This window comes from Microcebus murinus, chromosome 12 (genome assembly GCF_040939455.1).
Source record: "Microcebus murinus isolate Inina chromosome 12, M.murinus_Inina_mat1.0, whole genome shotgun sequence".
Lineage (NCBI taxonomy): Eukaryota > Metazoa > Chordata > Mammalia > Primates > Cheirogaleidae > Microcebus > Microcebus murinus.
In genome coordinates, this window is record NC_134115.1 from 49458 (window position 1) to 301072 (window position 251615).

General features: G+C 62.9%; 46 pseudogenes; all 46 read left to right on the forward strand.

Annotated features, from left to right (window-relative positions):
• Window positions 1-72677: 72677 nt before the first annotated feature.
• LOC142874545 (uncharacterized) lies at window positions 72678-72796 on the forward strand (annotated as a pseudogene).
• Window positions 72797-76573: 3777 nt separating this feature from the next.
• LOC142874546 (uncharacterized) lies at window positions 76574-76692 on the forward strand (annotated as a pseudogene).
• A 3785-nt stretch (window positions 76693-80477) lies between these two features.
• On the forward strand, window positions 80478-80596 carry LOC142874548 (uncharacterized; annotated as a pseudogene).
• A 3782-nt stretch (window positions 80597-84378) lies between these two features.
• On the forward strand, window positions 84379-84497 carry LOC142874549 (uncharacterized; annotated as a pseudogene).
• Window positions 84498-88280: 3783 nt separating this feature from the next.
• Window positions 88281-88399, forward strand: LOC142874550 (uncharacterized; annotated as a pseudogene).
• A 3784-nt stretch (window positions 88400-92183) lies between these two features.
• LOC142874551 (uncharacterized) lies at window positions 92184-92302 on the forward strand (annotated as a pseudogene).
• Window positions 92303-96085: 3783 nt separating this feature from the next.
• Window positions 96086-96204, forward strand: LOC142874552 (uncharacterized; annotated as a pseudogene).
• Window positions 96205-99986: 3782 nt separating this feature from the next.
• On the forward strand, window positions 99987-100105 carry LOC142874553 (uncharacterized; annotated as a pseudogene).
• A 3784-nt stretch (window positions 100106-103889) lies between these two features.
• Window positions 103890-104008, forward strand: LOC142874554 (uncharacterized; annotated as a pseudogene).
• A 3783-nt stretch (window positions 104009-107791) lies between these two features.
• On the forward strand, window positions 107792-107910 carry LOC142874556 (uncharacterized; annotated as a pseudogene).
• Window positions 107911-111693: 3783 nt separating this feature from the next.
• LOC142874557 (uncharacterized) lies at window positions 111694-111812 on the forward strand (annotated as a pseudogene).
• A 3779-nt stretch (window positions 111813-115591) lies between these two features.
• On the forward strand, window positions 115592-115710 carry LOC142874558 (uncharacterized; annotated as a pseudogene).
• Window positions 115711-119491: 3781 nt separating this feature from the next.
• On the forward strand, window positions 119492-119610 carry LOC142874584 (uncharacterized; annotated as a pseudogene).
• A 3761-nt stretch (window positions 119611-123371) lies between these two features.
• LOC142874560 (uncharacterized) lies at window positions 123372-123490 on the forward strand (annotated as a pseudogene).
• Window positions 123491-127272: 3782 nt separating this feature from the next.
• Window positions 127273-127391, forward strand: LOC142874561 (uncharacterized; annotated as a pseudogene).
• Window positions 127392-131172: 3781 nt separating this feature from the next.
• Window positions 131173-131291, forward strand: LOC142874585 (uncharacterized; annotated as a pseudogene).
• A 3768-nt stretch (window positions 131292-135059) lies between these two features.
• LOC142874562 (uncharacterized) lies at window positions 135060-135178 on the forward strand (annotated as a pseudogene).
• A 3784-nt stretch (window positions 135179-138962) lies between these two features.
• Window positions 138963-139081, forward strand: LOC142874563 (uncharacterized; annotated as a pseudogene).
• A 3779-nt stretch (window positions 139082-142860) lies between these two features.
• On the forward strand, window positions 142861-142979 carry LOC142874564 (uncharacterized; annotated as a pseudogene).
• Window positions 142980-146747: 3768 nt separating this feature from the next.
• Window positions 146748-146866, forward strand: LOC142874518 (uncharacterized; annotated as a pseudogene).
• A 3780-nt stretch (window positions 146867-150646) lies between these two features.
• On the forward strand, window positions 150647-150765 carry LOC142874519 (uncharacterized; annotated as a pseudogene).
• A 3782-nt stretch (window positions 150766-154547) lies between these two features.
• Window positions 154548-154666, forward strand: LOC142874520 (uncharacterized; annotated as a pseudogene).
• Window positions 154667-158444: 3778 nt separating this feature from the next.
• Window positions 158445-158563, forward strand: LOC142874521 (uncharacterized; annotated as a pseudogene).
• Window positions 158564-162336: 3773 nt separating this feature from the next.
• Window positions 162337-162455, forward strand: LOC142874565 (uncharacterized; annotated as a pseudogene).
• Window positions 162456-166242: 3787 nt separating this feature from the next.
• Window positions 166243-166361, forward strand: LOC142874567 (uncharacterized; annotated as a pseudogene).
• Window positions 166362-170137: 3776 nt separating this feature from the next.
• On the forward strand, window positions 170138-170256 carry LOC142874568 (uncharacterized; annotated as a pseudogene).
• Window positions 170257-174037: 3781 nt separating this feature from the next.
• LOC142874569 (uncharacterized) lies at window positions 174038-174156 on the forward strand (annotated as a pseudogene).
• Window positions 174157-177928: 3772 nt separating this feature from the next.
• Window positions 177929-178047, forward strand: LOC142874570 (uncharacterized; annotated as a pseudogene).
• Window positions 178048-181829: 3782 nt separating this feature from the next.
• On the forward strand, window positions 181830-181948 carry LOC142874572 (uncharacterized; annotated as a pseudogene).
• Window positions 181949-185729: 3781 nt separating this feature from the next.
• On the forward strand, window positions 185730-185848 carry LOC142874573 (uncharacterized; annotated as a pseudogene).
• A 3781-nt stretch (window positions 185849-189629) lies between these two features.
• LOC142874574 (uncharacterized) lies at window positions 189630-189748 on the forward strand (annotated as a pseudogene).
• A 3781-nt stretch (window positions 189749-193529) lies between these two features.
• Window positions 193530-193648, forward strand: LOC142874575 (uncharacterized; annotated as a pseudogene).
• A 3781-nt stretch (window positions 193649-197429) lies between these two features.
• On the forward strand, window positions 197430-197548 carry LOC142874576 (uncharacterized; annotated as a pseudogene).
• Window positions 197549-201329: 3781 nt separating this feature from the next.
• On the forward strand, window positions 201330-201448 carry LOC142874578 (uncharacterized; annotated as a pseudogene).
• Window positions 201449-205230: 3782 nt separating this feature from the next.
• LOC142874579 (uncharacterized) lies at window positions 205231-205349 on the forward strand (annotated as a pseudogene).
• Window positions 205350-209125: 3776 nt separating this feature from the next.
• Window positions 209126-209244, forward strand: LOC142874580 (uncharacterized; annotated as a pseudogene).
• A 3780-nt stretch (window positions 209245-213024) lies between these two features.
• Window positions 213025-213143, forward strand: LOC142874581 (uncharacterized; annotated as a pseudogene).
• A 3782-nt stretch (window positions 213144-216925) lies between these two features.
• Window positions 216926-217044, forward strand: LOC142874582 (uncharacterized; annotated as a pseudogene).
• Window positions 217045-220831: 3787 nt separating this feature from the next.
• On the forward strand, window positions 220832-220950 carry LOC142874524 (uncharacterized; annotated as a pseudogene).
• A 3780-nt stretch (window positions 220951-224730) lies between these two features.
• On the forward strand, window positions 224731-224849 carry LOC142874525 (uncharacterized; annotated as a pseudogene).
• Window positions 224850-228624: 3775 nt separating this feature from the next.
• Window positions 228625-228743, forward strand: LOC142874526 (uncharacterized; annotated as a pseudogene).
• A 3775-nt stretch (window positions 228744-232518) lies between these two features.
• LOC142874527 (uncharacterized) lies at window positions 232519-232637 on the forward strand (annotated as a pseudogene).
• Window positions 232638-236417: 3780 nt separating this feature from the next.
• On the forward strand, window positions 236418-236536 carry LOC142874528 (uncharacterized; annotated as a pseudogene).
• Window positions 236537-240309: 3773 nt separating this feature from the next.
• LOC142874529 (uncharacterized) lies at window positions 240310-240428 on the forward strand (annotated as a pseudogene).
• A 3773-nt stretch (window positions 240429-244201) lies between these two features.
• On the forward strand, window positions 244202-244320 carry LOC142874530 (uncharacterized; annotated as a pseudogene).
• A 3776-nt stretch (window positions 244321-248096) lies between these two features.
• On the forward strand, window positions 248097-248215 carry LOC142874531 (uncharacterized; annotated as a pseudogene).
• Window positions 248216-251615: the final 3400 nt, after the last annotated feature.

Here is a 251615-nt window from a genome sequence, read left to right on the forward strand (position 1 = left end):
TCGCCTGGGCCTTCCAAGGGCTTGGTGTGGACGCTGGTTCCAGGACGCCCTCCCAGGAACCCGGTAGCAGGGCGGCCGCAGGGTGTCTCGCAACCCAACCGTCCGCCTGCCGCCCTCGCTAAGCGGCCTGCGGGGGACGTGCTCCCTCTGTGCCGCGGGGGCCCAGCCTGGTGTCTTCTCTGAGGCCCCGCGGCTGCCACTCCCCGCAAGGGGAGAGCCGCGGAGGTGGGGACCGCCTCCTCATGGGGACGTACACCCAGCTCTCCACGTCGGATTCCGGGGCTCTCTGTCCTGCCAGAAGGCCCAGCTGGCCTGCGGGTCCTTAGAGTGGCAAAAACATCCGAAAACTGAGATTGAGGGTCCGGTGGGTGTCTGCACTTTTGTGCTGGGCACCCCAGGGAGGCCCGGGGGCTGGCTGGACAACGCGGTCTGCTGGGCGGGGGGTTTGGAGGAGCAACTGATGCCCTTTGCACTTTGGGTAGCAAGTGTCTGAGGTGTCTCTGATCCCTGCACCATGTCCGGGGGGGGGGGGGGAGGAGGAGCTGGAGGAGGAGGAGGAGGAGGAGGAGGGGGGAGGCCGTGACCTGCAGTCGTGTTCCCGGGGTGGCACGGCATGTGGCTTCTTCAACGGGCTGCTTGGCCTGGGCTCCCTGCACCTGGGCCTTTGGAGGACTGGCCCTGTGCTTGCCAACACTTCCTGCAGGGACCCAGAGCTGGGAGGTTGCATCTCTCAGCCCTGGGTCGGGCAGAGCCCCAGCGGGCCATGCCCACAACCTCTCTCAGCACGGGTCCCCCAGAAGGCTCCTTTGGGACCAGGATTCTCTTGCGGGTGACTCTTTAAGGTCTGGCCCCTGGATGGAGGGGCACCAGGAGTAGAGGAGCAGGAAGGGGAAGGGGGTGGCCATGCGAGGGGACACTTTCAGGCCAAGTCGCAGCTTCAGCCTGATCCTCCTGGGAACCGCGGGGTGGACATCACACCTCCTGGTTGTCCGGCTCTGAGACAAGGAGCCGGGCTTCGCATTCCCACAGCAGCCAGTCGTGGGCTGAGGACACCTGGGGCGTTGGGAACTCCCTGGCTTCTCCTTGGTTTAACATCTGGAGCTGCTTGTGAATTGTGCCGCCACACACGCCCGAGTGCAGGTGTCTTCTGCACAGACTGCGGGCCTCGCTCTTCTGAATGCCGCTAGCTCGCGACCCACCCACGGGTGAACCTGGTCAGGGTACTTTCTCTCAGAGGCAGACTCTCATCCGGGCGGGCTACCGGTGTGTCTCTGTTTGCTCCTTTCTTTCTTCCATTTCGGGAAAGGCTTCCTTACTGGGTGTGGAAATCTCCTATGCCTTTCCTCGCCTATTCTGTCAGCTTTCAAATTCTCTTTCAGGCCGGGCGCGGTGGCTCAAGCCTGTAATCCTAGCTCTCTGGGAGGCCGAGGCGGGCGGATTGCTCGAGGTCAGGAGTTCGAAACCAGCCTGAGCAAGAGCCAGACCCGGTCTCTACTGTAAATAGAAAGAAATTAATTGGCCAACTAATATATATAGGAAAATGAGCCAGGCATGGTGGCGCATGCCTGTAGTCCCAGCTACTTGGGAGGCTGAGGCAGAAGGATTGCTTGAGCCCAGGAGTTTGAGGTTGCTGTGAGCTAGGCTAACGCCACGGCACTCACTCTAGCCTAGGCAACAAAGCGAGACTCTGTCTCAAAAAAAAAAAAAAAAATTCTCTTTCAGTTGCCACCCTCACAGATGGATTAGGAAACTCTTTCCGGTGCACTCATTAGTGAAATGACCTCAATGAAGCTGGAATCCAATATCTAATCGCCGATTTTTGGCGAGTCCACACGCCAGGGTGGGTGGGGTCCAATGCAGCCCCGGCCAGGCCTAGGCCCCTTGGACCGGGCCACAGGAGGACACAGAGGAGGGTCCCGGCCCCCACGGTAGCGGTGCGGGCAGTTCCCCAAGGGCTTGGGCGTTTTCCAGAGGGAGGAGATGGAGGGGACTGATTTCTTCAGCGCCCCACAGACCAAGCCACCCCACCCCACCCATGGGCCACATCCCGAGAGAGAGACGCCCCATACACTGGCTCCCCTCCCCCATGCGCTGTGCCCCAGCCCTGACCCGGGGGAAGAGGCGGCCGCCCACCCACAGGGCGGGGGGCACAGCTGAAAGGGGTTGTGGGGGAGGGCGGCCCCTGGCTGGGGTCAAAGGGCGAGCGCCCCGCGCGTGCGCAGTCATTGGCGGCGGCGACGCGCTGGGGGTGGGGGGCGGGGAGGTGAAGGAGGCCAGGCGAGGAGAGGAGGGGGGCTGGAAGGTCTCCACCTTGGCGAGTCCAGCCGTGGAGGCGCATCTTGTGTGAGTGTGAGTGAGTGAGTGAGTGTGAGTGCGAGTGTGTGTGTGTGGGTGTGTGTGTGTTGTCTGTGTGTCTGTGTGTCTGTGTGTGTAGAGAGACAGCCCCCCACCACGGCCCGCCCCTCCCTGCCCGCCCCGCCCCGCCCCGCCCATCACCCCCCGTCCCTCGGAGCCCGCCGGACCGGGCGGCAAACTCAACAGGCCCGGCCCCCGCGGAGCCTGGGGCGGGAGGAGGCGGCGGCGGGGAAGCGCAGAGAGGCTCGGCTTCTTGAGCGGGGCAGGGGCGCCCTCCTCCGTCTACGGCCACACCACCCCGAACGCGCCCCATCTCGTCTGATCTCGGAAGCTAAGCAGGGTCGGGCCTGGGAATACCGGGTGCCGTAGGCTTCTTCTTTTTTTTTTGGCCTCTTGTTCTGTCCCCTTTCTGGGAGCGCCGCGGAGGCCCGGGCTGGGGGTCACCCCCACCCTCAGCGCCCGCCGCGGTGCCTGGCGCCCCAGCCCGCACCGTGGGGCCTCCTCTTGTCCCGAGCCGCGACACCGCCGCCACGCGGCAGCATGCGTGGCATCTGGACTGTCAGGTCTCAGACCAAAAGTCTGCTCTGTGGGAACCGACACGCTGGAGGAAACCTTGAGAGGCTGAGAGGGGAGGGAGTTGCAGAAGAAGGCCAGGATGTCATTTTGAGGGAGTATGTGACCAGAACTCGTCCCGTTGCTTTTGGGGTTCTATGGGCTCCACGTAGGAATCTTTGGTGGTGGCACCTGATGTTGGGGGATCCGGAGTCACACCCAGACCTGCTCCACAGGCCTCCTTTTACTTTTCTCTTCGGATTCATTATTTTTAAAAAGTGTCTCTTATCTCTATTAGTGCATTTTCTTTTCTCTCTCTCTTCAAGCAGATGATGGGAGTCCAAGTATTAAGGTGACATGTGTTGCCCGTGCCCCCCTCCCCCCTGTGTTCTTATTCATTTACCTCTCATGTTGTTCCAGCGTATTGTGGGGGCACCAATGTTCAGGTCGGGTACATCGCCCCCTCCCCGCCTCCCCCCTCGGGTCAGAGCTTCAAGTGCGCCCATCCCCCAGTGGGTGCGCACCCACCCCATTCCTAATGGATGTGTATGCCCATCCCCTCCCCACGCCCGCCCGACACCCACCCGATGAAGGTGAGTCCTCTGGGTCCACTTAGGTGTCCATCGGTTCGTACCAATTTGCCGGTGAGCGCGAGCACGTGGTGCTCGTGTGTCCATTCTTGGGATACTTGGCTTACTGGAACGGGTTCCAGCTCTGGCCAGGAGAACCACGAGAGGTGCCCTCTCACCGCTGTTCCTCACAGCCGAACGGCACTCCGTGGTGTCCACGCGCCACATTTTATTTACGCACTCGTGGGTGGATGGGCACTCGGGTCGCTTCCAGGTCTTTGCGATTGTGACTTGTGCCCTGACTCTAACCCTAACCCTTACCCAGCCCGTCTCCTCCTCGGCCCCTGCCTGACTGACTCCTTCCCGCCCGGCCTGTCACCTGTCACCTGTCACCGTCCTCGGCCCCTCGCTGACGGGGCTCCTCCGTCGCCTGGGCCTTCCAAGGGCTTGGTGTGGACGCTGGTTCCAGGACGCCCTCCCAGGAACCCGGTAGCAGGGCGGCCGCAGGGTGTCTCGCAACCCAACCGTCCGCCTGCCGCCCTCGCTAAGCGGCCTGCGGGGGACGTGCTCCCTCTGTGCCGCGGGGGCCCAGCCTGGTGTCTTCTCTGAGGCCCCGCGGCTGCCACTCCCCGCAAGGGGAGAGCCGCGGAGGTGGGGACCGCCTCCTCATGGGGACGTACACCCAGCTCTCCACGTCGGATTCCGGGGCTCTCTGTCCTGCCAGAAGGCCCAGCTGGCCTGCGGGTCCTTAGAGTGGCAAAAACATCCGAAAACTGAGATTGAGGGTCCGGTGGGTGTCTGCACTTTTGTGCTGGGCACCCCAGGGAGGCCCGGGGGCTGGCTGGACAACGCGGTCTGCTGGGCGGGGGGTTTGGAGGAGCAACTGATGCCCTTTGCACTTTGGGTAGCAAGTGTCTGAGGTGTCTCTGATCCCTGCACCATGTCCGGGGGGGGGGGGGGGAGGAGGAGCTGGAGGAGGAGGAGGAGGAGGAGGAGGGGGGAGGCCGTGACCTGCAGTCGTGTTCCCGGGGTGGCACGGCATGTGGCTTCTTCAACGGGCTGCTTGGCCTGGGCTCCCTGCACCTGGGCCTTTGGAGGACTGGCCCTGTGCTTGCCAACACTTCCTGCAGGGACCCAGAGCTGGGAGGTTGCATCTCTCAGCCCTGGGTCGGGCAGAGCCCCAGCGGGCCATGCCCACAACCTCTCTCAGCACGGGTCCCCCAGAAGGCTCCTTTGGGACCAGGATTCTCTTGCGGGTGACTCTTTAAGGTCTGGCCCCTGGATGGAGGGGCACCAGGAGTAGAGGAGCAGGAAGGGGAAGGGGGTGGCCATGCGAGGGGACACTTTCAGGCCAAGTCGCAGCTTCAGCCTGATCCTCCTGGGAACCGCGGGGTGGACATCACACCTCCTGGTTGTCCGGCTCTGAGACAAGGAGCCGGGCTTCGCATTCCCACAGCAGCCAGTCGTGGGCTGAGGACACCTGGGGCGTTGGGAACTCCCTGGCTTCTCCTTGGTTTAACATCTGGAGCTGCTTGTGAATTGTGCCGCCACACACGCCCGAGTGCAGGTGTCTTCTGCACAGACTGCGGGCCTCGCTCTTCTGAATGCCGCTAGCTCGCGACCCACCCACGGGTGAACCTGGTCAGGGTACTTTCTCTCAGAGGCAGACTCTCATCCGGGCGGGCTACCGGTGTGTCTCTGTTTGCTCCTTTCTTTCTTCCATTTCGGGAAAGGCTTCCTTACTGGGTGTGGAAATCTCCTATGCCTTTCCTCGCCTATTCTGTCAGCTTTCAAATTCTCTTTCAGGCCGGGCGCGGTGGCTCAAGCCTGTAATCCTAGCTCTCTGGGAGGCCGAGGCGGGCGGATTGCTCGAGGTCAGGAGTTCGAAACCAGCCTGAGCAAGAGCCAGACCCGGTCTCTACTGTAAATAGAAAGAAATTAATTGGCCAACTAATATATATAGGAAAATGAGCCAGGCATGGTGGCGCATGCCTGTAGTCCCAGCTACTTGGGAGGCTGAGGCAGAAGGATTGCTTGAGCCCAGGAGTTTGAGGTTGCTGTGAGCTAGGCTAACGCCACGGCACTCACTCTAGCCTAGGCAACAAAGCGAGACTCTGTCTCAAAAAAAAAAAAAAAAATTCTCTTTCAGTTGCCACCCTCACAGATGGATTAGGAAACTCTTTCCGGTGCACTCATTAGTGAAATGACCTCAATGAAGCTGGAATCCAATATCTAATCGCCGATTTTTGGCGAGTCCACACGCCAGGGTGGGTGGGGTCCAATGCAGCCCCGGCCAGGCCTAGGCCCCTTGGACTGGGCCACAGGAGGACACAGAGGAGGGTCCCGGCCCCCACGGTAGCGGTGCGGGCAGTTCCCCAAGGGCTTGGGCGTTTTCCAGAGGGAGGAGATGGAGGGGACTGATTTCTTCAGCGCCCCACAGACCAAGCCACCCCACCCCACCCATGGGCCACATCCCGAGAGAGAGACGCCCCATACACTGGCTCCCCTCCCCCATGCGCTGTGCCCCAGCCCTGACCCGGGGGAAGAGGCGGCCGCCCACCCACAGGGCGGGGGGCACAGCTGAAAGGGGTTGTGGGGGAGGGCGGCCCCTGGCTGGGGTCAAAGGGCGAGCGCCCCGCGCGTGCGCAGTCATTGGCGGCGGCGGCAGCGGCGACGCGCTGGGGGTGGGGGGCGGGGAGGTGAAGGAGGCCAGGCGAGGAGAGGAGGGGGGCTGGAAGGTCTCCACCTTGGCGAGTCCAGCCGTGGAGGCGCATCTTGTGTGAGTGTGAGTGAGTGAGTGAGTGTGAGTGCGAGTGTGTGTGTGTGGGTGTGTGTGTGTTGTCTGTGTGTCTGTGTGTCTGTGTGTGTAGAGAGACAGCCCCCCACCACGGCCCGCCCCTCCCTGCCCGCCCCGCCCCGCCCCGCCCATCACCCCCCGTCCCTCGGAGCCCGCCGGACCGGGCGGCAAACTCAACAGGCCCGGCCCCCGCGGAGCCTGGGGCGGGAGGAGGCGGCGGCGGGGAAGCGCAGAGAGGCTCGGCTTCTTGAGCGGGGCAGGGGCGCCCTCCGCCGTCTACGGCCACACCACCCCGAACGCGCCCCATCTCGTCTGATCTCGGAAGCTAAGCAGGGTCGGGCCTGGGAATACCGGGTGCCGTAGGCTTCTTCTTTTTTTTTTGGCCTCTTGTTCTGTCCCCTTTCTGGGAGCGCCGCGGAGGCCCGGGCTGGGGGTCACCCCCACCCTCAGCGCCCGCCGCGGTGCCTGGCGCCCCAGCCCGCACCGTGGGGCCTCCTCTTGTCCCGAGCCGCGACACCGCCGCCACGCGGCAGCATGCGTGGCATCTGGACTGTCAGGTCTCAGACCAAAAGTCTGCTCTGTGGGAACCGACACGCTGGAGGAAACCTTGAGAGGCTGAGAGGGGAGGGAGTTGCAGAAGAAGGCCAGGATGTCATTTTGAGGGAGTATGTGACCAGAACTCGTCCCGTTGCTTTTGGGGTTCTATGGGCTCCACGTAGGAATCTTTGGTGGTGGCACCTGATGTTGGGGGATCCGGAGTCACACCCAGACCTGCTCCACAGGCCTCCTTTTACTTTTCTCTTCGGATTCATTATTTTTAAAAAGTGTCTCTTATCTCTATTAGTGCATTTTCTTTTCTCTCTCTCTTCAAGCAGATGATGGGAGTCCAAGTATTAAGGTGACATGTGTTGCCCGTGCCCCCCTCCCCCCTGTGTTCTTATTCATTTACCTCTCATGTTGTTCCAGCGTATTGTGGGGGCACCAATGTTCAGGTCGGGTACATCGCCCCCTCCCCGCCTCCCCCCTCGGGTCAGAGCTTCAAGTGCGCCCATCCCCCAGTGGGTGCGCACCCACCCCATTCCTAATGGATGTGTATGCCCATCCCCTCCCCACGCCCGCCCGACACCCACCCGATGAAGGTGAGTCCTCTGGGTCCACTTAGGTGTCCATCGGTTCGTACCAATTTGCCGGTGAGCGCGAGCACGTGGTGCTCGTGTGTCCATTCTTGGGATACTTGGCTTACTGGAACGGGTTCCAGCTCTGGCCAGGAGAACCACGAGAGGTGCCCTCTCACCGCTGTTCCTCACAGCCGAACGGCACTCCGTGGTGTCCACGCGCCACATTTTATTTACGCACTCGTGGGTGGATGGGCACTCGGGTCGCTTCCAGGTCTTTGCGATTGTGACTTGTGCCCTGACTCTAACCCTAACCCTTACCCAGCCCGTCTCCTCCTCGGCCCCTGCCTGACTGACTCCTTCCCGCCCGGCCTGTCACCTGTCACCTGTCACCGTCCTCGGCCCCTCGCTGACGGGGCTCCTCCGTCGCCTGGGCCTTCCAAGGGCTTGGTGTGGACGCTGGTTCCAGGACGCCCTCCCAGGAACCCGGTAGCAGGGCGGCCGCAGGGTGTCTCGCAACCCAACCGTCCGCCTGCCGCCCTCGCTAAGCGGCCTGCGGGGGACGTGCTCCCTCTGTGCCGCGGGGGCCCAGCCTGGTGTCTTCTCTGAGGCCCCGCGGCTGCCACTCCCCGCAAGGGGAGAGCCGCGGAGGTGGGGACCGCCTCCTCATGGGGACGTACACCCAGCTCTCCACGTCGGATTCCGGGGCTCTCTGTCCTGCCAGAAGGCCCAGCTGGCCTGCGGGTCCTTAGAGTGGCAAAAACATCCGAAAACTGAGATTGAGGGTCCGGTGGGTGTCTGCACTTTTGTGCTGGGCACCCCAGGGAGGCCCGGGGGCTGGCTGGACAACGCGGTCTGCTGGGCGGGGGGTTTGGAGGAGCAACTGATGCCCTTTGCACTTTGGGTAGCAAGTGTCTGAGGTGTCTCTGATCCCTGCACCATGTCCGGGGGGGGGGGGGAGGAGGAGCTGGAGGAGGAGGAGGAGGAGGAGGAGGGGGGAGGCCGTGACCTGCAGTCGTGTTCCCGGGGTGGCACGGCATGTGGCTTCTTCAACGGGCTGCTTGGCCTGGGCTCCCTGCACCTGGGCCTTTGGAGGACTGGCCCTGTGCTTGCCAACACTTCCTGCAGGGACCCAGAGCTGGGAGGTTGCATCTCTCAGCCCTGGGTCGGGCAGAGCCCCAGCGGGCCATGCCCACAACCTCTCTCAGCACGGGTCCCCCAGAAGGCTCCTTTGGGACCAGGATTCTCTTGCGGGTGACTCTTTAAGGTCTGGCCCCTGGATGGAGGGGCACCAGGAGTAGAGGAGCAGGAAGGGGAAGGGGGTGGCCATGCGAGGGGACACTTTCAGGCCAAGTCGCAGCTTCAGCCTGATCCTCCTGGGAACCGCGGGGTGGACATCACACCTCCTGGTTGTCCGGCTCTGAGACAAGGAGCCGGGCTTCGCATTCCCACAGCAGCCAGTCGTGGGCTGAGGACACCTGGGGCGTTGGGAACTCCCTGGCTTCTCCTTGGTTTAACATCTGGAGCTGCTTGTGAATTGTGCCGCCACACACGCCCGAGTGCAGGTGTCTTCTGCACAGACTGCGGGCCTCGCTCTTCTGAATGCCGCTAGCTCGCGACCCACCCACGGGTGAACCTGGTCAGGGTACTTTCTCTCAGAGGCAGACTCTCATCCGGGCGGGCTACCGGTGTGTCTCTGTTTGCTCCTTTCTTTCTTCCATTTCGGGAAAGGCTTCCTTACTGGGTGTGGAAATCTCCTATGCCTTTCCTCGCCTATTCTGTCAGCTTTCAAATTCTCTTTCAGGCCGGGCGCGGTGGCTCAAGCCTGTAATCCTAGCTCTCTGGGAGGCCGAGGCGGGCGGATTGCTCGAGGTCAGGAGTTCGAAACCAGCCTGAGCAAGAGCCAGACCCGGTCTCTACTGTAAATAGAAAGAAATTAATTGGCCAACTAATATATATAGGAAAATGAGCCAGGCATGGTGGCGCATGCCTGTAGTCCCAGCTACTTGGGAGGCTGAGGCAGAAGGATTGCTTGAGCCCAGGAGTTTGAGGTTGCTGTGAGCTAGGCTAACGCCACGGCACTCACTCTAGCCTAGGCAACAAAGCGAGACTCTGTCTCAAAAAAAAAAAAAAAAATTCTCTTTCAGTTGCCACCCTCACAGATGGATTAGGAAACTCTTTCCGGTGCACTCATTAGTGAAATGACCTCAATGAAGCTGGAATCCAATATCTAATCGCCGATTTTTGGCGAGTCCACACGCCAGGGTGGGTGGGGTCCAATGCAGCCCCGGCCAGGCCTAGGCCCCTTGGACTGGGCCACAGGAGGACACAGAGGAGGGTCCCGGCCCCCACGGTAGCGGTGCGGGCAGTTCCCCAAGGGCTTGGGCGTTTTCCAGAGGGAGGAGATGGAGGGGACTGATTTCTTCAGCGCCCCACAGACCAAGCCACCCCACCCCACCCATGGGCCACATCCCGAGAGAGAGACGCCCCATACACTGGCTCCCCTCCCCCATGCGCTGTGCCCCAGCCCTGACCCGGGGGAAGAGGCGGCCGCCCACCCACAGGGCGGGGGGCACAGCTGAAAGGGGTTGTGGGGGAGGGCGGCCCCTGGCTGGGGTCAAAGGGCGAGCGCCCCGCGCGTGCGCAGTCATTGGCGGCGGCGGCAGCGGCGACGCGCTGGGGGTGGGGGGCGGGGAGGTGAAGGAGGCCAGGCGAGGAGAGGAGGGGGGCTGGAAGGTCTCCACCTTGGCGAGTCCAGCCGTGGAGGCGCATCTTGTGTGAGTGTGAGTGAGTGAGTGAGTGTGAGTGCGAGTGTGTGTGTGTGGGTGTGTGTGTGTTGTCTGTGTGTCTGTGTGTCTGTGTGTGTAGAGAGACAGCCCCCCACCACGGCCCGCCCCTCCCTGCCCGCCCCGCCCCGCCCCGCCCATCACCCCCCGTCCCTCGGAGCCCGCCGGACCGGGCGGCAAACTCAACAGGCCCGGCCCCCGCGGAGCCTGGGGCGGGAGGAGGCGGCGGCGGGGAAGCGCAGAGAGGCTCGGCTTCTTGAGCGGGGCAGGGGCGCCCTCCTCCGTCTACGGCCACACCACCCCGAACGCGCCCCATCTCGTCTGATCTCGGAAGCTAAGCAGGGTCGGGCCTGGGAATACCGGGTGCCGTAGGCTTCTTCTTTTTTTTTTGGCCTCTTGTTCTGTCCCCTTTCTGGGAGCGCCGCGGAGGCCCGGGCTGGGGGTCACCCCCACCCTCAGCGCCCGCCGCGGTGCCTGGCGCCCCAGCCCGCACCGTGGGGCCTCCTCTTGTCCCGAGCCGCGACACCGCCGCCACGCGGCAGCATGCGTGGCATCTGGACTGTCAGGTCTCAGACCAAAAGTCTGCTCTGTGGGAACCGACACGCTGGAGGAAACCTTGAGAGGCTGAGAGGGGAGGGAGTTGCAGAAGAAGGCCAGGATGTCATTTTGAGGGAGTATGTGACCAGAACTCGTCCCGTTGCTTTTGGGGTTCTATGGGCTCCACGTAGGAATCTTTGGTGGTGGCACCTGATGTTGGGGGATCCGGAGTCACACCCAGACCTGCTCCACAGGCCTCCTTTTACTTTTCTCTTCGGATTCATTATTTTTAAAAAGTGTCTCTTATGTCTATTAGTGCATTTTCTTTTCTCTCTCTCTTCAAGCAGATGATGGGAGTCCAAGTATTAAGGTGACATGTGTTGCCCGTGCCCCCCTCCCCCCTGTGTTCTTATTCATTTACCTCTCATGTTGTTCCAGCGTATTGTGGGGGCACCAATGTTCAGGTCGGGTACATCGCCCCCTCCCCGCCTCCCCCCTCGGGTCAGAGCTTCAAGTGCGCCCATCCCCCAGTGGGTGCGCACCCACCCCATTCCTAATGGATGTGTATGCCCATCCCCTCCCCACGCCCGCCCGACACCCACCCGATGAAGGTGAGTCCTCTGGGTCCACTTAGGTGTCCATCGGTTCGTACCAATTTGCCGGTGAGCGCGAGCACGTGGTGCTCGTGTGTCCATTCTTGGGATACTTGGCTTACTGGAACGGGTTCCAGCTCTGGCCAGGAGAACCACGAGAGGTGCCCTCTCACCGCTGTTCCTCACAGCCGAACGGCACTCCGTGGTGTCCACGCGCCACATTTTATTTACGCACTCGTGGGTGGATGGGCACTCGGGTCGCTTCCAGGTCTTTGCGATTGTGACTTGTGCCCTGACTCTAACCCTAACCCTTACCCAGCCCGTCTCCTCCTCGGCCCCTGCCTGACTGACTCCTTCCCGCCCGGCCTGTCACCTGTCACCTGTCACCGTCCTCGGCCCCTCGCTGACGGGGCTCCTCCGTCGCCTGGGCCTTCCAAGGGCTTGGTGTGGACGCTGGTTCCAGGACGCCCTCCCAGGAACCCGGTAGCAGGGCGGCCGCAGGGTGTCTCGCAACCCAACCGTCCGCCTGCCGCCCTCGCTAAGCGGCCTGCGGGGGACGTGCTCCCTCTGTGCCGCGGGGGCCCAGCCTGGTGTCTTCTCTGAGGCCCCGCGGCTGCCACTCCCCGCAAGGGGAGAGCCGCGGAGGTGGGGACCGCCTCCTCATGGGGACGTACACCCAGCTCTCCACGTCGGATTCCGGGGCTCTCTGTCCTGCCAGAAGGCCCAGCTGGCCTGCGGGTCCTTAGAGTGGCAAAAACATCCGAAAACTGAGATTGAGGGTCCGGTGGGTGTCTGCACTTTTGTGCTGGGCACCCCAGGGAGGCCCGGGGGCTGGCTGGACAACGCGGTCTGCTGGGCGGGGGGTTTGGAGGAGCAACTGATGCCCTTTGCACTTTGGGTAGCAAGTGTCTGAGGTGTCTCTGATCCCTGCACCATGTCCGGGGGGGGGGAGGAGGAGCAGGAGGAGGAGGAGGAGGAGGAGGAGGGGGGAGGCCGTGACCTGCAGTCGTGTTCCCGGGGTGGCACGGCATGTGGCTTCTTCAACGGGCTGCTTGGCCTGGGCTCCCTGCACCTGGGCCTTTGGAGGACTGGCCCTGTGCTTGCCAACACTTCCTGCAGGGACCCAGAGCTGGGAGGTTGCATCTCTCAGCCCTGGGTCGGGCAGAGCCCCAGCGGGCCATGCCCACAACCTCTCTCAGCACGGGTCCCCCAGAAGGCTCCTTTGGGACCAGGATTCTCTTGCGGGTGACTCTTTAAGGTCTGGCCCCTGGATGGAGGGGCACCAGGAGTAGAGGAGCAGGAAGGGGAAGGGGGTGGCCATGCGAGGGGACACTTTCAGGCCAAGTCGCAGCTTCAGCCTGATCCTCCTGGGAACCGCGGGGTGGACATCACACCTCCTGGTTGTCCCGCTCTGAGACAAGGAGCCGGGCTTCGCATTCCCACAGCAGCCAGTCGTGGGCTGAGGACACCTGGGGCGTTGGGAACTCCCTGGCTTCTCCTTGGTTTAACATCTGGAGCTGCTTGGGAATCGTGCCGCCACACACACCCGAGTGCAGGTGTCTTCTGCACAGACTGCGGGCCTCGCTCTTCTGAATGCCGCTAGCTCGCGACCCACCCACGGGTGAACCTGGTCAGGGTACTTTCTCTCAGGGGCAGACTCTGATCCGGGCGGGCTACCGGTGTCTCTGTTTGCTCCTTTCTTTCTTCCATTTCGGGAAAGGCTTCCTTACTGGGTGTGGAAATCTCCTATGCCTTTCCTCGCCTATTCTGTCAGCTTTCAAATTCTCTTTCAGGCCGGGCGCGGTGGCTCAAGCCTGTAATCCTAGCTCTCTGGGAGGCCGAGGCGGGCGGATTGCTCGAGGTCAGGAGTTCGAAACCAGCCTGAGCAAGAGCCAGACCCGGTCTCTACTGTAAATAGAAAGAAATTAATTGGCCAACTAATATATATAGGAAAATGAGCCAGGCATGGTGGCGCATGCCTGTAGTCCCAGCTACTTGGGAGGCTGAGGCAGAAGGATTGCTTGAGCCCAGGAGTTTGAGGTTGCTGTGAGCTAGGCTAACGCCACGGCACTCACTCTAGCCTAGGCAACAAAGCGAGACTCTGTCTCAAAAAAAAAAAAAAAAATTCTCTTTCAGTTGCCACCCTCACAGATGGATTAGGAAACTCTTTCCGGTGCACTCATTAGTGAAATGACCTCAATGAAGCTGGAATCCAATATCTAATCGCCGATTTTTGGCGAGTCCACACGCCAGGGTGGGTGGGGTCCAATGCAGCCCCGGCCAGGCCTAGGCCCCTTGGACTGGGCCACAGGAGGACACAGAGGAGGGTCCCGGCCCCCACGGTAGCGGTGCGGGCAGTTCCCCAAGGGCTTGGGCGTTTTCCAGAGGGAGGAGATGGAGGGGACTGATTTCTTCAGCGCCCCACAGACCAAGCCACCCCACCCCACCCATGGGCCACATCCCGAGAGAGAGACGCCCCATACACTGGCTCCCCTCCCCCATGCGCTGTGCCCCAGCCCTGACCCGGGGGAAGAGGCGGCCGCCCACCCACAGGGCGGGGGGCACAGCTGAAAGGGGTTGTGGGGGAGGGCGGCCCCTGGCTGGGGTCAAAGGGCGAGCGCCCCCCCCCGCGCGTGCGCAGTCATTGGCGGCGGCGGCAGCGGCGACGCGCTGGGGGTGGGGGGCGGGGAGGTGAAGGAGGCCAGGCGAGGAGAGGAGGGGGGCTGGAAGGTCTCCACCTTGGCGAGTCCAGCCGTGGAGGCGCATCTTGTGTGAGTGTGAGTGAGTGAGTGAGTGTGAGTGCGAGTGTGTGTGTGTGGGTGTGTGTGTGTTGTCTGTGTGTCTGTGTGTCTGTGTGTGTAGAGAGACAGCCCCCCACCACGGCCCGCCCCTCCCTGCCCGCCCCGCCCCGCCCCGCCCATCACCCCCCGTCCCTCGGAGCCCGCCGGACCGGGCGGCAAACTCAACAGGCCCGGCCCCCGCGGAGCCTGGGGCGGGAGGAGGCGGCGGCGGGGAAGCGCAGAGAGGCTCGGCTTCTTGAGCGGGGCAGGGGCGCCCTCCTCCGTCTACGGCCACACCACCCCGAACGCGCCCCATCTCGTCTGATCTCGGAAGCTAAGCAGGGTCGGGCCTGGGAATACCGGGTGCCGTAGGCTTCTTCTTTTTTTTTTGGCCTCTTGTTCTGTCCCCTTTCTGGGAGCGCCGCGGAGGCCCGGGCTGGGGGTCACCCCCACCCTCAGCGCCCGCCGCGGTGCCTGGCGCCCCAGCCCGCACCGTGGGGCCTCCTCTTGTCCCGAGCCGCGACACCGCCGCCACGCGGCAGCATGCGTGGCATCTGGACTGTCAGGTCTCAGACCAAAAGTCTGCTCTGTGGGAACCGACACGCTGGAGGAAACCTTGAGAGGCTGAGAGGGGAGGGAGTTGCAGAAGAAGGCCAGGATGTCATTTTGAGGGAGTATGTGACCAGAACTCGTCCCGTTGCTTTTGGGGTTCTATGGGCTCCACGTAGGAATCTTTGGTGGTGGCACCTGATGTTGGGGGATCCGGAGTCACACCCAGACCTGCTCCACAGGCCTCCTTTTACTTTTCTCTTCGGATTCATTATTTTTAAAAAGTGTCTCTTATCTCTATTAGTGCATTTTCTTTTCTCTCTCTCTTCAAGCAGATGATGGGAGTCCAAGTATTAAGGTGACATGTGTTGCCCGTGCCCCCCTCCCCCCTGTGTTCTTATTCATTTACCTCTCATGTTGTTCCAGCGTATTGTGGGGGCACCAATGTTCAGGTCGGGTACATCGCCCCCTCCCCGCCTCCCCCCTCGGGTCAGAGCTTCAAGTGCGCCCATCCCCCAGTGGGTGCGCACCCACCCCATTCCTAATGGATGTGTATGCCCATCCCCTCCCCACGCCCGCCCGACACCCACCCGATGAAGGTGAGTCCTCTGGGTCCACTTAGGTGTCCATCGGTTCGTACCAATTTGCCGGTGAGCGCGAGCACGTGGTGCTCGTGTGTCCATTCTTGGGATACTTGGCTTACTGGAACGGGTTCCAGCTCTGGCCAGGAGAACCACGAGAGGTGCCCTCTCACCGCTGTTCCTCACAGCCGAACGGCACTCCGTGGTGTCCACGCGCCACATTTTATTTACGCACTCGTGGGTGGATGGGCACTCGGGTCGCTTCCAGGTCTTTGCGATTGTGACTTGTGCCCTGACTCTAACCCTAACCCTTACCCAGCCCGTCTCCTCCTCGGCCCCTGCCTGACTGACTCCTTCCCGCCCGGCCTGTCACCTGTCACCTGTCACCGTCCTCGGCCCCTCGCTGACGGGGCTCCTCCGTCGCCTGGGCCTTCCAAGGGCTTGGTGTGGACGCTGGTTCCAGGACGCCCTCCCAGGAACCCGGTAGCAGGGCGGCCGCAGGGTGTCTCGCAACCCAACCGTCCGCCTGCCGCCCTCGCTAAGCGGCCTGCGGGGGACGTGCTCCCTCTGTGCCGCGGGGGCCCAGCCTGGTGTCTTCTCTGAGGCCCCGCGGCTGCCACTCCCCGCAAGGGGAGAGCCGCGGAGGTGGGGACCGCCTCCTCATGGGGACGTACACCCAGCTCTCCACGTCGGATTCCGGGGCTCTCTGTCCTGCCAGAAGGCCCAGCTGGCCTGCGGGTCCTTAGAGTGGCAAAAACATCCGAAAACTGAGATTGAGGGTCCGGTGGGTGTCTGCACTTTTGTGCTGGGCACCCCAGGGAGGCCCGGGGGCTGGCTGGACAACGCGGTCTGCTGGGCGGGGGGTTTGGAGGAGCAACTGATGCCCTTTGCACTTTGGGTAGCAAGTGTCTGAGGTGTCTCTGATCCCTGCACCATGTCCGGGGGGGGGGGGGGGAGGAGGAGCTGGAGGAGGAGGAGGAGGAGGAGGAGGGGGGAGGCCGTGACCTGCAGTCGTGTTCCCGGGGTGGCACGGCATGTGGCTTCTTCAACGGGCTGCTTGGCCTGGGCTCCCTGCACCTGGGCCTTTGGAGGACTGGCCCTGTGCTTGCCAACACTTCCTGCAGGGACCCAGAGCTGGGAGGTTGCATCTCTCAGCCCTGGGTCGGGCAGAGCCCCAGCGGGCCATGCCCACAACCTCTCTCAGCACGGGTCCCCCAGAAGGCTCCTTTGGGACCAGGATTCTCTTGCGGGTGACTCTTTAAGGTCTGGCCCCTGGATGGAGGGGCACCAGGAGTAGAGGAGCAGGAAGGGGAAGGGGGTGGCCATGCGAGGGGACACTTTCAGGCCAAGTCGCAGCTTCAGCCTGATCCTCCTGGGAACCGCGGGGTGGACATCACACCTCCTGGTTGTCCGGCTCTGAGACAAGGAGCCGGGCTTCGCATTCCCACAGCAGCCAGTCGTGGGCTGAGGACACCTGGGGCGTTGGGAACTCCCTGGCTTCTCCTTGGTTTAACATCTGGAGCTGCTTGTGAATTGTGCCGCCACACACGCCCGAGTGCAGGTGTCTTCTGCACAGACTGCGGGCCTCGCTCTTCTGAATGCCGCTAGCTCGCGACCCACCCACGGGTGAACCTGGTCAGGGTACTTTCTCTCAGAGGCAGACTCTCATCCGGGCGGGCTACCGGTGTGTCTCTGTTTGCTCCTTTCTTTCTTCCATTTCGGGAAAGGCTTCCTTACTGGGTGTGGAAATCTCCTATGCCTTTCCTCGCCTATTCTGTCAGCTTTCAAATTCTCTTTCAGGCCGGGCGCGGTGGCTCAAGCCTGTAATCCTAGCTCTCTGGGAGGCCGAGGCGGGCGGATTGCTCGAGGTCAGGAGTTCGAAACCAGCCTGAGCAAGAGCCAGACCCGGTCTCTACTGTAAATAGAAAGAAATTAATTGGCCAACTAATATATATAGGAAAATGAGCCAGGCATGGTGGCGCATGCCTGTAGTCCCAGCTACTTGGGAGGCTGAGGCAGAAGGATTGCTTGAGCCCAGGAGTTTGAGGTTGCTGTGAGCTAGGCTAACGCCACGGCACTCACTCTAGCCTAGGCAACAAAGCGAGACTCTGTCTCAAAAAAAAAAAAAAAAATTCTCTTTCAGTTGCCACCCTCACAGATGGATTAGGAAACTCTTTCCGGTGCACTCATTAGTGAAATGACCTCAATGAAGCTGGAATCCAATATCTAATCGCCGATTTTTGGCGAGTCCACACGCCAGGGTGGGTGGGGTCCAATGCAGCCCCGGCCAGGCCTAGGCCCCTTGGACTGGGCCACAGGAGGACACAGAGGAGGGTCCCGGCCCCCACGGTAGCGGTGCGGGCAGTTCCCCAAGGGCTTGGGCGTTTTCCAGAGGGAGGAGATGGAGGGGACTGATTTCTTCAGCGCCCCACAGACCAAGCCACCCCACCCCACCCATGGGCCACATCCCGAGAGAGAGACGCCCCATACACTGGCTCCCCTCCCCCATGCGCTGTGCCCCAGCCCTGACCCGGGGGAAGAGGCGGCCGCCCACCCACAGGGCGGGGGGCACAGCTGAAAGGGGTTGTGGGGGAGGGCGGCCCCTGGCTGGGGTCAAAGGGCGAGCGCCCCGCGCGTGCGCAGTCATTGGCGGCGGCGGCGGCGGCGGCAGCGGCGACGCGCTGGGGGTGGGGGGCGGGGAGGTGAAGGAGGCCAGGCGAGGAGAGGAGGGGGGCTGGAAGGTCTCCACCTTGGCGAGTCCAGCCGTGGAGGCGCATCTTGTGTGAGTGTGAGTGAGTGAGTGAGTGTGAGTGCGAGTGTGTGTGTGTGGGTGTGTGTGTGTTGTCTGTGTGTCTGTGTGTCTGTGTGTGTAGAGAGACAGCCCCCCACCACGGCCCGCCCCTCCCTGCCCGCCCCGCCCCGCCCCGCCCATCACCCCCCGTCCCTCGGAGCCCGCCGGACCGGGCGGCAAACTCAACAGGCCCGGCCCCCGCGGAGCCTGGGGCGGGAGGAGGCGGCGGCGGGGAAGCGCAGAGAGGCTCGGCTTCTTGAGCGGGGCAGGGGCGCCCTCCGCCGTCTACGGCCACACCACCCCGAACGCGCCCCATCTCGTCTGATCTCGGAAGCTAAGCAGGGTCGGGCCTGGGAATACCGGGTGCCGTAGGCTTCTTCTTTTTTTTTTGGCCTCTTGTTCTGTCCCCTTTCTGGGAGCGCCGCGGAGGCCCGGGCTGGGGGTCACCCCCACCCTCAGCGCCCGCCGCGGTGCCTGGCGCCCCAGCCCGCACCGTGGGGCCTCCTCTTGTCCCGAGCCGCGACACCGCCGCCACGCGGCAGCATGCGTGGCATCTGGACTGTCAGGTCTCAGACCAAAAGTCTGCTCTGTGGGAACCGACACGCTGGAGGAAACCTTGAGAGGCTGAGAGGGGAGGGAGTTGCAGAAGAAGGCCAGGATGTCATTTTGAGGGAGTATGTGACCAGAACTCGTCCCGTTGCTTTTGGGGTTCTATGGGCTCCACGTAGGAATCTTTGGTGGTGGCACCTGATGTTGGGGGATCCGGAGTCACACCCAGACCTGCTCCACAGGCCTCCTTTTACTTTTCTCTTCGGATTCATTATTTTTAAAAAGTGTCTCTTATCTCTATTAGTGCATTTTCTTTTCTCTCTCTCTTCAAGCAGATGATGGGAGTCCAAGTATTAAGGTGACATGTGTTGCCCGTGCCCCCCTCCCCCCTGTGTTCTTATTCATTTACCTCTCATGTTGTTCCAGCGTATTGTGGGGGCACCAATGTTCAGGTCGGGTACATCGCCCCCTCCCCGCCTCCCCCCTCGGGTCAGAGCTTCAAGTGCGCCCATCCCCCAGTGGGTGCGCACCCACCCCATTCCTAATGGATGTGTATGCCCATCCCCTCCCCACGCCCGCCCGACACCCACCCGATGAAGGTGAGTCCTCTGGGTCCACTTAGGTGTCCATCGGTTCGTACCAATTTGCCGGTGAGCGCGAGCACGTGGTGCTCGTGTGTCCATTCTTGGGATACCTGGCTTACTGGAACGGGTTCCAGCTCTGGCCAGGAGAACCACGAGAGGTGCCCTCTCACCGCTGTTCCTCACAGCCGAACGGCACTCCGTGGTGTCCACGCGCCACATTTTATTTACGCACTCGTGGGTGGATGGGCACTCGGGTCGCTTCCAGGTCTTTGCGATTGTGACTTGTGCCCTGACTCTAACCCTAACCCTTACCCAGCCCGTCTCCTCCTCGGCCCCTGCCTGACTGACTCCTTCCCGCCCGGCCTGTCACCTGTCACCTGTCACCGTCCTCGGCCCCTCGCTGACGGGGCTCCTCCGTCGCCTGGGCCTTCCAAGGGCTTGGTGTGGACGCTGGTTCCAGGACGCCCTCCCAGGAACCCGGTAGCAGGGCGGCCGCAGGGTGTCTCGCAACCCAACCGTCCGCCTGCCGCCCTCGCTAAGCGGCCTGCGGGGGACGTGCTCCCTCTGTGCCGCGGGGGCCCAGCCTGGTGTCTTCTCTGAGGCCCCGCGGCTGCCACTCCCCGCAAGGGGAGAGCCGCGGAGGTGGGGACCGCCTCCTCATGGGGACGTACACCCAGCTCTCCACGTCGGATTCCGGGGCTCTCTGTCCTGCCAGAAGGCCCAGCTGGCCTGCGGGTCCTTAGAGTGGCAAAAACATCCGAAAACTGAGATTGAGGGTCCGGTGGGTGTCTGCACTTTTGTGCTGGGCACCCCAGGGAGGCCCGGGGGCTGGCTGGACAACGCGGTCTGCTGGGCGGGGGGTTTGGAGGAGCAACTGATGCCCTTTGCACTTTGGGTAGCAAGTGTCTGAGGTGTCTCTGATCCCTGCACCATGTCCGGGGGGGGGGGGAGGAGGAGCAGGAGGAGGAGGAGGAGGAGGAGGAGGGGGGAGGCCGTGACCTGCAGTCGTGTTCCCGGGGTGGCACGGCATGTGGCTTCTTCAACGGGCTGCTTGGCCTGGGCTCCCTGCACCTGGGCCTTTGGAGGACTGGCCCTGTGCTTGCCAACACTTCCTGCAGGGACCCAGAGCTGGGAGGTTGCATCTCTCAGCCCTGGGTCGGGCAGAGCCCCAGCGGGCCATGCCCACAACCTCTCTCAGCACGGGTCCCCCAGAAGGCTCCTTTGGGACCAGGATTCTCTTGCGGGTGACTCTTTAAGGTCTGGCCCCTGGATGGAGGGGCACCAGGAGTAGAGGAGCAGGAAGGGGAAGGGGGTGGCCATGCGAGGGGACACTTTCAGGCCAAGTCGCAGCTTCAGCCTGATCCTCCTGGGAACCGCGGGGTGGACATCACACCTCCTGGTTGTCCGGCTCTGAGACAAGGAGCCGGGCTTCGCATTCCCACAGCAGCCAGTCGTGGGCTGAGGACACCTGGGGCGTTGGGAACTCCCTGGCTTCTCCTTGGTTTAACATCTGGAGCTGCTTGTGAATTGTGCCGCCACACACGCCCGAGTGCAGGTGTCTTCTGCACAGACTGCGGGCCTCGCTCTTCTGAATGCCGCTAGCTCGCGACCCACCCACGGGTGAACCTGGTCAGGGTACTTTCTCTCAGAGGCAGACTCTCATCCGGGCGGGCTACCGGTGTGTCTCTGTTTGCTCCTTTCTTTCTTCCATTTCGGGAAAGGCTTCCTTACTGGGTGTGGAAATCTCCTATGCCTTTCCTCGCCTATTCTGTCAGCTTTCAAATTCTCTTTCAGGCCGGGCGCGGTGGCTCAAGCCTGTAATCCTAGCTCTCTGGGAGGCCGAGGCGGGCGGATTGCTCGAGGTCAGGAGTTCGAAACCAGCCTGAGCAAGAGCCAGACCCGGTCTCTACTGTAAATAGAAAGAAATTAATTGGCCAACTAATATATATAGGAAAATGAGCCAGGCATGGTGGCGCATGCCTGTAGTCCCAGCTACTTGGGAGGCTGAGGCAGAAGGATTGCTTGAGCCCAGGAGTTTGAGGTTGCTGTGAGCTAGGCTAACGCCACGGCACTCACTCTAGCCTAGGCAACAAAGCGAGACTCTGTCTCAAAAAAAAAAAAAAAAATTCTCTTTCAGTTGCCACCCTCACAGATGGATTAGGAAACTCTTTCCGGTGCACTCATTAGTGAAATGACCTCAATGAAGCTGGAATCCAATATCTAATCGCCGATTTTTGGCGAGTCCACACGCCAGGGTGGGTGGGGTCCAATGCAGCCCCGGCCAGGCCTAGGCCCCTTGGACTGGGCCACAGGAGGACACAGAGGAGGGTCCCGGCCCCCACGGTAGCGGTGCGGGCAGTTCCCCAAGGGCTTGGGCGTTTTCCAGAGGGAGGAGATGGAGGGGACTGATTTCTTCAGCGCCCCACAGACCAAGCCACCCCACCCCACCCATGGGCCACATCCCGAGAGAGAGACGCCCCATACACTGGCTCCCCTCCCCCATGCGCTGTGCCCCAGCCCTGACCCGGGGGAAGAGGCGGCCGCCCACCCACAGGGCGGGGGGCACAGCTGAAAGGGGTTGTGGGGGAGGGCGGCCCCTGGCTGGGGTCAAAGGGCGAGCGCCCCGCGCGTGCGCAGTCATTGGCGGCGGCGGCGGCGGCGGCGGCGGCAGCGGCGACGCGCTGGGGGTGGGGGGCGGGGAGGTGAAGGAGGCCAGGCGAGGAGAGGAGGGGGGCTGGAAGGTCTCCACCTTGGCGAGTCCAGCCGTGGAGGCGCATCTTGTGTGAGTGTGAGTGAGTGAGTGAGTGTGAGTGCGAGTGTGTGTGTGTGGGTGTGTGTGTGTTGTCTGTGTGTCTGTGTGTCTGTGTGTGTAGAGAGACAGCCCCCCACCACGGCCCGCCCCTCCCTGCCCGCCCCGCCCCGCCCCGCCCATCACCCCCCGTCCCTCGGAGCCCGCCGGACCGGGCGGCAAACTCAACAGGCCCGGCCCCCGCGGAGCCTGGGGCGGGAGGAGGCGGCGGCGGGGAAGCGCAGAGAGGCTCGGCTTCTTGAGCGGGGCAGGGGCGCCCTCCGCCGTCTACGGCCACACCACCCCGAACGCGCCCCATCTCGTCTGATCTCGGAAGCTAAGCAGGGTCGGGCCTGGGAATACCGGGTGCCGTAGGCTTCTTCTTTTTTTTTTGGCCTCTTGTTCTGTCCCCTTTCTGGGAGCGCCGCGGAGGCCCGGGCTGGGGGTCACCCCCACCCTCAGCGCCCGCCGCGGTGCCTGGCGCCCCAGCCCGCACCGTGGGGCCTCCTCTTGTCCCGAGCCGCGACACCGCCGCCACGCGGCAGCATGCGTGGCATCTGGACTGTCAGGTCTCAGACCAAAAGTCTGCTCTGTGGGAACCGACACGCTGGAGGAAACCTTGAGAGGCTGAGAGGGGAGGGAGTTGCAGAAGAAGGCCAGGATGTCATTTTGAGGGAGTATGTGACCAGAACTCGTCCCGTTGCTTTTGGGGTTCTATGGGCTCCACGTAGGAATCTTTGGTGGTGGCACCTGATGTTGGGGGATCCGGAGTCACACCCAGACCTGCTCCACAGGCCTCCTTTTACTTTTCTCTTCGGATTCATTATTTTTAAAAAGTGTCTCTTATCTCTATTAGTGCATTTTCTTTTCTCTCTCTCTTCAAGCAGATGATGGGAGTCCAAGTATTAAGGTGACATGTGTTGCCCGTGCCCCCCTCCCCCCTGTGTTCTTATTCATTTACCTCTCATGTTGTTCCAGCGTATTGTGGGGGCACCAATGTTCAGGTCGGGTACATCGCCCCCTCCCCGCCTCCCCCCTCGGGTCAGAGCTTCAAGTGCGCCCATCCCCCAGTGGGTGCGCACCCACCCCATTCCTAATGGATGTGTATGCCCATCCCCTCCCCACGCCCGCCCGACACCCACCCGATGAAGGTGAGTCCTCTGGGTCCACTTAGGTGTCCATCGGTTCGTACCAATTTGCCGGTGAGCGCGAGCACGTGGTGCTCGTGTGTCCATTCTTGGGATACTTGGCTTACTGGAACGGGTTCCAGCTCTGGCCAGGAGAACCACGAGAGGTGCCCTCTCACCGCTGTTCCTCACAGCCGAACGGCACTCCGTGGTGTCCACGCGCCACATTTTATTTACGCACTCGTGGGTGGATGGGCACTCGGGTCGCTTCCAGGTCTTTGCGATTGTGACTTGTGCCCTGACTCTAACCCTAACCCTTACCCAGCCCGTCTCCTCCTCGGCCCCTGCCTGACTGACTCCTTCCCGCCCGGCCTGTCACCTGTCACCTGTCACCGTCCTCGGCCCCTCGCTGACGGGGCTCCTCCGTCGCCTGGGCCTTCCAAGGGCTTGGTGTGGACGCTGGTTCCAGGACGCCCTCCCAGGAACCCGGTAGCAGGGCGGCCGCAGGGTGTCTCGCAACCCAACCGTCCGCCTGCCGCCCTCGCTAAGCGGCCTGCGGGGGACGTGCTCCCTCTGTGCCGCGGGGGCCCAGCCTGGTGTCTTCTCTGAGGCCCCGCGGCTGCCACTCCCCGCAAGGGGAGAGCCGCGGAGGTGGGGACCGCCTCCTCATGGGGACGTACACCCAGCTCTCCACGTCGGATTCCGGGGCTCTCTGTCCTGCCAGAAGGCCCAGCTGGCCTGCGGGTCCTTAGAGTGGCAAAAACATCCGAAAACTGAGATTGAGGGTCCGGTGGGTGTCTGCACTTTTGTGCTGGGCACCCCAGGGAGGCCCGGGGGCTGGCTGGACAACGCGGTCTGCTGGGCGGGGGGTTTGGAGGAGCAACTGATGCCCTTTGCACTTTGGGTAGCAAGTGTCTGAGGTGTCTCTGATCCCTGCACCATGTCCGGGGGGGGGGGGGGGAGGAGGAGCTGGAGGAGGAGGAGGAGGAGGAGGAGGGGGGAGGCCGTGACCTGCAGTCGTGTTCCCGGGGTGGCACGGCATGTGGCTTCTTCAACGGGCTGCTTGGCCTGGGCTCCCTGCACCTGGGCCTTTGGAGGACTGGCCCTGTGCTTGCCAACACTTCCTGCAGGGACCCAGAGCTGGGAGGTTGCATCTCTCAGCCCTGGGTCGGGCAGAGCCCCAGCGGGCCATGCCCACAACCTCTCTCAGCACGGGTCCCCCAGAAGGCTCCTTTGGGACCAGGATTCTCTTGCGGGTGACTCTTTAAGGTCTGGCCCCTGGATGGAGGGGCACCAGGAGTAGAGGAGCAGGAAGGGGAAGGGGGTGGCCATGCGAGGGGACACTTTCAGGCCAAGTCGCAGCTTCAGCCTGATCCTCCTGGGAACCGCGGGGTGGACATCACACCTCCTGGTTGTCCGGCTCTGAGACAAGGAGCCGGGCTTCGCATTCCCACAGCAGCCAGTCGTGGGCTGAGGACACCTGGGGCGTTGGGAACTCCCTGGCTTCTCCTTGGTTTAACATCTGGAGCTGCTTGTGAATTGTGCCGCCACACACGCCCGAGTGCAGGTGTCTTCTGCACAGACTGCGGGCCTCGCTCTTCTGAATGCCGCTAGCTCGCGACCCACCCACGGGTGAACCTGGTCAGGGTACTTTCTCTCAGAGGCAGACTCTCATCCGGGCGGGCTACCGGTGTGTCTCTGTTTGCTCCTTTCTTTCTTCCATTTCGGGAAAGGCTTCCTTACTGGGTGTGGAAATCTCCTATGCCTTTCCTCGCCTATTCTGTCAGCTTTCAAATTCTCTTTCAGGCCGGGCGCGGTGGCTCAAGCCTGTAATCCTAGCTCTCTGGGAGGCCGAGGCGGGCGGATTGCTCGAGGTCAGGAGTTCGAAACCAGCCTGAGCAAGAGCCAGACCCGGTCTCTACTGTAAATAGAAAGAAATTAATTGGCCAACTAATATATATAGGAAAATGAGCCAGGCATGGTGGCGCATGCCTGTAGTCCCAGCTACTTGGGAGGCTGAGGCAGAAGGATTGCTTGAGCCCAGGAGTTTGAGGTTGCTGTGAGCTAGGCTAACGCCACGGCACTCACTCTAGCCTAGGCAACAAAGCGAGACTCTGTCTCAAAAAAAAAAAAAAAAAATTCTCTTTCAGTTGCCACCCTCACAGATGGATTAGGAAACTCTTTCCGGTGCACTCATTAGTGAAATGACCTCAATGAAGCTGGAATCCAATATCTAATCGCCGATTTTTGGCGAGTCCACACGCCAGGGTGGGTGGGGTCCAATGCAGCCCCGGCCAGGCCTAGGCCCCTTGGACTGGGCCACAGGAGGACACAGAGGAGGGTCCCGGCCCCCACAGTAGCGGTGCGGGCAGTTCCCCAAGGGCTTGGGCGTTTTCCAGAGGGAGGAGATGGAGGGGACTGATTTCTTCAGCGCCCCACAGACCAAGCCACCCCACCCCACCCATGGGCCACATCCCGAGAGAGAGACGCCCCATACACTGGCTCCCCTCCCCCATGCGCTGTGCCCCAGCCCTGACCCGGGGGAAGAGGCGGCCGCCCACCCACAGGGCGGGGGGGCACAGCTGAAAGGGGTTGTGGGGGAGGGCGGCCCCTGGCTGGGGTCAAAGGGCGAGCGCCCCGCGCGTGCGCAGTCATTGGCGGCGGCGGCGGCGGCAGCGGCGACGCGCTGGGGGTGGGGGGCGGGGAGGTGAAGGAGGCCAGGCGAGGAGAGGAGGGGGGCTGGAAGGTCTCCACCTTGGCGAGTCCAGCCGTGGAGGCGCATCTTGTGTGAGTGTGAGTGAGTGAGTGAGTGTGAGTGCGAGTGTGTGTGTGTGGGTGTGTGTGTGTTGTCTGTGTGTCTGTGTGTCTGTGTGTGTAGAGAGACAGCCCCCCACCACGGCCCGCCCCTCCCTGCCCGCCCCGCCCCGCCCCGCCCATCACCCCCCGTCCCTCGGAGCCCGCCGGACCGGGCGGCAAACTCAACAGGCCCGGCCCCCGCGGAGCCTGGGGCGGGAGGAGGCGGCGGCGGGGAAGCGCAGAGAGGCTCGGCTTCTTGAGCGGGGCAGGGGCGCCCTCCTCCGTCTACGGCCACACCACCCCGAACGCGCCCCATCTCGTCTGATCTCGGAAGCTAAGCAGGGTCGGGCCTGGGAATACCGGGTGCCGTAGGCTTCTTCTTTTTTTTTTGGCCTCTTGTTCTGTCCCCTTTCTGGGAGCGCCGCGGAGGCCCGGGCTGGGGGTCACCCCCACCCTCAGCGCCCGCCGCGGTGCCTGGCGCCCCAGCCCGCACCGTGGGGCCTCCTCTTGTCCCGAGCCGCGACACCGCCGCCACGCGGCAGCATGCGTGGCATCTGGACTGTCAGGTCTCAGACCAAAAGTCTGCTCTGTGGGAACCGACACGCTGGAGGAAACCTTGAGAGGCTGAGAGGGGAGGGAGTTGCAGAAGAAGGCCAGGATGTCATTTTGAGGGAGTATGTGACCAGAACTCGTCCCGTTGCTTTTGGGGTTCTATGGGCTCCACGTAGGAATCTTTGGTGGTGGCACCTGATGTTGGGGGATCCGGAGTCACACCCAGACCTGCTCCACAGGCCTCCTTTTACTTTTCTCTTCGGATTCATTATTTTTAAAAAGTGTCTCTTATCTCTATTAGTGCATTTTCTTTTCTCTCTCTCTTCAAGCAGATGATGGGAGTCCAAGTATTAAGGTGACATGTGTTGCCCGTGCCCCCCTCCCCCCTGTGTTCTTATTCATTTACCTCTCATGTTGTTCCAGCGTATTGTGGGGGCACCAATGTTCAGGTCGGGTACATCGCCCCCTCCCCGCCTCCCCCCTCGGGTCAGAGCTTCAAGTGCGCCCATCCCCCAGTGGGTGCGCACCCACCCCATTCCTAATGGATGTGTATGCCCATCCCCTCCCCACGCCCGCCCGACACCCACCCGATGAAGGTGAGTCCTCTGGGTCCACTTAGGTGTCCATCGGTTCGTACCAATTTGCCGGTGAGCGCGAGCACGTGGTGCTCGTGTGTCCATTCTTGGGATACTTGGCTTACTGGAACGGGTTCCAGCTCTGGCCAGGAGAACCACGAGAGGTGCCCTCTCACCGCTGTTCCTCACAGCCGAACGGCACTCCGTGGTGTCCACGCGCCACATTTTATTTACGCACTCGTGGGTGGATGGGCACTCGGGTCGCTTCCAGGTCTTTGCGATTGTGACTTGTGCCCTGACTCTAACCCTAACCCTTACCCAGCCCGTCTCCTCCTCGGCCCCTGCCTGACTGACTCCTTCCCGCCCGGCCTGTCACCTGTCACCTGTCACCGTCCTCGGCCCCTCGCTGACGGGGCTCCTCCGTCGCCTGGGCCTTCCAAGGGCTTGGTGTGGACGCTGGTTCCAGGACGCCCTCCCAGGAACCCGGTAGCAGGGCGGCCGCAGGGTGTCTCGCAACCCAACCGTCCGCCTGCCGCCCTCGCTAAGCGGCCTGCGGGGGACGTGCTCCCTCTGTGCCGCGGGGGCCCAGCCTGGTGTCTTCTCTGAGGCCCCGCGGCTGCCACTCCCCGCAAGGGGAGAGCCGCGGAGGTGGGGACCGCCTCCTCATGGGGACGTACACCCAGCTCTCCACGTCGGATTCCGGGGCTCTCTGTCCTGCCAGAAGGCCCAGCTGGCCTGCGGGTCCTTAGAGTGGCAAAAACATCCGAAAACTGAGATTGAGGGTCCGGTGGGTGTCTGCACTTTTGTGCTGGGCACCCCAGGGAGGCCCGGGGGCTGGCTGGACAACGCGGTCTGCTGGGCGGGGGGTTTGGAGGAGCAACTGATGCCCTTTGCACTTTGGGTAGCAAGTGTCTGAGGTGTCTCTGATCCCTGCACCATGTCCGGGGGGGGGGGAGGAGGAGCAGGAGGAGGAGGAGGAGGAGGAGGAGGGGGGAGGCCGTGACCTGCAGTCGTGTTCCCGGGGTGGCACGGCATGTGGCTTCTTCAACGGGCTGCTTGGCCTAGGCTCCCTGCACCTGGGCCTTTGGAGGACTGGCCCTGTGCTTGCCAACACTTCCTGCAGGGACCCAGAGCTGGGAGGTTGCATCTCTCAGCCCTGGGTCGGGCAGAGCCCCAGCGGGCCATGCCCACAACCTCTCTCAGCACGGGTCCCCCAGAAGGCTCCTTTGGGACCAGGATTCTCTTGCGGGTGACTCTTTAAGGTCTGGCCCCTGGATGGAGGGGCACCAGGAGTAGAGGAGCAGGAAGGGGAAGGGGGTGGCCATGCGAGGGGACACTTTCAGGCCAAGTCGCAGCTTCAGCCTGATCCTCCTGGGAACCGCGGGGTGGACATCACACCTCCTGGTTGTCCGGCTCTGAGACAAGGAGCCGGGCTTCGCATTCCCACAGCAGCCAGTCGTGGGCTGAGGACACCTGGGGCGTTGGGAACTCCCTGGCTTCTCCTTGGTTTAACATCTGGAGCTGCTTGTGAATTGTGCCGCCACACACGCCCGAGTGCAGGTGTCTTCTGCACAGACTGCGGGCCTCGCTCTTCTGAATGCCGCTAGCTCGCGACCCACCCACGGGTGAACCTGGTCAGGGTACTTTCTCTCAGAGGCAGACTCTCATCCGGGCGGGCTACCGGTGTGTCTCTGTTTGCTCCTTTCTTTCTTCCATTTCGGGAAAGGCTTCCTTACTGGGTGTGGAAATCTCCTATGCCTTTCCTCGCCTATTCTGTCAGCTTTCAAATTCTCTTTCAGGCCGGGCGCGGTGGCTCAAGCCTGTAATCCTAGCTCTCTGGGAGGCCGAGGCGGGCGGATTGCTCGAGGTCAGGAGTTCGAAACCAGCCTGAGCAAGAGCCAGACCCGGTCTCTACTGTAAATAGAAAGAAATTAATTGGCCAACTAATATATATAGGAAAATGAGCCAGGCATGGTGGCGCATGCCTGTAGTCCCAGCTACTTGGGAGGCTGAGGCAGAAGGATTGCTTGAGCCCAGGAGTTTGAGGTTGCTGTGAGCTAGGCTAACGCCACGGCACTCACTCTAGCCTAGGCAACAAAGCGAGACTCTGTCTCAAAAAAAAAAAAAAAAAATTCTCTTTCAGTTGCCACCCTCACAGATGGATTAGGAAACTCTTTCCGGTGCACTCATTAGTGAAATGACCTCAATGAAGCTGGAATCCAATATCTAATCGCCGATTTTTGGCGAGTCCACACGCCAGGGTGGGTGGGGTCCAATGCAGCCCCGGCCAGGCCTAGGCCCCTTGGACTGGGCCACAGGAGGACACAGAGGAGGGTCCCGGCCCCCACGGTAGCGGTGCGGGCAGTTCCCCAAGGGCTTGGGCGTTTTCCAGAGGGAGGAGATGGAGGGGACTGATTTCTTCAGCGCCCCACAGACCAAGCCACCCCACCCCACCCATGGGCCACATCCCGAGAGAGAGACGCCCCATACACTGGCTCCCCTCCCCCATGCGCTGTGCCCCAGCCCTGACCCGGGGGAAGAGGCGGCCGCCCACCCACAGGGCGGGGGGCACAGCTGAAAGGGGTTGTGGGGGAGGGCGGCCCCTGGCTGGGGTCAAAGGGCGAGCGCCCCGCGCGTGCGCAGTCATTGGCGGCGGCGGCGGCGGCGGCGGCGGCGGCAGCGGCGACGCGCTGGGGGTGGGGGGCGGGGAGGTGAAGGAGGCCAGGCGAGGAGAGGAGGGGGGCTGGAAGGTCTCCACCTTGGCGAGTCCAGCCGTGGAGGCGCATCTTGTGTGAGTGTGAGTGAGTGAGTGAGTGTGAGTGCGAGTGTGTGTGTGTGGGTGTGTGTGTGTTGTCTGTGTGTCTGTGTGTCTGTGTGTGTAGAGAGACAGCCCCCCACCACGGCCCGCCCCTCCCTGCCCGCCCCGCCCCGCCCCGCCCATCACCCCCCGTCCCTCGGAGCCCGCCGGACCGGGCGGCAAACTCAACAGGCCCGGCCCCCGCGGAGCCTGGGGCGGGAGGAGGCGGCGGCGGGGAAGCGCAGAGAGGCTCGGCTTCTTGAGCGGGGCAGGGGCGCCCTCCGCCGTCTACGGCCACACCACCCCGAACGCGCCCCATCTCGTCTGATCTCGGAAGCTAAGCAGGGTCGGGCCTGGGAATACCGGGTGCCGTAGGCTTCTTCTTTTTTTTTTGGCCTCTTGTTCTGTCCCCTTTCTGGGAGCGCCGCGGAGGCCCGGGCTGGGGGTCACCCCCACCCTCAGCGCCCGCCGCGGTGCCTGGCGCCCCAGCCCGCACCGTGGGGCCTCCTCTTGTCCCGAGCCGCGACACCGCCGCCACGCGGCAGCATGCGTGGCATCTGGACTGTCAGGTCTCAGACCAAAAGTCTGCTCTGTGGGAACCGACACGCTGGAGGAAACCTTGAGAGGCTGAGAGGGGAGGGAGTTGCAGAAGAAGGCCAGGATGTCATTTTGAGGGAGTATGTGACCAGAACTCGTCCCGTTGCTTTTGGGGTTCTATGGGCTCCACGTAGGAATCTTTGGTGGTGGCACCTGATGTTGGGGGATCCGGAGTCACACCCAGACCTGCTCCACAGGCCTCCTTTTACTTTTCTCTTCGGATTCATTATTTTTAAAAAGTGTCTCTTATCTCTATTAGTGCATTTTCTTTTCTCTCTCTCTTCAAGCAGATGATGGGAGTCCAAGTATTAAGGTGACATGTGTTGCCCGTGCCCCCCTCCCCCCTGTGTTCTTATTCATTTACCTCTCATGTTGTTCCAGCGTATTGTGGGGGCACCAATGTTCAGGTCGGGTACATCGCCCCCTCCCCGCCTCCCCCCTCGGGTCAGAGCTTCAAGTGCGCCCATCCCCCAGTGGGTGCGCACCCACCCCATTCCTAATGGATGTGTATGCCCATCCCCTCCCCACGCCCGCCCGACACCCACCCGATGAAGGTGAGTCCTCTGGGTCCACTTAGGTGTCCATCGGTTCGTACCAATTTGCCGGTGAGCGCGAGCACGTGGTGCTCGTGTGTCCATTCTTGGGATACTTGGCTTACTGGAACGGGTTCCAGCTCTGGCCAGGAGAACCACGAGAGGTGCCCTCTCACCGCTGTTCCTCACAGCCGAACGGCACTCCGTGGTGTCCACGCGCCACATTTTATTTACGCACTCGTGGGTGGATGGGCACTCGGGTCGCTTCCAGGTCTTTGCGATTGTGACTTGTGCCCTGACTCTAACCCTAACCCTTACCCAGCCCGTCTCCTCCTCGGCCCCTGCCTGACTGACTCCTTCCCGCCCGGCCTGTCACCTGTCACCTGTCACCGTCCTCGGCCCCTCGCTGACGGGGCTCCTCCGTCGCCTGGGCCTTCCAAGGGCTTGGTGTGGACGCTGGTTCCAGGACGCCCTCCCAGGAACCCGGTAGCAGGGCGGCCGCAGGGTGTCTCGCAACCCAACCGTCCGCCTGCCGCCCTCGCTAAGCGGCCTGCGGGGGACGTGCTCCCTCTGTGCCGCGGGGGCCCAGCCTGGTGTCTTCTCTGAGGCCCCGCGGCTGCCACTCCCCGCAAGGGGAGAGCCGCGGAGGTGGGGACCGCCTCCTCATGGGGACGTACACCCAGCTCTCCACGTCGGATTCCGGGGCTCTCTGTCCTGCCAGAAGGCCCAGCTGGCCTGCGGGTCCTTAGAGTGGCAAAAACATCCGAAAACTGAGATTGAGGGTCCGGTGGGTGTCTGCACTTTTGTGCTGGGCACCCCAGGGAGGCCCGGGGGCTGGCTGGACAACGCGGTCTGCTGGGCGGGGGGTTTGGAGGAGCAACTGATGCCCTTTGCACTTTGGGTAGCAAGTGTCTGAGGTGTCTCTGATCCCTGCACCATGTCCGGGGGGGGGGGGGGAGGAGGAGCTGGAGGAGGAGGAGGAGGAGGAGGAGGGGGGAGGCCGTGACCTGCAGTCGTGTTCCCGGGGTGGCACGGCATGTGGCTTCTTCAACGGGCTGCTTGGCCTGGGCTCCCTGCACCTGGGCCTTTGGAGGACTGGCCCTGTGCTTGCCAACACTTCCTGCAGGGACCCAGAGCTGGGAGGTTGCATCTCTCAGCCCTGGGTCGGGCAGAGCCCCAGCGGGCCATGCCCACAACCTCTCTCAGCACGGGTCCCCCAGAAGGCTCCTTTGGGACCAGGATTCTCTTGCGGGTGACTCTTTAAGGTCTGGCCCCTGGATGGAGGGGCACCAGGAGTAGAGGAGCAGGAAGGGGAAGGGGGTGGCCATGCGAGGGGACACTTTCAGGCCAAGTCGCAGCTTCAGCCTGATCCTCCTGGGAACCGCGGGGTGGACATCACACCTCCTGGTTGTCCGGCTCTGAGACAAGGAGCCGGGCTTCGCATTCCCACAGCAGCCAGTCGTGGGCTGAGGACACCTGGGGCGTTGGGAACTCCCTGGCTTCTCCTTGGTTTAACATCTGGAGCTGCTTGTGAATTGTGCCGCCACACACGCCCGAGTGCAGGTGTCTTCTGCACAGACTGCGGGCCTCGCTCTTCTGAATGCCGCTAGCTCGCGACCCACCCACGGGTGAACCTGGTCAGGGTACTTTCTCTCAGAGGCAGACTCTCATCCGGGCGGGCTACCGGTGTGTCTCTGTTTGCTCCTTTCTTTCTTCCATTTCGGGAAAGGCTTCCTTACTGGGTGTGGAAATCTCCTATGCCTTTCCTCGCCTATTCTGTCAGCTTTCAAATTCTCTTTCAGGCCGGGCGCGGTGGCTCAAGCCTGTAATCCTAGCTCTCTGGGAGGCCGAGGCGGGCGGATTGCTCGAGGTCAGGAGTTCGAAACCAGCCTGAGCAAGAGCCAGACCCGGTCTCTACTGTAAATAGAAAGAAATTAATTGGCCAACTAATATATATAGGAAAATGAGCCAGGCATGGTGGCGCATGCCTGTAGTCCCAGCTACTTGGGAGGCTGAGGCAGAAGGATTGCTTGAGCCCAGGAGTTTGAGGTTGCTGTGAGCTAGGCTAACGCCACGGCACTCACTCTAGCCTAGGCAACAAAGCGAGACTCTGTCTCAAAAAAAAAAAAAAAAAATTCTCTTTCAGTTGCCACCCTCACAGATGGATTAGGAAACTCTTTCCGGTGCACTCATTAGTGAAATGACCTCAATGAAGCTGGAATCCAATATCTAATCGCCGATTTTTGGCGAGTCCACACGCCAGGGTGGGTGGGGTCCAATGCAGCCCCGGCCAGGCCTAGGCCCCTTGGACTGGGCCACAGGAGGACACAGAGGAGGGTCCCGGCCCCCACAGTAGCGGTGCGGGCAGTTCCCCAAGGGCTTGGGCGTTTTCCAGAGGGAGGAGATGGAGGGGACTGATTTCTTCAGCGCCCCACAGACCAAGCCACCCCACCCCACCCATGGGCCACATCCCGAGAGAGAGACGCCCCATACACTGGCTCCCCTCCCCCATGCGCTGTGCCCCAGCCCTGACCCGGGGGAAGAGGCGGCCGCCCACCCACAGGGCGGGGGGGCACAGCTGAAAGGGGTTGTGGGGGAGGGCGGCCCCTGGCTGGGGTCAAAGGGCGAGCGCCCCGCGCGTGCGCAGTCATTGGCGGCGGCGGCGGCGGCAGCGGCGACGCGCTGGGGGTGGGGGGCGGGGAGGTGAAGGAGGCCAGGCGAGGAGAGGAGGGGGGCTGGAAGGTCTCCACCTTGGCGAGTCCAGCCGTGGAGGCGCATCTTGTGTGAGTGTGAGTGAGTGAGTGAGTGTGAGTGCGAGTGTGTGTGTGTGGGTGTGTGTGTGTTGTCTGTGTGTCTGTGTGTCTGTGTGTGTAGAGAGACAGCCCCCCACCACGGCCCGCCCCTCCCTGCCCGCCCCGCCCCGCCCCGCCCATCACCCCCCGTCCCTCGGAGCCCGCCGGACCGGGCGGCAAACTCAACAGGCCCGGCCCCCGCGGAGCCTGGGGCGGGAGGAGGCGGCGGCGGGGAAGCGCAGAGAGGCTCGGCTTCTTGAGCGGGGCAGGGGCGCCCTCCGCCGTCTACGGCCACACCACCCCGAACGCGCCCCATCTCGTCTGATCTCGGAAGCTAAGCAGGGTCGGGCCTGGGAATACCGGGTGCCGTAGGCTTCTTCTTTTTTTTTTGGCCTCTTGTTCTGTCCCCTTTCTGGGAGCGCCGCGGAGGCCCGGGCTGGGGGTCACCCCCACCCTCAGCGCCCGCCGCGGTGCCTGGCGCCCCAGCCCGCACCGTGGGGCCTCCTCTTGTCCCGAGCCGCGACACCGCCGCCACGCGGCAGCATGCGTGGCATCTGGACTGTCAGGTCTCAGACCAAAAGTCTGCTCTGTGGGAACCGACACGCTGGAGGAAACCTTGAGAGGCTGAGAGGGGAGGGAGTTGCAGAAGAAGGCCAGGATGTCATTTTGAGGGAGTATGTGACCAGAACTCGTCCCGTTGCTTTTGGGGTTCTATGGGCTCCACGTAGGAATCTTTGGTGGTGGCACCTGATGTTGGGGGATCCGGAGTCACACCCAGACCTGCTCCACAGGCCTCCTTTTACTTTTCTCTTCGGATTCATTATTTTTAAAAAGTGTCTCTTATCTCTATTAGTGCATTTTCTTTTCTCTCTCTCTTCAAGCAGATGATGGGAGTCCAAGTATTAAGGTGACATGTGTTGCCCGTGCCCCCCTCCCCCCTGTGTTCTTATTCATTTACCTCTCATGTTGTTCCAGCGTATTGTGGGGGCACCAATGTTCAGGTCGGGTACATCGCCCCCTCCCCGCCTCCCCCCTCGGGTCAGAGCTTCAAGTGCGCCCATCCCCCAGTGGGTGCGCACCCACCCCATTCCTAATGGATGTGTATGCCCATCCCCTCCCCACGCCCGCCCGACACCCACCCGATGAAGGTGAGTCCTCTGGGTCCACTTAGGTGTCCATCGGTTCGTACCAATTTGCCGGTGAGCGCGAGCACGTGGTGCTCGTGTGTCCATTCTTGGGATACTTGGCTTACTGGAACGGGTTCCAGCTCTGGCCAGGAGAACCACGAGAGGTGCCCTCTCACCGCTGTTCCTCACAGCCGAACGGCACTCCGTGGTGTCCACGCGCCACATTTTATTTACGCACTCGTGGGTGGATGGGCACTCGGGTCGCTTCCAGGTCTTTGCGATTGTGACTTGTGCCCTGACTCTAACCCTAACCCTTACCCAGCCCGTCTCCTCCTCGGCCCCTGCCTGACTGACTCCTTCCCGCCCGGCCTGTCACCTGTCACCTGTCACCGTCCTCGGCCCCTCGCTGACGGGGCTCCTCCGTCGCCTGGGCCTTCCAAGGGCTTGGTGTGGACGCTGGTTCCAGGACGCCCTCCCAGGAACCCGGTAGCAGGGCGGCCGCAGGGTGTCTCGCAACCCAACCGTCCGCCTGCCGCCCTCGCTAAGCGGCCTGCGGGGGACGTGCTCCCTCTGTGCCGCGGGGGCCCAGCCTGGTGTCTTCTCTGAGGCCCCGCGGCTGCCACTCCCCGCAAGGGGAGAGCCGCGGAGGTGGGGACCGCCTCCTCATGGGGACGTACACCCAGCTCTCCACGTCGGATTCCGGGGCTCTCTGTCCTGCCAGAAGGCCCAGCTGGCCTGCGGGTCCTTAGAGTGGCAAAAACATCCGAAAACTGAGATTGAGGGTCCGGTGGGTGTCTGCACTTTTGTGCTGGGCACCCCAGGGAGGCCCGGGGGCTGGCTGGACAACGCGGTCTGCTGGGCGGGGGGTTTGGAGGAGCAACTGATGCCCTTTGCACTTTGGGTAGCAAGTGTCTGAGGTGTCTCTGATCCCTGCACCATGTCGGGGGGGGGGGAGGAGGAGCAGGAGGAGGAGGAGGAGGAGGAGGAGGGGGGAGGCCGTGACCTGCAGTCGTGTTCCCGGGGTGGCACGGCATGTGGCTTCTTCAACGGGCTGCTTGGCCTGGGCTCCCTGCACCTGGGCCTTTGGAGGACTGGCCCTGTGCTTGCCAACACTTCCTGCAGGGACCCAGAGCTGGGAGGTTGCATCTCTCAGCCCTGGGTCGGGCAGAGTCCCAGCGGGCCATGCCCACAACCTCTCTCAGCACGGGTCCCCCAGAAGGCTCCTTTGGGACCAGGATTCTCTTGCGGGTGACTCTTTAAGGTCTGGCCCCTGGATGGAGGGGCACCAGGAGTAGAGGAGCAGGAAGGGGAAGGGGGTGGCCATGCGAGGGGACACTTTCAGGCCAAGTCGCAGCTTCAGCCTGATCCTCCTGGGAACCACGGGGTGGACATCACACCTCCTGGTTGTCCCGCTCTGAGACAAGGAGCCGGGCTTCGCATTCCCACAGCAGCCAGTCGTGGGCTGAGGACACCTGGGGCGTTGGGAACTCCCTGGCTTCTCCTTGGTTTAACATCTGGAGCTGCTTGGGAATCGTGCCGCCACACACACCCGAGTGCAGGTGTCTTCTGCACAGACTGCGGGCCTCGCTCTTCTGAATGCCGCTAGCTCGCGACCCACCCACGGGTGAACCTGGTCAGGGTACTTTCTCTCAGGGGCAGACTCTGATCCGGGCGGGCTACCGGTGTCTCTGTTTGCTCCTTTCTTTCTTCCATTTCGGGAAAGGCTTCCTTACTGGGTGTGGAAATCTCCTATGCCTTTCCTCGCCTATTCTGTCAGCTTTCAAATTCTCTTTCAGGCCGGGCGCGGTGGCTCAAGCCTGTAATCCTAGCTCTCTGGGAGGCCGAGGCGGGCGGATTGCTCGAGGTCAGGAGTTCGAAACCAGCCTGAGCAAGAGCCAGACCCGGTCTCTACTGTAAATAGAAAGAAATTAATTGGCCAACTAATATATATAGGAAAATGAGCCAGGCATGGTGGCGCATGCCTGTAGTCCCAGCTACTTGGGAGGCTGAGGCAGAAGGATTGCTTGAGCCCAGGAGTTTGAGGTTGCTGTGAGCTAGGCTAACGCCACGGCACTCACTCTAGCCTAGGCAACAAAGCGAGACTCTGTCTCAAAAAAAAAAAAAAAAATTCTCTTTCAGTTGCCACCCTCACAGATGGATTAGGAAACTCTTTCCGGTGCACTCATTAGTGAAATGACCTCAATGAAGCTGGAATCCAATATCTAATCGCCGATTTTTGGCGAGTCCACACGCCAGGGTGGGTGGGGTCCAATGCAGCCCCGGCCAGGCCTAGGCCCCTTGGACTGGGCCACAGGAGGACACAGAGGAGGGTCCCGGCCCCCACGGTAGCGGTGCGGGCAGTTCCCCAAGGGCTTGGGCGTTTTCCAGAGGGAGGAGATGGAGGGGACTGATTTCTTCAGCGCCCCACAGACCAAGCCACCCCACCCCACCCATGGGCCACATCCCGAGAGAGAGACGCCCCATACACTGGCTCCCCTCCCCCATGCGCTGTGCCCCAGCCCTGACCCGGGGGAAGAGGCGGCCGCCCACCCACAGGGCGGGGGGCACAGCTGAAAGGGGTTGTGGGGGAGGGCGGCCCCTGGCTGGGGTCAAAGGGCGAGCGCCCCGCGCGTGCGCAGTCATTGGCGGCGGCGGCGGCGGCGGCGGCGGCGGCAGCGGCGACGCGCTGGGGGTGGGGGGCGGGGAGGTGAAGGAGGCCAGGCGAGGAGAGGAGGGGGGCTGGAAGGTCTCCACCTTGGCGAGTCCAGCCGTGGAGGCGCATCTTGTGTGAGTGTGAGTGAGTGAGTGAGTGTGAGTGCGAGTGTGTGTGTGTGGGTGTGTGTGTGTTGTCTGTGTGTCTGTGTGTCTGTGTGTGTAGAGAGACAGCCCCCCACCACGGCCCGCCCCTCCCTGCCCGCCCCGCCCCGCCCCGCCCATCACCCCCCGTCCCTCGGAGCCCGCCGGACCGGGCGGCAAACTCAACAGGCCCGGCCCCCGCGGAGCCTGGGGCGGGAGGAGGCGGCGGCGGGGAAGCGCAGAGAGGCTCGGCTTCTTGAGCGGGGCAGGGGCGCCCTCCGCCGTCTACGGCCACACCACCCCGAACGCGCCCCATCTCGTCTGATCTCGGAAGCTAAGCAGGGTCGGGCCTGGGAATACCGGGTGCCGTAGGCTTCTTCTTTTTTTTTTGGCCTCTTGTTCTGTCCCCTTTCTGGGAGCGCCGCGGAGGCCCGGGCTGGGGGTCACCCCCACCCTCAGCGCCCGCCGCGGTGCCTGGCGCCCCAGCCCGCACCGTGGGGCCTCCTCTTGTCCCGAGCCGCGACACCGCCGCCACGCGGCAGCATGCGTGGCATCTGGACTGTCAGGTCTCAGACCAAAAGTCTGCTCTGTGGGAACCGACACGCTGGAGGAAACCTTGAGAGGCTGAGAGGGGAGGGAGTTGCAGAAGAAGGCCAGGATGTCATTTTGAGGGAGTATGTGACCAGAACTCGTCCCGTTGCTTTTGGGGTTCTATGGGCTCCACGTAGGAATCTTTGGTGGTGGCACCTGATGTTGGGGGATCCGGAGTCACACCCAGACCTGCTCCACAGGCCTCCTTTTACTTTTCTCTTCGGATTCATTATTTTTAAAAAGTGTCTCTTATCTCTATTAGTGCATTTTCTTTTCTCTCTCTCTTCAAGCAGATGATGGGAGTCCAAGTATTAAGGTGACATGTGTTGCCCGTGCCCCCCTCCCCCCTGTGTTCTTATTCATTTACCTCTCATGTTGTTCCAGCGTATTGTGGGGGCACCAATGTTCAGGTCGGGTACATCGCCCCCTCCCCGCCTCCCCCCTCGGGTCAGAGCTTCAAGTGCGCCCATCCCCCAGTGGGTGCGCACCCACCCCATTCCTAATGGATGTGTATGCCCATCCCCTCCCCACGCCCGCCCGACACCCACCCGATGAAGGTGAGTCCTCTGGGTCTACTTAGGTGTCCATCGGTTCGTACCAATTTGCCGGTGAGCGCGAGCACGTGGTGCTCGTGTGTCCATTCTTGGGATACTTGGCTTACTGGAACGGGTTCCAGCTCTGGCCAGGAGAACCACGAGAGGTGCCCTCTCACCGCTGTTCCTCACAGCCGAACGGCACTCCGTGGTGTCCACGCGCCACATTTTATTTACGCACTCGTGGGTGGATGGGCACTCGGGTCGCTTCCAGGTCTTTGCGATTGTGACTTGTGCCCTGACTCTAACCCTAACCCTTACCCAGCCCGTCTCCTCCTCGGCCCCTGCCTGACTGACTCCTTCCCGCCCGGCCTGTCACCTGTCACCTGTCACCGTCCTCGGCCCCTCGCTGACGGGGCTCCTCCGTCGCCTGGGCCTTCCAAGGGCTTGGTGTGGACGCTGGTTCCAGGACGCCCTCCCAGGAACCCGGTAGCAGGGCGGCCGCAGGGTGTCTCGCAACCCAACCGTCCGCCTGCCGCCCTCGCTAAGCGGCCTGCGGGGGACGTGCTCCCTCTGTGCCGCGGGGGCCCAGCCTGGTGTCTTCTCTGAGGCCCCGCGGCTGCCACTCCCCGCAAGGGGAGAGCCGCGGAGGTGGGGACCGCCTCCTCATGGGGACGTACACCCAGCTCTCCACGTCGGATTCCGGGGCTCTCTGTCCTGCCAGAAGGCCCAGCTGGCCTGCGGGTCCTTAGAGTGGCAAAAACATCCGAAAACTGAGATTGAGGGTCCGGTGGGTGTCTGCACTTTTGTGCTGGGCACCCCAGGGAGGCCCGGGGGCTGGCTGGACAACGCGGTCTGCTGGGCGGGGGGTTTGGAGGAGCAACTGATGCCCTTTGCACTTTGGGTAGCAAGTGTCTGAGGTGTCTCTGATCCCTGCACCATGTCCGGGGGGGGGGGGAGGAGGAGCAGGAGGAGGAGGAGGAGGAGGAGGAGGGGGGAGGCCGTGACCTGCAGTCGTGTTCCCGGGGTGGCACGGCATGTGGCTTCTTCAACGGGCTGCTTGGCCTGGGCTCCCTGCACCTGGGCCTTTGGAGGACTGGCCCTGTGCTTGCCAACACTTCCTGCAGGGACCCAGAGCTGGGAGGTTGCATCTCTCAGCCCTGGGTCGGGCAGAGCCCCAGCGGGCCATGCCCACAACCTCTCTCAGCACTGGTCCCCCAGAAGGCTCCTTTGGGACCAGGATTCTCTTGCGGGTGACTCTTTAAGGTCTGGCCCCTGGATGGAGGGGCACCAGGAGTAGAGGAGCAGGAAGGGGAAGGGGGTGGCCATGCGAGGGGACACTTTCAGGCCAAGTCGCAGCTTCAGCCTGATCCTCCTGGGAACCGCGGGGTGGACATCACACCTCCTGGTTGTCCGGCTCTGAGACAAGGAGCCGGGCTTCGCATTCCCACAGCAGCCAGTCGTGGGCTGAGGACACCTGGGGCGTTGGGAACTCCCTGGCTTCTCCTTGGTTTAACATCTGGAGCTGCTTGTGAATCGTGCCGCCACACACACCCGAGTGCAGGTGTCTTCTGCACAGACTGCGGGCCTCGCTCTTCTGAATGCCGCTAGCTCGCGACCCACCCACGGGTGAACCTGGTCAGGGTACTTTCTCTCAGGGGCAGACTCTGATCCGGGCGGGCTACCGGTGTCTCTGTTTGCTCCTTTCTTTCTTCCATTTCGGGAAAGGCTTCCTTACTGGGTGTGGAAATCTCCTATGCCTTTCCTCGCCTATTCTGTCAGCTTTCAAATTCTCTTTCAGGCCGGGCGCGGTGGCTCAAGCCTGTAATCCTAGCTCTCTGGGAGGCCGAGGCGGGCGGATTGCTCGAGGTCAGGAGTTCGAAACCAGCCTGAGCAAGAGCCAGACCCGGTCTCTACTGTAAATAGAAAGAAATTAATTGGCCAACTAATATATATAGGAAAATGAGCCAGGCATGGTGGCGCATGCCTGTAGTCCCAGCTACTTGGGAGGCTGAGGCAGAAGGATTGCTTGAGCCCAGGAGTTTGAGGTTGCTGTGAGCTAGGCTAACGCCACGGCACTCACTCTAGCCTAGGCAACAAAGCGAGACTCTGTCTCAAAAAAAAAAAAAAAAATTCTCTTTCAGTTGCCACCCTCACAGATGGATTAGGAAACTCTTTCCGGTGCACTCATTAGTGAAATGACCTCAATGAAGCTGGAATCCAATATCTAATCGCCGATTTTTGGCGAGTCCACACGCCAGGGTGGTTGGGGTCCAATGCAGCCCCGGCCAGGCCTAGGCCCCTTGGACCGGGCCACAGGAGGACACAGAGGAGGGTCCCGGCCCCCACGGTAGCGGTGCGGGCAGTTCCCCAAGGGCTTGGGCGTTTTCCAGAGGGAGGAGATGGAGGGGACTGATTTCTTCAGCGCCCCACAGACCAAGCCACCCCACCCCACCCATGGGACACATCCCGAGAGAGAGAGAGACACGCCCCATACACTGGCTCCCCTCCCCCATGCGCTGTGCCCCAGCCCTGACCCGGGGGAAGAGGCGGCCGCCCACCCACAGGGCGGGGGGGGGGGGGGGGGGCACAGCTGAAAGGGGTTGTGGGGGAGGGCTGCCCCTGGCTGGGGTCAAAGGGCGAGCGCCCCGCGCGCCTGCGCAGTCATTGGCGGCGGCGACGCGCTGGGGGTGGGGGGCGGGGAGGTGAAGGAGGCCAGGCGAGGAGAGGAGGGGGGCTGGAAGGTCTCCACCTTGGCGAGTCCAGCCGTGGAGGCGCATCTTGTGTGAGTGTGAGTGAGTGAGTGAGTGTGAGTGCGAGTGTGTGTGTGTGGGTGTGTGTGTGTTGTCTGTGTGTCTGTGTGTCTGTGTGTGTAGAGAGACAGCCCCCCACCACGGCCCGCCCCTCCCTGCCCGCCCCGCCCCGCCCCGCCCATCACCCCCCGTCCCTCGGAGCCCGCCGGACCGGGCGGCAAACTCAACAGGCCCGGCCCCCGCGGAGCCTGGGGCGGGAGGAGGCGGCGGCGGGGAAGCGCAGAGAGGCTCGGCTTCTTGAGCGGGGCAGGGGCGCCCTCCGCCGTCTACGGCCACACCACCCCGAACGCGCCCCATCTCGTCTGATCTCGGAAGCTAAGCAGGGTCGGGCCTGGGAATACCGGGTGCCGTAGGCTTCTTCTTTTTTTTTTGGCCTCTTGTTCTGTCCCCTTTCTGGGAGCGCCGCGGAGGCCCGGGCTGGGGGTCACCCCCACCCTCAGCGCCCGCCGCGGTGCCTGGCGCCCCAGCCCGCACCGTGGGGCCTCCTCTTGTCCCGAGCCGCGACACCGCCGCCACGCGGCAGCATGCGTGGCATCTGGACTGTCAGGTCTCAGACCAAAAGTCTGCTCTGTGGGAACCGACACGCTGGAGGAAACCTTGAGAGGCTGAGAGGGGAGGGAGTTGCAGAAGAAGGCCAGGATGTCATTTTGAGGGAGTATGTGACCAGAACTCGTCCCGTTGCTTTTGGGGTTCTATGGGCTCCACGTAGGAATCTTTGGTGGTGGCACCTGATGTTGGGGGATCCGGAGTCACACCCAGACCTGCTCCACAGGCCTCCTTTTACTTTTCTCTTCGGATTCATTATTTTTAAAAAGTGTCTCTTATCTCTATTAGTGCATTTTCTTTTCTCTCTCTCTTCAAGCAGATGATGGGAGTCCAAGTATTAAGGTGACATGTGTTGCCCGTGCCCCCCTCCCCCCTGTGTTCTTATTCATTTACCTCTCATGTTGTTCCAGCGTATTGTGGGGGCACCAATGTTCAGGTCGGGTACATCGCCCCCTCCCCGCCTCCCCCCTCGGGTCAGAGCTTCAAGTGCGCCCATCCCCCAGTGGGTGCGCACCCACCCCATTCCTAATGGATGTGTATGCCCATCCCCTCCCCACGCCCGCCCGACACCCACCCGATGAAGGTGAGTCCTCTGGGTCCACTTAGGTGTCCATCGGTTCGTACCAATTTGCCGGTGAGCGCGAGCACGTGGTGCTCGTGTGTCCATTCTTGGGATACTTGGCTTACTGGAACGGGTTCCAGCTCTGGCCAGGAGAACCACGAGAGGTGCCCTCTCACCGCTGTTCCTCACAGCCGAACGGCACTCCGTGGTGTCCACGCGCCACATTTTATTTACGCACTCGTGGGTGGATGGGCACTCGGGTCGCTTCCAGGTCTTTGCGATTGTGACTTGTGCCCTGACTCTAACCCTAACCCTTACCCAGCCCGTCTCCTCCTCGGCCCCTGCCTGACTGACTCCTTCCCGCCCGGCCTGTCACCTGTCACCTGTCACCGTCCTCGGCCCCTCGCTGACGGGGCTCCTCCGTCGCCTGGGCCTTCCAAGGGCTTGGTGTGGACGCTGGTTCCAGGACGCCCTCCCAGGAACCCGGTAGCAGGGCGGCCGCAGGGTGTCTCGCAACCCAACCGTCCGCCTGCCGCCCTCGCTAAGCGGCCTGCGGGGGACGTGCTCCCTCTGTGCCGCGGGGGCCCAGCCTGGTGTCTTCTCTGAGGCCCCGCGGCTGCCACTCCCCGCAAGGGGAGAGCCGCGGAGGTGGGGACCGCCTCCTCATGGGGACGTACACCCAGCTCTCCACGTCGGATTCCGGGGCTCTCTGTCCTGCCAGAAGGCCCAGCTGGCCTGCGGGTCCTTAGAGTGGCAAAAACATCCGAAAACTGAGATTGAGGGTCCGGTGGGTGTCTGCACTTTTGTGCTGGGCACCCCAGGGAGGCCCGGGGGCTGGCTGGACAACGCGGTCTGCTGGGCGGGGGGTTTGGAGGAGCAACTGATGCCCTTTGCACTTTGGGTAGCAAGTGTCTGAGGTGTCTCTGATCCCTGCACCATGTCCGGGGGGGGGGGGGGAGGAGGAGCAGGAGGAGGAGGAGGAGGAGGAGGAGGGGGGAGGCCGTGACCTGCAGTCGTGTTCCCGGGGTGGCACGGCATGTGGCTTCTTCAACGGGCTGCTTGGCCTGGGCTCCCTGCACCTGGGCCTTTGGAGGACTGGCCCTGTGCTTGCCAACACTTCCTGCAGGGACCCAGAGCTGGGAGGTTGCATCTCTCAGCCCTGGGTCGGGCAGAGCCCCAGCGGGCCATGCCCACAACCTCTCTCAGCACTGGTCCCCCAGAAGGCTCCTTTGGGACCAGGATTCTCTTGCGGGTGACTCTTTAAGGTCTGGCCCCTGGATGGAGGGGCACCAGGAGTAGAGGAGCAGGAAGGGGAAGGGGGTGGCCATGCGAGGGGACACTTTCAGGCCAAGTCGCAGCTTCAGCCTGATCCTCCTGGGAACCGCGGGGTGGACATCACACCTCCTGGTTGTCCGGCTCTGAGACAAGGAGCCGGGCTTCGCATTCCCACAGCAGCCAGTCGTGGGCTGAGGACACCTGGGGCGTTGGGAACTCCCTGGCTTCTCCTTGGTTTAACATCTGGAGCTGCTTGTGAATCGTGCCGCCACACACACCCGAGTGCAGGTGTCTTCTGCACAGACTGCGGGCCTCGCTCTTCTGAATGCCGCTAGCTCGCGACCCACCCACGGGTGAACCTGGTCAGGGTACTTTCTCTCAGGGGCAGACTCTGATCCGGGCGGGCTACCGGTGTCTCTGTTTGCTCCTTTCTTTCTTCCATTTCGGGAAAGGCTTCCTTACTGGGTGTGGAAATCTCCTATGCCTTTCCTCGCCTATTCTGTCAGCTTTCAAATTCTCTTTCAGGCCGGGCGCGGTGGCTCAAGCCTGTAATCCTAGCTCTCTGGGAGGCCGAGGCGGGCGGATTGCTCGAGGTCAGGAGTTCGAAACCAGCCTGAGCAAGAGCCAGACCCGGTCTCTACTGTAAATAGAAAGAAATTAATTGGCCAACTAATATATATAGGAAAATGAGCCAGGCATGGTGGCGCATGCCTGTAGTCCCAGCTACTTGGGAGGCTGAGGCAGAAGGATTGCTTGAGCCCAGGAGTTTGAGGTTGCTGTGAGCTAGGCTAACGCCACGGCACTCACTCTAGCCTAGGCAACAAAGCGAGACTCTGTCTCAAAAAAAAAAAAAAAAATTCTCTTTCAGTTGCCACCCTCACAGATGGATTAGGAAACTCTTTCCGGTGCACTCATTAGTGAAATGACCTCAATGAAGCTGGAATCCAATATCTAATCGCCGATTTTTGGCGAGTCCACACGCCAGGGTGGTTGGGGTCCAATGCAGCCCCGGCCAGGCCTAGGCCCCTTGGACCGGGCCACAGGAGGACACAGAGGAGGGTCCCGGCCCCCACGGTAGCGGTGCGGGCAGTTCCCCAAGGGCTTGGGCGTTTTCCAGAGGGAGGAGATGGAGGGGACTGATTTCTTCAGCGCCCCACAGACCAAGCCACCCCACCCCACCCATGGGACACATCCCGAGAGAGAGAGAGACACGCCCCATACACTGGCTCCCCTCCCCCATGCGCTGTGCCCCAGCCCTGACCCGGGGGAAGAGGCGGCCGCCCACCCACAGGGCGGGGGGGGGGGGGGGGGGGGGCACAGCTGAAAGGGGTTGTGGGGGAGGGCTGCCCCTGGCTGGGGTCAAAGGGCGAGCGCCCCGCGCGCCTGCGCAGTCATTGGCGGCGGCGACGCGCTGGGGGTGGGGGGCGGGGAGGTGAAGGAGGCCAGGCGAGGAGAGGAGGGGGGCTGGAAGGTCTCCACCTTGGCGAGTCCAGCCGTGGAGGCGCATCTTGTGTGAGTGTGAGTGAGTGAGTGAGTGTGAGTGCGAGTGTGTGTGTGTGGGTGTGTGTGTGTTGTCTGTGTGTCTGTGTGTCTGTGTGTGTAGAGAGACAGCCCCCCACCACGGCCCGCCCCTCCCTGCCCGCCCCGCCCCGCCCCGCCCATCACCCCCCGTCCCTCGGAGCCCGCCGGACCGGGCGGCAAACTCAACAGGCCCGGCCCCCGCGGAGCCTGGGGCGGGAGGAGGCGGCGGCGGGGAAGCGCAGAGAGGCTCGGCTTCTTGAGCGGGGCAGGGGCGCCCTCCGCCGTCTACGGCCACACCACCCCGAACGCGCCCCATCTCGTCTGATCTCGGAAGCTAAGCAGGGTCGGGCCTGGGAATACCGGGTGCCGTAGGCTTCTTCTTTTTTTTTTGGCCTCTTGTTCTGTCCCCTTTCTGGGAGCGCCGCGGAGGCCCGGGCTGGGGGTCACCCCCACCCTCAGCGCCCGCCGCGGTGCCTGGCGCCCCAGCCCGCACCGTGGGGCCTCCTCTTGTCCCGAGCCGCGACACCGCCGCCACGCGGCAGCATGCGTGGCATCTGGACTGTCAGGTCTCAGACCAAAAGTCTGCTCTGTGGGAACCGACACGCTGGAGGAAACCTTGAGAGGCTGAGAGGGGAGGGAGTTGCAGAAGAAGGCCAGGATGTCATTTTGAGGGAGTATGTGACCAGAACTCGTCCCGTTGCTTTTGGGGTTCTATGGGCTCCACGTAGGAATCTTTGGTGGTGGCACCTGATGTTGGGGGATCCGGAGTCACACCCAGACCTGCTCCACAGGCCTCCTTTTACTTTTCTCTTCGGATTCATTATTTTTAAAAAGTGTCTCTTATCTCTATTAGTGCATTTTCTTTTCTCTCTCTCTTCAAGCAGATGATGGGAGTCCAAGTATTAAGGTGACATGTGTTGCCCGTGCCCCCCTCCCCCCTGTGTTCTTATTCATTTACCTCTCATGTTGTTCCAGCGTATTGTGGGGGCACCAATGTTCAGGTCGGGTACATCGCCCCCTCCCCGCCTCCCCCCTCGGGTCAGAGCTTCAAGTGCGCCCATCCCCCAGTGGGTGCGCACCCACCCCATTCCTAATGGATGTGTATGCCCATCCCCTCCCCACGCCCGCCCGACACCCACCCGATGAAGGTGAGTCCTCTGGGTCCACTTAGGTGTCCATCGGTTCGTACCAATTTGCCGGTGAGCGCGAGCACGTGGTGCTCGTGTGTCCATTCTTGGGATACTTGGCTTACTGGAACGGGTTCCAGCTCTGGCCAGGAGAACCACGAGAGGTGCCCTCTCACCGCTGTTCCTCACAGCCGAACGGCACTCCGTGGTGTCCACGCGCCACATTTTATTTACGCACTCGTGGGTGGATGGGCACTCGGGTCGCTTCCAGGTCTTTGCGATTGTGACTTGTGCCCTGACTCTAACCCTAACCCTTACCCAGCCCGTCTCCTCCTCGGCCCCTGCCTGACTGACTCCTTCCCGCCCGGCCTGTCACCTGTCACCTGTCACCGTCCTCGGCCCCTCGCTGACGGGGCTCCTCCGTCGCCTGGGCCTTCCAAGGGCTTGGTGTGGACGCTGGTTCCAGGACGCCCTCCCAGGAACCCGGTAGCAGGGCGGCCGCAGGGTGTCTCGCAACCCAACCGTCCGCCTGCCGCCCTCGCTAAGCGGCCTGCGGGGGACGTGCTCCCTCTGTGCCGCGGGGGCCCAGCCTGGTGTCTTCTCTGAGGCCCCGCGGCTGCCACTCCCCGCAAGGGGAGAGCCGCGGAGGTGGGGACCGCCTCCTCATGGGGACGTACACCCAGCTCTCCACGTCGGATTCCGGGGCTCTCTGTCCTGCCAGAAGGCCCAGCTGGCCTGCGGGTCCTTAGAGTGGCAAAAACATCCGAAAACTGAGATTGAGGGTCCGGTGGGTGTCTGCACTTTTGTGCTGGGCACCCCAGGGAGGCCCGGGGGCTGGCTGGACAACGCGGTCTGCTGGGCGGGGGGTTTGGAGGAGCAACTGATGCCCTTTGCACTTTGGGTAGCAAGTGTCTGAGGTGTCTCTGATCCCTGCACCATGTCCGGGGGGGGGGGAGGAGGAGCAGGAGGAGGAGGAGGAGGAGGAGGAGGGGGGAGGCCGTGACCTGCAGTCGTGTTCCCGGGGTGGCACGGCATGTGGCTTCTTCAACGGGCTGCTTGGCCTGGGCTCCCTGCACCTGGGCCTTTGGAGGACTGGCCCTGTGCTTGCCAACACTTCCTGCAGGGACCCAGAGCTGGGAGGTTGCATCTCTCAGCCCTGGGTCGGGCAGAGCCCCAGCGGGCCATGCCCACAACCTCTCTCAGCACTGGTCCCCCAGAAGGCTCCTTTGGGACCAGGATTCTCTTGCGGGTGACTCTTTAAGGTCTGGCCCCTGGATGGAGGGGCACCAGGAGTAGAGGAGCAGGAAGGGGAAGGGGGTGGCCATGCGAGGGGACACTTTCAGGCCAAGTCGCAGCTTCAGCCTGATCCTCCTGGGAACCGCGGGGTGGACATCACACCTCCTGGTTGTCCGGCTCTGAGACAAGGAGCCGGGCTTCGCATTCCCACAGCAGCCAGTCGTGGGCTGAGGACACCTGGGGCGTTGGGAACTCCCTGGCTTCTCCTTGGTTTAACATCTGGAGCTGCTTGTGAATCGTGCCGCCACACACACCCGAGTGCAGGTGTCTTCTGCACAGACTGCGGGCCTCGCTCTTCTGAATGCCGCTAGCTCGCGACCCACCCACGGGTGAACCTGGTCAGGGTACTTTCTCTCAGGGGCAGACTCTGATCCGGGCGGGCTACCGGTGTCTCTGTTTGCTCCTTTCTTTCTTCCATTTCGGGAAAGGCTTCCTTACTGGGTGTGGAAATCTCCTATGCCTTTCCTCGCCTATTCTGTCAGCTTTCAAATTCTCTTTCAGGCCGGGCGCGGTGGCTCAAGCCTGTAATCCTAGCTCTCTGGGAGGCCGAGGCGGGCGGATTGCTCGAGGTCAGGAGTTCGAAACCAGCCTGAGCAAGAGCCAGACCCGGTCTCTACTGTAAATAGAAAGAAATTAATTGGCCAACTAATATATATAGGAAAATGAGCCAGGCATGGTGGCGCATGCCTGTAGTCCCAGCTACTTGGGAGGCTGAGGCAGAAGGATTGCTTGAGCCCAGGAGTTTGAGGTTGCTGTGAGCTAGGCTAACGCCACGGCACTCACTCTAGCCTAGGCAACAAAGCGAGACTCTGTCTCAAAAAAAAAAAAAAAAATTCTCTTTCAGTTGCCACCCTCACAGATGGATTAGGAAACTCTTTCCGGTGCACTCATTAGTGAAATGACCTCAATGAAGCTGGAATCCAATATCTAATCGCCGATTTTTGGCGAGTCCACACGCCAGGGTGGTTGGGGTCCAATGCAGCCCCGGCCAGGCCTAGGCCCCTTGGACCGGGCCACAGGAGGACACAGAGGAGGGTCCCGGCCCCCACGGTAGCGGTGCGGGCAGTTCCCCAAGGGCTTGGGCGTTTTCCAGAGGGAGGAGATGGAGGGGACTGATTTCTTCAGCGCCCCACAGACCAAGCCACCCCACCCCACCCATGGGACACATCCCGAGAGAGAGAGAGACACGCCCCATACACTGGCTCCCCTCCCCCATGCGCTGTGCCCCAGCCCTGACCCGGGGGAAGAGGCGGCCGCCCACCCACAGGGCGGGGGGGGGGGGGGGGGGGGGGCACAGCTGAAAGGGGTTGTGGGGGAGGGCTGCCCCTGGCTGGGGTCAAAGGGCGAGCGCCCCGCGCGCCTGCGCAGTCATTGGCGGCGGCGACGCGCTGGGGGTGGGGGGCGGGGAGGTGAAGGAGGCCAGGCGAGGAGAGGAGGGGGGCTGGAAGGTCTCCACCTTGGCGAGTCCAGCCGTGGAGGCGCATCTTGTGTGAGTGTGAGTGAGTGAGTGAGTGTGAGTGCGAGTGTGTGTGTGTGGGTGTGTGTGTGTTGTCTGTGTGTCTGTGTGTCTGTGTGTGTAGAGAGACAGCCCCCCACCACGGCCCGCCCCTCCCTGCCCGCCCCGCCCCGCCCCGCCCATCACCCCCCGTCCCTCGGAGCCCGCCGGACCGGGCGGCAAACTCAACAGGCCCGGCCCCCGCGGAGCCTGGGGCGGGAGGAGGCGGCGGCGGGGAAGCGCAGAGAGGCTCGGCTTCTTGAGCGGGGCAGGGGCGCCCTCCGCCGTCTACGGCCACACCACCCCGAACGCGCCCCATCTCGTCTGATCTCGGAAGCTAAGCAGGGTCGGGCCTGGGAATACCGGGTGCCGTAGGCTTCTTCTTTTTTTTTTGGCCTCTTGTTCTGTCCCCTTTCTGGGAGCGCCGCGGAGGCCCGGGCTGGGGGTCACCCCCACCCTCAGCGCCCGCCGCGGTGCCTGGCGCCCCAGCCCGCACCGTGGGGCCTCCTCTTGTCCCGAGCCGCGACACCGCCGCCACGCGGCAGCATGCGTGGCATCTGGACTGTCAGGTCTCAGACCAAAAGTCTGCTCTGTGGGAACCGACACGCTGGAGGAAACCTTGAGAGGCTGAGAGGGGAGGGAGTTGCAGAAGAAGGCCAGGATGTCATTTTGAGGGAGTATGTGACCAGAACTCGTCCCGTTGCTTTTGGGGTTCTATGGGCTCCACGTAGGAATCTTTGGTGGTGGCACCTGATGTTGGGGGATCCGGAGTCACACCCAGACCTGCTCCACAGGCCTCCTTTTACTTTTCTCTTCGGATTCATTATTTTTAAAAAGTGTCTCTTATCTCTATTAGTGCATTTTCTTTTCTCTCTCTCTTCAAGCAGATGATGGGAGTCCAAGTATTAAGGTGACATGTGTTGCCCGTGCCCCCCTCCCCCCTGTGTTCTTATTCATTTACCTCTCATGTTGTTCCAGCGTATTGTGGGGGCACCAATGTTCAGGTCGGGTACATCGCCCCCTCCCCGCCTCCCCCCTCGGGTCAGAGCTTCAAGTGCGCCCATCCCCCAGTGGGTGCGCACCCACCCCATTCCTAATGGATGTGTATGCCCATCCCCTCCCCACGCCCGCCCGACACCCACCCGATGAAGGTGAGTCCTCTGGGTCCACTTAGGTGTCCATCGGTTCGTACCAATTTGCCGGTGAGCGCGAGCACGTGGTGCTCGTGTGTCCATTCTTGGGATACTTGGCTTACTGGAACGGGTTCCAGCTCTGGCCAGGAGAACCACGAGAGGTGCCCTCTCACCGCTGTTCCTCACAGCCGAACGGCACTCCGTGGTGTCCACGCGCCACATTTTATTTACGCACTCGTGGGTGGATGGGCACTCGGGTCGCTTCCAGGTCTTTGCGATTGTGACTTGTGCCCTGACTCTAACCCTAACCCTTACCCAGCCCGTCTCCTCCTCGGCCCCTGCCTGACTGACTCCTTCCCGCCCGGCCTGTCACCTGTCACCTGTCACCGTCCTCGGCCCCTCGGTGACGGGGCTCCTCCGTCGCCTGGGCCTTCCAAGGGCTTGGTGTGGACGCTGGTTCCAGGACGCCCTCCCAGGAACCCGGTAGCAGGGCGGCCGCAGGGTGTCTCGCAACCCAACCGTCCGCCTGCCGCCCTCGCTAAGCGGCCTGCGGGGGACGTGCTCCCTCTGTGCCGCGGGGGCCCAGCCTGGTGTCTTCTCTGAGGCCCCGCGGCTGCCACTCCCCGCAAGGGGAGAGCCGCGGAGGTGGGGACCGCCTCCTCATGGGGACGTACACCCAGCTCTCCACGTCGGATTCCGGGGCTCTCTGTCCTGCCAGAAGGCCCAGCTGGCCTGCGGGTCCTTAGAGTGGCAAAAACATCCGAAAACTGAGATTGAGGGTCCGGTGGGTGTCTGCACTTTTGTGCTGGGCACCCCAGGGAGGCCCGGGGGCTGGCTGGACAACGCGGTCTGCTGGGCGGGGGGTTTGGAGGAGCAACTGATGCCCTTTGCACTTTGGGTAGCAAGTGTCTGAGGTGTCTCTGATCCCTGCACCATGTCGGGGGGGGGGGGGGGGAGGAGCAGGAGGAGGAGGAGGAGGAGGAGGAGGGGGGAGGCCGTGACCTGCAGTCGTGTTCCCGGGGTGGCACGGCATGTGGCTTCTTCAACGGGCTGCTTGGCCTGGGCTCCCTGCACCTGGGCCTTTGGAGGACTGGCCCTGTGCTTGCCAACACTTCCTGCAGGGACCCAGAGCTGGGAGGTTGCATCTCTCAGCCCTGGGTCGGGCAGAGCCCCTGCGGGCCATGCCCACAACCTCTCTCAGCACGGGTCCCCCAGAAGGCTCCTTTGGGACCAGGATTCTCTTGCGGGTGACTCTTTAAGGTCTGGCCCCTGGATGGAGGGGCACCAGGAGTAGAGGAGCAGGAAGGGGAAGGGGGTGGCCATGCGAGGGGACACTTTCAGGCCAAGTCGCAGCTTCAGCCTGATCCTCCTGGGAACCACGGGGTGGACATCACACCTCCTGGTTGTCCCGCTCTGAGACAAGGAGCCGGGCTTCGCATTCCCACAGCAGCCAGTCGTGGGCTGAGGACACCTGGGGCGTTGGGAACTCCCTGGCTTCTCCTTGGTTTAACATCTGGAGCTGCTTGTGAATCGTGCCGCCACACACACCCGAGTGCAGGTGTCTTCTGCACAGACTGCGGGCCTCGCTCTTCTGAATGCCGCTAGCTCGCGACCCACCCACGGGTGAACCTGGTCAGGGTACTTTCTCTCAGGGGCAGACTCTGATCCGGGCGGGCTACCGGTGTCTCTGTTTGCTCCTTTCTTTCTTCCATTTCGGGAAAGGCTTCCTTACTGGGTGTGGAAATCTCCTATGCCTTTCCTCGCCTATTCTGTCAGCTTTCAAATTCTCTTTCAGGCCGGGCGCGGTGGCTCAAGCCTGTAATCCTAGCTCTCTGGGAGGCCGAGGCGGGCGGATTGCTCGAGGTCAGGAGTTCGAAACCAGCCTGAGCAAGAGCCAGACCCGGTCTCTACTGTAAATAGAAAGAAATTAATTGGCCAACTAATATATATAGGAAAATGAGCCAGGCATGGTGGCGCATGCCTGTAGTCCCAGCTACTTGGGAGGCTGAGGCAGAAGGATTGCTTGAGCCCAGGAGTTTGAGGTTGCTGTGAGCTAGGCTAACGCCACGGCACTCACTCTAGCCTAGGCAACAAAGCGAGACTCTGTCTCAAAAAAAAAAAAAAAAATTCTCTTTCAGTTGCCACCCTCACAGATGGATTAGGAAACTCTTTCCGGTGCACTCATTAGTGAAATGACCTCAATGAAGCTGGAATCCAATATCTAATCGCCGATTTTTGGCGAGTCCACACGCCAGGGTGGTTGGGGTCCAATGCAGCCCCGGCCAGGCCTAGGCCCCTTGGACCGGGCCACAGGAGGACACAGAGGAGGGTCCCGGCCCCCACGGTAGCGGTGCGGGCAGTTCCCCAAGGGCTTGGGCGTTTTCCAGAGGGAGGAGATGGAGGGGACTGATTTCTTCAGCGCCCCACAGACCAAGCCACCCCACCCCACCCATGGGACACATCCCGAGAGAGAGAGAGACACGCCCCATACACTGGCTCCCCTCCCCCATGCGCTGTGCCCCAGCCCTGACCCGGGGGAAGAGGTGGCCGCCCACCCACAGGGCGGGGGGGGGGCACAGCTGAAAGGGGTTGTGGGGGAGGGCGGCCCCTGGCTGGGGTCAAAGGGCGAGCGCCCCGCGCGCCTGCGCAGTCATTGGCGGCGGCGACGCGCTGGGGGTGGGGGGCGGGGAGGTGAAGGAGGCCAGGCGAGGAGAGGAGGGGGGCTGGAAGGGCTCCACCTTGGCGAGTCCAGCCGTGGAGGCGCATCTTGTGTGAGTGTGAGTGAGTGAGTGAGTGTGAGTGTGAGTGTGTGTGTGTGGGTGCGTGTGTGTTGTCTGTGTGTCTGTGTGTCTGTGTGTGTAGAGAGACAGCCCCCCACCCCAGCCCGCCCCTCCATGGCCGCCCCGCCCCGCCCCGCTCATCACCCCCGTCCCTCAGAGCCCGCCGGACCCGGCCGCCGGCAAACTCAACAGGCCCGGCCCCCGCGGGGCCTGGGGCGGGAGGAGGCGGCGGGGAAGTGCAGAGAGGCTCGGCTTCTTGAGCGGGGCAGGGGCGCCCTCCGCCGTCTACGGCCACACCACCCCGAACGCGCCCCATCTCGTCTGATCTCGGAAGCTAAGCAGGGTCGGGCCTGGGAATACCGGGTGCCGTAGGCTTCTTCTTTTTTTTTTGGCCTCTTGTTCTGTCCCCTTTCTGGGAGCGCCGCGGAGGCCCGGGCTGGGGGTCACCCCCACCCTCAGCGCCCGCCGCGGTGCCTGGCGCCCCAGCCCGCACCGTGGGGCCTCCTCTTGTCCCGAGCCGCGACACCGCCGCCACGCGGCAGCATGCGTGGCATCTGGACTGTCAGGTCTCAGACCAAAAGTCTGCTCTGTGGGAACCGACACGCTGGAGGAAACCTTGAGAGGCTGAGAGGGGAGGGAGTTGCAGAAGAAGGCCAGGATGTCATTTTGAGGGAGTATGTGACCAGAACTCGTCCCGTTGCTTTTGGGGTTCTATGGGCTACACGTAGGAATCTTTGGTGGTGGCACCTGATGTTGGGGGATCCGGAGTCACACCCAGACCTGCTCCACAGGCCTCCTTTTACTTTTCTCTTCGGATTCATTATTTTTAAAAAGTGTCTCTTATCTCTATTAGTGCATTTTCTTTTCTCTCTCTCTTCAAGCAGATGATGGGAGTCCAAGTATTAAGGTGACATGTGTTGCCCGTGCCCCCCTCCCCCCTGTGTTCTTATTCATTTACCTCTCATGTTGTTCCAGCGTATTGTGGGGGCACCAATGTTCAGGTCGGGTACATCGCCCCCTCCCCGCCTCCCCCCTCGGGTCAGAGCTTCAAGTGCGCCCATCCCCCAGTGGGTGCGCACCCACCCCATTCCTAATGGATGTGTATGCCCATCCCCTCCCCACGCCCGCCCGACACCCACCCGATGAAGGTGAGTCCTCTGGGTCCACTTAGGTGTCCATCGGTTCGTACCAATTTGCCGGTGAGCGCGAGCACGTGGTGCTCGTGTGTCCATTCTTGGGATACTTGGCTTACTGGAACGGGTTCCAGCTCTGGCCAGGAGAACCACGAGAGGTGCCCTCTCACCGCTGTTCCTCACAGCCGAACGGCACTCCGTGGTGTCCACGCGCCACATTTTATTTACGCACTCGTGGGTGGATGGGCACTCGGGTCGCTTCCAGGTCTTTGCGATTGTGACTTGTGCCCTGACTCTAACCCTAACCCTTACCCAGCCCGTCTCCTCCTCGGCCCCTGCCTGACTGACTCCTTCCCGCCCGGCCTGTCACCTGTCACCTGTCACCGTCCTCGGCCCCTCGCTGACGGGGCTCCTCCGTCGCCTGGGCCTTCCAAGGGCTTGGTGTGGACGCTGGTTCCAGGACGCCCTCCCAGGAACCCGGTAGCAGGGCGGCCGCAGGGTGTCTCGCAACCCAACCGTCCGCCTGCCGCCCTCGCTAAGCGGCCTGCGGGGGACGTGCTCCCTCTGTGCCGCGGGGGCCCAGCCTGGTGTCTTCTCTGAGGCCCCGCGGCTGCCACTCCCCGCAAGGGGAGAGCCGCGGAGGTGGGGACCGCCTCCTCATGGGGACGTACACCCAGCTCTCCACGTCGGATTCCGGGGCTCTCTGTCCTGCCAGAAGGCCCAGCTGGCCTGCGGGTCCTTAGAGTGGCAAAAACATCCGAAAACTGAGATTGAGGGTCCGGTGGGTGTCTGCACTTTTGTGCTGGGCACCCCAGGGAGGCCCGGGGGCTGGCTGGACAACGCGGTCTGCTGGGCGGGGGGTTTGGAGGAGCAACTGATGCCCTTTGCACTTTGGGTAGCAAGTGTCTGAGGTGTCTCTGATCCCTGCACCATGTCCGGGGGGGGGGGGGAGGAGGAGCAAGAGGAGGAGGAGGAGGAGGAGGAGGGGGGAGGCCGTGACCTGCAGTCGTGTTCCCGGGGTGGCACGGCATGTGGCTTCTTCAACGGGCTGCTTGGCCTGGGCTCCCTGCACCTGGGCCTTTGGAGGACTGGCCCTGTGCTTGCCAACACTTCCTGCAGGGACCCAGAGCTGGGAGGTTGCATCTCTCAGCCCTGGGTCGGGCAGAGCCCCAGCGGGCCATGCCCACAACCTCTCTCAGCACGGGTCCCCCAGAAGGCTCCTTTGGGACCAGGATTCTCTTGCGGGTGACTCTTTAAGGTCTGGCCCCTGGATGGAGGGGCACCAGGAGTAGAGGAGCAGGAAGGGGAAGGGGGTGGCCATGCGAGGGGACACTTTCAGGCCAAGTCGCAGCTTCAGCCTGATCCTCCTGGGAACCGCGGGGTGGACATCACACCTCCTGGTTGTCCGGCTCTGAGACAAGGAGCCGGGCTTCGCATTCCCACAGCAGCCAGTCGTGGGCTGAGGACACCTGGGGCGTTGGGAACTCCCTGGCTTCTCCTTGGTTTAACATCTGGAGCTGCTTGTGAATTGTGCCGCCACACACGCCCGAGTGCAGGTGTCTTCTGCACAGACTGCGGGCCTCGCTCTTCTGAATGCCGCTAGCTCGCGACCCACCCACGGGTGAACCTGGTCAGGGTACTTTCTCTCAGAGGCAGACTCTCATCCGGGCGGGCTACCGGTGTGTCTCTGTTTGCTCCTTTCTTTCTTCCATTTCGGGAAAGGCTTCCTTACTGGGTGTGGAAATCTCCTATGCCTTTCCTCGCCTATTCTGTCAGCTTTCAAATTCTCTTTCAGGCCGGGCGCGGTGGCTCAAGCCTGTAATCCTAGCTCTCTGGGAGGCCGAGGCGGGCGGATTGCTCGAGGTCAGGAGTTCGAAACCAGCCTGAGCAAGAGCCAGACCCGGTCTCTACTGTAAATAGAAAGAAATTAATTGGCCAACTAATATATATAGGAAAATGAGCCAGGCATGGTGGCGCATGCCTGTAGTCCCAGCTACTTGGGAGGCTGAGGCAGAAGGATTGCTTGAGCCCAGGAGTTTGAGGTTGCTGTGAGCTAGGCTAACGCCACGGCACTCACTCTAGCCTAGGCAACAAAGCGAGACTCTGTCTCAAAAAAAAAAAAAAAAATTCTCTTTCAGTTGCCACCCTCACAGATGGATTAGGAAACTCTTTCCGGTGCACTCATTAGTGAAATGACCTCAATGAAGCTGGAATCCAATATCTAATCGCCGATTTTTGGCGAGTCCACACGCCAGGGTGGGTGGGGTCCAATGCAGCCCCGGCCAGGCCTAGGCCCCTTGGACTGGGCCACAGGAGGACACAGAGGAGGGTCCCGGCCCCCACGGTAGCGGTGCGGGCAGTTCCCCAAGGGCTTGGGCGTTTTCCAGAGGGAGGAGATGGAGGGGACTGATTTCTTCAGCGCCCCACAGACCAAGCCACCCCACCCCACCCATGGGCCACATCCCGAGAGAGAGACGCCCCATACACTGGCTCCCCTCCCCCATGCGCTGTGCCCCAGCCCTGACCCGGGGGAAGAGGCGGCCGCCCACCCACAGGGCGGGGGGCACAGCTGAAAGGGGTTGTGGGGGAGGGCGGCCCCTGGCTGGGGTCAAAGGGCGAGCGCCCCGCGCGTGCGCAGTCATTGGCGGCGGCGGCGGCGGCGGCGGCGGCAGCGGCGACGCGCTGGGGGTGGGGGGCGGGGAGGTGAAGGAGGCCAGGCGAGGAGAGGAGGGGGGCTGGAAGGTCTCCACCTTGGCGAGTCCAGCCGTGGAGGCGCATCTTGTGTGAGTGTGAGTGAGTGAGTGAGTGTGAGTGCGAGTGTGTGTGTGTGGGTGTGTGTGTGTTGTCTGTGTGTCTGTGTGTCTGTGTGTGTAGAGAGACAGCCCCCCACCACGGCCCGCCCCTCCCTGCCCGCCCCGCCCCGCCCCGCCCATCACCCCCCGTCCCTCGGAGCCCGCCGGACCGGGCGGCAAACTCAACAGGCCCGGCCCCCGCGGAGCCTGGGGCGGGAGGAGGCGGCGGCGGGGAAGCGCAGAGAGGCTCGGCTTCTTGAGCGGGGCAGGGGCGCCCTCCGCCGTCTACGGCCACACCACCCCGAACGCGCCCCATCTCGTCTGATCTCGGAAGCTAAGCAGGGTCGGGCCTGGGAATACCGGGTGCCGTAGGCTTCTTCTTTTTTTTTTGGCCTCTTGTTCTGTCCCCTTTCTGGGAGCGCCGCGGAGGCCCGGGCTGGGGGTCACCCCCACCCTCAGCGCCCGCCGCGGTGCCTGGCGCCCCAGCCCGCACCGTGGGGCCTCCTCTTGTCCCGAGCCGCGACACCGCCGCCACGCGGCAGCATGCGTGGCATCTGGACTGTCAGGTCTCAGACCAAAAGTCTGCTCTGTGGGAACCGACACGCTGGAGGAAACCTTGAGAGGCTGAGAGGGGAGGGAGTTGCAGAAGAAGGCCAGGATGTCATTTTGAGGGAGTATGTGACCAGAACTCGTCCCGTTGCTTTTGGGGTTCTATGGGCTCCACGTAGGAATCTTTGGTGGTGGCACCTGATGTTGGGGGATCCGGAGTCACACCCAGACCTGCTCCACAGGCCTCCTTTTACTTTTCTCTTCGGATTCATTATTTTTAAAAAGTGTCTCTTATCTCTATTAGTGCATTTTCTTTTCTCTCTCTCTTCAAGCAGATGATGGGAGTCCAAGTATTAAGGTGACATGTGTTGCCCGTGCCCCCCTCCCCCCTGTGTTCTTATTCATTTACCTCTCATGTTGTTCCAGCGTATTGTGGGGGCACCAATGTTCAGGTCGGGTACATCGCCCCCTCCCCGCCTCCCCCCTCGGGTCAGAGCTTCAAGTGCGCCCATCCCCCAGTGGGTGCGCACCCACCCCATTCCTAATGGATGTGTATGCCCATCCCCTCCCCACGCCCGCCCGACACCCACCCGATGAAGGTGAGTCCTCTGGGTCCACTTAGGTGTCCATCGGTTCGTACCAATTTGCCGGTGAGCGCGAGCACGTGGTGCTCGTGTGTCCATTCTTGGGATACTTGGCTTACTGGAACGGGTTCCAGCTCTGGCCAGGAGAACCACGAGAGGTGCCCTCTCACCGCTGTTCCTCACAGCCGAACGGCACTCCGTGGTGTCCACGCGCCACATTTTATTTACGCACTCGTGGGTGGATGGGCACTCGGGTCGCTTCCAGGTCTTTGCGATTGTGACTTGTGCCCTGACTCTAACCCTAACCCTTACCCAGCCCGTCTCCTCCTCGGCCCCTGCCTGACTGACTCCTTCCCGCCCGGCCTGTCACCTGTCACCTGTCACCGTCCTCGGCCCCTCGCTGACGGGGCTCCTCCGTCGCCTGGGCCTTCCAAGGGCTTGGTGTGGACGCTGGTTCCAGGACGCCCTCCCAGGAACCCGGTAGCAGGGCGGCCGCAGGGTGTCTCGCAACCCAACCGTCCGCCTGCCGCCCTCGCTAAGCGGCCTGCGGGGGACGTGCTCCCTCTGTGCCGCGGGGGCCCAGCCTGGTGTCTTCTCTGAGGCCCCGCGGCTGCCACTCCCCGCAAGGGGAGAGCCGCGGAGGTGGGGACCGCCTCCTCATGGGGACGTACACCCAGCTCTCCACGTCGGATTCCGGGGCTCTCTGTCCTGCCAGAAGGCCCAGCTGGCCTGCGGGTCCTTAGAGTGGCAAAAACATCCGAAAACTGAGATTGAGGGTCCGGTGGGTGTCTGCACTTTTGTGCTGGGCACCCCAGGGAGGCCCGGGGGCTGGCTGGACAACGCGGTCTGCTGGGCGGGGGGTTTGGAGGAGCAACTGATGCCCTTTGCACTTTGGGTAGCAAGTGTCTGAGGTGTCTCTGATCCCTGCACCATGTCCAGGGGGGGGGGGAGGAGGAGCAGGAGGAGGAGGAGGAGGAGGAGGAGGGGGGAGGCCGTGACCTGCAGTCGTGTTCCCGGGGTGGCACGGCATGTGGCTTCTTCAACGGGCTGCTTGGCCTGGGCTCCCTGCACCTGGGCCTTTGGAGGACTGGCCCTGTGCTTGCCAACACTTCCTGCAGGGACCCAGAGCTGGGAGGTTGCATCTCTCAGCCCTGGGTCGGGCAGAGCCCCAGCGGGCCATGCCCACAACCTCTCTCAGCACTGGTCCCCCAGAAGGCTCCTTTGGGACCAGGATTCTCTTGCGGGTGACTCTTTAAGGTCTGGCCCCTGGATGGAGGGGCACCAGGAGTAGAGGAGCAGGAAGGGGAAGGGGGTGGCCATGCGAGGGGACACTTTCAGGCCAAGTCGCAGCTTCAGCCTGATCCTCCTGGGAACCGCGGGGTGGACATCACACCTCCTGGTTGTCCGGCTCTGAGACAAGGAGCCGGGCTTCGCATTCCCACAGCAGCCAGTCGTGGGCTGAGGACACCTGGGGCGTTGGGAACTCCCTGGCTTCTCCTTGGTTTAACATCTGGAGCTGCTTGTGAATCGTGCCGCCACACACACCCGAGTGCAGGTGTCTTCTGCACAGACTGCGGGCCTCGCTCTTCTGAATGCCGCTAGCTCGCGACCCACCCACGGGTGAACCTGGTCAGGGTACTTTCTCTCAGGGGCAGACTCAGATCCGGGCGGGCTACCGGTGTCTCTGTTTGCTCCTTTCTTTCTTCCATTTCGGGAAAGGCTTCCTTACTGGGTGTGGAAATCTCCTATGCCTTTCCTCGCCTATTCTGTCAGCTTTCAAATTCTCTTTCAGGCCGGGCGCGGTGGCTCAAGCCTGTAATCCTAGCTCTCTGGGAGGCCGAGGCGGGCGGATTGCTCGAGGTCAGGAGTTCGAAACCAGCCTGAGCAAGAGCCAGACCCGGTCTCTACTGTAAATAGAAAGAAATTAATTGGCCAACTAATATATATAGGAAAATGAGCCAGGCATGGTGGCGCATGCCTGTAGTCCCAGCTACTTGGGAGGCTGAGGCAGAAGGATTGCTTGAGCCCAGGAGTTTGAGGTTGCTGTGAGCTAGGCTAACGCCACGGCACTCACTCTAGCCTAGGCAACAAAGCGAGACTCTGTCTCAAAAAAAAAAAAAAAAATTCTCTTTCAGTTGCCACCCTCACAGATGGATTAGGAAACTCTTTCCGGTGCACTCATTAGTGAAATGACCTCAATGAAGCTGGAATCCAATATCTAATCGCCGATTTTTGGCGAGTCCACACGCCAGGGTGGTTGGGGTCCAATGCAGCCCCGGCCAGGCCTAGGCCCCTTGGACCGGGCCACAGGAGGACACAGAGGAGGGTCCCGGCCCCCACGGTAGCGGTGCGGGCAGTTCCCCAAGGGCTTGGGCGTTTTCCAGAGGGAGGAGATGGAGGGGACTGATTTCTTCAGCGCCCCACAGACCAAGCCACCCCACCCCACCCATGGGACACATCCCGAGAGAGAGAGAGACACGCCCCATACACTGGCTCCCCTCCCCCATGCGCTGTGCCCCAGCCCTGACCCGGGGGAAGAGGTGGCCGCCCACCCACAGGGCGGGGGGGGGCACAGCTGAAAGGGGTTGTGGGGGAGGGCGGCCCCTGGCTGGGGTCAAAGGGCGAGCGCCCCGCGCGCCTGCGCAGTCATTGGCGGCGGCGACGCGCTGGGGGTGGGGGGCGGGGAGGTGAAGGAGGCCAGGCGAGGAGAGGAGGGGGGCTGGAAGGGCTCCACCTTGGCGAGTCCAGCCGTGGAGGCGCATCTTGTGTGAGTGTGAGTGAGTGAGTGAGTGTGAGTGTGAGTGTGTGTGTGTGGGTGCGTGTGTGTTGTCTGTGTGTCTGTGTGTCTGTGTGTGTAGAGAGACAGCCCCCCACCCCAGCCCGCCCCTCCATGGCCGCCCCGCCCCGCCCCGCTCATCACCCCCGTCCCTCAGAGCCCGCCGGACCCGGCCGCCGGCAAACTCAACAGGCCCGGCCCCCGCGGGGCCTGGGGCGGGAGGAGGCGGCGGGGAAGTGCAGAGAGGCTCGGCTTCTTGAGCGGGGCAGGGGCGCCCTCCGCCGTCTACGGCCACACCACCCCGAACGCGCCCCATCTCGTCTGATCTCGGAAGCTAAGCAGGGTCGGGCCTGGGAATACCGGGTGCCGTAGGCTTCTTCTTTTTTTTTTGGCCTCTTGTTCTGTCCCCTTTCTGGGAGCGCCGCGGAGGCCCGGGCTGGGGGTCACCCCCACCCTCAGCGCCCGCCGCGGTGCCTGGCGCCCCAGCCCGCACCGTGGGGCCTCCTCTTGTCCCGAGCCGCGACACCGCCGCCACGCGGCAGCATGCGTGGCATCTGGACTGTCAGGTCTCAGACCAAAAGTCTGCTCTGTGGGAACCGACACGCTGGAGGAAACCTTGAGAGGCTGAGAGGGGAGGGAGTTGCAGAAGAAGGCCAGGATGTCATTTTGAGGGAGTATGTGACCAGAACTCGTCCCGTTGCTTTTGGGGTTCTATGGGCTACACGTAGGAATCTTTGGTGGTGGCACCTGATGTTGGGGGATCCGGAGTCACACCCAGACCTGCTCCACAGGCCTCCTTTTACTTTTCTCTTCGGATTCATTATTTTTAAAAAGTGTCTCTTATCTCTATTAGTGCATTTTCTTTTCTCTCTCTCTTCAAGCAGATGATGGGAGTCCAAGTATTAAGGTGACATGTGTTGCCCGTGCCCCCCTCCCCCCTGTGTTCTTATTCATTTACCTCTCATGTTGTTCCAGCGTATTGTGGGGGCACCAATGTTCAGGTCGGGTACATCGCCCCCTCCCCGCCTCCCCCCTCGGGTCAGAGCTTCAAGTGCGCCCATCCCCCAGTGGGTGCGCACCCACCCCATTCCTAATGGATGTGTATGCCCATCCCCTCCCCACGCCCGCCCGACACCCACCCGATGAAGGTGAGTCCTCTGGGTCCACTTAGGTGTCCATCGGTTCGTACCAATTTGCCGGTGAGCGCGAGCACGTGGTGCTCGTGTGTCCATTCTTGGGATACTTGGCTTACTGGAACGGGTTCCAGCTCTGGCCAGGAGAACCACGAGAGGTGCCCTCTCACCGCTGTTCCTCACAGCCGAACGGCACTCCGTGGTGTCCACGCGCCACATTTTATTTACGCACTCGTGGGTGGATGGGCACTCGGGTCGCTTCCAGGTCTTTGCGATTGTGACTTGTGCCCTGACTCTAACCCTAACCCTTACCCAGCCCGTCTCCTCCTCGGCCCCTGCCTGACTGACTCCTTCCCGCCCGGCCTGTCACCTGTCACCTGTCACCGTCCTCGGCCCCTCGCTGACGGGGCTCCTCCGTCGCCTGGGCCTTCCAAGGGCTTGGTGTGGACGCTGGTTCCAGGACGCCCTCCCAGGAACCCGGTAGCAGGGCGGCCGCAGGGTGTCTCGCAACCCAACCGTCCGCCTGCCGCCCTCGCTAAGCGGCCTGCGGGGGACGTGCTCCCTCTGTGCCGCGGGGGCCCAGCCTGGTGTCTTCTCTGAGGCCCCGCGGCTGCCACTCCCCGCAAGGGGAGAGCCGCGGAGGTGGGGACCGCCTCCTCATGGGGACGTACACCCAGCTCTCCACGTCGGATTCCGGGGCTCTCTGTCCTGCCAGAAGGCCCAGCTGGCCTGCGGGTCCTTAGAGTGGCAAAAACATCCGAAAACTGAGATTGAGGGTCCGGTGGGTGTCTGCACTTTTGTGCTGGGCACCCCAGGGAGGCCCGGGGGCTGGCTGGACAACGCGGTCTGCTGGGCGGGGGGTTTGGAGGAGCAACTGATGCCCTTTGCACTTTGGGTAGCAAGTGTCTGAGGTGTCTCTGATCCCTGCACCATGTCCGGGGGGGGGGGGGAGGAGGAGCAAGAGGAGGAGGAGGAGGAGGAGGAGGGGGGAGGCCGTGACCTGCAGTCGTGTTCCCGGGGTGGCACGGCATGTGGCTTCTTCAACGGGCTGCTTGGCCTGGGCTCCCTGCACCTGGGCCTTTGGAGGACTGGCCCTGTGCTTGCCAACACTTCCTGCAGGGACCCAGAGCTGGGAGGTTGCATCTCTCAGCCCTGGGTCGGGCAGAGCCCCAGCGGGCCATGCCCACAACCTCTCTCAGCACGGGTCCCCCAGAAGGCTCCTTTGGGACCAGGATTCTCTTGCGGGTGACTCTTTAAGGTCTGGCCCCTGGATGGAGGGGCACCAGGAGTAGAGGAGCAGGAAGGGGAAGGGGGTGGCCATGCGAGGGGACACTTTCAGGCCAAGTCGCAGCTTCAGCCTGATCCTCCTGGGAACCGCGGGGTGGACATCACACCTCCTGGTTGTCCGGCTCTGAGACAAGGAGCCGGGCTTCGCATTCCCACAGCAGCCAGTCGTGGGCTGAGGACACCTGGGGCGTTGGGAACTCCCTGGCTTCTCCTTGGTTTAACATCTGGAGCTGCTTGTGAATTGTGCCGCCACACACGCCCGAGTGCAGGTGTCTTCTGCACAGACTGCGGGCCTCGCTCTTCTGAATGCCGCTAGCTCGCGACCCACCCACGGGTGAACCTGGTCAGGGTACTTTCTCTCAGAGGCAGACTCTCATCCGGGCGGGCTACCGGTGTGTCTCTGTTTGCTCCTTTCTTTCTTCCATTTCGGGAAAGGCTTCCTTACTGGGTGTGGAAATCTCCTATGCCTTTCCTCGCCTATTCTGTCAGCTTTCAAATTCTCTTTCAGGCCGGGCGCGGTGGCTCAAGCCTGTAATCCTAGCTCTCTGGGAGGCCGAGGCGGGCGGATTGCTCGAGGTCAGGAGTTCGAAACCAGCCTGAGCAAGAGCCAGACCCGGTCTCTACTGTAAATAGAAAGAAATTAATTGGCCAACTAATATATATAGGAAAATGAGCCAGGCATGGTGGCGCATGCCTGTAGTCCCAGCTACTTGGGAGGCTGAGGCAGAAGGATTGCTTGAGCCCAGGAGTTTGAGGTTGCTGTGAGCTAGGCTAACGCCACGGCACTCACTCTAGCCTAGGCAACAAAGCGAGACTCTGTCTCAAAAAAAAAAAAAAAAATTCTCTTTCAGTTGCCACCCTCACAGATGGATTAGGAAACTCTTTCCGGTGCACTCATTAGTGAAATGACCTCAATGAAGCTGGAATCCAATATCTAATCGCCGATTTTTGGCGAGTCCACACGCCAGGGTGGGTGGGGTCCAATGCAGCCCCGGCCAGGCCTAGGCCCCTTGGACTGGGCCACAGGAGGACACAGAGGAGGGTCCCGGCCCCCACGGTAGCGGTGCGGGCAGTTCCCCAAGGGCTTGGGCGTTTTCCAGAGGGAGGAGATGGAGGGGACTGATTTCTTCAGCGCCCCACAGACCAAGCCACCCCACCCCACCCATGGGCCACATCCCGAGAGAGAGACGCCCCATACACTGGCTCCCCTCCCCCATGCGCTGTGCCCCAGCCCTGACCCGGGGGAAGAGGCGGCCGCCCACCCACAGGGCGGGGGGCACAGCTGAAAGGGGTTGTGGGGGAGGGCGGCCCCTGGCTGGGGTCAAAGGGCGAGCGCCCCGCGCGTGCGCAGTCATTGGCGGCGGCGGCGGCGGCGGCGGCGGCAGCGGCGACGCGCTGGGGGTGGGGGGCGGGGAGGTGAAGGAGGCCAGGCGAGGAGAGGAGGGGGGCTGGAAGGTCTCCACCTTGGCGAGTCCAGCCGTGGAGGCGCATCTTGTGTGAGTGTGAGTGAGTGAGTGAGTGTGAGTGCGAGTGTGTGTGTGTGGGTGTGTGTGTGTTGTCTGTGTGTCTGTGTGTCTGTGTGTGTAGAGAGACAGCCCCCCACCACGGCCCGCCCCTCCCTGCCCGCCCCGCCCCGCCCCGCCCATCACCCCCCGTCCCTCGGAGCCCGCCGGACCGGGCGGCAAACTCAACAGGCCCGGCCCCCGCGGAGCCTGGGGCGGGAGGAGGCGGCGGCGGGGAAGCGCAGAGAGGCTCGGCTTCTTGAGCGGGGCAGGGGCGCCCTCCGCCGTCTACGGCCACACCACCCCGAACGCGCCCCATCTCGTCTGATCTCGGAAGCTAAGCAGGGTCGGGCCTGGGAATACCGGGTGCCGTAGGCTTCTTCTTTTTTTTTTGGCCTCTTGTTCTGTCCCCTTTCTGGGAGCGCCGCGGAGGCCCGGGCTGGGGGTCACCCCCACCCTCAGCGCCCGCCGCGGTGCCTGGCGCCCCAGCCCGCACCGTGGGGCCTCCTCTTGTCCCGAGCCGCGACACCGCCGCCACGCGGCAGCATGCGTGGCATCTGGACTGTCAGGTCTCAGACCAAAAGTCTGCTCTGTGGGAACCGACACGCTGGAGGAAACCTTGAGAGGCTGAGAGGGGAGGGAGTTGCAGAAGAAGGCCAGGATGTCATTTTGAGGGAGTATGTGACCAGAACTCGTCCCGTTGCTTTTGGGGTTCTATGGGCTCCACGTAGGAATCTTTGGTGGTGGCACCTGATGTTGGGGGATCCGGAGTCACACCCAGACCTGCTCCACAGGCCTCCTTTTACTTTTCTCTTCGGATTCATTATTTTTAAAAAGTGTCTCTTATCTCTATTAGTGCATTTTCTTTTCTCTCTCTCTTCAAGCAGATGATGGGAGTCCAAGTATTAAGGTGACATGTGTTGCCCGTGCCCCCCTCCCCCCTGTGTTCTTATTCATTTACCTCTCATGTTGTTCCAGCGTATTGTGGGGGCACCAATGTTCAGGTCGGGTACATCGCCCCCTCCCCGCCTCCCCCCTCGGGTCAGAGCTTCAAGTGCGCCCATCCCCCAGTGGGTGCGCACCCACCCCATTCCTAATGGATGTGTATGCCCATCCCCTCCCCACGCCCGCCCGACACCCACCCGATGAAGGTGAGTCCTCTGGGTCCACTTAGGTGTCCATCGGTTCGTACCAATTTGCCGGTGAGCGCGAGCACGTGGTGCTCGTGTGTCCATTCTTGGGATACTTGGCTTACTGGAACGGGTTCCAGCTCTGGCCAGGAGAACCACGAGAGGTGCCCTCTCACCGCTGTTCCTCACAGCCGAACGGCACTCCGTGGTGTCCACGCGCCACATTTTATTTACGCACTCGTGGGTGGATGGGCACTCGGGTCGCTTCCAGGTCTTTGCGATTGTGACTTGTGCCCTGACTCTAACCCTAACCCTTACCCAGCCCGTCTCCTCCTCGGCCCCTGCCTGACTGACTCCTTCCCGCCCGGCCTGTCACCTGTCACCTGTCACCGTCCTCGGCCCCTCGCTGACGGGGCTCCTCCGTCGCCTGGGCCTTCCAAGGGCTTGGTGTGGACGCTGGTTCCAGGACGCCCTCCCAGGAACCCGGTAGCAGGGCGGCCGCAGGGTGTCTCGCAACCCAACCGTCCGCCTGCCGCCCTCGCTAAGCGGCCTGCGGGGGACGTGCTCCCTCTGTGCCGCGGGGGCCCAGCCTGGTGTCTTCTCTGAGGCCCCGCGGCTGCCACTCCCCGCAAGGGGAGAGCCGCGGAGGTGGGGACCGCCTCCTCATGGGGACGTACACCCAGCTCTCCACGTCGGATTCCGGGGCTCTCTGTCCTGCCAGAAGGCCCAGCTGGCCTGCGGGTCCTTAGAGTGGCAAAAACATCCGAAAACTGAGATTGAGGGTCCGGTGGGTGTCTGCACTTTTGTGCTGGGCACCCCAGGGAGGCCCGGGGGCTGGCTGGACAACGCGGTCTGCTGGGCGGGGGGTTTGGAGGAGCAACTGATGCCCTTTGCACTTTGGGTAGCAAGTGTCTGAGGTGTCTCTGATCCCTGCACCATGTCCAGGGGGGGGGGGAGGAGGAGCAGGAGGAGGAGGAGGAGGAGGAGGAGGGGGGAGGCCGTGACCTGCAGTCGTGTTCCCGGGGTGGCACGGCATGTGGCTTCTTCAACGGGCTGCTTGGCCTGGGCTCCCTGCACCTGGGCCTTTGGAGGACTGGCCCTGTGCTTGCCAACACTTCCTGCAGGGACCCAGAGCTGGGAGGTTGCATCTCTCAGCCCTGGGTCGGGCAGAGCCCCAGCGGGCCATGCCCACAACCTCTCTCAGCACTGGTCCCCCAGAAGGCTCCTTTGGGACCAGGATTCTCTTGCGGGTGACTCTTTAAGGTCTGGCCCCTGGATGGAGGGGCACCAGGAGTAGAGGAGCAGGAAGGGGAAGGGGGTGGCCATGCGAGGGGACACTTTCAGGCCAAGTCGCAGCTTCAGCCTGATCCTCCTGGGAACCGCGGGGTGGACATCACACCTCCTGGTTGTCCGGCTCTGAGACAAGGAGCCGGGCTTCGCATTCCCACAGCAGCCAGTCGTGGGCTGAGGACACCTGGGGCGTTGGGAACTCCCTGGCTTCTCCTTGGTTTAACATCTGGAGCTGCTTGTGAATCGTGCCGCCACACACACCCGAGTGCAGGTGTCTTCTGCACAGACTGCGGGCCTCGCTCTTCTGAATGCCGCTAGCTCGCGACCCACCCACGGGTGAACCTGGTCAGGGTACTTTCTCTCAGGGGCAGACTCAGATCCGGGCGGGCTACCGGTGTCTCTGTTTGCTCCTTTCTTTCTTCCATTTCGGGAAAGGCTTCCTTACTGGGTGTGGAAATCTCCTATGCCTTTCCTCGCCTATTCTGTCAGCTTTCAAATTCTCTTTCAGGCCGGGCGCGGTGGCTCAAGCCTGTAATCCTAGCTCTCTGGGAGGCCGAGGCGGGCGGATTGCTCGAGGTCAGGAGTTCGAAACCAGCCTGAGCAAGAGCCAGACCCGGTCTCTACTGTAAATAGAAAGAAATTAATTGGCCAACTAATATATATAGGAAAATGAGCCAGGCATGGTGGCGCATGCCTGTAGTCCCAGCTACTTGGGAGGCTGAGGCAGAAGGATTGCTTGAGCCCAGGAGTTTGAGGTTGCTGTGAGCTAGGCTAACGCCACGGCACTCACTCTAGCCTAGGCAACAAAGCGAGACTCTGTCTCAAAAAAAAAAAAAAAAATTCTCTTTCAGTTGCCACCCTCACAGATGGATTAGGAAACTCTTTCCGGTGCACTCATTAGTGAAATGACCTCAATGAAGCTGGAATCCAATATCTAATCGCCGATTTTTGGCGAGTCCACACGCCAGGGTGGTTGGGGTCCAATGCAGCCCCGGCCAGGCCTAGGCCCCTTGGACCGGGCCACAGGAGGACACAGAGGAGGGTCCCGGCCCCCACGGTAGCGGTGCGGGCAGTTCCCCAAGGGCTTGGGCGTTTTCCAGAGGGAGGAGATGGAGGGGACTGATTTCTTCAGCGCCCCACAGACCAAGCCACCCCACCCCACCCATGGGACACATCCCGAGAGAGAGAGAGACACGCCCCATACACTGGCTCCCCTCCCCCATGCGCTGTGCCCCAGCCCTGACCCGGGGGAAGAGGTGGCCGCCCACCCACAGGGCGGGGGGGGGCACAGCTGAAAGGGGTTGTGGGGGAGGGCGGCCCCTGGCTGGGGTCAAAGGGCGAGCGCCCCGCGCGCCTGCGCAGTCATTGGCGGCGGCGACGCGCTGGGGGTGGGGGGCGGGGAGGTGAAGGAGGCCAGGCGAGGAGAGGAGGGGGGCTGGAAGGGCTCCACCTTGGCGAGTCCAGCCGTGGAGGCGCATCTTGTGTGAGTGTGAGTGAGTGAGTGAGTGTGAGTGTGAGTGTGTGTGTGTGGGTGCGTGTGTGTTGTCTGTGTGTCTGTGTGTCTGTGTGTGTAGAGAGACAGCCCCCCACCCCAGCCCGCCCCTCCATGGCCGCCCCGCCCCGCCCCGCTCATCACCCCCGTCCCTCAGAGCCCGCCGGACCCGGCCGCCGGCAAACTCAACAGGCCCGGCCCCCGCGGGGCCTGGGGCGGGAGGAGGCGGCGGGGAAGTGCAGAGAGGCTCGGCTTCTTGAGCGGGGCAGGGGCGCCCTCCGCCGTCTACGGCCACACCACCCCGAACGCGCCCCATCTCGTCTGATCTCGGAAGCTAAGCAGGGTCGGGCCTGGGAATACCGGGTGCCGTAGGCTTCTTCTTTTTTTTTTGGCCTCTTGTTCTGTCCCCTTTCTGGGAGCGCCGCGGAGGCCCGGGCTGGGGGTCACCCCCACCCTCAGCGCCCGCCGCGGTGCCTGGCGCCCCAGCCCGCACCGTGGGGCCTCCTCTTGTCCCGAGCCGCGACACCGCCGCCACGCGGCAGCATGCGTGGCATCTGGACTGTCAGGTCTCAGACCAAAAGTCTGCTCTGTGGGAACCGACACGCTGGAGGAAACCTTGAGAGGCTGAGAGGGGAGGGAGTTGCAGAAGAAGGCCAGGATGTCATTTTGAGGGAGTATGTGACCAGAACTCGTCCCGTTGCTTTTGGGGTTCTATGGGCTACACGTAGGAATCTTTGGTGGTGGCACCTGATGTTGGGGGATCCGGAGTCACACCCAGACCTGCTCCACAGGCCTCCTTTTACTTTTCTCTTCGGATTCATTATTTTTAAAAAGTGTCTCTTATCTCTATTAGTGCATTTTCTTTTCTCTCTCTCTTCAAGCAGATGATGGGAGTCCAAGTATTAAGGTGACATGTGTTGCCCGTGCCCCCCTCCCCCCTGTGTTCTTATTCATTTACCTCTCATGTTGTTCCAGCGTATTGTGGGGGCACCAATGTTCAGGTCGGGTACATCGCCCCCTCCCCGCCTCCCCCCTCGGGTCAGAGCTTCAAGTGCGCCCATCCCCCAGTGGGTGCGCACCCACCCCATTCCTAATGGATGTGTATGCCCATCCCCTCCCCACGCCCGCCCGACACCCACCCGATGAAGGTGAGTCCTCTGGGTCCACTTAGGTGTCCATCGGTTCGTACCAATTTGCCGGTGAGCGCGAGCACGTGGTGCTCGTGTGTCCATTCTTGGGATACTTGGCTTACTGGAACGGGTTCCAGCTCTGGCCAGGAGAACCACGAGAGGTGCCCTCTCACCGCTGTTCCTCACAGCCGAACGGCACTCCGTGGTGTCCACGCGCCACATTTTATTTACGCACTCGTGGGTGGATGGGCACTCGGGTCGCTTCCAGGTCTTTGCGATTGTGACTTGTGCCCTGACTCTAACCCTAACCCTTACCCAGCCCGTCTCCTCCTCGGCCCCTGCCTGACTGACTCCTTCCCGCCCGGCCTGTCACCTGTCACCTGTCACCGTCCTCGGCCCCTCGCTGACGGGGCTCCTCCGTCGCCTGGGCCTTCCAAGGGCTTGGTGTGGACGCTGGTTCCAGGACGCCCTCCCAGGAACCCGGTAGCAGGGCGGCCGCAGGGTGTCTCGCAACCCAACCGTCCGCCTGCCGCCCTCGCTAAGCGGCCTGCGGGGGACGTGCTCCCTCTGTGCCGCGGGGGCCCAGCCTGGTGTCTTCCCTGAGGCCCTGCGGCTGCCGGCTGGGCTGCCGCTCCCCGCAAGGGGAGAGCCGCGGAGGTGGGGACCGCCTCCTGATGGGGACGTACACGCAGCTCTCCACGTCGGATTCCGGGGCTCTCTGTCCTGCCCGAAGGCCCAGCTGGCCTGCGGGTCCTTAGAGTGGCAAAAACATCCGAAAACTGAGATTGAGGGTCCGGTGGGTGTCTGCACTTTTGTGCTGGGCACCCCAGGGAGGCCCGGGGGCTGGCTGGACAACGTGGTCTGCTGGGCGGGGGGGTTGGAGGAGCAACTGATGCCCTTTGCACTTTGGGTAGCAAGAGTCTGAGGTGTCTCTGAGCCCTGTGCCCTGTGGGGGGGGGCGGGGGGGGGAGGTGGAGGAGGAGGAGGAGGAGGTGGTGGGAAGGGCCGGGGCCTGCAGTCCTGTTCCCGGGGTGGCACGGCAAGTGGCTTCTTCCACAGGCTGCTTGGCCTGGGCTCCCTGCACCTGGGCCTTTGGAGGACCGGCCCTGTGCTTGCCAACACTTCCTGCAGGGACCCAGAGCTGGGAGGTGGCATCTCTCAGCCCTGGGTCGGGCAGAGCCCCAGCGGGCCATGCCCACAACCTCTCTCAGCACCGGTCCCCCAGAAGGCTCCTTTGGGACCAGGATTCTCTTGCGGTGACTCTTTAAGGTCTGGCCCCTGGATGGAGGGGCACCAGGAGTAGAGGAGCAGGAAGGGGAAGGGGGTGGCCATGCGAGGGGACACTTTGAGGCCGAGTCCCAGCTTCAGCCTGATCCTCCTGGGAACCCCGCTCTGAGACAAGGAGCCGGGCTTCGCATTCCCACAGCAGCCAGTCGTGGGCTGAGGACACCTGGGGCGTTGGGAACTCCCTGGCTTCTCCTTGGTTTAACGTCTAGAGCTGCTTGTGAATCGCGCCGCCACACACACCCGAGCGCAGGTGTCTTCCGCACAGACTGCGGGCCTCGCTCTTCTGAACGCCGCCAGCTCGCCACCCACCCACGGGTGAACCTGGTCAGGGTGCTTTCTCTCAGGGGCAGACTCTTTTCCGGGCGGGCTACCGGTGTCTCTGTTTGCTCGTTTCTTTCTTCCATTTCGGGAAAGTCTTCCTTGCTGGGTGTGGAAATCTCCTATGCCTTCCCTCGCCTATTCTGTCAGCTTTAAAATTCTCTTTCAGTTGCCACCCTCACAGATGGATTAGGAAACTCTTTCCGGTGCACTCATTAGTGAAATGACCTCCAGGAAGCTGGAATCCAATATCTAATGGCCGATTTTTAGCGAGTCCACACGCCAGGGTGGTCGGGGTCCAATGCAGCCCCGGCCAGGCCCAGGCCCCTTGGACTGGGCCACAGGAGGACACGGAGGAGGGTCCCGGCCCCCACGAAGCGGTGCCGGCAGTTCTCCACGGGCTTGGGCGTTTTCCAGAGGTAGGAGATGGAGGGGACTGATTTCTTCAGCGCCCCCCAAACCACGCCACCCCACCCCACCCATGGGACACATCCCCAGAGAGAGACGCCCCATACACTGGCTGTGCCCCAGCCCTGGCCCGGGGGAATAGGCGGCAGCCCACCCACAGGGCGAGGGGGGGGGCGCAGCTGAAAGGGGTTGTGGGGGAGGGCGGCCCCTGGCTGGGGTCAAAGGGCGAGCGTCCCGCGCGTGCGCAGTCAGCGGCAGGCAGCGACGCGCTGGGGGTGGGCAGCGGGTAGGTGAAGGAGGCCGGGCGAGGAGACGAGGGGGGCTGGGAGGGCTCCACCTTGGCGAGTCCAGCCGTGGAGGCGCATCTTGTGTGAGTGTGAGTGAGTGTGAGTGTGTGTGTGTGTGTATAGAGAGACAGCCCCCCGCCCCGCCCCGCCCCGCCCATCCCCCCCGTCCCTGGGAGCCCGCGGGACCCGGCCGGCGAACTCAACCGGCCCGGCCCGGCGCGGGAGGCGGCGGCGGGGAAGCCCAGAGAGGCTCGGCTTCTTGAGCGGGGCAGGGGCGCCCTCCGCCGCCGTCTAGGGCCACACCACCCTGAACGCCCCCGATCTCGTCTGGTCTGGGAAGCTAAGCAGGGTCGGGCCCGGTTAGTACTTGGATGGGAGACCGCCTGGGAATACCGGGTGCCACAGGCGGCTGCTTTTTTTTTTTTTTTTTTTTTTGCCTCTTGTTCTGTCCCCTTTCTGGGAGCGCGGCGGCGGCCCGGGGTGGGGGTCACCCCCACCCTCAGCGCCCGCGCGGTGCCTGGCGCCCCAGCCCGCACCGTGGGGCCTCCTCTTGTCCCAAGCCGCGACACCGCCGCCACGCGGCAGCATGCGTGGCATCTGGACTGTCAGGTCTCAGACCACAGGTCTGCTCTGTGGGAACCGACACGCTGGAGGAAACCTTGAGAGTCTGAGAGGGGAGGGAGTTCCAGAAGAAGGCCAGGATGTCATTTTGAGGGAGTATGTGACCAGAACTCGTCCCGTTGCTTTTGGGGTTCTATGGGCTACACGCAGGAATCTTTGGTGGTGGCACCTGATGTTGGGGGATCCGGAGTCACACCCAGACCTGCTCCACAGGCCTCCTTTTACTTTTCTCTTCGGATTCATTATTTTTAAAAAGTGTCTCTTACCTCTATGATTGCATTTTCTTTTCTCTCTCTCTTCAAGCAGATGATGGGAGTACAAGTATTCAGGTGACATGTGACGCCCGTGCCCCCCTCCCCCCTGCGTTCTTTTTTTTTTTTTTTTTTTTGAGACAGAGTCTCGTTTTGCTGCCCAGGCTAGAGTGAGTGCCATGGCGTCAGCCTAGCTCACAGCAACCTCAATCTCCGGGCTCAAGCAATCCTGCTGCCTCAGCCTCCCGAGTAGTTGGGACTACAGGCATGCACCACCACGCCCGGCTGTGTTTTTCTATATATATTAGTTGGCCAATTAATTTCTTTCTATTTTTAGTAGAGACGGGGTCTCGCTCTTGCTCAGGCTGGTTTCGAACTCCTGACCTGGAGCAATCCGCCCGCCTCGGCCTCCCAGAGAGCTAGGATTACAGGCGTGAGCCACCGCGCCCGGCCCCCCCTGTGTTCTTATTCATATACCTCTCATGTTGTTCCAGCGTATTGTGGGGGTACCAATGTTAAGGTCGGGTGCCTTGCCCTCTCCAAGCCTCCCCCCTCGGGTCAGAGCTTCAAGTGCGCCCATCCCCCAGTCGGTGCGCACCCACCCCATGCCTAATGGATGTGTATGCCCCTCCCCTCCCCCCACCCGCCCGACACCCACCCGATGAAGGTGATTCCTCTCTGTCCACTTAGGCGTCCATCCGTTCGTACCAATTTGCTGGTGAGCGCGCTCACGTGGTGCTCGTGTGTCCATTCTTGGGATACCTGGCCTACTGGAACGGGTTCCAGCTCTGGCCAGGAGAACACGAGAGGCGCCCTCTCACCGCTGCTCCTCACAGCCGAATGGCACTCCGTGGTGTCCACGCGCCACATTTTATTGATGCACTCCTGGATGGATGGGCACTCGGGTCGCTTCCACGTCTTTGCGATTGTGAATTGTGCCCTAACTGTCACCCTAACCCTTACCCAGCCCGTCTCCTCTGCCCCTGCCTGACGCACTCCTCCCCGGCCAGGCCCGTCACTGTCCTGGGCCCCCGCCTGCCCGGCTCCTCCCCGCCCGGCCTGTCACCGTCCTCTGCCCCTGCCTGACATGCTCCTTCCCGCCCGCCCGGCCTCTCACCGTCCTGGGCCCCTGCCTGACCGGCTCCTCCGTCGCCTGGGCCTTCCAAGGGCTTGGTGTGGACGCTGCTTCCAGGAAGCCCACCAGAAACCCGGCAGCAGGGTGGCCGCAGCAGTCTCCAGCAGCCGTCCCTAAGTCGCCTGAGTGCGGGGGACGTGCCCCCGCTGTGCCGCGGGGGCCCAGCCTGGTGTCTTCCCTGAGGCCCTGCGGCTGCCGGCTGGGCTGCCGCTCCCCGCAAGGGGAGAGCCGCGGAGGTGGGGACCGCCTCCTGATGGGGACGTACACGCAGCTCTCCACGTCGGATTCCGGGGCTCTCTGTCCTGCCCGAAGGCCCAGCTGGCCTGCGGGTCCTTAGAGTGGCAAAAACATCCGAAAACTGAGATTGAGGGTCCGGTGGGTGTCTGCACTTTTGTGCTGGGCACCCCAGGGAGGCCCGGGGGCTGGCTGGACAACGTGGTCTGCTGGGCGGGGGGGTTGGAGGAGCAACTGATGCCCTTTGCACTTTGGGTAGCAAGAGTCTGAGGTGTCTCTGAGCCCTGTGCCCTGTGGGGGGGGGCCGGGGGGGGAGGAGGAGGAGGAGGAGGAGGAGGTGGTGGGAAGGGCCGGGGCCTGCAGTCCTGTTCCCGGGGTGGCACGGCAAGTGGCTTCTTCCACAGGCTGCTTGGCCTGGGCTCCCTGCACCTGGGCCTTTGGAGGACCGGCCCTGTGCTTGCCAACACTTCCTGCAGGGACCCAGAGCTGGGAGGTGGCATCTCTCAGCCCTGGGTCGGGCAGAGCCCCAGCGGGCCATGCCCACAACCTCTCTCAGCACCGGTCCCCCAGAAGGCTCCTTTGGGACCAGGATTCTCTTGCGGTGACTCTTTAAGGTCTGGCCCCTGGATGGAGGGGCACCAGGAGTAGAGGAGCAGGAAGGGGAAGGGGGTGGCCATGCGAGGGGACACTTTGAGGCCGAGTCCCAGCTTCAGCCTGATCCTCCTGGGAACCCCGCTCTGAGACAAGGAGCCGGGCTTCGCATTCCCACAGCAGCCAGTCGTGGGCTGAGGACACCTGGGGCGTTGGGAACTCCCTGGCTTCTCCTTGGTTTAACGTCTAGAGCTGCTTGTGAATCGCGCCGCCACACACACCCGAGCGCAGGTGTCTTCCGCACAGACTGCGGGCCTCGCTCTTCTGAACGCCGCCAGCTCGCCACCCACCCACGGGTGAACCTGGTCAGGGTGCTTTCTCTCAGGGGCAGACTCTTTTCCGGGCGGGCTACCGGTGTCTCTGTTTGCTCGTTTCTTTCTTCCATTTCGGGAAAGTCTTCCTTGCTGGGTGTGGAAATCTCCTATGCCTTCCCTCGCCTATTCTGTCAGCTTTAAAATTCTCTTTCAGTTGCCACCCTCACAGATGGATTAGGAAACTCTTTCCGGTGCACTCATTAGTGAAATGACCTCCAGGAAGCTGGAATCCAATATCTAATGGCCGATTTTTAGCGAGTCCACACGCCAGGGTGGTCGGGGTCCAATGCAGCCCCGGCCAGGCCCAGGCCCCTTGGACTGGGCCACAGGAGGACACGGAGGAGGGTCCCGGCCCCCACGAAGCGGTGCCGGCAGTTCTCCACGGGCTTGGGCGTTTTCCAGAGGTAGGAGATGGAGGGGACTGATTTCTTCAGCGCCCCCCAAACCACGCCACCCCACCCCACCCATGGGACACATCCCCAGAGAGAGACGCCCCATACACTGGCTGTGCCCCAGCCCTGGCCCGGGGGAATAGGCGGCAGCCCACCCACAGGGCGAGGGGGGGGGCGCAGCTGAAAGGGGTTGTGGGGGAGGGCGGCCCCTGGCTGGGGTCAAAGGGCGAGCGTCCCGCGCGTGCGCAGTCAGCGGCAGGCAGCGACGCGCTGGGGGTGGGCAGCGGGTAGGTGAAGGAGGCCGGGCGAGGAGACGAGGGGGGCTGGGAGGGCTCCACCTTGGCGAGTCCAGCCGTGGAGGCGCATCTTGTGTGAGTGTGAGTGAGTGTGAGTGTGTGTGTGTGTGTATAGAGAGACAGCCCCCCGCCCCGCCCCGCCCTGCCCCGCCCCGCCCATCCCCCCCGTCCCTGGGAGCCCGCGGGACCCGGCCGGCGAACTCAACCGGCCCGGCCCGGCGCGGGAGGCGGCGGCGGGGAAGCCCAGAGAGGCTCGGCTTCTTGAGCGGGGCAGGGGCGCCCTCCGCCGCCGTCTAGGGCCACACCACCCTGAACGCCCCCGATCTCGTCTGGTCTGGGAAGCTAAGCAGGGTCGGGCCCGGTTAGTACTTGGATGGGAGACCGCCTGGGAATACCGGGTGCCACAGGCGGCTGCTTTTTTTTTTTTTTTTTTTTTTTTGCCTCTTGTTCTGTCCCCTTTCTGGGAGCGCGGCGGCGGCCCGGGGTGGGGGTCACCCCCACCCTCAGCGCCCGCGCGGTGCCTGGCGCCCCAGCCCGCACCGTGGGGCCTCCTCTTGTCCCAAGCCGCGACACCGCCGCCACGCGGCAGCATGCGTGGCATCTGGACTGTCAGGTCTCAGACCACAGGTCTGCTCTGTGGGAACCGACACGCTGGAGGAAACCTTGAGAGTCTGAGAGGGGAGGGAGTTCCAGAAGAAGGCCAGGATGTCATTTTGAGGGAGTATGTGACCAGAACTCATCCCGTTGCTTTTGGGGTTCTATGGGCTACACGCAGGAATCTTTGGTGGTGGCACCTGATGTTGGGGGATCCGGAGTCACACCCAGACCTGCTCCACAGGCCTCCTTTTACTTTTCTCTTCGGATTCATTATTTTTAAAAAGTGTCTCTTACCTCTAGGATTGCATTTTCTTTTCTCTCTCTCTTCAAGCAGATGATGGGAGTACAAGTATTCAGGTGACATGTGACGCCCGTGCCCCCCTCCCCCCTGCGTTCTTTTTTTTTTTTTTTTTTTTTTGAGACAGAGTCTCGTTTTGCTGCCCAGGCTAGAGTGAGTGCCATGGCGTCAGCCTAGCTCACAGCAACCTCAATCTCCGGGCTCAAGCACTCCTGCTGCCTCAGCCTCCCGAGTAGTTGGGACTACAGGCATGCACCACCACGCCCGGCTGTGTTTTTCTATATATATTAGTTGGCCAATTAATTTCTTTCTATTTTTAGTAGAGACGGGGTCTCGCTCTTGCTCAGGCTGGTTTCGAACTCCTGACCTGGAGCAATCCGCCCGCCTCGGCCTCCCAGAGAGCTAGGATTACAGGCGTGAGCCACCGCGCCCGGCCCCCCCTGTGTTCTTATTCATATACCTCTCATGTTGTTCCAGCGTATTGTGGGGGTACCAATGTTAAGGTCGGGTGCCTTGCCCTCTCCAAGCCTCCCCCCTCGGGTCAGAGCTTCAAGTGCGCCCATCCCCCAGTCGGTGCGCACCCACCCCATGCCTAATGGATGTGTATGCCCCTCCCCTCCCCCCACCCGCCCGACACCCACCCGATGAAGGTGATTCCTCTCTGTCCACTTAGGCGTCCATCCGTTCGTACCAATTTGCTGGTGAGCGCGCTCACGTGGTGCTCGTGTGTCCATTCTTGGGATACCTGGCCTACTGGAACGGGTTCCAGCTCTGGCCAGGAGAACACGAGAGGCGCCCTCTCACCGCTGCTCCTCACAGCCGAATGGCACTCCGTGGTGTCCACGCGCCACATTTTATTGATGCACTCCTGGATGGATGGGCACTCGGGTCGCTTCCACGTCTTTGCGATTGTGAATTGTGCCCTAACTGTCACCCTAACCCTTACCCAGCCCGTCTCCTCTGCCCCTGCCTGACGCACTCCTCCCCGGCCAGGCCCGTCAGTGTCCTGGGCCCCCGCCTGACCGGCTCCTCCCCGCCCGGCCTGTCACCGTCCTCTGCCCCTGCCTGACATGCTCCTTCCCGCCCGCCCGGCCTCTCACCGTCCTGGGCCCCTGCCTGACCGGCTCCTCCGTCGCCTGGGCCTTCCAAGGGCTTGGTGTGGACGCTGCTTCCAGGAAGCCCACCAGAAACCCGGCAGCAGGGTGGCCGCAGCAGTCTCCAGCAGCCGTCCCTAAGTCGCCTGAGTGCGGGGGACGTGCCCCCGCTGTGCCGCGGGGGCCCAGCCTGGTGTCTTCCCTGAGGCCCTGCGGCTGCCGGCTGGGCTGCCGCTCCCCGCAAGGGGAGAGCCGCGGAGGTGGGGACCGCCTCCTGATGGGGACGTACACGCAGCTCTCCACGTCGGATTCCGGGGCTCTCTGTCCTGCCCGAAGGCCCAGCTGGCCTGCGGGTCCTTAGAGTGGCAAAAACATCCGAAAACTGAGATTGAGGGTCCGGTGGGTGTCTGCACTTTTGTGCTGGGCACCCCAGGGAGGCCCGGGGGCTGGCTGGACAACGTGGTCTGCTGGGCGGGGGGGTTGGAGGAGCAACTGATGCCCTTTGCACTTTGGGTAGCAAGAGTCTGAGGTGTCTCTGAGCCCTGTGCCCTGTGGGGGGGGGCGGGGGGGGGAGGTGGAGGAGGAGGAGGAGGAGGTGGTGGGAAGGGCCGGGGCCTGCAGTCCTGTTCCCGGGGTGGCACGGCAAGTGGCTTCTTCCACAGGCTGCTTGGCCTGGGCTCCCTGCACCTGGGCCTTTGGAGGACCGGCCCTGTGCTTGCCAACACTTCCTGCAGGGACCCAGAGCTGGGAGGTGGCATCTCTCAGCCCTGGGTCGGGCAGAGCCCCAGCGGGCCATGCCCACAACCTCTCTCAGCACCGGTCCCCCAGAAGGCTCCTTTGGGACCAGGATTCTCTTGCGGTGACTCTTTAAGGTCTGGCCCCTGGATGGAGGGGCACCAGGAGTAGAGGAGCAGGAAGGGGAAGGGGGTGGCCATGCGAGGGGACACTTTGAGGCCGAGTCCCAGCTTCAGCCTGATCCTCCTGGGAACCCCGCTCTGAGACAAGGAGCCGGGCTTCGCATTCCCACAGCAGCCAGTCGTGGGCTGAGGACACCTGGGGCGTTGGGAACTCCCTGGCTTCTCCTTGGTTTAACGTCTAGAGCTGCTTGTGAATCGCGCCGCCACACACACCCGAGCGCAGGTGTCTTCCGCACAGACTGCGGGCCTCGCTCTTCTGAACGCCGCCAGCTCGCCACCCACCCACGGGTGAACCTGGTCAGGGTGCTTTCTCTCAGGGGCAGACTCTTTTCCGGGCGGGCTACCGGTGTCTCTGTTTGCTCGTTTCTTTCTTCCATTTCGGGAAAGTCTTCCTTGCTGGGTGTGGAAATCTCCTATGCCTTCCCTCGCCTATTCTGTCAGCTTTAAAATTCTCTTTCAGTTGCCACCCTCACAGATGGATTAGGAAACTCTTTCCGGTGCACTCATTAGTGAAATGACCTCCAGGAAGCTGGAATCCAATATCTAATGGCCGATTTTTAGCGAGTCCACACGCCAGGGTGGTCGGGGTCCAATGCAGCCCCGGCCAGGCCCAGGCCCCTTGGACTGGGCCACAGGAGGACACGGAGGAGGGTCCCGGCCCCCACGAAGCGGTGCCGGCAGTTCTCCACGGGCTTGGGCGTTTTCCAGAGGTAGGAGATGGAGGGGACTGATTTCTTCAGCGCCCCCCAAACCACGCCACCCCACCCCACCCATGGGACACATCCCCAGAGAGAGACGCCCCATACACTGGCTGTGCCCCAGCCCTGGCCCGGGGGAATAGGCGGCAGCCCACCCACAGGGCGAGGGGGGGGGCGCAGCTGAAAGGGGTTGTGGGGGAGGGCGGCCCCTGGCTGGGGTCAAAGGGCGAGCGTCCCGCGCGTGCGCAGTCAGCGGCAGGCAGCGACGCGCTGGGGGTGGGCAGCGGGTAGGTGAAGGAGGCCGGGCGAGGAGACGAGGGGGGCTGGGAGGGCTCCACCTTGGCGAGTCCAGCCGTGGAGGCGCATCTTGTGTGAGTGTGAGTGAGTGTGAGTGTGTGTGTGTGTGTGTGTATAGAGAGACAGCCCCCCGCCCCGCCCCGCCCTGCCCCGCCCCGCCCATCCCCCCCGTCCCTGGGAGCCCGCGGGACCCGGCCGGCGAACTCAACCGGCCCGGCCCGGCGCGGGAGGCGGCGGCGGGGAAGCCCAGAGAGGCTCGGCTTCTTGAGCGGGGCAGGGGCGCCCTCCGCCGCCGTCTAGGGCCACACCACCCTGAACGCCCCCGATCTCGTCTGGTCTGGGAAGCTAAGCAGGGTCGGGCCCGGTTAGTACTTGGATGGGAGACCGCCTGGGAATACCGGGTGCCACAGGCGGCTGCTTTTTTTTTTTTTTTTTTTTTTTGCCTCTTGTTCTGTCCCCTTTCTGGGAGCGCGGCGGCGGCCCGGGGTGGGGGTCACCCCCACCCTCAGCGCCCGCGCGGTGCCTGGCGCCCCAGCCCGCACCGTGGGGCCTCCTCTTGTCCCAAGCCGCGACACCGCCGCCACGCGGCAGCATGCGTGGCATCTGGACTGTCAGGTCTCAGACCACAGGTCTGCTCTGTGGGAACCGACACGCTGGAGGAAACCTTGAGAGTCTGAGAGGGGAGGGAGTTCCAGAAGAAGGCCAGGATGTCATTTTGAGGGAGTATGTGACCAGAACTCATCCCGTTGCTTTTGGGGTTCTATGGGCTACACGCAGGAATCTTTGGTGGTGGCACCTGATGTTGGGGGATCCGGAGTCACACCCAGACCTGCTCCACAGGCCTCCTTTTACTTTTCTCTTCGGATTCATTATTTTTAAAAAGTGTCTCTTACCTCTAGGATTGCATTTTCTTTTCTCTCTCTCTTCAAGCAGATGATGGGAGTACAAGTATTCAGGTGACATGTGACGCCCGTGCCCCCCTCCCCCCTGCGTTCTTTTTTTTTTTTTTTTTTTTTGAGACAGAGTCTCGTTTTGCTGCCCAGGCTAGAGTGAGTGCCATGGCGTCAGCCTAGCTCACAGCAACCTCAATCTCCGGGCTCAAGCACTCCTGCTGCCTCAGCCTCCCGAGTAGTTGGGACTACAGGCATGCACCACCACGCCCGGCTGTGTTTTTCTATATATATTAGTTGGCCAATTAATTTCTTTCTATTTTTAGTAGAGACGGGGTCTCGCTCTTGCTCAGGCTGGTTTCGAACTCCTGACCTGGAGCAATCCGCCCGCCTCGGCCTCCCAGAGAGCTAGGATTACAGGCGTGAGCCACCGCGCCCGGCCCCCCCTGTGTTCTTATTCATATACCTCTCATGTTGTTCCAGCGTATTGTGGGGGTACCAATGTTAAGGTCGGGTGCCTTGCCCTCTCCAAGCCTCCCCCCTCGGGTCAGAGCTTCAAGTGCGCCCATCCCCCAGTCGGTGCGCACCCACCCCATGCCTAATGGATGTGTATGCCCCTCCCCTCCCCCCACCCGCCCGACACCCACCCGATGAAGGTGATTCCTCTCTGTCCACTTAGGCGTCCATCCGTTCGTACCAATTTGCTGGTGAGCGCGCTCACGTGGTGCTCGTGTGTCCATTCTTGGGATACCTGGCCTACTGGAACGGGTTCCAGCTCTGGCCAGGAGAACACGAGAGGCGCCCTCTCACCGCTGCTCCTCACAGCCGAATGGCACTCCGTGGTGTCCACGCGCCACATTTTATTGATGCACTCCTGGATGGATGGGCACTCGGGTCGCTTCCACGTCTTTGCGATTGTGAATTGTGCCCTAACTGTCACCCTAACCCTTACCCAGCCCGTCTCCTCTGCCCCTGCCTGACGCACTCCTCCCCGGCCAGGCCCGTCAGTGTCCTGGGCCCCCGCCTGACCGGCTCCTCCCCGCCCGGCCTGTCACCGTCCTCTGCCCCTGCCTGACATGCTCCTTCCCGCCCGCCCGGCCTCTCACCGTCCTGGGCCCCTGCCTGACCGGCTCCTCCGTCGCCTGGGCCTTCCAAGGGCTTGGTGTGGACGCTGCTTCCAGGAAGCCCACCAGAAACCCGGCAGCAGGGTGGCCGCAGCAGTCTCCAGCAGCCGTCCCTAAGTCGCCTGAGTGCGGGGGACGTGCCCCCGCTGTGCCGCGGGGGCCCAGCCTGGTGTCTTCCCTGAGGCCCTGCGGCTGCCGGCTGGGCTGCCGCTCCCCGCAAGGGGAGAGCCGCGGAGGTGGGGACCGCCTCCTGATGGGGACGTACACGCAGCTCTCCACGTCGGATTCCGGGGCTCTCTGTCCTGCCCGAAGGCCCAGCTGGCCTGCGGGTCCTTAGAGTGGCAAAAACATCCGAAAACTGAGATTGAGGGTCCGGTGGGTGTCTGCACTTTTGTGCTGGGCACCCCAGGGAGGCCCGGGGGCTGGCTGGACAACGTGGTCTGCTGGGCGGGGGGGTTGGAGGAGCAACTGATGCCCTTTGCACTTTGGGTAGCAAGAGTCTGAGGTGTCTCTGAGCCCTGTGCCCTGTGGGGGGGGGCGGGGGGGGGAGGTGGAGGAGGAGGAGGAGGAGGTGGTGGGAAGGGCCGGGGCCTGCAGTCCTGTTCCCGGGGTGGCACGGCAAGTGGCTTCTTCCACAGGCTGCTTGGCCTGGGCTCCCTGCACCTGGGCCTTTGGAGGACCGGCCCTGTGCTTGCCAACACTTCCTGCAGGGACCCAGAGCTGGGAGGTGGCATCTCTCAGCCCTGGGTCGGGCAGAGCCCCAGCGGGCCATGCCCACAACCTCTCTCAGCACCGGTCCCCCAGAAGGCTCCTTTGGGACCAGGATTCTCTTGCGGTGACTCTTTAAGGTCTGGCCCCTGGATGGAGGGGCACCAGGAGTAGAGGAGCAGGAAGGGGAAGGGGGTGGCCATGCGAGGGGACACTTTGAGGCCGAGTCCCAGCTTCAGCCTGATCCTCCTGGGAACCCCGCTCTGAGACAAGGAGCCGGGCTTCGCATTCCCACAGCAGCCAGTCGTGGGCTGAGGACACCTGGGGCGTTGGGAACTCCCTGGCTTCTCCTTGGTTTAACGTCTAGAGCTGCTTGTGAATCGCGCCGCCACACACACCCGAGCGCAGGTGTCTTCCGCACAGACTGCGGGCCTCGCTCTTCTGAACGCCGCCAGCTCGCCACCCACCCACGGGTGAACCTGGTCAGGGTGCTTTCTCTCAGGGGCAGACTCTTTTCCGGGCGGGCTACCGGTGTCTCTGTTTGCTCGTTTCTTTCTTCCATTTCGGGAAAGTCTTCCTTGCTGGGTGTGGAAATCTCCTATGCCTTCCCTCGCCTATTCTGTCAGCTTTAAAATTCTCTTTCAGTTGCCACCCTCACAGATGGATTAGGAAACTCTTTCCGGTGCACTCATTAGTGAAATGACCTCCAGGAAGCTGGAATCCAATATCTAATGGCCGATTTTTAGCGAGTCCACACGCCAGGGTGGTCGGGGTCCAATGCAGCCCCGGCCAGGCCCAGGCCCCTTGGACTGGGCCACAGGAGGACACGGAGGAGGGTCCCGGCCCCCACGAAGCGGTGCCGGCAGTTCTCCACGGGCTTGGGCGTTTTCCAGAGGTAGGAGATGGAGGGGACTGATTTCTTCAGCGCCCCCCAAACCACGCCACCCCACCCCACCCATGGGACACATCCCCAGAGAGAGACGCCCCATACACTGGCTGTGCCCCAGCCCTGGCCCGGGGGAATAGGCGGCAGCCCACCCACAGGGCGAGGGGGGGGGGCGCAGCTGAAAGGGGTTGTGGGGGAGGGCGGCTCCTGGCTGGGGTCAAAGGGCGAGCGTCCCGCGCGTGCGCAGTCAGCGGCAGGCAGCGACGCGCTGGGGGTGGGCAGCGGGTAGGTGAAGGAGGCCGGGCGAGGAGACGAGGGGGGCTGGGAGGGCTCCACCTTGGCGAGTCCAGCCGTGGAGGCGCATCTTGTGTGAGTGTGAGTGAGTGTGAGTGTGTGTGTGTGTGTGTATAGAGAGACAGCCCCCCGCCCCGCCCCGCCCTGCCCCGCCCCGCCCATCCCCCCCGTCCCTGGGAGCCCGCGGGACCCGGCCGGCGAACTCAACCGGCCCGGCCCGGCGCGGGAGGCGGCGGCGGGGAAGCCCAGAGAGGCTCGGCTTCTTGAGCGGGGCAGGGGCGCCCTCCGCCGCCGTCTAGGGCCACACCACCCTGAACGCCCCCGATCTCGTCTGGTCTGGGAAGCTAAGCAGGGTCGGGCCCGGTTAGTACTTGGATGGGAGACCGCCTGGGAATACCGGGTGCCACAGGCGGCTGCTTTTTTTTTTTTTTTTTTTTTTTGCCTCTTGTTCTGTCCCCTTTCTGGGAGCGCGGCGGCGGCCCGGGGTGGGGGTCACCCCCACCCTCAGCGCCCGCGCGGTGCCTGGCGCCCCAGCCCGCACCGTGGGGCCTCCTCTTGTCCCAAGCCGCGACACCGCCGCCACGCGGCAGCATGCGTGGCATCTGGACTGTCAGGTCTCAGACCACAGGTCTGCTCTGTGGGAACCGACACGCTGGAGGAAACCTTGAGAGTCTGAGAGGGGAGGGAGTTCCAGAAGAAGGCCAGGATGTCATTTTGAGGGAGTATGTGACCAGAACTCATCCCGTTGCTTTTGGGGTTCTATGGGCTACACGCAGGAATCTTTGGTGGTGGCACCTGATGTTGGGGGATCCGGAGTCACACCCAGACCTGCTCCACAGGCCTCCTTTTACTTTTCTCTTCGGATTCATTATTTTTAAAAAGTGTCTCTTACCTCTAGGATTGCATTTTCTTTTCTCTCTCTCTTCAAGCAGATGATGGGAGTACAAGTATTCAGGTGACATGTGACGCCCGTGCCCCCCTCCCCCCTGCGTTCTTTTTTTTTTTTTTTTTTTTTTGAGACAGAGTCTCGTTTTGCTGCCCAGGCTAGAGTGAGTGCCATGGCGTCAGCCTAGCTCACAGCAACCTCAATCTCCGGGCTCAAGCACTCCTGCTGCCTCAGCCTCCCGAGTAGTTGGGACTACAGGCATGCACCACCACGCCCGGCTGTGTTTTTCTATATATATTAGTTGGCCAATTAATTTCTTTCTATTTTTAGTAGAGACGGGGTCTCGCTCTTGCTCAGGCTGGTTTCGAACTCCTGACCTGGAGCAATCCGCCCGCCTCGGCCTCCCAGAGAGCTAGGATTACAGGCGTGAGCCACCGCGCCCGGCCCCCCCTGTGTTCTTATTCATATACCTCTCATGTTGTTCCAGCGTATTGTGGGGGTACCAATGTTAAGGTCGGGTGCCTTGCCCTCTCCAAGCCTCCCCCCTCGGGTCAGAGCTTCAAGTGCGCCCATCCCCCAGTCGGTGCGCACCCACCCCATGCCTAATGGATGTGTATGCCCCTCCCCTCCCCCCACCCGCCCGACACCCACCCGATGAAGGTGATTCCTCTCTGTCCACTTAGGCGTCCATCCGTTCGTACCAATTTGCTGGTGAGCGCGCTCACGTGGTGCTCGTGTGTCCATTCTTGGGATACCTGGCCTACTGGAACGGGTTCCAGCTCTGGCCAGGAGAACACGAGAGGCGCCCTCTCACCGCTGCTCCTCACAGCCGAATGGCACTCCGTGGTGTCCACGCGCCACATTTTATTGATGCACTCCTGGATGGATGGGCACTCGGGTCGCTTCCACGTCTTTGCGATTGTGAATTGTGCCCTAACTGTCACCCTAACCCTTACCCAGCCCGTCTCCTCTGCCCCTGCCTGACGCACTCCTCCCCGGCCAGGCCCGTCAGTGTCCTGGGCCCCCGCCTGACCGGCTCCTCCCCGCCCGGCCTGTCACCGTCCTCTGCCCCTGCCTGACATGCTCCTTCCCGCCCGCCCGGCCTCTCACCGTCCTGGGCCCCTGCCTGACCGGCTCCTCCGTCGCCTGGGCCTTCCAAGGGCTTGGTGTGGACGCTGCTTCCAGGAAGCCCACCAGAAACCCGGCAGCAGGGTGGCCGCAGCAGTCTCCAGCAGCCGTCCCTAAGTCGCCTGAGTGCGGGGGACGTGCCCCCGCTGTGCCGCGGGGGCCCAGCCTGGTGTCTTCCCTGAGGCCCTGCGGCTGCCGGCTGGGCTGCCGCTCCCCGCAAGGGGAGAGCCGCGGAGGTGGGGACCGCCTCCTGATGGGGACGTACACGCAGCTCTCCACGTCGGATTCCGGGGCTCTCTGTCCTGCCCGAAGGCCCAGCTGGCCTGCGGGTCCTTAGAGTGGCAAAAACATCCGAAAACTGAGATTGAGGGTCCGGTGGGTGTCTGCACTTTTGTGCTGGGCACCCCAGGGAGGCCCGGGGGCTGGCTGGACAACGTGGTCTGCTGGGCGGGGGGGTTGGAGGAGCAACTGATGCCCTTTGCACTTTGGGTAGCAAGAGTCTGAGGTGTCTCTGAGCCCTGTGCCCTGTGGGGGGGGGCGGGGGGGGGAGGTGGAGGAGGAGGAGGAGGAGGTGGTGGGAAGGGCCGGGGCCTGCAGTCCTGTTCCCGGGGTGGCACGGCAAGTGGCTTCTTCCACAGGCTGCTTGGCCTGGGCTCCCTGCACCTGGGCCTTTGGAGGACCGGCCCTGTGCTTGCCAACACTTCCTGCAGGGACCCAGAGCTGGGAGGTGGCATCTCTCAGCCCTGGGTCGGGCAGAGCCCCAGCGGGCCATGCCCACAACCTCTCTCAGCACCGGTCCCCCAGAAGGCTCCTTTGGGACCAGGATTCTCTTGCGGTGACTCTTTAAGGTCTGGCCCCTGGATGGAGGGGCACCAGGAGTAGAGGAGCAGGAAGGGGAAGGGGGTGGCCATGCGAGGGGACACTTTGAGGCCGAGTCCCAGCTTCAGCCTGATCCTCCTGGGAACCCCGCTCTGAGACAAGGAGCCGGGCTTCGCATTCCCACAGCAGCCAGTCGTGGGCTGAGGACACCTGGGGCGTTGGGAACTCCCTGGCTTCTCCTTGGTTTAACGTCTAGAGCTGCTTGTGAATCGCGCCGCCACACACACCCGAGCGCAGGTGTCTTCCGCACAGACTGCGGGCCTCGCTCTTCTGAACGCCGCCAGCTCGCCACCCACCCACGGGTGAACCTGGTCAGGGTGCTTTCTCTCAGGGGCAGACTCTTTTCCGGGCGGGCTACCGGTGTCTCTGTTTGCTCGTTTCTTTCTTCCATTTCGGGAAAGTCTTCCTTGCTGGGTGTGGAAATCTCCTATGCCTTCCCTCGCCTATTCTGTCAGCTTTAAAATTCTCTTTCAGTTGCCACCCTCACAGATGGATTAGGAAACTCTTTCCGGTGCACTCATTAGTGAAATGACCTCCAGGAAGCTGGAATCCAATATCTAATGGCCGATTTTTAGCGAGTCCACACGCCAGGGTGGTCGGGGTCCAATGCAGCCCCGGCCAGGCCCAGGCCCCTTGGACTGGGCCACAGGAGGACACGGAGGAGGGTCCCGGCCCCCACGAAGCGGTGCCGGCAGTTCTCCACGGGCTTGGGCGTTTTCCAGAGGTAGGAGATGGAGGGGACTGATTTCTTCAGCGCCCCCCAAACCACGCCACCCCACCCCACCCATGGGACACATCCCCAGAGAGAGACGCCCCATACACTGGCTGTGCCCCAGCCCTGGCCCGGGGGAATAGGCGGCAGCCCACCCACAGGGCGAGGGGGGGGGGCGCAGCTGAAAGGGGTTGTGGGGGAGGGCGGCCCCTGGCTGGGGTCAAAGGGCGAGCGTCCCGCGCGTGCGCAGTCAGCGGCAGGCAGCGACGCGCTGGGGGTGGGCAGCGGGTAGGTGAAGGAGGCCGGGCGAGGAGACGAGGGGGGCTGGGAGGGCTCCACCTTGGCGAGTCCAGCCGTGGAGGCGCATCTTGTGTGAGTGTGAGTGAGTGTGAGTGTGTGTGTGTGTGTGTATAGAGAGACAGCCCCCCGCCCCGCCCCGCCCTGCCCCGCCCCGCCCATCCCCCCCGTCCCTGGGAGCCCGCGGGACCCGGCCGGCGAACTCAACCGGCCCGGCCCGGCGCGGGAGGCGGCGGCGGGGAAGCCCAGAGAGGCTCGGCTTCTTGAGCGGGGCAGGGGCGCCCTCCGCCGCCGTCTAGGGCCACACCACCCTGAACGCCCCCGATCTCGTCTGGTCTGGGAAGCTAAGCAGGGTCGGGCCCGGTTAGTACTTGGATGGGAGACCGCCTGGGAATACCGGGTGCCACAGGCGGCTGCTTTTTTTTTTTTTTTTTTTTTTTGCCTCTTGTTCTGTCCCCTTTCTGGGAGCGCGGCGGCGGCCCGGGGTGGGGGTCACCCCCACCCTCAGCGCCCGCGCGGTGCCTGGCGCCCCAGCCCGCACCGTGGGGCCTCCTCTTGTCCCAAGCCGCGACACCGCCGCCACGCGGCAGCATGCGTGGCATCTGGACTGTCAGGTCTCAGACCACAGGTCTGCTCTGTGGGAACCGACACGCTGGAGGAAACCTTGAGAGTCTGAGAGGGGAGGGAGTTCCAGAAGAAGGCCAGGATGTCATTTTGAGGGAGTATGTGACCAGAACTCATCCCGTTGCTTTTGGGGTTCTATGGGCTACACGCAGGAATCTTTGGTGGTGGCACCTGATGTTGGGGGATCCGGAGTCACACCCAGACCTGCTCCACAGGCCTCCTTTTACTTTTCTCTTCGGATTCATTATTTTTAAAAAGTGTCTCTTACCTCTAGGATTGCATTTTCTTTTCTCTCTCTCTTCAAGCAGATGATGGGAGTACAAGTATTCAGGTGACATGTGACGCCCGTGCCCCCCTCCCCCCTGCGTTCTTTTTTTTTTTTTTTTTTTTTTGAGACAGAGTCTCGTTTTGCTGCCCAGGCTAGAGTGAGTGCCATGGCGTCAGCCTAGCTCACAGCAACCTCAATCTCCGGGCTCAAGCACTCCTGCTGCCTCAGCCTCCCGAGTAGTTGGGACTACAGGCATGCACCACCACGCCCGGCTGTGTTTTTCTATATATATTAGTTGGCCAATTAATTTCTTTCTATTTTTAGTAGAGACGGGGTCTCGCTCTTGCTCAGGCTGGTTTCGAACTCCTGACCTGGAGCAATCCGCCCGCCTCGGCCTCCCAGAGAGCTAGGATTACAGGCGTGAGCCACCGCGCCCGGCCCCCCCTGTGTTCTTATTCATATACCTCTCATGTTGTTCCAGCGTATTGTGGGGGTACCAATGTTAAGGTCGGGTGCCTTGCCCTCTCCAAGCCTCCCCCCTCGGGTCAGAGCTTCAAGTGCGCCCATCCCCCAGTCGGTGCGCACCCACCCCATGCCTAATGGATGTGTATGCCCCTCCCCTCCCCCCACCCGCCCGACACCCACCCGATGAAGGTGATTCCTCTCTGTCCACTTAGGCGTCCATCCGTTCGTACCAATTTGCTGGTGAGCGCGCTCACGTGGTGCTCGTGTGTCCATTCTTGGGATACCTGGCCTACTGGAACGGGTTCCAGCTCTGGCCAGGAGAACACGAGAGGCGCCCTCTCACCGCTGCTCCTCACAGCCGAATGGCACTCCGTGGTGTCCACGCGCCACATTTTATTGATGCACTCCTGGATGGATGGGCACTCGGGTCGCTTCCACGTCTTTGCGATTGTGAATTGTGCCCTAACTGTCACCCTAACCCTTACCCAGCCCGTCTCCTCTGCCCCTGCCTGACGCACTCCTCCCCGGCCAGGCCCGTCACTGTCCTGGGCCCCCGCCTGACCGGCTCCTCCCCGCCCGGCCTGTCACCGTCCTCTGCCCCTGCCTGACATGCTCCTTCCCGCCCGCCCGGCCTCTCACCGTCCTGGGCCCCTGCCTGACCGGCTCCTCCGTCGCCTGGGCCTTCCAAGGGCTTGGTGTGGACGCTGCTTCCAGGAAGCCCACCAGAAACCCGGCAGCAGGGTGGCCGCAGCAGTCTCCAGCAGCCGTCCCTAAGTCGCCTGAGTGCGGGGGACGTGCCCCCGCTGTGCCGCGGGGGCCCAGCCTGGTGTCTTCCCTGAGGCCCTGCGGCTGCCGGCTGGGCTGCCGCTCCCCGCAAGGGGAGAGCCGCGGAGGTGGGGACCGCCTCCTGATGGGGACGTACACGCAGCTCTCCACGTCGGATTCCGGGGCTCTCTGTCCTGCCCGAAGGCCCAGCTGGCCTGCGGGTCCTTAGAGTGGCAAAAACATCCGAAAACTGAGATTGAGGGTCCGGTGGGTGTCTGCACTTTTGTGCTGGGCACCCCAGGGAGGCCCGGGGGCTGGCTGGACAACGTGGTCTGCTGGGCGGGGGGGTTGGAGGAGCAACTGATGCCCTTTGCACTTTGGGTAGCAAGAGTCTGAGGTGTCTCTGAGCCCTGTGCCCTGTGGGGGGGGGCGGGGGGGGGAGGTGGAGGAGGAGGAGGAGGAGGTGGTGGGAAGGGCCGGGGCCTGCAGTCCTGTTCCCGGGGTGGCACGGCAAGTGGCTTCTTCCACAGGCTGCTTGGCCTGGGCTCCCTGCACCTGGGCCTTTGGAGGACCGGCCCTGTGCTTGCCAACACTTCCTGCAGGGACCCAGAGCTGGGAGGTGGCATCTCTCAGCCCTGGGTCGGGCAGAGCCCCAGCGGGCCATGCCCACAACCTCTCTCAGCACCGGTCCCCCAGAAGGCTCCTTTGGGACCAGGATTCTCTTGCGGTGACTCTTTAAGGTCTGGCCCCTGGATGGAGGGGCACCAGGAGTAGAGGAGCAGGAAGGGGAAGGGGGTGGCCATGCGAGGGGACACTTTGAGGCCGAGTCCCAGCTTCAGCCTGATCCTCCTGGGAACCCCGCTCTGAGACAAGGAGCCGGGCTTCGCATTCCCACAGCAGCCAGTCGTGGGCTGAGGACACCTGGGGCGTTGGGAACTCCCTGGCTTCTCCTTGGTTTAACGTCTAGAGCTGCTTGTGAATCGCGCCGCCACACACACCCGAGCGCAGGTGTCTTCCGCACAGACTGCGGGCCTCGCTCTTCTGAACGCCGCCAGCTCGCCACCCACCCACGGGTGAACCTGGTCAGGGTGCTTTCTCTCAGGGGCAGACTCTTTTCCGGGCGGGCTACCGGTGTCTCTGTTTGCTCGTTTCTTTCTTCCATTTCGGGAAAGTCTTCCTTGCTGGGTGTGGAAATCTCCTATGCCTTCCCTCGCCTATTCTGTCAGCTTTAAAATTCTCTTTCAGTTGCCACCCTCACAGATGGATTAGGAAACTCTTTCCGGTGCACTCATTAGTGAAATGACCTCCAGGAAGCTGGAATCCAATATCTAATGGCCGATTTTTAGCGAGTCCACACGCCAGGGTGGTCGGGGTCCAATGCAGCCCCGGCCAGGCCCAGGCCCCTTGGACTGGGCCACAGGAGGACACGGAGGAGGGTCCCGGCCCCCACGAAGCGGTGCCGGCAGTTCTCCACGGGCTTGGGCGTTTTCCAGAGGTAGGAGATGGAGGGGACTGATTTCTTCAGCGCCCCCCAAACCACGCCACCCCACCCCACCCATGGGACACATCCCCAGAGAGAGACGCCCCATACACTGGCTGTGCCCCAGCCCTGGCCCGGGGGAATAGGCGGCAGCCCACCCACAGGGCGAGGGGGGGGGCGCAGCTGAAAGGGGTTGTGGGGGAGGGCGGCCCCTGGCTGGGGTCAAAGGGCGAGCGTCCCGCGCGTGCGCAGTCAGCGGCAGGCAGCGACGCGCTGGGGGTGGGCAGCGGGTAGGTGAAGGAGGCCGGGCGAGGAGACGAGGGGGGCTGGGAGGGCTCCACCTTGGCGAGTCCAGCCGTGGAGGCGCATCTTGTGTGAGTGTGAGTGAGTGTGAGTGTGTGTGTGTGTGTGTGTATAGAGAGACAGCCCCCCGCCCCGCCCCGCCCTGCCCCGCCCCGCCCATCCCCCCCGTCCCTGGGAGCCCGCGGGACCCGGCCGGCGAACTCAACCGGCCCGGCCCGGCGCGGGAGGCGGCGGCGGGGAAGCCCAGAGAGGCTCGGCTTCTTGAGCGGGGCAGGGGCGCCCTCCGCCGCCGTCTAGGGCCACACCACCCTGAACGCCCCCGATCTCGTCTGGTCTGGGAAGCTAAGCAGGGTCGGGCCCGGTTAGTACTTGGATGGGAGACCGCCTGGGAATACCGGGTGCCACAGGCGGCTGCTTTTTTTTTTTTTTTTTTTTTTTGCCTCTTGTTCTGTCCCCTTTCTGGGAGCGCGGCGGCGGCCCGGGGTGGGGGTCACCCCCACCCTCAGCGCCCGCGCGGTGCCTGGCGCCCCAGCCCGCACCGTGGGGCCTCCTCTTGTCCCAAGCCGCGACACCGCCGCCACGCGGCAGCATGCGTGGCATCTGGACTGTCAGGTCTCAGACCACAGGTCTGCTCTGTGGGAACCGACACGCTGGAGGAAACCTTGAGAGTCTGAGAGGGGAGGGAGTTCCAGAAGAAGGCCAGGATGTCATTTTGAGGGAGTATGTGACCAGAACTCATCCCGTTGCTTTTGGGGTTCTATGGGCTACACGCAGGAATCTTTGGTGGTGGCACCTGATGTTGGGGGATCCGGAGTCACACCCAGACCTGCTCCACAGGCCTCCTTTTACTTTTCTCTTCGGATTCATTATTTTTAAAAAGTGTCTCTTACCTCTAGGATTGCATTTTCTTTTCTCTCTCTCTTCAAGCAGATGATGGGAGTACAAGTATTCAGGTGACATGTGACGCCCGTGCCCCCCTCCCCCCTGCGTTCTTTTTTTTTTTTTTTTTTTTTTGAGACAGAGTCTCGTTTTGCTGCCCAGGCTAGAGTGAGTGCCATGGCGTCAGCCTAGCTCACAGCAACCTCAATCTCCGGGCTCAAGCACTCCTGCTGCCTCAGCCTCCCGAGTAGTTGGGACTACAGGCATGCACCACCACGCCCGGCTGTGTTTTTCTATATATATTAGTTGGCCAATTAATTTCTTTCTATTTTTAGTAGAGACGGGGTCTCGCTCTTGCTCAGGCTGGTTTCGAACTCCTGACCTGGAGCAATCCGCCCGCCTCGGCCTCCCAGAGAGCTAGGATTACAGGCGTGAGCCACCGCGCCCGGCCCCCCCTGTGTTCTTATTCATATACCTCTCATGTTGTTCCAGCGTATTGTGGGGGTACCAATGTTAAGGTCGGGTGCCTTGCCCTCTCCAAGCCTCCCCCCTCGGGTCAGAGCTTCAAGTGCGCCCATCCCCCAGTCGGTGCGCACCCACCCCATGCCTAATGGATGTGTATGCCCCTCCCCTCCCCCCACCCGCCCGACACCCACCCGATGAAGGTGATTCCTCTCTGTCCACTTAGGCGTCCATCCGTTCGTACCAATTTGCTGGTGAGCGCGCTCACGTGGTGCTCGTGTGTCCATTCTTGGGATACCTGGCCTACTGGAACGGGTTCCAGCTCTGGCCAGGAGAACACGAGAGGCGCCCTCTCACCGCTGCTCCTCACAGCCGAATGGCACTCCGTGGTGTCCACGCGCCACATTTTATTGATGCACTCCTGGATGGATGGGCACTCGGGTCGCTTCCACGTCTTTGCGATTGTGAATTGTGCCCTAACTGTCACCCTAACCCTTACCCAGCCCGTCTCCTCTGCCCCTGCCTGACGCACTCCTCCCCGGCCAGGCCCGTCACTGTCCTGGGCCCCCGCCTGACCGGCTCCTCCCCGCCCGGCCTGTCACCGTCCTCTGCCCCTGCCTGACATGCTCCTTCCCGCCCGCCCGGCCTCTCACCGTCCTGGGCCCCTGCCTGACCGGCTCCTCCGTCGCCTGGGCCTTCCAAGGGCTTGGTGTGGACGCTGCTTCCAGGAAGCCCACCAGAAACCCGGCAGCAGGGTGGCCGCAGCAGTCTCCAGCAGCCGTCCCTAAGTCGCCTGAGTGCGGGGGACGTGCCCCCGCTGTGCCGCGGGGGCCCAGCCTGGTGTCTTCCCTGAGGCCCTGCGGCTGCCGGCTAGGCTGCCGCTCCCCGCAAGGGGAGAGCCGCGGAGGTGGGGACCGCCTCCTGATGGGGACGTACACGCAGCTCTCCACGTCGGATTCCGGGGCTCTCTGTCCTGCCCGAAGGCCCAGCTGGCCTGCGGGTCCTTAGAGTGGCAAAAACATCCGAAAACTGAGATTGAGGGTCCGGTGGGTGTCTGCACTTTTGTGCTGGGCACCCCAGGGAGGCCCGGGGGCTGGCTGGACAACGTGGTCTGCTGGGCGGGGGGGTTGGAGGAGCAACTGATGCCCTTTGCACTTTGGGTAGCAAGAGTCTGAGGTGTCTCTGAGCCCTGTGCCCTGTGGGGGGGGGCGGGGGGGGGAGGTGGAGGAGGAGGAGGAGGAGGTGGTGGGAAGGGCCGGGGCCTGCAGTCCTGTTCCCGGGGTGGCACGGCAAGTGGCTTCTTCCACAGGCTGCTTGGCCTGGGCTCCCTGCACCTGGGCCTTTGGAGGACCGGCCCTGTGCTTGCCAACACTTCCTGCAGGGACCCAGAGCTGGGAGGTGGCATCTCTCAGCCCTGGGTCGGGCAGAGCCCCAGCGGGCCATGCCCACAACCTCTCTCAGCACCGGTCCCCCAGAAGGCTCCTTTGGGACCAGGATTCTCTTGCGGTGACTCTTTAAGGTCTGGCCCCTGGATGGAGGGGCACCAGGAGTAGAGGAGCAGGAAGGGGAAGGGGGTGGCCATGCGAGGGGACACTTGGAGGCCGAGTCCCAGCTTCAGCCTGATCCTCCTGGGAACCCCGCTCTGAGACAAGGAGCCGGGCTTCGCATTCCCACAGCAGCCAGTCGTGGGCTGAGGACACCTGGGGCGTTGGGAACTCCCTGGCTTCTCCTTGGTTTAACGTCTAGAGCTGCTTGTGAATCGCGCCGCCACACACACCCGAGCGCAGGTGTCTTCCGCACAGACTGCGGGCCTCGCTCTTCTGAACGCCGCCAGCTCGCCACCCACCCACGGGTGAACCTGGTCAGGGTGCTTTCTCTCAGGGGCAGACTCTTTTCCGGGCGGGCTACCGGTGTCTCTGTTTGCTCGTTTCTTTCTTCCATTTCGGGAAAGTCTTCCTTGCTGGGTGTGGAAATCTCCTATGCCTTCCCTCGCCTATTCTGTCAGCTTTAAAATTCTCTTTCAGTTGCCACCCTCACAGATGGATTAGGAAACTCTTTCCGGTGCACTCATTAGTGAAATGACCTCCAGGAAGCTGGAATCCAATATCTAATGGCCGATTTTTAGCGAGTCCACACGCCAGGGTGGTCGGGGTCCAATGCAGCCCCGGCCAGGCCCAGGCCCCTTGGACTGGGCCACAGGAGGACACGGAGGAGGGTCCCGGCCCCCACGAAGCGGTGCCGGCAGTTCTCCACGGGCTTGGGCGTTTTCCAGAGGTAGGAGATGGAGGGGACTGATTTCTTCAGCGCCCCCCAAACCACGCCACCCCACCCCACCCATGGGACACATCCCCAGAGAGAGACGCCCCATACACTGGCTGTGCCCCAGCCCTGGCCCGGGGGAATAGGCGGCAGCCCACCCACAGGGCGAGGGGGGGGGGCGCAGCTGAAAGGGGTTGTGGGGGAGGGCGGCTCCTGGCTGGGGTCAAAGGGCGAGCGTCCCGCGCGTGCGCAGTCAGCGGCAGGCAGCGACGCGCTGGGGGTGGGCAGCGGGTAGGTGAAGGAGGCCGGGCGAGGAGACGAGGGGGGCTGGGAGGGCTCCACCTTGGCGAGTCCAGCCGTGGAGGCGCATCTTGTGTGAGTGTGAGTGAGTGTGAGTGTGTGTGTGTGTGTGTATAGAGAGACAGCCCCCCGCCCCGCCCCGCCCTGCCCCGCCCCGCCCATCCCCCCCGTCCCTGGGAGCCCGCGGGACCCGGCCGGCGAACTCAACCGGCCCGGCCCGGCGCGGGAGGCGGCGGCGGGGAAGCCCAGAGAGGCTCGGCTTCTTGAGCGGGGCAGGGGCGCCCTCCGCCGCCGTCTAGGGCCACACCACCCTGAACGCCCCCGATCTCGTCTGGTCTGGGAAGCTAAGCAGGGTCGGGCCCGGTTAGTACTTGGATGGGAGACCGCCTGGGAATACCGGGTGCCACAGGCGGCTGCTTTTTTTTTTTTTTTTTTTTTTTGCCTCTTGTTCTGTCCCCTTTCTGGGAGCGCGGCGGCGGCCCGGGGTGGGGGTCACCCCCACCCTCAGCGCCCGCGCGGTGCCTGGCGCCCCAGCCCGCACCGTGGGGCCTCCTCTTGTCCCAAGCCGCGACACCGCCGCCACGCGGCAGCATGCGTGGCATCTGGACTGTCAGGTCTCAGACCACAGGTCTGCTCTGTGGGAACCGACACGCTGGAGGAAACCTTGAGAGTCTGAGAGGGGAGGGAGTTCCAGAAGAAGGCCAGGATGTCATTTTGAGGGAGTATGTGACCAGAACTCATCCCGTTGCTTTTGGGGTTCTATGGGCTACACGCAGGAATCTTTGGTGGTGGCACCTGATGTTGGGGGATCCGGAGTCACACCCAGACCTGCTCCACAGGCCTCCTTTTACTTTTCTCTTCGGATTCATTATTTTTAAAAAGTGTCTCTTACCTCTAGGATTGCATTTTCTTTTCTCTCTCTCTTCAAGCAGATGATGGGAGTACAAGTATTCAGGTGACATGTGACGCCCGTGCCCCCCTCCCCCCTGCGTTCTTTTTTTTTTTTTTTTTTTTTTGAGACAGAGTCTCGTTTTGCTGCCCAGGCTAGAGTGAGTGCCATGGCGTCAGCCTAGCTCACAGCAACCTCAATCTCCGGGCTCAAGCACTCCTGCTGCCTCAGCCTCCCGAGTAGTTGGGACTACAGGCATGCACCACCACGCCCGGCTGTGTTTTTCTATATATATTAGTTGGCCAATTAATTTCTTTCTATTTTTAGTAGAGACGGGGTCTCGCTCTTGCTCAGGCTGGTTTCGAACTCCTGACCTGGAGCAATCCGCCCGCCTCGGCCTCCCAGAGAGCTAGGATTACAGGCGTGAGCCACCGCGCCCGGCCCCCCCTGTGTTCTTATTCATATACCTCTCATGTTGTTCCAGCGTATTGTGGGGGTACCAATGTTAAGGTCGGGTGCCTTGCCCTCTCCAAGCCTCCCCCCTCGGGTCAGAGCTTCAAGTGCGCCCATCCCCCAGTCGGTGCGCACCCACCCCATGCCTAATGGATGTGTATGCCCCTCCCCTCCCCCCACCCGCCCGACACCCACCCGATGAAGGTGATTCCTCTCTGTCCACTTAGGCGTCCATCCGTTCGTACCAATTTGCTGGTGAGCGCGCTCACGTGGTGCTCGTGTGTCCATTCTTGGGATACCTGGCCTACTGGAACGGGTTCCAGCTCTGGCCAGGAGAACACGAGAGGCGCCCTCTCACCGCTGCTCCTCACAGCCGAATGGCACTCCGTGGTGTCCACGCGCCACATTTTATTGATGCACTCCTGGATGGATGGGCACTCGGGTCGCTTCCACGTCTTTGCGATTGTGAATTGTGCCCTAACTGTCACCCTAACCCTTACCCAGCCCGTCTCCTCTGCCCCTGCCTGACGCACTCCTCCCCGGCCAGGCCCGTCACTGTCCTGGGCCCCCGCCTGACCGGCTCCTCCCCGCCCGGCCTGTCACCGTCCTCTGCCCCTGCCTGACATGCTCCTTCCCGCCCGCCCGGCCTCTCACCGTCCTGGGCCCCTGCCTGACCGGCTCCTCCGTCGCCTGGGCCTTCCAAGGGCTTGGTGTGGACGCTGCTTCCAGGAAGCCCACCAGAAACCCGGCAGCAGGGTGGCCGCAGCAGTCTCCAGCAGCCGTCCCTAAGTCGCCTGAGTGCGGGGGACGTGCCCCCGCTGTGCCGCGGGGGCCCAGCCTGGTGTCTTCCCTGAGGCCCTGCGGCTGCCGGCTGGGCTGCCGCTCCCCGCAAGGGGAGAGCCGCGGAGGTGGGGACCGCCTCCTGATGGGGACGTACACGCAGCTCTCCACGTCGGATTCCGGGGCTCTCTGTCCTGCCCAAAGGCCCAGCTGGCCTGCGGGTCCTTAGAGTGGCAAAAACATCCGAAAACTGAGATTGAGGGTCCGGTGGGTGTCTGCACTTTTGTGCTGGGCACCCCAGGGAGGCCCGGGGGCTGGCTGGACAACGTGGTCTGCTGGGCGGGGGGGTTGGAGGAGCAACTGATGCCCTTTGCACTTTGGGTAGCAAGAGTCTGAGGTGTCTCTGAGCCCTGTGCCCTGTGGGGGGGGGCGGGGGGGGAGGTGGAGGAGGAGGAGGAGGAGGTGGTGGGAAGGGCCGGGGCCTGCAGTCCTGTTCCCGGGGTGGCACGGCAAGTGGCTTCTTCCACAGGCTGCTTGGCCTGGGCTCCCTGCACCTGGGCCTTTGGAGGACCGGCCCTGTGCTTGCCAACACTTCCTGCAGGGACCCAGAGCTGGGAGGTGGCATCTCTCAGCCCTGGGTCGGGCAGAGCCCCAGCGGGCCATGCCCACAACCTCTCTCAGCACCGGTCCCCCAGAAGGCTCCTTTGGGACCAGGATTCTCTTGCGGTGACTCTTTAAGGTCTGGCCCCTGGATGGAGGGGCACCAGGAGTAGAGGAGCAGGAAGGGGAAGGGGGTGGCCATGCGAGGGGACACTTTGAGGCCGAGTCCCAGCTTCAGCCTGATCCTCCTGGGAACCCCGCTCTGAGACAAGGAGCCGGGCTTCGCATTCCCACAGCAGCCAGTCGTGGGCTGAGGACACCTGGGGCGTTGGGAACTCCCTGGCTTCTCCTTGGTTTAACGTCTAGAGCTGCTTGTGAATCGCGCCGCCACACACACCCGAGCGCAGGTGTCTTCCGCACAGACTGCGGGCCTCGCTCTTCTGAACGCCGCCAGCTCGCCACCCACCCACGGGTGAACCTGGTCAGGGTGCTTTCTCTCAGGGGCAGACTCTTTTCCGGGCGGGCTACCGGTGTCTCTGTTTGCTCGTTTCTTTCTTCCATTTCGGGAAAGTCTTCCTTGCTGGGTGTGGAAATCTCCTATGCCTTCCCTCGCCTATTCTGTCAGCTTTAAAATTCTCTTTCAGTTGCCACCCTCACAGATGGATTAGGAAACTCTTTCCGGTGCACTCATTAGTGAAATGACCTCCAGGAAGCTGGAATCCAATATCTAATGGCCGATTTTTAGCGAGTCCACACGCCAGGGTGGTCGGGGTCCAATGCAGCCCCGGCCAGGCCCAGGCCCCTTGGACTGGGCCACAGGAGGACACGGAGGAGGGTCCCGGCCCCCACGAAGCGGTGCCGGCAGTTCTCCACGGGCTTGGGCGTTTTCCAGAGGTAGGAGATGGAGGGGACTGATTTCTTCAGCGCCCCCCAAACCACGCCACCCCACCCCACCCATGGGACACATCCCCAGAGAGAGACGCCCCATACACTGGCTGTGCCCCAGCCCTGGCCCGGGGGAATAGGCGGCAGCCCACCCACAGGGCGAGGGGGGGGGGCGCAGCTGAAAGGGGTTGTGGGGGAGGGCGGCTCCTGGCTGGGGTCAAAGGGCGAGCGTCCCGCGCGTGCGCAGTCAGCGGCAGGCAGCGACGCGCTGGGGGTGGGCAGCGGGTAGGTGAAGGAGGCCGGGCGAGGAGACGAGGGGGGCTGGGAGGGCTCCACCTTGGCGAGTCCAGCCGTGGAGGCGCATCTTGTGTGAGTGTGAGTGAGTGTGAGTGTGTGTGTGTGTGTGTATAGAGAGACAGCCCCCCGCCCCGCCCCGCCCTGCCCCGCCCCGCCCATCCCCCCCGTCCCTGGGAGCCCGCGGGACCCGGCCGGCGAACTCAACCGGCCCGGCCCGGCGCGGGAGGCGGCGGCGGGGAAGCCCAGAGAGGCTCGGCTTCTTGAGCGGGGCAGGGGCGCCCTCCGCCGCCGTCTAGGGCCACACCACCCTGAACGCCCCCGATCTCGTCTGGTCTGGGAAGCTAAGCAGGGTCGGGCCCGGTTAGTACTTGGATGGGAGACCGCCTGGGAATACCGGGTGCCACAGGCGGCTGCTTTTTTTTTTTTTTTTTTTTTTTGCCTCTTGTTCTGTCCCCTTTCTGGGAGCGCGGCGGCGGCCCGGGGTGGGGGTCACCCCCACCCTCAGCGCCCGCGCGGTGCCTGGCGCCCCAGCCCGCACCGTGGGGCCTCCTCTTGTCCCAAGCCGCGACACCGCCGCCACGCGGCAGCATGCGTGGCATCTGGACTGTCAGGTCTCAGACCACAGGTCTGCTCTGTGGGAACCGACACGCTGGAGGAAACCTTGAGAGTCTGAGAGGGGAGGGAGTTCCAGAAGAAGGCCAGGATGTCATTTTGAGGGAGTATGTGACCAGAACTCATCCCGTTGCTTTTGGGGTTCTATGGGCTACACGCAGGAATCTTTGGTGGTGGCACCTGATGTTGGGGGATCCGGAGTCACACCCAGACCTGCTCCACAGGCCTCCTTTTACTTTTCTCTTCGGATTCATTATTTTTAAAAAGTGTCTCTTACCTCTAGGATTGCATTTTCTTTTCTCTCTCTCTTCAAGCAGATGATGGGAGTACAAGTATTCAGGTGACATGTGACGCCCGTGCCCCCCTCCCCCCTGCGTTCTTTTTTTTTTTTTTTTTTTTTTGAGACAGAGTCTCGTTTTGCTGCCCAGGCTAGAGTGAGTGCCATGGCGTCAGCCTAGCTCACAGCAACCTCAATCTCCGGGCTCAAGCACTCCTGCTGCCTCAGCCTCCCGAGTAGTTGGGACTACAGGCATGCACCACCACGCCCGGCTGTGTTTTTCTATATATATTAGTTGGCCAATTAATTTCTTTCTATTTTTAGTAGAGACGGGGTCTCGCTCTTGCTCAGGCTGGTTTCGAACTCCTGACCTGGAGCAATCCGCCCGCCTCGGCCTCCCAGAGAGCTAGGATTACAGGCGTGAGCCACCGCGCCCGGCCCCCCCTGTGTTCTTATTCATATACCTCTCATGTTGTTCCAGCGTATTGTGGGGGTACCAATGTTAAGGTCGGGTGCCTTGCCCTCTCCAAGCCTCCCCCCTCGGGTCAGAGCTTCAAGTGCGCCCATCCCCCAGTCGGTGCGCACCCACCCCATGCCTAATGGATGTGTATGCCCCTCCCCTCCCCCCACCCGCCCGACACCCACCCGATGAAGGTGATTCCTCTCTGTCCACTTAGGCGTCCATCCGTTCGTACCAATTTGCTGGTGAGCGCGCTCACGTGGTGCTCGTGTGTCCATTCTTGGGATACCTGGCCTACTGGAACGGGTTCCAGCTCTGGCCAGGAGAACACGAGAGGCGCCCTCTCACCGCTGCTCCTCACAGCCGAATGGCACTCCGTGGTGTCCACGCGCCACATTTTATTGATGCACTCCTGGATGGATGGGCACTCGGGTCGCTTCCACGTCTTTGCGATTGTGAATTGTGCCCTAACTGTCACCCTAACCCTTACCCAGCCCGTCTCCTCTGCCCCTGCCTGACGCACTCCTCCCCGGCCAGGCCCGTCAGTGTCCTGGGCCCCCGCCTGACCGGCTCCTCCCCGCCCGGCCTGTCACCGTCCTCTGCCCCTGCCTGACATGCTCCTTCCCGCCCGCCCGGCCTCTCACCGTCCTGGGCCCCTGCCTGACCGGCTCCTCCGTCGCCTGGGCCTTCCAAGGGCTTGGTGTGGACGCTGCTTCCAGGAAGCCCACCAGAAACCCGGCAGCAGGGTGGCCGCAGCAGTCTCCAGCAGCCGTCCCTAAGTCGCCTGAGTGCGGGGGACGTGCCCCCGCTGTGCCGCGGGGGCCCAGCCTGGTGTCTTCCCTGAGGCCCTGCGGCTGCCGGCTGGGCTGCCGCTCCCCGCAAGGGGAGAGCCGCGGAGGTGGGGACCGCCTCCTGATGGGGACGTACACGCAGCTCTCCACGTCGGATTCCGGGGCTCTCTGTCCTGCCCGAAGGCCCAGCTGGCCTGCGGGTCCTTAGAGTGGCAAAAACATCCGAAAACTGAGATTGAGGGTCCGGTGGGTGTCTGCACTTTTGTGCTGGGCACCCCAGGGAGGCCCGGGGGCTGGCTGGACAACGTGGTCTGCTGGGCGGGGGGGTTGGAGGAGCAACTGATGCCCTTTGCACTTTGGGTAGCAAGAGTCTGAGGTGTCTCTGAGCCCTGTGCCCTGTGGGGGGGGGGCGGGGGGGGGAGGTGGAGGAGGAGGAGGAGGAGGTGGTGGGAAGGGCCGGGGCCTGCAGTCCTGTTCCCGGGGTGGCACGGCAAGTGGCTTCTTCCACAGGCTGCTTGGCCTGGGCTCCCTGCACCTGGGCCTTTGGAGGACCGGCCCTGTGCTTGCCAACACTTCCTGCAGGGACCCAGAGCTGGGAGGTGGCATCTCTCAGCCCTGGGTCGGGCAGAGCCCCAGCGGGCCATGCCCACAACCTCTCTCAGCACCGGTCCCCCAGAAGGCTCCTTTGGGACCAGGATTCTCTTGCGGTGACTCTTTAAGGTCTGGCCCCTGGATGGAGGGGCACCAGGAGTAGAGGAGCAGGAAGGGGAAGGGGGTGGCCATGCGAGGGGACACTTTGAGGCCGAGTCCCAGCTTCAGCCTGATCCTCCTGGGAACCCCGCTCTGAGACAAGGAGCCGGGCTTCGCATTCCCACAGCAGCCAGTCGTGGGCTGAGGACACCTGGGGCGTTGGGAACTCCCTGGCTTCTCCTTGGTTTAACGTCTAGAGCTGCTTGTGAATCGCGCCGCCACACACACCCGAGCGCAGGTGTCTTCCGCACAGACTGCGGGCCTCGCTCTTCTGAACGCCGCCAGCTCGCCACCCACCCACGGGTGAACCTGGTCAGGGTGCTTTCTCTCAGGGGCAGACTCTTTTCCGGGCGGGCTACCGGTGTCTCTGTTTGCTCGTTTCTTTCTTCCATTTCGGGAAAGTCTTCCTTGCTGGGTGTGGAAATCTCCTATGCCTTCCCTCGCCTATTCTGTCAGCTTTAAAATTCTCTTTCAGTTGCCACCCTCACAGATGGATTAGGAAACTCTTTCCGGTGCACTCATTAGTGAAATGACCTCCAGGAAGCTGGAATCCAATATCTAATGGCCGATTTTTAGCGAGTCCACACGCCAGGGTGGTCGGGGTCCAATGCAGCCCCGGCCAGGCCCAGGCCCCTTGGACTGGGCCACAGGAGGACACGGAGGAGGGTCCCGGCCCCCACGAAGCGGTGCCGGCAGTTCTCCACGGGCTTGGGCGTTTTCCAGAGGTAGGAGATGGAGGGGACTGATTTCTTCAGCGCCCCCCAAACCACGCCACCCCACCCCACCCATGGGACACATCCCCAGAGAGAGACGCCCCATACACTGGCTGTGCCCCAGCCCTGGCCCGGGGGAATAGGCGGCAGCCCACCCACAGGGCGAGGGGGGGGGGCGCAGCTGAAAGGGGTTGTGGGGGAGGGCGGCCCCTGGCTGGGGTCAAAGGGCGAGCGTCCCGCGCGTGCGCAGTCAGCGGCAGGCAGCGACGCGCTGGGGGTGGGCAGCGGGTAGGTGAAGGAGGCCGGGCGAGGAGACGAGGGGGGCTGGGAGGGCTCCACCTTGGCGAGTCCAGCCGTGGAGGCGCATCTTGTGTGAGTGTGAGTGAGTGTGAGTGTGTGTGTGTGTGTGTATAGAGAGACAGCCCCCCGCCCCGCCCCGCCCTGCCCCGCCCCGCCCATCCCCCCCGTCCCTGGGAGCCCGCGGGACCCGGCCGGCGAACTCAACCGGCCCGGCCCGGCGCGGGAGGCGGCGGCGGGGAAGCCCAGAGAGGCTCGGCTTCTTGAGCGGGGCAGGGGCGCCCTCCGCCGCCGTCTAGGGCCACACCACCCTGAACGCCCCCGATCTCGTCTGGTCTGGGAAGCTAAGCAGGGTCGGGCCCGGTTAGTACTTGGATGGGAGACCGCCTGGGAATACCGGGTGCCACAGGCGGCTGCTTTTTTTTTTTTTTTTTTTTTTTGCCTCTTGTTCTGTCCCCTTTCTGGGAGCGCGGCGGCGGCCCGGGGTGGGGGTCACCCCCACCCTCAGCGCCCGCGCGGTGCCTGGCGCCCCAGCCCGCACCGTGGGGCCTCCTCTTGTCCCAAGCCGCGACACCGCCGCCACGCGGCAGCATGCGTGGCATCTGGACTGTCAGGTCTCAGACCACAGGTCTGCTCTGTGGGAACCGACACGCTGGAGGAAACCTTGAGAGTCTGAGAGGGGAGGGAGTTCCAGAAGAAGGCCAGGATGTCATTTTGAGGGAGTATGTGACCAGAACTCATCCCGTTGCTTTTGGGGTTCTATGGGCTACACGCAGGAATCTTTGGTGGTGGCACCTGATGTTGGGGGATCCGGAGTCACACCCAGACCTGCTCCACAGGCCTCCTTTTACTTTTCTCTTCGGATTCATTATTTTTAAAAAGTGTCTCTTACCTCTAGGATTGCATTTTCTTTTCTCTCTCTCTTCAAGCAGATGATGGGAGTACAAGTATTCAGGTGACATGTGACGCCCGTGCCCCCCTCCCCCCTGCGTTCTTTTTTTTTTTTTTTTTTTTTGAGACAGAGTCTCGTTTTGCTGCCCAGGCTAGAGTGAGTGCCATGGCGTCAGCCTAGCTCACAGCAACCTCAATCTCCGGGCTCAAGCACTCCTGCTGCCTCAGCCTCCCGAGTAGTTGGGACTACAGGCATGCACCACCACGCCCGGCTGTGTTTTTCTATATATATTAGTTGGCCAATTAATTTCTTTCTATTTTTAGTAGAGACGGGGTCTCGCTCTTGCTCAGGCTGGTTTCGAACTCCTGACCTGGAGCAATCCGCCCGCCTCGGCCTCCCAGAGAGCTAGGATTACAGGCGTGAGCCACCGCGCCCGGCCCCCCCTGTGTTCTTATTCATATACCTCTCATGTTGTTCCAGCGTATTGTGGGGGTACCAATGTTAAGGTCGGGTGCCTTGCCCTCTCCAAGCCTCCCCCCTCGGGTCAGAGCTTCAAGTGCGCCCATCCCCCAGTCGGTGCGCACCCACCCCATGCCTAATGGATGTGTATGCCCCTCCCCTCCCCCCACCCGCCCGACACCCACCCGATGAAGGTGATTCCTCTCTGTCCACTTAGGCGTCCATCCGTTCGTACCAATTTGCTGGTGAGCGCGCTCACGTGGTGCTCGTGTGTCCATTCTTGGGATACCTGGCCTACTGGAACGGGTTCCAGCTCTGGCCAGGAGAACACGAGAGGCGCCCTCTCACCGCTGCTCCTCACAGCCGAATGGCACTCCGTGGTGTCCACGCGCCACATTTTATTGATGCACTCCTGGATGGATGGGCACTCGGGTCGCTTCCACGTCTTTGCGATTGTGAATTGTGCCCTAACTGTCACCCTAACCCTTACCCAGCCCGTCTCCTCTGCCCCTGCCTGACGCACTCCTCCCCGGCCAGGCCCGTCACTGTCCTGGGCCCCCGCCTGACCGGCTCCTCCCCGCCCGGCCTGTCACCGTCCTCTGCCCCTGCCTGACATGCTCCTTCCCGCCCGCCCGGCCTCTCACCGTCCTGGGCCCCTGCCTGACCGGCTCCTCCGTCGCCTGGGCCTTCCAAGGGCTTGGTGTGGACGCTGCTTCCAGGAAGCCCACCAGAAACCCGGCAGCAGGGTGGCCGCAGCAGTCTCCAGCAGCCGTCCCTAAGTCGCCTGAGTGCGGGGGACGTGCCCCCGCTGTGCCGCGGGGGCCCAGCCTGGTGTCTTCCCTGAGGCCCTGCGGCTGCCGGCTGGGCTGCCGCTCCCCGCAAGGGGAGAGCCGCGGAGGTGGGGACCGCCTCCTGATGGGGACGTACACGCAGCTCTCCACGTCGGATTCCGGGGCTCTCTGTCCTGCCCGAAGGCCCAGCTGGCCTGCGGGTCCTTAGAGTGGCAAAAACATCCGAAAACTGAGATTGAGGGTCCGGTGGGTGTCTGCACTTTTGTGCTGGGCACCCCAGGGAGGCCCGGGGGCTGGCTGGACAACGTGGTCTGCTGGGCGGGGGGGTTGGAGGAGCAACTGATGCCCTTTGCACTTTGGGTAGCAAGAGTCTGAGGTGTCTCTGAGCCCTGTGCCCTGTGGGGGGGGGCGGGGGGGGGAGGTGGAGGAGGAGGAGGAGGAGGTGGTGGGAAGGGCCGGGGCCTGCAGTCCTGTTCCCGGGGTGGCACGGCAAGTGGCTTCTTCCACAGGCTGCTTGGCCTGGGCTCCCTGCACCTGGGCCTTTGGAGGACCGGCCCTGTGCTTGCCAACACTTCCTGCAGGGACCCAGAGCTGGGAGGTGGCATCTCTCAGCCCTGGGTCGGGCAGAGCCCCAGCGGGCCATGCCCACAACCTCTCTCAGCACCGGTCCCCCAGAAGGCTCCTTTGGGACCAGGATTCTCTTGCGGTGACTCTTTAAGGTCTGGCCCCTGGATGGAGGGGCACCAGGAGTAGAGGAGCAGGAAGGGGAAGGGGGTGGCCATGCGAGGGGACACTTTGAGGCCGAGTCCCAGCTTCAGCCTGATCCTCCTGGGAACCCCGCTCTGAGACAAGGAGCCGGGCTTCGCATTCCCACAGCAGCCAGTCGTGGGCTGAGGACACCTGGGGCGTTGGGAACTCCCTGGCTTCTCCTTGGTTTAACGTCTAGAGCTGCTTGTGAATCGCGCCGCCACACACACCCGAGCGCAGGTGTCTTCCGCACAGACTGCGGGCCTCGCTCTTCTGAACGCCGCCAGCTCGCCACCCACCCACGGGTGAACCTGGTCAGGGTGCTTTCTCTCAGGGGCAGACTCTTTTCCGGGCGGGCTACCGGTGTCTCTGTTTGCTCGTTTCTTTCTTCCATTTCGGGAAAGTCTTCCTTGCTGGGTGTGGAAATCTCCTATGCCTTCCCTCGCCTATTCTGTCAGCTTTAAAATTCTCTTTCAGTTGCCACCCTCACAGATGGATTAGGAAACTCTTTCCGGTGCACTCATTAGTGAAATGACCTCCAGGAAGCTGGAATCCAATATCTAATGGCCGATTTTTAGCGAGTCCACACGCCAGGGTGGTCGGGGTCCAATGCAGCCCCGGCCAGGCCCAGGCCCCTTGGACTGGGCCACAGGAGGACACGGAGGAGGGTCCCGGCCCCCACGAAGCGGTGCCGGCAGTTCTCCACGGGCTTGGGCGTTTTCCAGAGGTAGGAGATGGAGGGGACTGATTTCTTCAGCGCCCCCCAAACCACGCCACCCCACCCCACCCATGGGACACATCCCCAGAGAGAGACGCCCCATACACTGGCTGTGCCCCAGCCCTGGCCCGGGGGAATAGGCGGCAGCCCACCCACAGGGCGAGGGGGGGGGCGCAGCTGAAAGGGGTTGTGGGGGAGGGCGGCCCCTGGCTGGGGTCAAAGGGCGAGCGTCCCGCGCGTGCGCAGTCAGCGGCAGGCAGCGACGCGCTGGGGGTGGGCAGCGGGTAGGTGAAGGAGGCCGGGCGAGGAGACGAGGGGGGCTGGGAGGGCTCCACCTTGGCGAGTCCAGCCGTGGAGGCGCATCTTGTGTGAGTGTGAGTGAGTGTGAGTGTGTGTGTGTGTGTGTGTATAGAGAGACAGCCCCCCGCCCCGCCCCGCCCTGCCCCGCCCCGCCCATCCCCCCCGTCCCTGGGAGCCCGCGGGACCCGGCCGGCGAACTCAACCGGCCCGGCCCGGCGCGGGAGGCGGCGGCGGGGAAGCCCAGAGAGGCTCGGCTTCTTGAGCGGGGCAGGGGCGCCCTCCGCCGCCGTCTAGGGCCACACCACCCTGAACGCCCCCGATCTCGTCTGGTCTGGGAAGCTAAGCAGGGTCGGGCCCGGTTAGTACTTGGATGGGAGACCGCCTGGGAATACCGGGTGCCACAGGCGGCTGCTTTTTTTTTTTTTTTTTTTTTTTGCCTCTTGTTCTGTCCCCTTTCTGGGAGCGCGGCGGCGGCCCGGGGTGGGGGTCACCCCCACCCTCAGCGCCCGCGCGGTGCCTGGCGCCCCAGCCCGCACCGTGGGGCCTCCTCTTGTCCCAAGCCGCGACACCGCCGCCACGCGGCAGCATGCGTGGCATCTGGACTGTCAGGTCTCAGACCACAGGTCTGCTCTGTGGGAACCGACACGCTGGAGGAAACCTTGAGAGTCTGAGAGGGGAGGGAGTTCCAGAAGAAGGCCAGGATGTCATTTTGAGGGAGTATGTGACCAGAACTCATCCCGTTGCTTTTGGGGTTCTATGGGCTACACGCAGGAATCTTTGGTGGTGGCACCTGATGTTGGGGGATCCGGAGTCACACCCAGACCTGCTCCACAGGCCTCCTTTTACTTTTCTCTTCGGATTCATTATTTTTAAAAAGTGTCTCTTACCTCTAGGATTGCATTTTCTTTTCTCTCTCTCTTCAAGCAGATGATGGGAGTACAAGTATTCAGGTGACATGTGACGCCCGTGCCCCCCTCCCCCCTGCGTTCTTTTTTTTTTTTTTTTTTTTTTGAGACAGAGTCTCGTTTTGCTGCCCAGGCTAGAGTGAGTGCCATGGCGTCAGCCTAGCTCACAGCAACCTCAATCTCCGGGCTCAAGCACTCCTGCTGCCTCAGCCTCCCGAGTAGTTGGGACTACAGGCATGCACCACCACGCCCGGCTGTGTTTTTCTATATATATTAGTTGGCCAATTAATTTCTTTCTATTTTTAGTAGAGACGGGGTCTCGCTCTTGCTCAGGCTGGTTTCGAACTCCTGACCTGGAGCAATCCGCCCGCCTCGGCCTCCCAGAGAGCTAGGATTACAGGCGTGAGCCACCGCGCCCGGCCCCCCCTGTGTTCTTATTCATATACCTCTCATGTTGTTCCAGCGTATTGTGGGGGTACCAATGTTAAGGTCGGGTGCCTTGCCCTCTCCAAGCCTCCCCCCTCGGGTCAGAGCTTCAAGTGCGCCCATCCCCCAGTCGGTGCGCACCCACCCCATGCCTAATGGATGTGTATGCCCCTCCCCTCCCCCCACCCGCCCGACACCCACCCGATGAAGGTGATTCCTCTCTGTCCACTTAGGCGTCCATCCGTTCGTACCAATTTGCTGGTGAGCGCGCTCACGTGGTGCTCGTGTGTCCATTCTTGGGATACCTGGCCTACTGGAACGGGTTCCAGCTCTGGCCAGGAGAACACGAGAGGCGCCCTCTCACCGCTGCTCCTCACAGCCGAATGGCACTCCGTGGTGTCCACGCGCCACATTTTATTGATGCACTCCTGGATGGATGGGCACTCGGGTCGCTTCCACGTCTTTGCGATTGTGAATTGTGCCCTAACTGTCACCCTAACCCTTACCCAGCCCGTCTCCTCTGCCCCTGCCTGACGCACTCCTCCCCGGCCAGGCCCGTCACTGTCCTGGGCCCCCGCCTGACCGGCTCCTCCCCGCCCGGCCTGTCACCGTCCTCTGCCCCTGCCTGACATGCTCCTTCCCGCCCGCCCGGCCTCTCACCGTCCTGGGCCCCTGCCTGACCGGCTCCTCCGTCGCCTGGGCCTTCCAAGGGCTTGGTGTGGACGCTGCTTCCAGGAAGCCCACCAGAAACCCGGCAGCAGGGTGGCCGCAGCAGTCTCCAGCAGCCGTCCCTAAGTCGCCTGAGTGCGGGGGACGTGCCCCCGCTGTGCCGCGGGGGCCCAGCCTGGTGTCTTCCCTGAGGCCCTGCGGCTGCCGGCTGGGCTGCCGCTCCCCGCAAGGGGAGAGCCGCGGAGGTGGGGACCGCCTCCTGATGGGGACGTACACGCAGCTCTCCACGTCGGATTCCGGGGCTCTCTGTCCTGCCCGAAGGCCCAGCTGGCCTGCGGGTCCTTAGAGTGGCAAAAACATCCGAAAACTGAGATTGAGGGTCCGGTGGGTGTCTGCACTTTTGTGCTGGGCACCCCAGGGAGGCCCGGGGGCTGGCTGGACAACGTGGTCTGCTGGGCGGGGGGGTTGGAGGAGCAACTGATGCCCTTTGCACTTTGGGTAGCAAGAGTCTGAGGTGTCTCTGAGCCCTGTGCCCTGTGGGGGGGGGCGGGGGGGGGAGGTGGAGGAGGAGGAGGAGGAGGTGGTGGGAAGGGCCGGGGCCTGCAGTCCTGTTCCCGGGGTGGCACGGCAAGTGGCTTCTTCCACAGGCTGCTTGGCCTGGGCTCCCTGCACCTGGGCCTTTGGAGGACCGGCCCTGTGCTTGCCAACACTTCCTGCAGGGACCCAGAGCTGGGAGGTGGCATCTCTCAGCCCTGGGTCGGGCAGAGCCCCAGCGGGCCATGCCCACAACCTCTCTCAGCACCGGTCCCCCAGAAGGCTCCTTTGGGACCAGGATTCTCTTGCGGTGACTCTTTAAGGTCTGGCCCCTGGATGGAGGGGCACCAGGAGTAGAGGAGCAGGAAGGGGAAGGGGGTGGCCATGCGAGGGGACACTTTGAGGCCGAGTCCCAGCTTCAGCCTGATCCTCCTGGGAACCCCGCTCTGAGACAAGGAGCCGGGCTTCGCATTCCCACAGCAGCCAGTCGTGGGCTGAGGACACCTGGGGCGTTGGGAACTCCCTGGCTTCTCCTTGGTTTAACGTCTAGAGCTGCTTGTGAATCGCGCCGCCACACACACCCGAGCGCAGGTGTCTTCCGCACAGACTGCGGGCCTCGCTCTTCTGAACGCCGCCAGCTCGCCACCCACCCACGGGTGAACCTGGTCAGGGTGCTTTCTCTCAGGGGCAGACTCTTTTCCGGGCGGGCTACCGGTGTCTCTGTTTGCTCGTTTCTTTCTTCCATTTCGGGAAAGTCTTCCTTGCTGGGTGTGGAAATCTCCTATGCCTTCCCTCGCCTATTCTGTCAGCTTTAAAATTCTCTTTCAGTTGCCACCCTCACAGATGGATTAGGAAACTCTTTCCGGTGCACTCATTAGTGAAATGACCTCCAGGAAGCTGGAATCCAATATCTAATGGCCGATTTTTAGCGAGTCCACACGCCAGGGTGGTCGGGGTCCAATGCAGCCCCGGCCAGGCCCAGGCCCCTTGGACTGGGCCACAGGAGGACACGGAGGAGGGTCCCGGCCCCCACGAAGCGGTGCCGGCAGTTCTCCACGGGCTTGGGCGTTTTCCAGAGGTAGGAGATGGAGGGGACTGATTTCTTCAGCGCCCCCCAAACCACGCCACCCCACCCCACCCATGGGACACATCCCCAGAGAGAGACGCCCCATACACTGGCTGTGCCCCAGCCCTGGCCCGGGGGAATAGGCGGCAGCCCACCCACAGGGCGAGGGGGGGGGGCGCAGCTGAAAGGGGTTGTGGGGGAGGGCGGCCCCTGGCTGGGGTCAAAGGGCGAGCGTCCCGCGCGTGCGCAGTCAGCGGCAGGCAGCGACGCGCTGGGGGTGGGCAGCGGGTAGGTGAAGGAGGCCGGGCGAGGAGACGAGGGGGGCTGGGAGGGCTCCACCTTGGCGAGTCCAGCCGTGGAGGCGCATCTTGTGTGAGTGTGAGTGAGTGTGAGTGTGTGTGTGTGTGTGTATAGAGAGACAGCCCCCCGCCCCGCCCCGCCCTGCCCCGCCCCGCCCATCCCCCCCGTCCCTGGGAGCCCGCGGGACCCGGCCGGCGAACTCAACCGGCCCGGCCCGGCGCGGGAGGCGGCGGCGGGGAAGCCCAGAGAGGCTCGGCTTCTTGAGCGGGGCAGGGGCGCCCTCCGCCGCCGTCTAGGGCCACACCACCCTGAACGCCCCCGATCTCGTCTGGTCTGGGAAGCTAAGCAGGGTCGGGCCCGGTTAGTACTTGGATGGGAGACCGCCTGGGAATACCGGGTGCCACAGGCGGCTGCTTTTTTTTTTTTTTTTTTTTTTTTGCCTCTTGTTCTGTCCCCTTTCTGGGAGCGCGGCGGCGGCCCGGGGTGGGGGTCACCCCCACCCTCAGCGCCCGCGCGGTGCCTGGCGCCCCAGCCCGCACCGTGGGGCCTCCTCTTGTCCCAAGCCGCGACACCGCCGCCACGCGGCAGCATGCGTGGCATCTGGACTGTCAGGTCTCAGACCACAGGTCTGCTCTGTGGGAACCGACACGCTGGAGGAAACCTTGAGAGTCTGAGAGGGGAGGGAGTTCCAGAAGAAGGCCAGGATGTCATTTTGAGGGAGTATGTGACCAGAACTCATCCCGTTGCTTTTGGGGTTCTATGGGCTACACGCAGGAATCTTTGGTGGTGGCACCTGATGTTGGGGGATCCGGAGTCACACCCAGACCTGCTCCACAGGCCTCCTTTTACTTTTCTCTTCGGATTCATTATTTTTAAAAAGTGTCTCTTACCTCTAGGATTGCATTTTCTTTTCTCTCTCTCTTCAAGCAGATGATGGGAGTACAAGTATTCAGGTGACATGTGACGCCCGTGCCCCCCTCCCCCCTGCGTTCTTTTTTTTTTTTTTTTTTTTTTGAGACAGAGTCTCGTTTTGCTGCCCAGGCTAGAGTGAGTGCCATGGCGTCAGCCTAGCTCACAGCAACCTCAATCTCCGGGCTCAAGCACTCCTGCTGCCTCAGCCTCCCGAGTAGTTGGGACTACAGGCATGCACCACCACGCCCGGCTGTGTTTTTCTATATATATTAGTTGGCCAATTAATTTCTTTCTATTTTTAGTAGAGACGGGGTCTCGCTCTTGCTCAGGCTGGTTTCGAACTCCTGACCTGGAGCAATCCGCCCGCCTCGGCCTCCCAGAGAGCTAGGATTACAGGCGTGAGCCACCGCGCCCGGCCCCCCCTGTGTTCTTATTCATATACCTCTCATGTTGTTCCAGCGTATTGTGGGGGTACCAATGTTAAGGTCGGGTGCCTTGCCCTCTCCAAGCCTCCCCCCTCGGGTCAGAGCTTCAAGTGCGCCCATCCCCCAGTCGGTGCGCACCCACCCCATGCCTAATGGATGTGTATGCCCCTCCCCTCCCCCCACCCGCCCGACACCCACCCGATGAAGGTGATTCCTCTCTGTCCACTTAGGCGTCCATCCGTTCGTACCAATTTGCTGGTGAGCGCGCTCACGTGGTGCTCGTGTGTCCATTCTTGGGATACCTGGCCTACTGGAACGGGTTCCAGCTCTGGCCAGGAGAACACGAGAGGCGCCCTCTCACCGCTGCTCCTCACAGCCGAATGGCACTCCGTGGTGTCCACGCGCCACATTTTATTGATGCACTCCTGGATGGATGGGCACTCGGGTCGCTTCCACGTCTTTGCGATTGTGAATTGTGCCCTAACTGTCACCCTAACCCTTACCCAGCCCGTCTCCTCTGCCCCTGCCTGACGCACTCCTCCCCGGCCAGGCCCGTCACTGTCCTGGGCCCCCGCCTGACCGGCTCCTCCCCGCCCGGCCTGTCACCGTCCTCTGCCCCTGCCTGACATGCTCCTTCCCGCCCGCCCGGCCTCTCACCGTCCTGGGCCCCTGCCTGACCGGCTCCTCCGTCGCCTGGGCCTTCCAAGGGCTTGGTGTGGACGCTGCTTCCAGGAAGCCCACCAGAAACCCGGCAGCAGGGTGGCCGCAGCAGTCTCCAGCAGCCGTCCCTAAGTCGCCTGAGTGCGGGGGACGTGCCCCCGCTGTGCCGCGGGGGCCCAGCCTGGTGTCTTCCCTGAGGCCCTGCGGCTGCCGGCTGGGCTGCCGCTCCCCGCAAGGGGAGAGCCGCGGAGGTGGGGACCGCCTCCTGATGGGGACGTACACGCAGCTCTCCACGTCGGATTCCGGGGCTCTCTGTCCTGCCCAAAGGCCCAGCTGGCCTGCGGGTCCTTAGAGTGGCAAAAACATCCGAAAACTGAGATTGAGGGTCCGGTGGGTGTCTGCACTTTTGTGCTGGGCACCCCAGGGAGGCCCGGGGGCTGGCTGGACAACGTGGTCTGCTGGGCGGGGGGGTTGGAGGAGCAACTGATGCCCTTTGCACTTTGGGTAGCAAGAGTCTGAGGTGTCTCTGAGCCCTGTGCCCTGTGGGGGGGGGCGGGGGGGAGGTGGAGGAGGAGGAGGAGGAGGTGGTGGGAAGGGCCGGGGCCTGCAGTCCTGTTCCCGGGGTGGCACGGCAAGTGGCTTCTTCCACAGGCTGCTTGGCCTGGGCTCCCTGCACCTGGGCCTTTGGAGGACCGGCCCTGTGCTTGCCAACACTTCCTGCAGGGACCCAGAGCTGGGAGGTGGCATCTCTCAGCCCTGGGTCGGGCAGAGCCCCAGCGGGCCATGCCCACAACCTCTCTCAGCACCGGTCCCCCAGAAGGCTCCTTTGGGACCAGGATTCTCTTGCGGTGACTCTTTAAGGTCTGGCCCCTGGATGGAGGGGCACCAGGAGTAGAGGAGCAGGAAGGGGAAGGGGGTGGCCATGCGAGGGGACACTTTGAGGCCGAGTCCCAGCTTCAGCCTGATCCTCCTGGGAACCCCGCTCTGAGACAAGGAGCCGGGCTTCGCATTCCCACAGCAGCCAGTCGTGGGCTGAGGACACCTGGGGCGTTGGGAACTCCCTGGCTTCTCCTTGGTTTAACGTCTAGAGCTGCTTGTGAATCGCGCCGCCACACACACCCGAGCGCAGGTGTCTTCCGCACAGACTGCGGGCCTCGCTCTTCTGAACGCCGCCAGCTCGCCACCCACCCACGGGTGAACCTGGTCAGGGTGCTTTCTCTCAGGGGCAGACTCTTTTCCGGGCGGGCTACCGGTGTCTCTGTTTGCTCGTTTCTTTCTTCCATTTCGGGAAAGTCTTCCTTGCTGGGTGTGGAAATCTCCTATGCCTTCCCTCGCCTATTCTGTCAGCTTTAAAATTCTCTTTCAGTTGCCACCCTCACAGATGGATTAGGAAACTCTTTCCGGTGCACTCATTAGTGAAATGACCTCCAGGAAGCTGGAATCCAATATCTAATGGCCGATTTTTAGCGAGTCCACACGCCAGGGTGGTCGGGGTCCAATGCAGCCCCGGCCAGGCCCAGGCCCCTTGGACTGGGCCACAGGAGGACACGGAGGAGGGTCCCGGCCCCCACGAAGCGGTGCCGGCAGTTCTCCACGGGCTTGGGCGTTTTCCAGAGGTAGGAGATGGAGGGGACTGATTTCTTCAGCGCCCCCCAAACCACGCCACCCCACCCCACCCATGGGACACATCCCCAGAGAGAGACGCCCCATACACTGGCTGTGCCCCAGCCCTGGCCCGGGGGAATAGGCGGCAGCCCACCCACAGGGCGAGGGGGGGGGCGCAGCTGAAAGGGGTTGTGGGGGAGGGCGGCCCCTGGCTGGGGTCAAAGGGCGAGCGTCCCGCGCGTGCGCAGTCAGCGGCAGGCAGCGACGCGCTGGGGGTGGGCAGCGGGTAGGTGAAGGAGGCCGGGCGAGGAGACGAGGGGGGCTGGGAGGGCTCCACCTTGGCGAGTCCAGCCGTGGAGGCGCATCTTGTGTGAGTGTGAGTGAGTGTGAGTGTGTGTGTGTGTGTATAGAGAGACAGCCCCCCGCCCCGCCCCGCCCTGCCCCGCCCCGCCCATCCCCCCCGTCCCTGGGAGCCCGCGGGACCCGGCCGGCGAACTCAACCGGCCCGGCCCGGCGCGGGAGGCGGCGGCGGGGAAGCCCAGAGAGGCTCGGCTTCTTGAGCGGGGCAGGGGCGCCCTCCGCCGCCGTCTAGGGCCACACCACCCTGAACGCCCCCGATCTCGTCTGGTCTGGGAAGCTAAGCAGGGTCGGGCCCGGTTAGTACTTGGATGGGAGACCGCCTGGGAATACCGGGTGCCACAGGCGGCTGCTTTTTTTTTTTTTTTTTTTTTTTGCCTCTTGTTCTGTCCCCTTTCTGGGAGCGCGGCGGCGGCCCGGGGTGGGGGTCACCCCCACCCTCAGCGCCCGCGCGGTGCCTGGCGCCCCAGCCCGCACCGTGGGGCCTCCTCTTGTCCCAAGCCGCGACACCGCCGCCACGCGGCAGCATGCGTGGCATCTGGACTGTCAGGTCTCAGACCACAGGTCTGCTCTGTGGGAACCGACACGCTGGAGGAAACCTTGAGAGTCTGAGAGGGGAGGGAGTTCCAGAAGAAGGCCAGGATGTCATTTTGAGGGAGTATGTGACCAGAACTCATCCCGTTGCTTTTGGGGTTCTATGGGCTACACGCAGGAATCTTTGGTGGTGGCACCTGATGTTGGGGGATCCGGAGTCACACCCAGACCTGCTCCACAGGCCTCCTTTTACTTTTCTCTTCGGATTCATTATTTTTAAAAAGTGTCTCTTACCTCTATGATTGCATTTTCTTTTCTCTCTCTCTTCAAGCAGATGATGGGAGTACAAGTATTCAGGTGACATGTGACGCCCGTGCCCCCCTCCCCCCTGCGTTCTTTTTTTTTTTTTTTTTTTTTTTGAGACAGAGTCTCGTTTTGCTGCCCAGGCTAGAGTGAGTGCCATGGCGTCAGCCTAGCTCACAGCAACCTCAATCTCCGGGCTCAAGCAATCCTGCTGCCTCAGCCTCCCGAGTAGTTGGGACTACAGGCATGCACCACCACGCCCGGCTGTGTTTTTCTATATATATTAGTTGGCCAATTAATTTCTTTCTATTTTTAGTAGAGACGGGGTCTCGCTCTTGCTCAGGCTGGTTTCGAACTCCTGACCTGGAGCAATCCGCCCGCCTCGGCCTCCCAGAGAGCTAGGATTACAGGCGTGAGCCACCGCGCCCGGCCCCCCCTGTGTTCTTATTCATATACCTCTCATGTTGTTCCAGCGTATTGTGGGGGTACCAATGTTAAGGTCGGGTGCCTTGCCCTCTCCAAGCCTCCCCCCTCGGGTCAGAGCTTCAAGTGCGCCCATCCCCCAGTCGGTGCGCACCCACCCCATGCCTAATGGATGTGTATGCCCCTCCCCTCCCCCCACCCGCCCGACACCCACCCGATGAAGGTGATTCCTCTCTGTCCACTTAGGCGTCCATCCGTTCGTACCAATTTGCTGGTGAGCGCGCTCACGTGGTGCTCGTGTGTCCATTCTTGGGATACCTGGCCTACTGGAACGGGTTCCAGCTCTGGCCAGGAGAACACGAGAGGCGCCCTCTCACCGCTGCTCCTCACAGCCGAATGGCACTCCGTGGTGTCCACGCGCCACATTTTATTGATGCACTCCTGGATGGATGGGCACTCGGGTCGCTTCCACGTCCTTGCGATTGTGAATTGTGCCCTAACTGTCACCCTAACCCTTACCCAGCCCGTCTCCTCTGCCCCTGCCTGACGCACTGCTCCCCGGCCAGGCCCGTCACTGTCCTGGGCCCCCGCCTGACCGGCTCCTCCCCGCCCGGCCTGTCACCGTCCTCTGCCCCTGCCTGACATGCTCCTTCCCGCCCGCCCGGCCTCTCACCGTCCTGGGCCCCTGCCTGACCGGCTCCTCCGTCGCCTGGGCCTTCCAAGGGCTTGGTGTGGACGCTGCTTCCAGGAAGCCCACCAGAAACCCGGCAGCAGGGTGGCCGCAGCAGTCTCCAGCAGCCGTCCCTAAGTCGCGTGAGTGCGGGGGACGTGCCCCCGCTGTGCCGCGGGGGCCCAGCCTGGTGTCTTCCCTGAGGCCCTGCGGCTGCCGGCTAGGCTGCCGCTCCCCGCAAGGGGAGAGCCGCGGAGGTGGGGACCGCCTCCTGATGGGGACGTACACGCAGCTCTCCACGTCGGATTCCGGGGCTCTCTGTCCTGCCCGAAGGCCCAGCTGGCCTGCGGGTCCTTAGAGTGGCAAAAACATCCGAAAACTGAGATTGAGGGTCCGGTGGGTGTCTGCACTTTTGTGCTGGGCACCCCAGGGAGGCCCGGGGGCTGGCTGGACAACGTGGTCTGCTGGGCGGGGGGGTTGGAGGAGCAACTGATGCCCTTTGCACTTTGGGTAGCAAGAGTCTGAGGTGTCTCTGAGCCCTGTGCCCTGTGGGGGGGGGCGGGGGGGGGAGGTGGAGGAGGAGGAGGAGGAGGTGGTGGGAAGGGCCGGGGCCTGCAGTCCTGTTCCCGGGGTGGCACGGCAAGTGGCTTCTTCCACAGGCTGCTTGGCCTGGGCTCCCTGCACCTGGGCCTTTGGAGGACCGGCCCTGTGCTTGCCAACACTTCCTGCAGGGACCCAGAGCTGGGAGGTGGCATCTCTCAGCCCTGGGTCGGGCAGAGCCCCAGCGGGCCATGCCCACAACCTCTCTCAGCACCGGTCCCCCAGAAGGCTCCTTTGGGACCAGGATTCTCTTGCGGTGACTCTTTAAGGTCTGGCCCCTGGATGGAGGGGCACCAGGAGTAGAGGAGCAGGAAGGGGAAGGGGGTGGCCATGCGAGGGGACACTTTGAGGCCGAGTCCCAGCTTCAGCCTGATCCTCCTGGGAACCCCGCTCTGAGACAAGGAGCCGGGCTTCGCATTCCCACAGCAGCCAGTCGTGGGCTGAGGACACCTGGGGCGTTGGGAACTCCCTGGCTTCTCCTTGGTTTAACGTCTAGAGCTGCTTGTGAATCGCGCCGCCACACACACCCGAGCGCAGGTGTCTTCCGCACAGACTGCGGGCCTCGCTCTTCTGAACGCCGCCAGCTCGCCACCCACCCACGGGTGAACCTGGTCAGGGTGCTTTCTCTCAGGGGCAGACTCTTTTCCGGGCGGGCTACCGGTGTCTCTGTTTGCTCGTTTCTTTCTTCCATTTCGGGAAAGTCTTCCTTGCTGGGTGTGGAAATCTCCTATGCCTTCCCTCGCCTATTCTGTCAGCTTTAAAATTCTCTTTCAGTTGCCACCCTCACAGATGGATTAGGAAACTCTTTCCGGTGCACTCATTAGTGAAATGACCTCCAGGAAGCTGGAATCCAATATCTAATGGCCGATTTTTAGCGAGTCCACACGCCAGGGTGGTCGGGGTCCAATGCAGCCCCGGCCAGGCCCAGGCCCCTTGGACTGGGCCACAGGAGGACACGGAGGAGGGTCCCGGCCCCCACGAAGCGGTGCCGGCAGTTCTCCACGGGCTTGGGCGTTTTCCAGAGGTAGGAGATGGAGGGGACTGATTTCTTCAGCGCCCCCCAAACCACGCCACCCCACCCCACCCATGGGACACATCCCCAGAGAGAGACGCCCCATACACTGGCTGTGCCCCAGCCCTGGCCCGGGGGAATAGGCGGCAGCCCACCCACAGGGCGAGGGGGGGGGCGCAGCTGAAAGGGGTTGTGGGGGAGGGCGGCCCCTGGCTGGGGTCAAAGGGCGAGCGTCCCGCGCGTGCGCAGTCAGCGGCAGGCAGCGACGCGCTGGGGGTGGGCAGCGGGTAGGTGAAGGAGGCCGGGCGAGGAGACGAGGGGGGCTGGGAGGGCTCCACCTTGGCGAGTCCAGCCGTGGAGGCGCATCTTGTGTGAGTGTGAGTGAGTGTGAGTGTGTGTGTGTGTGTATAGAGAGACAGCCCCCCGCCCCGCCCCGCCCTGCCCCGCCCCGCCCATCCCCCCCGTCCCTGGGAGCCCGCGGGACCCGGCCGGCGAACTCAACCGGCCCGGCCCGGCGCGGGAGGCGGCGGCGGGGAAGCCCAGAGAGGCTCGGCTTCTTGAGCGGGGCAGGGGCGCCCTCCGCCGCCGTCTAGGGCCACACCACCCTGAACGCCCCCGATCTCGTCTGGTCTGGGAAGCTAAGCAGGGTCGGGCCCGGTTAGTACTTAGATGGGAGACCGCCTGGGAATACCGGGTGCCACAGGCGGCTGCTTTTTTTTTTTTTTTTTTTTTTGCCTCTTGTTCTGTCCCCTTTCTGGGAGCGCGGCGGCGGCCCGGGGTGGGGGTCACCCCCACCCTCAGCGCCCGCGCGGTGCCTGGCGCCCCAGCCCGCACCGTGGGGCCTCCTCTTGTCCCAAGCCGCGACACCGCCGCCACGCGGCAGCATGCGTGGCATCTGGACTGTCAGGTCTCAGACCACAGGTCTGCTCTGTGGGAACCGACACGCTGGAGGAAACCTTGAGAGTCTGAGAGGGGAGGGAGTTCCAGAAGAAGGCCAGGATGTCATTTTGAGGGAGTATGTGACCAGAACTCATCCCGTTGCTTTTGGGGTTCTATGGGCTACACGCAGGAATCTTTGGTGGTGGCACCTGATGTTGGGGGATCCGGAGTCACACCCAGACCTGCTCCACAGGCCTCCTTTTACTTTTCTCTTCGGATTCATTATTTTTAAAAAGTGTCTCTTACCTCTATGATTGCATTTTCTTTTCTCTCTCTCTTCAAGCAGATGATGGGAGTACAAGTATTCAAGTGACATGTGACGCCCGTGCCCCCCTCCCCCCTGCGTTCTTTTTTTTTTTTTTTTTTTTGAGACAGAGTCTCGTTTTGCTGCCCAGGCTAGAGTGAGTGCCATGGCGTCAGCCTAGCTCACAGCAACCTCAATCTCCGGGCTCAAGCAATCCTGCTGCCTCAGCCTCCCGAGTAGTTGGGACTACAGGCATGCACCACCACGCCCGGCTGTGTTTTTCTATATATATTAGTTGGCCAATTAATTTCTTTCTATTTTTAGTAGAGACGGGGTCTCGCTCTTGCTCAGGCTGGTTTCGAACTCCTGACCTGGAGCAATCCGCCCGCCTCGGCCTCCCAGAGAGCTAGGATTACAGGCGTGAGCCACCGCGCCCAGCCCCCCCTGTGTTCTTATTCATATACCTCTCATGTTGTTCCAGCGTATTGTGGGGGTACCAATGTTAAGGTCGGGTGCCTTGCCCTCTCCAAGCCTCCCCCCTCGGGTCAGAGCTTCAAGTGCGCCCATCCCCCAGTCGGTGCGCACCTACCCCATGTGTATGCCCCTCCCCTCCCCCCACCCGCCCGACACCCACCCGATGAAGGTGATTCCTCTCTGTCCACTTAGGCGTCCATCCGTTCGTACCAATTTGCTGGTGAGCGCGCTCACGTGGTGCTCGTGTGTCCATTCTTGGGATACCTGGCCTACTGGAACGGGTTCCAGCTCTGGCCAGGAGAACACGAGAGGCGCCCTCTCACCGCTGCTCCTCACAGCCGAATGGCACTCCGTGGTGTCCACGCGCCACATTTTATTGATGCACTCCTGGATGGATGGGCACTCGGGTCGCTTCCACGTCTTTGCGATTGTGAATTGTGCCCTAACTGTCACCCTAACCCTTACCCAGCCCGTCTCCTCTGCCCCTGCCTGACGCACTGCTCCCCGGCCAGGCCCGTCACTGTCCTGGGCCCCCGCCTGACCGGCTCCTCCCCGCCCGGCCTGTCACCGTCCTCTGCCCCTGCCTGACATGCTCCTTCCCGCCCGCCCGGCCTCTCACCGTCCTGGGCCCCTGCCTGACCGGCTCCTCCGTCGCCTGGGCCTTCCAAGGGCTTGGTGTGGACGCTGCTTCCAGGAAGCCCACCAGAAACCCGGCAGCAGGGTGGCCGCAGCAGTCTCCAGCAGCCGTCCCTAAGTCGCCTGAGTGCGGGGGACGTGCCCCCGCTGTGCCGCGGGGGCCCAGCCTGGTGTCTTCCCTGAGGCCCTGCGGCTGCCGGCTGGGCTGCCGCTCCCCGCAAGGGGAGAGCCGCGGAGGTGGGGACCGCCTCCTGATGGGGACGTACACGCAGCTCTCCACGTCGGATTCCGGGGCTCTCTGTCCTGCCCGAAGGCCCAGCTGGCCTGCGGGTCCTTAGAGTGGCAAAAACATCCGAAAACTGAGATTGAGGGTCCGGTGGGTGTCTGCACTTTTGTGCTGGGCACCCCAGGGAGGCCCGGGGGCTGGCTGGACAACGTGGTCTGCTGGGCGGGGGGGTTGGAGGAGCAACTGATGCCCTTTGCACTTTGGGTAGCAAGAGTCTGAGGTGTCTCTGAGCCCTGTGCCCTGTGGGGGGGGGCGGGGGGGGGAGGTGGAGGAGGAGGAGGAGGAGGTGGTGGGAAGGGCCGGGGCCTGCAGTCCTGTTCCCGGGGTGGCACGGCAAGTGGCTTCTTCCACAGGCTGCTTGGCCTGGGCTCCCTGCACCTGGGCCTTTGGAGGACCGGCCCTGTGCTTGCCAACACTTCCTGCAGGGACCCAGAGCTGGGAGGTGGCATCTCTCAGCCCTGGGTCGGGCAGAGCCCCAGCGGGCCATGCCCACAACCTCTCTCAGCACCGGTCCCCCAGAAGGCTCCTTTGGGACCAGGATTCTCTTGCGGTGACTCTTTAAGGTCTGGCCCCTGGATGGAGGGGCACCAGGAGTAGAGGAGCAGGAAGGGGAAGGGGGTGGCCATGCGAGGGGACACTTGGAGGCCGAGTCCCAGCTTCAGCCTGATCCTCCTGGGAACCCCGCTCTGAGACAAGGAGCCGGGCTTCGCATTCCCACAGCAGCCAGTCGTGGGCTGAGGACACCTGGGGCGTTGGGAACTCCCTGGCTTCTCCTTGGTTTAACGTCTAGAGCTGCTTGTGAATCGCGCCGCCACACACACCCGAGCGCAGGTGTCTTCCGCACAGACTGCGGGCCTCGCTCTTCTGAACGCCGCCAGCTCGCCACCCACCCACGGGTGAACCTGGTCAGGGTGCTTTCTCTCAGGGGCAGACTCTTTTCCGGGCGGGCTACCGGTGTCTCTGTTTGCTCGTTTCTTTCTTCCATTTCGGGAAAGTCTTCCTTGCTGGGTGTGGAAATCTCCTATGCCTTCCCTCGCCTATTCTGTCAGCTTTAAAATTCTCTTTCAGTTGCCACCCTCAGATGGATTAGGAAACTCTTTCCGGTGCACTCATTAGTGAAATGACCTCCAGGAAGCTGGAATCCAATATCTAATGGCCGATTTTTAGCGAGTCCACACGCCAGGGTGGTCGGGGTCCAATGCAGCCCCGGCCAGGCCCAGGCCCCTTGGACTGGGCCACAGGAGGACACGGAGGAGGGTCCCGGCCCCCACGAAGCGGTGCCGGCAGTTCTCCACGGGCTTGGGCGTTTTCCAGAGGTAGGAGATGGAGGGGACTGATTTCTTCAGCGCCCCCCAAACCACGCCACCCCACCCCACCCATGGGACACATCCCCAGAGAGAGACGCCCCATACACTGGCTGTGCCCCAGCCCTGGCCCGGGGGAATAGGCGGCAGCCCACCCACAGGGCGAGGGGGGGGCGCAGCTGAAAGGGGTTGTGGGGGAGGGCGGCCCCTGGCTGGGGTCAAAGGGCGAGCGTCCCGCGCGTGCGCAGTCAGCGGCAGGCAGCGACGCGCTGGGGGTGGGCAGCGGGTAGGTGAAGGAGGCCGGGCGAGGAGACGAGGGGGGCTGGGAGGGCTCCACCTTGGCGAGTCCAGCCGTGGAGGCGCATCTTGTGTGAGTGTGAGTGAGTGTGAGTGTGTGTGTGTGTATAGAGAGACAGCCCCCCGCCCCGCCCCGCCCTGCCCCGCCCCGCCCATCCCCCCCGTCCCTGGGAGCCCGCGGGACCCGGCCGGCGAACTCAACCGGCCCGGCCCGGCGCGGGAGGCGGCGGCGGGGAAGCCCAGAGAGGCTCGGCTTCTTGAGCGGGGCAGGGGCGCCCTCCGCCGCCGTCTAGGGCCACACCACCCTGAACGCCCCCGATCTCGTCTGGTCTGGGAAGCTAAGCAGGGTCGGGCCCGGTTAGTACTTGGATGGGAGACCGCCTGGGAATACCGGGTGCCACAGGCGGCTGCTTTTTTTTTTTTTTTTTTTTTTGCCTCTTGTTCTGTCCCCTTTCTGGGAGCGCGGCGGCGGCCCGGGGTGGGGGTCACCCCCACCCTCAGCGCCCGCGCGGTGCCTGGCGCCCCAGCCCGCACCGTGGGGCCTCCTCTTGTCCCAAGCCGCGACACCGCCGCCACGCGGCAGCATGCGTGGCATCTGGACTGTCAGGTCTCAGACCACAGGTCTGCTCTGTGGGAACCGACACGCTGGAGGAAACCTTGAGAGTCTGAGAGGGGAGGGAGTTCCAGAAGAAGGCCAGGATGTCATTTTGAGGGAGTATGTGACCAGAACTCATCCCGTTGCTTTTGGGGTTCTATGGGCTACACGCAGGAATCTTTGGTGGTGGCACCTGATGTTGGGGGATCCGGAGTCACACCCAGACCTGCTCCACAGGCCTCCTTTTACTTTTCTCTTCGGATTCATTATTTTTAAAAAGTGTCTCTTACCTCTATGATTGCATTTTCTTTTCTCTCTCTCTTCAAGCAGATGATGGGAGTACAAGTATTCAGGTGACATGTGACGCCCGTGCCCCCCTCCCCCCTGCGTTCTTTTTTTTTTTTTTTTTTTTTTTGAGACAGAGTCTCGTTTTGCTGCCCAGGCTAGAGTGAGTGCCATGGCGTCAGCCTAGCTCACAGCAACCTCAATCTCCGGGCTCAAGCAATCCTGCTGCCTCAGCCTCCCGAGTAGTTGGGACTACAGGCATGCACCACCACGCCCGGCTGTGTTTTTCTATATATATTAGTTGGCCAATTAATTTCTTTCTATTTTTAGTAGAGACGGGGTCTCACTCTTGCTCAGGCTGGTTTCGAACTCCTGACCTGGAGCAATCCGCCCGCCTCGGCCTCCCAGAGAGCTAGGATTACAGGCGTGAGCCACCGCGCCCGGCCCCCCCTGTGTTCTTATTCATATACCTCTCATGTTGTTCCAGCGTATTGTGGGGGTACCAATGTTAAGGTCGGGTGCCTTGCCCTCTCCAAGCCTCCCCCCTCGGGTCAGAGCTTCAAGTGCGCCCATCCCCCAGTCGGTGCGCACCCACCCCATGCCTAATGGATGTGTATGCCCCTCCCCTCCCCCCACCCGCCCGACACCCACCCGATGAAGGTGATTCCTCTCTGTCCACTTAGGCGTCCATCCGTTCGTACCAATTTGCTGGTGAGCGCGCTCACGTGGTGCTCGTGTGTCCATTCTTGGGATACCTGGCCTACTGGAACGGGTTCCAGCTCTGGCCAGGAGAACACGAGAGGCGCCCTCTCACCGCTGCTCCTCACAGCCGAATGGCACTCCGTGGTGTCCACGCGCCACATTTTATTGATGCACTCCTGGATGGATGGGCACTCGGGTCGCTTCCACGTCCTTGCGATTGTGAATTGTGCCCTAACTGTCACCCTAACCCTTACCCAGCCCGTCTCCTCTGCCCCTGCCTGACGCACTGCTCCCCGGCCAGGCCCGTCACTGTCCTGGGCCCCCGCCTGACCGGCTCCTCCCCGCCCGGCCTGTCACCGTCCTCTGCCCCTGCCTGACATGCTCCTTCCCGCCCGCCCGGCCTCTCACCGTCCTGGGCCCCTGCCTGACCGGCTCCTCCGTCGCCTGGGCCTTCCAAGGGCTTGGTGTGGACGCTGCTTCCAGGAAGCCCACCAGAAACCCGGCAGCAGGGTGGCCGCAGCAGTCTCCAGCAGCCGTCCCTAAGTCGCCTGAGTGCGGGGGACGTGCCCCCGCTGTGCCGCGGGGGCCCAGCCTGGTGTCTTCCCTGAGGCCCTGCGGCTGCCGGCTGGGCTGCCGCTCCCCGCAAGGGGAGAGCCGCGGAGGTGGGGACCGCCTCCTGATGGGGACGTACACGCAGCTCTCCACGTCGGATTCCGGGGCTCTCTGTCCTGCCCGAAGGCCCAGCTGGCCTGCGGGTCCTTAGAGTGGCAAAAACATCCGAAAACTGAGATTGAGGGTCCGGTGGGTGTCTGCACTTTTGTGCTGGGCACCCCAGGGAGGCCCGGGGGCTGGCTGGACAACGTGGTCTGCTGGGCGGGGGGGTTGGAGGAGCAACTGATGCCCTTTGCACTTTGGGTAGCAAGAGTCTGAGGTGTCTCTGAGCCCTGTGCCCTGTGGGGGGGGGCGGGGGGGGGAGGTGGAGGAGGAGGAGGAGGAGGTGGTGGGAAGGGCCGGGGCCTGCAGTCCTGTTCCCGGGGTGGCACGGCAAGTGGCTTCTTCCACAGGCTGCTTGGCCTGGGCTCCCTGCACCTGGGCCTTTGGAGGACCGGCCCTGTGCTTGCCAACACTTCCTGCAGGGACCCAGAGCTGGGAGGTGGCATCTCTCAGCCCTGGGTCGGGCAGAGCCCCAGCGGGCCATGCCCACAACCTCTCTCAGCACCGGTCCCCCAGAAGGCTCCTTTGGGACCAGGATTCTCTTGCGGTGACTCTTTAAGGTCTGGCCCCTGGATGGAGGGGCACCAGGAGTAGAGGAGCAGGAAGGGGAAGGGGGTGGCCATGCGAGGGGACACTTTGAGGCCGAGTCCCAGCTTCAGCCTGATCCTCCTGGGAACCCCGCTCTGAGACAAGGAGCCGGGCTTCGCATTCCCACAGCAGCCAGTCGTGGGCTGAGGACACCTGGGGCGTTGGGAACTCCCTGGCTTCTCCTTGGTTTAACGTCTAGAGCTGCTTGTGAATCGCGCCGCCACACACACCCGAGCGCAGGTGTCTTCCGCACAGACTGCGGGCCTCGCTCTTCTGAACGCCGCCAGCTCGCCACCCACCCACGGGTGAACCTGGTCAGGGTGCTTTCTCTCAGGGGCAGACTCTTTTCCGGGCGGGCTACCGGTGTCTCTGTTTGCTCGTTTCTTTCTTCCATTTCGGGAAAGTCTTCCTTGCTGGGTGTGGAAATCTCCTATGCCTTCCCTCGCCTATTCTGTCAGCTTTAAAATTCTCTTTCAGTTGCCACCCTCACAGATGGATTAGGAAACTCTTTCCGGTGCACTCATTAGTGAAATGACCTCCAGGAAGCTGGAATCCAATATCTAATGGCCGATTTTTAGCGAGTCCACACGCCAGGGTGGTCGGGGTCCAATGCAGCCCCGGCCAGGCCCAGGCCCCTTGGACTGGGCCACAGGAGGACACGGAGGAGGGTCCCGGCCCCCACGAAGCGGTGCCGGCAGTTCTCCACGGGCTTGGGCGTTTTCCAGAGGTAGGAGATGGAGGGGACTGATTTCTTCAGCGCCCCCCAAACCACGCCACCCCACCCCACCCATGGGACACATCCCCAGAGAGAGACGCCCCATACACTGGCTGTGCCCCAGCCCTGGCCCGGGGGAATAGGCGGCAGCCCACCCACAGGGCGAGGGGGGGGGCGCAGCTGAAAGGGGTTGTGGGGGAGGGCGGCCCCTGGCTGGGGTCAAAGGGCGAGCGTCCCGCGCGTGCGCAGTCAGCGGCAGGCAGCGACGCGCTGGGGGTGGGCAGCGGGTAGGTGAAGGAGGCCGGGCGAGGAGACGAGGGGGGCTGGGAGGGCTCCACCTTGGCGAGTCCAGCCGTGGAGGCGCATCTTGTGTGAGTGTGAGTGAGTGTGAGTGTGTGTGTGTGTGTGTATAGAGAGACAGCCCCCCGCCCCGCCCCGCCCTGCCCCGCCCCGCCCATCCCCCCCGTCCCTGGGAGCCCGCGGGACCCGGCCGGCGAACTCAACCGGCCCGGCCCGGCGCGGGAGGCGGCGGCGGGGAAGCCCAGAGAGGCTCGGCTTCTTGAGCGGGGCAGGGGCGCCCTCCGCCGCCGTCTAGGGCCACACCACCCTGAACGCCCCCGATCTCGTCTGGTCTGGGAAGCTAAGCAGGGTCGGGCCCGGTTAGTACTTGGATGGGAGACCGCCTGGGAATACCGGGTGCCACAGGCGGCTGCTTTTTTTTTTTTTTTTTTTTTTTGCCTCTTGTTCTGTCCCCTTTCTGGGAGCGCGGCGGCGGCCCGGGGTGGGGGTCACCCCCACCCTCAGCGCCCGCGCGGTGCCTGGCGCCCCAGCCCGCACCGTGGGGCCTCCTCTTGTCCCAAGCCGCGACACCGCCGCCACGCGGCAGCATGCGTGGCATCTGGACTGTCAGGTCTCAGACCACAGGTCTGCTCTGTGGGAACCGACACGCTGGAGGAAACCTTGAGAGTCTGAGAGGGGAGGGAGTTCCAGAAGAAGGCCAGGATGTCATTTTGAGGGAGTATGTGACCAGAACTCATCCCGTTGCTTTTGGGGTTCTATGGGCTACACGCAGGAATCTTTGGTGGTGGCACCTGATGTTGGGGGATCCGGAGTCACACCCAGACCTGCTCCACAGGCCTCCTTTTACTTTTCTCTTCGGATTCATTATTTTTAAAAAGTGTCTCTTACCTCTATGATTGCATTTTCTTTTCTCTCTCTCTTCAAGCAGATGATGGGAGTACAAGTATTCAGGTGACATGTGACGCCCGTGCCCCCCTCCCCCCTGCGTTCTTTTTTTTTTTTTTTTTTTTTTTGAGACAGAGTCTCGTTTTGCTGCCCAGGCTAGAGTGAGTGCCATGGCGTCAGCCTAGCTCACAGCAACCTCAATCTCCGGGCTCAAGCAATCCTGCTGCCTCAGCCTCCCGAGTAGTTGGGACTACAGGCATGCACCACCACGCCCGGCTGTGTTTTTCTATATATATTAGTTGGCCAATTAATTTCTTTCTATTTTTAGTAGAGACGGGGTCTCACTCTTGCTCAGGCTGGTTTCGAACTCCTGACCTGGAGCAATCCGCCCGCCTCGGCCTCCCAGAGAGCTAGGATTACAGGCGTGAGCCACCGCGCCCGGCCCCCCCTGTGTTCTTATTCATATACCTCTCATGTTGTTCCAGCGTATTGTGGGGGTACCAATGTTAAGGTCGGGTGCCTTGCCCTCTCCAAGCCTCCCCCCTCGGGTCAGAGCTTCAAGTGCGCCCATCCCCCAGTCGGTGCGCACCCACCCCATGCCTAATGGATGTGTATGCCCCTCCCCTCCCCCCACCCGCCCGACACCCACCCGATGAAGGTGATTCCTCTCTGTCCACTTAGGCGTCCATCCGTTCGTACCAATTTGCTGGTGAGCGCGCTCACGTGGTGCTCGTGTGTCCATTCTTGGGATACCTGGCCTACTGGAACGGGTTCCAGCTCTGGCCAGGAGAACACGAGAGGCGCCCTCTCACCGCTGCTCCTCACAGCCGAATGGCACTCCGTGGTGTCCACGCGCCACATTTTATTGATGCACTCCTGGATGGATGGGCACTCGGGTCGCTTCCACGTCCTTGCGATTGTGAATTGTGCCCTAACTGTCACCCTAACCCTTACCCAGCCCGTCTCCTCTGCCCCTGCCTGACGCACTGCTCCCCGGCCAGGCCCGTCACTGTCCTGGGCCCCCGCCTGACCGGCTCCTCCCCGCCCGGCCTGTCACCGTCCTCTGCCCCTGCCTGACATGCTCCTTCCCGCCCGCCCGGCCTCTCACCGTCCTGGGCCCCTGCCTGACCGGCTCCTCCGTCGCCTGGGCCTTCCAAGGGCTTGGTGTGGACGCTGCTTCCAGGAAGCCCACCAGAAACCCGGCAGCAGGGTGGCCGCAGCAGTCTCCAGCAGCCGTCCCTAAGTCGCCTGAGTGCGGGGGACGTGCCCCCGCTGTGCCGCGGGGGCCCAGCCTGGTGTCTTCCCTGAGGCCCTGCGGCTGCCGGCTGGGCTGCCGCTCCCCGCAAGGGGAGAGCCGCGGAGGTGGGGACCGCCTCCTGATGGGGACGTACACGCAGCTCTCCACGTCGGATTCCGGGGCTCTCTGTCCTGCCCGAAGGCCCAGCTGGCCTGCGGGTCCTTAGAGTGGCAAAAACATCCGAAAACTGAGATTGAGGGTCCGGTGGGTGTCTGCACTTTTGTGCTGGGCACCCCAGGGAGGCCCGGGGGCTGGCTGGACAACGTGGTCTGCTGGGCGGGGGGGTTGGAGGAGCAACTGATGCCCTTTGCACTTTGGGTAGCAAGAGTCTGAGGTGTCTCTGAGCCCTGTGCCCTGTGGGGGGGGGCGGGGGGGGGAGGTGGAGGAGGAGGAGGAGGAGGTGGTGGGAAGGGCCGGGGCCTGCAGTCCTGTTCCCGGGGTGGCACGGCAAGTGGCTTCTTCCACAGGCTGCTTGGCCTGGGCTCCCTGCACCTGGGCCTTTGGAGGACCGGCCCTGTGCTTGCCAACACTTCCTGCAGGGACCCAGAGCTGGGAGGTGGCATCTCTCAGCCCTGGGTCGGGCAGAGCCCCAGCGGGCCATGCCCACAACCTCTCTCAGCACCGGTCCCCCAGAAGGCTCCTTTGGGACCAGGATTCTCTTGCGGTGACTCTTTAAGGTCTGGCCCCTGGATGGAGGGGCACCAGGAGTAGAGGAGCAGGAAGGGGAAGGGGGTGGCCATGCGAGGGGACACTTTGAGGCCGAGTCCCAGCTTCAGCCTGATCCTCCTGGGAACCCCGCTCTGAGACAAGGAGCCGGGCTTCGCATTCCCACAGCAGCCAGTCGTGGGCTGAGGACACCTGGGGCGTTGGGAACTCCCTGGCTTCTCCTTGGTTTAACGTCTAGAGCTGCTTGTGAATCGCGCCGCCACACACACCCGAGCGCAGGTGTCTTCCGCACAGACTGCGGGCCTCGCTCTTCTGAACGCCGCCAGCTCGCCACCCACCCACGGGTGAACCTGGTCAGGGTGCTTTCTCTCAGGGGCAGACTCTTTTCCGGGCGGGCTACCGGTGTCTCTGTTTGCTCGTTTCTTTCTTCCATTTCGGGAAAGTCTTCCTTGCTGGGTGTGGAAATCTCCTATGCCTTCCCTCGCCTATTCTGTCAGCTTTAAAATTCTCTTTCAGTTGCCACCCTCACAGATGGATTAGGAAACTCTTTCCGGTGCACTCATTAGTGAAATGACCTCCAGGAAGCTGGAATCCAATATCTAATGGCCGATTTTTAGCGAGTCCACACGCCAGGGTGGTCGGGGTCCAATGCAGCCCCGGCCAGGCCCAGGCCCCTTGGACTGGGCCACAGGAGGACACGGAGGAGGGTCCCGGCCCCCACGAAGCGGTGCCGGCAGTTCTCCACGGGCTTGGGCGTTTTCCAGAGGTAGGAGATGGAGGGGACTGATTTCTTCAGCGCCCCCCAAACCACGCCACCCCACCCCACCCATGGGACACATCCCCAGAGAGAGACGCCCCATACACTGGCTGTGCCCCAGCCCTGGCCCGGGGGAATAGGCGGCAGCCCACCCACAGGGCGAGGGGGGGGGCGCAGCTGAAAGGGGTTGTGGGGGAGGGCGGCCCCTGGCTGGGGTCAAAGGGCGAGCGTCCCGCGCGTGCGCAGTCAGCGGCAGGCAGCGACGCGCTGGGGGTGGGCAGCGGGTAGGTGAAGGAGGCCGGGCGAGGAGACGAGGGGGGCTGGGAGGGCTCCACCTTGGCGAGTCCAGCCGTGGAGGCGCATCTTGTGTGAGTGTGAGTGAGTGTGAGTGTGTGTGTGTGTGTATAGAGAGACAGCCCCCCGCCCCGCCCCGCCCTGCCCCGCCCCGCCCATCCCCCCCGTCCCTGGGAGCCCGCGGGACCCGGCCGGCGAACTCAACCGGCCCGGCCCGGCGCGGGAGGCGGCGGCGGGGAAGCCCAGAGAGGCTCGGCTTCTTGAGCGGGGCAGGGGCGCCCTCCGCCGCCGTCTAGGGCCACACCACCCTGAACGCCCCCGATCTCGTCTGGTCTGGGAAGCTAAGCAGGGTCGGGCCCGGTTAGTACTTAGATGGGAGACCGCCTGGGAATACCGGGTGCCACAGGCGGCTGCTTTTTTTTTTTTTTTTTTTTTTGCCTCTTGTTCTGTCCCCTTTCTGGGAGCGCGGCGGCGGCCCGGGGTGGGGGTCACCCCCACCCTCAGCGCCCGCGCGGTGCCTGGCGCCCCAGCCCGCACCGTGGGGCCTCCTCTTGTCCCAAGCCGCGACACCGCCGCCACGCGGCAGCATGCGTGGCATCTGGACTGTCAGGTCTCAGACCACAGGTCTGCTCTGTGGGAACCGACACGCTGGAGGAAACCTTGAGAGTCTGAGAGGGGAGGGAGTTCCAGAAGAAGGCCAGGATGTCATTTTGAGGGAGTATGTGACCAGAACTCATCCCGTTGCTTTTGGGGTTCTATGGGCTACACGCAGGAATCTTTGGTGGTGGCACCTGATGTTGGGGGATCCGGAGTCACACCCAGACCTGCTCCACAGGCCTCCTTTTACTTTTCTCTTCGGATTCATTATTTTTAAAAAGTGTCTCTTACCTCTATGATTGCATTTTCTTTTCTCTCTCTCTTCAAGCAGATGATGGGAGTACAAGTATTCAAGTGACATGTGACGCCCGTGCCCCCCTCCCCCCTGCGTTCTTTTTTTTTTTTTTTTTTTTGAGACAGAGTCTCGTTTTGCTGCCCAGGCTAGAGTGAGTGCCATGGCGTCAGCCTAGCTCACAGCAACCTCAATCTCCGGGCTCAAGCAATCCTGCTGCCTCAGCCTCCCGAGTAGTTGGGACTACAGGCATGCACCACCACGCCCGGCTGTGTTTTTCTATATATATTAGTTGGCCAATTAATTTCTTTCTATTTTTAGTAGAGACGGGGTCTCGCTCTTGCTCAGGCTGGTTTCGAACTCCTGACCTGGAGCAATCCGCCCGCCTCGGCCTCCCAGAGAGCTAGGATTACAGGCGTGAGCCACCGCGCCCAGCCCCCCCTGTGTTCTTATTCATATACCTCTCATGTTGTTCCAGCGTATTGTGGGGGTACCAATGTTAAGGTCGGGTGCCTTGCCCTCTCCAAGCCTCCCCCCTCGGGTCAGAGCTTCAAGTGCGCCCATCCCCCAGTCGGTGCGCACCTACCCCATGTGTATGCCCCTCCCCTCCCCCCACCCGCCCGACACCCACCCGATGAAGGTGATTCCTCTCTGTCCACTTAGGCGTCCATCCGTTCGTACCAATTTGCTGGTGAGCGCGCTCACGTGGTGCTCGTGTGTCCATTCTTGGGATACCTGGCCTACTGGAACGGGTTCCAGCTCTGGCCAGGAGAACACGAGAGGCGCCCTCTCACCGCTGCTCCTCACAGCCGAATGGCACTCCGTGGTGTCCACGCGCCACATTTTATTGATGCACTCCTGGATGGATGGGCACTCGGGTCGCTTCCACGTCCTTGCGATTGTGAATTGTGCCCTAACTGTCACCCTAACCCTTACCCAGCCCGTCTCCTCTGCCCCTGCCTGACGCACTGCTCCCCGGCCAGGCCCGTCACTGTCCTGGGCCCCCGCCTGACCGGCTCCTCCCCGCCCGGCCTGTCACCGTCCTCTGCCCCTGCCTGACATGCTCCTTCCCGCCCGCCCGGCCTCTCACCGTCCTGGGCCCCTGCCTGACCGGCTCCTCCGTCGCCTGGGCCTTCCAAGGGCTTGGTGTGGACGCTGCTTCCAGGAAGCCCACCAGAAACCCGGCAGCAGGGTGGCCGCAGCAGTCTCCAGCAGCCGTCCCTAAGTCGCGTGAGTGCGGGGGACGTGCCCCCGCTGTGCCGCGGGGGCCCAGCCTGGTGTCTTCCCTGAGGCCCTGCGGCTGCCGGCTAGGCTGCCGCTCCCCGCAAGGGGAGAGCCGCGGAGGTGGGGACCGCCTCCTGATGGGGACGTACACGCAGCTCTCCACGTCGGATTCCGGGGCTCTCTGTCCTGCCCGAAGGCCCAGCTGGCCTGCGGGTCCTTAGAGTGGCAAAAACATCCGAAAACTGAGATTGAGGGTCCGGTGGGTGTCTGCACTTTTGTGCTGGGCACCCCAGGGAGGCCCGGGGGCTGGCTGGACAACGTGGTCTGCTGGGCGGGGGGGTTGGAGGAGCAACTGATGCCCTTTGCACTTTGGGTAGCAAGAGTCTGAGGTGTCTCTGAGCCCTGTGCCCTGTGGGGGGGGGCGGGGGGGGGAGGTGGAGGAGGAGGAGGAGGAGGTGGTGGGAAGGGCCGGGGCCTGCAGTCCTGTTCCCGGGGTGGCACGGCAAGTGGCTTCTTCCACAGGCTGCTTGGCCTGGGCTCCCTGCACCTGGGCCTTTGGAGGACCGGCCCTGTGCTTGCCAACACTTCCTGCAGGGACCCAGAGCTGGGAGGTGGCATCTCTCAGCCCTGGGTCGGGCAGAGCCCCAGCGGGCCATGCCCACAACCTCTCTCAGCACCGGTCCCCCAGAAGGCTCCTTTGGGACCAGGATTCTCTTGCGGTGACTCTTTAAGGTCTGGCCCCTGGATGGAGGGGCACCAGGAGTAGAGGAGCAGGAAGGGGAAGGGGGTGGCCATGCGAGGGGACACTTTGAGGCCGAGTCCCAGCTTCAGCCTGATCCTCCTGGGAACCCCGCTCTGAGACAAGGAGCCGGGCTTCGCATTCCCACAGCAGCCAGTCGTGGGCTGAGGACACCTGGGGCGTTGGGAACTCCCTGGCTTCTCCTTGGTTTAACGTCTAGAGCTGCTTGTGAATCGCGCCGCCACACACACCCGAGCGCAGGTGTCTTCCGCACAGACTGCGGGCCTCGCTCTTCTGAACGCCGCCAGCTCGCCACCCACCCACGGGTGAACCTGGTCAGGGTGCTTTCTCTCAGGGGCAGACTCTTTTCCGGGCGGGCTACCGGTGTCTCTGTTTGCTCGTTTCTTTCTTCCATTTCGGGAAAGTCTTCCTTGCTGGGTGTGGAAATCTCCTATGCCTTCCCTCGCCTATTCTGTCAGCTTTAAAATTCTCTTTCAGTTGCCACCCTCACAGATGGATTAGGAAACTCTTTCCGGTGCACTCATTAGTGAAATGACCTCCAGGAAGCTGGAATCCAATATCTAATGGCCGATTTTTAGCGAGTCCACACGCCAGGGTGGTCGGGGTCCAATGCAGCCCCGGCCAGGCCCAGGCCCCTTGGACTGGGCCACAGGAGGACACGGAGGAGGGTCCCGGCCCCCACGAAGCGGTGCCGGCAGTTCTCCACGGGCTTGGGCGTTTTCCAGAGGTAGGAGATGGAGGGGACTGATTTCTTCAGCGCCCCCCAAACCACGCCACCCCACCCCACCCATGGGACACATCCCCAGAGAGAGACGCCCCATACACTGGCTGTGCCCCAGCCCTGGCCCGGGGGAATAGGCGGCAGCCCACCCACAGGGCGAGGGGGGGGGCGCAGCTGAAAGGGGTTGTGGGGGAGGGCGGCCCCTGGCTGGGGTCAAAGGGCGAGCGTCCCGCGCGTGCGCAGTCAGCGGCAGGCAGCGACGCGCTGGGGGTGGGCAGCGGGTAGGTGAAGGAGGCCGGGCGAGGAGACGAGGGGGGCTGGGAGGGCTCCACCTTGGCGAGTCCAGCCGTGGAGGCGCATCTTGTGTGAGTGTGAGTGAGTGTGAGTGTGTGTGTGTGTGTGTATAGAGAGACAGCCCCCCGCCCCGCCCCGCCCTGCCCCGCCCCGCCCATCCCCCCCGTCCCTGGGAGCCCGCGGGACCCGGCCGGCGAACTCAACCGGCCCGGCCCGGCGCGGGAGGCGGCGGCGGGGAAGCCCAGAGAGGCTCGGCTTCTTGAGCGGGGCAGGGGCGCCCTCCGCCGCCGTCTAGGGCCACACCACCCTGAACGCCCCCGATCTCGTCTGGTCTGGGAAGCTAAGCAGGGTCGGGCCCGGTTAGTACTTGGATGGGAGACCGCCTGGGAATACCGGGTGCCACAGGCGGCTGCTTTTTTTTTTTTTTTTTTTTTTTTGCCTCTTGTTCTGTCCCCTTTCTGGGAGCGCGGCGGCGGCCCGGGGTGGGGGTCACCCCCACCCTCAGCGCCCGCGCGGTGCCTGGCGCCCCAGCCCGCACCGTGGGGCCTCCTCTTGTCCCAAGCCGCGACACCGCCGCCACGCGGCAGCATGCGTGGCATCTGGACTGTCAGGTCTCAGACCACAGGTCTGCTCTGTGGGAACCGACACGCTGGAGGAAACCTTGAGAGTCTGAGAGGGGAGGGAGTTCCAGAAGAAGGCCAGGATGTCATTTTGAGGGAGTATGTGACCAGAACTCATCCCGTTGCTTTTGGGGTTCTATGGGCTACACGCAGGAATCTTTGGTGGTGGCACCTGATGTTGGGGGATCCGGAGTCACACCCAGACCTGCTCCACAGGCCTCCTTTTACTTTTCTCTTCGGATTCATTATTTTTAAAAAGTGTCTCTTACCTCTATGATTGCATTTTCTTTTCTCTCTCTCTTCAAGCAGATGATGGGAGTACAAGTATTCAGGTGACATGTGACGCCCGTGCCCCCCTCCCCCCTGCGTTCTTTTTTTTTTTTTTTTTTTTTTTGAGACAGAGTCTCGTTTTGCTGCCCAGGCTAGAGTGAGTGCCATGGCGTCAGCCTAGCTCACAGCAACCTCAATCTCCGGGCTCAAGCAATCCTGCTGCCTCAGCCTCCCGAGTAGTTGGGACTACAGGCATGCACCACCACGCCCGGCTGTGTTTTTCTATATATATTAGTTGGCCAATTAATTTCTTTCTATTTTTAGTAGAGACGGGGTCTCACTCTTGCTCAGGCTGGTTTCGAACTCCTGACCTGGAGCAATCCGCCCGCCTCGGCCTCCCAGAGAGCTAGGATTACAGGCGTGAGCCACCGCGCCCGGCCCCCCCTGTGTTCTTATTCATATACCTCTCATGTTGTTCCAGCGTATTGTGGGGGTACCAATGTTAAGGTCGGGTGCCTTGCCCTCTCCAAGCCTCCCCCCTCGGGTCAGAGCTTCAAGTGCGCCCATCCCCCAGTCGGTGCGCACCCACCCCATGCCTAATGGATGTGTATGCCCCTCCCCTCCCCCCACCCGCCCGACACCCACCCGATGAAGGTGATTCCTCTCTGTCCACTTAGGCGTCCATCCGTTCGTACCAATTTGCTGGTGAGCGCGCTCACGTGGTGCTCGTGTGTCCATTCTTGGGATACCTGGCCTACTGGAACGGGTTCCAGCTCTGGCCAGGAGAACACGAGAGGCGCCCTCTCACCGCTGCTCCTCACAGCCGAATGGCACTCCGTGGTGTCCACGCGCCACATTTTATTGATGCACTCCTGGATGGATGGGCACTCGGGTCGCTTCCACGTCCTTGCGATTGTGAATTGTGCCCTAACTGTCACCCTAACCCTTACCCAGCCCGTCTCCTCTGCCCCTGCCTGACGCACTGCTCCCCGGCCAGGCCCGTCACTGTCCTGGGCCCCCGCCTGACCGGCTCCTCCCCGCCCGGCCTGTCACCGTCCTCTGCCCCTGCCTGACATGCTCCTTCCCGCCCGCCCGGCCTCTCACCGTCCTGGGCCCCTGCCTGACCGGCTCCTCCGTCGCCTGGGCCTTCCAAGGGCTTGGTGTGGACGCTGCTTCCAGGAAGCCCACCAGAAACCCGGCAGCAGGGTGGCCGCAGCAGTCTCCAGCAGCCGTCCCTAAGTCGCCTGAGTGCGGGGGACGTGCCCCCGCTGTGCCGCGGGGGCCCAGCCTGGTGTCTTCCCTGAGGCCCTGCGGCTGCCGGCTGGGCTGCCGCTCCCCGCAAGGGGAGAGCCGCGGAGGTGGGGACCGCCTCCTGATGGGGACGTACACGCAGCTCTCCACGTCGGATTCCGGGGCTCTCTGTCCTGCCCGAAGGCCCAGCTGGCCTGCGGGTCCTTAGAGTGGCAAAAACATCCGAAAACTGAGATTGAGGGTCCGGTGGGTGTCTGCACTTTTGTGCTGGGCACCCCAGGGAGGCCCGGGGGCTGGCTGGACAACGTGGTCTGCTGGGCGGGGGGGTTGGAGGAGCAACTGATGCCCTTTGCACTTTGGGTAGCAAGAGTCTGAGGTGTCTCTGAGCCCTGTGCCCTGTGGGGGGGGGCGGGGGGGGGAGGTGGAGGAGGAGGAGGAGGAGGTGGTGGGAAGGGCCGGGGCCTGCAGTCCTGTTCCCGGGGTGGCACGGCAAGTGGCTTCTTCCACAGGCTGCTTGGCCTGGGCTCCCTGCACCTGGGCCTTTGGAGGACCGGCCCTGTGCTTGCCAACACTTCCTGCAGGGACCCAGAGCTGGGAGGTGGCATCTCTCAGCCCTGGGTCGGGCAGAGCCCCAGCGGGCCATGCCCACAACCTCTCTCAGCACCGGTCCCCCAGAAGGCTCCTTTGGGACCAGGATTCTCTTGCGGTGACTCTTTAAGGTCTGGCCCCTGGATGGAGGGGCACCAGGAGTAGAGGAGCAGGAAGGGGAAGGGGGTGGCCATGCGAGGGGACACTTTGAGGCCGAGTCCCAGCTTCAGCCTGATCCTCCTGGGAACCCCGCTCTGAGACAAGGAGCCGGGCTTCGCATTCCCACAGCAGCCAGTCGTGGGCTGAGGACACCTGGGGCGTTGGGAACTCCCTGGCTTCTCCTTGGTTTAACGTCTAGAGCTGCTTGTGAATCGCGCCGCCACACACACCCGAGCGCAGGTGTCTTCCGCACAGACTGCGGGCCTCGCTCTTCTGAACGCCGCCAGCTCGCCACCCACCCACGGGTGAACCTGGTCAGGGTGCTTTCTCTCAGGGGCAGACTCTTTTCCGGGCGGGCTACCGGTGTCTCTGTTTGCTCGTTTCTTTCTTCCATTTCGGGAAAGTCTTCCTTGCTGGGTGTGGAAATCTCCTATGCCTTCCCTCGCCTATTCTGTCAGCTTTAAAATTCTCTTTCAGTTGCCACCCTCACAGATGGATTAGGAAACTCTTTCCGGTGCACTCATTAGTGAAATGACCTCCAGGAAGCTGGAATCCAATATCTAATGGCCGATTTTTAGCGAGTCCACACGCCAGGGTGGTCGGGGTCCAATGCAGCCCCGGCCAGGCCCAGGCCCCTTGGACTGGGCCACAGGAGGACACGGAGGAGGGTCCCGGCCCCCACGAAGCGGTGCCGGCAGTTCTCCACGGGCTTGGGCGTTTTCCAGAGGTAGGAGATGGAGGGGACTGATTTCTTCAGCGCCCCCCAAACCACGCCACCCCACCCCACCCATGGGACACATCCCCAGAGAGAGACGCCCCATACACTGGCTGTGCCCCAGCCCTGGCCCGGGGGAATAGGCGGCAGCCCACCCACAGGGCGAGGGGGGGGGCGCAGCTGAAAGGGGTTGTGGGGGAGGGCGGCCCCTGGCTGGGGTCAAAGGGCGAGCGTCCCGCGCGTGCGCAGTCAGCGGCAGGCAGCGACGCGCTGGGGGTGGGCAGCGGGTAGGTGAAGGAGGCCGGGCGAGGAGACGAGGGGGGCTGGGAGGGCTCCACCTTGGCGAGTCCAGCCGTGGAGGCGCATCTTGTGTGAGTGTGAGTGAGTGTGAGTGTGTGTGTGTGTGTGTATAGAGAGACAGCCCCCCGCCCCGCCCCGCCCTGCCCCGCCCCGCCCATCCCCCCCGTCCCTGGGAGCCCGCGGGACCCGGCCGGCGAACTCAACCGGCCCGGCCCGGCGCGGGAGGCGGCGGCGGGGAAGCCCAGAGAGGCTCGGCTTCTTGAGCGGGGCAGGGGCGCCCTCCGCCGCCGTCTAGGGCCACACCACCCTGAACGCCCCCGATCTCGTCTGGTCTGGGAAGCTAAGCAGGGTCGGGCCCGGTTAGTACTTGGATGGGAGACCGCCTGGGAATACCGGGTGCCACAGGCGGCTGCTTTTTTTTTTTTTTTTTTTTTTTTGCCTCTTGTTCTGTCCCCTTTCTGGGAGCGCGGCGGCGGCCCGGGGTGGGGGTCACCCCCACCCTCAGCGCCCGCGCGGTGCCTGGCGCCCCAGCCCGCACCGTGGGGCCTCCTCTTGTCCCAAGCCGCGACACCGCCGCCACGCGGCAGCATGCGTGGCATCTGGACTGTCAGGTCTCAGACCACAGGTCTGCTCTGTGGGAACCGACACGCTGGAGGAAACCTTGAGAGTCTGAGAGGGGAGGGAGTTCCAGAAGAAGGCCAGGATGTCATTTTGAGGGAGTATGTGACCAGAACTCATCCCGTTGCTTTTGGGGTTCTATGGGCTACACGCAGGAATCTTTGGTGGTGGCACCTGATGTTGGGGGATCCGGAGTCACACCCAGACCTGCTCCACAGGCCTCCTTTTACTTTTCTCTTCGGATTCATTATTTTTAAAAAGTGTCTCTTACCTCTATGATTGCATTTTCTTTTCTCTCTCTCTTCAAGCAGATGATGGGAGTACAAGTATTCAGGTGACATGTGACGCCCGTGCCCCCCTCCCCCCTGCGTTCTTTTTTTTTTTTTTTTTTTTTGAGACAGAGTCTCGTTTTGCTGCCCAGGCTAGAGTGAGTGCCATGGCGTCAGCCTAGCTCACAGCAACCTCAATCTCCGGGCTCAAGCACTCCTGCTGCCTCAGCCTCCCGAGTAGTTGGGACTACAGGCATGCACCACCACGCCCGGCTGTGTTTTTCTATATATATTAGTTGGCCAATTAATTTCTTTCTATTTTTAGTAGAGACGGGGTCTCGCTCTTGCTCAGGCTGGTTTCGAACTCCTGACCTGGAGCAATCCGCCCGCCTCGGCCTCCCAGAGAGCTAGGATTACAGGCGTGAGCCACCGCGCCCGGCCCCCCCTGTGTTCTTATTCATATACCTCTCATGTTGTTCCAGCGTATTGTGGGGGTACCAATGTTAAGGTCGGGTGCCTTGCCCTCTCCAAGCCTCCCCCCTCGGGTCAGAGCTTCAAGTGCGCCCATCCCCCAGTCGGTGCGCACCCACCCCATGCCTAATGGATGTGTATGCCCCTCCCCTCCCCCCACCCGCCCGACACCCACCCGATGAAGGTGATTCCTCTCTGTCCACTTAGGCGTCCATCCGTTCGTACCAATTTGCTGGTGAGCGCGCTCACGTGGTGCTCGTGTGTCCATTCTTGGGATACCTGGCCTACTGGAACGGGTTCCAGCTCTGGCCAGGAGAACACGAGAGGCGCCCTCTCACCGCTGCTCCTCACAGCCGAATGGCACTCCGTGGTGTCCACGCGCCACATTTTATTGATGCACTCCTGGATGGATGGGCACTCGGGTCGCTTCCACGTCTTTGCGATTGTGAATTGTGCCCTAACTGTCACCCTAACCCTTACCCAGCCCGTCTCCTCTGCCCCTGCCTGACGCACTCCTCCCCGGCCAGGCCCGTCACTGTCCTGGGCCCCCGCCTGACCGGCTCCTCCCCGCCCGGCCTGTCACCGTCCTCTGCCCCTGCCTGACATGCTCCTTCCCGCCCGCCCGGCCTCTCACCGTCCTGGGCCCCTGCCTGACCGGCTCCTCCGTCGCCTGGGCCTTCCAAGGGCTTGGTGTGGACGCTGCTTCCAGGAAGCCCACCAGAAACCCGGCAGCAGGGTGGCCGCAGCAGTCTCCAGCAGCCGTCCCTAAGTCGCCTGAGTGCGGGGGACGTGCCCCCGCTGTGCCGCGGGGGCCCAGCCTGGTGTCTTCCCTGAGGCCCTGCGGCTGCCGGCTGGGCTGCCGCTCCCCGCAAGGGGAGAGCCGCGGAGGTGGGGACCGCCTCCTGATGGGGACGTACACGCAACTCTCCACGTCGGATTCCGGGGCTCTCTGTCCTGCCCGAAGGCCCAGCTGGCCTGCGGGTCCTTAGAGTGGCAAAAACATCTGAAAACTGAGATTGAGGGTCCGGTGGGTGTCTGCACTTTTGTGCTGGGCACCCCAGGGAGGCCCGGGGGCTGGCTGGACAACGTGGTCTGCTGGGCGGGGGGGTTGGAGGAGCAACTGATGCCCTTTGCACTTTGGGTAGCAAGAGTCTGAGGTGTCTCTGAGCCCTGTGCCCTGTGGGGGGGGGCGGGGGGGGGAGGAGGAGGAGGAGGAGGAGGAGGTGGTGGGAAGGGCCGGGGCCTGCAGTCCTGTTCCCGGGGTGGCACGGCAAGTGGCTTCTTCCACAGGCTGCTTGGCCTGGGCTCCCTGCACCTGGGCCTTTGGAGGACCGGCCCTGTGCTTGCCAACACTTCCTGCAGGGACCCAGAGCTGGGAGGTGGCATCTCTCAGCCCTGGGTCGGGCAGAGCCCCAGCGGGCCATGCCCACAACCTCTCTCAGCACCGGTCCCCCAGAAGGCTCCTTTGGGACCAGGATTCTCTTGCGGTGACTCTTTAAGGTCTGGCCCCTGGATGGAGGGGCACCAGGAGTAGAGGAGCAGGAAGGGGAAGGGGGTGGCCATGCGAGGGGACACTTTGAGGCCGAGTCCCAGCTTCAGCCTGATCCTCCTGGGAACCCCGCTCTGAGACAAGGAGCCGGGCTTCGCATTCCCACAGCAGCCAGTCGTGGGCTGAGGACACCTGGGGCGTTGGGAACTCCCTGGCTTCTCCTTGGTTTAACGTCTAGAGCTGCTTGTGAATCGCGCCGCCACACACACCCGAGCGCAGGTGTCTTCCGCACAGACTGCGGGCCTCGCTCTTCTGAACGCCGCCAGCTCGCCACCCACCCACGGGTGAACCTGGTCAGGGTGCTTTCTCTAAGGGGCAGACTCTTTTCCGGGCGGGCTACCGGTGTCTCTGTTTGCTCGTTTCTTTCTTCCATTTCGGGAAAGTCTTCCTTGCTGGGTGTGGAAATCTCCTATGCCTTCCCTCGCCTATTCTGTCAGCTTTAAAATTCTCTTTCAGTTGCCACCCTCACAGATGGATTAGGAAACTCTTTCCGGTGCACTCATTAGTGAAATGACCTCCAGGAAGCTGGAATCCAATATCTAATGGCCGATTTTTAGCGAGTCCACACGCCAGGGTGGTCGGGGTCCAATGCAGCCCCGGCCAGGCCCAGGCCCCTTGGACTGGGCCACAGGAGGACACGGAGGAGGGTCCCGGCCCCCACGAAGCGGTGCCGGCAGTTCTCCACGGGCTTGGGCGTTTTCCAGAGGTAGGAGATGGAGGGGACTGATTTCTTCAGCGCCCCCCAAACCACGCCACCCCACCCCACCCATGGGACACATCCCCAGAGAGAGACGCCCCATACACTGGCTGTGCCCCAGCCCTGGCCCGGGGGAATAGGCGGCAGCCCACCCACAGGGCGGGGGGGGGCGCAGCTGAAAGGGGTTGTGGGGGAGGGCGGCCCCTGGCTGGGGTCAAAGGGTGAGCGTCCCGCGCGTGCGTAGTCAGCGGCAGGCAGCGACGCGCTGGGGGTGGGCAGCGGGTAGGTGAAGGAGGCCGGGCGAGGAGACGAGGGGGGCTGGGAGGGCTCCACCTTGGCGAGTCCAGCCGTGGAGGCGCATCTTGTGTGAGTGTGAGTGAGTGTGAGTGTGTGTGTGTGTGTATAGAGAGACAGCCCCCCCGACCCGCCCCGCCCCGCCCCGCCCAGCCCATCCCCCCCTTCCCTGGGAGCCCGCGGGACCCGGCCGGCGAACTCAACCGGCCCGGCCCGGCGCGGGAGGCGGCGGCGGGGAAGCCCAGAGAGGCTCGGCTTCTTGAGCGGGGCAGGGGCACCCTCCGCCGCCGTCTAGGGCCACACCACCCTGAACGCCCCCGATCTCGTCTGGTCTGGGAAGCTAAGCAGGGTCGGGCCCGGTTAGTACTTGGATGGGAGACCGCCTGGGAATACCGGGTGCCACAGGCGGCTGCTTTTTTTTTTTTTTTTTTTTTGCCTCTTGTTCTGTCCCCTTTCTGGGAGCGCGGCGGCGGCCCGGGGTGGGGGTCACCCCCACCCTCAGCGCCCGCGCGGTGCCTGGCGCCCCAGCCCGCACCGTGGGGCCTCCTCTTGTCCCAAGCCGCGACACCGCCGCCACGCGGCAGCATGCGTGGCATCTGGACTGTCAGGTCTCAGACCACAGGTCTGCTCTGTGGGAACCGACACGCTGGAGGAAACCTTGAGAGTCTGAGAGGGGAGGGAGTTCCAGAAGAAGGCCAGGATGTCATTTTGAGGGAGTATGTGACCAGAACTCGTCCCGTTGCTTTTGGGGTTCTATGGGCTACACGCAGGAATCTTTGGTGGTGGCACCTGATGTTGGGGGATCCGGAGTCACACCCAGACCTGCTCCACAGGCCTCCTTTTACTTTTGTCTTCGGATTCATTATTTTTAAAAAGTGTCTCTTACCTCTAGGATTGCATTTTCTTTTCTCTCTCTCTTCAAGCAGATGATGGGAGTACAAGTATTCAGGTGACATGTGACGCCCGTGCGCCCCTCCCCCCTGCGTTCTTTTTTTTTTTTTTTTTTTTGAGACAGAGTCTCGTTTTGCTGCCCAGGCTAGAGTGAGTGCCATGGCGTCAGCCTAGCTCACAGCAACCTCAATCTCCGGGCTCAAGCAATCCTGCTGCCTCAGCCTCCCGAGTAGTTGGGACTACAGGCATGCACCACCACGCCCGGCTGTGTTTTTCTATATATATTAGTTGGCCAATTAATTTCTTTCTATTTTTAGTAGAGACGGGGTCTCGCTCTTGCTCAGGCTGGTTTCGAACTCCTGACCTGGAGCAATCCGCCCGCCTCGGCCTCCCAGAGAGCTAGGATTACAGGCGTGAGCCACCGCGCCCGGCCCCCCCTGTGTTCTTATTCATATACCTCTCATGTTGTTCCAGCGTATTGTGGGGGTACCAATGTTAAGGTCGGGTGCCTTGCCCTCTCCAAGCCTCCCCCCTCGGGTCAGAGCTTCAAGTGCGCCCATCCCCCAGTCGGTGCGCACCCACCCCATGCCTAATGGATGTGTATGCCCCTCCCCTCCCCCCACCCGCCCGACACCCACCCAATGAAGGTGATTCCTCTCTGTCCACTTAGGCGTCCATCCGTTCGTACCAATTTGCTGGTGAGCGCGCTCACGTGGTGCTCGTGTGTCCATTCTTGGGATACCTGGCCTACTGGAACGGGTTCCAGCTCTGGCCAGGAGAACACGAGAGGCGCCCTCTCACCGCTGCTCCTCACAGCCGAATGGCACTCCGTGGTGTCCACGCGCCACATTTTATTGATGCACTCCTGGATGGATGGGCACTCGGGTCGCTTCCACGTCTTTGCGATTGTGAATTGTGCCCTAACTGTCACCCTAACCCTTACCCAGCCCGTCTTCTCTGCCCCTGCCTGACGCACTGCTCCCCGGCCAGGCCCGTCACTGTCCTGGGCCCCCGCCTGACCGGCTCCTCCCCGCCCGGCCTGTCACCGTCCTCTGCCCCTGCCTGACATGCTCCTTCCCGCCCGCCCGGCCTCTCACCGTCCTGGGCCCCTGCCTGACCGGCTCCTCCGTCGCCTGGGCCTTCCAAGGGCTTGGTATGGACGCTGCTTCCAGGAAGCCCACCAGAAACCCGGCAGCAGGGTGGCCGCAGCAGTCTCCAGCAGCCGTCCCTAAGTCGCGTGAGTGCGGGGGACGTGCCCCCGCTGTGCCGCGGGGGCCCAGCCTGGTGTCTTCCCTGAGGCCCTGCGGCTGCCGGCTGGGCTGCCGCTCCCAGCAAGGGGAGAGCCGCGGAGGTGGGGACCGCCTCCTGATGGGGACGTACACGCAGCTCTCCACGTCGGATTCCGGGGCTCTCTGTCCTGCCCGAAGGCCCAGCTGGCCTGCGGGTCCTTGGAGTGGCAAAAACCTCCGAAAACTGAGACTGAGGGTCCGGTGGGTGTCTGCACTTTTGTGCTGGGCACCCCAGGGAGGCCCGGGGGCTGGCTGGACAACGTGGTCTGCTGGGCGGGGGGGGGGGGGTGTTGGAGGAGCCACTGATGCCCTTTGCACTTTTGGTAGCAAGAGTCTGAGGTGTCTCTGAGCCCTGTGCCCTGTGGGGGCGGGGCGGGGGGGAGGAGGAGGAGGAGGAGGAGGTGGGAAGGGCCGGGGCCTGCAGTCCTGTTCCCGGGGTGGCACGGCAAGTGGCTTCTTCCACAGGCTGCTTGGCCTGGGCTCCCTGCACCTGGGCCTTTGGAGGACCGGCCCTGTGCTTGCCAACACTTCCTGCAGGGACCCAGAGCTGGGAGGTGGCATCTCTCAGCCCTGGGTAGGGCAGAGCCCCAGCGGGCCATGCCCACAACCTCTCTCAGCACCGGTCCCCCAGAAGGCTCCTTTGGGACCAGGATTCTCTTGTGGTGACTCTTTAAGGTCTGGCCCCTGGATGGAGGGGCACCAGGAGTAGAGGAGCAGGAAGGGGAAGGGGGTGGCCATGCGAGGGGACACTTTGAGGCCGAGTCCCAGCTTCAGCCTGATCCTCCTGGGAACCCCGCTCTGAGACAAGGAGCCGGGCTTCGCATTCCCACAGCAGCCAGTCGTGGGCTGAGGACACCTGGGGCGTTGGGAACTCCCTGGCTTCTCCTTGGTTTAACGTCTAGAGCTGCTTGTGAACCGCGCCGCCACACACACCCGAGCGCAGGTGTCTTCCGCACAGACTGCGGGCCTCGCTCTTCTGAACGCCGCTAGCTCGCCACCCACCCACGGGTGAACCTGGTCAGGGTGCTTTCTCTCAGGGGCAGACTCTTTTCCGGGCGGGCTACCGGTGTCTCTGTTTGCTCGTTTCTTTCTTCCATTCCGGGAAAGTCTTCCTTGCTGGGTGTGGAAATCTCCTATGCCTTCCCTCGCCTATTCTGTCAGCTTTAAAATTCTCTTTCAGTTGCCACCCTCACAGATGGATTAGGAAACTCTTTCCGGTGCACTCATTAGTGAAATGACCTCCAGGAAGCTGGAATCCAATATCTAATGGCCGATTTTTAGCGAGTCCACACGCCAGGGTGGTCGGGGTCCAATGCAGCCCCGGCCAGGCCCAGGCCCCTTGGACTGGGCCACAGGAGGACACGGAGGAGGGTCCCGGCCCCCACGAAGCGGTGCCGGCAGTTCTCCACGGGCTTGGGCGTTTTCCAGAGGTAGGAGATGGAGGGGACTGATTTCTTCAGCGCCCCCCAAACCACGCCACCCCACCCCACCCATGGGACACATCGCCAGAGAGAGACGCCCCATACACTGGCTGTGCCCCAGCCCTGGCCCGGGGGAATAGGCGGCAGCCCACCCACAGGGCGCGGGGGGGGGGGCGCAGCTGAAAGGGTTTGTGGGGGAGGGCGGCCCCTGGCTGGGGTCAAAGGGCGAGCGTCCTGCGCGTGCGCAGTCAGCGGCAGGCAGCGACGCGCTGGGGGTGGGCAGCGGGTAGGTGAAGGAGGCCGGGCGAGGAGACGAGGGGGCTGGGAGGGCTCCACCTTGGCGAGTCCAGCCGTGGAGGCGCATCTTGTGTGAGTGTGAGTGAGTGTGAGTGTGTGTGTGTGTGTATAGAGAGACAGCCCCCCGCCCCGCCCAGCCCCGCCCATCACCCCCGTCCCTGGGAGCCCGCGGGACCCGGCCGGCGAACTCAACCGGCCCGGCCCGGCGCGGGAGGCGGCGGCGGGGAAGCCCAGAGAGGCTCGGCTTCTTGAGCGGGGCAGGGGCGCCCTCCGCCGCCGTCTAGGGCCACACCACCCTGAACGCCCCCGATCTCGTCTGGTCTGGGAAGCTAAGCAGGGTCGGGCCCGGTTAGTACTTGGATGGGAGACCGCCTGGGAATACCGGGTGCCACAGGCTGCTGCTTTTTTTTTTTTTTTTTGCCTCTTGTTCTGTCCCCTTTCTGGGAGCGCGGCGGCGGCCCGGGGTGGGGGTCACCCCCACCCTCAGCGCCCGCGCGGTGCCTGGCGCCCCAGCCCGCACCGTGGGGCCTCCTCTTGTCCCAAGCCGCGACACCGCCGCCACGCGGCAGCATGCGTGGCATCTGGACTGTCAGGTCTCAGACCAAAGGTCTGCTCTGTGGGAACCGACACGCTGGAGGAAACCTTGAGAGTCTGAGAGGGGAGGGAGTTCCAGAAGAAGGCCAGGATGTCATTTTGAGGGAGTATGTGACCAGAACTCGTCCCGTTGCTTTTGGGGTTCTATGGGCTACACGCAGGAATCTTTGGTGGTGGCACCTGATGTTGGGGGATCCGGAGTCACACCCAGACCTGCTCCACAGGCCTCCTTTTACTTTTGTCTTCGGATTCATTATTTTTAAAAAGTGTCTCTTACCTCTAGGATTGCATTTTCTTTTCTCTCTCTCTTCAAGCAGATGATGGGAGTACAAGTATTCAGGTGACATGTGACGCCCGTGCCCCCCTCCCCCCTGCGTTCTTTTTTTTTTTTTTTTTTTTTTTTTTGAGACAGAGTCTCGTTTTGCTGCCCAGGCTAGAGTGAGTGCCATGGCGTCAGCCTAGCTCACAGCAACCTCAATCTCCGGGCTCAAGCAATCCTGCTGCCTCAGCCTCCCGAGTAGTTGGGACTACAGGCATGCACCACCACGCCCGGCTGTGTTTTTCTATATATATTAGTTGGCCAATTAATTTCTTTCTATTTTTAGTAGAGACGGGGTCTCGCTCTTGCTCAGGCTGGTTTCGAACTCCTGACCTGGAGCAATCCGCCCGCCTCGGCCTCCCAGAGAGCTAGGATTACAGGCGTGAGCCACCGCGCCCGGCCCCCCCTGTGTTCTTATTCATATACCTCTCATGTTGTTCCAGCGTATTGTGGGGGTACCAATGTTAAGGTCGGGTGCCTTGCCCTCTCCAAGCCTCCCCCCTCGGGTCAGAGCTTCAAGTGCGCCCATCCCCCAGTCGGTGCGCACCCACCCCATGCCTAATGGATGTGTATGCCCCTCCCCTCCCCCCACCCGCCCGACACCCACCCGATGAAGGTGATTCCTCTCTGTCCACTTAGGCGTCCATCCGTTCGTACCAATTTGCTGGTGAGCGCGCTCACGTGGTGCTCGTGTGTCCATTCTTGGGATACCTGGCCTACTGGAACGGGTTCCAGCTCTGGCCAGGAGAACACGAGAGGCGCCCTCTCACCGCTGCTCCTCACAGCCGAATGGCACTCCGTGGTGTCCACGCGCCACATTTTATTGATGCACTCCTGGATGGATGGGCACTCGGGTCGCTTCCACGTCTTTGGGATTGTGAATTGTGCCCTAACTGTCACCCTACCCCTTACCCAGCCCGTCTCCTCTGCCCCTGCCTGACGCACTCCTCCCCGGCCAGGCCCGTCACTGTCCTGGGCCCCCGCCTGACCGGCTCCTCCCCGCCCGGCCTGTCACCGTCCTCTGCCCCTGCCTGACATGCTCCTTCCCGCCCGCCCGGCCTCTCACCGTCCTGGGCCCCTGCCTGACGGGCTCCTCCATCGCCTGGGCCTTCCAAGGGCTTGGTATGGACGCTGCTTCCAGGAAGCCCACCAGAAACCCGGCAGCAGGGTGGCCGCAGCAGTCTCCAGCAGCCGTCCCTAAGTCGCGTGAGTGCGGGGGACGTGCCCCCGCTGTGCCGCGGGGGCCCAGCCTGGTGTCTTCCCTGAGGCCCTGCGGCTGCCGGCTGGGCTGCCGCTCCCAGCAAGGGGAGAGCCTCGGAGGTGGGGACCGCCTCCTGATGGGGACGTACACGCAGCTCTCCACGTCGGATTCCGGGGCTCTCTGTCCTGCCCGAAGGCCCAGCTGGCCTGCGGGTCCTTGGAGTGGCAAAAACCTCCGAAAACTGAGACTGAGGGTCCGGTGGGTGTCTGCACTTTTGTGCTGGGCACCCCAGGGAGGCCCGGGGGCTGGCTGGACAACGTGGTCTGCTGGGCGGGGGGGGGGGTGTTGGAGGAGCCACTGATGCCCTTTGCACTTTGGGTAGCAAGAGTCTGAGGTGTCTCTGAGCCCTGTGCCCTGTGGGGGCGGGGCGGGGGGGAGGAGGAGGAGGAGGAGGAGGTGGGAAGGGCCGGGGCCTGCAGTCCTGTTCCCGGGGTGGCACGGCAAGTGGCTTCTTCCACAGGCTGCTTGGCCTGGGCTCCCTGCACCTGGGCCTTTGGAGGACCGGCCCTGTGCTTGCCAACACTTCCTGCAGGGACCCAGAGCTGGGAGGTGGCATCTCTCAGCCCTGGGTCGGGCAGAGCCCCAGCGGGCCATGCCCACAACCTCTCTCAGCACCGGTCCCCCAGAAGGCTCCTTTGGGACCAGGATTCTCTTGCGGTGACTCTTTAAGGTCTGGCCCCTGGATGGAGGGGCACCAGGAGTAGAGGAGCAGGAAGGGGAAGGGGGTGGCCATGCGAGGGGACACTTTGAGGCCGAGTCCCAGCTTCAGCCTGATCCTCCTGGGAACCCCGCTCTGAGACAAGGAGCCGGGCTTCGCATTCCCACAGCAGCCAGTCGTGGGCTGAGGACACCTGGGGCGTTGGGAACTCCCTGGCTTCTCCTTGGTTTAACGTCTAGAGCTGCTTGTGAATCGCGCCGCCACACACACCCGAGCGCAGGTGTCTTCCGCACAGACTGCGGGCCTCGCTCTTCTGAACGCCGCCAGCTCGCCACCCACCCACGGGTGAACCTGGTCAGGGTGCTTTCTCTCAGGGGCAGACTCTTTTCCGGGCGGGCTACCGGTGTCTCTGTTTGCTCGTTTCTTTCTTCCATTTCGGGAAAGTCTTCCTTGCTGGGTGTGGAAATCTCCTATGCCTTCCCTCGCCTATTCTGTCAGCTTTAAAATTCTCTTTCAGTTGCCACCCTCACAGATGGATTAGGAAACTCTTTCCGGTGCACTCATTAGTGAAATGACCTCCAGGAAGCTGGAATCCAATATCTAATGGCCGATTTTTAGCGAGTCCACACGCCAGGGTGGTCGGGGTCCAATGCAGCCCCGGCCAGGCCCAGGCCCCTTGGACTGGGCCACAGGAGGACACGGAGGAGGGTCCCGGCCCCCACGAAGCGGTGCCGGCAGTTCTCCACGGGCTTGGGCGTTTTCCAGAGGTAGGAGATGGAGGGGACTGATTTCTTCAGCGCCCCCCAAACCACGCCACCCCACCCCACCCATGGGACACATCCCCAGAGAGAGACGCCCCATACACTGGCTGTGCCCCAGCCCTGGCCCGGGGGAATAGGCGGCAGCCCACCCACAGGGCGCGGGGGGGGGGGGCGCAGCTGAAAGGGGTTGTGGGGGAGGGCGGCCCCTGGCTGGGGTCAAAGGGCGAGCGTCCCGCGCGTGCGCAGTCAGCGGCAGGCAGCGACGCGCTGGGGGTGGGCAGCGGGTAGGTGAAGGAGGCCGGGCGAGGAGACGAGGGGGGCTGGGAGGGCTCCACCTTGGCGAGTCCAGCCGTGGAGGCGCATCTTGTGTGAGTGTGAGTGAGTGTGAGTGTGTGTGTGTGTGTATAGAGAGACAGCCCCCCGCCCCGCCCCGCCCCGCCCAGCCCCGCCCATCACCCCCGTCCCTGGGAGCCCGCGGGACCCGGCCGGCGAACTCAACCGGCCCGGCCCGGCGCGGGAGGCGGCGGCGGGGAAGCCCAGAGAGGCTCGGCTTCTTGAGCGGGGCAGGGGCGCCCTCCGCCGCCGTCTAGGGCCACACCACCCTGAACGCCCCCGATCTCGTCTGGTCTGGGAAGCTAAGCAGGGTCGGGCCCGGTTAGTACTTGGATGGGAGACCGCCTGGGAATACCGGGTGCCACAGGCTGCTGCTTTTTTTTTTTTTTTTTGCCTCTTGTTCTGTCCCCTTTCTGGGAGCGCGGCGGCGGCCCGGGGTGGGGGTCACCCCCACCCTCAGCGCCCGCGCGGTGCCTGGCGCCCCAGCCCGCACCGTGGGGCCTCCTCTTGTCCCAAGCCGCGACACCGCCGCCACGCGGCAGCATGCGTGGCATCTGGACTGTCAGGTCTCAGACCAAAGGTCTGCTCTGTGGGAACCGACACGCTGGAGGAAACCTTGAGAGTCTGAGAGGGGAGGGAGTTCCAGAAGAAGGCCAGGATGTCATTTTGAGGGAGTATGTGACCAGAACTCGTCCCGTTGCTTTTGGGGTTCTATGGGCTACACGCAGGAATCTTTGGTGGTGGCACCTGATGTTGGGGGATCCGGAGTCACACCCAGACCTGCTCCACAGGCCTCCTTTTACTTTTGTCTTCGGATTCATTATTTTTAAAAAGTGTCTCTTACCTCTAGGATTGCATTTTCTTTTCTCTCTCTCTTCAAGCAGATGATGGGAGTACAAGTATTCAGGTGACATGTGACGCCCGTGCCCCCCTCCCCCCTGCGTTCTTTTTTTTTTTTTTTTTTTTTTTTGAGACAGAGTCTCGTTTTGCTGCCCAGGCTAGAGTGAGTGCCATGGCGTCAGCCTAGCTCACAGCAACCTCAATCTCCGGGCTCAAGCAATCCTGCTGCCTCAGCCTCCCGAGTAGTTGGGACTACAGGCATGCACCACCACGCCCGGCTGTGTTTTTCTATATATATTAGTTGGCCAATTAATTTCTTTCTATTTTTAGTAGAGACGGGGTCTCGCTCTTGCTCAGGCTGGTTTCGAACTCCTGACCTGGAGCAATCCGCCCGCCTCGGCCTCCCAGAGAGCTAGGATTACAGGCGTGAGCCACCGCGCCCGGCCCCCCCTGTGTTCTTATTCATATACCTCTCATGTTGTTCCAGCGTATTGTGGGGGTACCAATGTTAAGGTCGGGTGCCTTGCCCTCTCCAAGCCTCCCCCCTCGGGTCAGAGCTTCAAGTGCGCCCATCCCCCAGTCGGTGCGCACCCACCCCATGCCTAATGGATGTGTATGCCCCTCCCCTCCCCCCACCCGCCCGACACCCACCCGATGAAGGTGATTCCTCTCTGTCCACTTAGGCGTCCATCCGTTCGTACCAATTTGCTGGTGAGCGCGCTCACGTGGTGCTCGTGTGTCCATTCTTGGGATACCTGGCCTACTGGAACGGGTTCCAGCTCTGGCCAGGAGAACACGAGAGGCGCCCTCTCACCGCTGCTCCTCACAGCCGAATGGCACTCCGTGGTGTCCACGCGCCACATTTTATTGATGCACTCCTGGATGGATGGGCACTCGGGTCGCTTCCACGTCTTTGGGATTGTGAATTGTGCCCTAACTGTCACCCTACCCCTTACCCAGCCCGTCTCCTCTGCCCCTGCCTGACGCACTCCTCCCCGGCCAGGCCCGTCACTGTCCTGGGCCCCCGCCTGACCGGCTCCTCCCCGCCCGGCCTGTCACCGTCCTCTGCCCCTGCCTGACATGCTCCTTCCCGCCCGCCCGGCCTCTCACCGTCCTGGGCCCCTGCCTGACGGGCTCCTCCATCGCCTGGGCCTTCCAAGGGCTTGGTATGGACGCTGCTTCCAGGAAGCCCACCAGAAACCCGGCAGCAGGGTGGCCGCAGCAGTCTCCAGCAGCCGTCCCTAAGTCGCGTGAGTGCGGGGGACGTGCCCCCGCTGTGCCGCGGGGGCCCAGCCTGGTGTCTTCCCTGAGGCCCTGCGGCTGCCGGCTGGGCTGCCGCTCCCAGCAAGGGGAGAGCCTCGGAGGTGGGGACCGCCTCCTGATGGGGACGTACACGCAGCTCTCCACGTCGGATTCCGGGGCTCTCTGTCCTGCCCGAAGGCCCAGCTGGCCTGCGGGTCCTTGGAGTGGCAAAAACCTCCGAAAACTGAGACTGAGGGTCCGGTGGGTGTCTGCACTTTTGTGCTGGGCACCCCAGGGAGGCCCGGGGGCTGGCTGGACAACGTGGTCTGCTGGGCGGGGGGGGGGGGTGTTGGAGGAGCCACTGATGCCCTTTGCACTTTGGGTAGCAAGAGTCTGAGGTGTCTCTGAGCCCTGTGCCCTGTGGGGGCGGGGCGGGGGGGAGGAGGAGGAGGAGGAGGAGGTGGGAAGGGCCGGGGCCTGCAGTCCTGTTCCCGGGGTGGCACGGCAAGTGGCTTCTTCCACAGGCTGCTTGGCCTGGGCTCCCTGCACCTGGGCCTTTGGAGGACCGGCCCTGTGCTTGCCAACACTTCCTGCAGGGACCCAGAGCTGGGAGGTGGCATCTCTCAGCCCTGGGTCGGGCAGAGCCCCAGCGGGCCATGCCCACAACCTCTCTCAGCACCGGTCCCCCAGAAGGCTCCTTTGGGACCAGGATTCTCTTGCGGTGACTCTTTAAGGTCTGGCCCCTGGATGGAGGGGCACCAGGAGTAGAGGAGCAGGAAGGGGAAGGGGGTGGCCATGCGAGGGGACACTTTGAGGCCGAGTCCCAGCTTCAGCCTGATCCTCCTGGGAACCCCGCTCTGAGACAAGGAGCCGGGCTTCGCATTCCCACAGCAGCCAGTCGTGGGCTGAGGACACCTGGGGCGTTGGGAACTCCCTGGCTTCTCCTTGGTTTAACGTCTAGAGCTGCTTGTGAACCGCGCCGCCACACACACCCGAGCGCAGGTGTCTTCCGCACAGACTGCGGGCCTCGCTCTTCTGAACGCCGCTAGCTCGCCACCCACCCACGGGTGAACCTGGTCAGGGTGCTTTCTCTAAGGGGCAGACTCTTTTCCGGGCGGGCTACCGGTGTCTCTGTTTGCTCGTTTCTTTCTTCCATTCCGGGAAAGTCTTCCTTGCTGGGTGTGGAAATCTCCTATGCCTTCCCTCGCCTATTCTGTCAGCTTTAAAATTCTCTTTCAGTTGCCACCCTCACAGATGGATTAGGAAACTCTTTCCGGTGCACTCATTAGTGAAATGACCTCCAGGAAGCTGGAATCCAATATCTAATGGCCGATTTTTAGCGAGTCCACACGCCAGGGTGGTCGGGGTCCAATGCAGCCCCGGCCAGGCCCAGGCCCCTTGGACTGGGCCACAGGAGGACACGGAGGAGGGTCCCGGCCCCCACGAAGCGGTGCCGGCAGTTCTCCACGGGCTTGGGCGTTTTCCAGAGGTAGGAGATGGAGGGGACTGATTTCTTCAGCGCCCCCCAAACCACGCCACCCCACCCCACCCATGGGACACATCCCCAGAGAGAGACGCCCCATACACTGGCTGTGCCCCAGCCCTGGCCCGGGGGAATAGGCGGCAGCCCACCCACAGGGCGCGGGGGGGGGGGGGGGCGCAGCTGAAAGGGGTTGTGGGGGAGGGCGGCCCCTGGCTGGGGTCAAAGGGCGAGCGTCCCGCGCGTGCGCAGTCAGCGGCAGGCAGCGACGCGCTGGGGGTGGGCAGCGGGTAGGTGAAGGAGGCCGGGCGAGGAGACGAGGGGGGCTGGGAGGGCTCCACCTTGGCGAGTCCAGCCGTGGAGGCGCATCTTGTGTGAGTGTGAGTGAGTGTGAGTGTGTGTGTGTGTGTATAGAGAGACAGCCCCCCGCCCCGCCCCGCCCCGCCCAGCCCCGCCCATCACCCCCGTCCCTGGGAGCCCGCGGGACCCGGCCGGCGAACTCAACCGGCCCGGCCCGGCGCGGGAGGCGGCGGCGGGGAAGCCCAGAGAGGCTCGGCTTCTTGAGCGGGGCAGGGGCGCCCTCCGCCGCCGTCTAGGGCCACACCACCCTGAACGCCCCCGATCTCGTCTGGTCTGGGAAGCTAAGCAGGGTCGGGCCCGGTTAGTACTTGGATGGGAGACCGCCTGGGAATACCGGGTGCCACAGGCTGCTGCTTTTTTTTTTTTTTTTTGCCTCTTGTTCTGTCCCCTTTCTGGGAGCGCGGCGGCGGCCCGGGGTGGGGGTCACCCCCACCCTCAGCGCCCGCGCGGTGCCTGGCGCCCCAGCCCGCACCGTGGGGCCTCCTCTTGTCCCAAGCCGCGACACCGCCGCCACGCGGCAGCATGCGTGGCATCTGGACTGTCAGGTCTCAGACCAAAGGTCTGCTCTGTGGGAACCGACACGCTGGAGGAAACCTTGAGAGTCTGAGAGGGGAGGGAGTTCCAGAAGAAGGCCAGGATGTCATTTTGAGGGAGTATGTGACCAGAACTCGTCCCGTTGCTTTTGGGGTTCTATGGGCTACACGCAGGAATCTTTGGTGGTGGCACCTGATGTTGGGGGATCCGGAGTCACACCCAGACCTGCACCACAGGCCTCCTTTTACTTTTGTCTTCGGATCCATTATTTTTAAAAAGTGTCTCTTACCTCTAGGATTGCATTTTCTTTTCTCTCTCTCTTCAAGCAGATGATGGGAGTACAAGTATTCAGGTGACATGTGACGCCCGTGCCCCCCTCCCCCCTGCGTTCTTTTTTTTTTTTTTTTTTTTTTTTTTGAGACAGAGTCTCGTTTTGCTGCCCAGGCTAGAGTGAGTGCCATGGCGTCAGCCTAGCTCACAGCAACCTCAATCTCCGGGCTCAAGCAATCCTGCTGCCTCAGCCTCCCGAGTAGTTGGGACTACAGGCATGCACCACCACGCCCGGCTGTGTTTTTCTATATATATTAGTTGGCCAATTAATTTCTTTCTATTTTTAGTAGAGACGGGGTCTCGCTCTTGCTCAGGCTGGTTTCGAACTCCTGACCTGGAGCAATCCGCCCGCCTCGGCCTCCCAGAGAGCTAGGATTACAGGCGTGAGCCACCGCGCCCGGCCCCCCCTGTGTTCTTATTCATATACCTCTCATGTTGTTCCAGCGTATTGTGGGGGTACCAATGTTAAGGTCGGGTGCCTTGCCCTCTCCAAGCCTCCCCCCTCGGGTCAGAGCTTCAAGTGCGCCCATCCCCCAGTCGGTGCGCACCCACCCCATGCCTAATGGATGTGTATGCCCCTCCCCTCCCCCCACCCGCCCGACACCCACCCGATGAAGGTGATTCCTCTCTGTCCACTTAGGCGTCCATCCGTTCGTACCAATTTGCTGGTGAGCGCGCTCACGTGGTGCTCGTGTGTCCATTCTTGGGATACCTGGCCTACTGGAACGGGTTCCAGCTCTGGCCAGGAGAACACGAGAGGCGCCCTCTCACCGCTGCTCCTCACAGCCGAATGGCACTCCGTGGTGTCCACGCGCCACATTTTATTGATGCACTCCTGGATGGATGGGCACTCGGGTCGCTTCCACGTCTTTGCGATTGTGAATTGTGCCCTAACTGTCACCCTAACCCTTACCCAGCCCGTCTCCTCTGCCCCTGCCTGACGCACTCCTCCCCGGCCAGGCCCGTCACTGTCCTGGGCCCCCGCCTGACCGGCTCCTCCCCGCCCGGCCTGTCACCGTCCTCTGCCCCTGCCTGACATGCTCCTTCCCGCCCGCCCGGCCTCTCACCGTCCTGGGCCCCTGCCTGACGGGCTCCTCCATCGCCTGGGCCTTCCAAGGGCTTGGTATGGACGCTGCTTCCAGGAAGCCCACCAGAAACCCGGCAGCAGGGTGGCCGCAGCAGTCTCCAGCAGCCGTCCCTAAGTCGCGTGAGTGCGGGGGACGTGCCCCCGCTGTGCCGCGGGGGCCCAGCCTGGTGTCTTCCCTGAGGCCCTGTGGCTGCCGGCTGGGCTGCCGCTCCCAGCAAGGGGAGAGCCTCGGAGGTGGGGACCGCCTCCTGATGGGGACGTACACGCAGCTCTCCACGTCGGATTCCGGGGCTCTCTGTCCTGCCCGAAGGCCCAGCTGGCCTGCGGGTCCTTGGAGTGGCAAAAACCTCCGAAAACTGAGACTGAGGGTCCGGTGGGTGTCTGCACTTTTGTGCTGGGCACCCCAGGGAGGCCCGGGGGCTGGCTGGACAACGTGGTCTGCTGGGCGGGGGGGGGGTGTTGGAGGAGCCACTGATGCCCTTTGCACTTTGGGTAGCAAGAGTCTGAGGTGTCTCTGAGCCCTGTGCCCTGTGGGGGCGGGGCGGGGGGGAGGAGGAGGAGGAGGAGGAGGTGGGAAGGGCCGGGGCCTGCAGTCCTGTTCCCGGGGTGGCACGGCAAGTGGCTTCTTCCACAGGCTGCTTGGCCTGGGCTCCCTGCACCTGGGCCTTTGGAGGACCGGCCCTGTGCTTGCCAACACTTCCTGCAGGGACCCAGAGCTGGGAGGTGGCATCTCTCAGCCCTGGGTCGGGCAGAGCCCCAGCGGGCCATGCCCACAACCTCTCTCAGCACCGGTCCCCCAGAAGGCTCCTTTGGGACCAGGATTCTCTTGCGGTGACTCTTTAAGGTCTGGCCCCTGGATGGAGGGGCACCAGGAGTAGAGGAGCAGGAAGGGGAAGGGGGTGGCCATGCGAGGGGACACTTTGAGGCCGAGTCCCAGCTTCAGCCTGATCCTCCTGGGAACCCCGCTCTGAGACAAGGAGCCGGGCTTCGCATTCCCACAGCAGCCAGTCGTGGGCTGAGGACACCTGGGGCGTTGGGAACTCCCTGGCTTCTCCTTGGTTTAACGTCTAGAGCTGCTTGTGAACCGCGCCGCCACACACACCCGAGCGCAGGTGTCTTCCGCACAGACTGCGGGCCTCGCTCTTCTGAACGCCGCTAGCTCGCCACCCACCCACGGGTGAACCTGGTCAGGGTGCTTTCTCTAAGGGGCAGACTCTTTTCCGGGCGGGCTACCGGTGTCTCTGTTTGCTCGTTTCTTTCTTCCATTCCGGGAAAGTCTTCCTTGCTGGGTGTGGAAATCTCCTATGCCTTCCCTCGCCTATTCTGTCAGCTTTAAAATTCTCTTTCAGTTGCCACCCTCACAGATGGATTAGGAAACTCTTTCCGGTGCACTCATTAGTGAAATGACCTCCAGGAAGCTGGAATCCAATATCTAATGGCCGATTTTTAGCGAGTCCACACGCCAGGGTGGTCGGGGTCCAATGCAGCCCCGGCCAGGCCCAGGCCCCTTGGACTGGGCCACAGGAGGACACGGAGGAGGGTCCCGGCCCCCACGAAGCGGTGCCGGCAGTTCTCCACGGGCTTGGGCGTTTTCCAGAGGTAGGAGATGGAGGGGACTGATTTCTTCAGCGCCCCCCAAACCACGCCACCCCACCCCACCCATGGGACACATCCCCAGAGAGAGACGCCCCATACACTGGCTGTGCCCCAGCCCTGGCCCGGGGGAATAGGCGGCAGCCCACCCACAGGGCGCGGGGGGGGGGGCGCAGCTGAAAGGGGTTGTGGGGGAGGGCGGCCCCTGGCTGGGGTCAAAGGGCGAGCGTCCCGCGCGTGCGCAGTCAGCGGCAGGCAGCGACGCGCTGGGGGTGGGCAGCGGGTAGGTGAAGGAGGCCGGGCGAGGAGACGAGCGGGGCTGGGAGGGCTCCACCTTGGCGAGTCCAGCCGTGGAGGCGCATCTTGTGTGAGTGTGAGTGAGTGTGAGTGTGTGTGTGTGTGTATAGAGAGACAGCCCCCCGCCCCGCCCCGCCCCGCCCAGCCCCGCCCATCACCCCCGTCCCTGGGAGCCCGCGGGACCCGGCCGGCGAACTCAACCGGCCCGGCCCGGCGCGGGAGGCGGCGGCGGGGAAGCCCAGAGAGGCTCGGCTTCTTGAGCGGGGCAGGGGCGCCCTCCGCCGCCGTCTAGGGCCACACCACCCTGAACGCCCCCGATCTCGTCTGGTCTGGGAAGCTAAGCAGGGTCGGGCCCGGTTAGTACTTGGATGGGAGACCGCCTGGGAATACCGGGTGCCACAGGCTGCTGCTTTTTTTTTTTTTTTTTGCCTCTTGTTCTGTCCCCTTTCTGGGAGCGCGGCGGCGGCCCGGGGTGGGGGTCACCCCCACCCTCAGCGCCCGCGCGGTGCCTGGCGCCCCAGCCCGCACCGTGGGGCCTCCTCTTGTCCCAAGCCGCGACACCGCCGCCACGCGGCAGCATGCGTGGCATCTGGACTGTCAGGTCTCAGACCAAAGGTCTGCTCTGTGGGAACCGACACGCTGGAGGAAACCTTGAGAGTCTGAGAGGGGAGGGAGTTCCAGAAGAAGGCCAGGATGTCATTTTGAGGGAGTATGTGACCAGAACTCGTCCCGTTGCTTTTGGGGTTCTATGGGCTACACGCAGGAATCTTTGGTGGTGGCACCTGATGTTGGGGGATCCGGAGTCACACCCAGACCTGCTCCACAGGCCTCCTTTTACTTTTGTCTTCGGATTCATTATTTTTAAAAAGTGTCTCTTACCTCTAGGATTGCATTTTCTTTTCTCTCTCTCTTCAAGCAGATGATGGGAGTACAAGTATTCAGGTGACATGTGACGCCCGTGCCCCCCTCCCCCCTGCGTTCTTTTTTTTTTTTTTTTTTTTGAGACAGAGTCTCGTTTTGCTGCCCAGGCTAGAGTGAGTGCCATGGCGTCAGCCTAGCTCACAGCAACCTCAATCTCCGGGCTCAAGCACTCCTGCTGCCTCAGCCTCCCGAGTAGTTGGGACTACAGGCATGCACCACCACGCCCGGCTGTGTTTTTCTATATATATTAGTTGGCCAATTAATTTCTTTCTATTTTTAGTAGAGACGGGGTCTCGCTCTTGCTCAGGCTGGTTTCGAACTCCTGACCTGGAGCAATCCGCCCGCCTCGGCCTCCCAGAGAGCTAGGATTACAGGCGTGAGCCACCGCGCCCGGCCCCCCCTGTGTTCTTATTCATATACCTCTCATGTTGTTCCAGCGTATTGTGGGGGTACCAATGTTAAGGTCGGGTGCCTTGCCCTCTCCAAGCCTCCCCCCTCGGGTCAGAGCTTCAAGTGCGCCCATCCCCCAGTCGGTGCGCACCCACCCCATGCCTAATGGATGTGTATGCCCCTCCCCTCCCCCCACCCGCCCGACACCCACCCGATGAAGGTGATTCCTCTCTGTCCACTTAGGCGTCCATCCGTTCGTACCAATTTGCTGGTGAGCGCGCTCACGTGGTGCTCGTGTGTCCATTCTTGGGATACCTGGCCTACTGGAACGGGTTCCAGCTCTGGCCAGGAGAACACGAGAGGCGCCCTCTCACCGCTGCTCCTCACAGCCGAATGGCACTCCGTGGTGTCCACGCGCCACATTTTATTGATGCACTCCTGGATGGATGGGCACTCGGGTCGCTTCCACGTCTTTGCGATTGTGAATTGTGCCCTAACTGTCACCCTACCCCTTACCCAGCCCGTCTCCTCTGCCCCTGCCTGACGCACTCCTCCCCGGCCAGGCCCGTCACTGTCCTGGGCCCCCGCCTGACCGGCTCCTCCCCGCCCGGCCTGTCACCGTCCTCTGCCCCTGCCTGACATGCTCCTTCCCGCCCGCCCGGCCTCTCACCGTCCTGGGCCCCTGCCTGACCGGCTCCTCCGTCGCCTGGGCCTTCCAAGGGCTTGGTATGGACGCTGCTTCCAGGAAGCCCACCAGAAACCCGGCAGCAGGGTGGCCGCAGCAGTCTCCAGCAGCCGTCCCTAAGTCGCCTGAGTGCGGGGGACGTGCCCCCGCTGTGCCGCGGGGGCCCAGCCTGGTGTCTTCCCTGAGGCCCTGCGGCTGCCGGCTGGGCTGCCGCTCCCAGCAAGGGGAGAGCCGCGGAGGTGGGGACCGCCTCCTGATGGGGACGTACACGCAGCTCTCCACGTCGGATTCCGGGGCTCTCTGTCCTGCCCGAAGGCCCAGCTGGCCTGCGGGTCCTTGGAGTGGCAAAAACCTCCGAAAACTGAGACTGAGGGTCCGGTGGGTGTCTGCACTTTTGTGCTGGGCACCCCAGGGAGGCCCAGGGGCTGGCTGGACAACGTGGTCTGCTGGGCGGGGGGGGGGGGGTGTTGGAGGAGCCACTGATGCCCTTTGCACTTTTGGTAGCAAGAGTCTGAGGTGTCTCTGAGCCCTGTGCCCTGTGGTGGCGGGGCGGGGGGGAGGAGGAGGAGGAGGAGGAGGTGGGAAGGGCCGGGGCCTGCAGTCCTGTTCCCGGGGTGGCACGGCAAGTGGCTTCTTCCACAGGCTGCTTGGCCTGGGCTCCCTGCACCTGGGCCTTTGGAGGACCGGCCCTGTGCTTGCCAACACTTCCTGCAGGGACCCAGAGCTGGGAGGTGGCATCTCTCAGCCCTGGGTAGGGCAGAGCCCCAGCGGGCCATGCCCACAACCTCTCTCAGCACCGGTCCCCCAGAAGGCTCCTTTGGGACCAGGATTCTCTTGCGGTGACTCTTTAAGGTCTGGCCCCTGGATGGAGGGGCACCAGGAGTAGAGGAGCAGGAAGGGGAAGGGGGTGGCCATGCGAGGGGACACTTTGAGGCCGAGTCCCAGCTTCAGCCTGATCCTCCTGGGAACCCCGCTCTGAGACAAGGAGCCGGGCTTCGCATTCCCACAGCAGCCAGTCGTGGGCTGAGGACACCTGGGGCGTTGGGAACTCCCTGGCTTCTCCTTGGTTTAACGTCTAGAGCTGCTTGTGAACCGCGCCGCCACACACACCCGAGCGCAGGTGTCTTCCGCACAGACTGCGGGCCTCGCTCTTCTGAACGCCGCCAGCTCGCCACCCACCCACGGGTGAACCTGGTCAGGGTGCTTTCTCTAAGGGGCAGACTCTTTTCCGGGCGGGCTACCGGTGTCTCTGTTTGCTCGTTTCTTTCTTCCATTCCGGGAAAGTCTTCCTTGCTGGGTGTGGAAATCTCCTATGCCTTCCCTCGCCTATTCTGTCAGCTTTAAAATTCTCTTTCAGTTGCCACCCTCACAGATGGATTAGGAAACTCTTTCCGGTGCACTCATTAGTGAAATGACCTCCAGGAAGCTGGAATCCAATATCTAATGGCCGATTTTTAGCGAGTCCACACGCCAGGGTGGTCGGGGTCCAATGCAGCCCCGGCCAGGCCCAGGCCCCTTGGACTGGGCCACAGGAGGACACGGAGGAGGGTCCCGGCCCCCACGAAGCGGTGCCGGCAGTTCTCCACGGGCTTGGGCGTTTTCCAGAGGTAGGAGATGGAGGGGACTGATTTCTTCAGCGCCCCCCAAACCACGCCACCCCACCCCACCCATGGGACACATCCCCAGAGAGAGACGCCCCATACACTGGCTGTGCCCCAGCCCTGGCCCGGGGGAATAGGCGGCAGCCCACCCACAGGGCGAGGGGGGGGGCGCAGCTGAAAGGGGTTGTGGGGGAGGGCGGCCCCTGGCTGGGGTCAAAGGGCGAGCGTCCCGCGCGTGCGCAGTCAGCGGCAGGCAGCGACGCGCTGGGGGTGGGCAGCGGGTAGGTGAAGGAGGCCGGGCGAGGAGACGAGGGGGGCTGGGAGGGCTCCACCTTGGCGAGTCCAGCCGTGGAGGCGCATCTTGTGTGAGTGTGAGTGAGTGTGAGTGTGTGTGTGTGTGTATAGAGAGACAGCCCCCCGCCCCGCCCCGCCCTGCCCCGCCCCGCCCATCCCCCCCGTCCCTGGGAGCCCGCGGGACCCGGCCGGCGAACTCAACCGGCCCGGCCCGGCGCGGGAGGCGGCGGCGGGGAAGCCCAGAGAGGCTCGGCTTCTTGAGCGGGGCAGGGGCGCCCTCCGCCGCCGTCTAGGGCCACACCACCCTGAACGCCCCCGATCTCGTCTGGTCTGGGAAGCTAAGCAGGGTCGGGCCCGGTTAGTACTTGGATGGGAGACCGCCTGGGAATACCGGGTGCCACAGGCGGCTGCTTTTTTTTTTTTTTTTTTTTTTTTGCCTCTTGTTTTGTCCCCTTTCTGGGAGCGCGGCGGCGGCCCGGGGTGGGGGTCACCCCCACCCTCAGCGCCCGCGCGGTGCCTGGCGCCCCAGCCCGCACCGTGGGGCCTCCTCTTGTCCCAAGCCGCGACACCGCCGCCACGCGGCAGCATGCGTGGCATCTGGACTGTCAGGTCTCAGACCACAGGTCTGCTCTGTGGGAACCGACACGCTGGAGGAAACCTTGAGAGTCTGAGAGGGGAGGGAGTTCCAGAAGAAGGCCAGGATGTCATTTTGAGGGAGTATGTGACCAGAACTCATCCCGTTGCTTTTGGGGTTCTATGGGCTACACGCAGGAATCTTTGGTGGTGGCACCTGATGTTGGGGGATCCGGAGTCACACCCAGACCTGCTCCACAGGCCTCCTTTTACTTTTCTCTTCGGATTCATTATTTTTAAAAAGTGTCTCTTACCTCTATGATTGCATTTTCTTTTCTCTCTCTCTTCAAGCAGATGATGGGAGTACAAGTATTCAGGTGACATGTGACGCCCGTGCCCCCCTCCCCCCTGCGTTCTTTTTTTTTTTTTTTTTTTTTTTTGAGACAGAGTCTCGTTTTGCTGCCCAGGCTAGAGTGAGTGCCATGGCGTCAGCCTAGCTCACAGCAACCTCAATCTCCGGGCTCAAGCACTCCTGCTGCCTCAGCCTCCCGAGTAGTTGGGACTACAGGCATGCACCACCACGCCCGGCTGTGTTTTTCTATATATATTAGTTGGCCAATTAATTTCTTTCTATTTTTAGTAGAGACGGGGTCTCGCTCTTGCTCAGGCTGGTTTCGAACTCCTGACCTGGAGCAATCCGCCCGCCTCGGCCTCCCAGAGAGCTAGGATTACAGGCGTGAGCCACCGCGCCCGGCCCCCCCTGTGTTCTTATTCATATACCTCTCATGTTGTTCCAGCGTATTGTGGGGGTACCAATGTTAAGGTCGGGTGCCTTGCCCTCTCCAAGCCTCCCCCCTCGGGTCAGAGCTTCAAGTGCGCCCATCCCCCAGTCGGTGCGCACCCACCCCATGCCTAATGGATGTGTATGCCCCTCCCCTCCCCCCACCCGCCCGACACCCACCCGATGAAGGTGATTCCTCTCTGTCCACTTAGGCGTCCATCCGTTCGTACCAATTTGCTGGTGAGCGCGCTCACGTGGTGCTCGTGTGTCCATTCTTGGGATACCTGGCCTACTGGAACGGGTTCCAGCTCTGGCCAGGAGAACACGAGAGGCGCCCTCTCACCGCTGCTCCTCACAGCCGAATGGCACTCCGTGGTGTCCACGCGCCACATTTTATTGATGCACTCCTGGATGGATGGGCACTCGGGTCGCTTCCACGTCCTTGCGATTGTGAATTGTGCCCTAACTGTCACCCTAACCCTTACCCAGCCCGTCTCCTCTGCCCCTGCCTGACGCACTGCTCCCCGGCCAGGCCCGTCACTGTCCTGGGCCCCCGCCTGACCGGCTCCTCCCCGCCCGGCCTGTCACCGTCCTCTGCCCCTGCCTGACATGCTCCTTCCCGCCCGCCCGGCCTCTCACCGTCCTGGGCCCCTGCCTGACCGGCTCCTCCGTCGCCTGGGCCTTCCAAGGGCTTGGTGTGGACGCTGCTTCCAGGAAGCCCACCAGAAACCCGGCAGCAGGGTGGCCGCAGCAGTCTCCAGCAGCCGTCCCTAAGTCGCGTGAGTGCGGGGGACGTGCCCCCGCTGTGCCGCGGGGGCCCAGCCTGGTGTCTTCCCTGAGGCCCTGCGGCTGCCGGCTGGGCTGCCGCTCCCCGCAAGGGGAGAGCCGCGGAGGTGGGGACCGCCTCCTGATGGGGACGTACACGCAGCTCTCCACGTCGGATTCCGGGGCTCTCTGTCCTGCCCGAAGGCCCAGCTGGCCTGCGGGTCCTTAGAGTGGCAAAAACATCCGAAAACTGAGATTGAGGGTCCGGTGGGTGTCTGCACTTTTGTGCTGGGCACCCCAGGGAGGCCCGGGGGCTGGCTGGACAACGTGGTCTGATGGGCGGGGGGGTTGGAGGAGCAACTGATGCCCTTTGCACTTTGGGTAGCAAGAGTCTGAGGTGTCTCTGAGCCCTGTGCCCTGTGGGGGGGGGCGGGGGGGGGAGGTGGAGGAGGAGGAGGAGGAGGTGGTGGGAAGGGCCGGGGCCTGCAGTCCTGTTCCCGGGGTGGCACGGCAAGTGGCTTCTTCCACAGGCTGCTTGGCCTGGGCTCCCTGCACCTGGGCCTTTGGAGGACCGGCCCTGTGCTTGCCAACACTTCCTGCAGGGACCCAGAGCTGGGAGGTGGCATCTCTCAGCCCTGGGTCGGGCAGAGCCCCAGCGGGCCATGCCCACAACCTCTCTCAGCACCGGTCCCCCAGAAGGCTCCTTTGGGACCAGGATTCTCTTGCGGTGACTCTTTAAGGTCTGGCCCCTGGATGGAGGGGCACCAGGAGTAGAGGAGCAGGAAGGGGAAGGGGGTGGCCATGCGAGGGGACACTTTGAGGCCGAGTCCCAGCTTCAGCCTGATCCTCCTGGGAACCCCGCTCTGAGACAAGGAGCCGGGCTTCGCATTCCCACAGCAGCCAGTCGTGGGCTGAGGACACCTGGGGCGTTGGGAACTCCCTGGCTTCTCCTTGGTTTAACGTCTAGAGCTGCTTGTGAATCGCGCCGCCACACACACCCGAGCGCAGGTGTCTTCCGCACAGACTGCGGGCCTCGCTCTTCTGAACGCCGCCAGCTCGCCACCCACCCACGGGTGAACCTGGTCAGGGTGCTTTCTCTCAGGGGCAGACTCTTTTCCGGGCGGGCTACCGGTGTCTCTGTTTGCTCGTTTCTTTCTTCCATTTCGGGAAAGTCTTCCTTGCTGGGTGTGGAAATCTCCTATGCCTTCCCTCGCCTATTCTGTCAGCTTTAAAATTCTCTTTCAGTTGCCACCCTCACAGATGGATTAGGAAACTCTTTCCGGTGCACTCATTAGTGAAATGACCTCCAGGAAGCTGGAATCCAATATCTAATGGCCGATTTTTAGCGAGTCCACACGCCAGGGTGGTCGGGGTCCAATGCAGCCCCGGCCAGGCCCAGGCCCCTTGGACTGGGCCACAGGAGGACACGGAGGAGGGTCCCGGCCCCCACGAAGCGGTGCCGGCAGTTCTCCACGGGCTTGGGCGTTTTCCAGAGGTAGGAGATGGAGGGGACTGATTTCTTCAGCGCCCCCCAAACCACGCCACCCCACCCCACCCATGGGACACATCCCCAGAGAGAGACGCCCCATACACTGGCTGTGCCCCAGCCCTGGCCCGGGGGAATAGGCGGCAGCCCACCCACAGGGCGAGGGGGGGGGCGCAGCTGAAAGGGGTTGTGGGGGAGGGCGGCCCCTGGCTGGGGTCAAAGGGCGAGCGTCCCGCGCGTGCGCAGTCAGCGGCAGGCAGCGACGCGCTGGGGGTGGGCAGCGGGTAGGTGAAGGAGGCCGGGCGAGGAGACGAGGGGGGCTGGGAGGGCTCCACCTTGGCGAGTCCAGCCGTGGAGGCGCATCTTGTGTGAGTGTGAGTGAGTGTGAGTGTGTGTGTGTGTGTATAGAGAGACAGCCCCCCGCCCCGCCCCGCCCTGCCCCGCCCCGCCCATCCCCCCCCCCCGTCCCTGGGAGCCCGCGGGACCCGGCCGGCGAACTCAACCGGCCCGGCCCGGCGCGGGAGGCGGCGGCGGGGAAGCCCAGAGAGGCTCGGCTTCTTGAGCGGGGCAGGGGCGCCCTCCGCCGCCGTCTAGGGCCACACCACCCTGAACGCCCCCGATCTCGTCTGGTCTGGGAAGCTAAGCAGGGTCGGGCCCGGTTAGTACTTGGATGGGAGACCGCCTGGGAATACCGGGTGCCACAGGCGGCTGCTTTTTTTTTTTTTTTTTTTTTTTTGCCTCTTGTTCTGTCCCCTTTCTGGGAGCGCGGCGGCGGCCCGGGGTGGGGGTCACCCCCACCCTCAGCGCCCGCGCGGTGCCTGGCGCCCCAGCCCGCACCGTGGGGCCTCCTCTTGTCCCAAGCCGCGACACCGCCGCCACGCGGCAGCATGCGTGGCATCTGGACTGTCAGGTCTCAGACCACAGGTCTGCTCTGTGGGAACCGACACGCTGGAGGAAACCTTGAGAGTCTGAGAGGGGAGGGAGTTCCAGAAGAAGGCCAGGATGTCATTTTGAGGGAGTATGTGACCAGAACTCATCCCGTTGCTTTTGGGGTTCTATGGGCTACACGCAGGAATCTTTGGTGGTGGCACCTGATGTTGGGGGATCCGGAGTCACACCCAGACCTGCTCCACAGGCCTCCTTTTACTTTTCTCTTCGGATTCATTATTTTTAAAAAGTGTCTCTTACCTCTATGATTGCATTTTCTTTTCTCTCTTCAAGCAGATGATGGGAGTACAAGTATTCAGGTGACATGTGACGCCCGTGCCCCCCTCCCCCCTGCGTTCTTTTTTTTTTTTTTTTTTTTTTTGAGACAGAGTCTCGTTTTGCTGCCCAGGCTAGAGTGAGTGCCATGGCGTCAGCCTAGCTCACAGCAACCTCAATCTCCGGGCTCAAGCAATCCTGCTGCCTCAGCCTCCCGAGTAGTTGGGACTACAGGCATGCACCACCACGCCCGGCTGTGTTTTTCTATATATATTAGTTGGCCAATTAATTTCTTTCTATTTTTAGTAGAGACGGGGTCTCGCTCTTGCTCAGGCTGGTTTCGAACTCCTGACCTGGAGCAATCCGCCCGCCTCGGCCTCCCAGAGAGCTAGGATTACAGGCGTGAGCCACCGCGCCCGGCCCCCCCTGTGTTCTTATTCATATACCTCTCATGTTGTTCCAGCGTATTGTGGGGGTACCAATGTTAAGGTCGGGTGCCTTGCCCTCTCCAAGCCTCCCCCCTCGGGTCAGAGCTTCAAGTGCGCCCATCCCCCAGTCGGTGCGCACCCACCCCATGCCTAATGGATGTGTATGCCCCTCCCCTCCCCCCACCCGCCCGACACCCACCCGATGAAGGTGATTCCTCTCTGTCCACTTAGGCGTCCATCCGTTCGTACCAATTTGCTGGTGAGCGCGCTCACGTGGTGCTCGTGTGTCCATTCTTGGGATACCTGGCCTACTGGAACGGGTTCCAGCTCTGGCCAGGAGAACACGAGAGGCGCCCTCTCACCGCTGCTCCTCACAGCCGAATGGCACTCCGTGGTGTCCACGCGCCACATTTTATTGATGCACTCCTGGATGGATGGGCACTCGGGTCGCTTCCACGTCTTTGCGATTGTGAATTGTGCCCTAACTGTCACCCTAACCCTTACCCAGCCCGTCTCCTCTGCCCCTGCCTGACGCACTGCTCCCCGGCCAGGCCCGTCACTGTCCTGGGCCCCCGCCTGACCGGCTCCTCCCCGCCCGGCCTGTCACCGTCCTCTGCCCCTGCCTGACATGCTCCTTCCCGCCCGCCCGGCCTCTCACCGTCCTGGGCCCCTGCCTGACCGGCTCCTCCGTCGCCTGGGCCTTCCAAGGGCTTGGTGTGGACGCTGCTTCCAGGAAGCCCACCAGAAACCCGGCAGCAGGGTGGCCGCAGCAGTCTCCAGCAGCCGTCCCTAAGTCGCCTGAGTGCGGGGGACGTGCCCCCGCTGTGCCGCGGGGGCCCAGCCTGGTGTCTTCCCTGAGGCCCTGCGGCTGCCGGCTGGGCTGCCGCTCCCCGCAAGGGGAGAGCCGCGGAGGTGGGGACCGCCTCCTGATGGGGACGTACACGCAGCTCTCCACGTCGGATTCCGGGGCTCTCTGTCCTGCCCGAAGGCCCAGCTGGCCTGCGGGTCCTTAGAGTGGCAAAAACATCCGAAAACTGAGATTGAGGGTCCGGTGGGTGTCTGCACTTTTGTGCTGGGCACCCCAGGGAGGCCCGGGGGCTGGCTGGACAACGTGGTCTGCTGGGCGGGGGGGTTGGAGGAGCAACTGATGCCCTTTGCACTTTGGGTAGCAAGAGTCTGAGGTGTCTCTGAGCCCTGTGCCCTGTGGGGGGGGCTGGGGGGGGAGGAGGAGGAGGAGGAGGAGGAGGTGGTGGGAAGGGCCGGGGCCTGCAGTCCTGTTCCCGGGGTGGCACGGCAAGTGGCTTCTTCCACAGGCTGCTTGGCCTGGGCTCCCTGCACCTGGGCCTTTGGAGGACCGGCCCTGTGCTTGCCAACACTTCCTGCAGGGACCCAGAGCTGGGAGGTGGCATCTCTCAGCCCTGGGTCGGGCAGAGCCCCAGCGGGCCATGCCCACAACCTCTCTCAGCACCGGTCCCCCAGAAGGCTCCTTTGGGACCAGGATTCTCTTGCGGTGACTCTTTAAGGTCTGGCCCCTGGATGGAGGGGCACCAGGAGTAGAGGAGCAGGAAGGGAAAGGGGGTGGCCATGCGAGGGGACACTTTGAGGCCGAGTCCCAGCTTCAGCCTGATCCTCCTGGGAACCCCGCTCTGAGACAAGGAGCCGGGCTTCGCATTCCCACAGCAGCCAGTCGTGGGCTGAGGACACCTGGGGCGTTGGGAACTCCCTGGCTTCTCCTTGGTTTAACGTCTAGAGCTGCTTGTGAATCGCGCCGCCACACACACCCGAGCGCAGGTGTCTTCCGCACAGACTGCGGGCCTCGCTCTTCTGAACGCCGCCAGCTCGCCACCCACCCACGGGTGAACCTGGTCAGGGTGCTTTCTCTCAGGGGCAGACTCTTTTCCGGGCGGGCTACCGGTGTCTCTGTTTGCTCGTTTCTTTCTTCCATTTCGGGAAAGTCTTCCTTGCTGGGTGTGGAAATCTCCTATGCCTTCCCTCGCCTATTCTGTCAGCTTTAAAATTCTCTTTCAGTTGCCACCCTCACAGATGGATTAGGAAACTCTTTCCGGTGCACTCATTAGTGAAATGACCTCCAGGAAGCTGGAATCCAATATCTAATGGCCGATTTTTAGCGAGTCCACACGCCAGGGTGGTCGGGGTCCAATGCAGCCCCGGCCAGGCCCAGGCCCCTTGGACTGGGCCACAGGAGGACACGGAGGAGGGTCCCGGCCCCCACGAAGCGGTGCCGGCAGTTCTCCACGGGCTTGGGCGTTTTCCAGAGGTAGGAGATGGAGGGGACTGATTTCTTCAGCGCCCCCCAAACCACGCCACCCCACCCCACCCATGGGACACATCCCCAGAGAGAGACGCCCCATACACTGGCTGTGCCCCAGCCCTGGCCCGGGGGAATAGGCGGCAGCCCACCCACAGGGCGAGGGGGGGGCGCAGCTGAAAGGGGTTGTGGGGGAGGGCGGCCCCTGGCTGGGGTCAAAGGGCGAGCGTCCCGCGCGTGCGCAGTCAGGGGCAGGCAGCGACGCGCTGGGGGTGGGCAGCGGGTAGGTGAAGGAGGCCGGGCGAGGAGACGAGGGGGGCTGGGAGGGCTCCACCTTGGCGAGTCCAGCCGTGGAGGCGCATCTTGTGTGAGTGTGAGTGAGTGTGAGTGTGTGTGTGTGTGTATAGAGAGACAGCCCCCCGCCCCGCCCCGCCCTGCCCCGCCCCGCCCATCCCCCCCGTCCCTGGGAGCCCGCGGGACCCGGCCGGCGAACTCAACCGGCCCGGCCCGGCGCGGGAGGCGGCGGCGGGGAAGCCCAGAGAGGCTCGGCTTCTTGAGCGGGGCAGGGGCGCCCTCCGCCGCCGTCTAGGGCCACACCACCCTGAACGCCCCCGATCTCGTCTGGTCTGGGAAGCTAAGCAGGGTCGGGCCCGGTTAGTACTTGGATGGGAGACCGCCTGGGAATACCGGGTGCCACAGGCGGCTGCTTTTTTTTTTTTTTTTTTTTTTTGCCTCTTGTTCTGTCCCCTTTCTGGGAGCGCGGCGGCGGCCCGGGGTGGGGGTCACCCCCACCCTCAGCGCCCGCGCGGTGCCTGGCGCCCCAGCCCGCACCGTGGGGCCTCCTCTTGTCCCAAGCCGCGACACCGCCGCCACGCGGCAGCATGCGTGGCATCTGGACTGTCAGGTCTCAGACCACAGGTCTGCTCTGTGGGAACCGACACGCTGGAGGAAACCTTGAGAGTCTGAGAGGGGAGGGAGTTCCAGAAGAAGGCCAGGATGTCATTTTGAGGGAGTATGTGACCAGAACTCATCCCGTTGCTTTTGGGGTTCTATGGGCTACACGCAGGAATCTTTGGTGGTGGCACCTGATGTTGGGGGATCCGGAGTCACACCCAGACCTGCTCCACAGGCCTCCTTTTACTTTTCTCTTCGGATTCATTATTTTTAAAAAGTGTCTCTTACCTCTATGATTGCATTTTCTTTTCTCTCTCTCTTCAAGCAGATGATGGGAGTACAAGTATTCAGGTGACATGTGACGCCCGTGCCCCCCTCCCCCCGGCGTTCTTTTTTTTTTTTTTTTTTTTTTTGAGACAGAGTCTCGTTTTGCTGCCCAGGCTAGAGTGAGTGCCATGGCGTCAGCCTAGCTCACAGCAACCTCAATCTCCGGGCTCAAGCAATCCTGCTGCCTCAGCCTCCCGAGTAGTTGGGACTACAGGCATGCACCACCACGCCCGGCTGTGTTTTTCTATATATATTAGTTGGCCAATTAATTTCTTTCTATTTTTAGTAGAGACGGGGTCTCGCTCTTGCTCAGGCTGGTTTCGAACTCCTGACCTGGAGCAATCCGCCCGCCTCGGCCTCCCAGAGAGCTAGGATTACAGGCGTGAGCCACCGCGCCCGGCCCCCCCTGTGTTCTTATTCATATACCGTTCATGTTGTTCCAGCGTATTGTGGGGGTACCAATGTTAAGGTCGGGTGCCTTGCCCTCTCCAAGCCTCCCCCCTCGGGTCAGAGCTTCAAGTGCGCCCATCCCCCAGTCGGTGCGCACCCACCCCATGCCTAATGGATGTGTATGCCCCTCCCCTCCCCCCACCCGCCCGACACCCACCCGATGAAGGTGATTCCTCTCTGTCCACTTAGGCGTCCATCCGTTCGTACCAATTTGCTGGTGAGCGCGCTCACGTGGTGCTCGTGTGTCCATTCTTGGGATACCTGGCCTACTGGAACGGGTTCCAGCTCTGGCCAGGAGAACACGAGAGGCGCCCTCTCACCGCTGCTCCTCACAGCCGAATGGCACTCCGTGGTGTCCACGCGCCACATTTTATTGATGCACTCCTGGATGGATGGGCACTCGGGTTGCTTCCATGTCTTTGCGATTGTGAATTGTGCCCTAACTGTCACCCTAACCCTTACCCAGCCCGTCTCCTCTGCCCCTGCCTGACGCACTGCTCCCCGGCCAGGCCCGTCACTGTCCTGGGCCCCCGCCTGACCGGCTCCTCCCCGCCCGGCCTGTCACCGTCCTCTGCCCCTGCCTGACATGCTCCTTCCCGCCCGCCCGGCCTCTCACCGTCCTGGGCCCCTGCCTGACCGGCTCCTCCGTCGCCTGGGCCTTCCAAGGGCTTGGTGTGGACGCTGCTTCCAGGAAGCCCACCAGAAACCCGGCAGCAGGGTGGCCGCAGCAGTCTCCAGCAGCCGTCCCTAAGTCGCGTGAGTGCGGGGGACGTGCCCCCGCTGTGCCGCGGGGGCCCAGCCTGGTGTCTTCCCTGAGGCCCTGCGGCTGCCGGCTGGGCTGCCGCTCCCCGCAAGGGGAGAGCCGCGGAGGTGGGGACCGCCTCCTGATGGGGACGTACACGCAACTCTCCACGTCGGATTCCGGGGCTCTCTGTCCTGCCCGAAGGCCCAGCTGGCCTGCGGGTCCTTAGAGTGGCAAAAACATCTGAAAACTGAGATTGAGGGTCCGGTGGGTGTCTGCACTTTTGTGCTGGGCACCCCAGGGAGGCCCGGGGGCTGGCTGGACAACGTGGTCTGCTGGGCGGGGGGGTTGGAGGAGCAACTGATGCCCTTTGCACTTTGGGTAGCAAGAGTCTGAGGTGTCTCTGAGCCCTGTGCCCTGTGGGGGGGGGCGGGGGGGGGAGGAGGAGGAGGAGGAGGAGGAGGTGGTGGGAAGGGCCGGGGCCTGCAGTCCTGTTCCCGGGGTGGCACGGCAAGTGGCTTCTTCCACAGGCTGCTTGGCCTGGGCTCCCTGCACCTGGGCCTTTGGAGGACCGGCCCTGTGCTTGCCAACACTTCCTGCAGGGACCCAGAGCTGGGAGGTGGCATCTCTCAGCCCTGGGTCGGGCAGAGCCCCAGCGGGCCATGCCCACAACCTCTCTCAGCACCGGTCCCCCAGAAGGCTCCTTTGGGACCAGGATTCTCTTGCGGTGACTCTTTAAGGTCTGGCCCCTGGATGGAGGGGCACCAGGAGTAGAGGAGCAGGAAGGGGAAGGGGGTGGCCATGCGAGGGGACACTTTGAGGCCGAGTCCCAGCTTCAGCCTGATCCTCCTGGGAACCCCGCTCTGAGACAAGGAGCCGGGCTTCGCATTCCCACAGCAGCCAGTCGTGGGCTGAGGACACCTGGGGCGTTGGGAACTCCCTGGCTTCTCCTTGGTTTAACGTCTAGAGCTGCTTGTGAATCGCGCCGCCACACACACCCGAGCGCAGGTGTCTTCCGCACAGACTGCGGGCCTCGCTCTTCTGAACGCCGCCAGCTCGCCACCCACCCACGGGTGAACCTGGTCAGGGTGCTTTCTCTAAGGGGCAGACTCTTTTCCGGGCGGGCTACCGGTGTCTCTGTTTGCTCGTTTCTTTCTTCCATTTCGGGAAAGTCTTCCTTGCTGGGTGTGGAAATCTCCTATGCCTTCCCTCGCCTATTCTGTCAGCTTTAAAATTCTCTTTCAGTTGCCACCCTCACAGATGGATTAGGAAACTCTTTCCGGTGCACTCATTAGTGAAATGACCTCCAGGAAGCTGGAATCCAATATCTAATGGCCGATTTTTAGCGAGTCCACACGCCAGGGTGGTCGGGGTCCAATGCAGCCCCGGCCAGGCCCAGGCCCCTTGGACTGGGCCACAGGAGGACACGGAGGAGGGTCCCGGCCCCCACGAAGCGGTGCCGGCAGTTCTCCACGGGCTTGGGCGTTTTCCAGAGGTAGGAGATGGAGGGGACTGATTTCTTCAGCGCCCCCCAAACCACGCCACCCCACCCCACCCATGGGACACATCCCCAGAGAGAGACGCCCCATACACTGGCTGTGCCCCAGCCCTGGCCCGGGGGAATAGGCGGCAGCCCACCCACAGGGCGGGGGGGGGGGCGCAGCTGAAAGGGGTTGTGGGGGAGGGCGGCCCCTGGCTGGGGTCAAAGGGTGAGCGTCCCGCGCGTGCGCAGTCAGCGGCAGGCAGCGACGCGCTGGGGGTGGGCAGCGGGTAGGTGAAGGAGGCCGGGCGAGGAGACGAGGGGGGCTGGGAGGGCTCCACCTTGGCGAGTCCAGCCGTGGAGGCGCATCTTGTGTGAGTGTGAGTGAGTGTGAGTGTGTGTGTGTGTGTATAGAGAGACAGCCCCCCGCCCCGCCCCGCCCCGCCCCGCCCAGGCCATCCCCCCCGTCCCTGGGAGCCCGCGGGACCCGGCCGGCGAACTCAACCGGCCCGGCCCGGCGCGGGAGGCGGCGGCGGGGAAGCCCAGATAGGCTCGGCTTCTTGAGCGGGGCAGGGGCGCCCTCCGCCGCCGTCTAGGGCCACACCACCCTGAACGCCCCCGATCTCGTCTGGTCTGGGAAGCTAAGCAGGGTCGGGCCCGGTTAGTACTTGGATGGGAGACCGCCTGGGAATACCGGGTGCCACAGGCGGCTGCTTTTTTTTTTTTTTTTTTTTGCCTCTTGTTCTGTCCCCTTTCTGGGAGCGCGGCGGCGGCCCGGGGTGGGGGTCACCCCCACCCTCAGCGCCCGCCGCGGTGCCTGGCGCCCCAGCCCGCACCGTGGGGCCTCCTCTTGTCCCAAGCCGCGACACCGCCGCCACGCGGCAGCATGCGTGGCATCTGGACTGTCAGGTCTCAGACCACAGGTCTGCTCTGTGGGAACCGACACGCTGGAGGAAACCTTGAGAGTCTGAGAGGGGAGGGAGTTCCAGAAGAAGGCCAGGATGTCATTTTGAGGGAGTATGTGACCAGAACTCGTCCCGTTGCTTTTGGGGTTCTATGGGCTACACGCAGGAATCTTTGGTGGTGGCACCTGATGTTGGGGGATCCGGAGTCACACCCAGACCTGCTCCACAGGCCTCCTTTTACTTTTCTCTTCGGATTCATTATTTTTAAAAAGTGTCTCTTACCTCTATGATTGCATTTTCTTTTCTCTCTCTCTTCAAGCAGATGATGGGAGTACAAGTATTCAGGTGACATGTGACGCCCGTGCCCCCCTCCCCCCTGCGTTCTTTTTTTTTTTTTTTTTTTTTTGAGACAGAGTCTCGTTTTGCTGCCCAGGCTAGAGTGAGTGCCATGGCGTCAGCCTAGCTCACAGCAACCTCAATCTCCGGGCTCAAGCAATCCTGCTGCCTCAGCCTCCCGAGTAGTTGGGACTACAGGCATGCACCACCACGCCCGGCTGTGTTTTTCTATATATATTAGTTGGCCAATTAATTTCTTTCTATTTTTAGTAGAGACGGGGTCTCGCTCTTGCTCAGGCTGGTTTCGAACTCCTGACCTGGAGCAATCCGCCCGCCTCGGCCTCCCAGAGAGCTAGGATTACAGGCGTGAGCCACCGCGCCCGGCCCCCCCTGTGTTCTTATTCATATACCTCTCATGTTGTTCCAGCGTATTGTGGGGGTACCAATGTTAAGGTCGGGTGCCTTGCCCTCTCCAAGCCTCCCCCCTCGGGTCAGAGCTTCAAGTGCGCCCATCCCCCAGTCGGTGCGCACCCACCCCATGCCTAATGGATGTGTATGCCCCTCCCCTCCCCCCACCCGCCCGACACCCACCCGATGAAGGTGATTCCTCTCTGTCCACTTAGGCGTCCATCCGTTCGTACCAATTTGCTGGTGAGCGCGCTCACGTGGTGCTCGTGTGTCCATTCTTGGGATACCTGGCCTACTGGAACGGGTTCCAGCTCTGGCCAGGAGAACACGAGAGGCGCTCTCTCACCGCTGCTCCTCACAGCCGAATGGCACTCCGTGGTGTCCACGCGCCACATTTTATTGATGCACTCCTGGATGGATGGGCACTCGGGTCGCTTCCACGTCTTTGCGATTGTGAATTGTGCCCTAACTGTCACCCTAACCCTTACCCAGCCCGTCTTCTCTGCCCCTGCCTGACGCACTGCTCCCCGGCCAGGCCCGTCACTGTCCTGGGCCCCCGCCTGACCGGCTCCTCCCCGCCCGGCCTGTCACCGTCCTCTGCCCCTGCCTGACATGCTCCTTCCCGCCCGCCCGGCCTCTCACCGTCCTGGGCCCCTGCCTGACCGGCTCCTCCGTCGCCTGGGCCTTCCAAGGGCTTGGTGTGGACGCTGCTTCCAGGAAGCCCACCAGAAACCCGGCAGCAGGGTGGCCGCAGCAGTCTCCAGCAGCCGTCCCTAAGTCGCCTGAGTGCGGGGGACGTGCCCCCGCTGTGCCGCGGGGGCCCAGCCTGGTGTCTTCCCTGAGGCCCTGCGGCTGCCGGCTAGGCTGCCGCTCCCCGCAAGGGGAGAGCCGAGGAGGTGGGGACCGCCTCCTAATGGGGACGTACACGCAGCTCTCCACGTCGGATTCCGGGGCTCTCTGTCCTGCCCGAAGGCCCAGCTGGCCTGCGGGTCCTTAGAGTGGCAAAAACATCCGAAAACTGAGATTGAGGGTCCGGTGGGTGTCTGCACTTTTGTGCTGGGCACCCCAGGGAGGCCCGGGGGCTGGCTGGACAACGTGGTCTGCTGGGCGGGGGGGTTGGAGGAGCAACTGATGCCCTTTGCACTTTGGGTAGCAAGAGTCTGAGGTGTCTCTGAGCCCTGTGCCCTGTGGGGGGGGCCGGGGGGGGAGGAGGAGGAGGAGGAGGAGGAGGTGGTGGGAAGGGCCGGGGCCTGCAGTCCTGTTCCCGGGGTGGCACGGCAAGTGGCTTCTTCCACAGGCTGCTTGGCCTGGGCTCCCTGCACCTGGGCCTTTGGAGGACCGGCCCTGTGCTTGCCAACACTTCCTGCAGGGACCCAGAGCTGGGAGGTGGCATCTCTCAGCCCTGGGTAGGGCAGAGCCCCAGCGGGCCATGCCCACAACCTCTCTCAGCACCGGTCCCCCAGAAGGCTCCTTTGGGACCAGGATTCTCTTGCGGTGACTCTTTAAGGTCTGGCCCCTGGATGGAGGGGCACCAGGAGTAGAGGAGCAGGAAGGGGAAGGGGGTGGCCATGCGAGGGGACACTTTGAGGCCGAGTCCCAGCTTCAGCCTGATCCTCCTGGGAACCCCGCTCTGAGACAAGGAGCCGGGCTTCGCATTCCCACAGCAGCCAGTCGTGGGCTGAGGACACCTGGGGCGTTGGGAACTCCCTGGCTTCTCCTTGGTTTAACGTGTAGAGCTGCTTGTGAATCGCGCCGCCACACACACCCGAGCGCAGGTGTCTTCCGCACAGACTGCGGGCCTCGCTCTTCTGAACGCCGCCAGCTCGCCACCCACCCACGGGTGAACCTGGTCAGGGTGCTTTCTCTAAGGGGCAGACTCTTTTCCGGGCGGGCTACCGGTGTCTCTGTTTGCTCGTTTCTTTCTTCCATTTCGGGAAAGTCTTCCTTGCTGGGTGTGGAAATCTCCTATGCCTTCCCTCGCCTATTCTGTCAGCTTTAAAATTCTCTTTCAGTTGCCACCCTCACAGATGGATTAGGAAACTCTTTCCGGTGCACTCATTAGTGAAATGACCTCCAGGAAGCTGGAATCCAATATCTAATGGCCGATTTTTAGCGAGTCCACACGCCAGGGTGGTCGGGGTCCAATGCAGCCCCGGCCAGGCCCAGGCCCCTTGGACTGGGCCACAGGAGGACACGGAGGAGGGTCCCGGCCCCCACGAAGCGGTGCCGGCAGTTCTCCACGGGCTTGGGCGTTTTCCAGAGGTAGGAGATGGAGGGGACTGATTTCTTCAGCGCCCCCCAAACCACGCCACCCCACCCCACCCATGGGACACATCCCCAGAGAGAGACGCCCCATACACTGGCTGTGCCCCAGCCCTGGCCCGGGGGAATAGGCGGCAGCCCACCCACAGGGCGAGGGGGGGGGCGCAGCTGAAAGGGGTTGTGGGGGAGGGCGGCCCCTGGCTGGGGTCAAAGGGCGAGCGTCCCGCGCGTGCGCAGTCAGCGGCAGGCAGCGACGCGCTGGGGGTGGGCAGCGGGTAGGTGAAGGAGGCCGGGCGAGGAGACGAGGGGGGCTGGGAGGGCTCCACCTTGGCGAGTCCAGCCGTGGAGGCGCATCTTGTGTGAGTGTGAGTGAGTGTGAGTGTGTGTGTGTGTGTATAGAGAGACAGCCCCCCGCCCCGCCCTGCCCCGCCCCGCCCATCCCCCCCGTCCCTGGGAGCCCGCGGGACCCGGCCGGCGAACTCAACCGGCCCGGCCCGGCGCGGGAGGCGGCGGCGGGGAAGCCCAGAGAGGCTCGGCTTCTTGAGCGGGGCAGGGGCGCCCTCCGCCGCCGTCTAGGGCCACACCACCCTGAACGCCCCCGATCTCGTCTGGTCTGGGAAGCTAAGCAGGGTCGGGCCCGGTTAGTACTTGGATGGGAGACCGCCTGGGAATACCGGGTGCCACAGGCGGCTGCTTTTTTTTTTTTTTTTTTTTTTTGCCTCTTGTTCTGTCCCCTTTCTGGGAGCGCGGCGGCGGCCCGGGGTGGGGGTCACCCCCACCCTCAGCGCCCGCGCGGTGCCTGGCGCCCCAGCCCGCACCGTGGGGCCTCCTCTTCTCCCAAGCCGCGACACCGCCGCCACGCGGCAGCATGCGTGGCATCTGGACTGTCAGGTCTCAGACCACAGGTCTGCTCTGTGGGAACCGACACGCTGGAGGAAACCTTGAGAGTCTGAGAGGGGAGGGAGTTCCAGAAGAAGGCCAGGATGTCATTTTGAGGGAGTATGTGACCAGAACTCATCCCGTTGCTTTTGGGGTTCTATGGGCTACACGCAGGAATCTTTGGTGGTGGCACCTGATGTTGGGGGATCCGGAGTCACACCCAGACCTGCTCCACAGGCCTCCTTTTACTTTTCTCTTCGGATTCATTATTTTTAAAAAGTGTCTCTTACCTCTATGATTGCATTTTCTTTTCTCTCTCTCTTCAAGCAGATGATGGGAGTACAAGTATTCAGGTGACATGTGACGCCCGTGCCCCCCTCCCCCCTGCGTTCTTTTTTTTTTTTTTTTTTTTTTTGAGACAGAGTCTCGTTTTGCTGCCCAGGCTAGAGTGAGTGCCATGGCGTCAGCCTAGCTCACAGCAACCTCAATCTCCGGGCTCAAGCAATCCTGCTGCCTCAGCCTCCCGAGTAGTTGGGACTACAGGCATGCACCACCACGCCCGGCTGTGTTTTTCTATATATATTAGTTGGCCAATTAATTTCTTTCTATTTTTAGTAGAGACGGGGTCTCGCTCTTGCTCAGGCTGGTTTCGAACTCCTGACCTGGAGCAATCCGCCCGCCTCGGCCTCCCAGAGAGCTAGGATTACAGGCGTGAGCCACCGCGCCCGGCCCCCCCTGTGTTCTTATTCATATACCTCTCATGTTGTTCCAGCGTATTGTGGGGGTACCAATGTTAAGGTCGGGTGCCTTGCCCTCTCCAAGCCTCCCCCCTCGGGTCAGAGCTTCAAGTGCGCCCATCCCCCAGTCGGTGCGCACCCACCCCATGCCTAATGGATGTGTATGCCCCTCCCCTCCCCCCACCCGCCCGACACCCACCCGATGAAGGTGATTCCTCTCTGTCCACTTAGGCGTCCATCCGTTCGTACCAATTTGCTGGTGAGCGCGCTCACGTGGTGCTCGTGTATCCATTCTTGGGATACCTGGCCTACTGGAACGGGTTCCAGCTCTGGCCAGGAGAACACGAGAGGCGCCCTCTCACCGCTGCTCCTCACAGCCGAATGGCACTCCGTGGTGTCCACGCGCCACATTTTATTGATGCACTCCTGGATGGATGGGCACTCGGGTCGCTTCCACGTCCTTGCGATTGTGAATTGTGCCCTAACTGTCACCCTAACCCTTACCCAGCCCGTCTCCTCTGCCCCTGCCTGACGCACTCCTCCCCAGCCAGGCCCGTCACTGTCCTGGGCCCCCGCCTGACCGGCTCCTCCCCGCCCGGCCTGTCACCATCCTCTGCCCCTGCCTGACATGCTCCTTCCCGCCCGCCCGGCCTCTCACCGTCCTGGGCCCCTGCCTGACCGGCTCCTCCGTCGCCTGGGCCTTCCAAGGGCTTGGTGTGGACGCTGCTTCCAGGAAGCCCACCAGAAACCCGGCAGCAGGGTGGCCGCAGCAGTCTCCAGCAGCCGTCCCTAAGTCGCCTGAGTGCGGGGGACGTGCCCCCGCTGTGCCGCGGGGGCCCAGCCTGGTGTCTTCCCTGAGGCCCTGCGGCTGCCGGCTGGGCTGCCGCTCCCCGCAAGGGGAGAGCCGCGGAGGTGGGGACCGCCTCCTGATGGGGACGTACACGCAGCTCTCCACGTCGGATTCCGGGGCTCTCTGTCCTGCCCGAAGGCCCAGCTGGCCTGCGGGTCCTTAGAGTGGCAAAAACATCCGAAAACTGAGATTGAGGGTCCGGTGGGTGTCTGCACTTTTGTGCTGGGCACCCCAGGGAGGCCCGGGGGCTGGCTGGACAACGTGGTCTGCTGGGCGGGGGGGTTGGAGGAGCAACTGATGCCCTTTGCACTTTGGGTAGCAAGAGTCTGAGGTGTCTCTGAGCCCTGTGCCCTGTGGGGGGGGCCGGGGGGGGAGGAGGAGGAGGAGGAGGAGGAGGTGATGGGAAGGGCCGGGGCCTGCAGTCCTGTTCCCGGGGTGGCACGGCAAGTGGCTTCTTCCACAGGCTGCTTGGCCTGGGCTCCCTGCACCTGGGCCTTTGGAGGACCGGCCCTGTGCTTGCCAACACTTCCTGCAGGGACCCAGAGCTGGGAGGTGGCATCTCTCAGCCCTGGGTCGGGCAGAGCCCCAGCGGGCCATGCCCACAACCTCTCTCAGCACCGGTCCCCCAGAAGGCTCCTTTGGGACCAGGATTCTCTTGCGGTGACTCTTTAAGGTCTGGCCCCTGGATGGAGGGGCACCAGGAGTAGAGGAGCAGGAAGGGGAAGGGGGTGGCCATGCGAGGGGACACTTTGAGGCCGAGTCCCAGCTTCAGCCTGATCCTCCTGGGAACCCCGCTCTGAGACAAGGAGCCGGGCTTCGCATTCCCACAGCAGCCAGTCGTGGGCTGAGGACACCTGGGGCGTTGGGAACTCCCTGGCTTCTCCTTGGTTTAACGTCTAGAGCTGCTTGTGAATCGCGCCGCCACACACACCCGAGCGCAGGTGTCTTCCGCACAGACTGCGGGCCTCGCTCTTCTGAACGCCGCCAGCTCGCCACCCACCCACGGGTGAACCTGGTCAGGGTGCTTTCTCTCAGGGGCAGACTCTTTTCCGGGCGGGCTACCGGTGTCTCTGTTTGCTCGTTTCTTTCTTCCATTTCGGGAAAGTCTTCCTTGCTGGGTGTGGAAATCTCCTATGCCTTCCCTCGCCTATTCTGTCAGCTTTAAAATTCTCTTTCAGTTGCCACCCTCACAGATGGATTAGGAAACTCTTTCCGGTGCACTCATTAGTGAAATGACCTCCAGGAAGCTGGAATCCAATATCTAATGGCCGATTTTTAGCGAGTCCACACGCCAGGGTGGTCGGGGTCCAATGCAGCCCCGGCCAGGCCCAGGCCCCTTGGACTGGGCCACAGGAGGACACGGAGGAGGGTCCCGGCCCCCACGAAGCGGTGCCGGCAGTTCTCCACGGGCTTGGGCGTTTTCCAGAGGTAGGAGATGGAGGGGACTGATTTCTTCAGCGCCCCCCAAACCACGCCACCCCACCCCACCCATGGGACACATCCCCAGAGAGAGACGCCCCATACACTGGCTGTGCCCCAGCCCTGGCCCGGGGGAATAGGCGGCAGCCCACCCACAGGGCGCGGGGGGGGGGGCGCAGCTGAAAGGGGTTGTGGGGGAGGGCGGCCCCTGGCTGGGGTCAAAGGGCGAGCGTCCCGCGCGTGCGCAGTCAGCGGCAGGCAGCGACGCGCTGGGGGTGGGCAGCGGGTAGGTGAAGGAGGCCGGGCGAGGAGACGAGGGGGGCTGGGAGGGCTCCACCTTGGCGAGTCCAGCCGTGGAGGCGCATCTTGTGTGAGTGTGAGTGAGTGTGAGTGTGTGTGTGTGTGTATAGAGAGACAGCCCCCCGCCCCGCCCCGCCCTGCCCCGCCCCGCCCATCCCCCCCGTCCCTGGGAGCCCGCGGGACCCGGCCGGCGAACTCAACCGGCCCGGCCCGGCGCGGGAGGCGGCGGCGGGGAAGCCCAGAGAGGCTCGGCTTCTTGAGCGGGGCAGGGGCGCCCTCCGCCGCCGTCTAGGGCCACACCACCCTGAACGCCCCCGATCTCGTCTGGTCTGGGAAGCTAAGCAGGGTCGGGCCCGGTTAGTACTTGGATGGGAGACCGCCTGGGAATACCGGGTGCCACAGGCGGCTGCTTTTTTTTTTTTTTTTTTTTTTTGCCTCTTGTTCTGTCCCCTTTCTGGGAGCGCGGCGGCGGCCCGGGGTGGGGGTCACCCCCACCCTCAGCGCCCGCGCGGTGCCTGGCGCCCCAGCCCGCACCGTGGGGCCTCCTCTTGTCCCAAGCCGCGACACCGCCGCCACGCGGCAGCATGCGTGGCATCTGGACTGTCAGGTCTCAGACCACAGGTCTGCTCTGTGGGAACCGACACGCTGGAGGAAACCTTGAGAGTCTGAGAGGGGAGGGAGTTCCAGAAGAAGGCCAGGATGTCATTTTGAGGGAGTATGTGACCAGAACTCATCCCGTTGCTTTTGGGGTTCTATGGGCTACACGCAGGAATCTTTGGTGGTGGCACCTGATGTTGGGGGATCCGGAGTCACACCCAGACCTGCTCCACAGGCCTCCTTTTACTTTTCTCTTCGGATTCATTATTTTTAAAAAGTGTCTCTTACCTCTAGGATTGCATTTTCTTTTCTCTCTCTCTTCAAGCAGATGATGGGAGTACAAGTATTCAGGTGACATGTGACGCCCGTGCCCCCCTCCCCCCTGCGTTCTTTTTTTTTTTTTTTTTTTTTTTGAGACAGAGTCTCGTTTTGCTGCCCAGGCTAGAGTGAGTGCCATGGCGTCAGCCTAGCTCACAGCAACCTCAATCTCCGGGCTCAAGCAATCCTGCTGCCTCAGCCTCCCGAGTAGTTGGGACTACAGGCATGCACCACCACGCCCGGCTGTGTTTTTCTATATATATTAGTTGGCCAATTAATTTCTTTCTATTTTTAGTAGAGACGGGGTCTCGCTCTTGCTCAGGCTGGTTTCGAACTCCTGACCTGGAGCAATCCGCCCGCCTCGGCCTCCCAGAGAGCTAGGATTACAGGCGTGAGCCACCGCGCCCGGCCCCCCCTGTGTTCTTATTCATATACCTCTCATGTTGTTCCAGCGTATTGTGGGGGTACCAATGTTAAGGTCGGGTGCCTTGCCCTCTCCAAGCCTCCCCCCTCGGGTCAGAGCTTCAAGTGCGCCCATCCCCCAGTCGGTGCGCACCCACCCCATGCCTAATGGATGTGTATGCCCCTCCCCTCCCCCCACCCGCCCGACACCCACCCGATGAAGGTGATTCCTCTCTGTCCACTTAGGCGTCCATCCGTTCGTACCAATTTGCTGGTGAGCGCGCTCACGTGGTGCTCGTGTGTCCATTCTTGGGATACCTGGCCTACTGGAACGGGTTCCAGCTCTGGCCAGGAGAACACGAGAGGCGCCCTCTCACCGCTGCTCCTCACAGCCGAATGGCACTCCGTGGTGTCCACGCGCCACATTTTATTGATGCACTCCTGGATGGATGGGCACTCGGGTCGCTTCCACGTCCTTGCGATTGTGAATTGTGCCCTAACTGTCACCCTAACCCTTACCCAGCCCGTCTCCTCTGCCCCTGCCTGACGCACTCCTCCCCGGCCAGGCCCGTCACTGTCCTGGGCCCCCGCCTGACCGGCTCCTCCCCGCCCGGCCTGTCACCGTCCTCTGCCCCTGCCTGACATGCTCCTTCCCGCCCGCCCGGCCTCTCACCGTCCTGGGCCCCTGCCTGACCGGCTCCTCCGTCGCCTGGGCCTTCCAAGGGCTTGGTGTGGACGCTGCTTCCAGGAAGCCCACCAGAAACCCGGCAGCAGGGTGGCCGCAGCAGTCTCCAGCAGCCGTCCCTAAGTCGCCTGAGTGCGGGGGACGTGCCCCCGCTGTGCCGCGGGGGCCCAGCCTGGTGTCTTCCCTGAGGCCCTGCGGCTGCCGGCTGGGCTGCCACTCCCCGCAAGGGGAGAGCCGCGGAGGTGGGGACCGCCTCCTGATGGGGACGTACACGCAGCTCTCCACGTCGGATTCCGGGGCTCTCTGTCCTGCCCGAAGGCCCAGCTGGCCTGCGGGTCCTTAGAGTGGCAAAAACATCCGAAAACTGAGATTGAGGGTCCGGTGGGTGTCTGCACTTTTGTGCTGGGCACCCCAGGGAGGCCCGGGGGCTGGCTGGACAACGTGGTCTGCTGGGCGGGGGGGTTGGAGGAGCAACTGATGCCCTTTGCACTTTGGGTAGCAAGAGTCTGAGGTGTCTCTGAGCCCTGTGCCCTGTGGGGGGGGGCGGGGGGGGGAGGTGGAGGAGGAGGAGGAGGAGGTGGTGGGAAGGGCCGGGGCCTGCAGTCCTGTTCCCGGGGTGGCACGGCAAGTGGCTTCTTCCACAGGCTGCTTGGCCTGGGCTCCCTGCACCTGGGCCTTTGGAGGACCGGCCCTGTGCTTGCCAACACTTCCTGCAGGGACCCAGAGCTGGGAGGTGGCATCTCTCAGCCCTGGGTCGGGCAGAGCCCCAGCGGGCCATGCCCACAACCTCTCTCAGCACCGGTCCCCCAGAAGGCTCCTTTGGGACCAGGATTCTCTTGCGGTGACTCTTTAAGGTCTGGCCCCTGGATGGAGGGGCACCAGGAGTAGAGGAGCAGGAAGGGGAAGGGGGTGGCCATGCGAGGGGACACTTGGAGGCCGAGTCCCAGCTTCAGCCTGATCCTCCTGGGAACCCCGCTCTGAGACAAGGAGCCGGGCTTCGCATTCCCACAGCAGCCAGTCGTGGGCTGAGGACACCTGGGGCGTTGGGAACTCCCTGGCTTCTCCTTGGTTTAACGTCTAGAGCTGCTTGTGAATCGCGCCGCCACACACACCCGAGCGCAGGTGTCTTCCGCACAGACTGCGGGCCTCGCTCTTCTGAACGCCGCCAGCTCGCCACCCACCCACGGGTGAACCTGGTCAGGGTGCTTTCTCTCAGGGGCAGACTCTTTTCCGGGCGGGCTACCGGTGTCTCTGTTTGCTCGTTTCTTTCTTCCATTTCGGGAAAGTCTTCCTTGCTGGGTGTGGAAATCTCCTATGCCTTCCCTCGCCTATTCTGTCAGCTTTAAAATTCTCTTTCAGTTGCCACCCTCACAGATGGATTAGGAAACTCTTTCCGGTGCACTCATTAGTGAAATGACCTCCAGGAAGCTGGAATCCAATATCTAATGGCCGATTTTTAGCGAGTCCACACGCCAGGGTGGTCGGGGTCCAATGCAGCCCCGGCCAGGCCCAGGCCCCTTGGACTGGGCCACAGGAGGACACGGAGGAGGGTCCCGGCCCCCACGAAGCGGTGCCGGCAGTTCTCCACGGGCTTGGGCGTTTTCCAGAGGTAGGAGATGGAGGGGACTGATTTCTTCAGCGCCCCCCAAACCACGCCACCCCACCCCACCCATGGGACACATCCCCAGAGAGAGACGCCCCATACACTGGCTGTGCCCCAGCCCTGGCCCGGGGGAATAGGCGGCAGCCCACCCACAGGGCGAGGGGGGGGGCGCAGCTGAAAGGGGTTGTGGGGGAGGGCGGCCCCTGGCTGGGGTCAAAGGGCGAGCGTCCCGCGCGTGCGCAGTCAGCGGCAGGCAGCGACGCGCTGGGGGTGGGCAGCGGGTAGGTGAAGGAGGCCGGGCGAGGAGACGAGGGGGGCTGGGAGGGCTCCACCTTGGCGAGTCCAGCCGTGGAGGCGCATCTTGTGTGAGTGTGAGTGAGTGTGAGTGTGTGTGTGTGTGTATAGAGAGACAGCCCCCCGCCCCGCCCCGCCCTGCCCCGCCCCGCCCATCCCCCCCGTCCCTGGGAGCCCGCGGGACCCGGCCGGCGAACTCAACCGGCCCGGCCCGGCGCGGGAGGCGGCGGCGGGGAAGCCCAGAGAGGCTCGGCTTCTTGAGCGGGGCAGGGGCGCCCTCCGCCGCCGTCTAGGGCCACACCACCCTGAACGCCCCCGATCTCGTCTGGTCTGGGAAGCTAAGCAGGGTCGGGCCCGGTTAGTACTTGGATGGGAGACCGCCTGGGAATACCGGGTGCCACAGGCGGCTGCTTTTTTTTTTTTTTTTTTTTTTTGCCTCTTGTTCTGTCCCCTTTCTGGGAGCGCGGCGGCGGCCCGGGGTGGGGGTCAACCCCACCCTCAGCGCCCGCGCGGTGCCTGGCGCCCCAGCCCGCACCGTGGGGCCTCCTCTTGTCCCAAGCCGCGACACCGCCACCACGCGGCAGCATGCGTGGCATCTGGACTGTCAGGTCTCAGACCACAGGTCTGCTCTGTGGGAACCGACACGCTGGAGGAAACCTTGAGAGTCTGAGAGGGGAGGGAGTTCCAGAAGAAGGCCAGGATGTCATTTTGAGGGAGTATGTGACCAGAACTCATCCCGTTGCTTTTGGGGTTCTATGGGCTACACGCAGGAATCTTTGGTGGTGGCACCTGATGTTGGGGGATCCGGAGTCACACCCAGACCTGCTCCACAGGCCTCCTTTTACTTTTCTCTTCGGATTCATTATTTTTAAAAAGTGTCTCTTACCTCTAGGATTGCATTTTCTTTTCTCTCTCTCTTCAAGCAGATGATGGGAGTACAAGTATTCAGGTGACATGTGACGCCCGTGCCCCCCTCCCCCCTGCGTTCTTTTTTTTTTTTTTTTTTTTTTTGAGACAGAGTCTCGTTTTGCTGCCCAGGCTAGAGTGAGTGCCATGGCGTCAGCCTAGCTCACAGCAACCTCAATCTCCGGGCTCAAGCAATCCTGCTGCCTCAGCCTCCCGAGTAGTTGGGACTACAGGCATGCACCACCACGCCCGGCTGTGTTTTTCTATATATATTAGTTGGCCAATTAATTTCTTTCTATTTTTAGTAGAGACGGGGTCTCGCTCTTGCTCAGGCTGGTTTCGAACTCCTGACCTGGAGCAATCCGCCCGCCTCGGCCTCCCAGAGAGCTAGGATTACAGGCGTGAGCCACCGCGCCCGGCCCCCCCTGTGTTCTTATTCATATACCTCTCATGTTGTTCCAGCGTATTGTGGGGGTACCAATGTTAAGGTCGGGTGCCTTGCCCTCTCCAAGCCTCCCCCCTCGGGTCAGAGCTTCAAGTGCGCCCATCCCCCAGTCGGTGCGCACCCACCCCATGCCTAATGGATGTGTATGCCCCTCCCCTCCCCCCACCCGCCCGACACCCACCCGATGAAGGTGATTCCTCTCTGTCCACTTAGGCGTCCATCCGTTCGTACCAATTTGCTGGTGAGCGCGCTCACGTGGTGCTCGTGTGTCCATTCTTGGGATACCTGGCCTACTGGAACGGGTTCCAGCTCTGGCCAGGAGAACACGAGAGGCGCCCTCTCACCGCTGCTCCTCACAGCCGAATGGCACTCCGTGGTGTCCACGCGCCACATTTTATTGATGCACTCCTGGATGGATGGGCACTCGGGTCGCTTCCACGTCCTTGCGATTGTGAATTGTGCCCTAACTGTCACCCTAACCCTTACCCAGCCCGTCTCCTCTGCCCCTGCCTGACGCACTGCTCCCCGGCCAGGCCCGTCACTGTCCTGGGCCCCCGCCTGACCGGCTCCTCCCCGCCCGGCCTGTCACCGTCCTCTGCCCCTGCCTGACATGCTCCTTCCCGCCCGCCCGGCCTCTCACCGTCCTGGGCCCCTGCCTGACCGGCTCCTCCGTCGCCTGGGCCTTCCAAGGGCTTGGTGTGGACGCTGCTTCCAGGAAGCCCACCAGAAACCCGGCAGCAGGGTGGCCGCAGCAGTCTCCAGCAGCCGTCCCTAAGTCGCCTGAGTGCGGGGGACGTGCCCCCGCTGTGCCGCGGGGGCCCAGCCTGGTGTCTTCCCTGAGGCCCTGCGGCTGCCGGCTAGGCTGCCGCTCCCCGCAAGGGGAGAGCCGCGGAGGTGGGGACCGCCTCCTGATGGGGACGTACACGCAGCTCTCCACGTCGGATTCCGGGGCTCTCTGTCCTGCCCGAAGGCCCAGCTGGCCTGCGGGTCCTTAGAGTGGCAAAAACATCCGAAAACTGAGATTGAGGGTCCGGTGGGTGTCTGCACTTTTGTGCTGGGCACCCCAGGGAGGCCCGGGGGCTGGCTGGACAACGTGGTCTGCTGGGCGGGGGGGTTGGAGGAGCAACTGATGCCCTTTGCACTTTGGGTAGCAAGAGTCTGAGGTGTCTCTGAGCCCTGTGCCCTGTGGGGGGGGGCGGGGGGGGGAGGTGGAGGAGGAGGAGGAGGAGGTGGTGGGAAGGGCCGGGGCCTGCAGTCCTGTTCCCGGGGTGGCACGGCAAGTGGCTTCTTCCACAGGCTGCTTGGCCTGGGCTCCCTGCACCTGGGCCTTTGGAGGACCGGCCCTGTGCTTGCCAACACTTCCTGCAGGGACCCAGAGCTGGGAGGTGGCATCTCTCAGCCCTGGGTCGGGCAGAGCCCCAGCGGGCCATGCCCACAACCTCTCTCAGCACCGGTCCCCCAGAAGGCTCCTTTGGGACCAGGATTCTCTTGCGGTGACTCTTTAAGGTCTGGCCCCTGGATGGAGGGGCACCAGGAGTAGAGGAGCAGGAAGGGGAAGGGGGTGGCCATGCGAGGGGACACTTGGAGGCCGAGTCCCAGCTTCAGCCTGATCCTCCTGGGAACCCCGCTCTGAGACAAGGAGCCGGGCTTCGCATTCCCACAGCAGCCAGTCGTGGGCTGAGGACACCTGGGGCGTTGGGAACTCCCTGGCTTCTCCTTGGTTTAACGTCTAGAGCTGCTTGTGAATCGCGCCGCCACACACACCCGAGCGCAGGTGTCTTCCGCACAGACTGCGGGCCTCGCTCTTCTGAACGCCGCCAGCTCGCCACCCACCCACGGGTGAACCTGGTCAGGGTGCTTTCTCTCAGGGGCAGACTCTTTTCCGGGCGGGCTACCGGTGTCTCTGTTTGCTCGTTTCTTTCTTCCATTTCGGGAAAGTCTTCCTTGCTGGGTGTGGAAATCTCCTATGCCTTCCCTCGCCTATTCTGTCAGCTTTAAAATTCTCTTTCAGTTGCCACCCTCACAGATGGATTAGGAAACTCTTTCCGGTGCACTCATTAGTGAAATGACCTCCAGGAAGCTGGAATCCAATATCTAATGGCCGATTTTTAGCGAGTCCACACGCCAGGGTGGTCGGGGTCCAATGCAGCCCCGGCCAGGCCCAGGCCCCTTGGACTGGGCCACAGGAGGACACGGAGGAGGGTCCCGGCCCCCACGAAGCGGTGCCGGCAGTTCTCCACGGGCTTGGGCGTTTTCCAGAGGTAGGAGATGGAGGGGACTGATTTCTTCAGCGCCCCCCAAACCACGCCACCCCACCCCACCCATGGGACACATCCCCAGAGAGAGACGCCCCATACACTGGCTGTGCCCCAGCCCTGGCCCGGGGGAATAGGCGGCAGCCCACCCACAGGGCGAGGGGGGGGGCGCAGCTGAAAGGGGTTGTGGGGGAGGGCGGCCCCTGGCTGGGGTCAAAGGGCGAGCGTCCCGCGCGTGCGCAGTCAGCGGCAGGCAGCGACGCGCTGGGGGTGGGCAGCGGGTAGGTGAAGGAGGCCGGGCGAGGAGACGAGGGGGGCTGGGAGGGCTCCACCTTGGCGAGTCCAGCCGTGGAGGCGCATCTTGTGTGAGTGTGAGTGAGTGTGAGTGTGTGTGTGTGTGTATAGAGAGACAGCCCCCCGCCCCGCCCCGCCCTGCCCCGCCCCGCCCATCCCCCCCGTCCCTGGGAGCCCGCGGGACCCGGCCGGCGAACTCAACCGGCCCGGCCCGGCGCGGGAGGCGGCGGCGGGGAAGCCCAGAGAGGCTCGGCTTCTTGAGCGGGGCAGGGGCGCCCTCCGCCGCCGTCTAGGGCCACACCACCCTGAACGCCCCCGATCTCGTCTGGTCTGGGAAGCTAAGCAGGGTCGGGCCCGGTTAGTACTTGGATGGGAGACCGCCTGGGAATACCGGGTGCCACAGGCGGCTGCTTTTTTTTTTTTTTTTTTTTTTTGCCTCTTGTTCTGTCCCCTTTCTGGGAGCGCGGCGGCGGCCCGGGGTGGGGGTCACCCCCACCCTCAGCGCCCGCGCGGTGCCTGGCGCCCCAGCCCGCACCGTGGGGCCTCCTCTTGTCCCAAGCCGCGACACCGCCGCCACGCGGCAGCATGCGTGGCATCTGGACTGTCAGGTCTCAGACCACAGGTCTGCTCTGTGGGAACCGACACGCTGGAGGAAACCTTGAGAGTCTGAGAGGGGAGGGAGTTCCAGAAGAAGGCCAGGATGTCATTTTGAGGGAGTATGTGACCAGAACTCATCCCGTTGCTTTTGGGGTTCTATGGGCTACACGCAGGAATCTTTGGTGGTGGCACCTGATGTTGGGGGATCCGGAGTCACACCCAGACCTGCTCCACAGGCCTCCTTTTACTTTTCTCTTCGGATTCATTATTTTTAAAAAGTGTCTCTTACCTCTAGGATTGCATTTTCTTTTCTCTCTCTCTTCAAGCAGATGATGGGAGTACAAGTATTCAGGTGACATGTGACGCCCGTGCCCCCCTCCCCCCTGCGTTCTTTTTTTTTTTTTTTTTTTTTTTGAGACAGAGTCTCGTTTTGCTGCCCAGGCTAGAGTGAGTGCCATGGCGTCAGCCTAGCTCACAGCAACCTCAATCTCCGGGCTCAAGCAATCCTGCTGCCTCAGCCTCCCGAGTAGTTGGGACTACAGGCATGCACCACCACGCCCGGCTGTGTTTTTCTATATATATTAGTTGGCCAATTAATTTCTTTCTATTTTTAGTAGAGACGGGGTCTCGCTCTTGCTCAGGCTGGTTTCGAACTCCTGACCTGGAGCAATCCGCCCGCCTCGGCCTCCCAGAGAGCTAGGATTACAGGCGTGAGCCACCGCGCCCGGCCCCCCCTGTGTTCTTATTCATATACCTCTCATGTTGTTCCAGCGTATTGTGGGGGTACCAATGTTAAGGTCGGGTGCCTTGCCCTCTCCAAGCCTCCCCCCTCGGGTCAGAGCTTCAAGTGCGCCCATCCCCCAGTCGGTGCGCACCCACCCCATGCCTAATGGATGTGTATGCCCCTCCCCTCCCCCCACCCGCCCGACACCCACCCGATGAAGGTGATTCCTCTCTGTCCACTTAGGCGTCCATCCGTTCGTACCAATTTGCTGGTGAGCGCGCTCACGTGGTGCTCGTGTGTCCATTCTTGGGATACCTGGCCTACTGGAACGGGTTCCAGCTCTGGCCAGGAGAACACGAGAGGCGCCCTCTCACCGCTGCTCCTCACAGCCGAATGGCACTCCGTGGTGTCCACGCGCCACATTTTATTGATGCACTCCTGGATGGATGGGCACTCGGGTCGCTTCCACGTCCTTGCGATTGTGAATTGTGCCCTAACTGTCACCCTAACCCTTACCCAGCCCGTCTCCTCTGCCCCTGCCTGACGCACTGCTCCCCGGCCAGGCCCGTCACTGTCCTGGGCCCCCGCCTGACCGGCTCCTCCCCGCCCGGCCTGTCACCGTCCTCTGCCCCTGCCTGACATGCTCCTTCCCGCCCGCCCGGCCTCTCACCGTCCTGGGCCCCTGCCTGACCGGCTCCTCCGTCGCCTGGGCCTTCCAAGGGCTTGGTGTGGACGCTGCTTCCAGGAAGCCCACCAGAAACCCGGCAGCAGGGTGGCCGCAGCAGTCTCCAGCAGCCGTCCCTAAGTCGCCTGAGTGCGGGGGACGTGCCCCCGCTGTGCCGCGGGGGCCCAGCCTGGTGTCTTCCCTGAGGCCCTGCGGCTGCCGGCTAGGCTGCCGCTCCCCGCAAGGGGAGAGCCGCGGAGGTGGGGACCGCCTCCTGATGGGGACGTACACGCAGCTCTCCACGTCGGATTCCGGGGCTCTCTGTCCTGCCCGAAGGCCCAGCTGGCCTGCGGGTCCTTAGAGTGGCAAAAACATCCGAAAACTGAGATTGAGGGTCCGGTGGGTGTCTGCACTTTTGTGCTGGGCACCCCAGGGAGGCCCGGGGGCTGGCTGGACAACGTGGTCTGCTGGGCGGGGGGGTTGGAGGAGCAACTGATGCCCTTTGCACTTTGGGTAGCAAGAGTCTGAGGTGTCTCTGAGCCCTGTGCCCTGTGGGGGGGGGCGGGGGGGGGAGGTGGAGGAGGAGGAGGAGGAGGTGGTGGGAAGGGCCGGGGCCTGCAGTCCTGTTCCCGGGGTGGCACGGCAAGTGGCTTCTTCCACAGGCTGCTTGGCCTGGGCTCCCTGCACCTGGGCCTTTGGAGGACCGGCCCTGTGCTTGCCAACACTTCCTGCAGGGACCCAGAGCTGGGAGGTGGCATCTCTCAGCCCTGGGTCGGGCAGAGCCCCAGCGGGCCATGCCCACAACCTCTCTCAGCACCGGTCCCCCAGAAGGCTCCTTTGGGACCAGGATTCTCTTGCGGTGACTCTTTAAGGTCTGGCCCCTGGATGGAGGGGCACCAGGAGTAGAGGAGCAGGAAGGGGAAGGGGGTGGCCATGCGAGGGGACACTTGGAGGCCGAGTCCCAGCTTCAGCCTGATCCTCCTGGGAACCCCGCTCTGAGACAAGGAGCCGGGCTTCGCATTCCCACAGCAGCCAGTCGTGGGCTGAGGACACCTGGGGCGTTGGGAACTCCCTGGCTTCTCCTTGGTTTAACGTCTAGAGCTGCTTGTGAATCGCGCCGCCACACACACCCGAGCGCAGGTGTCTTCCGCACAGACTGCGGGCCTCGCTCTTCTGAACGCCGCCAGCTCGCCACCCACCCACGGGTGAACCTGGTCAGGGTGCTTTCTCTCAGGGGCAGACTCTTTTCCGGGCGGGCTACCGGTGTCTCTGTTTGCTCGTTTCTTTCTTCCATTTCGGGAAAGTCTTCCTTGCTGGGTGTGGAAATCTCCTATGCCTTCCCTCGCCTATTCTGTCAGCTTTAAAATTCTCTTTCAGTTGCCACCCTCACAGATGGATTAGGAAACTCTTTCCGGTGCACTCATTAGTGAAATGACCTCCAGGAAGCTGGAATCCAATATCTAATGGCCGATTTTTAGCGAGTCCACACGCCAGGGTGGTCGGGGTCCAATGCAGCCCCGGCCAGGCCCAGGCCCCTTGGACTGGGCCACAGGAGGACACGGAGGAGGGTCCCGGCCCCCACGAAGCGGTGCCGGCAGTTCTCCACGGGCTTGGGCGTTTTCCAGAGGTAGGAGATGGAGGGGACTGATTTCTTCAGCGCCCCCCAAACCACGCCACCCCACCCCACCCATGGGACACATCCCCAGAGAGAGACGCCCCATACACTGGCTGTGCCCCAGCCCTGGCCCGGGGGAATAGGCGGCAGCCCACCCACAGGGCGAGGGGGGGGGCGCAGCTGAAAGGGGTTGTGGGGGAGGGCGGCCCCTGGCTGGGGTCAAAGGGCGAGCGTCCCGCGCGTGCGCAGTCAGCGGCAGGCAGCGACGCGCTGGGGGTGGGCAGCGGGTAGGTGAAGGAGGCCGGGCGAGGAGACGAGGGGGGCTGGGAGGGCTCCACCTTGGCGAGTCCAGCCGTGGAGGCGCATCTTGTGTGAGTGTGAGTGAGTGTGAGTGTGTGTGTGTGTGTATAGAGAGACAGCCCCCCGCCCCGCCCCGCCCTGCCCCGCCCCGCCCATCCCCCCCGTCCCTGGGAGCCCGCGGGACCCGGCCGGCGAACTCAACCGGCCCGGCCCGGCGCGGGAGGCGGCGGCGGGGAAGCCCAGAGAGGCTCGGCTTCTTGAGCGGGGCAGGGGCGCCCTCCGCCGCCGTCTAGGGCCACACCACCCTGAACGCCCCCGATCTCGTCTGGTCTGGGAAGCTAAGCAGGGTCGGGCCCGGTTAGTACTTGGATGGGAGACCGCCTGGGAATACCGGGTGCCACAGGCGGCTGCTTTTTTTTTTTTTTTTTTTTTTTGCCTCTTGTTCTGTCCCCTTTCTGGGAGCGCGGCGGCGGCCCGGGGTGGGGGTCACCCCCACCCTCAGCGCCCGCGCGGTGCCTGGCGCCCCAGCCCGCACCGTGGGGCCTCCTCTTGTCCCAAGCCGCGACACCGCCGCCACGCGGCAGCATGCGTGGCATCTGGACTGTCAGGTCTCAGACCACAGGTCTGCTCTGTGGGAACCGACACGCTGGAGGAAACCTTGAGAGTCTGAGAGGGGAGGGAGTTCCAGAAGAAGGCCAGGATGTCATTTTGAGGGAGTATGTGACCAGAACTCATCCCGTTGCTTTTGGGGTTCTATGGGCTACACGCAGGAATCTTTGGTGGTGGCACCTGATGTTGGGGGATCCGGAGTCACACCCAGACCTGCTCCACAGGCCTCCTTTTACTTTTCTCTTCGGATTCATTATTTTTAAAAAGTGTCTCTTACCTCTAGGATTGCATTTTCTTTTCTCTCTCTCTTCAAGCAGATGATGGGAGTACAAGTATTCAGGTGACATGTGACGCCCGTGCCCCCCTCCCCCCTGCGTTCTTTTTTTTTTTTTTTTTTTTTTTGAGACAGAGTCTCGTTTTGCTGCCCAGGCTAGAGTGAGTGCCATGGCGTCAGCCTAGCTCACAGCAACCTCAATCTCCGGGCTCAAGCAATCCTGCTGCCTCAGCCTCCCGAGTAGTTGGGACTACAGGCATGCACCACCACGCCCGGCTGTGTTTTTCTATATATATTAGTTGGCCAATTAATTTCTTTCTATTTTTAGTAGAGACGGGGTCTCGCTCTTGCTCAGGCTGGTTTCGAACTCCTGACCTGGAGCAATCCGCCCGCCTCGGCCTCCCAGAGAGCTAGGATTACAGGCGTGAGCCACCGCGCCCGGCCCCCCCTGTGTTCTTATTCATATACCTCTCATGTTGTTCCAGCGTATTGTGGGGGTACCAATGTTAAGGTCGGGTGCCTTGCCCTCTCCAAGCCTCCCCCCTCGGGTCAGAGCTTCAAGTGCGCCCATCCCCCAGTCGGTGCGCACCCACCCCATGCCTAATGGATGTGTATGCCCCTCCCCTCCCCCCACCCGCCCGACACCCACCCGATGAAGGTGATTCCTCTCTGTCCACTTAGGCGTCCATCCGTTCGTACCAATTTGCTGGTGAGCGCGCTCACGTGGTGCTCGTGTGTCCATTCTTGGGATACCTGGCCTACTGGAACGGGTTCCAGCTCTGGCCAGGAGAACACGAGAGGCGCCCTCTCACCGCTGCTCCTCACAGCCGAATGGCACTCCGTGGTGTCCACGCGCCACATTTTATTGATGCACTCCTGGATGGATGGGCACTCGGGTCGCTTCCACGTCCTTGCGATTGTGAATTGTGCCCTAACTGTCACCCTAACCCTTACCCAGCCCGTCTCCTCTGCCCCTGCCTGACGCACTGCTCCCCGGCCAGGCCCGTCACTGTCCTGGGCCCCCGCCTGACCGGCTCCTCCCCGCCCGGCCTGTCACCGTCCTCTGCCCCTGCCTGACATGCTCCTTCCCGCCCGCCCGGCCTCTCACCGTCCTGGGCCCCTGCCTGACCGGCTCCTCCGTCGCCTGGGCCTTCCAAGGGCTTGGTGTGGACGCTGCTTCCAGGAAGCCCACCAGAAACCCGGCAGCAGGGTGGCCGCAGCAGTCTCCAGCAGCCGTCCCTAAGTCGCCTGAGTGCGGGGGACGTGCCCCCGCTGTGCCGCGGGGGCCCAGCCTGGTGTCTTCCCTGAGGCCCTGCGGCTGCCGGCTAGGCTGCCGCTCCCCGCAAGGGGAGAGCCGCGGAGGTGGGGACCGCCTCCTGATGGGGACGTACACGCAGCTCTCCACGTCGGATTCCGGGGCTCTCTGTCCTGCCCGAAGGCCCAGCTGGCCTGCGGGTCCTTAGAGTGGCAAAAACATCCGAAAACTGAGATTGAGGGTCCGGTGGGTGTCTGCACTTTTGTGCTGGGCACCCCAGGGAGGCCCGGGGGCTGGCTGGACAACGTGGTCTGCTGGGCGGGGGGGTTGGAGGAGCAACTGATGCCCTTTGCACTTTGGGTAGCAAGAGTCTGAGGTGTCTCTGAGCCCTGTGCCCTGTGGGGGGGGGCGGGGGGGGGAGGTGGAGGAGGAGGAGGAGGAGGTGGTGGGAAGGGCCGGGGCCTGCAGTCCTGTTCCCGGGGTGGCACGGCAAGTGGCTTCTTCCACAGGCTGCTTGGCCTGGGCTCCCTGCACCTGGGCCTTTGGAGGACCGGCCCTGTGCTTGCCAACACTTCCTGCAGGGACCCAGAGCTGGGAGGTGGCATCTCTCAGCCCTGGGTCGGGCAGAGCCCCAGCGGGCCATGCCCACAACCTCTCTCAGCACCGGTCCCCCAGAAGGCTCCTTTGGGACCAGGATTCTCTTGCGGTGACTCTTTAAGGTCTGGCCCCTGGATGGAGGGGCACCAGGAGTAGAGGAGCAGGAAGGGGAAGGGGGTGGCCATGCGAGGGGACACTTGGAGGCCGAGTCCCAGCTTCAGCCTGATCCTCCTGGGAACCCCGCTCTGAGACAAGGAGCCGGGCTTCGCATTCCCACAGCAGCCAGTCGTGGGCTGAGGACACCTGGGGCGTTGGGAACTCCCTGGCTTCTCCTTGGTTTAACGTCTAGAGCTGCTTGTGAATCGCGCCGCCACACACACCCGAGCGCAGGTGTCTTCCGCACAGACTGCGGGCCTCGCTCTTCTGAACGCCGCCAGCTCGCCACCCACCCACGGGTGAACCTGGTCAGGGTGCTTTCTCTCAGGGGCAGACTCTTTTCCGGGCGGGCTACCGGTGTCTCTGTTTGCTCGTTTCTTTCTTCCATTTCGGGAAAGTCTTCCTTGCTGGGTGTGGAAATCTCCTATGCCTTCCCTCGCCTATTCTGTCAGCTTTAAAATTCTCTTTCAGTTGCCACCCTCACAGATGGATTAGGAAACTCTTTCCGGTGCACTCATTAGTGAAATGACCTCCAGGAAGCTGGAATCCAATATCTAATGGCCGATTTTTAGCGAGTCCACACGCCAGGGTGGTCGGGGTCCAATGCAGCCCCGGCCAGGCCCAGGCCCCTTGGACTGGGCCACAGGAGGACACGGAGGAGGGTCCCGGCCCCCACGAAGCGGTGCCGGCAGTTCTCCACGGGCTTGGGCGTTTTCCAGAGGTAGGAGATGGAGGGGACTGATTTCTTCAGCGCCCCCCAAACCACGCCACCCCACCCCACCCATGGGACACATCCCCAGAGAGAGACGCCCCATACACTGGCTGTGCCCCAGCCCTGGCCCGGGGGAATAGGCGGCAGCCCACCCACAGGGCGAGGGGGGGGGCGCAGCTGAAAGGGGTTGTGGGGGAGGGCGGCCCCTGGCTGGGGTCAAAGGGCGAGCGTCCCGCGCGTGCGCAGTCAGCGGCAGGCAGCGACGCGCTGGGGGTGGGCAGCGGGTAGGTGAAGGAGGCCGGGCGAGGAGACGAGGGGGGCTGGGAGGGCTCCACCTTGGCGAGTCCAGCCGTGGAGGCGCATCTTGTGTGAGTGTGAGTGAGTGTGAGTGTGTGTGTGTGTGTATAGAGAGACAGCCCCCCGCCCCGCCCCGCCCTGCCCCGCCCCGCCCATCCCCCCCGTCCCTGGGAGCCCGCGGGACCCGGCCGGCGAACTCAACCGGCCCGGCCCGGCGCGGGAGGCGGCGGCGGGGAAGCCCAGAGAGGCTCGGCTTCTTGAGCGGGGCAGGGGCGCCCTCCGCCGCCGTCTAGGGCCACACCACCCTGAACGCCCCCGATCTCGTCTGGTCTGGGAAGCTAAGCAGGGTCGGGCCCGGTTAGTACTTGGATGGGAGACCGCCTGGGAATACCGGGTGCCACAGGCGGCTGCTTTTTTTTTTTTTTTTTTTTTTTGCCTCTTGTTCTGTCCCCTTTCTGGGAGCGCGGCGGCGGCCCGGGGTGGGGGTCACCCCCACCCTCAGCGCCCGCGCGGTGCCTGGCGCCCCAGCCCGCACCGTGGGGCCTCCTCTTGTCCCAAGCCGCGACACCGCCGCCACGCGGCAGCATGCGTGGCATCTGGACTGTCAGGTCTCAGACCACAGGTCTGCTCTGTGGGAACCGACACGCTGGAGGAAACCTTGAGAGTCTGAGAGGGGAGGGAGTTCCAGAAGAAGGCCAGGATGTCATTTTGAGGGAGTATGTGACCAGAACTCATCCCGTTGCTTTTGGGGTTCTATGGGCTACACGCAGGAATCTTTGGTGGTGGCACCTGATGTTGGGGGATCCGGAGTCACACCCAGACCTGCTCCACAGGCCTCCTTTTACTTTTCTCTTCGGATTCATTATTTTTAAAAAGTGTCTCTTACCTCTAGGATTGCATTTTCTTTTCTCTCTCTCTTCAAGCAGATGATGGGAGTACAAGTATTCAGGTGACATGTGACGCCCGTGCCCCCCTCCCCCCTGCGTTCTTTTTTTTTTTTTTTTTTTTTTTGAGACAGAGTCTCGTTTTGCTGCCCAGGCTAGAGTGAGTGCCATGGCGTCAGCCTAGCTCACAGCAACCTCAATCTCCGGGCTCAAGCAATCCTGCTGCCTCAGCCTCCCGAGTAGTTGGGACTACAGGCATGCACCACCACGCCCGGCTGTGTTTTTCTATATATATTAGTTGGCCAATTAATTTCTTTCTATTTTTAGTAGAGACGGGGTCTCGCTCTTGCTCAGGCTGGTTTCGAACTCCTGACCTGGAGCAATCCGCCCGCCTCGGCCTCCCAGAGAGCTAGGATTACAGGCGTGAGCCACCGCGCCCGGCCCCCCCTGTGTTCTTATTCATATACCTCTCATGTTGTTCCAGCGTATTGTGGGGGTACCAATGTTAAGGTCGGGTGCCTTGCCCTCTCCAAGCCTCCCCCCTCGGGTCAGAGCTTCAAGTGCGCCCATCCCCCAGTCGGTGCGCACCCACCCCATGCCTAATGGATGTGTATGCCCCTCCCCTCCCCCCACCCGCCCGACACCCACCCGATGAAGGTGATTCCTCTCTGTCCACTTAGGCGTCCATCCGTTCGTACCAATTTGCTGGTGAGCGCGCTCACGTGGTGCTCGTGTGTCCATTCTTGGGATACCTGGCCTACTGGAACGGGTTCCAGCTCTGGCCAGGAGAACACGAGAGGCGCCCTCTCACCGCTGCTCCTCACAGCCGAATGGCACTCCGTGGTGTCCACGCGCCACATTTTATTGATGCACTCCTGGATGGATGGGCACTCGGGTCGCTTCCACGTCCTTGCGATTGTGAATTGTGCCCTAACTGTCACCCTACCCCTTACCCAGCCCGTCTCCTCTGCCCCTGCCTGACGCACTGCTCCCCGGCCAGGCCCGTCACTGTCCTGGGCCCCCGCCTGACCGGCTCCTCCCCGCCCGGCCTGTCACCGTCCTCTGCCCCTGCCTGACATGCTCCTTCCCGCCCGCCCGGCCTCTCACCGTCCTGGGCCCCTGCCTGACCGGCTCCTCCGTCGCCTGGGCCTTCCAAGGGCTTGGTGTGGACGCTGCTTCCAGGAAGCCCACCAGAAACCCGGCAGCAGGGTGGCCGCAGCAGTCTCCAGCAGCCGTCCCTAAGTCGCGTGAGTGCGGGGGACGTGCCCCCGCTGTGCCGCGGGGGCCCAGCCTGGTGTCTTCCCTGAGGCCCTGCGGCTGCCGGCTGGGCTGCCGCTCCCCGCAAGGGGAGAGCCGCGGAGGTGGGGACCGCCTCCTGATGGGGACGTACACGCAGCTCTCCACGTCGGATTCCGGGGCTCTCTGTCCTGCCCGAAGGCCCAGCTGGCCTGCGGGTCCTTAGAGTGGCAAAAACATCCGAAAACTGAGATTGAGGGTCCGGTGGGTGTCTGCACTTTTGTGCTGGGCACCCCAGGGAGGCCCGGGGGCTGGCTGGACAACGTGGTCTGCTGGGCGGGGGGGTTGGAGGAGCAACTGATGCCCTTTGCACTTTGGGTAGCAAGAGTCTGAGGTGTCTCTGAGCCCTGTGCCCTGTGGGGGGGGGCCGGGGGGGGAGGAGGAGGAGGAGGAGGAGGAGGTGGTGGGAAGGGCCGGGGCCTGCAGTCCTGTTCCCGGGGTGGCACGGCAAGTGGCTTCTTCCACAGGCTGCTTGGCCTGGGCTCCCTGCACCTGGGCCTTTGGAGGACCGGCCCTGTGCTTGCCAACACTTCCTGCAGGGACCCAGAGCTGGGAGGTGGCATCTCTCAGCCCTGGGTCGGGCAGAGCCCCAGCGGGCCATGCCCACAACCTCTCTCAGCACCGGTCCCCCAGAAGGCTCCTTTGGGACCAGGATTCTCTTGCGGTGACTCTTTAAGGTCTGGCCCCTGGATGGAGGGGCACCAGGAGTAGAGGAGCAGGAAGGGGAAGGGGGTGGCCATGCGAGGGGACACTTGGAGGCCGAGTCCCAGCTTCAGCCTGATCCTCCTGGGAACCCCGCTCTGAGACAAGGAGCCGGGCTTCGCATTCCCACAGCAGCCAGTCGTGGGCTGAGGACACCTGGGGCGTTGGGAACTCCCTGGCTTCTCCTTGGTTTAACGTCTAGAGCTGCTTGTGAATCGCGCCGCCACACACACCCGAGCGCAGGTGTCTTCCGCACAGACTGCGGGCCTCGCTCTTCTGAACGCCGCCAGCTCGCCACCCACCCACGGGTGAACCTGGTCAGGGTGCTTTCTCTCAGGGGCAGACTCTTTTCCGGGCGGGCTACCGGTGTCTCTGTTTGCTCGTTTCTTTCTTCCATTTCGGGAAAGTCTTCCTTGCTGGGTGTGGAAATCTCCTATGCCTTCCCTCGCCTATTCTGTCAGCTTTAAAATTCTCTTTCAGTTGCCACCCTCACAGATGGATTAGGAAACTCTTTCCGGTGCACTCATTAGTGAAATGACCTCCAGGAAGCTGGAATCCAATATCTAATGGCCGATTTTTAGCGAGTCCACACGCCAGGGTGGTCGGGGTCCAATGCAGCCCCGGCCAGGCCCAGGCCCCTTGGACTGGGCCACAGGAGGACACGGAGGAGGGTCCCGGCCCCCACGAAGCGGTGCCGGCAGTTCTCCACGGGCTTGGGCGTTTTCCAGAGGTAGGAGATGGAGGGGACTGATTTCTTCAGCGCCCCCCAAACCACGCCACCCCACCCCACCCATGGGACACATCCCCAGAGAGAGACGCCCCATACACTGGCTGTGCCCCAGCCCTGGCCCGGGGGAATAGGCGGCAGCCCACCCACAGGGCGAGGGGGGGGGCGCAGCTGAAAGGGGTTGTGGGGGAGGGCGGCCCCTGGCTGGGGTCAAAGGGCGAGCGTCCCGCGCGTGCGCAGTCAGCGGCAGGCAGCGACGCGCTGGGGGTGGGCAGCGGGTAGGTGAAGGAGGCCGGGCGAGGAGACGAGGGGGGCTGGGAGGGCTCCACCTTGGCGAGTCCAGCCGTGGAGGCGCATCTTGTGTGAGTGTGAGTGAGTGTGAGTGTGTGTGTGTGTGTATAGAGAGACAGCCCCCCGCCCCGCCCCGCCCTGCCCCGCCCCGCCCATCCCCCCCGTCCCTGGGAGCCCGCGGGACCCGGCCGGCGAACTCAACCGGCCCGGCCCGGCGCGGGAGGCGGCGGCGGGGAAGCCCAGAGAGGCTCGGCTTCTTGAGCGGGGCAGGGGCGCCCTCCGCCGCCGTCTAGGGCCACACCACCCTGAACGCCCCCGATCTCGTCTGGTCTGGGAAGCTAAGCAGGGTCGGGCCCGGTTAGTACTTGGATGGGAGACCGCCTGGGAATACCGGGTGCCACAGGCGGCTGCTTTTTTTTTTTTTTTTTTTTTTTTGCCTCTTGTTCTGTCCCCTTTCTGGGAGCGCGGCGGCGGCCCGGGGTGGGGGTCACCCCCACCCTCAGCGCCCGCGCGGTGCCTGGCGCCCCAGCCCGCACCGTGGGGCCTCCTCTTGTCCCAAGCCGCGACACCGCCGCCACGCGGCAGCATGCGTGGCATCTGGACTGTCAGGTCTCAGACCACAGGTCTGCTCTGTGGGAACCGACACGCTGGAGGAAACCTTGAGAGTCTGAGAGGGGAGGGAGTTCCAGAAGAAGGCCAGGATGTCATTTTGAGGGAGTATGTGACCAGAACTCATCCCGTTGCTTTTGGGGTTCTATGGGCTACACGCAGGAATCTTTGGTGGTGGCACCTGATGTTGGGGGATCCGGAGTCACACCCAGACCTGCTCCACAGGCCTCCTTTTACTTTTCTCTTCGGATTCATTATTTTTAAAAAGTGTCTCTTACCTCTAGGATTGCATTTTCTTTTCTCTCTCTCTTCAAGCAGATGATGGGAGTACAAGTATTCAGGTGACATGTGACGCCCGTGCCCCCCTCCCCCCTGCGTTCTTTTTTTTTTTTTTTTTTTTTTTGAGACAGAGTCTCGTTTTGCTGCCCAGGCTAGAGTGAGTGCCATGGCGTCAGCCTAGCTCACAGCAACCTCAATCTCCGGGCTCAAGCAATCCTGCTGCCTCAGCCTCCCGAGTAGTTGGGACTACAGGCATGCACCACCACGCCCGGCTGTGTTTTTCTATATATATTAGTTGGCCAATTAATTTCTTTCTATTTTTAGTAGAGACGGGGTCTCGCTCTTGCTCAGGCTGGTTTCGAACTCCTGACCTGGAGCAATCCGCCCGCCTCGGCCTCCCAGAGAGCTAGGATTACAGGCGTGAGCCACCGCGCCCGGCCCCCCCTGTGTTCTTATTCATATACCTCTCATGTTGTTCCAGCGTATTGTGGGGGTACCAATGTTAAGGTCGGGTGCCTTGCCCTCTCCAAGCCTCCCCCCTCGGGTCAGAGCTTCAAGTGCGCCCATCCCCCAGTCGGTGCGCACCCACCCCATGCCTAATGGATGTGTATGCCCCTCCCCTCCCCCCACCCGCCCGACACCCACCCGATGAAGGTGATTCCTCTCTGTCCACTTAGGCGTCCATCCGTTCGTACCAATTTGCTGGTGAGCGCGCTCACGTGGTGCTCGTGTGTCCATTCTTGGGATACCTGGCCTACTGGAACGGGTTCCAGCTCTGGCCAGGAGAACACGAGAGGCGCCCTCTCACCGCTGCTCCTCACAGCCGAATGGCACTCCGTGGTGTCCACGCGCCACATTTTATTGATGCACTCCTGGATGGATGGGCACTCGGGTCGCTTCCACGTCCTTGCGATTGTGAATTGTGCCCTAACTGTCACCCTACCCCTTACCCAGCCCGTCTCCTCTGCCCCTGCCTGACGCACTGCTCCCCGGCCAGGCCCGTCACTGTCCTGGGCCCCCGCCTGACCGGCTCCTCCCCGCCCGGCCTGTCACCGTCCTCTGCCCCTGCCTGACATGCTCCTTCCCGCCCGCCCGGCCTCTCACCGTCCTGGGCCCCTGCCTGACCGGCTCCTCCGTCGCCTGGGCCTTCCAAGGGCTTGGTGTGGACGCTGCTTCCAGGAAGCCCACCAGAAACCCGGCAGCAGGGTGGCCGCAGCAGTCTCCAGCAGCCGTCCCTAAGTCGCGTGAGTGCGGGGGACGTGCCCCCGCTGTGCCGCGGGGGCCCAGCCTGGTGTCTTCCCTGAGGCCCTGCGGCTGCCGGCTGGGCTGCCGCTCCCCGCAAGGGGAGAGCCGCGGAGGTGGGGACCGCCTCCTGATGGGGACGTACACGCAGCTCTCCACGTCGGATTCCGGGGCTCTCTGTCCTGCCCGAAGGCCCAGCTGGCCTGCGGGTCCTTAGAGTGGCAAAAACATCCGAAAACTGAGATTGAGGGTCCGGTGGGTGTCTGCACTTTTGTGCTGGGCACCCCAGGGAGGCCCGGGGGCTGGCTGGACAACGTGGTCTGCTGGGCGGGGGGGTTGGAGGAGCAACTGATGCCCTTTGCACTTTGGGTAGCAAGAGTCTGAGGTGTCTCTGAGCCCTGTGCCCTGTGGGGGGGGGCCGGGGGGGGAGGAGGAGGAGGAGGAGGAGGAGGTGGTGGGAAGGGCCGGGGCCTGCAGTCCTGTTCCCGGGGTGGCACGGCAAGTGGCTTCTTCCACAGGCTGCTTGGCCTGGGCTCCCTGCACCTGGGCCTTTGGAGGACCGGCCCTGTGCTTGCCAACACTTCCTGCAGGGACCCAGAGCTGGGAGGTGGCATCTCTCAGCCCTGGGTCGGGCAGAGCCCCAGCGGGCCATGCCCACAACCTCTCTCAGCACCGGTCCCCCAGAAGGCTCCTTTGGGACCAGGATTCTCTTGCGGTGACTCTTTAAGGTCTGGCCCCTGGATGGAGGGGCACCAGGAGTAGAGGAGCAGGAAGGGGAAGGGGGTGGCCATGCGAGGGGACACTTGGAGGCCGAGTCCCAGCTTCAGCCTGATCCTCCTGGGAACCCCGCTCTGAGACAAGGAGCCGGGCTTCGCATTCCCACAGCAGCCAGTCGTGGGCTGAGGACACCTGGGGCGTTGGGAACTCCCTGGCTTCTCCTTGGTTTAACGTCTAGAGCTGCTTGTGAATCGCGCCGCCACACACACCCGAGCGCAGGTGTCTTCCGCACAGACTGCGGGCCTCGCTCTTCTGAACGCCGCCAGCTCGCCACCCACCCACGGGTGAACCTGGTCAGGGTGCTTTCTCTCAGGGGCAGACTCTTTTCCGGGCGGGCTACCGGTGTCTCTGTTTGCTCGTTTCTTTCTTCCATTTCGGGAAAGTCTTCCTTGCTGGGTGTGGAAATCTCCTATGCCTTCCCTCGCCTATTCTGTCAGCTTTAAAATTCTCTTTCAGTTGCCACCCTCACAGATGGATTAGGAAACTCTTTCCGGTGCACTCATTAGTGAAATGACCTCCAGGAAGCTGGAATCCAATATCTAATGGCCGATTTTTAGCGAGTCCACACGCCAGGGTGGTCGGGGTCCAATGCAGCCCCGGCCAGGCCCAGGCCCCTTGGACTGGGCCACAGGAGGACACGGAGGAGGGTCCCGGCCCCCACGAAGCGGTGCCGGCAGTTCTCCACGGGCTTGGGCGTTTTCCAGAGGTAGGAGATGGAGGGGACTGATTTCTTCAGCGCCCCCCAAACCACGCCACCCCACCCCACCCATGGGACACATCCCCAGAGAGAGACGCCCCATACACTGGCTGTGCCCCAGCCCTGGCCCGGGGGAATAGGCGGCAGCCCACCCACAGGGCGAGGGGGGGGGCGCAGCTGAAAGGGGTTGTGGGGGAGGGCGGCCCCTGGCTGGGGTCAAAGGGCGAGCGTCCCGCGCGTGCGCAGTCAGCGGCAGGCAGCGACGCGCTGGGGGTGGGCAGCGGGTAGGTGAAGGAGGCCGGGCGAGGAGACGAGGGGGGCTGGGAGGGCTCCACCTTGGCGAGTCCAGCCGTGGAGGCGCATCTTGTGTGAGTGTGAGTGAGTGTGAGTGTGTGTGTGTGTGTATAGAGAGACAGCCCCCCGCCCCGCCCCGCCCTGCCCCGCCCCGCCCATCCCCCCCGTCCCTGGGAGCCCGCGGGACCCGGCCGGCGAACTCAACCGGCCCGGCCCGGCGCGGGAGGCGGCGGCGGGGAAGCCCAGAGAGGCTCGGCTTCTTGAGCGGGGCAGGGGCGCCCTCCGCCGCCGTCTAGGGCCACACCACCCTGAACGCCCCCGATCTCGTCTGGTCTGGGAAGCTAAGCAGGGTCGGGCCCGGTTAGTACTTGGATGGGAGACCGCCTGGGAATACCGGGTGCCACAGGCGGCTGCTTTTTTTTTTTTTTTTTTTTTTTGCCTCTTGTTCTGTCCCCTTTCTGGGAGCGCGGCGGCGGCCCGGGGTGGGGGTCACCCCCACCCTCAGCGCCCGCGCGGTGCCTGGCGCCCCAGCCCGCACCGTGGGGCCTCCTCTTGTCCCAAGCCGCGACACCGCCGCCACGCGGCAGCATGCGTGGCATCTGGACTGTCAGGTCTCAGACCACAGGTCTGCTCTGTGGGAACCGACACGCTGGAGGAAACCTTGAGAGTCTGAGAGGGGAGGGAGTTCCAGAAGAAGGCCAGGATGTCATTTTGAGGGAGTATGTGACCAGAACTCATCCCGTTGCTTTTGGGGTTCTATGGGCTACACGCAGGAATCTTTGGTGGTGGCACCTGATGTTGGGGGATCCGGAGTCACACCCAGACCTGCTCCACAGGCCTCCTTTTACTTTTCTCTTCGGATTCATTATTTTTAAAAAGTGTCTCTTACCTCTATGATTGCATTTTCTTTTCTCTCTCTCTTCAAGCAGATGATGGGAGTACAAGTATTCAGGTGACATGTGACGCCCGTGCCCCCCTCCCCCCTGCGTTCTTTTTTTTTTTTTTTTTTTTTTTGAGACAGAGTCTCGTTTTGCTGCCCAGGCTAGAGTGAGTGCCATGGCGTCAGCCTAGCTCACAGCAACCTCAATCTCCGGGCTCAAGCAATCCTGCTGCCTCAGCCTCCCGAGTAGTTGGGACTACAGGCATGCACCACCACGCCCGGCTGTGTTTTTCTATATATATTAGTTGGCCAATTAATTTCTTTCTATTTTTAGTAGAGACGGGGTCTCGCTCTTGCTCAGGCTGGTTTCGAACTCCTGACCTGGAGCAATCCGCCCGCCTCGGCCTCCCAGAGAGCTAGGATTACAGGCGTGAGCCACCGCGCCCGGCCCCCCCTGTGTTCTTATTCATATACCTCTCATGTTGTTCCAGCGTATTGTGGGGGTACCAATGTTAAGGTCGGGTGCCTTGCCCTCTCCAAGCCTCCCCCCTCGGGTCAGAGCTTCAAGTGCGCCCATCCCCCAGTCGGTGCGCACCCACCCCATGCCTAATGGATGTGTATGCCCCTCCCCTCCCCCCACCCGCCCGACACCCACCCGATGAAGGTGATTCCTCTCTGTCCACTTAGGCGTCCATCCGTTCGTACCAATTTGCTGGTGAGCGCGCTCACGTGGTGCTCGTGTGTCCATTCTTGGGATACCTGGCCTACTGGAACGGGTTCCAGCTCTGGCCAGGAGAACACGAGAGGCGCCCTCTCACCGCTGCTCCTCACAGCCGAATGGCACTCCGTGGTGTCCACGCGCCACATTTTATTGATGCACTCCTGGATGGATGGGCACTCGGGTCGCTTCCACGTCCTTGCGATTGTGAATTGTGCCCTAACTGTCACCCTACCCCTTACCCAGCCCGTCTCCTCTGCCCCTGCCTGACGCACTGCTCCCCGGCCAGGCCCGTCACTGTCCTGGGCCCCCGCCTGACCGGCTCCTCCCCGCCCGGCCTGTCACCGTCCTCTGCCCCTGCCTGACATGCTCCTTCCCGCCCGCCCGGCCTCTCACCGTCCTGGGCCCCTGCCTGACCGGCTCCTCCGTCGCCTGGGCCTTCCAAGGGCTTGGTGTGGACGCTGCTTCCAGGAAGCCCACCAGAAACCCGGCAGCAGGGTGGCCGCAGCAGTCTCCAGCAGCCGTCCCTAAGTCGCCTGAGTGCGGGGGACGTGCCCCCGCTGTGCCGCGGGGGCCCAGCCTGGTGTCTTCCCTGAGGCCCTGCGGCTGCCGGCTGGGCTGCCGCTCCCCGCAAGGGGAGAGCCGCGGAGGTGGGGACCGCCTCCTGATGGGGACGTACACGCAGCTCTCCACGTCGGATTCCGGGGCTCTCTGTCCTGCCCGAAGGCCCAGCTGGCCTGCGGGTCCTTAGAGTGGCAAAAACATCCGAAAACTGAGATTGAGGGTCCGGTGGGTGTCTGCACTTTTGTGCTGGGCACCCCAGGGAGGCCCGGGGGCTGGCTGGACAACGTGGTCTGCTGGGCGGGGGGGTTGGAGGAGCAACTGATGCCCTTTGCACTTTGGGTAGCAAGAGTCTGAGGTGTCTCTGAGCCCTGTGCCCTGTGGGGGGGGGCCGGGGGGGGAGGAGGAGGAGGAGGAGGAGGAGGTGGTGGGAAGGGCCGGGGCCTGCAGTCCTGTTCCCGGGGTGGCACGGCAAGTGGCTTCTTCCACAGGCTGCTTGGCCTGGGCTCCCTGCACCTGGGCCTTTGGAGGACCGGCCCTGTGCTTGCCAACACTTCCTGCAGGGACCCAGAGCTGGGAGGTGGCATCTCTCAGCCCTGGGTCGGGCAGAGCCCCAGCGGGCCATGCCCACAACCTCTCTCAGCACCGGTCCCCCAGAAGGCTCCTTTGGGACCAGGATTCTCTTGCGGTGACTCTTTAAGGTCTGGCCCCTGGATGGAGGGGCACCAGGAGTAGAGGAGCAGGAAGGGGAAGGGGGTGGCCATGCGAGGGGACACTTGGAGGCCGAGTCCCAGCTTCAGCCTGATCCTCCTGGGAACCCCGCTCTGAGACAAGGAGCCGGGCTTCGCATTCCCACAGCAGCCAGTCGTGGGCTGAGGACACCTGGGGCGTTGGGAACTCCCTGGCTTCTCCTTGGTTTAACGTCTAGAGCTGCTTGTGAATCGCGCCGCCACACACACCCGAGCGCAGGTGTCTTCCGCACAGACTGCGGGCCTCGCTCTTCTGAACGCCGCCAGCTCGCCACCCACCCACGGGTGAACCTGGTCAGGGTGCTTTCTCTCAGGGGCAGACTCTTTTCCGGGCGGGCTACCGGTGTCTCTGTTTGCTCGTTTCTTTCTTCCATTTCGGGAAAGTCTTCCTTGCTGGGTGTGGAAATCTCCTATGCCTTCCCTCGCCTATTCTGTCAGCTTTAAAATTCTCTTTCAGTTGCCACCCTCACAGATGGATTAGGAAACTCTTTCCGGTGCACTCATTAGTGAAATGACCTCCAGGAAGCTGGAATCCAATATCTAATGGCCGATTTTTAGCGAGTCCACACGCCAGGGTGGTCGGGGTCCAATGCAGCCCCGGCCAGGCCCAGGCCCCTTGGACTGGGCCACAGGAGGACACGGAGGAGGGTCCCGGCCCCCACGAAGCGGTGCCGGCAGTTCTCCACGGGCTTGGGCGTTTTCCAGAGGTAGGAGATGGAGGGGACTGATTTCTTCAGCGCCCCCCAAACCACGCCACCCCACCCCACCCATGGGACACATCCCCAGAGAGAGACGCCCCATACACTGGCTGTGCCCCAGCCCTGGCCCGGGGGAATAGGCGGCAGCCCACCCACAGGGCGAGGGGGGGGGCGCAGCTGAAAGGGGTTGTGGGGGAGGGCGGCCCCTGGCTGGGGTCAAAGGGCGAGCGTCCCGCGCGTGCGCAGTCAGCGGCAGGCAGCGACGCGCTGGGGGTGGGCAGCGGGTAGGTGAAGGAGGCCGGGCGAGGAGACGAGGGGGGCTGGGAGGGCTCCACCTTGGCGAGTCCAGCCGTGGAGGCGCATCTTGTGTGAGTGTGAGTGAGTGTGAGTGTGTGTGTGTGTGTATAGAGAGACAGCCCCCCGCCCCGCCCTGCCCCGCCCCGCCCATCCCCCCCGTCCCTGGGAGCCCGCGGGACCCGGCCGGCGAACTCAACCGGCCCGGCCCGGCGCGGGAGGCGGCGGCGGGGAAGCCCAGAGAGGCTCGGCTTCTTGAGCGGGGCAGGGGCGCCCTCCGCCGCCGTCTAGGGCCACACCACCCTGAACGCCCCCGATCTCGTCTGGTCTGGGAAGCTAAGCAGGGTCGGGCCCGGTTAGTACTTGGATGGGAGACCGCCTGGGAATACCGGGTGCCACAGGCGGCTGCTTTTTTTTTTTTTTTTTTTTTTTTGCCTCTTGTTCTGTCCCCTTTCTGGGAGCGCGGCGGCGGCCCGGGGTGGGGGTCACCCCCACCCTCAGCGCCCGCGCGGTGCCTGGCGCCCCAGCCCGCACCGTGGGGCCTCCTCTTGTCCCAAGCCGCGACACCGCCGCCACGCGGCAGCATGCGTGGCATCTGGACTGTCAGGTCTCAGACCACAGGTCTGCTCTGTGGGAACCGACACGCTGGAGGAAACCTTGAGAGTCTGAGAGGGGAGGGAGTTCCAGAAGAAGGCCAGGATGTCATTTTGAGGGAGTATGTGACCAGAACTCATCCCGTTGCTTTTGGGGTTCTATGGGCTACACGCAGGAATCTTTGGTGGTGGCACCTGATGTTGGGGGATCCGGAGTCACACCCAGACCTGCTCCACAGGCCTCCTTTTACTTTTCTCTTCGGATTCATTATTTTTAAAAAGTGTCTCTTACCTCTATGATTGCATTTTCTTTTCTCTCTCTCTTCAAGCAGATGATGGGAGTACAAGTATTCAGGTGACATGTGACGCCCGTGCCCCCCTCCCCCCTGCGTTCTTTTTTTTTTTTTTTTTTTTTTGAGACAGAGTCTCGTTTTACTGCCCAGGCTAGAGTGAGTGCCATGGCGTCAGCCTAGCTCACAGCAACCTCAATCTCCGGGCTCAAGCAATCCTGCTGCCTCAGCCTCCCGAGTAGTTGGGACTACAGGCATGCACCACCACGCCCGGCTGTGTTTTTCTATATATATTAGTTGGCCAATTAATTTCTTTCTATTTTTAGTAGAGACGGGGTCTCGCTCTTGCTCAGGCTGGTTTCGAACTCCTGACCTGGAGCAATCCGCCCGCCTCGGCCTCCCAGAGAGCTAGGATTACAGGCGTGAGCCACCGCGCCCGGCCCCCCCTGTGTTCTTATTCATATACCTCTCATGTTGTTCCAGCGTATTGTGGGGGTACCAATGTTAAGGTCGGGTGCCTTGCCCTCTCCAAGCCTCCCCCCTCGGGTCAGAGCTTCAAGTGCGCCCATCCCCCAGTCGGTGCGCACCCACCCCATGCCTAATGGATGTGTATGCCCCTCCCCTCCCCCCACCCGCCCGACACCCACCCGATGAAGGTGATTCCTCTCTGTCCACTTAGGCGTCCATCCGTTCGTACCAATTTGCTGGTGAGCGCGCTCACGTGGTGCTCGTGTGTCCATTCTTGGGATACCTGGCCTACTGGAACGGGTTCCAGCTCTGGCCAGGAGAACACGAGAGGCGCCCTCTCACCGCTGCTCCTCACAGCCGAATGGCACTCCGTGGTGTCCACGCGCCACATTTTATTGATGCACTCCTGGATGGATGGGCACTCGGGTCGCTTCCACGTCTTTGCGATTGTGAATTGTGCCCTAACTGTCACCCTAACCCTTACCCAGCCCGTCTCCTCTGCCCCTGCCTGACGCACTGCTCCCCGGCCAGGCCCGTCACTGTCCTGGGCCCCCGCCTGACCGGCTCCTCCCCGCCCGGCCTGTCACCGTCCTCTGCCCCTGCCTGACATGCTCCTTCCCGCCCGCCCGGCCTCTCACCGTCCTGGGCCCCTGCCTGACCGGCTCCTCCGTCGCCTGGGCCTTCCAAGGGCTTGGTGTGGACGCTGCTTCCAGGAAGCCCACCAGAAACCCGGCAGCAGGGTGGCCGCAGCAGTCTCCAGCAGCCGTCCCTAAGTCGCGTGAGTGCGGGGGACGTGCCCCCGCTGTGCCGCGGGGGCCCAGCCTGGTGTCTTCCCTGAGGCCCTGCGGCTGCCGGCTGGGCTGCCGCTCCCCGCAAGGGGAGAGCCGCGGAGGTGGGGACCGCCTCCTGATGGGGACGTACACGCAGCTCTCCACGTCGGATTCCGGGGCTCTCTGTCCTGCCCGAAGGCCCAGCTGGCCTGCGGGTCCTTAGAGTGGCAAAAACATCCGAAAACTGAGATTGAGGGTCCGGTGGGTGTCTGCACTTTTGTGCTGGGCACCCCAGGGAGGCCCGGGGGCTGGCTGGACAACGTGGTCTGCTGGGCGGGGGGGTTGGAGGAGCAACTGATGCCCTTTGCACTTTGGGTAGCAAGAGTCTGAGGTGTCTCTGAGCCCTGTGCCCTGTGGGGGGGGCCGGGGGGGGGAGGAGGAGGAGGAGGAGGAGGAGGTGGTGGGAAGGGCCGGGGCCTGCAGTCCTGTTCCCGGGGTGGCACGGCAAGTGGCTTCTTCCACAGGCTGCTTGGCCTGGGCTCCCTGCACCTGGGCCTTTGGAGGACTGGCCCTGTGCTTGCCAACACTTCCTGCAGGGACCCAGAGCTGGGAGGTGGCATCTCTCAGCCCTGGGTCGGGCAGAGCCCCAGCGGGCCATGCCCACAACCTCTCTCAGCACCGGTCCCCCAGAAGGCTCCTTTGGGACCAGGATTCTCTTGCGGTGACTCTTTAAGGTCTGGCCCCTGGATGGAGGGGCACCAGGAGTAGAGGAGCAGGAAGGGGAAGGGGGTGGCCATGCGAGGGGACACTTTGAGGCCGAGTCCCAGCTTCAGCCTGATCCTCCTGGGAACCCCGCTCTGAGACAAGGAGCCGGGCTTCGCATTCCCACAGCAGCCAGTCGTGGGCTGAGGACACCTGGGGCGTTGGGAACTCCCTGGCTTCTCCTTGGTTTAACGTCTAGAGCTGCTTGTGAATCGCGCCGCCACACACACCCGAGCGCAGGTGTCTTCCGCACAGACTGCGGGCCTCGCTCTTCTGAACGCCGCCAGCTCGCCACCCACCCACGGGTGAACCTGGTCAGGGTGCTTTCTCTAAGGGGCAGACTCTTTTCCGGGCGGGCTACCGGTGTCTCTGTTTGCTCGTTTCTTTCTTCCATTTCGGGAAAGTCTTCCTTGCTGGGTGTGGAAATCTCCTATGCCTTCCCTCGCCTATTCTGTCAGCTTTAAAATTCTCTTTCAGTTGCCACCCTCACAGATGGATTAGGAAACTCTTTCCGGTGCACTCATTAGTGAAATGACCTCCAGGAAGCTGGAATCCAATATCTAATGGCCGATTTTTAGCGAGTCCACACGCCAGGGTGGTCGGGGTCCAATGCAGCCCCGGCCAGGCCCAGGCCCCTTGGACTGGGCCACAGGAGGACACGGAGGAGGGTCCCGGCCCCCACGAAGCGGTGCCGGCAGTTCTCCACGGGCTTGGGCGTTTTCCAGAGGTAGGAGATGGAGGGGACTGATTTCTTCAGCGCCCCCCAAACCACGCCACCCCACCCCACCCATGGGACACATCCCCAGAGAGAGACGCCCCATACACTGGCTGTGCCCCAGCCCTGGCCCGGGGGAATAGGCGGCAGCCCACCCACAGGGCGAGGGGGGGGCGCAGCTGAAAGGGGTTGTGGGGGAGGGCGGCCCCTGGCTGGGGTCAAAGGGCGAGCGTCCCGCGCGTGCGCAGTCAGGGGCAGGCAGCGACGCGCTGGGGGTGGGCAGCGGGTAGGTGAAGGAGGCCGGGCGAGGAGACGAGGGGGGCTGGGAGGGCTCCACCTTGGCGAGTCCAGCCGTGGAGGCGCATCTTGTGTGAGTGTGAGTGAGTGTGAGTGTGTGTGTGTGTGTATAGAGAGACAGCCCCCCGCCCCGCCCCCCCCTGCCCCGCCCCGCCCATCCCCCCCGTCCCTGGGAGCCCGCGGGACCCGGCCGGCGAACTCAACCGGCCCGGCCCGGCGCGGGAGGCGGCGGCGGGGAAGCCCAGAGAGGCTCGGCTTCTTGAGCGGGGCAGGGGCGCCCTCCGCCGCCGTCTAGGGCCACACCACCCTGAACGCCCCCGATCTCGTCTGGTCTGGGAAGCTAAGCAGGGTCGGGCCCGGTTAGTACTTGGATGGGAGACCGCCTGGGAATACCGGGTGCCACAGGCGGCTGCTTTTTTTTTTTTTTTTTTTTTTTTGCCTCTTGTTCTGTCCCCTTTCTGGGAGCGCGGCGGCGGCCCGGGGTGGGGGTCACCCCCACCCTCAGCGCCCGCGCGGTGCCTGGCGCCCCAGCCCGCACCGTGGGGCCTCCTCTTGTCCCAAGCCGCGACACCGCCGCCACGCGGCAGCATGCGTGGCATCTGGACTGTCAGGTCTCAGACCACAGGTCTGCTCTGTGGGAACCGACACGCTGGAGGAAACCTTGAGAGTCTGAGAGGGGAGGGAGTTCCAGAAGAAGGCCAGGATGTCATTTTGAGGGAGTATGTGACCAGAACTCATCCCGTTGCTTTTGGGGTTCTATGGGCTACACGCAGGAATCTTTGGTGGTGGCACCTGATGTTGGGGGATCCGGAGTCACACCCAGACCTGCTCCACAGGCCTCCTTTTACTTTTCTCTTCGGATTCATTATTTTTAAAAAGTGTCTCTTACCTCTAGGATTGCATTTTCTTTTCTCTCTCTCTTCAAGCAGATGATGGGAGTACAAGTATTCAGGTGACATGTGACGCCCGTGCCCCCCTCCCCCCTGCGTTCTTTTTTTTTTTTTTTTTTTTTTTTGAGACAGAGTCTCGTTTTGCTGCCCAGGCTAGAGTGAGTGCCATGGCGTCAGCCTAGCTCACAGCAACCTCAATCTCCGGGCTCAAGCAATCCTGCTGCCTCAGCCTCCCGAGTAGTTGGGACTACAGGCATGCACCACCACGCCCGGCTGTGTTTTTCTATATATATTAGTTGGCCAATTAATTTCTTTCTATTTTTAGTAGAGACGGGGTCTCGCTCTTGCTCAGGCTGGTTTCGAACTCCTGACCTGGAGCAATCCGCCCGCCTCGGCCTCCCAGAGAGCTAGGATTACAGGCGTGAGCCACCGCGCCCGGCCCCCCCTGTGTTCTTATTCATATACCTCTCATGTTGTTCCAGCGTATTGTGGGGGTACCAATGTTAAGGTCGGGTGCCTTGCCCTCTCCAAGCCTCCCCCCTCGGGTCAGAGCTTCAAGTGCGCCCATCCCCCAGTCGGTGCGCACCCACCCCATGCCTAATGGATGTGTATGCCCCTCCCCTCCCCCCACCCGCCCGACACCCACCCGATGAAGGTGATTCCTCTCTGTCCACTTAGGCGTCCATCCGTTCGTACCAATTTGCTGGTGAGCGCGCTCACGTGGTGCTCGTGTGTCCATTCTTGGGATACCTGGCCTACTGGAACGGGTTCCAGCTCTGGCCAGGAGAACACGAGAGGCGCCCTCTCACCGCTGCTCCTCACAGCCGAATGGCACTCCGTGGTGTCCACGCGCCACATTTTATTGATGCACTCCTGGATGGATGGGCACTCGGGTCGCTTCCACGTCTTTGCGATTGTGAATTGTGCCCTAACTGTCACCCTAACCCTTACCCAGCCCGTCTCCTCTGCCCCTGCCTGACGCACTGCTCCCCGGCCAGGCCCGTCACTGTCCTGGGCCCCCGCCTGACCGGCTCCTCCCCGCCCGGCCTGTCACCGTCCTCTGCCCCTGCCTGACATGCTCCTTCCCGCCCGCCCGGCCTCTCACCGTCCTGGGCCCCTGCCTGACCGGCTCCTCCGTCGCCTGGGCCTTCCAAGGGCTTGGTGTGGACGCTGCTTCCAGGAAGCCCACCAGAAACCCGGCAGCAGGGTGGCCGCAGCAGTCTCCAGCAGCCGTCCCTAAGTCGCCTGAGTGCGGGGGACGTGCCCCCGCTGTGCCGCGGGGGCCCAGCCTGGTGTCTTCCCTGAGGCCCTGCGGCTGCCGGCTGGGCTGCCGCTCCCCGCAAGGGGAGAGCCGCGGAGGTGGGGACCGCCTCCTGATGGGGACGTACACGCAGCTCTCCACGTCGGATTCCGGGGCTCTCTGTCCTGCCCGAAGGCCCAGCTGGCCTGCGGGTCCTTAGAGTGGCAAAAACATCCGAAAACTGAGATTGAGGGTCCGGTGGGTGTCTGCACTTTTGTGCTGGGCACCCCAGGGAGGCCCGGGGGCTGGCTGGACAACGTGGTCTGCTGGGCAGGGGGGTTGGAGGAGCAACTGATGCCCTTTGCACTTTGGGTAGCAAGAGTCTGAGGTGTCTCTGAGCCCTGTGCCCTGTGGGGGGGGCCGGGGGGGGAGGAGGAGGAGGAGGAGGAGGAGGAGGTGGGAAGGGCCGGGGCCTGCAGTCCTGTTCCCGGGGTGGCACGGCAAGTGGCTTCTTCCACAGGCTGCTTGGCCTGGGCTCCCTGCACCTGGGCCTTTGGAGGACCGGCCCTGTGCTTGCCAACACTTCCTGCAGGGACCCAGAGCTGGGAGGTGGCATCTCTCAGCCCTGGGTAGGGCAGAGCCCCAGCGGGCCATGCCCACAACCTCTCTCAGCACCGGTCCCCCAGAAGGCTCCTTTGGGACCAGGATTCTCTTGCGGTGACTCTTTAAGGTCTGGCCCCTGGATGGAGGGGCACCAGGAGTAGAGGAGCAGGAAGGGGAAGGGGGTGGCCATGCGAGGGGACACTTTGAGGCCGAGTCCCAGCTTCAGCCTGATCCTCCTGGGAACCCCGCTCTGAGACAAGGAGCCGGGCTTCGCATTCCCACAGCAGCCAGTCGTGGGCTGAGGACACCTGGGGCGTTGGGAACTCCCTGGCTTCTCCTTGGTTTAACGTCTAGAGCTGCTTGTGAATCGCGCCGCCACACACACCCGAGCGCAGGTGTCTTCCTCACAGACTGCGGGCCTCGCTCTTCTGAACGCCGCCAGCTCGCCACCCACCCACGGGTGAACCTGGTCAGGGTGCTTTCTCTAAGGGGCAGACTCTTTTCCGGGCGGGCTACCGGTGTCTCTGTTTGCTCGTTTCTTTCTTCCATTTCGGGAAAGTCTTCCTTGCTGGGTGTGGAAATCTCCTATGCCTTCCCTCGCCTATTCTGTCAGCTTTAAAATTCTCTTTCAGTTGCCACCCTCACAGATGGATTAGGAAACTCTTTCCGGTGCACTCATTAGTGAAATGACCTCCAGGAAGCTGGAATCCAATATCTAATGGCCGATTTTTAGCGAGTCCACACGCCAGGGTGGTCGGGGTCCAATGCAGCCCCGGCCAGGCCCAGGCCCCTTGGACTGGGCCACAGGAGGACACGGAGGAGGGTCCCGGCCCCCACGAAGCGGTGCCGGCAGTTCTCCACGGGCTTGGGCGTTTTCCAGAGGTAGGAGATGGAGGGGACTGATTTCTTCAGCGCCCCCCAAACCACGCCACCCCACCCCACCCATGGGACACATCCCCAGAGAGAGACGCCCCATACACTGGCTGTGCCCCAGCCCTGGCCCGGGGGAATAGGCGGCAGCCCACCCACAGGGCGGGGGGGGGGCGCAGCTGAAAGGGGTTGTGGGGGAGGGCGGCCCCTGGCTGGGGTCAAAGGGTGAGCGTCCCGCGCGTGCGCAGTCAGCGGCAGGCAGCGACGCGCTGGGGGTGGGCAGCGGGTAGGTGAAGGAGGCCGGGCGAGGAGACGAGGGGGGCTGGGAGGGCTCCACCTTGGCGAGTCCAGCCGTGGAGGCGCATCTTGTGTGAGTGTGAGTGAGTGTGAGTGTGTGTGTGTGTGTATAGAGAGACAGCCCCCCCGACCCGCCCCGCCCCGCCCCGCCCAGCCCATCCCCCCCTTCCCTGGGAGCCCGCGGGACCCGGCCGGCGAACTCAACCGGCCCGGCCCGGCGCGGGAGGCGGCGGCGGGGAAGCCCAGAGAGGCTCGGCTTCTTGAGCGGGGCAGGGGCGCCCTCCGCCGCCGTCTAGGGCCACACCACCCTGAACGCCCCCGATCTCGTCTGGTCTGGGAAGCTAAGCAGGGTCGGGCCCGGTTAGTACTTGGATGGGAGACCGCCTGGGAATACCGGGTGCCACAGGCGGCTGCTTTTTTTTTTTTTTTTTTTTTGCCTCTTGTTCTGTCCCCTTTCTGGGAGCGCGGCGGCGGCCCGGGGTGGGGGTCACCCCCACCCTCAGCGCCCGCGCGGTGCCTGGCGCCCCAGCCCGCACCGTGGGGCCTCCTCTTGTCCCAAGCCGCGACACCGCCGCCACGCGGCAGCATGCGTGGCATCTGGACTGTCAGGTCTCAGACCACAGGTCTGCTCTGTGGGAACCGACACGCTGGAGGAAACCTTGAGAGTCTGAGAGGGGAGGGAGTTCCAGAAGAAGGCCAGGATGTCATTTTGAGGGAGTATGTGACCAGAACTCGTCCCGTTGCTTTTGGGGTTCTATGGGCTACACGCAGGAATCTTTGGTGGTGGCACCTGATGTTGGGGGATCCGGAGTCACACCCAGACCTGCTCCACAGGCCTCCTTTTACTTTTCTCTTCGGATTCATTATTTTTAAAAAGTGTCTCTTACCTCTAGGATTGCATTTTCTTTTCTCTCTCTCTTCAAGCAGATGATGGGAGTACAAGTATTCAGGTGACATGTGACGCCCGTGCGCCCCTCCCCCCTGCGTTCTTTTTTTTTTTTTTTTTTTTTGAGACAGAGTCTCGTTTTGCTGCCCAGGCTAGAGTGAGTGCCATGGCGTCAGCCTAGCTCACAGCAACCTCAATCTCCGGGCTCAAGCAATCCTGCTGCCTCAGCCTCCCGAGTAGTTGGGACTACAGGCATGCACCACCACGCCCGGCTGTGTTTTTCTATATATATTAGTTGGCCAATTAATTTCTTTCTATTTTTAGTAGAGACGGGGTCTCGCTCTTGCTCAGGCTGGTTTTGAACTCCTGACCTGGAGCAATCCGCCCGCCTCGGCCTCCCAGAGAGCTAGGATTACAGGCGTGAGCCACCGCGCCCGGCCCCCCCTGTGTTCTTATTCATATACCTCTCATGTTGTTCCAGCGTATTGTGGGGGTACCAATGTTAAGGTCGGGTGCCTTGCCCTCTCCAAGCCTCCCCCCTCGGGTCAGAGCTTCAAGTGCGCCCATCCCCCAGTCGGTGCGCACCCACCCCATGCCTAATGGATGTGTATGCCCCTCCCCTCCCCCCACCCGCCCGACACCCACCCAATGAAGGTGATTCCTCTCTGTCCACTTAGGCGTCCATCCGTTCGTACCAATTTGCTGGTGAGCGCGCTCACGTGGTGCTCGTGTGTCCATTCTTGGGATACCTGGCCTACTGGAACGGGTTCCAGCTCTGGCCAGGAGAACACGAGAGGCGCCCTCTCACCGCTGCTCCTCACAGCCGAATGGCACTCCGTGGTGTCCACGCGCCACATTTTATTGATGCACTCCTGGATGGATGGGCACTCGGGTCGCTTCCACGTCTTTGCGATTGTGAATTGTGCCCTAACTGTCACCCTAACCCTTACCCAGCCCGTCTCCTCTGCCCCTGCCTGACGCACTGCTCCCCGGCCAGGCCCGTCACTGTCCTGGGCCCCCGCCTGACCGGCTCCTCCCCGCCCGGCCTGTCACCGTCCTCTGCCCCTGCCTGACATGCTCCTTCCCGCCCGCCCGGCCTCTCACCGTCCTGGGCCCCTGCCTGACCGGCTCCTCCGTCGCCTGGGCCTTCCAAGGGCTTGGTATGGACGCTGCTTCCAGGAAGCCCACCAGAAACCCGGCAGCAGGGTGGCCGCAGCAGTCTCCAGCAGCCGTCCCTAAGTCGCCTGAGTGCGGGGGACGTGCCCCCGCTGTGCCGCGGGGGCCCAGCCTGGTGTCTTCCCTGAGGCCCTGCGGCTGCCGGCTGGGCTGCCGCTCCCAGCAAGGGGAGAGCCGCGGAGGTGGGGACCGCCTCCTGATGGGGACGTACACGCAGCTCTCCACGTCGGATTCCGGGGCTCTCTGTCCTGCCCGAAGGCCCAGCTGGCCTGCGGGTCCTTGGAGTGGCAAAAACCTCCGAAAACTGAGACTGAGGGTCCGGTGGGTGTCTGCACTTTTGTGCTGGGCACCCCAGGGAGGCCCGGGGGCTGGCTGGACAACGTGGTCTGCTGGGCGGGGGGGGGGGGTGTTGGAGGAGCCACTGATGCCCTTTGCACTTTTGGTAGCAAGAGTCTGAGGTGTCTCTGAGCCCTGTGCCCTGTGGGGGCGGGGCGGGGGGGAGGAGGAGGAGGAGGAGGAGGTGGGAAGGGCCGGGGCCTGCAGTCCTGTTCCCGGGGTGGCATGGCAAGTGGCTTCTTCCACAGGCTGCTTGGCCTGGGCTCCCTGCACCTGGGCCTTTGGAGGACCGGCCCTGTGCTTGCCAACACTTCCTGCAGGGACCCAGAGCTGGGAGGTGGCATCTCTCAGCCCTGGGTAGGGCAGAGCCCCAGCGGGCCATGCCCACAACCTCTCTCAGCACCGGTCCCCCAGAAGGCTCCTTTGGGACCAGGATTCTCTTGCGGTGACTCTTTAAGGTCTGGCCCCTGGATGGAGGGGCACCAGGAGTAGAGGAGCAGGAAGGGGAAGGGGGTGGCCATGCGAGGGGACACTTTGAGGCCGAGTCCCAGCTTCAGCCTGATCCTCCTGGGAACCCCGCTCTGAGACAAGGAGCCGGGCTTCGCATTCCCACAGCAGCCAGTCGTGGGCTGAGGACACCTGGGGCGTTGGGAACTCCCTGGCTTCTCCTTGGTTTAACGTCTAGAGCTGCTTGTGAACCGCGCCGCCACACACACCCGAGCGCAGGTGTCTTCCGCACAGACTGCGGGCCTCGCTCTTCTGAACGCCGCTAGCTCGCCACCCACCCACGGGTGAACCTGGTCAGGGTGCTTTCTCTAAGGGGCAGACTCTTTTCCGGGCGGGCTACCGGTGTCTCTGTTTGCTCGTTTCTTTCTTCCATTCCGGGAAAGTCTTCCTTGCTGGGTGTGGAAATCTCCTATGCCTTCCCTCGCCTATTCTGTCAGCTTTAAAATTCTCTTTCAGTTGCCACCCTCACAGATGGATTAGGAAACTCTTTCCGGTGCACTCATTAGTGAAATGACCTCCAGGAAGCTGGAATCCAATATCTAATGGCCGATTTTTAGCGAGTCCACACGCCAGGGTGGTCGGGGTCCAATGCAGCCCCGGCCAGGCCCAGGCCCCTTGGACTGGGCCACAGGAGGACACGGAGGAGGGTCCCGGCCCCCACGAAGCGGTGCCGGCAGTTCTCCACGGGCTTGGGCGTTTTCCAGAGGTAGGAGATGGAGGGGACTGATTTCTTCAGCGCCCCCCAAACCACGCCACCCCACCCCACCCATGGGACACATCCCCAGAGAGAGACGCCCCATACACTGGCTGTGCCCCAGCCCTGGCCCGGGGGAATAGGCGGCAGCCCACCCACAGGGCGCGGGGGGGGGGGGGGGGGGGCGCAGCTGAAAGGGGTTGTGGGGGAGGGCGGCCCCTGGCTGGGGTCAAAGGGCGAGCGTCCCGCGCGTGCGCAGTCAGCGGCAGGCAGCGACGCGCTGGGGGTGGGCAGCGGGTAGGTGAAGGAGGCCGGGCGAGGAGACGAGGGGGGCTGGGAGGGCTCCACCTTGGCGAGTCCAGCCGTGGAGGCGCATCTTGTGTGAGTGTGAGTGAGTGTGAGTGTGTGTGTGTGTGTATAGAGAGACAGCCCCCCGCCCCGCCCCGCCCCGCCCAGCCCCGCCCATCACCCCCGTCCCTGGGAGCCCGCGGGACCCGGCCGGCGAACTCAACCGGCCCGGCCCGGCGCGGGAGGCGGCGGCGGGGAAGCCCAGAGAGGCTCGGCTTCTTGAGCGGGGCAGGGGCGCCCTCCGCCGCCGTCTAGGGCCACACCACCCTGAACGCCCCCGATCTCGTCTGGTCTGGGAAGCTAAGCAGGGTCGGGCCCGGTTAGTACTTGGATGGGAGACCGCCTGGGAATACCGGGTGCCACAGGCTGCTGCTTTTTTTTTTTTTTTTTGCCTCTTGTTCTGTCCCCTTTCTGGGAGCGCGGCGGCGGCCCGGGGTGGGGGTCACCCCCACCCTCAGCGCCCGCGCGGTGCCTGGCGCCCCAGCCCGCACCGTGGGGCCTCCTCTTGTCCCAAGCCGCGACACCGCCGCCACGCGGCAGCATGCGTGGCATCTGGACTGTCAGGTCTCAGACCAAAGGTCTGCTCTGTGGGAACCGACACGCTGGAGGAAACCTTGAGAGTCTGAGAGGGGAGGGAGTTCCAGAAGAAGGCCAGGATGTCATTTTGAGGGAGTATGTGACCAGAACTCGTCCCGTTGCTTTTGGGGTTCTATGGGCTACACGCAGGAATCTTTGGTGGTGGCACCTGATGTTGGGGGATCCGGAGTCACACCCAGACCTGCTCCACAGGCCTCCTTTTACTTTTGTCTTCGGATTCATTATTTTTAAAAAGTGTCTCTTACCTCTAGGATTGCATTTTCTTTTCTCTCTCTCTTCAAGCAGATGATGGGAGTACAAGTATTCAGGTGACATGTGACGCCCGTGCCCCCCTCCCCCCTGCGTTCTTTTTTTTTTTTTTTTTTTTTTTTTGAGACAGAGTCTCGTTTTGCTGCCCAGGCTAGAGTGAGTGCCATGGCGTCAGCCTAGCTCACAGCAACCTCAATCTCCGGGCTCAAGCAATCCTGCTGCCTCAGCCTCCCGAGTAGTTGGGACTACAGGCATGCACCACCACGCCCGGCTGTGTTTTTCTATATATATTAGTTGGCCAATTAATTTCTTTCTATTTTTAGTAGAGACGGGGTCTCGCTCTTGCTCAGGCTGGTTTCGAACTCCTGACCTGGAGCAATCCGCCCGCCTCGGCCTCCCAGAGAGCTAGGATTACAGGCGTGAGCCACCGCGCCCGGCCCCCCCTGTGTTCTTATTCATATACCTCTCATGTTGTTCCAGCGTATTGTGGGGGTACCAATGTTAAGGTCGGGTGCCTTGCCCTCTCCAAGCCTCCCCCCTCGGGTCAGAGCTTCAAGTGCGCCCATCCCCCAGTCGGTGCGCACCCACCCCATGCCTAATGGATGTGTATGCCCCTCCCCTCCCCCCACCCGCCCGACACCCACCCGATGAAGGTGATTCCTCTCTGTCCACTTAGGCGTCCATCCGTTCGTACCAATTTGCTGGTGAGCGCGCTCACGTGGTGCTCGTGTGTCCATTCTTGGGATACCTGGCCTACTGGAACGGGTTCCAGCTCTGGCCAGGAGAACACGAGAGGCGCCCTCTCACCGCTGCTCCTCACAGCCGAATGGCACTCCGTGGTGTCCACGCGCCACATTTTATTGATGCACTCCTGGATGGATGGGCACTCGGGTCGCTTCCACGTCTTTGGGATTGTGAATTGTGCCCTAACTGTCACCCTACCCCTTACCCAGCCCGTCTCCTCTGCCCCTGCCTGACGCACTCCTCCCCGGCCAGGCCCGTCACTGTCCTGGGCCCCCGCCTGACCGGCTCCTCCCCGCCCGGCCTGTCACCGTCCTCTGCCCCTGCCTGACATGCTCCTTCCCGCCCGCCCGGCCTCTCACCGTCCTGGGCCCCTGCCTGACGGGCTCCTCCATCGCCTGGGCCTTCCAAGGGCTTGGTATGGACGCTGCTTCCAGGAAGCCCACCAGAAACCCGGCAGCAGGGTGGCCGCAGCAGTCTCCAGCAGCCGTCCCTAAGTCGCGTGAGTGCGGGGGACGTGCCCCCGCTGTGCCGCGGGGGCCCAGCCTGGTGTCTTCCCTGAGGCCCTGCGGCTGCCGCCTGGGCTGCCGCTCCCAGCAAGGGGAGAGCCTCGGAGGTGGGGACCGCCTCCTGATGGGGACGTACACGCAGCTCTCCACGTCGGATTCCGGGGCTCTCTGTCCTGCCCGAAGGCCCAGCTGGCCTGCGGGTCCTTGGAGTGGCAAAAACCTCCGAAAACTGAGACTGAGGGTCCGGTGGGTGTCTGCACTTTTGTGCTGGGCACCCCAGGGAGGCCCGGGGGCTGGCTGGACAACGTGGTCTGCTGGGCGGGGGGGGGGGTGTTGGAGGAGCCACTGATGCCCTTTGCACTTTGGGTAGCAAGAGTCTGAGGTGTCTCTGAGCCCTGTGCCCTGTGGGGGCGGGGCGGGGGGGAGGAGGAGGAGGAGGAGGAGGTGGGAAGGGCCGGGGCCTGCAGTCCTGTTCCCGGGGTGGCACGGCAAGTGGCTTCTTCCACAGGCTGCTTGGCCTGGGCTCCCTGCACCTGGGCCTTTGGAGGACCGGCCCTGTGCTTGCCAACACTTCCTGCAGGGACCCAGAGCTGGGAGGTGGCATCTCTCAGCCCTGGGTCGGGCAGAGCCCCAGCGGGCCATGCCCACAACCTCTCTCAGCACCGGTCCCCCAGAAGGCTCCTTTGGGACCAGGATTCTCTTGCGGTGACTCTTTAAGGTCTGGCCCCTGGATGGAGGGGCACCAGGAGTAGAGGAGCAGGAAGGGGAAGGGGGTGGCCATGCGAGGGGACACTTTGAGGCCGAGTCCCAGCTTCAGCCTGATCCTCCTGGGAACCCCGCTCTGAGACAAGGAGCCGGGCTTCGCATTCCCACAGCAGCCAGTCGTGGGCTGAGGACACCTGGGGCGTTGGGAACTCCCTGGCTTCTCCTTGGTTTAACGTCTAGAGCTGCTTGTGAACCGCGCCGCCACACACACCCGAGCGCAGGTGTCTTCCGCACAGACTGCGGGCCTCGCTCTTCTGAACGCCGCTAGCTCGCCACCCACCCACGGGTGAACCTGGTCAGGGTGCTTTCTCTAAGGGGCAGACTCTTTTCCGGGCGGGCTACCGGTGTCTCTGTTTGCTCGTTTCTTTCTTCCATTCCGGGAAAGTCTTCCTTGCTGGGTGTGGAAATCTCCTATGCCTTCCCTCGCCTATTCTGTCAGCTTTAAAATTCTCTTTCAGTTGCCACCCTCACAGATGGATTAGGAAACTCTTTCCGGTGCACTCATTAGTGAAATGACCTCCAGGAAGCTGGAATCCAATATCTAATGGCCGATTTTTAGCGAGTCCACACGCCAGGGTGGTCGGGGTCCAATGCAGCCCCGGCCAGGCCCAGGCCCCTTGGACTGGGCCACAGGAGGACACGGAGGAGGGTCCCGGCCCCCACGAAGCGGTGCCGGCAGTTCTCCACGGGCTTGGGCGTTTTCCAGAGGTAGGAGATGGAGGGGACTGATTTCTTCAGCGCCCCCCAAACCACGCCACCCCACCCCACCCATGGGACACATCCCCAGAGAGAGACGCCCCATACACTGGCTGTGCCCCAGCCCTGGCCCGGGGGAATAGGCGGCAGCCCACCCACAGGGCGCGGGGGGGGGGGGGCGCAGCTGAAAGGGGTTGTGGGGGAGGGCGGCCCCTGGCTGGGGTCAAAGGGCGAGCGTCCCGCGCGTGCGCAGTCAGCGGCAGGCAGCGACGCGCTGGGGGTGGGCAGCGGGTAGGTGAAGGAGGCCGGGCGAGGAGACGAGGGGGGCTGGGAGGGCTCCACCTTGGCGAGTCCAGCCGTGGAGGCGCATCTTGTGTGAGTGTGAGTGAGTGTGAGTGTGTGTGTGTGTGTATAGAGAGACAGCCCCCCGCCCCGCCCCGCCCCGCCCAGCCCCGCCCATCACCCCCGTCCCTGGGAGCCCGCGGGACCCGGCCGGCGAACTCAACCGGCCCGGCCCGGCGCGGGAGGCGGCGGCGGGGAAGCCCAGAGAGGCTCGGCTTCTTGAGCGGGGCAGGGGCGCCCTCCGCCACCGTCTAGGGCCACACCACCCTGAACGCCCCCGATCTCGTCTGGTCTGGGAAGCTAAGCAGGGTCGGGCCCGGTTAGTACTTGGATGGGAGACCGCCTGGGAATACCGGGTGCCACAGGCTGCTGCTTTTTTTTTTTTTTTTTGCCTCTTGTTCTGTCCCCTTTCTGGGAGCGCGGCGGCGGCCCGGGGTGGGGGTCACCCCCACCCTCAGCGCCCGCGCGGTGCCTGGCGCCCCAGCCCGCACCGTGGGGCCTCCTCTTGTCCCAAGCCGCGACACCGCCGCCACGCGGCAGCATGCGTGGCATCTGGACTGTCAGGTCTCAGACCAAAGGTCTGCTCTGTGGGAACCGACACGCTGGAGGAAACCTTGAGAGTCTGAGAGGGGAGGGAGTTCCAGAAGAAGGCCAGGATGTCATTTTGAGGGAGTATGTGACCAGAACTCGTCCCGTTGCTTTTGGGGTTCTATGGGCTACACGCAGGAATCTTTGGTGGTGGCACCTGATGTTGGGGGATCCGGAGTCACACCCAGACCTGCTCCACAGGCCTCCTTTTACTTTTGTCTTCGGATTCATTATTTTTAAAAAGTGTCTCTTACCTCTAGGATTGCATTTTCTTTTCTCTCTCTCTTCAAGCAGATGATGGGAGTACAAGTATTCAGGTGACATGTGACGCCCGTGCCCCCCTCCCCCCTGCGTTCTTTTTTTTTTTTTTTTTTTGAGACAGAGTCTCGTTTTGCTGCCCAGGCTAGAGTGAGTGCCATGGCGTCAGCCTAGCTCACAGCAACCTCAATCTCCGGGCTCAAGCAATCCTGCTGCCTCAGCCTCCCGAGTAGTTGGGACTACAGGCATGCACCACCACGCCCGGCTGTGTTTTTCTATATATATTAGTTGGCCAATTAATTTCTTTCTATTTTTAGTAGAGACGGGGTCTCGCTCTTGCTCAGGCTGGTTTCGAACTCCTGACCTGGAGCAATCCGCCCGCCTCGGCCTCCCAGAGAGCTAGGATTACAGGCGTGAGCCACCGCGCCCGGCCCCCCCTGTGTTCTTATTCATATACCTCTCATGTTGTTCCAGCGTATTGTGGGGGTACCAATGTTAAGGTCGGGTGCCTTGCCCTCTCCAAGCCTCCCCCCTCGGGTCAGAGCTTCAAGTGCGCCCATCCCCCAGTCGGTGCGCACCCACCCCATGCCTAATGGATGTGTATGCCCCTCCCCTCCCCCCACCCGCCCGACACCCACCCGATGAAGGTGATTCCTCTCTGTCCACTTAGGCGTCCATCCGTTCGTACCAATTTGCTGGTGAGCGCGCTCACGTGGTGCTCGTGTGTCCATTCTTGGGATACCTGGCCTACTGGAACGGGTTCCAGCTCTGGCCAGGAGAACACGAGAGGCGCCCTCTCACCGCTGCTCCTCACAGCCGAATGGCACTCCGTGGTGTCCACGCGCCACATTTTATTGATGCACTCCTGGATGGATGGGCACTCGGGTCGCTTCCACGTCTTTGCGATTGTGAATTGTGCCCTAACTGTCACCCTACCCCTTACCCAGCCCGTCTCCTCTGCCCCTGCCTGACGCACTCCTCCCCGGCCAGGCCCGTCACTGTCCTGGGCCCCCGCCTGACCGGCTCCTCCCCGCCCGGCCTGTCACCGTCCTCTGCCCCTGCCTGACATGCTCCTTCCCGCCCGCCCGGCCTCTCACCGTCCTGGGCCCCTGCCTGACCGGCTCCTCCGTCGCCTGGGCCTTCCAAGGGCTTGGTATGGACGCTGCTTCCAGGAAGCCCACCAGAAACCCGGCAGCAGGGTGGCCGCAGCAGTCTCCAGCAGCCGTCCCTAAGTCGCGTGAGTGCGGGGGACGTGCCCCCGCTGTGCCGCGGGGGCCCAGCCTGGTGTCTTCCCTGAGGCCCTGCGGCTGCCGGCTGGGCTGCCGCTCCCAGCAAGGGGAGAGCCTCGGAGGTGGGGACCGCCTCCTGATGGGGACGTACACGCAGCTCTCCACGTCGGATTCCGGGGCTCTCTGTCCTGCCCGAAGGCCCAGCTGGCCTGCGGGTCCTTGGAGTGGCAAAAACCTCCGAAAACTGAGACTGAGGGTCCGGTGGGTGTCTGCACTTTTGTGCTGGGCACCCCAGGGAGGCCCGGGGGCTGGCTGGACAACGTGGTCTGCTGGGCGGGGGGGGGGGGGTGTTGGAGGAGCCACTGATGCCCTTTGCACTTTTGGTAGCAAGAGTCTGAGGTGTCTCTGAGCCCTGTGCCCTGTGGGGGCGGGGCGGGGGGGAGGAGGAGGAGGAGGAGGAGGTGGGAAGGGCCGGGGCCTGCAGTCCTGTTCCCGGGGTGGCACGGCAAGTGGCTTCTTCCACAGGCTGCTTGGCCTGGGCTCCCTGCACCTGGGCCTTTGGAGGACCGGCCCTGTGCTTGCCAACACTTCCTGCAGGGACCCAGAGCTGGGAGGTGGCATCTCTCAGCCCTGGGTCGGGCAGAGCCCCAGCGGGCCATGCCCACAACCTCTCTCAGCACCGGTCCCCCAGAAGGCTCCTTTGGGACCAGGATTCTCTTGCGGTGACTCTTTAAGGTCTGGCCCCTGGATGGAGGGGCACCAGGAGTAGAGGAGCAGGAAGGGGAAGGGGGTGGCCATGCGAGGGGACACTTTGAGGCCGAGTCCCAGCTTCAGCCTGATCCTCCTGGGAACCCCGCTCTGAGACAAGGAGCCGGGCTTCGCATTCCCACAGCAGCCAGTCGTGGGCTGAGGACACCTGGGGCGTTGGGAACTCCCTGGCTTCTCCTTGGTTTAACGTCTAGAGCTGCTTGTGAACCGCGCCGCCACACACACCCGAGCGCAGGTGTCTTCCGCACAGACTGCGGGCCTCGCTCTTCTGAACGCCGCTAGCTCGCCACCCACCCACGGGTGAACCTGGTCAGGGTGCTTTCTCTAAGGGGCAGACTCTTTTCCGGGCGGGCTACCGGTGTCTCTGTTTGCTCGTTTCTTTCTTCCATTCCGGGAAAGTCTTCCTTGCTGGGTGTGGAAATCTCCTATGCCTTCCCTCGCCTATTCTGTCAGCTTTAAAATTCTCTTTCAGTTGCCACCCTCACAGATGGATTAGGAAACTCTTTCCGGTGCACTCATTAGTGAAATGACCTCCAGGAAGCTGGAATCCAATATCTAATGGCCGATTTTTAGCGAGTCCACACGCCAGGGTGGTCGGGGTCCAATGCAGCCCCGGCCAGGCCCAGGCCCCTTGGACTGGGCCACAGGAGGACACGGAGGAGGGTCCCGGCCCCCACGAAGCGGTGCCGGCAGTTCTCCACGGGCTTGGGCGTTTTCCAGAGGTAGGAGATGGAGGGGACTGATTTCTTCAGCGCCCCCCAAACCACGCCACCCCACCCCACCCATGGGACACATCCCCAGAGAGAGACGCCCCATACACTGGCTGTGCCCCAGCCCTGGCCCGGGGGAATAGGCGGCAGCCCACCCACAGGGCGCGGGGGGGGGGGGCGCAGCTGAAAGGGGTTGTGGGGGAGGGCGGCCCCTGGCTGGGGTCAAAGGGCGAGCGTCCCGCGCGTGCGCAGTCAGCGGCAGGCAGCGACGCGCTGGGGGTGGGCAGCGGGTAGGTGAAGGAGGCCGGGCGAGGAGACGAGGGGGGCTGGGAGGGCTCCACCTTGGCGAGTCCAGCCGTGGAGGCGCATCTTGTGTGAGTGTGAGTGAGTGTGAGTGTGTGTGTGTGTGTATAGAGAGACAGCCCCCCGCCCCGCCCCGCCCCGCCCAGCCCCGCCCATCACCCCCGTCCCTGGGAGCCCGCGGGACCCGGCCGGCGAACTCAACCGGCCCGGCCCGGCGCGGGAGGCGGCGGCGGGGAAGCCCAGAGAGGCTCGGCTTCTTGAGCGGGGCAGGGGCGCCCTCCGCCACCGTCTAGGGCCACACCACCCTGAACGCCCCCGATCTCGTCTGGTCTGGGAAGCTAAGCAGGGTCGGGCCCGGTTAGTACTTGGATGGGAGACCGCCTGGGAATACCGGGTGCCACAGGCTGCTGCTTTTTTTTTTTTTTTTTGCCTCTTGTTCTGTCCCCTTTCTGGGAGCGCGGCGGCGGCCCGGGGTGGGGGTCACCCCCACCCTCAGCGCCCGCGCGGTGCCTGGCGCCCCAGCCCGCACCGTGGGGCCTCCTCTTGTCCCAAGCCGCGACACCGCCGCCACGCGGCAGCATGCGTGGCATCTGGACTGTCAGGTCTCAGACCAAAGGTCTGCTCTGTGGGAACCGACACGCTGGAGGAAACCTTGAGAGTCTGAGAGGGGAGGGAGTTCCAGAAGAAGGCCAGGATGTCATTTTGAGGGAGTATGTGACCAGAACTCGTCCCGTTGCTTTTGGGGTTCTATGGGCTACACGCAGGAATCTTTGGTGGTGGCACCTGATGTTGGGGGATCCGGAGTCACACCCAGACCTGCTCCACAGGCCTCCTTTTACTTTTGTCTTCGGATTCATTATTTTTAAAAAGTGTCTCTTACCTCTAGGATTGCATTTTCTTTTCTCTCTCTCTTCAAGCAGATGATGGGAGTACAAGTATTCAGGTGACATGTGACGCCCGTGCCCCCCTCCCCCCTGCGTTCTTTTTTTTTTTTTTTTTTTGAGACAGAGTCTCGTTTTGCTGCCCAGGCTAGAGTGAGTGCCATGGCGTCAGCCTAGCTCACAGCAACCTCAATCTCCGGGCTCAAGCAATCCTGCTGCCTCAGCCTCCCGAGTAGTTGGGACTACAGGCATGCACCACCACGCCCGGCTGTGTTTTTCTATATATATTAGTTGGCCAATTAATTTCTTTCTATTTTTAGTAGAGACGGGGTCTCGCTCTTGCTCAGGCTGGTTTCGAACTCCTGACCTGGAGCAATCCGCCCGCCTCGGCCTCCCAGAGAGCTAGGATTACAGGCGTGAGCCACCGCGCCCGGCCCCCCCTGTGTTCTTATTCATATACCTCTCATGTTGTTCCAGCGTATTGTGGGGGTACCAATGTTAAGGTCGGGTGCCTTGCCCTCTCCAAGCCTCCCCCCTCGGGTCAGAGCTTCAAGTGCGCCCATCCCCCAGTCGGTGCGCACCCACCCCATGCCTAATGGATGTGTATGCCCCTCCCCTCCCCCCACCCGCCCGACACCCACCCGATGAAGGTGATTCCTCTCTGTCCACTTAGGCGTCCATCCGTTCGTACCAATTTGCTGGTGAGCGCGCTCACGTGGTGCTCGTGTGTCCATTCTTGGGATACCTGGCCTACTGGAACGGGTTCCAGCTCTGGCCAGGAGAACACGAGAGGCGCCCTCTCACCGCTGCTCCTCACAGCCGAATGGCACTCCGTGGTGTCCACGCGCCACATTTTATTGATGCACTCCTGGATGGATGGGCACTCGGGTCGCTTCCACGTCTTTGCGATTGTGAATTGTGCCCTAACTGTCACCCTACCCCTTACCCAGCCCGTCTCCTCTGCCCCTGCCTGACGCACTCCTCCCCGGCCAGGCCCGTCACTGTCCTGGGCCCCCGCCTGACCGGCTCCTCCCCGCCCGGCCTGTCACCGTCCTCTGCCCCTGCCTGACATGCTCCTTCCCGCCCGCCCGGCCTCTCACCGTCCTGGGCCCCTGCCTGACCGGCTCCTCCGTCGCCTGGGCCTTCCAAGGGCTTGGTATGGACGCTGCTTCCAGGAAGCCCACCAGAAACCCGGCAGCAGGGTGGCCGCAGCAGTCTCCAGCAGCCGTCCCTAAGTCGCGTGAGTGCGGGGGACGTGCCCCCGCTGTGCCGCGGGGGCCCAGCCTGGTGTCTTCCCTGAGGCCCTGCGGCTGCCGGCTGGGCTGCCGCTCCCAGCAAGGGGAGAGCCGCGGAGGTGGGGACCGCCTCCTGATGGGGACGTACACGCAGCTCTCCACGTCGGATTCCGGGGCTCTCTGTCCTGCCCGAAGGCCCAGCTGGCCTGCGGGTCCTTGGAGTGGCAAAAACCTCCGAAAACTGAGACTGAGGGTCCGGTGGGTGTCTGCACTTTTGTGCTGGGCACCCCAGGGAGGCCCGGGGGCTGGCTGGACAACGTGGTCTGCTGGGCGGGGGGGGGGGTGTTGGAGGAGCCACTGATGCCCTTTGCACTTTTGGTAGCAAGAGTCTGAGGTGTCTCTGAGCCCTGTGCCCTGTGGGGGCGGGGCGGGGGGGAGGAGGAGGAGGAGGAGGAGGTGGGAAGGGCCGGGGCCTGCAGTCCTGTTCCCGGGGTGGCACAGCAAGTGGCTTCTTCCACAGGCTGCTTGGCCTGGGCTCCCTGCACCTGGGCCTTTGGAGGACCGGCCCTGTGCTTGCCAACACTTCCTGCAGGGACCCAGAGCTGGGAGGTGGCATCTCTCAGCCCTGGGTAGGGCAGAGCCCCAGCGGGCCATGCCCACAACCTCTCTCAGCACCGGTCCCCCAGAAGGCTCCTTTGGGACCAGGATTCTCTTGCGGTGACTCTTTAAGGTCTGGCCCCTGGATGGAGGGGCACCAGGAGTAGAGGAGCAGGAAGGGGAAGGGGGTGGCCATGCGAGGGGACACTTTGAGGCCGAGTCCCAGCTTCAGCCTGATCCTCCTGGGAACCCCGCTCTGAGACAAGGAGCCGGGCTTCGCATTCCCACAGCAGCCAGTCGTGGGCTGAGGACACCTGGGGCGTTGGGAACTCCCTGGCTTCTCCTTGGTTTAACGTCTAGAGCTGCTTGTGAACCGCGCCGCCACACACACCCGAGCGCAGGTGTCTTCCGCACAGACTGCGGGCCTCGCTCTTCTGAACGCCGCTAGCTCGCCACCCACCCACGGGTGAACCTGGTCAGGGTGCTTTCTCTAAGGGGCAGACTCTTTTCCGGGCGGGCTACCGGTGTCTCTGTTTGCTCGTTTCTTTCTTCCATTCCGGGAAAGTCTTCCTTGCTGGGTGTGGAAATCTCCTATGCCTTCCCTCGCCTATTCTGTCAGCTTTAAAATTCTCTTTCAGTTGCCACCCTCACAGATGGATTAGGAAACTCTTTCCGGTGCACTCATTAGTGAAATGACCTCCAGGAAGCTGGAATCCAATATCTAATGGCCGATTTTTAGCGAGTCCACACGCCAGGGTGGTCGGGGTCCAATGCAGCCCCGGCCAGGCCCAGGCCCCTTGGACTGGGCCACAGGAGGACACGGAGGAGGGTCCCGGCCCCCACGAAGCGGTGCCGGCAGTTCTCCACGGGCTTGGGCGTTTTCCAGAGGTAGGAGATGGAGGGGACTGATTTCTTCAGCGCCCCCCAAACCACGCCACCCCACCCCACCCATGGGACACATCCCCAGAGAGAGACGCCCCATACACTGGCTGTGCCCCAGCCCTGGCCCGGGGGAATAGGCGGCAGCCCACCCACAGGGCGCGGGGGGGGGGGGGGCGCAGCTGAAAGGGGTTGTGGGGGAGGGCGGCCCCTGGCTGGGGTCAAAGGGCGAGCGTCCCGCGCGTGCGCAGTCAGCGGCAGGCAGCGACGCGCTGGGGGTGGGCAGCGGGTAGGTGAAGGAGGCCGGGCGAGGAGACGAGGGGGGCTGGGAGGGCTCCACCTTGGCGAGTCCAGCCGTGGAGGCGCATCTTGTGTGAGTGTGAGTGAGTGTGAGTGTGTGTGTGTGTGTATAGAGAGACAGCCCCCCGCCCCGCCCCGCCCCGCCCAGCCCCGCCCATCACCCCCGTCCTTGGGAGCCCGCGGGACCCGGCCGGCGAACTCAACCGGCCCGGCCCGGCGCGGGAGGCGGCGGCGGGGAAGCCCAGAGAGGCTCGGCTTCTTGAGCGGGGCAGGGGCGCCCTCCGCCGCCGTCTAGGGCCACACCACCCTGAACGCCCCCGATCTCGTCTGGTCTGGGAAGCTAAGCAGGGTCGGGCCCGGTTAGTACTTGGATGGGAGACCGCCTGGGAATACCGGGTGCCACAGGCTGCTGCTTTTTTTTTTTTTTTTTGCCTCTTGTTCTGTCCCCTTTCTGGGAGCGCGGCGGCGGCCCGGGGTGGGGGTCACCCCCACCCTCAGCGCCCGCGCGGTGCCTGGCGCCCCAGCCCGCACCGTGGGGCCTCCTCTTGTCCCAAGCCGCGACACCGCCGCCACGCGGCAGCATGCGTGGCATCTGGACTGTCAGGTCTCAGACCAAAGGTCTGCTCTGTGGGAACCGACACGCTGGAGGAAACCTTGAGAGTCTGAGAGGGGAGGGAGTTCCAGAAGAAGGCCAGGATGTCATTTTGAGGGAGTATGTGACCAGAACTCGTCCCGTTGCTTTTGGGGTTCTATGGGCTACACGCAGGAATCTTTGGTGGTGGCACCTGATGTTGGGGGATCCGGAGTCACACCCAGACCTGCTCCACAGGCCTCCTTTTACTTTTGTCTTCGGATTCATTATTTTTAAAAAGTGTCTCTTACCTCTAGGATTGCATTTTCTTTTCTCTCTCTCTTCAAGCAGATGATGGGAGTACAAGTATTCAGGTGACATGTGACGCCCGTGCCCCCCTCCCCCCTGCGTTCTTTTTTTTTTTTTTTTTTTTTTTTTGAGACAGAGTCTCGTTTTGCTGCCCAGGCTAGAGTGAGTGCCATGGCGTCAGCCTAGCTCACAGCAACCTCAATCTCCGGGCTCAAGCAATCCTGCTGCCTCAGCCTCCCGAGTAGTTGGGACTACAGGCATGCACCACCACGCCCGGCTGTGTTTTTCTATATATATTAGTTGGCCAATTAATTTCTTTCTATTTTTAGTAGAGACGGGGTCTCGCTCTTGCTCAGGCTGGTTTCGAACTCCTGACCTGGAGCAATCCGCCCGCCTCGGCCTCCCAGAGAGCTAGGATTACAGGCGTGAGCCACCGCGCCCGGCCCCCCCTGTGTTCTTATTCATATACCTCTCATGTTGTTCCAGCGTATTGTGGGGGTACCAATGTTAAGGTCGGGTGCCTTGCCCTCTCCAAGCCTCCCCCCTCGGGTCAGAGCTTCAAGTGCGCCCATCCCCCAGTCGGTGCGCACCCACCCCATGCCTAATGGATGTGTATGCCCCTCCCCTCCCCCCACCCGCCCGACACCCACCCGATGAAGGTGATTCCTCTCTGTCCACTTAGGCGTCCATCCGTTCGTACCAATTTGCTGGTGAGCGCGCTCACGTGGTGCTCGTGTGTCCATTCTTGGGATACCTGGCCTACTGGAACGGGTTCCAGCTCTGGCCAGGAGAACACGAGAGGCGCCCTCTCACCGCTGCTCCTCACAGCCGAATGGCACTCCGTGGTGTCCACGCGCCACATTTTATTGATGCACTCCTGGATGGATGGGCACTCGGGTCGCTTCCACGTCTTTGCGATTGTGAATTGTGCCCTAACTGTCACCCTACCCCTTACCCAGCCCGTCTCCTCTGCCCCTGCCTGACGCACTCCTCCCCGGCCAGGCCCGTCACTGTCCTGGGCCCCCGCCTGACCGGCTCCTCCCCGCCCGGCCTGTCACCGTCCTCTGCCCCTGCCTGACATGCTCCTTCCCGCCCGCCCGGCCTCTCACCGTCCTGGGCCCCTGCCTGACGGGCTCCTCCATCGCCTGGGCCTTCCAAGGGCTTGGTATGGACGCTGCTTCCAGGAAGCCCACCAGAAACCCGGCAGCAGGGTGGCCGCAGCAGTCTCCAGCAGCCGTCCCTAAGTCGCGTGAGTGCGGGGGACGTGCCCCCGCTGTGCCGCGGGGGCCCAGCCTGGTGTCTTCCCTGAGGCCCTGCGGCTGCCGGCTGGGCTGCCGCTCCCAGCAAGGGGAGAGCCTCGGAGGTGGGGACCGCCTCCTGATGGGGACGTACACGCAGCTCTCCACGTCGGATTCCGGGGCTCTCTGTCCTGCCCGAAGGCCCAGCTGGCCTGCGGGTCCTTGGAGTGGCAAAAACCTCCGAAAACTGAGACTGAGGGTCCGGTGGGTGTCTGCACTTTTGTGCTGGGCACCCCAGGGAGGCCCGGGGGCTGGCTGGACAACGTGGTCTGCTGGGCGGGGGGGGGGGTGTTGGAGGAGCCACTGATGCCCTTTGCACTTTGGGTAGCAAGAGTCTGAGGTGTCTCTGAGCCCTGTGCCCTGTGGGGGCGGGGCGGGGGGGAGGAGGAGGAGGAGGAGGAGGTGGGAAGGGCCGGGGCCTGCAGTCCTGTTCCCGGGGTGGCACGGCAAGTGGCTTCTTCCACAGGCTACTTGGCCTGGGCTCCCTGCACCTGGGCCTTTGGAGGACCGGCCCTGTGCTTGCCAACACTTCCTGCAGGGACCCAGAGCTGGGAGGTGGCATCTCTCAGCCCTGGGTCGGGCAGAGCCCCAGCGGGCCATGCCCACAACCTCTCTCAGCACCGGTCCCCCAGAAGGCTCCTTTGGGACCAGGATTCTCTTGCGGTGACTCTTTAAGGTCTGGCCCCTGGATGGAGGGGCACCAGGAGTAGAGGAGCAGGAAGGGGAAGGGGGTGGCCATGCGAGGGGACACTTTGAGGCCGAGTCCCAGCTTCAGCCTGATCCTCCTGGGAACCCCGCTCTGAGACAAGGAGCCGGGCTTCGCATTCCCACAGCAGCCAGTCGTGGGCTGAGGACACCTGGGGCGTTGGGAACTCCCTGGCTTCTCCTTGGTTTAACGTCTAGAGCTGCTTGTGAACCGCGCCGCCACACACACCCGAGCGCAGGTGTCTTCCGCACAGACTGCGGGCCTCGCTCTTCTGAACGCCGCTAGCTCGCCACCCACCCACGGGTGAACCTGGTCAGGGTGCTTTCTCTAAGGGGCAGACTCTTTTCCGGGCGGGCTACCGGTGTCTCTGTTTGCTCGTTTCTTTCTTCCATTCCGGGAAAGTCTTCCTTGCTGGGTGTGGAAATCTCCTATGCCTTCCCTCGCCTATTCTGTCAGCTTTAAAATTCTCTTTCAGTTGCCACCCTCACAGATGGATTAGGAAACTCTTTCCGGTGCACTCATTAGTGAAATGACCTCCAGGAAGCTGGAATCCAATATCTAATGGCCGATTTTTAGCGAGTCCACACGCCAGGGTGGTCGGGGTCCAATGCAGCCCCGGCCAGGCCCAGGCCCCTTGGACTGGGCCACAGGAGGACACGGAGGAGGGTCCCGGCCCCCACGAAGCGGTGCCGGCAGTTCTCCACGGGCTTGGGCGTTTTCCAGAGGTAGGAGATGGAGGGGACTGATTTCTTCAGCGCCCCCCAAACCACGCCACCCCACCCCACCCATGGGACACATCCCCAGAGAGAGACGCCCCATACACTGGCTGTGCCCCAGCCCTGGCCCGGGGGAATAGGCGGCAGCCCACCCACAGGGCGCGGGGGGGGGGGGGCGCAGCTGAAAGGGGTTGTGGGGGAGGGCGGCCCCTGGCTGGGGTCAAAGGGCGAGCGTCCCGCGCGTGCGCAGTCAGCGGCAGGCAGCGACGCGCTGGGGGTGGGCAGCGGGTAGGTGAAGGAGGCCGGGCGAGGAGACGAGGGGGGCTGGGAGGGCTCCACCTTGGCGAGTCCAGCCGTGGAGGCGCATCTTGTGTGAGTGTGAGTGAGTGTGAGTGTGTGTGTGTGTGTATAGAGAGACAGCCCCCCGCCCCGCCCCGCCCCGCCCAGCCCCGCCCATCACCCCCGTCCCTGGGAGCCCGCGGGACCCGGCCGGCGAACTCAACCGGCCCGGCCCGGCGCGGGAGGCGGCGGCGGGGAAGCCCAGAGAGGCTCGGCTTCTTGAGCGGGGCAGGGGCGCCCTCCGCCACCGTCTAGGGCCACACCACCCTGAACGCCCCCGATCTCGTCTGGTCTGGGAAGCTAAGCAGGGTCGGGCCCGGTTAGTACTTGGATGGGAGACCGCCTGGGAATACCGGGTGCCACAGGCTGCTGCTTTTTTTTTTTTTTTTTGCCTCTTGTTCTGTCCCCTTTCTGGGAGCGCGGCGGCGGCCCGGGGTGGGGGTCACCCCCACCCTCAGCGCCCGCGCGGTGCCTGGCGCCCCAGCCCGCACCGTGGGGCCTCCTCTTGTCCCAAGCCGCGACACCGCCGCCACGCGGCAGCATGCGTGGCATCTGGACTGTCAGGTCTCAGACCAAAGGTCTGCTCTGTGGGAACCGACACGCTGGAGGAAACCTTGAGAGTCTGAGAGGGGAGGGAGTTCCAGAAGAAGGCCAGGATGTCATTTTGAGGGAGTATGTGACCAGAACTCGTCCCGTTGCTTTTGGGGTTCTATGGGCTACACGCAGGAATCTTTGGTGGTGGCACCTGATGTTGGGGGATCCGGAGTCACACCCAGACCTGCTCCACAGGCCTCCTTTTACTTTTGTCTTCGGATTCATTATTTTTAAAAAGTGTCTCTTACCTCTAGGATTGCATTTTCTTTTCTCTCTCTCTTCAAGCAGATGATGGGAGTACAAGTATTCAGGTGACATGTGACGCCCGTGCCCCCCTCCCCCCTGCGTTCTTTTTTTTTTTTTTTTTTTGAGACAGAGTCTCGTTTTGCTGCCCAGGCTAGAGTGAGTGCCATGGCGTCAGCCTAGCTCACAGCAACCTCAATCTCCGGGCTCAAGCAATCCTGCTGCCTCAGCCTCCCGAGTAGTTGGGACTACAGGCATGCACCACCACGCCCGGCTGTGTTTTTCTATATATATTAGTTGGCCAATTAATTTCTTTCTATTTTTAGTAGAGACGGGGTCTCGCTCTTGCTCAGGCTGGTTTCGAACTCCTGACCTGGAGCAATCCGCCCGCCTCGGCCTCCCAGAGAGCTAGGATTACAGGCGTGAGCCACCGCGCCCGGCCCCCCCTGTGTTCTTATTCATATACCTCTCATGTTGTTCCAGCGTATTGTGGGGGTACCAATGTTAAGGTCGGGTGCCTTGCCCTCTCCAAGCCTCCCCCCTCGGGTCAGAGCTTCAAGTGCGCCCATCCCCCAGTCGGTGCGCACCCACCCCATGCCTAATGGATGTGTATGCCCCTCCCCTCCCCCCACCCGCCCGACACCCACCCGATGAAGGTGATTCCTCTCTGTCCACTTAGGCGTCCATCCGTTCGTACCAATTTGCTGGTGAGCGCGCTCACGTGGTGCTCGTGTGTCCATTCTTGGGATACCTGGCCTACTGGAACGGGTTCCAGCTCTGGCCAGGAGAACACGAGAGGCGCCCTCTCACCGCTGCTCCTCACAGCCGAATGGCACTCCGTGGTGTCCACGCGCCACATTTTATTGATGCACTCCTGGATGGATGGGCACTCGGGTCGCTTCCACGTCTTTGCGATTGTGAATTGTGCCCTAACTGTCACCCTACCCCTTACCCAGCCCGTCTCCTCTGCCCCTGCCTGACGCACTCCTCCCCGGCCAGGCCCGTCACTGTCCTGGGCCCCCGCCTGACCGGCTCCTCCCCGCCCGGCCTGTCACCGTCCTCTGCCCCTGCCTGACATGCTCCTTCCCGCCCGCCCGGCCTCTCACCGTCCTGGGCCCCTGCCTGACCGGCTCCTCCGTCGCCTGGGCCTTCCAAGGGCTTGGTATGGACGCTGCTTCCAGGAAGCCCACCAGAAACCCGGCAGCAGGGTGGCCGCAGCAGTCTCCAGCAGCCGTCCCTAAGTCGCGTGAGTGCGGGGGACGTGCCCCCGCTGTGCCGCGGGGGCCCAGCCTGGTGTCTTCCCTGAGGCCCTGCGGCTGCCGGCTGGGCTGCCGCTCCCAGCAAGGGGAGAGCCTCGGAGGTGGGGACCGCCTCCTGATGGGGACGTACACGCAGCTCTCCACGTCGGATTCCGGGGCTCTCTGTCCTGCCCGAAGGCCCAGCTGGCCTGCGGGTCCTTGGAGTGGCAAAAACCTCCGAAAACTGAGACTGAGGGTCCGGTGGGTGTCTGCACTTTTGTGCTGGGCACCCCAGGGAGGCCCGGGGGCTGGCTGGACAACGTGGTCTGCTGGGCGGGGGGGGGGGTGTTGGAGGAGCCACTGATGCCCTTTGCACTTTGGGTAGCAAGAGTCTGAGGTGTCTCTGAGCCCTGTGCCCTGTGGGGGCGGGGCGGGGGGGAGGAGGAGGAGGAGGAGGAGGTGGGAAGGGCCGGGGCCTGCAGTCCTGTTCCCGGGGTGGCAGGGCAAGTGGCTTCTTCCACAGGCTGCTTGGCCTGGGCTCCCTGCACCTGGGCCTTTGGAGGACCGGCCCTGTGCTTGCCAACACTTCCTGCAGGGACCCAGAGCTGGGAGGTGGCATCTCTCAGCCCTGGGTCGGGCAGAGCCCCAGCGGGCCATGCCCACAACCTCTCTCAGCACCGGTCCCCCAGAAGGCTCCTTTGGGACCAGGATTCTCTTGCGGTGACTCTTTAAGGTCTGGCCCCTGGATGGAGGGGCACCAGGAGTAGAGGAGCAGGAAGGGGAAGGGGGTGGCCATGCGAGGGGACACTTTGAGGCCGAGTCCCAGCTTCAGCCTGATCCTCCTGGGAACCCCGCTCTGAGACAAGGAGCCGGGCTTCGCATTCCCACAGCAGCCAGTCGTGGGCTGAGGACACCTGGGGCGTTGGGAACTCCCTGGCTTCTCCTTGGTTTAACGTCTAGAGCTGCTTGTGAACCGCGCCGCCACACACACCCGAGCGCAGGTGTCTTCCGCACAGACTGCGGGCCTCGCTCTTCTGAACGCCGCTAGCTCGCCACCCACCCACGGGTGAACCTGGTCAGGGTGCTTTCTCTAAGGGGCAGACTCTTTTCCGGGCGGGCTACCGGTGTCTCTGTTTGCTCGTTTCTTTCTTCCATTTCGGGAAAGTCTTCCTTGCTGGGTGTGGAAATCTCCTATGCCTTCCCTCGCCTATTCTGTCAGCTTTAAAATTCTCTTTCAGTTGCCACCCTCACAGATGGATTAGGAAACTCTTTCCGGTGCACTCATTAGTGAAATGACCTCCAGGAAGCTGGAATCCAATATCTAATGGCCGATTTTTAGCGAGTCCACACGCCAGGGTGGTCGGGGTCCAATGCAGCCCCGGCCAGGCCCAGGCCCCTTGGACTGGGCCACAGGAGGACACGGAGGAGGGTCCCGGCCCCCACGAAGCGGTGCCGGCAGTTCTCCACGGGCTTGGGCGTTTTCCAGAGGTAGGAGATGGAGGGGACTGATTTCTTCAGCGCCCCCCAAACCACGCCACCCCACCCCACCCATGGGACACATCCCCAGAGAGAGACGCCCCATACACTGGCTGTGCCCCAGCCCTGGCCCGGGGGAATAGGCGGCAGCCCACCCACAGGGCGCGGGGGGGGGGGGCGCAGCTGAAAGGGGTTGTGGGGGAGGGCGGCCCCTGGCTGGGGTCAAAGGGCGAGCGTCCCGCGCGTGCGCAGTCAGCGGCAGGCAGCGACGCGCTGGGGGTGGGCAGCGGGTAGGTGAAGGAGGCCGGGCGAGGAGACGAGGGGGGCTGGGAGGGCTCCACCTTGGCGAGTCCAGCCGTGGAGGCGCATCTTGTGTGAGTGTGAGTGAGTGTGAGTGTGTGTGTGTGTGTATAGAGAGACAGCCCCCCGCCCCGCCCCGCCCCGCCCAGCCCCGCCCATCACCCCCGTCCCTGGGAGCCCGCGGGACCCGGCCGGCGAACTCAACCGGCCCGGCCCGGCGCGGGAGGCGGCGGCGGGGAAGCCCAGAGAGGCTCGGCTTCTTGAGCGGGGCAGGGGCGCCCTCCGCCACCGTCTAGGGCCACACCACCCTGAACGCCCCCGATCTCGTCTGGTCTGGGAAGCTAAGCAGGGTCGGGCCCGGTTAGTACTTGGATGGGAGACCGCCTGGGAATACCGGGTGCCACAGGCTGCTGCTTTTTTTTTTTTTTTTTGCCTCTTGTTCTGTCCCCTTTCTGGGAGCGCGGCGGCGGCCCGGGGTGGGGGTCACCCCCACCCTCAGCGCCCGCGCGGTGCCTGGCGCCCCAGCCCGCACCGTGGGGCCTCCTCTTGTCCCAAGCCGCGACACCGCCGCCACGCGGCAGCATGCGTGGCATCTGGACTGTCAGGTCTCAGACCAAAGGTCTGCTCTGTGGGAACCGACACGCTGGAGGAAACCTTGAGAGTCTGAGAGGGGAGGGAGTTCCAGAAGAAGGCCAGGATGTCATTTTGAGGGAGTATGTGACCAGAACTCGTCCCGTTGCTTTTGGGGTTCTATGGGCTACACGCAGGAATCTTTGGTGGTGGCACCTGATGTTGGGGGATCCGGAGTCACACCCAGACCTGCTCCACAGGCCTCCTTTTACTTTTGTCTTCGGATTCATTATTTTTAAAAAGTGTCTCTTACCTCTAGGATTGCATTTTCTTTTCTCTCTCTCTTCAAGCAGATGATGGGAGTACAAGTATTCAGGTGACATGTGACGCCCGTGCCCCCCTCCCCCCTGCGTTCTTTTTTTTTTTTTTTTTTTGAGACAGAGTCTCGTTTTGCTGCCCAGGCTAGAGTGAGTGCCATGGCGTCAGCCTAGCTCACAGCAACCTCAATCTCCGGGCTCAAGCAATCCTGCTGCCTCAGCCTCCCGAGTAGTTGGGACTACAGGCATGCACCACCACGCCCGGCTGTGTTTTTCTATATATATTAGTTGGCCAATTAATTTCTTTCTATTTTTAGTAGAGACGGGGTCTCGCTCTTGCTCAGGCTGGTTTCGAACTCCTGACCTGGAGCAATCCGCCCGCCTCGGCCTCCCAGAGAGCTAGGATTACAGGCGTGAGCCACCGCGCCCGGCCCCCCCTGTGTTCTTATTCATATACCTCTCATGTTGTTCCAGCGTATTGTGGGGGTACCAATGTTAAGGTCGGGTGCCTTGCCCTCTCCAAGCCTCCCCCCTCGGGTCAGAGCTTCAAGTGCGCCCATCCCCCAGTCGGTGCGCACCCACCCCATGCCTAATGGATGTGTATGCCCCTCCCCTCCCCCCACCCGCCCGACACCCACCCGATGAAGGTGATTCCTCTCTGTCCACTTAGGCGTCCATCCGTTCGTACCAATTTGCTGGTGAGCGCGCTCACGTGGTGCTCGTGTGTCCATTCTTGGGATACCTGGCCTACTGGAACGGGTTCCAGCTCTGGCCAGGAGAACACGAGAGGCGCCCTCTCACCGCTGCTCCTCACAGCCGAATGGCACTCCGTGGTGTCCACGCGCCACATTTTATTGATGCACTCCTGGATGGATGGGCACTCGGGTCGCTTCCACGTCTTTGCGATTGTGAATTGTGCCCTAACTGTCACCCTACCCCTTACCCAGCCCGTCTCCTCTGCCCCTGCCTGACGCACTCCTCCCCGGCCAGGCCCGTCACTGTCCTGGGCCCCCGCCTGACCGGCTCCTCCCCGCCCGGCCTGTCACCGTCCTCTGCCCCTGCCTGACATGCTCCTTCCCGCCCGCCCGGCCTCTCACCGTCCTGGGCCCCTGCCTGACCGGCTCCTCCGTCGCCTGGGCCTTCCAAGGGCTTGGTATGGACGCTGCTTCCAGGAAGCCCACCAGAAACCCGGCAGCAGGGTGGCCGCAGCAGTCTCCAGCAGCCGTCCCTAAGTCGCGTGAGTGCGGGGGACGTGCCCCCGCTGTGCCGCGGGGGCCCAGCCTGGTGTCTTCCCTGAGGCCCTGCGGCTGCCGGCTGGGCTGCCGCTCCCAGCAAGGGGAGAGCCGCGGAGGTGGGGACCGCCTCCTGATGGGGACGTACACGCAGCTCTCCACGTCGGATTCCGGGGCTCTCTGTCCTGCCCGAAGGCCCAGCTGGCCTGCGGGTCCTTGGAGTGGCAAAAACCTCCGAAAACTGAGACTGAGGGTCCGGTGGGTGTCTGCACTTTTGTGCTGGGCACCCCAGGGAGGCCCGGGGGCTGGCTGGACAACGTGGTCTGCTGGGCGGGGGGGGGGTGTTGGAGGAGCCACTGATGCCCTTTGCACTTTGGGTAGCAAGAGTCTGAGGTGTCTCTGAGCCCTGTGCCCTGTGGGGGCGGGGCGGGGGGGAGGAGGAGGAGGAGGAGGAGGTGGGAAGGGCCGGGGCCTGCAGTCCTGTTCCCGGGGTGGCACGGCAAGTGGCTTCTTCCACAGGCTGCTTGGCCTGGGCTCCCTGCACCTGGGCCTTTGGAGGACCGGCCCTGTGCTTGCCAACACTTCCTGCAGGGACCCAGAGCTGGGAGGTGGCATCTCTCAGCCCTGGGTCGGGCAGAGCCCCAGCGGGCCATGCCCACAACCTCTCTCAGCACCGGTCCCCCAGAAGGCTCCTTTGGGACCAGGATTCTCTTGCGGTGACTCTTTAAGGTCTGGCCCCTGGATGGAGGGGCACCAGGAGTAGAGGAGCAGGAAGGGGAAGGGGGTGGCCATGCGAGGGGACACTTTGAGGCCGAGTCCCAGCTTCAGCCTGATCCTCCTGGGAACCCCGCTCTGAGACAAGGAGCCGGGCTTCGCATTCCCACAGCAGCCAGTCGTGGGCTGAGGACACCTGGGGCGTTGGGAACTCCCTGGCTTCTCCTTGGTTTAACGTCTAGAGCTGCTTGTGAACCGCGCCGCCACACACACCCGAGCGCAGGTGTCTTCCGCACAGACTGCGGGCCTCGCTCTTCTGAACGCCGCTAGCTCGCCACCCACCCACGGGTGAACCTGGTCAGGGTGCTTTCTCTAAGGGGCAGACTCTTTTCCGGGCGGGCTACCGGTGTCTCTGTTTGCTCGTTTCTTTCTTCCATTTCGGGAAAGTCTTCCTTGCTGGGTGTGGAAATCTCCTATGCCTTCCCTCGCCTATTCTGTCAGCTTTAAAATTCTCTTTCAGTTGCCACCCTCACAGATGGATTAGGAAACTCTTTCCGGTGCACTCATTAGTGAAATGACCTCCAGGAAGCTGGAATCCAATATCTAATGGCCGATTTTTAGCGAGTCCACACGCCAGGGTGGTCGGGGTCCAATGCAGCCCCGGCCAGGCCCAGGCCCCTTGGACTGGGCCACAGGAGGACACGGAGGAGGGTCCCGGCCCCCACGAAGCGGTGCCGGCAGTTCTCCACGGGCTTGGGCGTTTTCCAGAGGTAGGAGATGGAGGGGACTGATTTCTTCAGCGCCCCCCAAACCACGCCACCCCACCCCACCCATGGGACACATCCCCAGAGAGAGACGCCCCATACACTGGCTGTGCCCCAGCCCTGGCCCGGGGGAATAGGCGGCAGCCCACCCACAGGGCGCGGGGGGGGGGGGGCGCAGCTGAAAGGGGTTGTGGGGGAGGGCGGCCCCTGGCTGGGGTCAAAGGGCGAGCGTCCCGCGCGTGCGCAGTCAGCGGCAGGCAGCGACGCGCTGGGGGTGGGCAGCGGGTAGGTGAAGGAGGCCGGGCGAGGAGACGAGGGGGGCTGGGAGGGCTCCACCTTGGCGAGTCCAGCCGTGGAGGCGCATCTTGTGTGAGTGTGAGTGAGTGTGAGTGTGTGTGTGTGTGTATAGAGAGACAGCCCCCCGCCCCGCCCCGCCCCGCCCAGCCCCGCCCATCACCCCCGTCCCTGGGAGCCCGCGGGACCCGGCCGGCGAACTCAACCGGCCCGGCCCGGCGCGGGAGGCGGCGGCGGGGAAGCCCAGAGAGGCTCGGCTTCTTGAGCGGGGCAGGGGCGCCCTCCGCCACCGTCTAGGGCCACACCACCCTGAACGCCCCCGATCTCGTCTGGTCTGGGAAGCTAAGCAGGGTCGGGCCCGGTTAGTACTTGGATGGGAGACCGCCTGGGAATACCGGGTGCCACAGGCTGCTGCTTTTTTTTTTTTTTTTTGCCTCTTGTTCTGTCCCCTTTCTGGGAGCGCGGCGGCGGCCCGGGGTGGGGGTCACCCCCACCCTCAGCGCCCGCGCGGTGCCTGGCGCCCCAGCCCGCACCGTGGGGCCTCCTCTTGTCCCAAGCCGCGACACCGCCGCCACGCGGCAGCATGCGTGGCATCTGGACTGTCAGGTCTCAGACCAAAGGTCTGCTCTGTGGGAACCGACACGCTGGAGGAAACCTTGAGAGTCTGAGAGGGGAGGGAGTTCCAGAAGAAGGCCAGGATGTCATTTTGAGGGAGTATGTGACCAGAACTCGTCCCGTTGCTTTTGGGGTTCTATGGGCTACACGCAGGAATCTTTGGTGGTGGCACCTGATGTTGGGGGATCCGGAGTCACACCCAGACCTGCTCCACAGGCCTCCTTTTACTTTTGTCTTCGGATTCATTATTTTTAAAAAGTGTCTCTTACCTCTAGGATTGCATTTTCTTTTCTCTCTCTCTTCAAGCAGATGATGGGAGTACAAGTATTCAGGTGACATGTGACGCCCGTGCCCCCCTCCCCCCTGCGTTCTTTTTTTTTTTTTTTTTTGAGACAGAGTCTCGTTTTGCTGCCCAGGCTAGAGTGAGTGCCATGGCGTCAGCCTAGCTCACAGCAACCTCAATCTCCGGGCTCAAGCAATCCTGCTGCCTCAGCCTCCCGAGTAGTTGGGACTACAGGCATGCACCACCACGCCCGGCTGTGTTTTTCTATATATATTAGTTGGCCAATTAATTTCTTTCTATTTTTAGTAGAGACGGGGTCTCGCTCTTGCTCAGGCTGGTTTCGAACTCCTGACCTGGAGCAATCCGCCCGCCTCGGCCTCCCAGAGAGCTAGGATTACAGGCGTGAGCCACCGCGCCCGGCCCCCCCTGTGTTCTTATTCATATACCTCTCATGTTGTTCCAGCGTATTGTGGGGGTACCAATGTTAAGGTCGGGTGCCTTGCCCTCTCCAAGCCTCCCCCCTCGGGTCAGAGCTTCAAGTGCGCCCATCCCCCAGTCGGTGCGCACCCACCCCATGCCTAATGGATGTGTATGCCCCTCCCCTCCCCCCACCCGCCCGACACCCACCCGATGAAGGTGATTCCTCTCTGTCCACTTAGGCGTCCATCCGTTCGTACCAATTTGCTGGTGAGCGCGCTCACGTGGTGCTCGTGTGTCCATTCTTGGGATACCTGGCCTACTGGAACGGGTTCCAGCTCTGGCCAGGAGAACACGAGAGGCGCCCTCTCACCGCTGCTCCTCACAGCCGAATGGCACTCCGTGGTGTCCACGCGCCACATTTTATTGATGCACTCCTGGATGGATGGGCACTCGGGTCGCTTCCACGTCTTTGCGATTGTGAATTGTGCCCTAACTGTCACCCTACCCCTTACCCAGCCCGTCTCCTCTGCCCCTGCCTGACGCACTCCTCCCCGGCCAGGCCCGTCACTGTCCTGGGCCCCCGCCTGACCGGCTCCTCCCCGCCCGGCCTGTCACCGTCCTCTGCCCCTGCCTGACATGCTCCTTCCCGCCCGCCCGGCCTCTCACCGTCCTGGGCCCCTGCCTGACCGGCTCCTCCGTCGCCTGGGCCTTCCAAGGGCTTGGTATGGACGCTGCTTCCAGGAAGCCCACCAGAAACCCGGCAGCAGGGTGGCCGCAGCAGTCTCCAGCAGCCGTCCCTAAGTCGCGTGAGTGCGGGGGACGTGCCCCCGCTGTGCCGCGGGGGCCCAGCCTGGTGTCTTCCCTGAGGCCCTGCGGCTGCCGGCTGGGCTGCCGCTCCCAGCAAGGGGAGAGCCGCGGAGGTGGGGACCGCCTCCTGATGGGGACGTACACGCAGCTCTCCACGTCGGATTCCGGGGCTCTCTGTCCTGCCCGAAGGCCCAGCTGGCCTGCGGGTCCTTGGAGTGGCAAAAACCTCCGAAAACTGAGACTGAGGGTCCGGTGGGTGTCTGCACTTTTGTGCTGGGCACCCCAGGGAGGCCCGGGGGCTGGCTGGACAACGTGGTCTGCTGGGCGGGGGGGGGGGTGTTGGAGGAGCCACTGATGCCCTTTGCACTTTTGGTAGCAAGAGTCTGAGGTGTCTCTGAGCCCTGTGCCCTGTGGGGGCGGGGCGGGGGGGAGGAGGAGGAGGAGGAGGAGGTGGGAAGGGCCGGGGCCTGCAGTCCTGTTCCCGGGGTGGCACGGCAAGTGGCTTCTTCCACAGGCTGCTTGGCCTGGGCTCCCTGCACCTGGGCCTTTGGAGGACCGGCCCTGTGCTTGCCAACACTTCCTGCAGGGACCCAGAGCTGGGAGGTGGCATCTCTCAGCCCTGGGTAGGGCAGAGCCCCAGCGGGCCATGCCCACAACCTCTCTCAGCACCGGTCCCCCAGAAGGCTCCTTTGGGACCAGGATTCTCTTGCGGTGACTCTTTAAGGTCTGGCCCCTGGATGGAGGGGCACCAGGAGTAGAGGAGCAGGAAGGGGAAGGGGGTGGCCATGCGAGGGGACACTTTGAGGCCGAGTCCCAGCTTCAGCCTGATCCTCCTGGGAACCCCGCTCTGAGACAAGGAGCCGGGCTTCGCATTCCCACAGCAGCCAGTCGTGGGCTGAGGACACCTGGGGCGTTGGGAACTCCCTGGCTTCTCCTTGGTTTAACGTCTAGAGCTGCTTGTGAACCGCGCCGCCACACACACCCGAGCGCAGGTGTCTTCCGCACAGACTGCGGGCCTCGCTCTTCTGAACGCCGCTAGCTCGCCACCCACCCACGGGTGAACCTGGTCAGGGTGCTTTCTCTAAGGGGCAGACTCTTTTCCGGGCGGGCTACCGGTGTCTCTGTTTGCTCGTTTCTTTCTTCCATTCCGGGAAAGTCTTCCTTGCTGGGTGTGGAAATCTCCTATGCCTTCCCTCGCCTATTCTGTCAGCTTTAAAATTCTCTTTCAGTTGCCACCCTCACAGATGGATTAGGAAACTCTTTCCGGTGCACTCATTAGTGAAATGACCTCCAGGAAGCTGGAATCCAATATCTAATGGCCGATTTTTAGCGAGTCCACACGCCAGGGTGGTCGGGGTCCAATGCAGCCCCGGCCAGGCCCAGGCCCCTTGGACTGGGCCACAGGAGGACACGGAGGAGGGTCCCGGCCCCCACGAAGCGGTGCCGGCAGTTCTCCACGGGCTTGGGCGTTTTCCAGAGGTAGGAGATGGAGGGGACTGATTTCTTCAGCGCCCCCCAAACCACGCCACCCCACCCCACCCATGGGACACATCCCCAGAGAGAGACGCCCCATACACTGGCTGTGCCCCAGCCCTGGCCCGGGGGAATAGGCGGCAGCCCACCCACAGGGCGCGGGGGGGGGGGGGGGGCGCAGCTGAAAGGGGTTGTGGGGGAGGGCGGCCCCTGGCTGGGGTCAAAGGGCGAGCGTCCCGCGCGTGCGCAGTCAGCGGCAGGCAGCGACGCGCTGGGGGTGGGCAGCGGGTAGGTGAAGGAGGCCGGGCGAGGAGACGAGGGGGGCTGGGAGGGCTCCACCTTGGCGAGTCCAGCCGTGGAGGCGCATCTTGTGTGAGTGTGAGTGAGTGTGAGTGTGTGTGTGTGTGTATAGAGAGACAGCCCCCCGCCCCGCCCCGCCCCGCCCAGCCCCGCCCATCACCCCCGTCCTTGGGAGCCCGCGGGACCCGGCCGGCGAACTCAACCGGCCCGGCCCGGCGCGGGAGGCGGCGGCGGGGAAGCCCAGAGAGGCTCGGCTTCTTGAGCGGGGCAGGGGCGCCCTCCGCCGCCGTCTAGGGCCACACCACCCTGAACGCCCCCGATCTCGTCTGGTCTGGGAAGCTAAGCAGGGTCGGGCCCGGTTAGTACTTGGATGGGAGACCGCCTGGGAATACCGGGTGCCACAGGCTGCTGCTTTTTTTTTTTTTTTTTGCCTCTTGTTCTGTCCCCTTTCTGGGAGCGCGGCGGCGGCCCGGGGTGGGGGTCACCCCCACCCTCAGCGCCCGCGCGGTGCCTGGCGCCCCAGCCCGCACCGTGGGGCCTCCTCTTGTCCCAAGCCGCGACACCGCCGCCACGCGGCAGCATGCGTGGCATCTGGACTGTCAGGTCTCAGACCAAAGGTCTGCTCTGTGGGAACCGACACGCTGGAGGAAACCTTGAGAGTCTGAGAGGGGAGGGAGTTCCAGAAGAAGGCCAGGATGTCATTTTGAGGGAGTATGTGACCAGAACTCGTCCCGTTGCTTTTGGGGTTCTATGGGCTACACGCAGGAATCTTTGGTGGTGGCACCTGATGTTGGGGGATCCGGAGTCACACCCAGACCTGCTCCACAGGCCTCCTTTTACTTTTGTCTTCGGATTCATTATTTTTAAAAAGTGTCTCTTACCTCTAGGATTGCATTTTCTTTTCTCTCTCTCTTCAAGCAGATGATGGGAGTACAAGTATTCAGGTGACATGTGACGCCCGTGCCCCCCTCCCCCCTGCGTTCTTTTTTTTTTTTTTTTTTGAGACAGAGTCTCGTTTTGCTGCCCAGGCTAGAGTGAGTGCCATGGCGTCAGCCTAGCTCACAGCAACCTCAATCTCCGGGCTCAAGCAATCCTGCTGCCTCAGCCTCCCGAGTAGTTGGGACTACAGGCATGCACCACCACGCCCGGCTGTGTTTTTCTATATATATTAGTTGGCCAATTAATTTCTTTCTATTTTTAGTAGAGACGGGGTCTCGCTCTTGCTCAGGCTGGTTTCGAACTCCTGACCTGGAGCAATCCGCCCGCCTCGGCCTCCCAGAGAGCTAGGATTACAGGCGTGAGCCACCGCGCCCGGCCCCCCCTGTGTTCTTATTCATATACCTCTCATGTTGTTCCAGCGTATTGTGGGGGTACCAATGTTAAGGTCGGGTGCCTTGCCCTCTCCAAGCCTCCCCCCTCGGGTCAGAGCTTCAAGTGCGCCCATCCCCCAGTCGGTGCGCACCCACCCCATGCCTAATGGATGTGTATGCCCCTCCCCTCCCCCCACCCGCCCGACACCCACCCGATGAAGGTGATTCCTCTCTGTCCACTTAGGCGTCCATCCGTTCGTACCAATTTGCTGGTGAGCGCGCTCACGTGGTGCTCGTGTGTCCATTCTTGGGATACCTGGCCTACTGGAACGGGTTCCAGCTCTGGCCAGGAGAACACGAGAGGCGCCCTCTCACCGCTGCTCCTCACAGCCGAATGGCACTCCGTGGTGTCCACGCGCCACATTTTATTGATGCACTCCTGGATGGATGGGCACTCGGGTCGCTTCCACGTCTTTGCGATTGTGAATTGTGCCCTAACTGTCACCCTACCCCTTACCCAGCCCGTCTCCTCTGCCCCTGCCTGACGCACTCCTCCCCGGCCAGGCCCGTCACTGTCCTGGGCCCCCGCCTGACCGGCTCCTCCCCGCCCGGCCTGTCACCGTCCTCTGCCCCTGCCTGACATGCTCCTTCCCGCCCGCCCGGCCTCTCACCGTCCTGGGCCCCTGCCTGACGGGCTCCTCCATCGCCTGGGCCTTCCAAGGGCTTGGTATGGACGCTGCTTCCAGGAAGCCCACCAGAAACCCGGCAGCAGGGTGGCCGCAGCAGTCTCCAGCAGCCGTCCCTAAGTCGCGTGAGTGCGGGGGACGTGCCCCCGCTGTGCCGCGGGGGCCCAGCCTGGTGTCTTCCCTGAGGCCCTGCGGCTGCCGGCTGGGCTGCCGCTCCCAGCAAGGGGAGAGCCTCGGAGGTGGGGACCGCCTCCTGATGGGGACGTACACGCAGCTCTCCACGTCGGATTCCGGGGCTCTCTGTCCTGCCCGAAGGCCCAGCTGGCCTGCGGGTCCTTGGAGTGGCAAAAACCTCCGAAAACTGAGACTGAGGGTCCGGTGGGTGTCTGCACTTTTGTGCTGGGCACCCCAGGGAGGCCCGGGGGCTGGCTGGACAACGTGGTCTGCTGGGCGGGGGGGGGGGTGTTGGAGGAGCCACTGATGCCCTTTGCACTTTGGGTAGCAAGAGTCTGAGGTGTCTCTGAGCCCTGTGCCCTGTGGGGGCGGGGCGGGGGGGAGGAGGAGGAGGAGGAGGAGGTGGGAAGGGCCGGGGCCTGCAGTCCTGTTCCCGGGGTGGCACGGCAAGTGGCTTCTTCCACAGGCTGCTTGGCCTGGGCTCCCTGCACCTGGGCCTTTGGAGGACCGGCCCTGTGCTTGCCAACACTTCCTGCAGGGACCCAGAGCTGGGAGGTGGCATCTCTCAGCCCTGGGTCGGGCAGAGCCCCAGCGGGCCATGCCCACAACCTCTCTCAGCACCGGTCCCCCAGAAGGCTCCTTTGGGACCAGGATTCTCTTGCAGTGACTCTTTAAGGTCTGGCCCCTGGATGGAGGGGCACCAGGAGTAGAGGAGCAGGAAGGGGAAGGGGGTGGCCATGCGAGGGGACACTTTGAGGCCGAGTCCCAGCTTCAGCCTGATCCTCCTGGGAACCCCGCTCTGAGACAAGGAGCCGGGCTTCGCATTCCCACAGCAGCCAGTCGTGGGCTGAGGACACCTGGGGCGTTGGGAACTCCCTGGCTTCTCCTTGGTTTAACGTCTAGAGCTGCTTGTGAACCGCGCCGCCACACACACCCGAGCGCAGGTGTCTTCCGCACAGACTGCGGGCCTCGCTCTTCTGAACGCCGCTAGCTCGCCACCCACCCACGGGTGAACCTGGTCAGGGTGCTTTCTCTAAGGGGCAGACTCTTTTCCGGGCGGGCTACCGGTGTCTCTGTTTGCTCGTTTCTTTCTTCCATTCCGGGAAAGTCTTCCTTGCTGGGTGTGGAAATCTCCTATGCCTTCCCTCGCCTATTCTGTCAGCTTTAAAATTCTCTTTCAGTTGCCACCCTCACAGATGGATTAGGAAACTCTTTCCGGTGCACTCATTAGTGAAATGACCTCCAGGAAGCTGGAATCCAATATCTAATGGCCGATTTTTAGCGAGTCCACACGCCAGGGTGGTCGGGGTCCAATGCAGCCCCGGCCAGGCCCAGGCCCCTTGGACTGGGCCACAGGAGGACACGGAGGAGGGTCCCGGCCCCCACGAAGCGGTGCCGGCAGTTCTCCACGGGCTTGGGCGTTTTCCAGAGGTAGGAGATGGAGGGGACTGATTTCTTCAGCGCCCCCCAAACCACGCCACCCCACCCCACCCATGGGACACATCCCCAGAGAGAGACGCCCCATACACTGGCTGTGCCCCAGCCCTGGCCCGGGGGAATAGGCGGCAGCCCACCCACAGGGCGCGGGGGGGGGGGGCGCAGCTGAAAGGGGTTGTGGGGGAGGGCGGCCCCTGGCT